Source organism: Haliotis asinina, chromosome 11 (assembly GCF_037392515.1).
Source record: "Haliotis asinina isolate JCU_RB_2024 chromosome 11, JCU_Hal_asi_v2, whole genome shotgun sequence".
In the NCBI taxonomy this organism is placed as follows: Eukaryota; Metazoa; Mollusca; class Gastropoda; order Lepetellida; family Haliotidae; genus Haliotis; species Haliotis asinina.
In genome coordinates, this window is record NC_090290.1 from 5092119 (window position 1) to 5347575 (window position 255457).

General features: G+C 38.1%; 6 protein-coding genes across 11 annotated transcripts; 3 read left to right on the forward strand and 3 right to left on the reverse strand.

Moving 5' to 3' along the window:
• Positions 1-4378: 4378 nt before the first annotated feature.
• On the reverse strand, positions 4379-83319 carry LOC137255836 (POU domain, class 6, transcription factor 1-like). 6 transcript variants are annotated; one of them, XM_067793404.1, is made up of 12 exons: positions 83267-83319; positions 56711-56874; positions 33222-33417; positions 32397-32579; positions 23551-23715; positions 20537-20673; positions 20016-20066; positions 19157-19418; positions 17611-17706; positions 14830-15007; positions 14034-14254; positions 4379-13422 (listed from the first exon to the last, which is right to left on the reverse strand). In XM_067793404.1, the coding sequence occupies exons 2-12, from the start codon at positions 56807-56809 to the stop codon at positions 13298-13300; spliced, it is 1713 nt and encodes a 570-aa protein (XP_067649505.1). In that variant the 5' UTR covers positions 56810-56874; positions 83267-83319; the 3' UTR covers positions 4379-13297. The 6 variants fall into 6 exon arrangements, with proteins under 6 accessions (XP_067649505.1, XP_067649502.1, XP_067649504.1 ...); XM_067793401.1 differs by having other exon boundaries at positions 20537-20676; XM_067793403.1 differs by lacking the exon at positions 83267-83319 and adding an exon at positions 57103-57151 and having other exon boundaries at positions 20537-20676.
• On the reverse strand, positions 67212-72281 carry LOC137256324 (E3 SUMO-protein ligase ZBED1-like). Its single transcript, XM_067794084.1, has one exon. The coding sequence runs from the start codon at positions 72138-72140 to the stop codon at positions 69204-69206; it is 2937 nt and encodes a 978-aa protein (XP_067650185.1). The 5' UTR covers positions 72141-72281; the 3' UTR covers positions 67212-69203.
• A 3469-nt stretch (positions 83320-86788) lies between the features above and the next one.
• On the forward strand, positions 86789-111232 carry LOC137255738 (vacuolar protein sorting-associated protein 41 homolog). Its single transcript, XM_067793238.1, has 26 exons — positions 86789-86829; positions 87944-88042; positions 89442-89534; positions 89723-89806; positions 90447-90521; positions 92009-92143; positions 92413-92535; positions 93498-93559; positions 94241-94322; positions 95985-96149; positions 96603-96735; positions 97155-97270; positions 98082-98138; positions 98709-98852; positions 99473-99565; positions 100219-100346; positions 101161-101208; positions 102665-102803; positions 103658-103708; positions 104844-105036; positions 105611-105751; positions 106638-106774; positions 107364-107463; positions 108215-108259; positions 109434-109510; positions 110194-111232. The coding sequence occupies exons 1-26, from the start codon at positions 86800-86802 to the stop codon at positions 110257-110259; spliced, it is 2616 nt and encodes an 871-aa protein (XP_067649339.1). The 5' UTR covers positions 86789-86799; the 3' UTR covers positions 110260-111232.
• A 2824-nt stretch (positions 111233-114056) lies between these two features.
• On the forward strand, positions 114057-121995 carry LOC137255992 (ASNSD1 upstream open reading frame protein-like). Its single transcript, XM_067793629.1, has 4 exons — positions 114057-114218; positions 119118-119171; positions 120110-120185; positions 121074-121995. The coding sequence occupies exons 1-4, from the start codon at positions 114171-114173 to the stop codon at positions 121142-121144; spliced, it is 249 nt and encodes an 82-aa protein (XP_067649730.1). The 5' UTR covers positions 114057-114170; the 3' UTR covers positions 121145-121995.
• Positions 121996-122560: 565 nt separating this feature from the next.
• Positions 122561-176843, reverse strand: LOC137255608 (ATP-citrate synthase-like). The gene is made up of 29 exons (XM_067793049.1): positions 176702-176843; positions 159236-159409; positions 157696-157821; positions 150776-150838; positions 149894-149992; positions 149279-149370; positions 148508-148587; positions 147972-148102; positions 147216-147334; positions 146616-146752; positions 146027-146088; positions 145129-145246; positions 144078-144223; positions 138368-138612; positions 136998-137050; positions 136459-136574; positions 136038-136142; positions 135668-135759; positions 135096-135200; positions 134430-134511; positions 133568-133678; positions 133079-133206; positions 132746-132839; positions 132138-132292; positions 130813-130963; positions 129967-130110; positions 128072-128185; positions 126777-126859; positions 122561-125675 (listed from the first exon to the last, which is right to left on the reverse strand). Exons 2-29 carry the CDS (start codon positions 159383-159385, stop codon positions 125498-125500), a joined length of 3279 nt encoding a protein of 1092 aa, XP_067649150.1. The 5' UTR covers positions 159386-159409; positions 176702-176843; the 3' UTR covers positions 122561-125497.
• Positions 176844-179813: 2970 nt separating this feature from the next.
• On the forward strand, positions 179814-188200 carry LOC137256238 (small ubiquitin-related modifier-like). The gene is made up of 5 exons (XM_067793962.1): positions 179814-179895; positions 179999-180094; positions 182352-182429; positions 185827-185898; positions 186284-188200. The coding sequence occupies exons 1-5, from the start codon at positions 179875-179877 to the stop codon at positions 186341-186343; spliced, it is 327 nt and encodes a 108-aa protein (XP_067650063.1). The 5' UTR covers positions 179814-179874; the 3' UTR covers positions 186344-188200.
• Positions 188201-255457: the final 67257 nt, after the last annotated feature.

Consider the following 255457-nt stretch of genomic DNA (forward strand, 5'->3'; position numbering starts at 1 on the left):
TTCAGTTAAGTTCTGATTATTTGTGGATTGGGATGCATGAGGAAAAAAGGCAGTTTGGGACAGCGATACAGAGCATGAGCGTTCATCCACTGTTATTGAGAGTCATTACGCCTGCACTGTTCTCATCTGGTGGTGGTGGTGGGTGGGTGTGAGTAGCCTAGTGTTTGCGTCGTCACCAGGAGACCCAAGTTTCGATTCACCACATGCGCACAATGTGATAAGCCCATTTCTAGTTTCCAATGATGTTGCTGGAATATTGCTGAAATCACCAGTGTTGAAGGGCAACAAGTTGTTCAGAACCTCATGTCCTCATGGCAGTCTCATGTCACGAAGGTAGTAGAGGACTTAAGTCCGTATCTGGTCTCCTCCATTTTGGTGTTGTTGAAATAGTGTTAAGAGCGACATTTAACCTAACTGTTGTCATCATAGGTTGATCACACACTTGCACGTCCGCTCACAAACAAGTCGACTCCTTATCATAGGTGAATTAAGAAAGTTTGATCACACACAAACACGTCCGCTCACAAACGAGTCACCTCCTTGTAGGTGAATTGAGAAAGTTGATCACACACTCACACCCCTGCTTACAAAGACAGTTCATATCACACACGCCCGCTCACAAATGAGTCGCCTCCTTCACCTCACTGTTCATCCCTTCACTCACTCTGGATTCTTCTCACTGGGGTAATGTGCAAAGCCTGTCCTTGGTGCACAACCTCCGTGTAAGTTTTTGAATATTACTGATGTAAACTTCTGTCTGTGACAGTCACAGGATCAGACTCCCGGCCTCAGTCACTGGAACGCAGGATCAGACTCCCGGCCTCAGCCACTGGATCGCAGGATCAGACTCCCGGCCTCAGCCACTGGATCGCAGGATCAGACTCCCGGCCTCAGCCACTGGATCACAGGATCAGACTCCCGGCCTCAGTCACTCCCCACTTGTCGGCAGAGGCAATAAGTCATCAAACTACATTGTAGTGTTTTCAAAAGACTATGTCAAACGAGATGGGTATAAAATGTCCAATAAATTCTTCAGTGGGAACTTCGATGTCATTTCAAAAGGCTAGTGGATAGCTAGCCTAAAGAGACAACCTAGCTGTCTTCTTGTTAGATGTTCTGTGGGAGAGTAGAAGAAGGTAGGTGGTTTGATTCCGACGAGTGGTATACAGAACACGTTAAAAGATGGTGCTTTTTGTCTCCATGGAGCTGACAATAAAGAGTAATCTGAAGGACTGATCGGTTGGGGTATACTGTGCCTGAATGGGAATACATATTAAACACGTATAATCCTACGTGTTGTTTCTAAACGTTTCTGTCTTTCCCTATATGACCCGGGACATGCCTTCCCTGGGCGTCTGGTTCTACATGCTAGGAAATAAGTTATTAATTCAATTACAACAAAAGTAAACTGGTTTCGGCCGTGTCTTTAGTTCTCAAGGCTATACTCCATTGTAGGTAGGGACACCAGGGAAGACTCTTTAGAATTGGCCTTCAGTAACCCATGCTTGTCTTAAAAGGCGGCTAACGGGAACAGATGGTCAGACTCGCTGACTTGGTTGACACATGTCATCGTATCTCACTTGCGTAGATCGGTGTTCATGCTGTTGATCACTGATTCATTACAGACCGCGGCCACAAAACGGAACATTGCTAAAGAACAAACAAACCAAATCTACGTACAGATGTGTTCCGAGCGTTGACGAAAGCCCAGATTGTACGTCCGCTTCACACAGAATCAGTATTTGGCGTTGTAACTCCAAAGTTACATAACAAAAACTAATGAAGGTGTTATTTATGGTCATTTATGCGAACTAGAATGTATTAATGGAGGAGGAAGGACTACAGTGACGTATACTGGCAACGGCTCCAGTTCTATTGGAACCCATGATAATATTTATATGCACGAACACGCTTTACTGGCGATCCTGACCCGTGAAGGTCTACCCGGGGTGGAATAAGCCTTCAGCAACCCATGATTGACATAAAGGGCGACTATGTTTATCGTAAGAGGCGACTAACGCGATCGGGTGGTCAGGCTTGGTGACTTGGTTGACACATGCCATCGGTTCCCAATTGTGCAGGTCGATGTTCATGTTGTTAATTACTGGATTGTCTGGTCCAGACTCAATTACTTACAGACCGCCGCTGTGTAGTTGAAATATTGCTGGGTTCGGCGTAAAACTAAACTCACTCACGATCCGATTCACAAGCGATAAGGTTGTAGTGGAGATATTTATACGTGTGTTGTACAACAACAATATTGCAGCTGCACAATCGCGGCATGTGAAACATTCATTCGTAACCACTCGCGTCTATCTTTAACCTCCAAGAAAACCATTCGGCGTGTCCCGGAATAACACGAGTTGGTCACGAATGGTAACCTGGGCCGGTGCACGAGGCTTCACAACAATATGATAGATCAATTTCTGTATTTCTAAAGGTCTGAATAAAACAAAGCTGAACGTTTCAAATCGCAATTGGGTTGGTTGGAGGGTTCAAATATTTCAGTAGCACAAGAACATTAACAGGTGACTCAGGAAGATACGTTTTGTTCATGATATGGTACACATACTTTGATACACTTAAACTAACATTTCGGCATAGATTATCCATCAGTTGGACATATTACACCACACTAGGGGTGAATAATAATAGGCTGGTAAATACCGTTTACGACAACTGACACTGAGTATGCATACTACTAATAAAAAAAGGTATTCGCATTGAGCGTCATTATCACAGAAATGACAAAGTCGCCATCGGGAGAATTATAATATTACTCCATCGCCCTCTGTCATCAGCATGTGTGGACTTACTCTACATCGGGGCAGCGTAAGCAAGTTTAAATACAGAGACTCTTTAATGTAGAGATAACTTCTAGTTTCACAATGACTGGAGAGGTTTGATGTCCAAGTTTGTACATGGTCAGCAGTTATTTGGATTTGGCTCCATTTCTATTGGAACCCATAATAACATTAATTTGGCTAAATTCGGAAATTAATATAGATATATTTGATAAATACCGCGAGTGTAACACATGGCTACATGTATTAAAAAAAGAAATATTTGAACTAAAAGGGGCAAATGTTCAAACATTGAGAGGGTTTTAATAAGAAAATCAGTGATTCTTAATAACAATCTCTGTAACAAACAACAAAGTGTGCGTCTGTGTGTGTGTGTGTGTGCGTGCCTGTGTCTGTCTGCCTGCCTGCCTGCCCGTCTGTCTGCCTGCCTGCCTGCCTGCCCGCCCGCCCGCCCGCCCGCCCGCCTGCCCGCCCGCCCGCCTGCCCGCCCGCCTGCCCGCCCGCCTGCTTGTCTGTCTGTCTGTCTGTCTGTGTCTGTTTGTTTATTGCAAGTATTACTTTGAGCCAGTATTTTACAATTTCTGATACACCCAACCCGCAAGAGACATATGCAGGTGGGGTTGTTGCAAGATGGGTGAAGCACTTCCAGACAGTCAAGGAATCATCAACTTCCATTTATACTTCATGGCAGCATCCTCTAAGTGTTCATTGCGCTGTATTTAATCGACCCTCTGACGACGATGCGAGGAGAAATGTATTCTGCTCTCACTCGAGAACAGAAACAAAACAGCCGACCTCTGACGTTAAATGCACGGTTAGTGGCACCTGCATCGACAAGTCAGCTTATGACGCGTCTGTGACGTGTATTTCTGGACGTCGAGAGCATCGGTCAGGGTGTATTTCTGGACGTCGAGAGCATCCGTCAGTCTGTATTTCTGGACGTCTAGCGCATCTGTCAGGGTGTATTTCTGGACGTCTAGTGCATCTGTCAGGGTGTATTTCTGGACGTCGAGAACATCTGTGACGTGTATTTCTGGACGTCGAGAGCATCGGTCAGGGTGTATTTCTGGACGTCGAGAGCATCCGTCAGTCTGTATTTCTGGACGTCAAGGACATCTATCAGGGTGTATTTCTGGACGTCTAGCGCATCTGTCAGGGTGTATTTCTGGACGTCGAGAACATCTGTGACGTGTATTTCTGGATGTCAAGAGCATCTGTCAGGGTGTATTCCTGGACATCGAGAACATGTCAGGGTGTATTTCTGAACGTCTAGAACATCTGTGAGGGTGTATTTCTGGATGTCAAGAGCATCTGTGAGGGTGTATTTCTGGATGTCTAGAACATCTGTGAGGGTGTATTTCTGGATGTCTAGAACATCTGTGAGGGTGTATTTCTGGATGTCTAGAACATCTGTGAGGGTGTGTATTTCTGGATGTTGAGAGCATCCGTAAGGGTATTTCTGGATGTTTAGAGCATCCGTGAAAGTGTATTTCTGGATGTCGAGAACATCTGGGAGGGTGTATTTCTGGACATATAGAACATCAATGACCATTTTTTTAACACAAAAACACAGGTTGTCAAGAAGCTATGAGGAGGATTTATTCGACAGGAAATGTAGAATATACAATCAGTGATACGAATAACAGCCTATGTCAAATGAATGGGTATTATAATATCTATATGATACATGACATGGCGGAAACAGTGTATTATGGGACACGAACTCAATATGCATTCTTTATAAACATGGCAATAACAAAAATATTAACTCAGAGCAGAAATTACAAAAACGTCATATAAATGACATATACTTTCTATTGGCAATCTCGAGGATCAATTAACATACCACACATCTGGTTTGTATAAACATAATACAATAAATTAAATAAATATTTGCTGCCACAAAGAAAATAAAGCATTCTAGTATTATACCATATTTGCAAGATTATATCACAGACCCAGGCATGGGTTTGTGTCTTGGGAACATACATAGCCAATCAGCTGTGGTCATGCTTGCAATATAACATAAAAATGGAATTCTATGGTGCTTGCAAAATTGAATGTCAAATTTGATTGTTACAATTCATGTATCAGTTTCATCTTTGGAACTACTCACACTTGACAAACGAAATTGCACCACAAAGTAGATTATGCGGAACATTCAAATAAAGCTTGAGGGCATTACACGTATTTCTATAATATAATGAGGTTCTTTCTCTACAACATGAGCTGGCAGCTGCTCTGAACTGTTGGGTGAACTTGGCAGTAACAAGTGGATTTAAGTAACAGAACAATGCACAACAGAAACAAGAGAAACAAAAGGGAAAAAGAAGCTGTCACCAAGAATTTTCAGCATGAGAAGCACCATTAGAACCACACAGACTTGATCAGCCAGGATATCGTGTCTATTGTTAACACCCTTGACACTGCCTGTCAAAAGTTTTGAAAGTCAAACAGTCAAACAACAACTCCAGTGTTGGGCACAGGGGTGGATCAGAATCTCAGAGAACAGGGATGAACATAAATCAAGAAGTCAAAAGGTTAGGCGGAAACGCTCTTCTCGGATATATATCTCAGGAGAGATTAGGGATTGAGATTTAGGTGTGGATGTCTTACATCTAAAAAGGAAGGGTGTCATTATGGAAAAGGGTTGAGAAATGTTAAATAGGACAGCTTGTGTTTTTTATCAAATTTCTTTTTTATATTTTTGAACATTATTTTGGGACTGTTATTCGGTGGGAAGGCTGGAGGACGGCAGGACTTGAAAAAACTGTTTCCTAATGAGAAAGTACATCACAAATCTTGGCTGCCAAACTGACTTTGAATACATGATAAACAGTTGTGTTTTGTAGAATAAAAAAAGCAAATAAATAAAAAGAACTGCTTCTAAAATGCCATTTTTTTGTCAGCTGAAAACTCATGGTGACATAACATAACAAAAGACAAGGAATAAATATTGCACTGGCCACGAACAAAAACAGCAAAACATATTTGACACAGAAACACATAATTTGTTACTGGATCAGGGAATAAATGCAACAAGACACAATAACTAGATGGAAGCAACAGGACCAAAGTCCTCCTGCGTCCGGGGAGTAGCTGGTCGCTTCCAATTAACACCCATGGATCTGGGAAAGAATAAAGAAGCTTAATCCATAAAATATCTTGGTCAAGGATTACTCTTTTTAAAACTTTAGTTGTCTAACAGATTTGATTCCTTGCCAACGCTCCAAATACTGATGCAGGCTTCATAAACTGCATTTACAGAAAAACAATCGTCTTGATGAGAATGATCAGCCATTGTCTTAACATTTAGGTAGCCCCTCTCTCAAATATATTTTCAAAAAAATAATGTAGAAAAAGAAAATATTGTTGGTTTAATCAGACCAAATAATCAAACTCTACAAGATAGGGATGAAACACTGGATAAAACATGCACACAATAGTGCTGTGGCTGGACCAAGGGTGATAATGGGAATTTATCAGAAACACTCCCTGAATACAGAGGATGGGTTTATTGTGTTTTCCCCGTCATGTACAGCACAATAACCACACAGAGATGAAACACTGATTGTTCAATATGTACACAGCATGGATCAACAAGTCAGCACTTTCCTGGTTTCTATGGACACAGTATGAAGATGAAAACATGAAAGCTATCCTTCATCACATGACAAATAAGACAAACATTCATGTGGGTTTTAAAGCAAAACAATGTTTCTCCATCGATACGTTTGTGCAGGGTTCCGGCAAATGATTTTGACACTCAAATAATACTTCTCAAAATTACATACACCTCTGAATTTGTCATAATTGAGATAATGAGTTTAATCCTGTACATTGTATATCCACTTAGTGCCCATAAAAGGATAATTAAGTATGAATCACATAGATTATGACGAATCTATAAGAATTATTATGATATAATACAAATCTGACAGGAATCTTCTGATGATATTGGTAATAAAGCCCAATAAGTCAACGTTTGGCCCAATATAAAGGGCATCAGTTTGAACACCTGTGTATCACCTGTATCCAAGACCTGCTTGAACATAAGAATATGATTAATGTAATCGATGAGCTGGGGAATATGTTCCAAATGGAACGTAAACATGATGACGAAATTATTTGTAACCTTTGCAGCATAACATATTCATACAACCACTACATGTTATATCATGTATAATAGCCATTTCTCTGAATCACGTTTAGATGTCAAAGGGCGATGTGTCCGTATATATTCAACAAATTATGGACTAAATTTATGGATAAATTTGGTTCTACAAAAGTAAAAATAACTAAAAAGTACAAAAATATACAATGGGGCAAGAGTCACTGAACACTGGACAACATGGACAATACTTCGTATCAGCACGATTCGAAATCTAAACCAATATGAGGTCAGATTTCACAAATATGCAATAACTCCATGAGAAAAAGTAGTTCCATTATGAGAAGATGAGAAAATGATTTATATCACTATTTAATACATAAATGTTGCCATGACAACGAACATAAACAAGGCATACATACAGCTAGCTATTTTTGTAAACACTGCCATGACAACAAGCATAACAAAGATATACAACTCAATACATTGACAACTGTTGCCATGAAAACAAACAAAAAGAAAGTATACACATTGTTATTTTCATAAATGTTGCTATGACAACAAATATAAAGAAAGCACATTAATGCACAAGCAAGGAGGTGCCACATCTTTACAAATATCAACATTTGTCAGCTCCAGGTTGTCACTGTTGTCATAGCAACACCTACACAATATTGTTCCCATACCAACAATTATTATATTACTGTCACAGCAACACTTATACCACACTGTTGTCATAGCAAGGCTTACATCATTTTGTTGTCATAGCAACACTTAGATCATTTAACACTAAGTGTAAGCATTTTCTTACAAATGCATCTGCATGAAAGCAGCCCTGTGTCGTGACCTCTCCACTTCAACATATACAAGCCTAAGGTACAAAATTTGTTCAACGCAATGAATGGACCCTGTAGTACAACTGATATGTGAAATGATGATCTGCATCTAGTTTAAGTACAAAAATAAAGGATAATATCAACGCAGGAGAATGAAAACATGACTAGCTTTGTTTTCAAAATTCTCCAGCGCACATCAGTCAACACAACCATATATTTATAACATTTATCGGAACAGAATCACTGTCGGGGAGATTGTTTATATGTTGAATCATTTCTGTAGATTCAGCAAATTTAGTCACATTCCATCTTTTAATTCAATTATAAAATAAACTTTTTCCATATATAGAATTCATAATTTATCGGTACTTACAAAATTTGCAAACATGTCTGAATAATGTTATAGTGTTAATGAAACGAAATCCATATCTTTCTGTAGTCAAAAACACCTCTTGGTAAGCTTTTGCTCTTTTCTCTGTTCTGCAGATCACACAAATGTAACAGTCACTCAACGTAAACTGGAGAATTTCAAAAACTTCATAAATGACTGAAAATGATGTATATATATATATTTATATATCACTTATTGTGAAAACATATTTTATACATTTTCTCATACAAACATGAATATATTAAAGAGACTCTTGAACTGTAAAAAAACAACACTGCTTCACTTAAAGCAGGGGAGAAATCCCTCCTCATATGACTTGCTTTGCTAGAGTTATTGAAACAAACAGACTCAGTTTGCAAACTGGACAAGATCGGACGTGAAATAATGAGATTGTCAAAAACTCTACCCTAGAGGAAACAGCCTTATGATAAAGACGAGTGGTTTTAATCATGTAACATCTGCATTTCTTTTAAAGATGGACCATGTTCACTGTCTATAGCGAGCAAGTGAGTGTTTTATGCAGCATGGAACAGTATTCTGGTGATATCACTGTGTGATGTGTTGGTGGTTTCGACTGTCAAGAATAGATTTTGGTTGTCTCGAGTCTTGAGTCTCGATGTACATAGAGACTGAAAATCTGAGACATAATTATGATATAATGACATACATTTACTCTTGGACTGACTTACTGTGTACTCTGGATCAGATGGGACCAACAAAAATGCCTGAACACTTACAGCTCGTCAGTTTACATTGAAAGGTGAGAGATGATTTTGAATCCATTGATCAATTTCACAATCAAACAGATTTTATGAGATTGTTCACTTACTAGTTACCTCGTTTTCGTAATTAACAGAACTAACTGACATAAATAGGACACAATTATATGACAACAAATATTGAAGACGTAAATACGAATATTGCCACCATAGTCTTAGCCAGATCTGTTTTAATTCTTTTGAGTTGCTAATCACTTGGTGAGAAGCAATGGGACTGTACAGAGAAGTAATTTGCATGAATGAGTCGAGTTTCATGTCGCTTTCAGCAATAGTCTTGCTATATCACAGCAGGAGACAGTAGAAACAAGTAATTCAGTGCCACTCTCTGGAACAGAGAGATTCCAAAGTTCTCCAGTTTCAATACAGCTGTTTAACCTAGTTTTTTACGCAAATAAATTCTAGTTTAATATAGGTCCAGATTACACAGTGTCCATGGATCATCATAAGGAGACTGTAGTACTCGCCAGAACTGCCAAATAGTCCTGCAGAAGTGCCCCAATAAGCAACCTGCAGTTTCAGCATTAACATCTTGTCTCTTCAAATAAAAATAATTGAGGTACGATCTTTCAAAACTGCTATGTATGAAACATTTCAACTGCAATAATGTACAGCACAGGCACATGCTGCTGTTGCCCACAAGTGACTATTGCACAGCAATATATTTCTCGCACATGTACAGATTCTAACAGCTTAACATCAACTTCCGACATATTTAACATGTATGGATACAGAGAGTTATTGTGAGCTTGTAGCTGACCTTGGTCCCAGAGTCATAATGACAAATCACTTAAAAGCATATCATTCAAATGAAAAATTAATAAATAATGGAGTTCAAAGATAACACAAAAAACAGTAATATTAAAATATATTCTGTCAGTACACTGACAAAATATGTCCCTATTTTTCATATTTTGACAAATTTGGGAAAAATATGGGCCATTTTAGATTTTCTTCAGGAACTTATTACTATATTTTGAAATGAAACATATTTAATTGTTTTTCGTATTAAAAAAACTATCACAACAGTTCTTGTATATTAATTTGCCTAAGAAACTGGTGCAAGAAACAGACTCTAATCAGCAATATGCTACCGTGTATATACATTTTGATTGCGATAGCGTCTAGGATGACAACTGACTAAACTCGCACTACGTTAAGTTAAATAAATAATGATTTTGTACACATATTTGGCAGCATTAAGATATAAATACACATACAAATAAACAAATATTCTGATTCATATTATATCATTCATTATATGTGTGTTTTGATATTAAGTAGTTGTGGTTTGCCGATCATCAGATTCACAATGTAAGCTATGGGTTGAAGGAGTCCCTTGTGTATCTGTCAAGCATCCGACAAAACTATCACATCCGACCTCAAGTATTTCCACAGGATTTCATTGTTGTTTAAAAGTGTGTTTCTACTGACTGTCGTTCACAGAATCAGTTTCATGTTGGTTAACCTTCAGTCTGCTCAGTTAACTTCAGCATAAGGCCAGACAAATTATATTTCTTGTTTTACGGATCTGCCTGTCTTACTTTTCCAAGAATAAAAAAAAATAACAATAATATTCCCCGCTCAAAAAATAAGATCTGAATGTTCTTAAAAAAATGTACTTACAAGAAAAATGTTTCTAGATTGTTTCTTTGCACCTAATTGTGTATTTAGAGGGAATATTACTTTGATTGGGGATTTTGTTTATATTTTTTTTTCTCTCCTGCCTTTAGATTATCTGACAAAAATCCATAAAACAAGAAATACAATTGGTCTAGTTTAAGGTGCCTTAAAGAGAGAGGATGATTTGAAACAGTTGGGGTGTCATTAAATATGGAACACGCACAACAAAGTGCCAGCTGTATAACTGTAGCCAATAATTACTGGAGACAAGACCAGACAATCCAGTGACTGATAAATGATGACACATTAACAGCTTGTGAACGAGTATAACCTTCTGGGTCACACTCACCACAGTCTTCACAACTATAGGACCTATCGTAACTAAATAGTTTATCATGAGATGTTATTATTGTTACTTGGTGAAAATAGCTAAATGTAAACTTTGTGTAGAAAACATGTGGAAATAATTAACGACCTTGGCTCTACATCATGACTAATTCTGACCTGATTCATACCTGAATGCTCCAAGACATGTACTACCGAAAATGGTTGTGGATCTGCCAATTTTGTCACAAAAATATAGTCATTTTCATGCTTAATGTTAAAAAATAAAATATCCATTCAGATATGAAATCAAACTGTCTCACATTTGTTAAAATATTCAATCTCCAAAATGTACGGTCTTGAAAATTAAATTTGATATAAGCCAATTGCCATATATAACTAGTTTAATGGAAGATAGTATTCCTTACAGAGTTAACAGCCTATTACCAGATTTACATAAACCACAAAGCAATTCAATTTTAAATAGAGTAGATTTTCAAATCCATCTGAAAACTTCTGATCACAGTTTAACTTATTACCATAATTATTATAAATTCCTGTTACCGGAATCACCATCCACAAACATGATCACGGTAATAATCTGAGCATAGGATTACTTACAGGACAGAACTGTCACACTATTCGTCTGAAAACTTGTTTTCACAATTTAGACAGAAATGTTAATTGCTATTTCAATACTTTAATAACCTAAAAAAAACTAACATTAAATTGCACCATTCCACAATATATCAAAGGACATTCAGTTTCATTTGAGGTAAAAAACATTTCCTAGAGAGATTCTGAAGTCACTGAAGGCGTGTTCATCTGGCATCTAAAACTGCTTGCAACACAACTGTATTACACTTTACGCAGGACTACAGAAGCATACACTCTGACTCAGTTATAAAATTAACAAATATTTGTTCATGTCATCAAAACATATTATCACAACTTTGTCAGGTCAATGTGATACCACAAGCATCACGTTCAGTTGTCGCAGAGATTCTACAAGCCTGGTTAAAAGCTTTCTTCTGAAACCAGCACACAGTTGACAAACTGTCAACCTCTAAAAAATATCAGACATGGTAAAATTACCAGTAATAAATAACAACCTTAGGCTTGACATTCAGAACAGCATGGTGTACTGCACAAGTCTGTGAATCTGCTATTCTTGAAAAATTCACCAAACAACATAACACATGTTGCAGTATAACTTTCTCAGAAGAATTTTCACATCATTGTGAATACACTCTTATATTTTATGAACATATTTTAAAAAAAATTTATTCAATGAAGAATTTATACAAATACTTCTTTAACATTCTGCACACAATTCCTGACAAGGAAATGCACTGTATGATTGTCCAAAACAGATGGTACCACCATGTTGTTCTGAATTCAAGGGAGACAAGTCATACCTATAGAGCACTACATACCTATAAACACAATATCACATAATAGCTTCAACTTACATAGCATGAACAAGCATCAGATCTCAGTGGATTTCTGTCATGTGACTTTTGTTTTGATCATGTGACTATGTGATCCAGTCATGTGATAGCTTGCCATGGGACAAAAAGCTTTAGTCACATGACCACCATTTCAGTCACACAGCTATTGCTTAAATCATTCAGTACTGATAATTCAGAAAATTTATAAAAAGAGCATAAAATGTTTGTGAGCTTTGCCGAACTACAGAAATTATGTTTGACTCTTCTTACATCTTTTCTTGTTTGAAGAATACCATTTTGAACACAAACAGTGAGACATAGAATTACCAGTACTGAACCCTATTAACTTGTTAACACATTGTTAACATGTTAACACCAGTCTCTGTAAGACCATATCTTCACAAAACATATTTCTCAACATCTGCCTATTTCATGCCTTTTCTCAACTCGAACAGAAACTTGCATATTCTCATCTGAATTGACTACAAAAGAAACTGCCCATATTTAGGTTTCATGGTGTTTGTAAGACGCTGCTACCAAGACAACTCAGCTCGGAACCTTCAAATCTCTGTAAAATGTTGAGTAGTAAGTTGCTTCAAAATTTCCATAATCTTTTATTATGTTCAATGATTAATGTTTGAGAAGGTCCCTTTTTGTTTTTAAACATCTGTACACTGACAATTTGACAAATAAAGTCATACATGTATTAACTAAATTAACATAGAATTGATGTGAAATATTTGTTTTCAGTAATGTTAAGTAATCAATCAATTATTCTGTGGAAGATATAGTCTTACAAGGTGAGTAATGACAGTAACAGACCCGTTTCGACCTTCTACTGAAAAGTCTGATCTGAATTCTGCTTCTTCAATCTATACTATGGATCATAGCCCTGAGAAAAAACAACCTATTTTGAAATAATAAATAATTAACAAATCTGGCCAAACATCAAACTACGCCGCATATACGTCCACGGATGAGTCACGGTGCTTCTTGTTTCAACTTCTTTATCGTATTTTTTAACGCTTGCCTTTTGTTACAGAACCACACTCTGATGACTTCTCGGTCGTAGTTTAATTTTTCTGCTAATTCTGTCATTTCAGCACCTGAAATTGGAGAACATAAAATTAACAACAACAAATAGAATGATGGTAGTATTGCGTAGCTTTTTCATCCTGAATCGTAACTGCCATTAACAAACTGATCTGTTATTCAAATTAAACAAGATAAAATTTGGATGTTGTTTATGGACTGGTCATTTATATGAGGAAGAAGTGGGGTATGAGGCATGAAAAATGGGGTGGGGCAGAGAGGGGTGTTGGAGATGGACAGGGAGACAAAGGTGCATCCTAAAAACATTCACAAAAAATAACAGAGGGAAACGAAAATAGAAAAATTTAACACAGCCACAGCACAGGTGAGTGAGTGAGTGAGTAAGCGAGCAAGTGATGTTTCATGATACTTTAGTAATATTCCAGCAATATCACAGCAGAGAACACCAGAAATGTGCTTTGCATATTGTACCAATGTGAGGAATCAAACCCAGGTCTACAACGCGACAACTGAACACTTTAACCACTAAGCTATCCAACTGCCTCACAAAGTGCACGGACAAAAGCCATAATTACATATGCTAGAGGGAATTCTAACAGAAGAAATGGGGAAAAGAGCAACTACAACAGTGTACCCCTCTGTCCACACATCCACATTTACTCACCAGAGGGATGGGTGTTCCTCTCAAAATACTGGTTTAATATTTCCAAAGCCTGGGGCGTAAACGATGTACGTCTCTTGCGCTTTTTTGAGGGTTCGCTGCCGATGAACTCGGTGAGATTCTGAACACCGTTCTTATACCGCTCTTCCGCTTCCAGCATCCATCTCTCTAACACAGGCTTGATTTTCTGGGCGCTCTTCGGTGTGATGTCCAGTTTTTCAAACCTAGGACAACAAAGAGGAAGTGGAAACACCCTTGTCAGGTACTGTACATTTTACAGTCATAAATCTGAAGTGGAATCGTGACTTTACAAACATTTTCACATGCACACCTACATCATCATTTCAGGGTCGTAACAAACACACTGAGCTAAATGTGTTAATTTCTGGCAGTCGAATTTGTATTTTGAGGAACATAACTTTCAGATTCACCTTATGAAGTAAGAATAAACTTTGAGAGTAATGACCAAGATATCTTGATTTTCCTAAAAGTACAAAAGTTGACATCCATAAGCATTTGCCTTTATGTGTGTCTCTTCTTAAGTCTCGTAACACAGTAAGGTTTTAAAATGTTAATAAAAATACAAATCAGTGCTATACAAATGACACAGATAAAAAATGTCCCCTATTTTCACAACATATTATTTAAAATGCTGAATAAATATGTTATGAGCAAAGAAGCAAGAATTATCAAATGTTCAACACCATCCACTGTGGCATCTTGGGGATTACCTCCCTTTACAACAAAGCTGTGACACAACAGAACCAGCCAACATGTCTCAAGGAGGGAGGGGTCTTACCGACAAATAGCTGACTGACTGTAAGCTGGCCCTTCGGTGGCACTGAGGGCTTGTCCCACCTGTGTCTGGGTCAGTCCTAACGACAATCGACGGATCTTGAACTGTCGTGCAAACTCCTTAATCTCATCCAAATTGATTCCATCTACAGTTGTGCTCTCGGTTGAGTTGCCCACTGTGTCTGGAAAGGATACTGCTGGCTATATTGACAGCGACAATATTCACCACCGAACTGGAAGTCACTAACTGCCGATAGTACAGAGAGAGTAGAAAATTGTTCGTAATGACAGAGGTTCACCTGCACAATGGCTGACAACAGACCTCAGACAGACGCTGGTAAGTGTAGCTTAGTGGTTAAAGCATTAACTCAACATGTGATGTAAATTTCTGGTGTCCCCTGCCATGATATTGGTGGAATATTGCTAAAAGCAGCATAAAACCATACTCACTCACTCACACACAGCGAGTCTCCCATACACAACATGTCTCCCATACACAAGAAGTCTCCCATACACAACAAGTCTCCCATACACAACAAGTACAGAAGTGAGCACAGCTGACATGTTCCCACTTTCTACTCTGGGACATGGAAATGGCAGATATTCATATACATAATGTGACAGTTAGTAAGTCTCGTCTTACGCCACTTTCAGCAATATCCTAACAATATCATGGTGGGGGACACCAGGAGTGGGCTTCACACATTGTACCCATGTGGGGAATCAAACCCAGATCTTTGGAGTGACGAGCAAATCCTTTCACCACTAGGCTACCCAACCATCTCCAATAATGTGACAAGGATCAGCAGCTCACTAGACTTTCTCCTTGACTTCACCAAACTTTACATACATGTCTGATGAATGTTTAGCCACCTACTAATTGCACTGGTCATTATGGAAATATATATTGTTTTACACTTTGTAACATTTCATGGAAACAAGAGAAAACTAAATTCTGATAACCTTTAAGAAAATATAAAGCACATCTGCTGGTCATGATTAACTTAAAAAGTTTGGTGAATCTAGCATGTGTAGTTTCAGCCATAAGCCTTGGACAAGATGGCCACTTTTTGCATTCATTCATGTCTCCATGGAAACAGCAAACACTGAACTTCTGATAAACTTTAAAATAGCACAAGACACATCCATGGATAATGATTAACTTGTGTGTAAAGTGTGGGGATCCTAGCATGTGAACTTTAAGAGATATGCTCAGGACAAAGTCTCAAGACAGAAAGATGGAAGTACTGAATGAACACTATATGAGTGTCTCATACACTCAGGGTGTCTCACACAATGGGTGTCTCATACACATGCATTGTCTCATACACACTAGGAGTCTCTTACACAGCAGGCATCTCGTACACACTGGGTCTCTCACAGAAAGTATTTCACACACACTGGGTCTCTCATACACACTGGGTGTCTCACAGCAAGTATCTCACACACACTGGGTCTCTCATACACACTGGGTGTCTCACAGCAAGTATCTCACACACACTGGGTCTCTCATACACACTGGGTGTCTCACAGCAAGTATCTCACACACACTGGGTCTCTCACACACTCTGGGTGTCTCACAGCAAGTATCTCACACACACTGGGTCTCTCATACACTCTGGGTGTCTCACAGCAAGTATCTCACACACACTGGGTCTCTCATACACTCTGGGTGTCTCACAGCAAGTATCTCACACACACTGGGTCTCTCATACACACTGGGTGTCTCATATGCAGCAAGTGTCTCATACATTCTGCGTGTCTATACACACTGGGTGTCTCATACACAGAAAGTATTTCATACACACTGGGTGCCTCACACACAGCAAGCGTCTGATACACATGGTGTCTTTCATACACCAAATATTTCATACACACTTGGTCTCTCACCTACAACACTAAACACACAAGCAGAGTTGTCTCTCCTGTGCCAATCACAACCCCAGTCCCCATTACATTGCTTGCTTGTACCAACAATTAAGGGTTTGCCCTTGATGGGAAACTGTACTTCAATTCAAAGTGAAAAAGAAAAAACAATGACAATGTTGCATGTGAGAAAAGGGTCTTGAGTTCACCTTTCAGCTGAATGCTTCCCAGCTTTCACTCACTGATAAAGGAGTAAGAATATACTCTGACACATTGTGTTCCTCTTGTTAAAAATGTTTCACCCAATATGCTTCTAAATGCCATTCAAAGAGTTCATCTTTCAGTTTAAAGAAATATTTTTAAAAATTTAATGTTTTTTGAATATTCCCCATCTATTTTCCCATTTATTTAAGGGCCACAGAAACCATCATTCTCTTCTCACAGAGGTTACCTGTCATATCTTCCTTATAACCAATCTTCTTATTTCACAATTCTCATAAAATCCACAAATGGCAATAAATCGCAATATGAATCATCTCATTTCTTTCTATCCAAACAGAATATGTGTTACATCAACTTAGATCCAGCTTGACCAACACAAGCAAATGTGGGGCCACAAATATGTCGGGGCCTTGTGTTGAGGTGACATATTTAATGGCTAGCTTGTCTGTTCACAATTACATCACTGGGTTCTGTCTAGAAGAAATAGTTGCACATCATGCTCGGGAAGAGGTCTTAGTTTTTCTGAAGCATATGGAAATCATCGAGGCCTTACAAATGATCTTTTGAAACACTCACACGATGAAAAGGCTATTTATAGGAAGATATGACAAGTAACCTGTGTGCGAAGAGAATGAGAAACTGCAAACCAAACAGTAAAACAGTCTTCCATCTATCACGGATCCTGGCCATGACTTACCTGGTATGAGCTCACTAATACTGGTGGGAAGTCCATTTGAGGTCAGAACGGTCTTAGGGGATGAGAGGGTCAAGGGCAGAGACACGGTGCTCTTCTCTTGAAAACAGGTGCAGAAAAAATAGCCAAACTCAATATTAACTGAGGCAGAACTACAGTAACGTACAATGAGCAGCCAACAGTCAGATACAGCAGGAGCTTTATGTCTACGCCTGTTGCAGTAATCCACTACATCGTATACACATACTGCAACACCAAGAAATCAATAGAAAACTACAAGCAGTACGTAGCACAAAATGTGTAGGAGCTTCAGCCTAGCGATTCTGTTCCATATCAATTTCATGGGTTGGTATTTTTAAAATTCTTTTTTAAAAAACACATTTCAAATGTTTCTAAATCTAATTTCTCGAAAATAAGACATACAATGCATACAAACTAGGTGGACTAATATTGCCAATATGAGTGAGTTGATTAAGTGGTATAATTTTCATGTAATTGTGCATTTTTGCAATTCTCAATGCAGACTGGTCAGCTGTAATGATATGCCATAAGAATCTTTCAAACAGTAAAGTATGTCATCATCTGTTGTAAATAAACTGACATGCTCAAACTCAAACATTATTTCATCTGAAGCCAACTACTATTTTGTTCCTATGTAGTGTGGACATTACAAGCATCTTCTTCATTTTGTGTCTCAAAATGACAATCTCAACAAGATAATACTTAAAATATATACCCCCAAATGACTGTCCTGTGCCTTGTGAATGAATGATGTTCCAGGCCAAAATTAATCATTTAAAATTCTTTCTTGCAGGTTATTCTCTGATTACACAAGTTACACACTTAATAAAACATTTATTTGTCATGTTGATGACATGTCTCTCTTTCCAATTAATATCTTGAAATTTACTGCAACTTATATATAAGCCTGTATTTTATTGGTAACTGACAAAACAAACATGAGAGAGAATACATGAACAAAACGAAACTCAACACGTGCTGGAACAGAAGTAAGTGCGACACTTAAATAGGCACCATCAGAGCTGTCACAAACAGTATGGAAAGCATGGGACGAGGTATCATAGCAACATTTTGGCCCACAGGAAAATTAGCTACCTTTAAAAATTGTCTGAAATGTTCATTTGACAGCTGTTTCTTAAATCCAAACTGATTTTCTGCATGTGCTAATGGTTTTGATAGAATGTCTAAAAACTTTACCAAAATTCACCCTTTTCATGTACTCCTATGTTCCATGGTACAAAGTGTTCATAGCACTAAGGTGACTGACTGCAACTCCCATAACTTAACATAGTCTTAAGGTAGTCTGAGCCTTAAGGTTGTTTTGTACAACGGCTTCCTGTACATGATCACTGCCTTAGGTCAAAACAAGGCCAAACCATATAAGCATTCTTCTCATTCAAAAAACATGTTACGTACATTTATAAAGACTTAAGCATTTCTGAAATATTGAACATTTAATATTTCCAGTGGTCCAAAAGTCCTTATTGAATCTCATCCTTCGTATCAAAGTTTTTCTTTGGCAACTTACTTGGTAGCAATTGACTAACGGAGGGGGGAAGTCCATTCGAGGTAGCTGCCGGGTTGGCGGTAAGTGCTGTGGGTCGCGTGGGGCTGTGCTGAGCCACAACGGTGTGTGACGTCGACCCACCCACTGCTTGTGTAAGCGTCTGTTGTAATGACGGGGAAGTAGAGATGCTGTGATTGGCTGAATGACCTGCAGCGCCAGCAGTAGATTGGTTGGAGGAAGCTGAAGAATTATTTACTTGAGCGACAGAGACCGGTGTCAGCACCTACATTGAGGAAAGTTCCAGGTTAGTAAAAGAAGCTATATCTACATCAGTCAAAGAATCTATATCTACTTGAGTCAAAGAATCCATACCTACATCAGTCTAAGAATCTATATCTACTTGAGTCAAAGAATCTATATCTACTTGAGTCAAAGAATCCATACCTACACCAGTCAAAGAATCTATATCGACTTGAGTCAAAGAATCTATAGCTACTTGAGTCAAAGAATCCATACCTACACCAGTCAAAGAATCTATATCGACTTGAGTCAAAGAATCTATATCTACTTGAGTCAAAGAATCCATAACTACATCAGTCAAGGAATCCATATCTCCTTGAGTCAAAGAATCTATATCTAAAGAAGTAAAAGAGTTAAAGAATCTTGGAAATGTTGTCATAAGTAATTTGAAACTGGAAATCTGTTTCTTAATATTACTTTTCTCAACTCAATGTCTAATTTGACATTTGATACTTGGATTTGTAAAATGGATACGATACACAGTACATAAAAATATTTACCACGGCATCTTGGCCATGTTTAGGTGTGTCTCTACATTTAATATCAATCATATTTGAATAGTTACAAACTGTATAATCACCTGATTATCGAACTTGAATTTTCCATCTAATGATAATCCTCGGATTGCATTCTGAAAAAAAAAATAGAATGAAGAAGTCTAGGAAATGAGCAAAGGTTTTCCTGAACCAGAGGTCTATTCAAATTCTGCCTGATTAAAGGAGACATCACTATACTAGGAAAGACAACTCTATCCAGGAAAAGACATCTCAGCATAAACGTTATAATTTTAACTGCCCCACCAACAGTAGTATCCCCTCAACAATACTGTTACCATGGCAACACCTAACTATCATTAGTATCCCCTCAAAAATGTTGTAAATACTGAAATGCCCTACCACCAATAATCCCAAAATAATGTTGTAACTATGGCAACACCCAATTACCACCTCAAAAATGTTGTAACTGCCGATCCCAGAACAATGTGGTAGCCATGGCAACACCCAACTACCTCCCCAAAACGTTTGTAACTATTGTAACACCCTACCACCACCAATATCCCCACAACCTGTAACCATGGTAACACCAACAAGCTCCACCTACCTGTGTGCCAAGTGCTAGTAGCTGACCCTGTGCTCCTGTGGACAAAAGTTGCGGCAACGCTGCTGCCAGCTGACTCGACACTGCGTGACTACTACTACTGCTGCTACCATGGTGACTAGCAGGACTGGACACACTGCCTGCTGAAACAACAATATCACCATTGACTGACGGCTTCCAGGCGACAAATCTCATGATATGACTACTGCCTTAGGAATATACTAACATAATTACATGAATGAAACATCACAGATGAGTAATTACTGGACCAGACAAACCGGTGGGCTTCATAATAAGACTTAGTTTGGTTCCACACCGCTGTTAGCAATATTACAGCAACATCACAGCAAGGAACGCCAGAAATGGGCTTCACACATTGTACCTAGTGTTTGCAATACTTTACTTTACCAGTGGCCATCTGGGCCTGCTGCTACCTGCCAGCCTTAAAATCTACAGGCGCTGATTGAAATCTGTGATTCCATTTTCTTCAAGTAAAACCAATTAAAATAAATTTAGAGTGTATTGTACAAAGTTTCACAAACTCAAGAAACAACTATGACCCACAGAAACTTAACATGAAGGATTGTGAATGATTCCCGAACATTAATAAAGAAAAAATAAAGGTGAAACATACTTGACTGATAATTTACTGAAGGTCATAAGGACCTGCACATATTTGAAACTGCTGGCCCCATACAACAACCAGTGCTGGGCCTCCGGGCTGGCAGTTATTTGGAATGTTGATTGTACCCACTCACTTACAAACATATGACCTTGTCTAACCTGGATATTCGCAATGGCCATGACATGCAGTTTTAAAAAATTGGGGCATGAAGTTATCACTTCACAAATGTGAACTGAATATTTATTCAACAAGATAAAGGCAATTTTTCAGAATTCCTTCCACGAGAAACATCAGTTTTGACTTGTATTGTTCATAGACAAAAAGCATGTAAGAAAACACTACGAACTCTTCCACCACATTGGAACAACATATGAAACCTTATCAAGTCATGCCTCACAGCATTTCAGTCATCATAAATTCCCTTCAGCTGAGCCAGCTGTGACAATATCAAGCTAAGAGAAAAATAACATTCTGTACCGGACAGCAATATACAATAAGCACAGACATTATTACATAATGTTTTTCCTCTATATGTTGATAAAAAATTTTCCCCTAAAATATACCCTAGTTTCTCTGTACTTCAATGTACCGGGATTACCTTTGTATACAAAGTTACCTCCCCTGCCATGTCATGCAAATACAATTTTACCTTGTAACCTCCCCTTGGGTATTACTTGACTATGCTGTACTTAGTTACCTCCCTTGGGAAGTTACAGGTCAATGTCATAATTATTGACCAGGTACTCCTGACTGTTACTAGACGGAGATACAGCTATTACTAGGATCTATACTTCAACTGAGATGTTACCAGATAAGCTTCTATCTCCACCAAGACATCTTTGTTACCCTTCCAAGCCCCTCCCTGCCACCTGTTCCAAAGCAGCCATTATCAAAATCTTGATAATCCCTTCCAGCCAGAGACATGGTGTGTGTGTTTTTTTGGGTTTTTTTGCTGTCCTTGTGCATAATATTGATTTACAAGTGATGTACTATTTTCCAGACGTATGTGCATTTGTATTATCTGACACGTCCAAGCCTGTTCACATTGCAGAACAGTGCCTAACTTTTTCCTTATTACTGAGATTTATTAGTGAGATTTTTTCACTTTATAGCAAGATCTAACCGATAAAGAGTGCGATTTTCCATTTTATAATGAGATCTAACCTCTTAATAATGTGATTTTTTTGGCTTTATAGCATGAATTTTTCACTTTATAGTGAAAATTAACCTCTTAGTGGTGTGATTTTCACACTTTATAGTGCAATATAACCTGTCAATACTGAGATTTTTCCACTTAATTTTGTGATACTACCACTCCATAGTGCAATTTTTTGCTTTGTATTGTGATCTAAATGTTTAATAGTGTAATTTTGCACTTTATAGTAAATATATTTACAGACCTCTGCCATATAGCTGGAAAATTGCTGAGTAAGGCAGTAAATAGCCAGAGTTTAGGTTCTTAAACAGCCAATTACAAAATGGGTTAAATGAAATAAAAAATTTAATTGACAAAACATGAATATAATCTATCTACAGAAGGGAAATTTAGCTTCATATCATAACGGCCTGTTCTGGATTATGCATATTGCTTAGAGTAGAGCTTTATATAGCCTGTATCATGGTTTCAAGCCATATCAGGTTAGGGATGACCACACAATCTCCAAACTAGAAACAAACCCGGTTACAAGGCCTCACAAATCAGTACATTAGCCACTGGGCTCTATAGGACACAGCGACAGAAATGTCATTTTTTCTAAGATTGCCAGTGGGCACCTGAAAGATGATTGACATGTGACCTTACAAAAGTAAGTGTGCCCATATCTTATGTCATTTCTACACACGGCTTAATAATCAGTAAAAAAAATTTGTAAAACTTGGAAACTTCAGTGAGTTTAGCTTTATGCCCCTTTCAGCAATATTCCAGCAACATCACGCTGGGGGACACCAGAATAGGGCTTTACCCACAAGCTACGTCATAATTCGAAATGTGATTACCTGTTATGCACAATGGTATTCAAAATAGACAAAGACTGCCACCAATAGGCAGTTTGATGGTGTCCAAAAATACATTTTGAATAATTCCAGTTTGTAAAATTTATCCTATTTTCTATTAAATGCCTCATTATTCTCATAATTTGTTGTTGTACCACCAGGGCATATGGACAAAAATTCATCTCTGCCATTTAAATATTTACAGCGCCAAAGCACACAAATCAAGCCCCAGATCAAACCCTCTAATGCCATCACATGCCTGTGGTACACCAAGTTGTCTCCCCTGTCACGTTACACACTGCAAGGTCAATCTTGAGTTGTTGTCATGGTTACAGTCAACATGATATAAACAATTTATTCACATCAAGTGGTGTTTTATGGCTTCTAGTCTTGTGTTTACCTGTGACCCCTGCCAGGCCAAGGTTGAGAGGTTGTGCCAGTGCCTGTAAACTGGCAAGATTTGTGGCAATAATCTGCCCATTGGACGTCGTCAAGAGTTGAATCTGTTGATTCCCTCCCGTTGCCAAGGAAACCGGGATGCTGATAAACTGCTGTGTGCCATTACCTGTATGAGGAAGAGAACATTGTGAGGGATACAATGACATCATTGTTTCCTTAGACATTAATAATCCATGTCAGTTACATAACTGTCACCAAAGATCAATAAACAATCGACCAAACAGTTCTTGTAATCACTGGTTTATACATTCAAGCTCATAACACAGAGTACAAGCAGGGATGGTACTTGAGACTTTTACATGTTTATCTCAAGCTGTTACAGAAAAACATATTCCTCAGTACTGGGGGCATGGGGGCACAGAGGTTATAGCATTTGCTCATCTCACTGAAGGACGACATTTGATTCCCTATGTCAAGCCAATTTTTGGTGCTCTCTGACAAGATATTGCTGGAAAACAGCATAAACCATACTTACGCACTCACTCACACACTCACTCACTCATGCATGCATGAACTCACTGACTCATTCACTAGTGTGCCTGATAATAATAATATATATGACACATCACTCAGTATTAAAGTCTCATTACTACAGCTACTTTGAGGATGGACTGATCAGCAAAGCTTGCAGTTTTACTTCAAGTGAATGCATAGCCAACTTTTGCTGACTCCCATTTTGATAAATGTACATTTTTAGTAGAAGCAATGAGCTGCAAAGCCAGCATGGTTGCAGGGGGCCAATTCAAACCCAGAATCTCAAAACATATTAATCTGTATCTGATCCAGTCAGTACAAGTGAGATTGTTTCCATGTAGTATCAGAATAGAGCCCTGCTTCACGAGGTTATCATAGCGCTACAACTGTCATACCTCCTCTATTGTAACTATATTGTAACGTAGACTTACAACATTCGTAAGGCTACGACAGTTTTTTGAAACAGGGCCCAGACCAAAAACATTTTGATTGTATGTTCTCAAACTATTCTCCAGCATCACATTATGGCTAGTGACAAAGCTACCATGATAATCATGTCCTCAGGCATGTGACCCTGTCTGACCACATCATCATGACCATCGCCGTATTGGTGTAGCCTAGTCTTCTGGCATGTGTCCCTGTCTGACCACATCATCATGACCATCGCCGTATTGGTGTAGCCTAGTCTTCTGGCATGTGTCCCTGTCTGACCACCCTATCATGACCATCGCCGTATTGGTGTAGCCTAGTCTTCTGGCATGTGTCCCTGTCTGACCACCCTATCATGACCATCGCCGTATTGGTGTAGCCTAGTCTTCTGGCATGTGTCCCTGTCTGACCACCCTATCATGACCATCGCCGTATTGGTGTAGCCTAGTCTTCTGGCATGTGTCCCTGTCTGACCACCCTATCATGACCATCGCAGTATTGGTGTAGCCTAGTCTTCTGGCATGTGACCCTGTCTGACCACATCATCATGACCATCGCAGTATTGGTGTAGCCTAGTCTTCTGGCATGTGACCCTGTCTGACCACCCTATCATGACCATCGCAGTATTGGTGTAGCCTAGTCTTCTGGCATGTGTCCCTGTCTGACCACCCTATCATGACCATCGCAGTATTGGTGTAGCCTAGTCTTCTGGCATGTGACCCTGTCTGACCACATCATCATGACCATCGCAGTATTGGTGTAGCCTAGTCTTCTGGCATGTGTCCCTGTCTGACCACCCTATCATGACCATCGCAGTATTGGTGTAGCCTAGTCTTCTGGCATGTGTCCCAGTCTGACCACCCTATCATGACCATCGTAGCATTGGTGTAGCCTAGTGGTTAAAGCATTTGCTCATCCCGCCGGAGACCTAGTTTCGATTACCTAAATGTGTACAATGTGCGAAGCCTATTTCTGGTGTTCCCCCCACCCCCACTCCCAATATTGATAGAAGATTACTAAAAGCAGCATAAAACCAAACTCACTCACTCACAGCAATATCATGGCAGGGACACCAGAAAAGGCCTTCACACACTGTACCACAGTGGGGATTTGACCTTGTGACCTGCGCAAATGACTCACATAAGGATCAATTCTATCCCGAAATCCCTAAAGAGAATTCAGATAGGATGTCTGGATGTCAGTAAGCAGTATACAACACAAATCTGTTTTTATCTCACAGGCAGGATATAATTAATTCATTCCATACTTTCTGTACAGCAACGGTCAATACACCTACAGATTCCCTCACTGGCATTCCTTGGCCGCTGCATTGACAGCATGAGTATTACACACAGAGACAAGTCATTCATTGATTTACCACTGATTTGTGCCGACCTATTGTTACAGAATATAATGAGCAGACGGGCCATGATAGAAACAGCTGTTAATGGCAGGTAATGGCTGGATGGTACATGGGGGCTGAGACTTTGGGACCTGGTACACATAGCTCTTTTAATATTGTCACATGATATATACCAAAATGTAAAGCTAACGAGTCACAGATGTGTATGTATTTTCTCTATCCTGCATTCCTTTTGATGTTTATGCATGTGAACAAAGATGAGCTTCAGACAGATCCACAGAATCAGACCCTGCTTTCTTGAAACAACCTTAGATCTGCATTTTCAGATTTGAAAAAATCATCAAAATGTATTTCTTGAAATAAAGAGAAATCAGTTACTAAACTCACACGTAGTAAACAATTTGAATTTGGTAGAAACTGGTGGGGGGGGGAAGGTTCTAAGAGAAGCTCAGTGGTTTCAAAGTGAGTGAGTGAGTTCCAGCTATATACACAACCAGTCACAGGAAAGTCCACAGTGGAGTTGGTCTGTCAGACCACAAGCTCCATCAACCAAATTTTGTGGGATACAATCAGCAAATAGTTGATACACTGATCGAAACAAGATGTATCACGCTATAAATCCTAAAATATCCATTTATAACAGGTTAAATTTCATTCACAAAGCGAAAACTCACTCCGCTACATTATTACCCCAGTCAGTGGATTGGTATGCACTTTATTTATATTCTCAGCTCCCTGGGAAGTTTACAACCAAGGTCTGCTTGTTACCCTAGAAATCATGAACACAAAGTGTTTCCCCATATAACACGTGTATCAATGTCATTTGATTTACATTCTCAGCTCCCTGGGACGTTTACAACCAAGGTCTCCTTGTTACCCTAGAAATCATGAACACAAAGTGTTTCCCCATATAACGCATGTCTCAATGTCTGGGAATGGGGCTTCATGGACAAGTGACAAAGTCTCCCCTACACATAACCAGTATCTAATCAATACCAGATCAGTGGGTCCAGCATATGTTATTAGACTGCCAGTAATAGGAGGAAATCACTAGTCTGCTCCAAGATCAAATGTCTTTCAATCACAACAGATTGCCACAGCTCCAATAATCTTTTCTGTATCGAACATTAGGTTTGGGTTTACAGCAGCAGATCATCAACCATGAGCAAGACAAATGAGACATCAATGCTCTGTACTGCGATCATGGTTTGTGATGATTTGAGTTTCTTGAACTGTCAATAAGTGTATACATATGCTACATTTGGTACAGTGAGTGAGTGAGTGAGTGAGCGAGCGAGCCAGCTGTCAGTTACCATCAATCTGCTGCATTACCAGGGCAGATTTGACATTTAACCCTAAAATCTGGCACAGCCGTTAGTTAACTTCTTTGATGAGTATAGTACAGACTTCACAGGTTTGACCAATTATAAATATTGCAAAATATATATTTCAATCAAATCAGACCAGTTACATAAGATTATTTTACAAAATAAAATCATTACTTTCTTTGCTAATGGTCTATATTTTATGCAAATTATGTCTACACTGTGAACAAAGCACACCATTTGAAACAAGAACTACACAAGACTAGCAGTTTAAGTGGGAATAAAACAGCTCAGTTAATCTTTCGTTTTTCCACACACTAGAGCTCAAAGTGAACTAGCACTGCAAGTACTCAGCTGTACGTTTAAGTTGCAATTTCCCAAGGGCAGCATTCTGGGAACCTAATACACCATGCAGTTGTTTTATGTAAGCTGATTATCTCCCTTGGGAAGGGACAAGTCTGCAGCAAATACTACCCCGCACTAAAGGATTTCATCCATCTGCATTTAGATGTTTAGTTTACAACGAATAATAAGCTTTGGTTTTGACAAAGCAGTAAACAATATTTTGATCATACATTGGTATTTCCAGATAATTTCAAAGAGCCTACTTTTGACATTTTGCACCTTAAAAAGTAAGTTACAGCAATCTTTTGTACGGACCAAGAATCAAAATAAAACTATTAGGCTTAAAATTAATCATAATGATATCCTGTGAGGATTAAATGTCATAACTAAAACAGCACAGTCTTTATATTCTTCTTTGATATTCTTTTGTGTATTGTTTAATGCTTCATTAAATTTGTTAATACATGAATAACCTTCACATTAAGGATATTATTAACACCTAATAAGCCCTCTCACACAAGGTACAGATCTCAGTGAATATTAAAGTTTAGTTTAGAGCTTGTAACACTGATATTTCACACTGAAATCTAACATAGCTGTTGATCCATCATAAATGCTGAAATATTGATCCAGCCTGTCTCCCCGTTCAGCCGAGTGTGTCCAACTCTGGTGATATCAATTCAGGTTTCAACAACAGCCAGAGAAACAATAGCAGCCCAAAAATCTATAAAGTTTCTTCCAGAGCAGCAAAGCAGAACAAAAACAATGACAAAAGAAAAAACATGCATGAACATACCTTTCCACTCACAAAAAGGCGGAAATGTTTTTTTTCTCTAGAGTTTAAACAAGTACTGTTTATGATTAAGCATTGATGTTACATCATTGTATCAATCTGTTTCCCTGGGATGGACACTGTACACAATACACCGACCCGGACACAAGAATTGATTTGTATGGTAACGTAAATAACGTACGTAACAGCATACCGTGTAACGATGATGCCAAAAAAGGAGCTGTTCTGATTTCTTTGGTTTCGGTACAAGAATTCTGAGTGCAACCTCTTTAAAAAGTCCCGGGAGGATGACGGATGAGGAAATTTGCAACTCCTCATTAATAATGATCGTATGTCAAAATCAACAAACTGTAATCAATAACAGTACCAGGTTACCATTTTACTACAATAACTCTCGGGTAACAATGAAATCATATTCATGGCTTTTTATTTCTAGCTTGAATATCACACAGAACAGGAGTCATTTATAGTGCGGTCAAAATAAGCTTCAACAATGTGTTTGAGGTTATCACAAGATTTGTAAGTGTGAGTGTGTGTTAGCTTGTGGATAACGTTTGCATGTGTTTGCACGAGTGAGTGAGTTTAGTTTTACATCGCTTCTAAAATTATTTTCCAGCACTATCATGATGGGAGAGACTAGAAACTGGTTTCACACACTGTATCCATGTGGGGAATCAAACTGGGGTCTTCTTGTGATGAGCAAACACTTTAACCACTAGGCTAGCCCATCGCTTCATATGTTTGTGTTTGATTGTACTAGTCTGATCAAACACTAGTTTTACAACACCAGCCCAACAGAGACATCATGCTTCAGTTCACGATGACATGACTCCAAACTGACTCCACCATCAATCGCTTGAGCACAAGGCAGGAAAACAACAAGTACCACCTTTTAAAATCTCCATGGTCAGATACTCTATCACTTGAACCAGTCAAGTGATCTTGTGACTCAAACGTGATCTTTTTACCCACAAACAGTACACAGGGCATGTTGACCATAATGTATGTGGCTACTGTTCAGCGTCAGTGGTTGTGTGTTGACGTAAGCAACATCGAACTCAGAGAGTCCTTGGATCACTGACCATGTTTTGCACCTTGACTCCCGAGAGTTTATATGGCTTCAGCCCTGCCCCTTAATGAAGCACATGCAATACATGTGCTCTCGCCTTAGGGAAGTGCGGCTGTTCAAGACTGCCTCTGCCCACACAGCAGAAAATGGGTACCCGGTGAGATAAGTCATGTGATTATAACCTTCTATTGCATCACAGGCAGATTGGGTTATCCAGGTAATAACAATCCGATTCTGATTACTGCATCCAGTGAGCAGCTAGTGAGATGGATACTAGGCGCTATATAAGTGAAAACCATTTTACAACTCTTTACAGATTAAAAAAAGGTAACACCCATTTGGCAACAGTTGCAAAGTTTAATTATAAATCTACCAAATGCTTGAATTTCCAGTTTTTGCCAACAGAAACTGAACAAATATTATCTTCACAGTAAATACTCAGATATTTTCAGTTGCAAAATCAGTGTTTGTACATTTTGGTCATTATGCCATGATCTAGTCACCTTGGTTTTTGTATGCAGTTTCTTTCATTGTACCTTTGTTAAAATATGGCTACAACTGAATCAAAGTGCATCAAAAATACAAACACTAACAAATAACATGTTCTTTTTTCCCTTGGATGTGGCAACCATACTCTACGATCAACTGTTGCATAAATGTTACAGCATTTGTTACAAAGGTAAAGAATAACACTGAAGCTGGTGTCAACAACTTGTGTAAAGTAAAAACAAGTTAACTAGCTGTGTGGAATGTAGTATTTAAGGGTTTCTACTAAGCATCAAGCCTGCATTTGACACTGAAGGGGAATTCTATTGACCTTGACCCTGCCCCATGATATTTTCAAGGAACGACCTTTGCACTTTTTCCCCCAACCTGTCACAAATTTCTTTTTTCAGAACTTTGGATGCAATTTTTGGGAAAAACAAATCTCATCCTTATGCTAACTTCTTGGCCATTTTCACCTGTGTGAGAATAACTTATTTTCATTTAACATAAACTGTTTTTAAAAATGCAGGATTATTCATCTTTTCCAATTTTGTTCCAGTCACTAAATCAAGCCAGGTTTGTTTGGGTTTGTTTATGGAAGGGTTTTAGTTATGCCGGGGCCGAATGAATAGAAGGCATTTTGTCAGACAAGTATAACTTACTATCAAGTACAGGTGCTCGTTAACTGGGAATTTTATTTCAAAACAAATATTGTACAAAGCGTTCATGTGTTCAAGTTTTTACGGTACATTCAAATGTGGAAAAGGTTACAGTGCTGATCCTGGACCTGAATACAGCCCGTATTTCCCTTGAGATAAAACCTACAGTGATGCTAACGAGACAAGCACATCCACTGAACTCAGTGCCTCCATACTAATGAGTGTATTAAGACAAATCCTACATAAAGCTTACTCATCAGACTTTATGACCTTTATTTCCACAAATTACTGATTACATCCGTTATTTTCCTCTATTCTCATACGCATGTTTAACAAAGCAATCTCAGTGTCAAGATAATGAGTTGTATGCTAAGCACCATCTCTGACCAACACTTCTCGAATGTGAACACCAAAGCATACATAATAAATGAGGCAAATGTTGTATTGTGAAGTAAGTCTTTGAAGAAATACTATACTGAGAAGCAAAGAATGGAGGCAAACATGACAAGATCAAAGACACAGTTGGGATCACAGAACGCCAGTCTGAATATTACCATTCCGAAATTATCAGTGAGTGTAGAAAAATCCGCAGCATTATCCATAAAGATAGGAAACTGATTTTGAGAGGAGAATTTGCAGATGAGAGTATTTTTGTGGATGAAAGGGAAGGTTGTGGCATTAATTCACATCAATGCACCTAATTATGCTGGCATTGTGATAGACACTGAACATGGTAGCGGTCGAGTAGGGATAAAAATAGCAATATGGCCATCAGTGTTTCTCCATAACAATATCCCATTTTGGCTGTGTGACATTTAATAACAAGTGATTCAGGAATGTGCTACAATTTTAAAACAGGAGAGAATATGAACTTGGCAAATGAAGTTACTGTATCAGGGTACAAATCATCTAATAAGTGAGTGAGTTCAGTTTTACACCACACTCCGCAATATGCCATGTAGCAGCAATCTGAAAACAATCGAGTCTGGACCAGACAATCCAATGATCAACATAAGCATGGATCTGCACAATTGGGAACCAACGACATGAGACATCCAAGTCAGCGAGCCAAGCATAATTGTCAGCACCAATCCATATACAAGGATATGATTCTACACTACACATGACAAACTATCCATGAAGCTAAATAATCATCAGGGCACCTGTTCCACAAAGCAACTCTCACACTGTCTGACTGTCTAAAGTCAATGCATGTGTGTTAAGGTAACAACTCGAAGTATTAACACCACCCAATTCTTTCATAATACTGGAATTAATCTTCCATAGCATGGCTGACCAACTGTAGCAATAGAGAATCAGGTGAACTTTAACTTCTTTTGAATTGTATAACGTTTAACCATGATCACTTTGTGGAATAGGGTGCAAGTCACAGTTCTACCTGGGTGTACGATCCCTTCTCTAAGCCAGTCACTACAGACATCGAAATGGACTATTTAGAAAAGCATTGCGTAATTAGAACAGAAACAGAGCAGCCCTTCACATAGAAATTTATAAAAGCTATAGTTTGTGTTGGGAATAAACATATTTCAAATCAGTCTGATTCCAGAAGGGGACCAAGGAACCCATTCCAATTCTTTGAAATGACAAAACACCAGTAATATTTATTCCTATTCTTTTTTGGACTGTTGATTTATTCAGAGCCTACATAAAGAACAGCAAAATGTTTTCTTGTGAAAATTGTGTGATTTTATAGCAAAATATCAAAAACCACCTGAGCCAAAATGTCAAATCATTTGACTGTGGCAGCAAATTAAGCAGAACTCTTTGCCCTTTGGACAACAGAAAAGCTTGAGGAACGTGCAGTGAAGTTGACAGAGTCTGACCTGTAGAGACTGGAATGAGAAGTTGCTGTACACCGAGGGAGCTGGCTGCTGCGGACGCTGCTGCTGCCTGCCCCTGAACGGCAGCTGCCTGCGCCGCCGCTTGACTTGCCAGGAAGAACTGTGGTGCTGCTACCTGGGGCTGTCCAAGAAGCTGGGTCTGACTCGATAATGAGTGGATTGCACCTACATAATAAAAATTCCAAATATCAAAAGGATCATTGGAAGATGAGCTCAGGCAAAAAGACAAAAATGTCACATTCCGAAACTTTAAATCTAATTTTTTCAAATTTTGGAGGTGCTACAAAAAGCAGAAACTGTACAAAAGACTTGCAGCTGTTTTTTGATATCTAAATCACAAAAATGAGATAATTTTTTTAATCCAGACAAGCTAAATTTTCATTGGCTGAATCATAACATATTGGAAGAATATTTTGATGGGGAAATTTGACTTGATCATCAATAATAATGAACAAGCATTTGACAAACAGTTTGATCAAATATGTAATGAATTACATGGAACAAAAGTAGTAATGGCCTTCTTAGTGACATCAAAATTGTAGACAAGAAGCTGTCCGCTGTGGCAGGTGCCATGTTCACGTCGCTCAGTGAGTATAATGTAAAACAACAATAATATTGTCGAGGTATTTCTTAATCCCAGCAACAATTATTCTGGGAACAATGTACCACATGATAAGCATCCCATAATGCAATAGCAAAGGATGTGAATGACCTTGACTTAAGATTTTTTAAAATATCCACCAGTGATTCAGTGTAACAAATTTAGGTGGCTTCCAAGATTCATTTGAGCTTGACCCTGCAACTTACCATTTGCTTCTGATTTGGCGTCTGTGACCGAGGATGTTGTGGATGTGTCAGCTATGGAGGGTACGGACATGAACAAGTGGTCGGAGAGACCCAGAGTGCCGCCAGATGCATTGGGCAGCGATACAGACGGCATCGTAAAGACTGACGATACAGGGGCCAGTGGGGACTGTGTGGTGGTGGCTGATAGCATAACATCCTGAAACACAAACACAGCATTCAGTAACACTGTATATACTGGCTGCTTGGATATAACTTACAGTAACACTATAGTCACTAGTTGCTTGGATATAACATACAGTAAGACTATGGACACGGGTTGCTTGGATATAACATACAGTGCCACAATAGACACTGGTTGCTTGGATATAACATACAGTAAGACTATAGACACTGGTTGCTTAGATATAACATACAGTAAGACTATAGACACTGGTTGCTTAGATATAACATACAGTAAGACTATAGGCACTGGTTGCTTGGATATAACATACAGTAACATTATATACACTGGTTGCTTGGATATAACATACAGTAACATTGTGGACACTGGTTGCTTAGATGGAACATACAGTAACCTTGAAGACACTGGTTGCTTGGATATAACATACAGTAACCTTGTAGACACTGGTTGCTTAGATATAACATACAGTGACACAATAAACACTGGCTGCTTGGATATAACATACAGTAACACTATAGACACTGGTTGCTTGGATATAACATACAGTAACATGGTGGACACTGGTTGCTTAGATAGAACATACAGTAACCTTGTAGACACTGGTTGCTTAGATATAACATACAGTGACACAATAAACACTGGCTGCTTGGATATAACATACAGTAACACTATAGACACTGGCTGCTTGGATATAACATACAGTAACATTGCGGACACTGATTACTTGGATATAACATACAGTAACCTTGTAGACACTGGTTGCAAGAATAGACCCTGGTTCCTAGGCAATAACATACAGTGACACTGTATATATCGGTTGATATAATGCAGCATAAAGTTAAATTGTATACACTGGTCACCAAAAATGTTACATTAAGCAACAAAACTGTGGACTCTTGTCACTAGGATATAACATACTGTTTCACTGTCACCATAATACATCACTGTTGACACTTGTTGCTAGTATTGCATAACACTGTCGCTGATCACAAGATGCACACTGAAAGAGCAACTCTGTTTTACACTGCAGTCAAAAACAGGACAGAAAACATAAACATAAACACAGAAGGTTAGAATTTGTCTTCTGGAAATTCATATTTGTTAAAAGAGGTGTCTAACAGGGTTGGTGGTCAGGCATGCAGACTTGCTTGACTCATATCATTATTTCCTAATTAAATAGATCGTAGCTCACTATATCAATCACCATAATGTCTTACACAGGGCTAGAAGTTCTGGGAGTTAGCAAACTGGAAAACATATCTCTCTATGGACGCAATCAGTGAAACCCACAAACAAGTCTAGTGTGTGTCTATTGAGACTGGGATGGTAGTACCCACGTGTTTGTACCTCAGGCAAATCAGTATCAATAATTAACAATTCCTCGCACAAGGATGAATATTTCATGTCCCAGCAATCATGTTAACACACTAACAAAAGATCACTTCCTGACATAATACCTTCTCTGTGAGTGCTAAACCACAGTGAGAGCTAGTCGATATGGAAACAACATGGCCGACAAGTCATGTCTGCTGCATATGACAGGCTGATCTACCACAAACACATCTTCAGTCATACATGGCTGCCAGAGCAGACTGCAGCACAATAGGCATGATAAGCTTGCCAATATTTCAGAGTTTGCTGCCACGAAATGACTGCAGCTGCATACAGGAAGATGGTATCTAGACTAGTGTTGGAAACTGATTGTGAGTTTGCTGAACATGTTCCATGATACGGTAGGAAGCAAGGCCTTGCTCAAATGCAGATGGATTCTACATATACAAAAAGTGAATGTTCAGTCAGAAAAACAATTATTCCAACAATGACATTGCTCTACCACCATCACAGAAATATTATCAAGTCATGATGAAGTTTACTTGCTTTTGAAAGACAATTATGAGAAGAGAGACAAATATATGGGAACTGACATATGCGATATTAAATTCATCAGTTTGGCGTAGGAAATCAATTGTGTCAAGCGCCATTATAAACTGACGCCTATACACTACAATCTATCAGTCATACAAGAAGGGCAGAGTAAATGCAGAGTTCATATTTCAATCAGGCTGGATCTTGATTCGTCAAATGGGATAGATACAGGCATGATGTACTGTGGATATATGATCCTGCTGACAATGTCAAGCTCTTCAAGTGTCTCTGTCTGCATATTCATCCAAGTTACTCTGTTAGACCACCAGTTCTTCCTAGCCAGGTGCGGTGTGGGGTAGCACAGCAGATAAAGCATCTGCTCAACACACCAAAGACCCGGATTTGATTCCCCACATAGGTATAACGTGTGAACTCCATTTCTGGTGTCCTCCATCATGATATAGCTGAGAGATTGTTAAAAGCAGTGTAAAACCATACACACTCACTATTAGCCACTTGTTACCACAAGCATAAGACTGTCTAGAACAATTCTACCCAAGAAATATCAACAGTTTCAGAATCTATGTATGTGAAGAGAGTGTAAATTGACACAAGTGGAGCCAATCCAAAACTTGTTCAAAGTTTCTGTACTTCATTGTTTTTATTCCATCTTTAAAAACTTCTAATCTCACTCTCTATCAAAAATAGTTCTTTAAAAAAAATTTATGATTTTTCTGTGTCCAAAATTGTAATATGTAGTATATGAGGTAATATTATCCGGCTATCGGTATCGATAAATTGTTAAAGAGTGATTTACCATCCACAGTTGTGCTAAAGACAACAAAATCAGCACCCAATCAATTTCGTTATTGATGAGCCTTTCCCTTCACTCCTTCCCCCTCTTCAATTCCAGTATCTCACGCAAGTGTTCAATCCTGCGAAATTGACACTGTCACATTTCTCAATAGCTCAAGAGTCGGGGACAAAACCAGCTCGTATTGATTGGGCAAACCATCTCTGACTGTCATTCAGTGAAATGAAAGATACATCATTTTACATGGTTGCCAAGCAACCCTTGACAAGGGAAGCCAGGGGAGTATTTCCACAAATTAATGGAAGTAGTTCTTACTTAAAACTGAAACATTAGTTGGCAAGCAGTACCTCACTGTGCCAAGAAACTCCATCCGTCATACGCAAGAAAATTATAACACAGAACTTCTTGTGTGTATCTCAGCTATGCATGATGGCAAGATATACATACACACTTACGTCAGTATTCAGAACATTTCATCCCAATTACATTTGACAAGAGTCCCTGATAAGTTGCTGAAACAGACACCCTATTATAAAAAGTCAATATTTAGATGGGCCAAATGAGCTGACTCTACAAGCCAGTATAACAAATGCAGTTGAGGTAGGGGGGATTATTTCTAAAACACATGTCAAAACTATGGCAACAAAAAACCCATTAGTATCACCCTGCTCATCATGGGGCCCATTAAGGAATATAAGTGTACATTAGGGCTGATATTTATGGTCTTCCTGATATAGCTTGAAAATAGGTGAGAGTGCTTTCAATTGGGGTCAATAATGTATGAAAAAAATGGAACAAAAGTGAATATTTGTCAGAGAAAGAGTGCCATAGACGCTGAAAGTGATAATCATACCTTTGACCATTTCACAAAGTTCTTGCTGCGTGGGAGAACGAGTGAGTGAGTGAGTGAGTGAGTGAGTGAGTGAGTGAGTGAGTGAGTGAGTGAGTGAGTGAGTGAGTGAGTGTTTAGTTTTATGCCACTCTTAGCAATATTCCAGCAATATCACAGGTCGGGACAGCAGAGATGGGTGATACATTGTACCCACGTGGGGGACAGAATCAGGACTTCAGAATGGTGAGTGAACCCTTAATCACTAGACTACCCTGCTGGGAAGTTGAAAACAAACATGTACAAACTCCACAGTAAAAAATGAATAGAAAAAGTGTGCATCAGAATTAAGATAGAAAGAAAAACACAACAAAATATGCAGAAAGGAAATACACATACAGACGTCCTGAAAAAGCATCACATGTTTGGGGAAGTCTCATATGATATCATCATACACAATCACTGGACACGCTGGCGCAAAGCTATTCAAAAGAATTCATTTCCTGTTTCATCTCTCTGTGTTTGTAGTCTCTCCTGAAGACATCCACTGTCAACATCAAACCCAGCCACATTGATGAGAAATGGATCCATTACAATATTAATCAAATCCCCCCAAAACAAAAGAACCTTCCTCTTTTCAAGTCCAAGTCTTGTCTGACATTCCTCAGCAGACGTCCAATCAAGAAATCACAAGGTACATCAAGGTCATGTGTTGCAGCAACAGGAGTCTGGTACCATCACAATGATTTCAAAGGTGGTCTGTCTTACGGTCACCGAATCTTGTTACTTTAACCTCAGACCTTATTGTAATAATACTGTATCCCAAAATGAAATAAGTCCAGATTTGTCACATGTTCATGTGGACGGCCCCATGGTTAAACCATTTGCTTGTCATGCCAAAAACATGGGTTTGTTTCCCAGATGTGTGCAATGTGTGAAACTATTTCTGGTCTCCTGTCATGATATGACAGGAATATTGCTAAAAGCAGTGTAAAACTAAACTCATTCACTCAACTCTAAAAGTATCAACCAAATAAACGCTTTTTCAGAGACTTAGTCTGCAAAAATGCAAGAGACACAAATAAAACTCTACTCTCTTGTCAACAAAGGGCAGATTCAGTTTTGCTTTGCTTTGAAGTAACAGAATGTGTCAAAACAGTAAAAACCAGGCGACAAAATGGACATGCTTGAGAATTTCTAAGGGAATCCCCACAGGTGAAGCTGTGAAACTGAAACACAGGATGACCCATCCTGAAATGTCTGCTTTAAAGCTTCACCCAAGTATTTCAATCAGGTCTCAAGTTTGGTTACCATGGTAACCACATTTTTGTTTTAATTTGTCCTCTGTTCATGAAGACAACTTCAACATTCAAAAAAACATGGAAAGTGATTAACAATAATGTTTCAAGCTTTCTCTGTTTGTATTCTTCCCCCAAAATTTAAACTGTTTAAAGCCATGCAAGCAGAGCCAATTGTTCCCCGTGATCCCACAGATATGTGATATGTGACATCCAATTGTTCCCCGTGATCCCACAGATATGTGATATGTGACATATGTGACATGTGATATCAGTATCCTAATGTGCCATTACCATACTTCATAAACTTAAACTTGATATTTAAAGTCAGGAATGTGTGCTTGCACACTAATTAAGATGAACATGACAAAAATATATATATTGTTTACAAAAACAAACATTTTCAACATGACATTCAGAAATCAATAACACTGAAGAAATTAATGTCATAGTCACTCCCGTCATGATCAATCTCCAGGAAACAACTGACCCTGCCCTAAGGGGCGAAAACAAAGAAAAATCTTGTTTTAATGATGGAGGTCAAAGGAAGGGCAGGGAAAATAAAAGCATCAGTCTTGCAATTAAGAACAGAATTCTAATAGACGGGTCACAATGATGACCAGCATGTCACAGGTTGGTTAACCCCCTTAATTTCCCCCCTTGATGATGATGAGAATAGCTCTCAGTGTGCATGGAGCTTGTCAGTGATGGAGTTAATAACAAAGCCTGGGCCAGACACTTGATGGGGTTCTCTGACAGCTTCAGAAAGGCCAAGCTCACTCTGGCAGTTTCTCTAAGGCTTATCTTTGTTGTCTTGTCAATACATTCCTTGAAAATAAACTAAATCTTTCTCTTAAGGCTTAACTGGCATGACTTGATAGTTTCTTGAAAAAGAAAACCCTAAATCTTTCTCTCAAAGGACGAAATGTGTGAATTGATACTTTCTGGAAAATAAACAGAATCTTTTTCTAAAGGTTGAACAGTATGATACGATACTCTTTAGAAAATATACCATATCTTTCTCTACAGGCTGAACAGACACGATTCAAATGAGTCAGTTTTATGTCAGTATAGGTGCTGCAATATTCCTGCAATATCAAGGCAGATGAACTAGGACTGGGTCTGGTTATTCCCATCAGGAGTCAACCTGCCTTCAGTTTGATGAGTGTGCCCCTCAACCACAGGGCCACCAGAACTGTACAGAATTTTAACAGCTCAAGCAAATTTTAACAGATTTATGTTCATTGTTAACTTCTGTGTAAACAGAACCATGCCCACGCCTTTCTTTTAGGGGCATTATGGGCCCTAAAATTGATAAGTGCATGGAATGAAACTCTGAATATACTTGCAGACTTGATACCACATGTCCCAAAATAATTTAATGGCCTCCTGACTGTTTCATGGTATTTCATGTCATCATCATCGTCAACATCGTCATCATCATCACCAGAAAACCAGAAAAGCCATGACTTCACCTTCATCACTGCCATACAATGTAAATGTATTGTGACATATCTTTTCCTATAGCCTCCATTCCAACCCCAACAACAACATGGCTTGACTTCCATCCACCAAACCTCTAGTACTACAATGCACTAAACAGACAGCCATTACACAGGGGTCATCAAGTGCGGCATGACTCCTCTTTGTCAGGTCAGTGCATCAAAGGGATCATGTCAAATGTATTAAGATAATCTTGTATCGATTACAATGCCACCCAACATGTCTCAAGTAGAAGTTACAGGATGCAATCAAAGGAGACAGAGGAGTCTCTCATTATGTGAAAAAAATAAATAAATACCCAGAATTTTCATGAATACAGGTTTGGCACTTCTGTTGAATTACAAAAACACCCCCATGTTTTCTGAAAAAATAAACCACAAATTATAACTCCCAGAATTACAAAAATGTAAAGGGTCATGCTGAACAGTTCTGGAAGCAAGCAAGGTAAATAACAATCTGATCAGTAAAGATTGTTCTATGAGGTAAAATGGTGTAATGATAAAACCTAATTACTATTTCAGGACGCTCATATTCTTGAAATCATATTTTCTACACAAACTCCAGCATGACGCCAAGGTACCCTTCCTCCTTGTCATATGTATGGTCAGTAACTCTCAAAGCGATGGACACTCATCCTGATGTAAAACACAGAAGGGTTTCAGGGGTTGACAAATATGTAAAAAATCAACCAAACAATAATTTCACTTGACAAGAATTACCAATTTGGTTTTCTTTCTTTCATGATAAGGTTTAGTGTAGATATTTACTTAGCTGACCAGAGAATTCCACTCAACACAGGAATTGGTCAACAGTATTTTTCAACCCCTGTGGTTTGATTCTGTCTGATCATGTCACTGCCATATTTGTGCCTTGATCAATGTAAATTGTTCACTGAGGTGAAACCAACAATAGGCACGGCAGACCAGCTTTCAGAACAAACCCAGAATCCATCCTGAAATGTTGACAGAGATGTGATGCTCCAGGGCCTAGATCTTCGAAGCTCTCTTAGCGCTCAGAAATTTATAAGTGCCATACATTAACATTAACCTATGACTATCTTAGCACTAAGAGATCTTCGAAAATCTAGGCCCAGAACCTTTACAACTTGTGTTCTTTGAAAAATGAGTGCAGCCTACCCGGTCTGTTAGTGTGAGATTTCAACATTTGATACAAACCCTTGGTGACATTTGACAGACAGATCAATACTGAAGAAGCGACAATGTCAGAAGGATACAATGCTCTACTGTTAATGATGGTTGGTGACTTGTGACAGGAATAAAACATTTATACAACATTAACAAATAACATCTGCATCTCCTGTACATGGATGCTTCGTGTGTTGATATAACATTTATACAATGAACACCCAGTAAAAAGTATCAGTTTTTACTGTGTAAGATCTGTGAGTTTGTCTGTTGTTGTAATATTTATACAATGAACACACAGTAATTAGTATCGGTGTTTACTCTGTAAGGTCAGTGATTCTGTGTGTTGTTATAACATTAATACAATGAACACCCAGTAAATAGTATCTGTATTTACTGTGTTTGGTCAGTGATTCTGGAAAACGTCATCACAATGTTGACAAATGTCAAAACTCCACTTTGAAACACTTTTCTCCGTTACTCTCCAGCTGTCAGCATCAAATGAATGTTCTAACTCCAATTACACTATGACACTGTTATTATGACAACTTGCTTCAAATCCCACTTGCAAATCTTATATTATCTTATCTCATCTATCATCACATCCTAATTGCATAAAACGATGCTCATGCTGTTGATCACTGGACTATCTGGTCCAGACTGCTGCTGTATAGCTGGAATGTTGCTGAGTGCTACATTAAACATCAACCAACCAACAGTTTGTGTATATCCATGAGGGATTTTTACTGACAGTTGCTGTAAATCTGGAGATGAAGATCAATCTCTGATCATTCGCATGAAACACATTATTTACTTCTTTGTCTGTCATTATAGTAGTTGGGGAGAGGAAGAATGAGGACTATTTTTATGGATATACAACTTCCTTATTCTGTATAGGCGATGTTTCAACATAGCCTCTAATGTCATTGTCAAGCAAGTAACATCACTTGGTTGACAACGACACTGGAATCACAGAATGAAGAAATTGTATATTCAAAATAGTCCCCATTCTTCACATTTTCTCCCTACTGCCAAGACCTCCATGCAAAGCTCATGAAGCAAGCACAGATTTCCAACACTCACTGGCATTCCTTTTCAAATTAAATAGGTTTGTTTGTTACTATCAAAATATATATTCAGAAACTAAGCGTTAATCTACCATGTTAACCAATAGCTGAGTGTCCCATGCTGAGGGAGACTGGTGACTTGCTGTGTGGTATGGCCAGGTTGATGTGGCCTTGTCTGTTTGAGGAGACTGGGGACTTGCTGTGTGGTATGGCCAGGTTGATGTGGCCTTGTCTGTTTGAGGAGACTGGGGACTTGCTGTGTGGTATGGCCAGGTTGATGTGGCCTTGTCTGTTTAAGGAGACTGGTGACTTGCTGTGTGGTATGGCCAGGTTGATGTGGCCTTGTCTGTTTGAGGAGACTGGGGACTTGCTGTGTGGTATGGCCAGGTTGATGTGGCCTTGTCTGTTTGAGGAGACTGGGGACTTGCTGTGTGGTATGGCCAGGTTGATGTGGCCTTGTCTGTTTGAGGAGACTGGGGACTTGCTGTGTGGTATGGCCAGGTTGATGTGGCCTTGTCTGTTTAAGGAGACTGGTGACTTGCTGTGTGGTATGGCCAGGTTGATGTGGCCTTGTCTGTTTAAGGAGACTGGTGACTTGCTGTGTGGTATGGCCAGGTTGATGAGGCCTTGTCCATGTGATCGGGGAACAAAGCCTCTGTTATGTGAGTGACAGGTGACAGGGGAGCTGGTGTTATTACACCTTTGTCTGCCTGAGCAGTGACTTGGGATTACCACCACATAAGACCTTTGTTGTCAGAAACACTACACCAAGCAGCAGGATACAGCTTCAGGCTGATTTCAACTATCAATATATCGATCTCCCATGCAGTTTAGAAAAGATTACCATTCCATGAAAATGGGATTATTGGAAAACTACACGTGTGCCATATGGTAAAGTTGTATGAAATGACATTGGTTGCTAAAGCTGTTGGTCACACTTGACCTGACAACTAGCCCTGTAGGTAGGCCCCACTTGACTAAACAAGTGACCACTTGACTAAACCAGTGAGTGAGTGAGTGAGTGAGTGAGTGAGTGAGTGAGTGAGTGAGTGAGTGAGTGAGTGAGTGAGTGAGTGAGTGAGTGAGTGAGTGAGTACGGTTTTATGCTGCTCTAAGCAATATTCCAGCAATATCACGACCGGGAACACCTGGGATGAGCTTCACACATTGTGCCCATGTGGAGAATCAAACTCAGGTCTTCAACGTGAGAAATTAATGCTTTGACCACTAGACTGCCCCACCACCAACATTGTGTTTTACAGGATGCGTGATCAAGAGTACTTAACAAGTCATATGACATCTAGCTGGAATATTGCTAAACATGCCGCAGGATGCAGCTTACTCACTCACTTGCTTATCAAACATACTCTCTAAATTAGAATTTATGGCAAGATTATAACCCCCTTCACAAAATTGTCCAATACATTCAAATAGATTAGTCATCCGTCCCATCAGGTTGAGGCAAGTCGCACTGAATGCTTTGTATTGATTCCGTAAAAGCCTAGAAATCATTTAACATTATTACATGTAAAACATTGCTTGACTGACAAACTGGCCTAGGGAATAACAATCAAAGGCAACATAGGAACAATAGCAACATAACACCACAAAAAGTATCATTGTTCGCTGTAACAGAATCATGCATTCTAACGAAGATGAGTGAAATGTCAGTGTTATGGGACAATGGCTGACTGACAATGTTACGAGCTTTGTACAGCATCAGTCGACACCAACATGGCATGTATGGTAACAGGTGGCCAGCTTATATCATTACAGGACGACATGAGGGGGCACAATAGGGAACCCCTGAGTAAATGCTGTGGTCTTTTTGCCCCCCCAAAAAACATAAGTTAAAACAAGAAAGGTCCTTATATTTATACAATGGAGGGTTGTTTGCATGTTCATTGTCTTCGTTGATAAGTTCAAGAATAAACGCACATTCTAACAAATAATTTGTTGGAATTTCCTGTTATGGAAAATGCACTACAAAGGCGTGTTAAGAACATGTTCACACTACCGTCAAAACATTGTTGATTCTTAATTTGCCTTTGGTTACATTCGATCCTACGTCGGCACACATGCGTTTTGCCACAATACGGATCACATAATAAATAAACAAAGCGCTAAAGGAAATAACTCAGCAAAATGATAATTAACCGCCTATCGCTACACTTCGCATTTACAGGCTTCCTGATTTGTGAACACCCATATCAGAATTGCTGAAGAAGAAACTATAAATGAGTGGAGTGTGTGAGTTTGTTTTTACACTGCTTTAAGCAACATTCCAGCAATAGCACAGCAGGGGACACCAGAATTGGGTTTCACATAATGTGCCCTCATGTGAAACCGAACCTAGATGTTTGAGGTGATGAGTGAATGCCTGAACCACTAAGCTATCCCACCAGCCCTTAAAGAGGAATCAAATGAAATAGGATAAACATACTCCGTAACCTGGTCGATGAATGTCATTGTATCCATATTGTGCAGTCCTGATGCTCTGATTTCAATCTCTAGATTGTCTAGATCAGACATAATTAGGAACAAACTGATGTCATGTAGCAAACAAATTGTTGAAAGTGACATTAAACAACAAACAAATATGTTGATAATAAACAGACTGATAGTGACCTAGGAAGTGTTAACATTATAACACTTTGATATCTTTTCAAAACAAAAAACAACTTCACTTCACATTACTTTTTACATACACTGATTTGACACATGGTGTGGTGATATAACACAAAAAACTTCATGACTCCATAGCATTTTATGCTCAGATATTAGCACCTTAAACCATACCGATAAAATCTAATGATTCTAATGGTTTAGAACCAGTAACATAAAATTATATTCAAATTCTGCAAAATGATTTCAACCCCTCAAAAAGAGTAGTGTCAGATTCAACTACACAGTACTTCAAGTCTATTCATCAGGTCAAGAGAGCCACAATCTCACCGACACACTTAACACAATTTTTTATTCAAACAGTTTCACGTCACATTAAGCTCCTATCGTGCAAAAACACATTTAATTTTCTCTACAGCTTTTCAGCACAAAATCCTTCAAAAGACCCGCTAATGACAATCAGACAATTCCTTTGTAGGAAACCAAATATCTTTCCTTGGCATAAAACAGATATCCATCTTATCGGTCCAGCCATAAGTAATTAAAGAAGATGAATGTGTTCTGATCAAAACTTCTGGCAGACATATTCAGACATCTAATTCTCGAGAGTTTTGTACGGAAGGCCTATTGATCCTGGAAAACCAGTCTGCCAAATAAAACAACTGGGTTACCTTCTTTTGAAATTACACATGACTGTATTTTGCTTAAAGATTAGGTCATAGCTATTAATATCAATGATATAAACATAGACTATGACGATGTATTACAATGGAGTGTTCTGCACCTGACATATAAACATGGTCTGCGACACTGTATCACAATGGAGGGCTCTGAATTTTATATAAAAACATGGTTTACGATACTGCATCACAACCGAGGGTTCAGAATCGGATATATAAACGTGGGTTGCGACACTGTATCACAACCGAGGGTTCAGAATCTTATATATAAACATGGGCCACGACACTGCATCACAACCCAGGGTTCAGAATCGGATATATAAACGTTGGCTACGACACTGTATCACAACCGAGGGTCCTGAATCTGAGATATAAACATGGACTACCAGGGCTCCAGATAATTTTTCAACATGAGGAGTATGTGCACCTTATTTTTTCAGTATAAAAGAACTGGGAAAAGTTAGAGTACTGAATGGAATTTAATGGCATGTAAGTAATCTCGTGTTTTGTTTCATATATGCACCATAACATTGCTACTCTTGTGTAAACAGGTCAATAAACAATAAAGCAAAATGTTTTCAGATAAATACGTCCATGAATGATTCTAAGACCATACACCATTGCTGTGGTGTATATCTGCTACATTTCCTGATTTAAAAAAAAAAACGTATCATGCATATTTTTTATCCGTACACACGCCAACACGGCCCTTATCTGGAGCCATGAACTAGTACACTGTAACAGGGAATTCTGAATCTGATATATACATGGAGTATGACACTGTATAACAACTGAGGGTTCAGATCCTGATATATAAACATGGACTACGACACTGTATCACAACTAAGGGTTCTGATCCTGATATATAAATATGGACTACAACACTGTATCACAACTAAGGGTTCTGATCCTGATATATAAACATGGACTACAACACTGTATCACAACTAAGGGTTCTGATCCTGATATATAAATATGGACTACAACACTGTATCACAACTGAGGGTTCTGATCCTGATATATAAACATGGACTACAACACTGTATCACAACTGAGGGTTCAGATCCTGATATATAAATATGGACTACAACACTGTATCACAACTAAGGGTTCAGATCCTGATATATAAATATGGACTACAACACTATCACAACTGAAGGTTCTGATCCTGATATATAAATATGGACTACAACACTGTATCACAACTGAGGGTTCAGATCCTGATATATAAATATGGACTACAACACTGTATCACAACTAAGGGTTCAGATCCTGATATATACACATGGACTACGACACTGTATCACAACTAAGGGTTCAGATCCTGATATATAAATATGGACTACAACACTGTATCACAACTAAGGGTTCTGATCCTGATATATAAATATGGACTACAACACTGTATCACAACTGAGGGTTCTGATCCTGATATATAAATATGGACTACAACACTGTATCACAACTAAGGGTTCTGATCCTGATATATAAATATGGACTACAACACTGTATCACAACTGAGGGTTCTGATCCTGATATATAAATATGGACTACAACACTGTATCACAACTGAGGGTTCAGATCCTGATATATAAATATGGACTTCAACACTGTATCACAACTAAGGGTTCTGATCCTGATATATAAATATGGACTTCAACACTGTATCACAACTAAGGGTTCTGATCCTGATATATAAATATGGACTTCAACACTGTATCACAACTGAGGGTTCTGATCCTGATATATAAATATGGACTTCAACACTGTATCACAACTGAGGGTTCTGATCCTGATATGTAAACATGGACTTCAACACTGTATCACAACTAAGAGCTCTGATCCTGATATATAAACATGGACTACAACACTGTATCACAACTGAGGGTTCTGATCCTGATATATAAACATGGACTACAACACTGTATCACAACTGAGGGTTCTGATCCTGATATATAAATATGGACTTCAACACTGTATCACAACTGAGGGTTCTGATCCTGATATATAAATATGGACTACAACACTGTATCACAACTGAGGGTTCTGATCCTGATATATAAATATGGACTTCAACACTGTATCACAACTAAGAGCTCTGATCCTGATATATAAACATGGACTTCAACACTGTATCACAACTAAGAGCTCTGATCCTGATATATAAATATGGACTACAACACTGTATCACAACTGAGGGTTCTGATCCTGATATATAAATATGGACTTCAACACTGTATCACAACTAAGGGTTCTGATCCTGATATATAAATATGGACTACAACACTGTATCACAACTGAGGGTTCTGATCCTGATATATAAACATGGACTTCAACACTGTATCACAACTGAGGGTTCTGATCCTGATATGTAAACATGGACTATGACACTGTATCACAACATCCTCGATATCTACAGGACATACGTTCCGATAAGTCTCCACTATACCCTGGACGCATCTACGGGTCGGCCCGATAATTTTATTACCTCCCTTTGCTGGCTTCACATTCTCACAATAGCCAATCAGCTAGGCCGTCGTTATAACCGAGCTTGCCAGTGTCAAGAAAGGTAGCAGTCGCGAAAGTTTGCTCTCAGTGCGACTCAGATTTTGGGGAAATCACACAGACATATTTTTAGGTCCGAAACTTTAAAAAAAATACATGTGTATGTGCAAAAACTCCTTCTACCTCTTTCAGAGAAGCTCTGCATGGTTTGCTTTGTCAACTTTAATCGGTTAGATAATTTGAAAAGCGAAAGCTAGTTGTGATTGGTTCGCTCAACCTCCCAGTGTAGACACCTGATTGAATAAAAAGCCAGCCAAGAGAGGTAATAAATTTATCGGGCTGAGCCGTGGACGCATCCAGGGTATAGTAGAGACTTGTCGGAACGTATACCCTTGAGATATCGAGGATGGTATCACAATGGAGCGTTCAGAATCTGATATATAAACACCATCTAAGTGAGTGGGGCCTTACTTCATATTTAGCTATGTTCCACCAATATCACAATAAAGGACCATGTGACCAGAAATAAACTTCACAATGAACTGAACCTGGGCCTTTAACCACTAGACTATTCAAACACCACACAAGTGTCAAGGTTCGGATTTCAGTGTACAATATCAACAAAAAAGCACATCATTTATCAAACATCTGTTGCTTTCCATCCTTTTTAATTGCCATCAAATCAAGTTACTACGCTGGATAATGACCGCCCAGAGAAACCCCAGAGAAAACGACATGGAAATGCAAGAAAGAAGGCATGGAAATACAATCCGCCAGTGTTGCACAATGCCAGCAGAATATGATACTGCCGCTAAACACCATCAATAGACTCAAAGAAACAATCATGACCTCATTTCAACCATGCCTTAGAGAAGCTAGTGATGTCAGCACAGTTTTTGCTGCCTGCGATCAATACCACAATGTTAGGAAGATTCAATTTGGGTTTCTAGAGTCCCTGGTTCTTCCTCAATCGATAACGGCTGACGTGTGTAGGAATTTCATGAACATGCACACGGGGACTGTTGCTGTTGGGCAACTTGTTGGTGGCGACGGCAGAGTTTCAGACAAGGAGTGATGAATGGTTCACCTGCATAATGGCCTATCAGTACTTGTATCGATATTGCACCCGGAGCTTACATGAACCATTATTGTATACAAAGGTTACATGTATCAATATTGTGCCCCACAGCTTACTTCTATCAGTAAAATTGTATCCCAAATGTACTGGTATCACTATTGTATCCCAAGTCTACTTGTATCAGTATTGTATCCCAAATGTACTTGTACCACGATTGTATCCCAAGTTGACTTGTATCAGTATTGCACTCCAAGTATACTATTATCAATACTGTATCCAAAGTATACACGTATCAACATTGTGTCCCTTTGTATACTTGTGTCAGTATTCTATCCAAAGTATGCTTGATTCCATACAGTACTACAAGTATACTTGTATCTATATCATATCCAAAGCATACATGTATCATCATTGTAACCCATTAGCACACTTCTATCAATATTGTACCTCAAGTATACTTGTTTCAATATTGTACATCAAGTATACTTGTATCAATATTGTACCTCAAGTATACTTGTTTCAATATTGTACCTCAAGTATACTTGTATCAATAATGTATCCCAAGTATACTTGTATCAATATTGTACCTCAAGTATACTTGTTTCAATATTGTACCTCAAGTATACTTGTATCAATATTGTACCTCAAGTATACTTGTTTCAATATTGTACATCAAGTATACTTGTATCAATATTGTACCTCAAGTATACTTGTTTCAATATTGTACCCCAAGTATACTTGTATCAGTATTGTAACGCAAGTATACTTGTAAAAATATTGAACCCAGGTGCTTCTTGAATGAATATTCTGCCATTAGCGTGTACTTTTGTTAATATTCTGCCTTCAGTTGACCTGTGCAATTATTCTATCAAAATCAAAAATGCTGTTTCTGAAGAAGGACAATGTACACATTGTGCCCCCAGTTAACCTACAAGAATATTATGCAAATTTATATTTACGTTTATTCCATCCAAAACTTCCTCGATTGAATATTTTGCCCCTATGGATACTAATGTGATTGAATATTGAGCCCCGTGTTTACCTGTATGAATATTCTGCTCCAAGAATACTGGCATCAATATTCTGTTTACCTGTAAAATCAATCCAATCTAAACTGACTTCTATGCATATTCTGCCTGCATGAAGGAATACTCTGCACCATGTTCGTTCACATGAATATTCCACCCTGAATTTCCATGTAGGAATACTCTGTCCCAAGTTCACTTGTCAGAATATTTTATCTCAAAATCATGTGAGTGAAGATTCTGCCCCAAGGTCATGTGAGTGAATACTTTGCCCCAAGGTCATGTGAGTGAATATGTTGCCCCAAGGTCATGTGAGTGAATATGTTGCCCCAAGGTCATGTGAGTGAATATGTTGCCCACGGTCATGTGAGAGAATATTTTGACCCAAGGTCATGTGAGTGAATATTTTGCCCCAAAGTCATGTGAGTGAATATGTTGCCCCATGGTCATGTGAGTGAATATTTTGCCCCAAGGTCTTGTGAGTGAATATTTTGCCCCATGGTCATGTGAGTGAATATTCTGCACCATCTTCATTTGCATGATTTTTCCACAGCAAACTCAAATGTCTGAACATTCTGCTCCATGTTCACATGTGAATTTTGAGCTCTAAGATCATGTTTGTGAACATTCTGCAGCTAAAAACTAACTGCAGTGATGTTTTCCTGCTGTACTTTGGTGTCAATGAATGATCTTTATCCTAGAGAAGCCAGAATATACTCTGGAGTCTGGGGGAAGCAGTCCTGAGACTGAAAGCATCAGTGATCAGTGATCCATTCTGCCAGAAAATAGTGACAGGCTACACAAGCCATGCTAGTCAGGGCAACAAAAAGCACCATTTTGGGGCAGTAACAAAAAGCACCATTTTTGGTCAGTAAGAAAAAGCATCATTTTTGGGGCAGTTACAAACATCATTACTTTGGAGGGTTGAAGCAATCTGGGACTGAATCACAGGCCAGTCCTCTATGCGTTGCTGGTTGCTTTGTACAAGAACAATAGGTTGCAATATGTTCCAAGAACCATGTTTACATGGTCCACATCCAGGAATACTCAGCCAAGGGGATAACGTGACATGCTACATATGATCTTAACTCCCACATAAATGTTGTCTTTTGATTGGTCGAGTGCTCTTCTATTATTTTCAACATACCCAAGTTATAAGTTCGTAATATTTCTATGTACCCCATAAGGAATGCTAAACTTGGTTCTAGTAATTCTTTATCTAAAATAACATTGAATCATGTATGATGTACAGAAATTACCAATGTCTTGTGAATGGAAATCGATGGAAGGGAGAAAACTCTAAATCTGTTTTTCTTGTCATCTGCAAAATCTAGCAGCTGCAAAAAGATTTGCACCCATACCTCAAACAAATCAAAATTATTATTCAGGTGTTCAGTAAGATAAATATGTTGTTCACTGGTCCCTCGGTGCCGTCAAATGGGTACATCACAATGAGGAAAGACAATTGAATCCATCAACCATAGTCTGCAACTCTAGCACTTACAGTAAGCCAATATTCTTGTGTTCAAATATTGTCAACTTGATGCTATATAAATCAAAGAGACCGAATTTTACACAACAGAAAGCCAAGATTGGTAAAACTAACCAAAGGACAATAAACTAGGGAATGTAGGATCTGAACCTTCAAGCAGCATATCCAGGCTAAACAAAGGGACACCACTCTCAGCACAGCAGATTGGACAGTTGGGTCTCCAAATCTCATAAATTCACCATCATTCTTACATTAAACTGATCTCTTTTTACAGGTTTTTCATGGATAAAAACGATTCCTTTTTCCCTCCAATAACTACCCATAAACAGTTTATCATCTATCTTTCTAATTCCAAACATGGAAGACTAAACAAAAATCTGTTGACCGTCACTTGTTTAATTAAAGAAATCAAATTACCATATTCGCAATTTCTTGTATAAATCAATCATGCACTGAGCAATAGTTTCTCAGGAGGTCTGACGATATGATGATTATGTAAATTTCAGAAATTTATAGTCACTGGAATTGATCCTTGTGACAGATGATTAAATTTCCATGGAAATCTGCTAAAAAAATCACAATAAATGTGCACAGGATTTTCCTGGGGCAAAGATACGATTGCTCACACTTGCATAATTCATCTTAGAACCAGGAAGTCTCAAGTAAAAAACTCATCTGTTGTTTTGGGTTTGTAACTGGTTTTGTCTTCGTCACACGAGAGGTGTGCTAGAAGGATGTTCTTTTCACATCATTCTTGTAAAGAAATTACAATTTTCAATGATTTTTTTTGGTATTTTTTTCCTTAAAGAACAGAATCAAATTTCAGTTCAAGGATGTGTCAAAATTAACTTACTGATGGTATTGCAGATATTTCTTTACTGTTTCATTTTATTTTTTAGGACAAACTTCTTGTTATAGCTAAAGGTTTAACCCTTAGTTAAGTGCAAAAAGTACACATGAGTTTCACAAAAAAAGTTTCACTACCATAGTGTATTGTGAAATAAATCTCACACTTTATTTTACTGCATGTCAAAAGTTTTACTTACAAATATTTATCATACTTTCAAACACTTGAGTGAGTGAGTGAGCGAGCGAGCGAGAGTTAATGAGTGAGTGAGTGAGTTTTATACTGTACTCAGCAATATTCTAAGTGAGATTGACCACCCAATCTCGATAGTCACCTCTAAAACAAGCATGGGTTGCTGAAGGCCAATAATCTAACCCGAACCTTTACGGGTAATAATACACTTAAATGGTTTTGCTTTCTAAATTGTTAATAGTTTGTCAAGAAGCATGTTTTAAGTAAAAAATCCCATGAAATGTTATTATTTTATGTCTTGTCACATGAATGAGGGAACTTTATGTAACAAAAACAAAGAGCTTCTATGGCTTGAAAAGTGTGTGAGTGAGTGAGCTTAGTTTTAATCTGTTTTTAGAAATATTCCAGCAATATGATGGCGTGGACTCCTGAAATGGGCTTCACACACTGTACCCACCTTGGGAATCAAACAATGGTATTGGGCATGACAAGCGAACACATCAGCCACTATGCTACCTGGCATGAAGAATGAATTACTGAGCCAGCGTGTTTGGTTTTATGTTGCTCTAGAGATTATTTCAGCCATGGTGTGTCAGCTTGAAAAGCAGAGAGAACCAAGCATGGTACTTGTGTTCAGTGTTGATAACTTCAGTGCCACCTGGTGGTGACAAACACAGCAATATCACCACAGCTATTTAGGTATTCAGTCCAATTATTCAGAAAGTCAAAAGGATGTAAATATGTATGAGGGTACTATTATTCTACAATCCCTCAACCAGGAGCAGGCTAACCCGTCCATCCTGAACCCCATCCCCTTCTCCACCACCAACCACCATCTCTTTTTTCAACCAAAATGACAAAACTAAAAAGAACCCACCCATCCAAACCCATCAACATCTCCCCCACTTCATATCCCCACCACACCAGTGACAGAGGCCAACAGAAATGGGTTTCACACATTGTACCCATGTTGGGAATCAAACCTGACAAGGTAACACTTCATCCACTCAGCCACCATGCCACACACAATGCTTGATGAGAGAAAGAATTGTTTTAAGCTGTTTTTATCAGTATTCAGCAAGATGATGACAGTGGACACCAGAAATGGGTTCCACACATTATAACCATGTGGTAAATCAAACCTGAGCTTTTAGTGTGATAAGCCGACGCTTTAACTACTAGGCCACCCCACCGCTCTTCCCATGTTGGATAACAGGATCGGGTGGCCAGGCTCGCTGACTTGATGACCCATATCATCAGTTCCCAATTGCGCAGATCCATACTCATGCTGTTGATCACTGGAATCTCTGGTCCAGACTCAATTATTTATAGACTGCCACCATATAGCTGGAATACTGCTGAGTGATGCATAAAACTAAACTCACTCACTCACTCACTCACTCCCATGTTGGGAATCAAAACCATGCCTTAATGGACAAGTTCATTCAAACATCTGACCTCACTGAATATGCCGTAAATGTGACACAATATTACCTAATATAATACTAAATAATGTTCAGTAATTATTCACAATTACTTTATTAGTAATTATTGAATTAGTAATAATTGAAGGGTGGAAATGAGTCATCCACATTCAACATAACACCTCCATATGAGACGTTGCGTAGTCAGGGATTCTATTTTATTTTTTTATACAACCCATAGTATTACAGTAAGCATTTTCGCCATTGAATAATGAAGGAAATATTTGTTGCTAATTTTAATTCAAATATAAAGATAATCACAAGAAACCTCAGACATCTTTAGTAGTTTGTTTGAAAACAATGAAACGGTGAAGACAGCTCAGACGTCAGTGAACAGACGACAGTTACTTATACCCAACTTTTGGTATATTGCCCTGGGATACATTCCATGACAAGAAGTAAAACAATTCAGCATTTTTCAAGGTCTCAGTTATTAAAAGGCACCAGTTTAATACTAGACTGATCTTCAACAAGAAATATTTCAGGTTTTAGGAGGTTTGCTCAGGAAACAATCAAATGCAGATATATGGACAGATGGATGGACAGATGGATGAATGGATGGATGGAATGGATGAATGAATGGATGGGTGGGTGGGTGGATGGATGTGGGTAGATGGATATCTTGATATCCTTTTTCCCCAAACTGTATTAATATTCAATTAAAAGACAAATAATATGGATGGCAACTTTTTCATTATTGTAACATGTCACATCTCTGAGCTATTCTTTGCTTACTCGTCTGGTGAATTCACCTAACACCAACTTCTGCCTCAAATGCCTCTAAGAACCTAAATTCAATTACAGATGTCAACATTTCATCTACTTATTAATGCTATCAAAGTAAATATTCATGATATTCTAACATTAATCAATGAGAAATCACAAAAAATGCTGCATTATAATTCATGCTGCTCTTTCAAATCATTCTGAGCAATTATACCGCAATATACCTTAACAATCAATATTGACGTACTTCAGTTTCAAATCATAAATATGATAGAAAAACACTGCTTTTGGAAGTATTTGAATTTCATTTAGTTATATTTGGTTGCATATTTTTCACTTTTTCTCCTATCCCTCTGCATTTCTTCCTTATTTGAAGCAGTATTTGTTTGAGAAAGTTTTGTTTATCATGTAATTTGACATACAGAATCCTGTCTAATTAGATAAGACTTGAAAACACATTAACAATCTGCATACATTTTATAACTTGGCCAGGTCAAATAAATCCGGAAAAAACGTATCGTAAAAAATGTTTTGACGGCTGACACATTTATCAAGTTAAGTATATTTTGAACAGCTTGGCTGGCCATAATCTTCACCAAAACTTGTATACATATTAGATTTTATTTATGGCTGAGAATATAGACCCAGTGACCTAGTATAAAACCATATTCAAACATGGGGATAACATTCAGAATTTATTACTGCTCGTGTCACATGACTGACCAAGCAATTTGTTTCAACACAAAGAAATACTGTATACAAACATGCCAGCATCAGCTATGGTTATCACGTTTCAACAGTGTATCATGCTACCTCACTCCAAACAAGCACCTGTTTCATCAAGAATTATCTCACATGTGTCTGTGTTATCAGGAAAGGTTCTAAAAAGCAATGTGTGTTCTAAATACCCTATCAACATATGAATAAATCTGTTCTGAAAAAGCTGTTTTCAATGGCTAGACTTTCTTCATTATCAACACAAAATACAAACTTTTCATTCCTTAATTGAGCGTAGGACAAAGGAAGAAAAATTTTAGTGATGAAGTCGACACTGTAATACATACCACTATCAATGATTCAAAAACAACTGACAACAAAAATGTATTATCTTTACAAATTATTATTAGTATATAAAATATATCATTATACTTAAACACGATAAATCTCATAATACCAATGTCCTTTTACCAAAAAAGGACAACCTTACAAAATAATTGTCCCTATTAACACTATTTAATGAAACACAAGTTAATTAAAACATAATTACATTGTATATGAATTATAAATATTTCTGATTTATAAACAATAAACACACGACTACAATTGTCACAAAATCGAAAATATTTGAACATTTCATCACCTAAACAACTATTAAACAAATCTCCACAATTCTAAAATGTCACGACAGCAGATAGCATCAATATCCATCTTCACTTCCTGATTTAAAATCAATAGCACACAATTTCAACATAAATCATCTAAACATATGATTGTGAGATGGTATACATCAACATCATCTAAATATGTTCATAGGAAGCTGGATAGTAAATTATGTAAAATCATAAATGAATTTAAAAATATTAAATAATGATGAAAACATGAGCAAAAATTCATTCATACATATAGCACATTTCCAACAAATATTCTCAATGACACCCTGAAATTTATGTAAATTCACCACCACACAAAATAGGCTAAATCCACTGGTCAAAATTGTAATGCAAAATATCAGATAAATGAATGAAATGCAAGATAAATAATGCAATATATACCAGGAACACATATCATGTCCATTGTTCTAGCATACCTGGTTGTACGGATGTCTGCAAACTCCCAACAATGTCTCCTGTTTATACACAACGCACTATCGCAAGCAGCTGATCATGTACATAAAACTAGTAAAAATCCCCTCTCCATTAAGAAGGAAAAGATATTGTAATATTATTAGTTGCGAGTTCTTCGTCAGTTGGGAGAAGGAAGTCGCAAGGATCATTCCATATCATTAGCATAGATTTGTTAATGAGAGATCATTACCTGCATAAAATGTATGCGTACCTGAGCAGCTACACATGTGTGGTCGTGCGATGAGCCACAGTAAGACTAGGGAGCGTCCCCACAATAGCTTGTCTTACCTGCTTAATAATGGCCGAATGGGCAAGCTTTGTCGGGTCAGGTTTAGTTTCTCCATTGAGGCTTTCGGTAACTGTCCCATCGTTGGAGTCAGTGTCCATGGCGTGTGTGCAGGGATGCCAAAATGATGGTCAGTAGATGAACAGCATTCAATCCAGTGGAGGACCTGCAAAACATAGCCGAGTTGATGACTCCCGATCAATCGTCTCGGAACCAGCGATGGCTTCCTGGCTTCATGGACCTCTCCTGCTTTTGGTCATCATGTCAAATTTGTTTTTATTTTGGGGCAAAATGTCGGAATTTCACACTTACCCATAGTGCTAATTAATAATTCGTTGGTACCACTGTGAATATTTCATTGAACAAAGCCTAGTTATTATAATATGATCATTACCTGTCATAATAATATCCAATGTATCACTATGTGTCTTGCTAGAGAGAGGCTCTGTCTAGGTTAAGTAGCAGGCAATAGGATTCCGCGATTCGCTACCAGCAGCAGTGCAGGGATGGATTTCCGTGTCAGGCGCAGTGTTAGAGGTCAAACTGGACTGGTGGAATTGCTGAGCTAATCCCTTTCTGGAATTTATTACCGCACAACCTGGACATCACAAAACCCCCATCAGTGAATTAACCGGTTTTGTTATAACATTGTTAAACTTGATCAAATCCCAGAGCATTTTATTTAAATAAACACAGATGACACATGTCCATTTTCACAAGTTTTACATTTAAATTCTTGACATGGATTAATAGATGTTATCTTCTGAGTATCCATCATGATTGTTATTAATAGTCTCTCCAATTATCTGCCTCATCAGAATTCAAAAGGTATTAAGACCAATATGGCTCACAACACTCTCTCCCCCACAATAAATGTGCTATTATTTTGACCAACCCATGCGATCATATGGAACCTGTCATTTTTTTCCTATCGTCCCAACATTCGATAATCGCACAATCTTTGGTCATCGGACAAAGACGTATGAGATGCCACTACTAACGATATGTATTGAGAATATAGCTGGGACTTGAAGCATAATTATTGAAAATGTCATGTTTGGCGTGCGCAGGCTTCGAATCTATGTTCCCCTGGAGACGGGCGGCTTAATTTAACCGAGGATATTGATGTGAGGTCTCCGCGAGTAATGCAATGTAATTTACGAAGCTCAATATTCCCCCATCCGTTGCTTCCATAATGAGGCTCCTCGAGGACGCTGCATTGATTCTGATAATGGAACCGCATGCAACTGAATTCTAATACAGCGATGTGACCTGGGGTGTCTTCCCCGTGCAACAAGCACACTTTACCTCCATATCTTTACACAATACAAGTTCCCACAAAAATAGCTGACACTTTTCAAACAAAATCAAATAAAATGTCAACTTAATTTTCAGAAATCAGCTTGTCATCTTTTCCTGTTTCACTTATTTCAAACATTAAGTTCATAAAATACACAAATTAATGCATGATTTATTGGAATAAAAACTTTTCTTCTTTAAGAGTTTTTCTGGTGCTATTCCCGAAATAAACATAAAACATTTAAATGTAGAAACTATTCAAGTTTACAATGCATGCAGTCCCATTATGCTGATGACAGAGGGACTCTCCAAATGCATGCATGACCAATATTCAGCTCAACAACTTTCTAAAGATTACCTCACTCAACTACCATTGAATGCAGAGACTTTGTTTAGTTGTACAACTAATCCTGATTAAAATGGATAATTTATCAATTCATTTCCTTATTTAGTATCCAGGAAATACATTATTCTAAACATGTAGTCCTAAAATCAATTCTACATTACTATAGTCAAAGTCCACCTCCAGTGAAAAACCTGTTCCACTCAGCCAATGGTGGACTATACAGAGGTTCATTTCCAATGCAAATATCTTCATAAATTTTTATGATCAGGAGACCAAATTAGATGTGGAAATTCCTATCAGCTACCGATTGTAGTGGAAGGCATACTAATCTATACCCAGTGAAATTGATGGAGTTTCTAAGCAAATAATGGGTCTGGTTGCTAAGCAACTTGGAAAAATCAATACGCCAATTCTGAGAGAGAAAACGCGGACTGGCTGTTTTGTCAAGAGCAGCCAAATATTCCACAGCTAAGATCATTGAGATATATCTATGTTCTGTTACATATAGCAGACTTTTCTATTAACATAATTGACAGATTTACATAATAGAGGAATTATTAGCATAATCTGAAAATACAATTGCCATAATTTACTCAAAGATCTACATCTCATTCATATTCCAATATGTTCAGAAATTATTTTAATTATTACTTTAAAATGCAGGAGATTATTTATTCACATCACTTATTTTAGCATAATGAGAAATCTGGATACATGTTTATTTTGAGCCTGTACTGCACGCACTATGGGCATAAACAGAGGTCAAACAGAATGTGGCATTTAAGACAGGGCTTAAAATCTTATGTTCTATGTAAAATGTTTGAATGTAAATAATACAACTGATCAAAACTGATCAAAATGTATAACAGAATATCATCACCATCATCATCACAAATCTGTAATGTGCTGGTGTCCATGCAATCAATGCTCAACATGCATGGCTTTAGAACATCATATATTCTTGTTTGTTGATTCGAGCTAGTGTCAAATGAAAGGGTTTTATTTCTGTCAGTGATAACGACAAAAAATGTTTACAAAATGCTTAAGAAATATTTGTGATTAGAACACACTGTTTGATTTCATTATACCATGAATGTTCCATAAACATGAACACATACTTTTATGAGATTCATCCAGACTGAGCTCTGATGTGTAACAGTATGATATTCACTGGTATTATGTATGACGGTATCAATATTAAAAAAACATAACATAAAAGTAATATACCATCACAATACTTTGACTATATTTCGTGACTGGGCTTGGATGAACATTGGAATTTGATTGCTATTTCAGTTATGTCATTTTGGAGGAGAATGAACCTTGCAGATCTGCTATATTTATCATTTTGGTGATATATCACTTTGGAGTGTTTCCTTCAGGTTCCCTAAAGGGTAGGTGACAAATTAATAAGTATTTTGTTAAGTTATTCAAGCATATGAAACTTCCATACTTATGTCAGTTATCGTATTAAAAGAAAGGCAGAGTGTAAAAAAAGGGGCAGGCAACTAAGCCCTGCTAAAAATACCAAGGGATAAAGATCCTGGCACATCTAAGGGAGGCAACTCAGCAGTCCGAACAAAGGAAGATTTGAGGTATTATTATATAAAACAAACCAAAAGTTTACACAAGGATGTAAAAAACTGTTTAAAAAAACCCAGATTTTTTCCTAAAAAATACAGTAATTTCAATTTTGCAAGATTTTGTGAAGACTTTTTATTTTTACAAATAGACATTTCTTTCTGTGGTGAACTAATCAATGAAAGACTTCAAGGAAATGTGAGCTCTTCATACCCAATCTTGAATCATCACAGAAAACTATTTGGAACAAAAATAATCTTTTCATCCTAATCCAAATTAAAAATAATGACTGCTTTCAAAATGCTGAGCAATTATTGACCAGTATTAAATATCAATGGCAGCATTTTGAATTTCATCTTGTAACTGATTAAGAGTTGCCATAAAAAATTGATATAATTTCCAATGCTGAAAATACAAATAAATAGCCATGTTTCCCGGAAGCCTGCTTTAAATGATAACTAATCTGATTGTCTGGAATTGTCCTCTCAGAAGAAAAATTGTCTGTTTATTTTTTTATGTCTTACGACAGAAGCATAATGATAATAATGATCGGGCTTCTCAAAAGACTTAATCTAATGGTTCCTCTTCATATGTACAAACCCATACTGTGATAGCAATGACACACTCAAAGTAACCACAAAACTTAGTTTATTATATGCATTTCAATATATAGCATGTGGAAGAGAAATCAGTTTGTTACAATTATCAGTTTGTTATACATTTGTTTGTTACATATGTAGTTAACTGTTTTGAGAATTATAAAAGAACAAAAGTCATTATTGTTTTATTTGTTTCTTGGTAAACATTGCACACTGCAATATTCCAAGCTATATGAAGACTGTCTGTGACTAATCAAGTCTAGTCCAGGCAATCCAGAGATCAACATCATGAGAATCAGTCTCAGCAACTGACATATACTGACATGTGAACCACCTCTTAAAAACATGGATTGTTGGCAACAAATTCAGCAAGCTGTGCTTGTAAGTTTAGCAAACGATTATTAGGCACGGGAAAATCAGTTGTACAACCCCATCCAAAGCTACCAAAGTATGGTATTTGTTCTTGCCTTGCCTGGCTGAGAATAAAACCAGGACTGGTTCTCTGGTTGTCAGAGGTGACTCCATGTTTGATTGTGGCTTGGAGGAGCCAGGATTGAGCCCACCTGTGACAGACTGTAGCAACAGTCATCAGAAGATGACATATCCCCCCAGCCCCCACGTATTTGAAAGGACAAATCATCTAAGTTAGTTGATGTTTTATCAGACTAAGTTTGAATCATTTCCATGGAAAACATGAAAAATATAAATGCAATATATCTGTAAACAGCAAAAGGCACCACTTCAAGATCTGTCTCATGTATCTGCTAAGAACTGTTGAAAGATATCAAACGGTTTTTGAGTTGTGCTCCGGAAATGAAGACAATCCCTCCGTTTTGAGACTAAGTTTTAATTGTTTCCATGGAAATCAGGAACGAGAAAATAATAAATCTGTAAATACCAAAAGGCACCACTTTGGGGCCTGCCACACATATATACCAAGTTTTTTTAGTTATGCTCTGGAAACGAAACACATCTCTCACTTTTGAGACTAAGTCCGAAACATTTCCCTGGAAACCGAGAAAACAAGAAATCAGAAAAACCTGTAAATAGCAAAAGGCACCACTTCAGGTTCTGATTGATTTATCTACCAAGTTTTGTAGAAAAATATTGAACAGTTTTTGAGTTATGCTCTGGAAGCGAAACCCATCCCTCCATTTTGAGACTGTGTCCGAAACATTTCCATGGAAACCAAGAAAAGAAGACATCACAAAAACCTGTACATAGCAAATGGCACCACTTCAGGTTTTGATTGATATATCTACCAAGTTTTGCAGAAAAATATTGAACTGTTTTTGAGTTATGCTCCGGAAACAAAACATACCTCTCACTTTTCAGACTATGTCCGAAACATTTCCTTGAAAACCGAGAAAATAATAAACCACAAAAACCTGTAAATAGCAAAAAGCACCTTTTTAGGTTCTGATTGATATATCTACCAAGTTTTGCAGAAAAATATTGAACGTATTTTAGTTCTGCTCTGGAAATGAAGCCCACCCCACCATTGGACTAACACCAAAATGTTCCATGGAAAAACCAAAAATATAAAAATGCTCAAACTCAGTAAATAGCGAAAGGCACAACTATAGTTTGAGATTATTATATCTATCAAGTTTGGTCCAAATGGTTTGTGAGTTGTGTTCCAGAAACAAAATGATTATGGACGGACGGATGGACAGACAGATGGATGGACGGACGGACAGACAGACGAGGCGGCGACTATATTCCCCCGCATTACAAGCCCAGAGGAAAACAATCCTGATGTTAACATTAAACTCTGCCTCTCTATCTCTGCCATCTAGGAGCTGGGATAAATGGTAGAGATGTTAGTATGGACTAAGAGTGGCATAACCACATATTAACAAATCTGAAAAAAAAAATCCTGCAATAAATTATTTAAATCATGAAAAAAAGGACACACTTCTCCATTAGGTGGAAAATCAAACTCTGACCGCATTCTTTATGACCAATAAACATACAAACCACTCTCCTAACGTCACCCTGTCAAGCTCTCAGCAACGGAAACATTCAACTTAAGGCCAGAGACAAATCAACGCGATTTCAAACAAACCACTAACAATAAACCCACCGATGATATTGCCGTCCAGTGACTTTATGGGTGTATGATATCGGTGCGGACATAATTTCCTTATTATCTAATCGTCTGCCTCTTCACAAACCATGATGGTAGTCCATGCCAGTCAGTTCAAGGATTGGTTTTGTTTGAGTGTTCAAGCGAAAAGAAGCGAAGTGTGTTTTATTGGCTGAATGTGAATGAGAAAGAAGTAATAGGCAAGATGTACACACGTCTGGTGCTGGAGTGTCCGACAAGGTTGTAGAGGTCATTGAGTTGATGACATGCTTCACAAACTGAAAATCATATAACTTGCAATATAACTGTTATAGCTTTGTAAGACTTGGTTAAGTATCAATAACATGATTTCATGGTCACTTGCCTTAAAATTAAGAAACTGGAGTCAAGTACAATCAAACAGCATTGGTATGGTAAACCTTAGAAGAGGCTAGAATTCCGGTGCTGGATGTGAAGGACTGGAGCTGAGAGATCATGATCAAAATGCAGTTTTTATTTGTTTGTTATTCCAAGTACTGCATGAGAAAATAATCAGACTGGACTGGACGATCCAGTGACCGACATCATGAAGTACTGACTTATTATTTTATTTCTCCTCCATCTGAAGATACACCTTATCTGTTTTAAGTAACACAGCCATAATTATATCTTAGAAAATATCCTCCCAATTTCCCTCTAAAACCTTGTGATTGGGCCTTGAAATACCAGTAATGAACAGTTTTGAAATGCCTCCGATGAACGGTCATAAATATTATTAATATACTAGAGTTCAATACATCATTAGCCTACTGTATCTACATTGGAAGAAGACATAAATGCAAGCCAGATCATATCTCCAAAAATAGCAATTACTGAGAGATTTGATGAGGCAGCCAAGTCTTGTGAATCACTTCCATGCACTTTAAAGCAACTAAGAACGTACAGTCTTCACATGTTACCTCCCCTGGGCTCATCAGGATCCTACACACCTTTCTTTTTGTCGTCCTTTTAACATTTCTTTAAAATGCTCAATGCAGGATATACAGGTGCTTTTTGAAAATCCCCAAACAAGCAATGTTTTTCTAACTTACGAGGGAAATATTTATTTTCTATTTTTTCAGGGGTGAGTGGATTGGTGGGTGGATGGATGGATCTCACAACTGGGTGGGTGGATCTCATGGGTAGATGGGTGAGTGGGTGTTTGGGATGAGTGGATTGGTGGGTGGGTGGGTGAATGAGTAAGTGAGTGTGTGAGTTTGGGAGGATGTGTGATTACAGGTATAATTGTTGTTGCAATTTTACATTTAGAATAATACTTAAATCTTCTCCAAATATATGGCATTAGTAATACCTTAATACATAAAGTGGATGGAGAGGTAGTTAAGTGCTCGTCACACCAAAGACTGGACTTTGATCTGTGAAGACCATTTCTAATGTAACCCGCTGTTATATTGCTGGAATATTGCTAAAAGCAGCGTTAAACCATACTCTCTCACTCATATGCAAAGTTTCTAACCTGTCATAGAAAACCATTGCAGAAATACAGAATGATATTTCAGACTTCATCATAGTGTGCAAAGTAAACCAGATTAGTTACAAAGTGTTTTGAAACTTTGTATGGAAATTAAGATCCTTGAATATTTTGCATTACCTCAGGCTGCGCCTCAGGAAATGCAGAATCTACAAGGGTCTCACAGTCCCTTACACCCTTTTAAAACACCTGAGTGTATTCTTACCAATGTGACAAATTCATCACCTTTATGATCTTTTTGCTTAGCTTATTCTTTAAAAACCAAAACCCAATCTTTGACATGATCTTTCCTGAATCGTCATACAGGGAGATAATTCCTGATGATTTAGTTAAACTGATCGATAAATGATAAAATTTGTTAGACAGCAAATGAAATAGACAAATGCTTAATTTTTTTTCTGTGTTTTCACTGACTCGAAACTAATAAGAAGTTCTGGCAACAATTTTATTATTCTGTTTATACTCATAATTGTATATGAATACTCTACAATTTGGCAGCCACATTCCATCTAAGGTCAAGGTCATTTGTAGGACCCGTATAGTAAGACACATGACAAATCTGACAGGGTGTATAAATCGTAAATTTGCCTACATGGTTTCATACGCTTCAGCTACTGAACAATCAAAATTTGATAAAATTATCTAAGGGCAATAATAATTGGTATCTCCTTAACAGTTAATCTATTGCAAATTAACCTGACAATATACATTTTAAAATAGACACATAAATACACCCCAGCTGATACAGTTTTTTACCCAGACACAAAGATTTAATGTCACTGTTTTGTCAAAATATCTTCACACCAAAGACATAACATATCACCTTTATTCATCCAGTTTTCAACTGGTGATTGAAAACCCTTTTATAGAAATCATGAATATTTCAAACCTCTTGATACAACAGACTAGTTAACCAAACAAACATTAATCAGTACCTCCCCTACTGCATCCATTGCTAATGAACCTGACAATAAACTCTCAACTAGACACATAAATTTCACCTGGCTGTTTTCTCAAAATATCTTCACACCACAGCAGAGATCATTAAACCAGAGTTCAATTCCACCATTAGTCATCAAATGGACACATTTTCCTTTAATGGAAATCAGGTCGAGTACCTTTAAAACCCCACATGGCAATTCTGTTAGCGATCAACAGTGTTCTGTGGCCGACCGGAGCAACCCTCATGGCTGGCTGCGGTGGCAGGAGGATATAGACATGGGTGATTCCTGCAGATCAATATTCATCTCTGTGGGGCAAGCAAATGACCCTGCATCATAGCAACAGCAAATGTTCGCAGACATAATGGTAGTGCAGTCTCCTGAGCATTCCCAATCTCAGTGTCTATTTACATGGGTAATTTTCTGCAGGTCACATGGTCGCTTCAGCGTGTGGATTCTCGCAGTCCGAGTCTTTTTTGGGGACACTGATATGAATGGTCGTCTGATAAAAACCATTATGTCTGATACGCTTCTGTATGCTTCAAGTGGTAAAAATGTAACAGAATTCTTTCATGTTTGTAATTCTTGTTTTTCTTCAAAATAGTAATATTAAAAAATCCATCCAAAACATGAAATGTAACTACCAGCACAAAACTGTATTTTCAGAAACAATAAAGAAAAACATAAACAATATTTCCTTATTAAAGTTTGGAATGTATAGTGTTCAGTATGTTCATCAATGTTCATAATGTCAATCACTTGGTTGTTGGTTCCTGGGCCCACAATTTACAACCTCTGAACCTATAACTAAATATTGCTGGATGTTGTATGGACAAACAGGACACAGGGACTTCTCAAGACCCCCTGGAGGTTGTTGGGTTACTTCTGTGTCCATGAGTACAATAAGGAAAAGTTGGGCACAATGTCTCATTATCATATCTAACGGCTAGCACTGTCAAAACTCAGTTGATCGGAGTTATAATTAGTCTTCAGTAGAAACCCATGCTTGTCATAAGAGGCATCTGACAGGATTGGTGGCCAGGCTTGCTGACTTGGTTGACACATCGTATCCCAATAGTGCAGATCAAAGCTCACGATATTGACCACTGGATTGTCTGGTCCGGTTTTGATTGCTTACAGATAGCTGGAACACTGGTGAATGCAAACCAAACCTGAGTTAGAATTAAAGCTCGCCTACAACATTGCTAAATGCGTCTTCCTAATATATTCATACACCATTTTAATAGTTTTGAAAAGCATGAATGCAGTTAAGTTGGAACCCAGTTTGATTTCAGTTGAAAAATTGTGGTTTAACAGCTTTTTATTCTGTTTAAGCAGTTTTGTCATAAAATCAATCTAATTTGTATAATGATAAAATAAGACTCACCCAAAATGGTTGATTGAAAGAACAAGATGCCTTTTTCATGTAGAATGGCAGTTTTTCTTTCATTTAGGAATTCTGAACATAAAACAATGCTGTAATAGCTCTTAATATCCACCCCTCTGAATCACAACAGATGCAGTGTGTTTTGTCAGGAAACCAAAATATATGGGCATGGTTTAGTGATAATATGCTGTGTGTGAACATAATCGATCGTAATCTGCATCATTATGTCCATGACTGCCTGAAGGGGGATTGTGTGTTTGTATAATAATGGACCATGTACCATTCACATGGATCCACAAAGGAAAACAGGAGTGAGAGATTGGTCTCTCACCATTTACAGCTTTTTCAATCTTATCACAGGAATATTAAGTGATACAGTCATGGGATATTTACTTCTGTTCGGAGACTCATGTTGCTGACAAACCAAATAAAATTATCAACTGCTGCAGAGGATTGGGATACATGATCACAGGATCTTGGTACTCCCAAGGGAGGCAACCAGGGTTGTCCAAACCATCATATCAAATTTAAAGGAATTTTATGACTGAAGTCTATTGTACTTGGCATTCTTTCAAGAACAGGATTTTTCAACATGGGCACACATGTAAGCAAACAGCACAGTTGTATCTGACGAAAATATCTTTGTTGTAGGTTTAAGTTCAACCAAAAGGAAAGTCAGTAACATGATGCTGGTGTTCTGGAATACCTAGTAGTTGATCAGGTTAAATGGTGTTCAGCAAGGTTGGATGGGTGTTCAGTAGGGTTGGATGGGTGTTCAGCAAGGTTGGATGGGTGTTCAGTAGGGTTGAATGGGGCCAAGCTGGTGTTTATTAAGGCCAAGTGGGTGTTCAGTAGGGTCTTCATTAAGGCCAAGACTATGTTCAGTAATGGGTGTTCAGTAGGGCCATGTGTGTATTCAGTAAGACCAGAAGGTAGTGGTAGGGAGGAGAAGGAATATGGAGATGCTATCTGCGTTCTTGAGTATATCATGGTGTTAGGAATTCTGAAGATTTGGTTGATTTTTTTGTAGGAAACATTAGTTTCAGGAAATATTTTGAGGGCATAATTTGCTATTTATTTTATTTTATTTTTTTATTTTTTATTTTTTTTCTTTCTTTTGTTTTTTATCAGGTCAGCAGCACATAATGGCAATAAAAAATGTAAAATACAGTTCATGTCAGCAGATCCATAAACCAAATAATACAAGAAAAGGCCTTAAGCTGAGAATTACATCAAAATGTATGATGATTCAAATCCTGAAGGCTGTATACATTCAATACAAGAGCAAAAGACAGTTCCACTGTACAAAAAGTCAATATTTATTCACTGAAACTTGTGTTTACAAGGTAATTCTAGTCAACAACAAGCACTCTTGACTTTTATAAGTGTCTTATGGCATTGTCTGACAAAAAAGACATCCGTCTGCTTCATATTCAAAAACTCAGGAATTCACTTTCAACATTGATAACTCCAATAGCAAGCTGGCTTTGGGTTTCAAAAGAAACCTATTAGAGACCAACAAAAATGCTTGTAGACAATAATTGCATGTTCTTCTAACAGCAATCGTGGATGGGAAAATGGCTCTATGATTGCTATTATCTGTTTCACAAATCTCAGATCTTTCACATGAGATGCAGGAGTGAGGATTAAATTGGCGCAATATGAATTAATAATAATTTAGGATTGATGCTTTATTTATTGTAAAACCTGCACTAGCAAATATTCCAGCTAAATGCAGCGGTCAACCCAACACCAGTGAATGAGTAAGTTTAGTTTTACGCCGTTTTGGGCAATATTCAGGCAAATGGGTTTCACACATTGCACCGATGAGGGGAATTGGTAACGGGTCTTTCGCATGACAACTGGACATTTTACTCATTAGGCTACACCACTGTCCAGCCGGACAGACTGTGATTTGTGTCTCTAAGGCACTGGCCAAAAGGCATCAAAGCAAAAGAATTCGTTTAACATTTCACACACTATTTCATAACAGAGGTGACCAAAAGTCATACACTGTAGCCAAGTGGGAATCAAACCAGACTGTCACACATCAGCAGACATCCCACATGCCTTGGGAACAGGCTTAGAGAGTACAAGCTTCGCACATAAGGGAGATTGAACCTGATCACTAGCAGGGAACTTTACCCACCATTTAATAATCTATCCAAAAACTGAACGCACATGGGTTTGAATCCAAGTTTCTTGGACTGTCTGCACCATACACATAATTTATTTCCTATGTGGTATAAGACAGTCTCAGATTAAACTGAAATAGAAGATCAAAATAATGAAAAATATATAATAATGACAGTTAGAATCAACTCACTTCCAGACTTAATTCAGTTTCAACTAATGATGATAATAATGTGTCATTCATCTGGCGCCAACCCCTTACACTGTGTGTATGCTCATAGTGCTACAAATATACTACAATATCAATTTAACCTCTATGGTGACACAAACACAGAAGATTATTCTCCAGGTAAGACCGTTGGAGGAGATAAGTCTTTAGCTGTGACTTACAAGCATGTTCCAGTTTGGAGTTTGTTCAACAAAACTGCAGCATCATGACTGAATTACCTTTGGCCAAATCATTTCAATTTAGTCCTCAGAACATGGAGGAGATGCTGGTGCATAGGGTGTATCAATACTTTTCCTAAGATGATACAATTATCAATACATGCAAAACTGTATCAATATTTAGTTTTGAAAGCTAAATGGACAGCTGATACTACTGGCAACTTCAAGCGTTGCTATGGTTACTACTGTGATGCAGAAACAACTGCATGTCCATAGTTTCAGAGTCTAATCTCGCCCTCCTAAGTCGAATGTCGGACTGTTTCAGTTCGCCATCCCCACTTATAGCCGGTATGCACATGTATCGTTTTGCAAGTGCGGACAGAAAGGGATACGTGCGGCACCTTCTTTGCCACCAGTGAATCGGGCTGTCATCAAATGATATGTCTGGTTCCGAGTGAAACAGCTTCAGTTCATTTTCAATCTGTTGACCTACACTCAGTGAACTCTTTACCCTCACAATATCTCCCAACCAATCAGAAATTGACACATCACCTCTTGGGACTTTGGCTGGTGGTTCTCCTACAGTAGAATCCCCATAGGATCCATCATCAACTTCTGTTTTCACAACAACGTTTGGGTCTGCAGTCTCTCTTGCTTCCTTGCATATTCTTCCCCAAATTTCTTCTCTTTCCGTTACAGAGAGGAAAGCCAGTTTTTTCATCCGCGGGTCCAGAGCAGACGCCACTTTCATCTGTTCCTGTATTGTGGTGCCGCCATAGTTATCCTCAAGAACACTTGCCATGATGGCCTTGACATTCTTCACTAATTCCACATCATCAGATGCATCATGCAGACTGCCCTTCAGCTTGATCACAATGGGTAGGATGACTGACAGAGTGTGACCCTTTTCTGGTGACAGGTAGGCCACAGCCGTGTTAAACACAACCAGAATCTCCACCAGCTTTTCAAGGTGTTCCAGAGATGTTTCTGACAGAAGAAGGTCCTGATAAAGGTGACATTCCCCAACCACAGCCTTCAGGACGGGTTCCTGTTCTAAATACAACTGCAACATGTCAATGCTTGAACACCACTGATCGTCAAATTCTCTGTATACATCTTTTTCGGGTACATTCAGTGACTTCTGCTTCTGCGTGATATCAACAGATGGTGCAACCTGTTTAATTTGTGAAAACAAGTTTTTCACTTTAGATAAAATCATGTGAACAGTAGGAAATGAGAATGCTTTGTTGACAGCGGAAGCCACTGTGTGGTTCAATCCACAGATGCTGTGCCAACTTGGACAGTTGGACACAGCTTCAAGAATCACGTGGTCACCATCAGTCACCACAACAGGATCCTTCAGATTCCAGTCGTCAGCAATCTTCAACAAACTACTTGACAAATCTTCTGGGGTAGTTTCCATACTGAATGGGAAAGTTTTAATCATATCAGTTCGAAATGCCCATGCATCATCAATAAAACTCACCATCACTGTCAGATTGCTATCGCCACAGTCTGATCGCCATATTTCAGTCGTAAGGCAGTGCTTAACCGCCTGAGACACTTCTTTCACTACTTTTGAACGTTTATTGCGATACATTGGGGCAAGGACAACCTCAACAAACTTTTCCAGATCTGGTAGGGAGTATTCAGGACACATCACCATGCACATTTCTTGAAAGCTAGGAGATTCAATATTGCTCAAAGGTTTCCAATCAGCAATGAAATGTCTGGCAATTGCTTGTGTGATGTCATCCTGCTTTGTACAGTTGGACGTTGGTTTGGAAAAAGTCGTGGAATTACTGTCACTCAAGTCCATTTGTACAACTGATGAAAAACATTCCTCAACATGCTTCCGCTTCAGATGCTGTGATAGATTGGATGTGTTTTGAAAATATTTCATCTTTAATCCACAGAGAGTACAGTACGCTGATGTTTTGTCTACATAATTACCCTGACTGTCAACTTCAAACTTAAAGTGCTCCCATACAGGGCTTGTAGCATTACCCCAGAATGCTTTGTAAAAAGATGGTGGTTCATAGATGACTTCTCCCTCACTCTGATTACGCGTGAAGGTTTCAGCGTAGATGGGCGTTTTCTTCACACAAACAGAACCGAGTTTCCTCTCCACGACTTTCTTCATATTACTCTTTTGATCAGACACAGCTGACAAATTGAAATACTTCACGTTTAAGAAGGGCTTCTTCTGGATCTGATGCCTCTTTTCTAAATGGTATGCCATATTGGTTGTGTTGTGGCAGTATCTTAACTGCGTGTTGCACAGCATGCAGTACATGATAGTCCTGTCAATGTAATTGCCATCCTTGTCAGCTTCAAACCTAAAGTGTTCCCACACATTACTTGTAGTATGTCCCCAGAACTTGCGAAAATATTTCTTTACAGAAGTGTTCTTGGCTTCGTCACTCCTTGTGTTTGAATCCGTCTTGGCACAGATTTCCCGCCGACATTTTTCAGCCAGTCGTTTCACAAGATCCTGTTTCTTCTCCAGCGTCATCAAACTCTCATCTTCTAGCATGGAGGGATTGACGTGTCTGACACCAGGATGCTGGTTGACGATGTGTGAGTGCAGGTTTGCTGTGTCCTCCTTAAACTCAAGCCTGCAGTCACACAGTGTGCAATACACCACGGCAACATCCAAATAATTCCCATCATCATCCACCTCAAACTTGAAATACTCCCACACATCATCAGCTCCTTCCTGCCAAAAACTTTTCAAAATCCTTATCCCATCTGCAGACTCCTCTTCTCCATCCATCCTTGCTCCTCCTGAATTTCCTGCATTTGTGGATGCAGCATTTTGACAATCAACAAAGTTGCTGATGATGACATTTTCACCTTCTTCTTGCTTAATAACTGCATTGTCTGCAGCATCATCAATATATACCATTGAACGTCTTGGTGTCTGATTTCTCACACCTGGGTGCTTCCTGTCAAGGTGGTTTGACATATTTGTTGTATTTCCACAGTACCTCATCTTCAAACCACACAGCATACAATACATGGACTTTTTATCCACATATTTAGTACCTGCTTCTGTGACCTCGAACTTGAAATAATCCCAAACGTGGCTAATAGACCGACCCCAAAAACTCTTCAAAAGCATTCCATTGTGTCGTTCACACCCAGGGGGTTCCTCCATCTTGCCCACTGTTAACTACAACCTGATACAGTAGTCAATGTTGATTGAACACTTCCATTCGCCTTCAAAATGGCGTCAACAAAGTGGTAGAGCAGCTAAATTTAGTCCTGCATTGATCCACATTGTTGCATGCTATCACCACTGAAGCTCAGTGCAGAAGCAGTCGATGCATCGAGAATGAGGTCAAGTTATTTTTAGAACTGCCTGAGCCACAAGCAGGCTGCTTGATCACAGTGTAGCCAGTATCTTGATGACGGAACTACTTTCAAAACTGCTGGATGTTATGAAGTTGTTGGACAGGTTTCATCTCTGATTCTCGTTACAAACAACATAAGAAACAATCCTCTTAAGTTGTAAACTGTTTCCGTAACTCACAAACTAATAGTTTCGTAATCAGTTTTATTCAATTCTTTCCAAACTATTTTTGTAAAATTAAATCGATTTCATATTTTACATATTTCTTTCTAATACACTCAGAATGTTAAAAAAATGAATTCTAAACAGCATAAACGTTATTGTTCAAAACCTCTTGCCACATCCATAATAAATAACCTGTATATGGATGGTATGGCTCATAAATAATACCATATATCATTGATAATTTTAATCAATAAACTGTAAAACATGTAGTGATGTGTAAGTGGGTCCTGAGCTGCATCAGCATGTTGTCAATGGTGATTGACACATCTATATCAGAAATGTCTGCTGCCATGCTAGACACATATATTTGAAATTTAACAAAATCACATTATTTTAAATAACCACTCTACAAAAGAACTTATTTATAATCATTGGTCTGCCAGTCTCCATGCAGAAAATGACAACCCTCTATGGCTTGTGCAACACTTGACTTTAGACATCTAGTTAACAGGACTTTCTTGTCATTATGTCAACAGGACATTGTTAATATTAAGTGAACAGACACAGCCTTGACATCAACTTATGACTGTTTCGACGTCAAGTTGACATGATGCAACCACATACATTCCAAATGTATGATCATCAACATAAAAAAGCACCAGGAAACTGATATGAAATGACCCTGTGAGTGAGTGAGTGAGTGAGTGAGTGAGTGAGTGAGTTGAGATCATGCAAGCAAGGGAGCAAGCATCACCGCTAGCAATGATTCTGCTGCACTACCAGCAGAATACCCAAAATCATCTCCACACACTGCACAGGTCTCAGGGAACAGAACCCAGGCCATAAACACTTAACCAATAAGCTATTCCTGAGATTTGATCAGGAAAGGGCCAACAGTCTGTCTTACAATAATCTCGCTGTTACTGGCAGGGCTACAGATAAGGGCCGTATCGGCGTATGAACGGATAAAAAATATGCACATTGGGAAAAAAGGCATAAAAAGTAGCAGATATGTACCACAGCAATGGTGTACAGTGGTTGAATCATGTACAGACATATTTATCTAAAAAAGTATTGCTTTATTGTTTATTGACCTGTTTACACAAGAGTAGCAATGTTGTGGTGCATATATGAAACAAAACACAAGATAACTTACATGCCATTAAATTCCATTCAGTACACTAACTTTTCCCAGTTCTTTCATATTGAAAATAAGGCGCACATACTCCTCATGTTGAAAAATTATCTGGAGCCCTGTGCTGGTGTTAATTATCTCCACCCACTGTATTCAATATTAACCCAAGGTCCCTCAATACTAATTCAGGTGACAAACAGGTAATCATATTATGTAAACAATCAGGTAATACAATGAATGTTTCCACAGTAACCAGGTCAGTCTACTTAATTACATAGAAACGGAATAGGGAATATACGTAACACAGGTATGCCAAATATGGCTTTAAGTCTGCCGTTTCTTGATATTAGTTCACATCTGATTGACATTTGCAGTGGAACTGTCATAAGATATATCAATACAGAGTTAGTTATTGTATGCTTTGTGTAAGTGCATACAAGCTGATATGTCATTTACAGCAAATTTCAAGTCTTGTAGAGAAAATGAACATTTGTTTGTTTTTCTAAAGCTACACTGAAAGAGCCATTCTAAAAAGAAACTAAGCCAGTTTACCTTGGAACCACTTAAGATTACTAGGAAGGATGTTAATGAGATCTTTTGTTTGTTCTTTAACACTATCTGGCAACAATACTACTAAATACCTGTGGTCTGTAAACAGTGGTGGTGGCACAGAAAAGACAAAATAGTGGTCGACATGATGAGCACCAAGCAGTAAGGATATGATGACATGCATCAACAAAGAGACAACCACCCAACAACTCTTCTTGTCACGTCTTAGGGCAAGCAAGGGTTACTGAGGACCAATATTCTAATCAGATTCTTCACAAGGAGTGCTCAAACCTCAGTACTAATGGCATGGGTGAATCTTGATGGCATGGTCCAAATAAGATCAATGTGCCTGCAGGGTACACACTGGAATGGTATTATCTAACTTGGAAGTAAAACATGAAACCAAACTAATTGATCATGTTTAAAGACAAACCTTGAATCATAATATCCAACTTGTAGTGAAATATCATTGATCACAGTTAAAGGTGAATCTTTTTGAGTTCTGGCCGACTTGAAATCCATAACCACCAGCTAATGGAAATGGCTATGGTTGACCATCTCATAATTCCACGTGAATACAGTGATCATTGAGGAAAATACAGTATTCACATCAAGCATAAACAACTAGTTCATATAATGTGCCTCACTGGACAAAAGTGCTCTTCATGTTGACACACTTCAATTCCAAACTGTATTGCCATCTGAGTGATATTCCCTACAGACCATGAGAAAAAGTAGTCATTTAAATCCTAATGTGGTACTGTGGACTTCTTCTGCCATGAAATTCCCCGTGGGGAAATGTTCACCAGACCTTTCATGAAATCCTGTGTGCAATAGGCAGTTACAAAGAGTATTATAGGATTGTATTGTTTTCAAGTGTTGAAGATGCTTACATTATGTTAAGATGTCCCTTTTGTAATTCTATCACTTCTACAATTTCTTTGCTGCGATAATATCAAATGGTGTCATTGATGTCTAAGTGAGTGAGTTTATTTTCATGCCACTCTCAGCAATATTCCAGCTATACGACAGCGGTCTGTAAACAATTCATTCTGGACTAGGCAACCATGTGATCAACAGCATGAGCATCGATCTGCGCAATTGGGAACCGGTAACGTGTCAACCAAGTCAGCGAGCCTGACCCTCCGATCCTGTTAGTCACCTCTTACGACGAGTATAGTCGCATGTTATGTCAAGCATGGGTTGCTGACAGCCTATTCTCCCCCGGGACCTATAAAGGGCCCATCAACGTCTAAAGAAATAACGTCTTCATGTTCAGAGCTTTTATGGCTTGTTTGAAATCGTAACATATTTTCTACTGAATATTTGAAAATGAAAACATATTTTGGATTAATGATGACTAATAAACATTGAATAATACATGCCCTCTCGTCATTGCAATTAAATCCTACGATTCTATTTCTTGTGATTAATTCACATTTGACTGAAAAAGTAGTTAAACCATTAAAAAATCCTGCATTTTAGATGGTAATCAGAGAACTGGGCAAGTTGTTGTATGTGCTAAGTGCATACAGATTGACAAGTTATTTAAAGCAAATTTTAAGCCTTTAAAACACACAACATTAAAGTGAAAGTCAAAATATGTCAGTTTTTCTAATGCTATAGTCCTAGTCAACATTTTATCAGGAGTCATGCCAGTCTTACTCAAGGCCAAGACAGTTTTACAAGGCACCAAGTCAGTTTTACTAAGCCAGTTCACAAGTAGCCAAGTGAGTGAGTGAAAGAGTGAGTGAGTGTAGTTTTACACTGCATTTAGCAATATTCCACCAATATCACTGCAGGGGACACCAGAAATAGGCTTCACACATCAGTTTTAGGTTGGAGATTAGATTTTAAAAGTGCCACAAGCAGAATTATGACCTCAGACAATATCATAATTTCTTTATAAATATAAATAAATTATAAATGATAATCAGTAAGCTGTTATTGAAACATCTACACTCAAACCAAGAGCACATGCTAACAGAGCCATTATATACATAGAATTACAGACCCTGACAATATTTATATCAGGGTTTTAACTCCAACGTGGCAGTTCCCTGGATTAAGGTCTGAAGACACCTCCTGGTAAGCTATCAAACAATCCGGTCAGTGTCAACCATTTAAAATTATTGGTATGAGTGCAGCATTCCAACAATCAAGTCTCATTTGTGCATCTTGAAAATGAATGTGGTAAGGTCTTTTCCAAATGCAAAAATATACAGCTGATGTTTCATATACATATGGTATATTCCTGGTTACTCCTGAGCTTCATGGCAACTATACCTAAAACAGTACTAAAGTCGGTATATTAGTGTTCTTTTCAACCTTTGCCACTTTACCAAGAAATTAAAGTTTTACACTCAGCAAATTCCAGCTATATGGCGGCAGTCTGTAAGTAATCAAGACTGGACTAGACAACCAAGTGATCAACAGCATGACCATTGATCTGCAAAATTGGGAATTGACGACATGTGTCAAGCAAGTCAGTGAGTCTGACCACCTGACCCCATTAGTCGCTTCTTGCGACAAGCATGGGTTACTGAAGGCCACTTTTCTAACCTGTACCATCACGAGTCTAAACTGAATCATTTTAGCAATTTATCATTGGAGTATCCCAACAAACCTTCATATACTGGACCCCATAAAGATCCTGGATAGAACTGACCTTCAGTAACCCATGCTTGTCGTATGGAGCCACTAATAGGATCGGGTGGTCAGCCTCACTAACTTGGTTGGCACATCTTTAGGTCCCATTTGCATAGATCGATGCTCATGTAGTATGCATTGCCACATAAGGATGGTGTTAAACAACATCGAAACGAGTTGACGGTCAATACACTGTATGTTAAAGTTTCAAAGAATCTTCGCCTATTTGAATGCGTACTGTATTTGACATGGTAGGGACCCTGGGTGCTAAAAAATTGATAAAAGAGGTGCTTAATTCAATCACTTATCATTCACAAGTGCAGCATTACACACAAAACCATCCACACATACTCAGCAGTCCAAGGTCAAGGTCATGCACCAGACATGCTGCATTTGATGAAACAGTCAGTCAGTGGTGGTGACCTCAGATCCAAACGTGGGGGCCTAAATCCAATAGGAATAAGAGACAAATTTAATGAGATATTTGAACCCTAAATTCTTTGGGATATTAGCAGGCATGGAATGTACCAGCATCTGTTGTCTGGAAGCAACTCAAACTCATGCTAAGAACAGAAAAACTATCTTCCTATCAGGGCAAAAAATGTTTGTTTCAATGATGATAAAATAAAAAATGTCACAATGCTACATCCTCTCAGGGTAATTATATCTTGAGATGTCGCATGGCTGTCTGTATTATCTAATCCATTTTCGATGGGATTCTTCTTTTTTTTTTATTCCAAAATGGCAGCAGTCTCTCTTCCTCAAGTAGATCTCTCACCCTCAAGTAGATCTCTCACTCAAATGAGAAGTTTCTTTCTCTTTTAGTTTAGACACACCTCCTATTGCCTGGCTTCTAGAACATTATTCATATTACATCTCTTGACTGTACGTGAGTTTAGATCACTTCCCAGCAATATTATTATAATATCACAAACACCTATACATTAACTGGTCTGGAGCAAACGCACCTGCTACAACCATTTTATCATCACCTTAGACCCAGATCCACACTCCAGACCCTGATCCCCACTCTAGACTGATCCACATTCTAGACCCCAATCAACACAGTAGTCTCTTTTCCAGTCTCAAGAACCCAATTCCACACTCTAGCCCCCGATCCACACTCTTGTCTCCAATTCATATTCTCAATTCTGATCCAAGCTCTAGTCTGATCCATGGTCCTAACCCCAATCCACATTCTAGACTCAGATCCACTCTTTAGATTCCGATCCATGCTGTAGCCTTGGATCCACACTCTAGACTGATCCACATTCTGGACATCTTCACTCATGTCTTTGATCACTCATGTCCCTGATCTTCACTCTTTTCCCTGATAAGTCATTTCAGTCCCTGATGCTCAGCCTAGTTTTGGATCTTCACTCTATATCCATGATACTCTTCCTTGTCCCTGATCCTTACTCTAGTCCCCAGTGTTCATCCTCATCCCTGATCCCCTCTAGTCCCCAAAGTTTGTCCTTGTCCTTGAAACTAACTCGAGCTCCCAAAGTTCATCCTCGTCCCTGATCCTTATTCTAGTCCCCAAAGTTCATCCTCATATCAACAAGCCCTAGAGTTATCTCGTGGCTACATAGAGCATCCAAGATTTCGAGCTAGTGAGTTTAGTTTTACACTGCAATATTCTAGCACAACGCTTCTGGGAACACCAAAAACAGGGAATCCAACCCAAGTGTGCGCCATGATGAGCAAATACTGTAAGCACTAGGCCTCCCTACCCATCACTTCCACCCCCACCTGCACCCCCACCCCCACCCTACCCATTCCTTCCACCTCTGCCCTCCACCTCCACCTCTATCCTACCCATCCCTTCCACCTCCAACTCCACCTCCAACCTTCAGCCTGCGCCTCTGCCTCCATCCCACAGTTTATGGGAAACTAGGAGTAGGAGATAGCTCAGTGGATACAGCATCTGCCCAAACTGGAAGGTCGAAACCTGATGCCCAGGCACCTTGTACCAAAAGTTGTGAAACCATGTTGCCTGTAAACCTGTATCATCCTACACAAACGTAATCAGACAAATACAGGATTCTAACAGATAATTATTGGATTCTGGCACACTAATGGGACATAACTCTTCGTTTAACAACTAAACCAAGGTTCTTCGATTCCTTCCACTATGTCAGTTGTACATTCAAAGATATGTGTTATGGCTGATATGTAACACTATACACTACAAATTCACTTATTCATTCATTTGCTCACTCGTTTGTTCATTTCCTCATTCATTTGTACATCTGTCCATTCGTTCATTCAGAAATTATTTCTTCATTCACCATCCAAGCCATCATTCCATTTATCCAAGTCACACTTAAACATAATCACAACAGGGGCCAGCTAGCAAGGTGTTAATTGTCTTGCTGTCTGATTATGCCTACATCAAAACTAGTTCCCTCTGAGTGATCACAGACACCTTCACAGCCCCACCCCAGGGGTCATCTGGCCTGCCCCTACATGTCTTTGTCCATCATGCTCCCTGTTTACACTGACAGGTGGCCAACAATTACATGTTGTGGTAATCTCTGGACACTGTGATTGACTGATCATAATCTCTCTTACAGACCTTGAAACAAATATTGAAGAAAGCCTATTCAAGTCTAGAATATCTGACAAGTCTGGAGAAAGTCTCTGGGCTCTTTTTCAGTACATTTCATTATTATTTTTATGGTTTTTTTCTGCAAAATATGTTAGACTAGATGTTAGTCTAGAATCTAGAATCTGGTAAAGCCCAACATAATCCAACTGTCTATATTTGCATTAAAAAATCTGTTTGGGCACTAATAGTTGAGCATGAAGGTTATTTGAGATAAAAACAACAGAAACTGATTCAAGTCACTCAGCTGACAACATTTGTTTTGGATATGCATGCACCATAATTTATCTAATAATATTACCTATCATACTTCAGACAAAGATCGTTGGATTTTGTTTCTAAATGGATGCTGTTTGTTGATACTGCATGGAGCAGTAGTTCAGATATTGTTGCCTGTCATCCCAAAGTGGCGAAGTCTGCCGTAATATGGAAACATAAGATGAACCTAAAAACAAAAACCTTTGACAGAAACCACCAATCAACTTCACATGTAACCAATAAACACAAAACACAATTACAAGCTCATGTATATCACACTACAGCTGAAACCAGTCGAGATTAAAATAGGTGTCTGTTTTCAAGGATTTTGGATCTATGCAACAGGTCGATTTGATGTGTATCCAGTCCACCGAGGGCACCTGTTTGGTTTGACGAGACTCAGATTTAAAGATCAGCAGATGTGTCATTGTTACGTTAAAATGGCCAGACAATGTAAAAAAATGTCTCCTTAAGACACTCTTTAATACAGAGTTAATGTGTGTGAAATTCACACTACATTGGAGAGCATGTTCAAGCTACACATCATGATAATCATCAATGACGTTACCACTGTGATTTACCAGGTAAACTAGTAGATCACAAGTATATTTGACAAGTCTTTCACAAGGTTTAATAATGTCGAACTCGCATATTTACATTAATTTATTACCTTCAAACTGGCAACCACTGGCATACATAACATGTGCTGGGGATTAGGTGCCTGACTCAGAGAGAGTGAGTTCAAATCCCAGATAGGACTCAATCCAACAAAAGTAATAGAATCTCAGTTTCACTGAGAAAATGTAATCCAAAACATAACCTGTTACATTTGACCAAGGGCTGTGAGATAGCCTAGTGGTTAAAGTGTTGGCTTGTCACGCCGAAGGCCCAGGTTTGATTCCCCACATGGGTACACTATGTGAAGCCCATTTCTGGTGTTCCAGCCAAGATATTGCTGGAATATTGCTGAATGCAGGGTACACCTAAACTCACTCATTCACTGTATTACCATGGTAACCATTCTTTCCAAATAAGCATAAGTAAAGTAAATTTAACTAATTAAACTGGAATCATACTGAACAGAATCACTGACTTCACTAAAAGTATGGATTTCGATCTTGAATATTTACTTGAATACTTGAAACCATGTACGTTTCACTGAATAACTGACCCTCCCCCTTTGGAAGACTCAAAACCTCATTGTAAATATAATTAGTTCATTAGTGATATTGTGCTGTAGGTAAAGGGCAACATTAACAATGTTCCTCTAATTCTGCTTATTCACCATATTTGTATTCTTTCAGATTCTTTCAGGTTACACTTAAAATTGTATTTTTGTTTTCTTTGCGAGGCTATTGCATACCTTACTTGCATTACAATACATGTTTGCATATTTAACATGTCAGAGATGCTGTAATTATAGAGACAAGCTGCCCAAGGCTTAATATGGTGATTCTGGACCAAACAAACTTACCAATAATATTATAATACAGGTGGTTTTGACTAAAATCGTTTGAAAATCCTGCTCAAAGACAAATTTGGACTGGTAGGCTGAAGTAGTTCATTCACACTGGGGTGAGTGAGTGAGCTGGGTTTTACTCTGCTTTTAACAATATTGCAGGAATATCACGGCAGGTGAACACCAGAAATGGGCTTTACGTGTTTTAACCACATGGGGAATCAAACCAAGGCCTTTGACGTGATGAGCGAACGCTTTAAGCATCAGGCTACACCACCTACTCGACTCACATTGGATTGTAATTTCACATTAGTGAAATTGTGATCTTAGCTGCTTGCCTGAAGCCCCAGTCTAGTAAAAATCTGATCTGTAAGTTCAGCAAACATCAATCCATTTGAAAAAATAGATATCTAACATAAATGATTTTAAACTCTATGATTGGTAAAGCAGACACAATGTTTTTTACTTCAACTTAAGATAATGATAATAATAATAATAATAATAAGTTAACATGCAAACAGTATTATATAGTTTGAATAATTTACAAAACTTGCCAGATGAATACGTTTAATTAAAAAGGAAATACATTTCATCAATAAGCAAGAATGAAAACAAACATGGGACAAAGCATTAAATCACTCTCACACAAACACATATTTTCCCACCATAAAAACTGTAATTCTTTATTGCTTATGTCAAGTTATGAGTAATCACTGTACTGCTCCTAGCAATCTTTTTCTGTCAGTTGCTGACACTGGTTACATGATGCTTATAGCAATATTCTAGAACATTCACAACAAGGGATTCTGTGAATGGTCTTAATAAAGGTTTGCAAGACAAGAAACCAGTATCCTAATTATGTCACCCTTCTGTTTTTCAAGAACAACAGCAAAACAACAATTTGACTTTTGGAGTCATTTTGGTCAATAAACCTTTCATGTTTGTTAGTTATTAACAAAAGTATTACTTTCTTATCATCGTATTGCATGCTTGTTGACAATGCAGATCTCACAGTTATGAGGCACATAAGCATTTTAAAGAGGTTTTTTTTCCAAACATTAATCATTTTATCTGTTCATAAGTGTTCTATACAATTTTCTTTTAAGTAACTGTATTGTTTCATTCAGGGGTAGTTATCTTTAAAGAATTTCCTTTCGGACAATAAATCACTTTGTTTGTCAACAAATTCTGCTTTACTTTGTTCTCTGAAGTCTTCTCTTGAAAAGTTTGATTGCAATTAAATATATTCATTCAACTGAAACAAACAAATTTAACACACTTGACAAAGATCTGCCTATTGAATAAGATGCAATAATACTTCTGCTAACTCAACTGTCAGTCATAACAATATATATTATTCAATCTGAATATAGTCTGTTTTAAGTTTTTATTTCAAAATTCTTCCTCTAAGCAAAAATAATTAAACAAAACTAAAACTATTAAAATTAGTCATAAAAATAAACAGGTACGTTTACGATTTAACAAATGTTGAAATTCAACTCAAAAGTCACTAAAATGTATATAAAATGTATTACTACACCTTGGTCTAATTGCAATTTGGATGCACTTTTCATAATAATTAACAATAAATTATGATAATACTAGTAAACAAACTCCTGTCAGATTGATAAAAGCACATGGCCGGCTTGCCGCAGTCAGAAATAAACAACTTGTCAATCAACTGTGATATATGCGTACGAAGCCGGTGTATATTGTCTGTAGAACACCCTGGTAAGTTCGAAAAGATGGATTCAAAGACAACATGCATCCTCTGGTCTCGGACAGGCCAAAACGATCGGGATGCGACGGTAGGAAGCATGTTGAAATACCGCACACAATAAATTATGATAATACTACACCATCTTATGTACATGCGCCAGATATTAAAATTTATACAACTCACCAAATATTCGAAATTCCTCAGCGAAATTTGCCAAATTTTCCGACAAACTGCGAAATAAAGATGTATCAGGAAAGGTAACGATGTCGTCTAAATAAATGCCATCCCTAGAAATACGCCGACTGACAATGCACCTAAGCACATGTGCATGTTAATAAATTATGTTAATGATAATTCGTCATAAATAAATATTAGATGTCCCACCTACCTCCAGAAGCTCTACGCTGAGAATTGGATTTGCCAAACAATGGCAAGTCGAATGCGACCGGGGAATTTCTATTTTTGGGCACAAGGTTGAACTAATAGAGGGTACCTGTTATATGCTATATTCTCCACGACTAATTATGCATGCAATCGTAGGCGTCTGTTGGACATATAGGGACGGCTTGTTCGTATTTTTATTCCTATAAGGAAATGCTTCTGTTTGAACTAGGTTATGTTCGATTTCATTAACATAATATGATGTTTATGGAAGTTGTTCAATGTTTATAAACAAGATTGTATATAACATGAAACGATTGTACGGTTTAAACAAAATTGAAACGTATTTGTAAGAACTCTTTTGACTTGGGTGCATACACAACCAACAACCTCAATGTGTCATGGGACAAATGGTATTGATTTCTTTAGTTATATGGTTAAGTAATTATGTGCACCTGTCCGACACATTCAATATTATAGGTTCTAGCCATTAATTATGATGTATTCTAGTATTCAATCATTACCTCATCAGTTAGCATAATTTATGCAAATGTACACATCCATGATAAAAGCTAATACTGATATATTTATGCTAAATCTAGATGAAACCGTTATGTGTCTAGACTGCTAATAAAGCAGCAGTCGTTCCTTTATATATATAACAAGTAAACTCCATATTAGCGAAATGTTTTTTATTTATATATATATTTTTTTTTAATTTTGCAGTTTATAATCAAGCGTTGACTAAAAAAGTGAGTGGATTTAGAGGTCCGATAGAAACGCGGATGAGGCAGTTTCAATGGGTGGGGTGAGGTGGAGGAGGAGGTGGGGGGTGAGTGGATCAGATGCGTAGGTTTATCAACGGAAATGAAGATTGGATGGCCACACGACCCTTTTCAGTAAACGTACATGCAGATGTGTAGCGATCTACACTAACGAAATAAATCTATTAAATTTTTTAATTTCACGATACATTTGTTTTGTCTAAAATTTAAATCAAATCGAGATGCTGTGTTGTTGTTGTTTTGCTTTTGTGTTTTTGCTGGACATGCTTTTATTTTATTTGTTTGTTGTTTAACGTCGCACCCAGCAAAATACCAGCTACATGACGGCGGTCTGTCAGCATTCAAGTCTGGACCAGATAATCCAGTGATCAAGAGCATGAGCATCGATCTGCGCATCTGGGATACGATGACACGTGTCAACCACCACCACCACCACTAACAACAACAACAACAAACCATACCAAATCACAACCGTACAGAACTTCTAAAACATAATATCTAAATACATTCGTTCTACCTTACACTTCTATTCCGCATTAAGTTTACGTTCACACGCGAGTTTGGAAGACTGTTCGCCTTTGCGTATGTTATTGTGGGGTTTTATGTTAAAACATTCGGTTCGTCAATGCTCTGTTTGTTTGTGAAATACTGAACTCTGAATAAACGTCAGTCAGTGAGGTAGAGGTGTTTGCCCGGCAATATCGTACCAGGTTTTTCAAACTCATTTGCTGCATGTGCTGGTACTAAGTACAAGGTTCATACTTGTCTTCATCATTTGTAATTACAGTGTATACATATGTACTTTTCCAATGCGATCTAAAAGTCGAAATGTTAAATGGAAAGGAAAAATTAGGTGAAATGGAATTGGTTGCATTCAGTATTCTTCCAGTGATGCATACTTGAATATGTATGTGTATTTGCGTGCGTATATGGCAAACCCTTTTCAAACCCTTTTCAAACCCTTTTCACATTAATTTTATTAAGAAATTAGGGACATCATTTCAATGATGTGTTCAAGATTAACTGACGACATCTTTTATTTATTTTTTATATTCAAATCAGAACTTCCGAGATCTTAAAATGTTACCGTCATAACGAAAAAACGTTTCGTGATATCTTTAAGTGTGTTTAACATATATAAAACATTTACCATATAGTGAACACATTCACATAAGAAATCAATGAGAGAGAGAGATAGATAGAGAGAGAGAGAGAGAGAGAGAGAGCTTAATGGACATATGCGTCTTTTTACTAGTCCCTGTCCTGTCCTCAGACGCAGCAAGCTGACTCCGAAATGACCAGTCCCTCTTATATCATGTCAATGATGTGGGCAGCGGGTAGCCTAGTGGTTAAGGTGTTCTCACGTTAGGCCGAAGACCCAGGTTCGATTCCCCACGTGGGTACAATATGTGAAGTCCACTTTTGATAACACCTGTGATATTGCTGGAACATTGCTGAAAACGACGTAGCACCATACTCATTCCTCAGTGCTGTTAACAGTGCGACAAATAATATAGATATGTAATACTGATCTTCCGTTACACAAATTTTCATTCGTAACCTGTCAAATGTTTCGTTTTATTCATTTTCTTCTGCAATTATACCCGTGAAGGTCCGGGTTAGAATTGATCTTCAGTAAACCATGCTTGTCGGAAGAGGCAAATCGGGGGATCAGGTTGACTTTGATGAAATATGTTATTGGTTCCCAATTGCGCGGATCGGTGCTCATGCTGTTGATCACTGGGTTGTCTGGTCCAGACTCGATTATTTACAGACCGCTACCATGCAGCTGGAATATTACCGAGTGTGGTGTAAACCTAAACTAACCCACTCTTCTGCAATTACCTTTGTATGAGTGAGGTTTAATACTTCCATGAACTTAAATGGCAGCGCGTCCACCTTGCATATTGTGGACGAAAGACCGCAGTGATGCAAATGTTAGACGTTTGTTGTATCTTTCATAGGACCCACAGGCATGGTGTGGAAGTAAATAGTCCAAAGGGGGATAATCTTTATGTGGTCAACGATCATGTGCTTTAAATCACATCAGAATATATTTTGCCATGTTTAGGTTTTATCTGCAGCGGTGTTTTTCATTCAAGAAGAAAATTATTCATTCATCATTTCAGAGTGGGATTTACTCAAAACCTTTGTGAATCTTACAAGCAAGGCACTTGATAACAGTTTTCAGGTTTGATCCCTGTCTTGAGAACCGTAAAATAAACGGTGTATAACTGTGTAAAATATCAGTGAAGATTAGGAGTACTTTCATCGTAGTAATAACTGCTCATTTGTTGTCATATGATTCAACAGAATACTGCTAATGGGACTAGTCGTTAGGAAAGTAGCACACTTCAATTTTCCAAATTTAGGGAGCATCGCTTGAATAGCATTTGAAAATTCAGTAGAGATGGAAACATAGGTTTAAGTCAGTTATATCTTACAAATACAACCATAAATTAATGTAAATAACATATTTTGCTATCATAAATGGCACCCACTCCACGGCTATTTGTAAAAAAAGATACTTTACAGCTGCAAGCTGTCATGGTATAATAACTTCTCACATTGCAGGATATAGTTCCCTAAATTTTGATATATACTTTGAATAATATAAACTTCCTACACAAATAGTTACTGGATCGTAGGTGATACTATGCACTCCCATGAATTCAATGGAAATAAAACTTTATTACACCCAGAAGACAAAACGTAAACAAAAATAATTTGTGTCATGTGATACATCTTATTCAAAATGGCGACTCCCTCAGAAGCAGAATTAGGGGTATGATTGTTTTCATGGCTTAATTTTTTTTCTAATTCGCCGACATTGACTTTTACAGTATTGACAGAACGTGTCTAAGATCAGCAACGGAGACGTGTGCTTTTGGAAATATTTGAAACTACTCGATTCTTTATAGCCGAACTTGAAACTTACTTAATTTGACAGAAACCGGAAATCAGAGGCCGCATGCACAAAGCTATCGTAGTTCTGCCGTAACTCCCATATATTAGGATCGTCATAGAGCTAGGATCATTAGATCGCTAAGGTCAGACGTTAGAAAAGAGAGCTTCCAAGTTGTCATGCGTGTCAGTCACGAACTAGTCTTTGCATATGGCTGAATTCTGTAAAGTGCATTCTTGTCCATATGCCCAGTACTCGCCTAGCACTACAAACTCAATTGAAAAATGAGACAGGAAAGAGTTGCTTCCGTTTCCCCATACTCTTTCTTCGATAGATTAATGGAGTTACTGCTAGGCAGCTCAACGCTATATACATATTGTTCTTAATTTAATTTGGGGGCATTTAGCTATTTTTGTGAGTTCTCTAGTAATTGTTGTGCCAGGCTTTGGTAGTAATTCTAGTATATATCAATTTATAATATTATTTATGATGGGGGAATGGTAGGAACTCTTACCATTAGGCATTTTAGAAACAGGGACACATGTTCGTAAAACTGATGGAACTTCATGCACAAACTGTACGAATACTTTACTTGCATTGGTCTTTTGCCAGTGTAGGTAAACATGACGGTTATGGAGACTTATGCATATTGATCAATGTATTGTTTGATCCAGACACAATTATTTTCAGAGCACCACCACATTGGAATTTTACTGATTGCTCAACAACAAACCACCAAACATGTCATAGAGTTTGCAGTTTACCTATGCTATCCTTGGCATTTTTTGTCTGCAGCTGCAAAGTGAACTGAAATTTCACACCATTCAGTTATCAGCATACAAATAAGATACCTTTGTTTACATTACCTGATTCCAGTGAGTTATAACTTTAACATTAGTACATTTTTATCATTTGATAAGTAACAATTGAGGAACCTCAATAGTTGTGTGCCCTTATGCTTATCATTTTGCAACAAACAAATGTGTGTTTACAGAAGGTTGAGAAGGTTGAAACGGTTGCTGATTATGATGAAGATGATGACGACGACGATGATGATGATGACGATGATGATGAAGATGATGATGAAGATTCGGTAATGCTAATTATCTGCGAACCACCAAAATATAAATCTAACGTGTCTTAGAAAATGGTCGAAGTGCCTGCAATGTTAGCTGTTTAAGGATCTGCTGTTTTGTCGATTCCAGTGAATTTTAGAGGTATTCCCCAAAATATGTGAATGTCATTAAGCAAGTTATGTTACATGTATATATAGAGTCATATTTTAACATATGAAATAAACATGATTGCAAAGCAATTATTCTACTGATTTTAAGAAATATAAAAATTCATCTGTGTAAACATCTTGCAGTCTGAAGAAATCTTTGTCCAAATGTGTTATGTTGGCATAAGAAAAACCTAAAACGATATCCTCAGCTGACACTTATCACACCTCAGGGACATGGAAATTAAAATGTTGCTCATGCTTTCAATCACTTGTTTGATGGGTCGAGCACTGGGTTACAGATGACAGGGGTAATGACAGCATTAGACATTAAGTTCATTTATTTATGCATTATTGATTTTTTTTCTGGTACCAGATTAGTATTATTTTACCTTCTCCTTCTCCTATTTTATTTTCTCCTTCTATTCAAATGATATGGAACATTTATACTGGCATCTCCTATTCTCGCGGTACTTATGAATATCAACTGAAAAAATAATATAAACAGTTCTTTTCATATGTATGCTTGTTTTTTTTAAATGAAGAGATCCCCCCTCTAACCTCTGCATCTATCAACTGCTTGATCCATCAAGTGAATTATCTCACTTGAGCTCGATGAAAAATATGGTCGTTCGTTGCTGACTTTTCGAGGCGTCTCCTATTCTCGCGGTACAACGAGAAAGTAACGTTATTACGTGTAATTAAGGGGAATCTTATCGTGAAGGATGGGGGAAAGTTACGATTTTTCCAAGTTGGTTAAAACTCACGAATATTCGTTACATTGCAAAATTTTGATAATTCACAGACTTGGGTCACTTCCTGGTTACTGGTTAATGATGTAAACAACCGCTAAGTATCACACATCGGCGGTCTCGGCAGAATGGGTGTTTACTGCGAGAATAGGAAACCCGTGAGAATAGGAGACGGCCCTATAAAATCGCTTGCAGTTCCCATTAAACGAATGTAAAAGATCATTCATGTATGAGTTGCCTCCCTTTTCCCACCAGATTAGTATTGCCCCAATCCTTGGACCAGTGACCACTCAAATTTCATTCACAACTAACTTAGGAATATCGAAAATATGGTCATGATGCACATTACCTTTATACCAGGCAAGCGAAGGCAGACTGTGAAGAAAACCTCTTATTGAGCAACCTAACATGGCCACACATCCACTTTCTTGCCATAACTCACCCACTCAATCATTTTCAGGTGCTTAAAACTGCTAGTATTGTGCATTGTTCCTGACCTAATGTTTCCCTTTGTACAGGTTGAACCCAAGCTGAAGTATGAGAGAATTGGCAACGATCTGACAGGGATATTCAATAAAGATGCAGCCAGTTGCATGGCTGTACATCCAAAGGTAGACAATACATGTTCACCAGGTAATAATGATCCAGTTCTCATCAGCACCAGATCTGCAGCCAAAGTTGTTCTCACTCCCAAATATTCAATAATATTCACCATTTTGGACAGTTCAATACACTTTGGTAACATTGTGTTTTTTTTAAAGTAGACATGTATTTCATGATGTAACTCCATCTTTTGCAGTTCTTGGCTCTAGGGACTCACTGGGGAGTGATTCACATCCTTGACCACAGCGGCAATGATATCAAGAGCAAGGAACTTAATGCAGTATGTCTCACTCTTAATGACACAGTCTTATGACTGTCAGTGACTTTGCAATGTTAGCTACTACTTATTAGCTAATTGATGTGACTGTTTGCCCTTTTAAAGCTTATTTCATAAAAAGTGCCTTTGTCGGCGGTTGAGAATTGTTTGTACATCCACAGATTTTGTGGTGTCATGGCTCACTTTGGTGATATGTGTCATTCTTATGTTTGCATATATCAGATACTGTATATCGCTACATATAAATAAAGCAACCCTTGTATGATCCATAGAAATCAACACTAATCTATATGCCCAGTCTATAATGTGACCCTGAACAGAGACCATATAATAGATATTATACTAGCTGGGCAATCAAAATGGAAGAGAAGCTCATTTACACTTTATTTGCAGAATATGTATAGTATGAACAAGGAATTCACATAGAAAGGACATTTTCGTACCAAAGTTCTTCTCAAACAGTTATTTTGAATTAAGATGTATATTTTGATATTCTTAGTCAGTGAAATTCAATTTTTAAGAAGATAGCACGCTACAAAATAGTGCCAGACTTCCCCCATAAGACTAGAATGGAGGACTGAGAAGTGAACATTGACCAATGTAGATAGATTTGTTATTTGTTGTTGTATATCCTCCTATCCAGCACACAACAACAATCAACCAGATCAGCATTGACGACAAGGGGGACTATGTTGCCAGCTGCTCGGACGATGGCAAGGTAAAAACAGAACATTGTCAGACATTGTGGAGATCAAACTGTCAGCAAGTGACCATTGGTGTCATAAAGAGTTATCTTTGTCAGACAGGAACGTTGTTGTCTGATAGAGCTGTCTTTGTCAGACAGGAATGTTGTCTGATGGATCTGTCATTGTCAGACAAGAACATTGTCTGATAGAGCTGTCTTTGTCAGACAGGAATGTTGTTGTCAGATAGATCTGTCATTGCCAGACAAGAACACTGTCTGACAGAGCTGTCTTTGTCAGACAAGAATGTTGTCTGATAGAGCTGTCATTGTCAGACAAGAACATTGTCTAATAGAGCTGTCTTTGTCAGACAGGAATGTTGTCTGACAGAGCTGTCCTTGTCAGACAAGAACATTGTCTGATAGAGCTGTCTTTGTCAGACAGGAATGTTGTTGTCGGATAGATCTGTCATTGCCAAACAAGAACATTGTCTGATAGAGCTGTCTTTGTCAGACAGGAATGTTGTTGTCAGATAGATCTGTCATTGCCAGACAAGAACACTGTCTGACAGAGCTGTCTTTGTCAGACAAGAATGTTGTCTGATAGAGCTGTCATTGTCAGACAAGAACATTGTCTAATAGAGCTGGTTTTTTTCAGACAGGAACATTGTCTAATAGAGCTGTCTTTGTCAGACAGGAATGTTGTCTGACAGAGCTGTCCTTGTCAGACAAGAACATTGTCTGATAGAGCTGTCTTTGTCAGACAGGAATGTTGTTGTCGGATAGATCTGTCATTGCCAAACAAGAACATTGTCTGATAGAGCTGTCTTTGTCAGACAGGAATGTTGTTGTCAGATAGATCTGTCATTGCCAGACAAGAACACTGTCTGACAGAGCTGTCTTTGTCAGACAAGAACATTGTCTGATAGAGCTGTTTTTTTTCAGACAGGAACATTGTCTAATAGAACTGTCTTTGTCAGACAAGAATGTTGTCTGACAGAGCTGTCCTTGTCAGACAAGAACATTGTCTGATAGAGCTGTCCTTGTCAGACAGGAATGTTGTTGTCGGATAGATCTGTCATTGCCAGACAAGAACACTGTTTGATAGAGCTGTCTTTGTCAGACAAGAACATTGTCAGATAGAGCTGTCTTTGTTAGCCAAGAACGTTGTTATGTAACTGTCATTGTCATACATGAACATTATTGTCTGATAGAGCTGTCATTTCAGAAATACAACCAATGTGAATATTGTCAGATCTATCAGATTAACAGCATTGTAGTCAGACTGAGCTGTAATTGTCATGTAGGTAACCATCTTGTCACATAGAGCTGTCATCATACAGGAACATTGTTGTCAGACAGATCTGCAATATTGTTAGACAGGGAACAATATTGTCGGCTGTCATTCAGAGAAGAGAAGAACTGTCTGAGAAGAAATATTATCACGTGAACACAAACCAAAGAGGTCATTATAGAAGGATCATGGATATGATTTGAGATGCCTGAACATTTTCTTTGAACAGGTGATGATATCTGGTCTATATGCTTCTGAAAACAACCAGTGTGTGACCTTTGATAGACCTGTCAAGGCCGTTGCTCTTGATCCGCACTTTAGTAAGCCAGGGCGAGGGAGACTGTTCGTCACCGGAGATGAGAAGGTGATCTTTGTTGTTTGGAGTGAAAAGAAAAGAACGAAAATTGATAGATAATTGAAATAAACGGTGATTATAAGTAATTAGAGAATTGTTTAAAATATATGTGCTACATTGTTGATCATTCATTTAAATTTTAAGTGAGTACCCCTGTAGGGTTATATAGATTTCTAAAGTTCAGTTGACAAGTGGAGTGAGTGAGTGAGTGAGTGAGTGAGTGAGTGAACTTTGAAGCTGCTTTCAGAGAGTGAAAAGGTAATTATTTTCACTCACAGCTGATTCTGAATGAACGAGGAGGATTGTTCAGTCGACACAAGATGACCCCTCTACACCAGGGTGAAGGTCCCATCAGGAACATCAAGTGGCGAGGAGACTTCATTGCATGGTCTAATGACAGGGTATGTGGAGGCCACAACAACCATGTATGTTGTTGTGATTGCAAGTTAGAATGTTTCTGCCCTGAACAACTTTTGCTGGCTGTAGGATTTGGGTTGCTGGGTGTGGTTACTTTGTTGCTGTGGAACAGATATACCCAGTGCGGCCCATATATAGATATGGCAAGTCTAGTTTACCTCAGTTAACTGAAGAAAATCTCTGGGCTCCTTTGCATTAGATTTTATGAATATGATTTGGGGAATGTTTTTGCTGCAAAATATGTTCTGTTTAAAAACATTTAAAAAGAACATCAATCCATACATGTAAGTTATCTGAGAAAGTGGATGTTGAAAGTAGACCTGTAATGCAGTTATATTCTTACCCAATGACCCATTTTATCTAGCATTTTTATATATATTGTTTGATTAGTACATTGTTTTACAAAATGGGTCCTCTTGTTCTTTGGATTCCCAGTGACCCATTTTATCAAGCATTTTTATATATATTGTTCAGTTAGTACATTGTTGTACAAAATGGGTCCTCTTGTTCTTTGGATTTGTCACAGAACTGTCACATTCAATGGCTATCATTTAGTACTCAGGGTTGGTGGGGTTAAAGTGTTTGCTCATCACACTGAAGGCTTGGTTTTGATTCCCACTTGGGTACAATGTGTGAAACCCATTGCTGGTGTTCCTTGCCATGATATTGCTGGAATATTGCTAAAAGTGGTGTAAAAACCCACCTCATACATTGCTCAATGATCTGTGGCACTGCTAGTCATTCTACAGAGATAATTCCCTTTGCTGCCAGGATCTTCAGATCATGTGTTCGAATCACAGATTGGTCTCAGATACGATCCCAGTGTGACAGTACCATAGTATAGCTCCTTCACAAAAGGGCTTTAACTGTCTAATGTGACATTTATTTTTATGTCAGTTACCCCAACAGGCTTAGATCAGTGTGTATCTGTGAATTTCTGTTTCAGAGTGTGAAGATTTTTGACATGACGTCCAGGAAAAGAATCACTCACATTGATAAAGGTCACAGGTAGAACAACAACACAGCAGCCCAATATTCAACATTCCTGAGTTAAATTCTTTAGGATAGAAATATTCAGAAATGTCCGTGTGTCTGTATGTCGGAATAGGTCCTAAGGTCTCTGCTGCTTGTATCTTGGTGAAAACCAGGTCAGAATAGGTCCTTTGCTCTCTGCTGCTTGTATTGTAGTGAGAAGAGGTTCTCGGTGTATTTTGTGTGGCTCCAGGGAGCGGGTTAGAAACATTTCCCGAGGTGTTGTACAAAACAATCTTAGCACTAAGATTGCTTATGTTAAAGTATGGGACCTTAGAGCTGAGGTTGTTTTAGACAACGACATCCAGTTCTGTATTTCCTGTTTTCTTTTTAAAGACCCATTTAGACTAAGTCCTCTATTTTGAAGAACTGGTTAAAATTGGTTTTCAGTCCTGTATCACTTGTCTGTCAATGAGAAACCTTCAAGAACAGCTCCCCTGCTTTGTTCCCACTGTATTCCTGTGAGGAGATACTGGGAATGTGCTCCCAACCCTTCCCATGGATCATTTTAATTCAGTTGTGTGCCAAACATGGGCCTCTAAACCTGTTGGGTAAATCCCTACCTATGTCAAACAGTATATTTTACTGTCATTGATGAGAAAAGTCACTTCAAAATAGGCAGCCATTTTTAACCAATCAACCTTGACCTTGTTTCAGTCACCGTCCGGAGCTGTATTGCTGCAGTCTGTTCTGGAAGGATGACCACACGCTGCTCCTCGGCTGGGGTGACCTGGTCAAGGTACGTTGTTTTCAGATAATCAGGATACTCTTTAAAAGTGAAAGCTCCAAGTTTTATCAGTATTCATTGGTGAGGATTGTAAACATTTGTATTTCAGAATGATGAAGCTTGATATACGAGAATCCTTTTGCTTTAATTTGGAACTGAAAACAAATTGAGGGTTTTTGTTTGCTAAGATTTTGTGTTCATCCTCTTAAGAGTTTTTGTCTTCAAAAGCACCCCCATGGTTCCAAGGCAGCGGAATGTTGCAGGTTCAATTCCTGGCCATGTCATAATAAAAGACGTGAAAATATGGTACGTGTTGTTCCCTGCCTGGCACTTGGCATTAATGGCTACAACAGGAACTGGTCGGCTTGGAGTCAGTATAATTTTTCTGATAAAGGCATTCATGCACAACTGCAGCATGGTATTTCAGTGATCAGCCACACGTACACATGCATGCACACCGTCAGATTTTCAAGTATGATGTTGAAGCCCATTTCACTTCACGTTGTTGTCATTAATATAATTAAAATTCCAATCTTCATCTTAACATGACAGTTGTTGCCCTATTTAGAAACACTTCAATGACTGCCAATTCAACGGTTAAATTGTGGAGAGAACACATATTTTTCCTTATCCTGACTCATGCTTAATTGCTTATTCTCCTCTTCCTGGCGAAGGTAGTGGAACACCTGAAATCCCTTGAAGTGCCCTTCTAAAAGAAGCAGACATAAAATCACACTGACCCCAGTATTACCTCCCTTTTTCCATATGGTCAGCTGACCGCCACGATACTTTACTCTCTCCCTATCGCCCGACACGAGAATGTGAGAATTCAGCGTGTCTGTGAGGGGCGGCTAGGTGGGCTTTTGCCATGAGTCGGGATAAGTATAAAATATCAGTTTTATTAAGAAAATTAATTAATCTTTTCCCTTATCCTGACTCATGCTTAATTGCTTACATTATCCGCCAGAAACAGATAAGTATAAAATATCAATTTTATTCAGAAAATTACATTATGTTCCTGAATTCTGAAAAAATTTGGGGACCATTCATGAACTGTTTCAAATGTTAGAAAGTGAAGATAGAAGATTTTTTTTGGTGTTTGGAACCAGGGCCTAGATTTATGAAGCTCTCTTAGTGCTACGACAGCTCCGAAAATCTAGGCCCAAAAACCTGTAACAATAATAAGATGATAAGTTATAATCACTAAGTGGACTTTTCAAAAGCGCCTTCTCTTTAGTCAGCCCACAACTCAGGGATTTGCTTCCCTAAACCTCAGAAACACAACCACTAAAGGAACCTATAAATCACCTGTTTTTGTCTGTGTTCCAGTCAATAATCATTCTCTGTTTTCTGTATATATGTTCCAGTTTTTTCATTATATTAGCGCCACTGAACATCTGTAGGATGGGCATTAGGCACTTTACAAATGTATTATTATCATCATTATTACTCATGTGTGCAAAGAGCGCAACATGGAGGGCGGAGAGTACGTGAGAGAAGCATAGGTGGAACAAAATGTGCTAGTTGAATAAAAGCGTCCTGACATGATGTTTGAATTGGGTTCATTATGGAAACGAGTTGTGTCGATACATTACAGAACAATCGAAATCTGAAGGTTGGTAAATAGTAACAGTAAGTATGTCTTAGTCTGAGCCGTGACATCTTCATTTACAGGTTTGTGTGGTTCGAGAACAGGAGAAGCGAGATGCGAGGGATTTGCCAAACAGATATGTGGAGATTGTTGCTATGTTTAAGACAGAGTTTTTTGTCTGTGGAATCGCGCCACTTGCCGACAGTGTGGTGGTGCTATCGTATGAGAAGGACGATCCACACCAGGAGGTGAGTTAATACTTTCACAATCTAACTGCTCTGTCATCGTATCTTAAAGCCTACATTGATGCTGAGCATGTTGTTGATCACTGGATTGTTTGGTCCAAACATGATTATTTACAGACCATATAGCTGGAATATTGCTGAGTGTGGTGTTAAAAACTGGTTTTCAGCAACCCTCACTTGCCACAACAGGCTGATGCATGTCATTTTATCCCAATTGTATAGATTGATGCTCATGAATTCAATTACTTGGTTGTCTGGTCCAGACTGGTTTATTTACCAGCAGCAGAAATTTTGCTGGGATATTGCATCAAGCTGCTAACAACATTCAGTTCCTTACAAGTACGCCCACCCAGCCACATACATCTCCCCTCCCCTTCTTCACTCACTCACTCACTCACTCACTCACTCACTCACTCACTCACTCACTCACTCACTCACTCACTCAATGTATTCTAGGGAGGCCGTATGGTGTCCAACCGACCCCACTTGCAAGTGCTGGATCCAGGGATGAACCGGTTTGATGAAGTCTCCAACGATGCTCTTTCAATCCGTGGCTTCCAGGAATACAGGTGCAATGACTACCATCTTGGTAAGCAGATACATCAGTCTGTTTGTAATCAGTCTTTGTGCCATCTTAATAATCTGTATGTGTGGCTCTTCACATCTTGCAAATCAGTCAAATTTTTTTAAGTCTCTTGCTAATTATCAAAGCATTATTCACATTCTAACCTTACATTATAAATCATAATCTAACGTAATGGCAGCATGTTCTCTAATATTCATTTCGTTGATTCGAGTGTCCAGATCCAAATTGTGTACTAAAATAAAATAGACAGCCTTCAACAGCATTATGAAATAACTTATAAAATCATTTCATTTGATTTTTAAAACATGTATCAAATATAACTGAATAAAGATACATTAGAAAGTCACTGTCCCTGTTCTGCTGTTCCTCCCGAGGGGAAGGAAAATTAGAATATTGGAATAATTCTGTGTTGTTTTGTGCAGAGAGTATAGTGGAGGAGAACTTGTTCTACATCGTCAGTCCTAAAGACATCGTTCTGGCGCGACTAAGGGACCAAGATGATCACATCACTTGGTTGTTGGAACATGAGCAGTTTGAGGTATGCTAGTTTGTACAGCTGTGGGTTTATTCGCACCCCATGTCTGGCTGCAGGATTCCTAGAGTAGAACAGATCTTGGTGTTCCATGCTTGCTCACAATCACTGGATTGCCTGGTCCAGTGACTGAATATTGCTTAATGCTGCATCAGCAATTCTGCATCTGTATATGGCAATGACAGGGCATGTTTCAAATGTTTGATGTATCCTCTGTGTTAGTTTATGCTCCGTGAGCCCGAAGGTACATCAACCCATAGGCCCTGAGGAACTAGTGAAAAACTTATTTATCTTACTGAACACCTCAATTTTAATTTTGAATTGTTTGAAGCATGTGTGTTAGATCATAAGAAGGATTACCGAAGTTAGGCAACAGTCCAAACACTACTAACGTGAAGTACCAAACAAATTCACTTAGTTCGGCATTTCCAATGGGCATCATTGAAAATGTTGAAAGCAGGGTACATTGATTGACTTGATATGATAATTCCTGATAACTACTACTAACTTCTGTAGTCTGTGGCATAAAATAACATTCATTCTTTGAATCTATGATTATGGACCTGTGAATGTCCCGGGGTGGAATAAGCCTTCAGCGCAACACATGCTTGCCATGAGAGGCGACTATGCTTGTCGTAAGAGGCGAGTAACAGGATCGGGTGGTCAGGCTCGCAGACTTGGTTGACACATGTCATCAGTTCCCAATTGTGCAGATTGATGGAAATGTCTGTAGTGATTTATTGAAACAGATATTATTCAGGTAAAATTTGTGAAAAGAAGAAATGTGAATATATTTACCTCAAATTTCTGCCTGCAGGCAGCAATGGCAGCAGCATCGGAACACAGTAAGGAACTCAAGAAACACACATACGAGGTGAGGACTAGAAGCTGACGACGGGGTCTCGTCTGCCTGATGGCAGTGTGGTAGCCTAGTGGTTAAAGCATTCGCTCATCATGATGAAGACCCATGGTCGATTCCCTGCATGGGTACAATGTATGAAGTTCATTTCTGGTGTTCCCCATCATGATATTTGATGAAACATTGTTAAAAGTGGCTTAAAACTAAACTTGCTCACTCTTACCATCTGATGCATGAATCTTGAACAGGATAAGATGAGAGACTTGATCTCGTAAGTGCATTGTACCCAAAGCGTACATGGTATCTCAGTGAGTTATAACCACAGAACCAGTTCCAGTATAACTGTTGAATCTTGGAAGGGACATGGGGGAAATATTGCATGAAGTTGAAGAACATTGGAGGCCGAGAGACGTTTGATGGATACCAATGCTCCTGAGATTTTCTTGAGTGTCTTGAAGGCACTGTGTTAGCCATGTAACCAGTAGACTGAGATGGTAACATGTCTGTACCCTCATAGGCTTCCCAGGGAATTGAGAATGAAAAAGGATCCATAAATATCACTGGAAATTATTAATGTCATTTTAGGGCATCGGTCGTGCGTATTTGAACTATCTGTTGGAGGAACGTTGCTATGACGATGCCGGCAGACTGTGCGTGAAGATCCTCGGAAAGAAGAAGGAATTGTGGGAAGATGAAGTCTACAAGTTCGCAAAAATAAATCAATTAAAGGTGAGTGTCTGTCTTTGTTGAGAAGATGCGGAGAATCTTTCTCGACTGTATTTTATTATTGTTTCTGTCAACTGTCATAAAAGTACAGGTAAGTTCTCCATGGCTGGAACATGATCAATGGCAGACTGCCAGTGTGAGACTCTAATGTGAGACGCTAACATGAGTCATTTTCTTGTCTATCTTGCTATGTCACCAGCATTAGGGAATAATGAAGTCAGATGTTACTGTCTGTGATGGCGCTTGAGGCAGTGTATCCTGTTGGCTGGTTAAGATACAGAATATGTTGGTCTGTAGCTCTGGCATTGAGGCTTGGATTTAGTCCAATAAAAAGGTACTGGTATCTCTTTTACACATATATTTCTACAAAATATAGAGTGATATTTAACTGGAAACCAGAATAATTTAATTGACTTAAGTTGTTTTCCCATTTTTAAGATAGTCTCGGACATCAAGGACACAGACTACTTGACATTGTATGGTGTAGGTTATACCTGGTAGGAACACCACCAATGTATGCAGTCGTAGCAGAATATCTGACATCTTTACCTGAAAGAAAATACATACGGCAGGTCGACATCACACAAATTTTTATTGTGTACATCTGCCATTGTATGCTGCAGGCTATAGCGACATACCTGCCCCGTGGAGATCCCAAGCTGAACCCAGCAATATACGAGATGGTACTGAATGAGTTCCTGCAGGTGGACACAGAGGTAAAAGAATGTCAGACCTAAAACAGCCATCTAACAATAAACAGACTTGGCCTTCCTGATTCCTTCATGTCCTGTTGCTGACCTCTGAAGTATCTGAACCTGTTTTTGTAGAATCATCATTGTGGTTTTTGTTAAAGTTTTTACAGACATTTGGATGAAATTTTGTTCACTAAACACTGCCTTTAATTTGAAGGGTTGGCGTTTTAATTGGATTTGATTTAATTGGAGAAGCATGTACAATGCTAATGACCCCTCTGAAATTTATGTACAAAGCAAGTGACCCTGCGAAGCATGTCAGGTTCAAAATCAATGCCCCCTCCCTCCCCATAATTTTTAAGCATAATTTTTAATATTTCTATGTACAAAATTGATGACCCCCACCCTAGTACATGTGTACAAAATTCAAGACCCCACTGCCTCACCAGAACAAAATGGGTGACCTCACTTGACATCATCATCACCCTCTTAGCCATAGATTATGAATGGTCCCACAGGTGGTGCTGTGTCTTTCTAAACTTGTTTACATTTTATCTGAAACCAATGAGGTTAACACTGACATGTTTTGTTCCATTTCTTCAAAGGGAGGGAACTCCTATAAATACTTTTTTTTATTTGGATTTGAACTAGATGATAAATTTTATCTGTTTTCACAGAGGTTCTACCAGCTGATCAAAGAGTGGCCTCAAGATTTATACAGTATAGAGACAATCATCAATGCTGTTTTGACTAAACTAGACCGAGACCGCAACAACTGGGATCTCCTACAGTGCCTCGGACAACTGTAAGTGCCCCGTCTCACTGCATTTGTTGCACAGAGTTGTGGGGCTTTGCATGTTAGATATTGAAGACAGTTGGTTTGAGAGAGCCAGTATGGTCATATGCCACTTCTAGCAATGTTTAATATCACACGAGGAAACAGGTTTCACACTTACCCATGCAGGGAACTGAACATGGTCTTCTGGCATGACAAGCAAGTACCTGAACCATTTGGCTATTCTAGTACACATGATAGCTTTCTTAGACGCATCAGGGACTGTGAGGTAGCCTAATGGTTAAACTTTCACTGATCATCCTGAAGATCCGGGTTCGATTCCCCACATTGGCACAATGTGCGAAGCCCATTTCTGGTGTTCCCTACCACGATATATCTGGAATATTGCTAAAAGTGGCATAAAACCATGCTTGCTCACTCACTCACTCACTCACTCACTCACCCACCCACCCACCCACCCACTCACTCACTCAAATGCCTCACTCATTCACTATGATTGATCTTTGTTTTTGCATTCTGGTTTATGTTATCATTTTAATAAATCTTTACAGTGCAGTGGATTGAAAAATATTATAAATACAGGGTTTTATTGTTAGTTGGTATAAAACATTGAGCTACTCTCTGATCTGTGTGCCATCATCATTCTAATTCATGTATATTGTGCATCTCATTCTCAGTGTCAAGATATTCATTAATGGCTGTCAGTGTAAGATTGGCTTTGTTATCGAACACAAAATGACAAAAAAAAACAACATTATTTGGTGCAATGCGTTGATGTGCAAGTTTAATTAGACTATCAGTTTAACCTTTTTGTCATTTTCAGATATGCATGCCAGAGGGCTTTTGACAAAGCTTTGGCTATTTATCTAAGGTAAGTACAATAATGCTACATACAGTGAAGATTAGTAGTGCTGTGGAACAAGGGGAATAACTCTTATTACAGTTTATAACAAGAGGGGTAACTCTTATTAGTGAGGCAAAAGGGGCAATTCTATTTTCTGAGGAACAGAGGATAACAATTTTTAACTCTCATTATGATGTGAAACGAGGGCAATAACTCCTATTACCGTGTGGGTCAAGAGGAATAACTCTTATTACAGTCTTGAACAATGGAAATAATTTTGATCACAGTTAGGAGATAATTCTGACCCCGTCAGTTCCAGATGAATTCCTGTGCTTCAAATGCTCAGAAACACTACTCAGTTGGCCAACACATTGTTTATCGACATTGTAAACACAAAAGTAGGCCAAAGGGTTTTACTGTCTGCACTCGTTTACATCGAATACAGCAGTGAAGTGTCGTCATCATCAGGACGTCACCTAGTCCCCATGGGAGCATCTGGAACTGCTAATTTGTGACTACATTCCGACTTTCCATCTCAGTGTCATGTGAATGACATCACCAGTGATGACAACGCAAACATACAATGGTGTGTGCAATATATGTACATGTCAATTTAGCAGCGAATAGTCCTGCAATTTCTGGGAATTGAATACCATTTTAATTTTTCAACTAGTCATGTTACAGAACACGGTGACTTTGTCCTTACAATGTAATACAGGACCCATACCTGAATCCATTGTCTGAGACTATGGGTGTAACTGGCAGTGAGAGACAACCTGATTATTTGATTACAGTTTTGTCCAGTTTTGGTGTATTTTGGTTTTGGGTATATTCTGCATCACAAACTCAGATAGTAGACAGAATAGGTCCTCAGTATAATATACATGTTGCAAGACCCAAGAGTTACAGACTTGTCCTGACAGTGTCTATCACTGATTAACTGCAGACTAGTTAACTAGTATAAGTATATATACTTCTGAATAATACTGCCCCTACTCACTGGTGAAAGCTCATAGTGCTAACACTTGTATTATTATTACCCTGGATAACCCAATCTGCCTGTGAGCCACTAGAAGCTTAATAGTCACATGACTTGTCCCACTGGGTATCCATCTTCTGCTTGGTGAACGGGGGCGAGTTTGAACAGACTCACATGCCTAAAGTGAGACCACAAGTATTGCATGTGCTTCGCTGTGGGGCAGGACTTTAGTCCTAGAAACTCTCAGGAGTCAAGTTGCCAAACATTGTTACCCATCCACAACCTCTCCGTTGCTTAATGTTAACAGACATGTCACGTGAGCTCCATGAACAAGACCACACACCTCATAGAGGTGCGTGACCTCAGCAACCCATGTTTGTCTAACAGGTGACGAACAAGATGGGGTGGACCACAACTTACAGGTTGAATATTGTTGATTGCAGCATTAAACAACAAACATTAACTGTTCACATCTCTAAGTGTGTTTGTGATGTTTCCGACAAGGTTGAAGCACAAGGACGTGTTCCAGCTGATCCACAAGCATGACCTGTTTGACTCCATCAGTGACAAGATTGTACAGCTCATGCAGTTCGACCAGGACCAAGCATGCAAGATGCTGCTGGATAATGTCGCCAAGGTTCCGGTGAGTTGACCTCAATCTGTCTCATCTCACAGCAGTAGTGAGACCCTGATTGATAAGCTACTGCTTTGGAAGATCCAGAGGATGGGGTGCGTTTGTTCTGAAATGATCATTGAAACATTCATGAAAGCAGGAGAAAGAGAACTGTATTTGTATAGATGCTGAAACTGTGTTAATCTACAGATGCCACATATGCTAGATGTTGTATGGACTGCATGGGGTAGTGAGTGAGTGAGTGACTTTAGTTTTACGCCACACTCGGCAATATTCTAGCTATATGGCGGCGGTCTGTAAATAATCGAGTCTGGACCAGACAATCCAATGGTTACAACATGAGCTTTGATCTGCACAATTGGGAACTGATGACATGTATCAACCAAGTCAGTGAGCCTGACCACCCGATCCCATTAGTTGCCTCTTACGACAAGCATAGTCACCTTTTATGGCAAGCATGGGTTGCTGAAGGCCTATTCTACCCTTGGACATTCATGGGTCTGCATGCAGTGGATCCAGACAGAGGTGGGGTGAGGGCATTCACCCCTGCTTCTTCATCCCCCCAAATTTTACCTGAGGGGCATTTCCTATTAACCTTGGGCTGTCATGATTTATGTGCATTCCCCTTTCTCCGTGTATTACAGACTACAGGGATTAATGTGTGATACAGTTGTTATTCCATACATAATTCCTTATTGTCACTGTTCCACAAAGTATTACAATACACTTATGCTTGAGTGACTCAGTACAGCTGGGGTTTTCAAAATATATAATCTCTTGACAAAGTTCCGTGTGGTCGATTGCTGTTGTATCATGACTGAATAAAAACTTGGGAGACATAATAAACATGTGTTTGTTTGCAGGTGTCAAAGGTTGTACAACAGCTGGACAAGACTCCACGGTACCTCTATGTGGTGAGTGATTGCTTTCAATACAATGGAGATGCTGCTTAGGTTTAAATGTGTTTTTCAACATATTTTTGTAAAATCACTGTATGGCAGCTTTAAGTTGTGCCGTTAGAATATATTTACCATGGCTGTTGTATAGTCAAACCTATGTTAAATCTTTGTTTTGGCAGGGTGGTGGGGTAGCCTAATGGTTAAAGCGTTCGCTCGTTACGCCGAAAACCCGGGTTCGATTCCCCATATGGGTACAATGTGTGAAGCCCATTTTCTTGTGTCCCCCGCCGTGATATCACTGGAATATTGCTAAAAGCGGCGTTAAACCAAACTCACTCACTCACTCACTCACTTTGTTTTGGCCCCAGAATCAGCAGATCCTGGTCTATTGAAGGGATGTAACTCTGGACATTGACATGATAACCTAGGATGATGTTTGAATTCAGTCAGGCTTTACAATGGGTAAACTAGATCAGAGCTTTTCAGAGGGGAACCAAAAGCTCCTTTGAGGAGTTGAACTGGATATCGGCGCTATACAAATGTATCGAAGAATGTTGGTTTTGTTCATGGTTTGTGGAAAGTTTTGGTACCCATTGCTCCAAATCCCCAATCGGGGATTGGGATGATGCTGATGATATTTATGGAGAAACGTGTACAGTGTGAAAGGACCCCCCCCCTCTCAAATTTAAGTAAGTCCTCTTCACCCCCCCAGTCCTTGTATATCATGTACAAAATCACAAAATGACACCCCCTTTCCAATAATTTTAATAATATTTTTAAAATACTTTTTAAGTACAAAATTGCTGACAGAACAAAGTGGATGATCCACAATCCCAATCCCCCTCCTCTCCCTCGAGCCATGGACTTTAAATGTTCCCATACCAGTGCATTTACCTTGAGCACCTTTACCCTTTATGTGGCATTTGGAAAATATTTGCTTTACTAAATTTAGAGGCTTTTTAGTTTGTTCATATGACCATTTGGGTTTCTAGTGTTTCTAAGAGTGTTTGTTCCACAATGGCCCAACCTTACACAAGCTGTCCATGAGTCACCATTATTGTTTTTTGAGTTGAAGGGTCAGAAAATGTGTTGTCAGCTTGACAATGTGACAATTCAAATTCTGAGTTTGATGTGTCTTGTCTTTCTTCAGTACCTTGATCAGCTGATTCAGAAGGACATGAACTCTGCACAAGAACATCATGGGAAGATGGTGAAGCTGTATGCTGAGTTTGACCGACCAAAGTTACTCCCCTTTCTGCGACGTAGTGAGTCGTACCCCCTACAGATGGCGCTGGAGGAATGTGAAGTGAGGAGCTTTGTCAGGGAACAGGTGTTTCTTCTAGGTAGGCTCCTGTTAAAACCAAGAGATCAAAATCTTTGCAGCTGGTATTTCAGGCTAGAATTTCTTTTGATGGTTACATTAACAATCTTTTCTTATCCTCATGCTAATCTTCCTTCCCTTTCGATGGCTACCAGTGAAAATCTGAGTTAGAATTGGTCTTCCACAAACTATGCTTGTAGAAGGCTTGTAATGAGATCAGGTTGTTAGACTCACTGACTAGGTTCGCTATTGTCATTGTACCCCAGTTCTGTAAATCAATGCTCATGCTGTTGATCACTAGGTTTTGTGGTCAAGACTTAAGTATTTACGACTCACACCATATAGCTGGAATATCAAACAAACATGAACAAGTGAATCTGACATTTTGTTGCATGAACAGCAAGTATATTCAACAGATTAGCATGAAGAATTGTTCAAATCCACCTGTTCCTGTTTGGAGGCTGTATTAGAGAAAGTGATCATTTAGATTCAAATGTAGTCCTCCAAAACACAAATGCACAGTTGTTCATTAAAGTGAACCCTCTACATGGTATGTGTCATATGAGAGTGATGTGAGTCAACCTGCGGTGTTTCAGGACGTATGGGTAATGTGCGGCAGGCGCTGACACTGATCATGACGGAGTTGCAGGATGTCAACCAGGCCATCGAGTTCTGTAAGGAGCAGGTGGACGAGGAGCTGTGGGAGGATCTAATCAACTACTCCATGGATAAACCTAGTCAGTATACAGATGTATGCCCCTAGTTACACATGGCTTGATTAATGAAGTCACAGTTGTCTGCCCTTAGTTACACATGGCTGGATTAGTAATGTCAAAGTCGTCTGCTCTTAGTTATACATGTCTTGACTAGTCACAGTTGCCTGTCCTTGGTTACACATGGCTTGACTAGTAACGTCACAGTTGCCTGCCCTTAGTTACACAAACCATTATTGACTAAGGGACCGTTCACAATGTCTAGCTAGTGGGTAATGATGATTTTTAGGAAGGAGCATGTACAGTTAGTAAAGTCAGAGTTGCCTGCAATTAGTTTCTCAAGCCATTAGTTAGTAAGAGATTGCTCACAATGTCTAGCTAGTGGGTAATGGTGACTTTAATGGAGAAACATGTACAATGTGATAGCCCCCACCCTCACCGCCATTTAAATTTCAGTACAAAGTAAAAGACCCCCTGCAGTTCATGTACAAAATCAGTGACCATGCCCACATACGCCACTTTTACCATATTTCATAAGCATAATTTTAATGTACAAAACTGCTGACACACATCCCCCTACGCCAAGTACATCTGTACAAACTAGATGACCCCCTACCTCCCAGAACAATATGGATGATCCCCTTAAAATCAGCATCATGTATATAGTGCAATTTGCACACATAAAAAAACACAAAAAACTTGTGCACAAAATTTGTTAAACGATGCAAACCAAATATTATCGATGATTGCATATTTTATGCAGATTTTACCTCTTGAGTTCGTTGCAACTGTAGTTTACTGTGTACTATTCCGGAATGTCTCTTTTCACATTACAGTAGCAACTTACAAAAATGTTTGTTTAGTTATGTGTGGTGTTTCTGAGAAAAGTATTGTGACTGTATCTTTTCAGAGTTTATAACAGCTTTGCTGCAGAACGTGGGGGCTGACATTGACCCCATCAAGGTTATCAGCCGTATAGAGAAGGGCATGGAGATCCCGTCACTCCGGGACTCACTGGTGAAGATCCTTCAGGACTACAACCTACAGGTAGTGCAGTCTTCACCTACCCATGAAGGTCTGGGGTAGAATTGGTCTTCAGCAACTCATGCTTGTAACTAACAGGATTGGGTGGTCAGCTTCGCTGACTTGGTTTACACATGTCATCATATCCCATTTACGGAGATCAATGCTCATGCTGTTGATCACTGGATTGCCTGGTTCTGACTTGATTATTTACAAACACCACTCAGCTGAAATGTTGCAGAGTGCAGTTTGTCAATCAGTCAACCAACCAACCAATCAATCAGTCATGTAGGCAGTTTAAAGGAAGGTGTTGTCTGTGAGTGAGCTGCTGAATTGCAAGTCATCATTGTAATGCCGGCCATGTTGCTGCTGTTTTTCTATGAGAGCATACCCTCTTTCAGCCAGAAAATGGCAGGATTTTAATAATCTTGTCTAGTCTACACAAATGATTCAGTTTGATTTCATGCGAGACTTATACAACAGCTTTTCATTTTAACTAATAACACATGCATTTATAAAGTGCATCAGTCATCGTGTGCTTTGTGGACTAGTGGTTTTACACAGGAACTTGTGGACCTGATTTAACATGATTTTTTCATGTACTTTTATTTAGATATCTCTCCGAGAGGGTTGCCGTAAGATACTGGTTGCTGACAGCTTTAACCTGATGGACAGACTGGTCCGCACAATGAAGAAAGGAGTATTTGTAGATGGTGAGTAAGGAACCAGACTATTTGATAATTTGATAATTTGATGCTGGAGTAATTACTTCAGTCCATGTGAATTAGTTACTGTCCCAAATATTTTCCAAATATATGTGAAAAATATTTGTTTGCTTTTATATTGGAAGGCGTGGTGGGTGAGCTGTCTAAGGTCAGGCTAGTAATACAGCAAGTTTGGAGGTGCCGGGATCAAGCCAATTGTGACTGGGTGTGAAAACCTTGGAGTCAACTTTGAGTGCAGACTCTTTCAGTATTGTCACAACCCATAGTGTACAGTACACAACCCTTTGCACTTAACCCACAAATCCATGGGTATAATTATGGCCAGATGGTGGACACATGAATCTGTGCAAACACCTAGTTGCAGGTACAGCACCATGCAGTAAACATGAACAAAGTAGTATGGCTATTTATGCCAGTTCGCCCGCTGTGAGTGGGTAACTCACAAGGATGGGAAAGCCACATTAACTTGGTGCACAAGAGTTGTATACTCCCCAGGGAGTTGAGATTGAAAAATATGAAGTGGCGTTGAGGTGGACATCCATGTGATTGAGTCAAAACAAAACCACCTTTGAGCAGTTGAACTGGATATCAGTGCTATACAAATATATTGAAGAAGGTTGGTATTTTTCATGGTTTGTAAAAGCTTTGGTACTCATTGCTTTAAACTATTGTGACTTTGAGTGTGACTTGATATGAGTGAATGGCAACAAGGAACTAAAGGATGCTTTTCACTTTACAGATGTACAAGTGTGTCCGATTTGCCACCAGCAGCTCATTGTGAATGGTGGGTACTTAGTGTGTTTCTGCACAATGTAGTGAAGGTCTTATTGGCAAACAAGGATAAGCTGGCCTGGCACAGAGAACTTGTTTACGAGAAGTAGGTGGTGCATGGCAATAAGCAAACCTATTTGGTTTGTGAAAGGGAGAGCAGATGTTGTCTAGTGCATGTACAGTGCATGATGATGAAATTGATTCCATGTGCAGCTGCTGCAACAGTTCATGTGCTATATCCATCACACTACACGTAATCACAAACAACCTTCGCTTCCAAAAGCGAGCACCAGTGGGCAGCAATTTTACATGCTAATACAGGTTAATTGTCAGGTCGATGCTGAACTTATCCTTGTTTGCCAGTAATATTGCCAGCTTCTGCTGCATTTTGTAAGAGACTACTCTTTATGTGTATTGAGACACTGTGTAACTGGGACATTGCTAACTATAGGTGGAGAAATTCAAAACGCATGCACGCATGCACGCACACACACTTAAAAAAACAACATTTTATGGCAACAAGGAGTGAGTGAGTTTAGTTTTATGCCGCTTTTCAGCAATATTCCAGCAATATCTCGGCGGGGAATACCAGAATTTGGGCTTCACACATTGTACCCATGTTGGGAATCAAACCCAGGTCTTTGGCATGACGAGAAAATGCTTTAACCACTAGGCTACCCCACCGCCCCTTATGGCAACAAATATATAAACACAGAAAGATGAGAGTGAAGACATTAATAAAGTCAGTGGTTTGATTAAACAGTAAAATGTCATCTATCATAATGAATGTGTGGCCCGGTGCATAAAGCTCAGGTCACAATCAGGTGAAGTTAAGCATCGACAGTGCTTGGATGGGTGACCGGCAGTTTAACTCCTGAGAGTTTTTAGGACTTCAGTCCTGCCCCACAACAAAGCACATGACACATGTGGTCTCACCCTAGGCAAGTGAGTTTGTTCAAAATTGCCTCTGTTCACCCAGCAGAAAATGGGTACCCGGTGGAATAAAGTCATGTACCTATAACCTTCTAGCACCTAACAGGCAGCTTGGGTTATCCGGGGTAATAATATGCCTGCTTTGACTGTTGGTGCTATGAGTATTCACCTCGTTTGGCGCAATATAAATGCACATATTATTATAATAGCTGTATGCTTAAATGTCTGATCTTCAAAATTCTTTCTGCCTGTAGATTTGCGGTATGCAAGTAACGTCAATGCATATTTCTGCCATCATGCATTCCATGAAGACTGTCTCCCTGCTAGGGCGGTAAGTAGCTCAGTAGGATGTGCTGTACGTTATAAGTCAAGAGGGTGGGCAGATGGTGATTAGTGTGTTTATCTTGAACACATAATACCTGAGATTAATGCTTACTTGAATACAAGAAGACTGGTGTTGCTCTCCTCTTGATGAACAAGTATGAACCTATGGTTCAACCTTAAGGCCCTTTGTAGAACTGAACTTCCAATTTGTCCTTTTGAATTTGTGTCGATCAGTTGTACCAATAACAGTCTTGTGTTAATTTGATTTTTTATGTTGTGTTAAAGTTCAGTGTTTAGTTTTTTTCTTCAACTAGTTCAAGGTACAAACCTGTTGTGTGTTACTAACTGCTCTTAGTTTTTTTATATTTATTCTGAAACATTACATGTGGTTGTGACAAAAACTAACATGGCATTTACTTTTAGTACATTCACTAAATATTTAAATTATGTTCTGAACATTCAGTCTGGATTATGGTTGCCAGTACCCCAGACACATACAGAAAATGAAAGTGAATAAAATTTTAATTTAAGTCAAAGCTCTCCTTGGTGGTATTCCTAAAGAGTTATGCAGTTATCTCCCCTGACTCTGATGTCACAGCATTGTTCTTTGAATACCCTCACAAGTTTTCTTTTTCACATAATTTTTTTCTTTCAGTGCATTCATTAAATATGTATTTTCTCTTTTTTCAGACAAATTGTAAGATATGCAGCAGTAACAAAAGAGGCCCTGGTTCCAGAGAACACTACATGAAGTGATCATACATCCCTCATAACTTATTTAAATGCTACAGACAAAGCAATTAGTCAGCTTTTTATTGTTTTTGACCTAAAATGTTACTTAAACATATTTCAAACTTGAAAACTTGAAAGACAAGAGATACTTTCTTTGCAAAACCAGGAGTATGTGTTTTCACTGTGATATGTTGTAGGTAAATAGCATATATTTCCCTGTTACATTCAGACAGACCATAATGGTGGTAACCATCCAGATTTCACATTCGTGTTTATCATTCTTTGATTTGTTTGAATAACAAATCAGTGTATAAGAATTGATATAATACCATCAAACATTATGAAACAAAAGTACATTTCATTAATGTATTTTTTGTTTGTTCATTTTTTGTCAAATGCCACACTCTACTGCCTTTGTAAATATTCTTAATAACCTTCCAAAACAAAATGAAAAAGTAACAAATGTTCTATTTGTTATTACACTTTCTCAGTAAAATTGAAAAGAAAAGCACTTTCACTATGTAATGTTCAGTATGTTTTATTGCCCTCCCCTTGTTCCAATATTTTAGATGACCCTGCCCAAATTCCACCGCTCCACTCCCTTACCCTTTTTCCTCACCCTCTACTGATAATTAATGACAGATCCCTTATGGTCTTAATTTCATCAGCACCATCCAAGGCTTATCACAGTCCCTCTTGTCTTTTCACAGAGGATAAATCAGGTCATATTGTACTTTGAAACATTTTGAGTCGTGGGTCATAAAAAAAGGTTTCTTTTTATCTTTAATCCTTTGAAAAAATACATGAGGGCCAGTGATGAAGATGGGATAAGTTCATTTGACCAGTATCGAGAGTTACCAAAAGGGTTTTCTTTGGATCATCTATATATTTTCCTATGGAGAACATGGGACATGACTGACTAACCTTCATGAGCATTATGTATCATTATGATGTTGATGAATATTATTTGTATGCATGAATAAATACATAATAATCAGCCTGCTGTTCTTGATTGTTTACTCATTGTGGGCAAATGCTTGAAAACAAACAAGAATGGAGACCAGATGTATTCATACTTCCTTACTTACTTACACAGTCACTGCGTATCATCACTACAAGTAGGGGTCTTTGGGTAACTCAATGGTTAACCGTTTGCTTCTCACTCTGAAGGTCCAGGTTTGATTCTCCATGTGGGTACAATTTGTGATGCCCGTTTCTGATGTTCCTCACCGTGACATCAGGGGAATATTGCTAAAGGCCGTGTAAAACCCAACACTCTCACTCCACTTTGTCATTGTATTGCTTCAATACTCCTAGTCACAACACTCCATCACCATACATGTACTTCATCACAACACTTTCTCACAACACTTCATCACTGTACTTCATTGGAACACTTCATCACAACTCTTCACCACTATACATCTCACAATACTTCATCACTATACTTCATTTCAATTCATGACTACACTTCAATACAACACCTCATCACTACACTTCATCTCCATACTTCATCACTATACTTCACTACACTTCAATACAAGACTTTAATGCAACACTTCATCACTACTTTATCACAATACTTCATCACTATACTTCATTTCAATTCATGACTACACTTCAATACAATGCCTCATCACTACACTTCATCTCCATACTTCATCACTATACTTCACTACACTTCAATACAAGACTTTAATGCAACACTTCATCACTACTTTATCACTATACTTCATTGCAATACTTCATCACTGCACTTCAATACAACACGTCATCACTACACTTCACCATATTTCATCACTTTACTGCATCAGTACACTTCAATACAACACTTCATCACTACCCTTCAACACAACACTTCATAACTATTCTGCATTGGAACACTTTATCACTACACTTCAATACAACACTTCATCAATAAACTTCATCCCAACACTTCATCACCATAATTCATTACTAAAATTCATCACAACACTTCATCACTATGCTTCATCACCATATTTCATCACTACACTTCAATTCATCACTAAACTTCATCGTAACACCTCAATGCAATGCTTCATCACAATACTTTATTACAACACTTCATCACTATACTTAATTGCAACACTTCATCCCTATACTTAATACACTTCATCAGACCACTTCATCAGTACACTTCACCATACTTAATCACAACACTTCATCACCATACTTCATCACAGCACTTCATCAGTACACTTCAATACAACAAAATTCATCACAACACTCCATCACCATACTTCATCACAACACTTCAATATGACACTTCATCATTACACTTTATCACTACACTTGAATACAATACTTCACTGAAACACTTCATCATTATATACTTCATCAATACACTTTAATGCAACACTTTATCACTAAACTTCACCACATCACTTCATCACTGTCCTTCATCACCACAGTTCAGTATAACACTTCAGTGCAACACTTCATCACTACACTGTAAGAGTAAATAGGACTGCATGTAGTTCCTCCACTGTAGACTGCTTCCATGGTGGACAGAGGATCTACATATAGACAGGAAATTCAGAAGTCTGATCCCCAACTGCGTCATGCCAGAACTCATTCAGGGTGCTACTTGTTGTTTCCCTGCCTGCTGCTTCTATGAATCTCGGACTGTCTCGACAGTGTGTGTGTGAGTCTCAGCAGCTTTGCTTTTTCAGTTCAATATCCACATGGTCCAGTACAGTAAAGCTGTTTACAGTAGTACAAAGTTACAAAATAGGGGAAATAGAACATCTTAGCACTCTCTTGGCTTTGTGGCATGACATCCTTGTCATTCAGACATTGCTGATAAACCTACTACAGAAATTTCTCATACAGCAATCACAAAAGGAGTGAAGAATAGGTGCAAAAATCTTATTTTCCAGGTTCACCTATAGAATTTAGTGAAGCATGTCTGCAAAAGAATAGCCATAAGTCTTCACTTTACTGAGAGACAATTTCCATTAGGTGTGAAGGAAGACTAGCTGAGAAAACTATATGAATAGATCACTAAACATCAGTTAGGACACCAGGTGTTGGAGGAAAAGGATAAGATGTCCTCTAAAATAGACGTGTTTTTTGCCTGGCACTGTAAACAAACCAGACAATCAAGTGATGAATGAACCGGAAACTTTATTCAGATGATTTGGAATTATGACAGCTGTGTAGAAAAACAGAGATGTGATGCTTGTAAGTAGAAAAATGAGCTTCGGGAATCAGTTATAATGTCTCGGAACACATGCAATTTCAGTGAAGATACAAAAGAATCATTAGAGAGGAACCATTTGTGTTTGAAGGGATCATGGATAGGATTTAGGTGTGAGATCTGCAAATATCTATTATTGTCTGTCACCTCAATTATTTTACTTCTATAATGAAAAGGTTTTTCAATAATTTACTCTGTATTACAGATAAAACATTCTATCTCAGTGACATTCTAATATAGACAGAAGGGTCCCAGTCAAATCACCCCAGCTACAAAAGCACCAGCAAATCCGCGGCAGTGAAATAATTATTTGCGGTGGAATTTTGTAGTAGGGCTGATTTGACTGGCATACGAAAGAGGCACAGTATATAGGCGCTCGACACTGGTACATATTTGGAAGTATGACCTAAATATACAAGATATGACACCACTATTTATCAGTGAGATTTCGAGGAATGTTGACAATACTGCAGACTGGAAAGATAAACTCTTTGTCCATTTTCAATTTTGTCCAGAGAGTGATACGTTTTTCTTTACAAATACAAAATACCAATATTATACCCTAATCCATGTTTTCTGCTTATTAACTTTATAGTAAACCAGGGGGAGTAACTCTAATTCTAATTGTTTTGTAAACACCCAGTGCCTCGCCAAACTAAAATGAAACACCTTTCTCCAGTTTACGATTGATTTTGATGTGTGAAATTTGGACATTATGTCTGATACAGGAACTGCTAGACTGAAACAGAAGCTTGATTCAAAGGTACGTTCACACGAATATTTGCTGACAATGTGTATTCACCAACAGTCATACAGTGCGTAGGGCAGTTCCGGATCACTAACGAAAAACCAACTGCATGCGCCTCCGCAAAAATATATCTAAAGCACCTAAGGGCAATTTCTGACAGAGCAGTGTTTCATGTTACTTACACCAAAATATGAAATTAATTCGGTCCTGATTGACTTTAGAAATATCGCAAAAGAAACGCTCCGCTGTTACGGCAGTTCCGGATCATTTCAGGGTATTCCGGATCGCGTGACATAACGAGGCAGTGTTCGGTTATTGGTGCTCGTTTGGGGCAACAGGGGTCTGTGCCAAACAGTAGCACGCGTTTAATTAAATAGATGCTTTAACAATATTCATAATGTTTGATAAACGAATAATTAACAAACATTGCAGTTGATAACAACATCCACTTGGTAGATAGTTTTAACACTTGCTGCTCATAACAACATACTCCAGAATCATGATTCCAGGTACCGGTGTGGGCTGAAAATATTTTCTTGGGGTTAATACATAAGTGGTTTATGGTACTGATCTCTTCAGTATTGATATATAATATTTTGTCGTGACTTTTATATGCGACTTTAACTACAACTATCGAGGCAAAATAACCCATTTTTTCAGAACCTTTAAAGCTTTATTCAGTCAAGATTTTTAACATCACATCAGCATTAACTGATTGTAAAGCTAACGAGTATAATCTATTAAAGGGGCACTGATGCGGAGCGAATAATGCTTCTCGCCAATGGTCTAATTACGAAAGCAGACCGCAAATTGGTCAGCGCCCACTCCTTCGACCGTGACGGACAAAGGAACTGGGCTCCTGTCCATATTAGCAAAATTTCTTCACTTAAACAGTCAGGAGGCCGGATGCCCATCACATGCCATTTGTTTAAAAATATCCATGGTATTCCTTGTCTGATCGTAACCATATATCCCAGCAGTGTAGTTCTTTTCGGATGCTTGGATGGTATACTTACTGATCCAATTTGATCCTATTTCTGTGTTTTTAACATCGATATTTAATCATGTTACATGAAAATATGATGTCTACAGGCACGTAGCAAGCCATTTGTTTCAGTACGGAAGATTGCAAAGCTTTATATTTAGGTAGTTTTGTGTGTTGGTTGAGCTGTGATAGCAAATAGCATACGTAAATTTTGGTAGCTATGGTAGCTACAATGGTTTATTATTTATGATAATAAAACACACAGTTGATTTATTTGAATTCGTAAACAAAAAAACGATGACCTTGGCTTTGGTAGAGAAATCTGAAAATTGTCTTACGTAAAAAACACCTTATTTCACTTATTTACCAAAGTACACAGCAAATGCCTGTGTGTATTCCTTATGTAACGAAATTCCGTCGGTATCCTCAAAACAGTTTCGGCCCATAAGTGTTTTCAGGCTGCATGCGACACAGAGATTACATCTTCCTTGCTGTAACTCGCGTTTGATGGTGTAAACCTACACGTGTTATTTGTCATCATTCTCTTGATGGTCAATTAATGAATTTATAACAGGCATAATTAGTAGCAACACCACTCGGTTACTCAACAAAGGTTCCCATTTGGCATTTCTCCTGTCTGGAGTAAATACTCAACATTATAAATTAAGGTCTGTAATGGCAAATGTATTGTATGTTATGTAATGTGTGCATGTAAGTGATGCAAGAGGTTTTATCAGCTGAGTTACAAAAACAAACATCGATCAAAGGATTAACCGATAACACACTGATTGATTAATTACTTTTATCTTCTAGCGGATTTGTCAAAAGGCAGTGTGTGTAGATGACTACACCCTGTCATAAAGTGTGAGTGCAAAAACAACATCCTCCCTTCAAAGAATTAATTACCCACCCTTGCGTTGATTGATTGATTGCTCAATATTGGTCAATTAAATTACTTAGAATAGTGGACATCATACAATTAGTTGCCAGGTGTGCTATCTTGGGAGACCAATGAGAGGTTTATCAGGTTTTCACCGATGTGAAAGACGTGAAACGATGTGTTACTTTTTCGCAAATGAGACAGTTGTAAGACACGCGACACAGAGCAGGATTATTTACCAGCTGCAGATGAATGGAATACGATTTCTTTTACGTGGATATTGATGGATACATTCCTGAACAAGGTAGTAGCCTGACACTGTTGCTATAAAATTAGTCTGTTTTACATTCATTATTTGCATTTTGTTTTAATTTATTTGTTGTAGCATTCAGCAGAATCTGTATGACAGAAAACACACACTAGATCGCGTATGTGTGTGAGATAGGATCCACATTGGCAATCTATACAATGTATAAATGTTGCTGTTATGTTAGAAATTTACTATGAGTATAAACAAATCGTGTGTTCTTTTATTAATTTTCAGAATCATACAAATATGACAGTAAACTAATTAGGGTTATGAGACAAAATATAGAGACGTACTTCGTTATTTTTCCGTCCTAATAGTTTTTTACCATTTCTACCACTGGCAGATGATTAACCTTCAAAGTGTTTCATTTGTTTTCATAATACATTTGTAATGAAGTACAAATGACTTCACCTCAGTTGATCTGTCTATAATTAAACTATCAATTGCGCTTACGGACTGCGCAGCAGAGGTCACGAACCAGTCACGAATTCTGGGATATCATCCGGGTACTCACGGGAAAAAAACAATAACAAAAGTTTACACCAGTCCACGGAAATTGCTCCGCATCAGTGCCCCTTTAATATCAGCCTATTTGAACTCTTTATGGGTGCACGTGTATCTTCCTGTGTTTAAAAATGAAACAAACTATAGCTCGAGTCTACTCCAACCTCATTGCTTCCGCCTCTGGCATAATTCATCACTAAAATTCATCAAGTTATTAAAAGAAAAGAATAATATGACTTGAAAACAAAACAATTTCAACCCCAAAGCACTGTCAAGTTGGTTATTTCCAATATTCATAATCTTTTACCTGACAGACAGTTCTGTACCGCAAATTACGTTTTGGCGAAATGAAGGCCAAAACGTTTTATGTATCTACTCTGTGCAAAGAACATCTAAGACAGACCCTTGAGTGAGTATATATTTTCAATAAAGGCAAACCGAAGTAAGATCGTGAAACTAATAACTTTATTTCAACAGTAATTAACATTTTTCGGCGGTTGGCAGTCCTGAGGTGATCCCTATTTTCTGGTGATCTGGAACTGACTTAAACACGTGGTTCCATAAATTGCTAATTTCTCGAAAAATATGGCAGATGAAGAGAAGATTTTTGTTGCCCTTAACAGGTGAAAAGTATATGCATGCAATGGAGAGTTAACGTGAAGCAACTTGATTCTAGTCTTATTTGAGACGGGCCATTCCGAATGAGTTACCTTTTCCTGACGTGCCAACGACAAATTACGCAATGATAGGTATCCTTGTTACAGGGCGCGCAAGTAAACTTTTGGTTCAGATCAAGTAAAACAAAATATATCACCTTAAAGAGCAATGTCTCGGCTTTAAAATGAGAGATTGAGTGAACAAAATCTATCGAGATTTTACAGTTTCTAGGGGTTAATGTACGTGGCAGTGATCCGGAATAACCGTGATCCGGAATACCCTTACCCACTGTACTCATGCAAGTCGTGGTCCGACAAGATTTTGTTTACATCAGTGTCAGTGGATATTACAACGTCCAGACATTTGACAAGCGTGAGGAAATATTTAGTTAATGATGTTTGTTGAATTGCAGATCTGTTTACTCTTTTTCGCAAGTGTTTGAAAGATAAGACTAATAATATGCAAAGTTGATCAAAGAATTTCAAGTGATAAATAAAAAGAGCACCATGGGACCGACCCTCTACTATTGTGGTGGTCAGTGTTGTTGCCATCGGGATTATGAACGGCAATTGACATTTGACATTTTATATATATTTTCAATTGACTGGTGTTTAATCTCCGTATCTGTCACAAACAATGTGGCACGTAATCAGAACTCATTCATTATCAATCACATCAATCCCAATTGTCTCGTTTGACCTGGAAATTGAAGCAACATCCTTGTCATAAATCTTGCAGTATCTAATGAAAATAGTGATGGTTTGTTAAACAACTTTTCTATTTTGTTCACAAAAATTATAACAAAAGTCTGCAGAGTTTATGTGTTTTTCCTGTTTACTTTAGAGTTAGTTTGAGTCATTTACGAATAGTTGTTTTTTAATTAAGTGCTATTCGTTTGGGAGATTTTGACTCAAATGGACTGGGTTATAATTTTTGGTGCACTTCCTTATATCCATGAATCCAAGGTTGTGAGAGTGTACATCAGTTAGCAGGTTATCTGTGTCTGGTAATGAGGGTTTTGTTAGAACATACACTCCTTGGGGTCTCTGTGTTATAACGTTTGGTGTACCTCCCTAACATCCATGGCCCATGAAGGTCTGGGGTAGAATAGGCCTTCAGCAACCCATGCTTGCCATAAAAGTCGACTATGCTTGTCGTAAGAAGCAACTAACGGGATTGGCTGGTCAGGTTCGCCGACTTGGTTGACACATTCGCAGATCCATGCTCATGATGATGTTCACTGGATTGTCTGGTCCAGACTCTATTATTTACAGGCTGCTGCCATATAGCTGCAATGTTGCAGAGTGTGGCTTAAAACTCAACTCGCTGACTTACTTATATCCATGAATCAAGGTTAGGAGAGTGTACGTCAGTTAGCAGGTTATCAGTGTCTAGTAATGAGGGTTTTGTTAGTTCAACTCCTAGAACATAACATGAACACATCATTGCTATGATTGCACAAAAATATTGCAGTGAGCAGAAAATGGTTCTCAATTATCATGTCAAAGTCTTTTAATTTTGTTCATTGTGGCCTGTTTATATTTTATTGAAGTTTTCATGTCCTTTAACTGTCTACAGATTACTGAGCAGAAGGTTCTTCAAGACGAGATGAAGTCAATCAGGAAAGGAGCAGTATGTATTTTGACTTCATATATGCATCATCTTTAAAGTGCAGTAATTAGCCTTTTTGACAAACTACTTTTTACACATTCACATAATGAATAGGGGTTGATTTCACATCTGTATGTGCTATTGATGTGCTGTCAGTGCAGGGGCTTTTCCTGACTGCAGAATGTTGTGAAAAATGGATGATAGATATAATCATGTAATAATCTGCAAGTGATTATAATGTTTAGGGTTGGTGATCAAACTGTTATCGTGATTATCAGACTTCATTTCCTGGAACTGTACTTTCTGTCCAAAGTGAAAAGTGATATGCATTGTTTGCAGTGATGAAGAAAACCTGTGTATTTGACACGCAAATTATCTCAAATATGCAGCGAATTTAGGAACTTCCGTCATTGTTGAATCAATGCTACTGGGCCATTTTTTTAGAAAATCTAAACTGCATAGTTAAGTGTTTGCCAGCTATCTGCTCAGTGCTGATACCTGATCTGCCATACATTGTTTTTCTTTTGTCATTATTCAACAATCACAGTTGATGTCTTGATGAAACTTCCAAACTGAAGGTGACTCCAAATAACATGTCCATGACTCCCTGTCAAGCACTGGATATACCTAGGACGTTTGAATGTATCAGGGTAAAACTGAAAAGGAGTGAAATGTGTCGCCATGACTGACAATGAACATGCTTGCAGTCAGCATATATCATATTTACAGTGTCAGTGTCTCCAGAGACCGATACAGTTTTTTGAGAAAGGGGAAGGGGTGGGGTGTGTGCATACTTCATTTTCACCAAAGTTTCAGTGGTTGTTTAACAAACTTCAGGACATAAGAAGGGGTTCGCACCCCTGCAACTCCCCTCTGGATCTGCCTATGGTTTAATTTACTCACAAACATGCAAATTACAAGGATACTTTCCTCAACAAGAAATATCATGTTTGTTTCAGCGTGTCTACAGACAGCAGCAGAACAGCAACATCTTGTTTCTGTCCTCAGTCGACACAGAAATGGCTCGGTCAAAAAGTAAGTTTCCATAAACAGAACAGAACAGAAAACAATGTGGTGAAATGCAATGAACTTTGACCTGTTCTATCAGTTCTATTAAATGATACAGTATTTGTCTATAAGTAGATCCCAGTACTTACCTGCTGGATACCTGTGAAGATCAAGGTTAGATCTGATCTTCAGCCAGCCATGCTTATTGTAAGAGGTGACTAGTGGGATTGGGTGTCAGACTCGCTGTTTTGGTTAAGAACTGTCATCATATCCCAACTGTGTAGATCAAAGCTTGTGATGTTGTTCACTGGATGGTCTGGTCCAGGTTCAATTATTTACAGTGAGTGAGTTTAGTTTTACACTGCACTCAGCAATTTTTCAGCTATATGGCAGCAGTCTGTAAATAATTGTACCCTGGGACATTCACGGGTCAGCATGCAGTGGATTCAGACAGGGGTGGGGGAGGGGGAGCTGAGAGCATGCAGCCCTGCTTCTTCACCCCCTCCCAAATTTTACCTAAGGGTCATTTCCCATTAACCTTGGGCTGTTGTAATTAATGTACATTCCCCTTTCTCCATGTATTACAGACTAGGGATTAATGTGTGATACAGTTGTCATTCCATACATAATTCCTTATTGTCACTGACCACCCGATCCGGTTAGTTGCCACTTACAACAAGCGTAGTCGCCTTTTATGGCAAGCATGGGTTGCTGAAGGCCTAGTCTACCCCAGGACCTACACGGGTCTCAATTATTTAAAAGTAAAAATACAATCCACTGCCATATACTGGAACTATGACATCTGGGTTGCCACCTTTAGTTGCGTGGGGAGTGACGCGGACTGGCGTATCTGACACACCAGCATATTGTGAATTGTTAAAGATGTCTGATTTACCAGGGTTGTCTGTTTTACAGAGACCATGGACAGTCTGGTTGAAGAGTACAAGGACATTGAGAAACAAAGTGGTCAAGCTGGGGGAAGGTGACCAAGTTGGAGGAAGATAGGCACGATAGAGGAATGAGTGAGAGAGTTTGGTTTTATGTCTTCAGAGTGATGAACTGAAGTTTAAGTGACTGGAGGAAGTGGTGATGTCAATTTCAGGACTCACATCTCTAGTACATCTTGCACTGTTTGAAGTAATGTGTGTATGACTAAGAGTCTTTCCCAGTCTTCAACATGTTTAATGCACTCTTTGCAATAATGTGAGTTCTGTTTGTATTTGTTGTGATGGATATACCATATGTGGCAAGAATGTCTACCATGTCACATATTGTCACTGCTGCTCAATCATTCTCTCTGTAAAACATATATCTTGTCATTGCTGGGGGATGCCAAGTGTGGCATTTACAGGATTTAGCAGAAAAAACAAATCGAAAAGCCGATCTTTGTTTTTGTGTCGGTCATCACACAAACTGAGAGGAGCGAGTTAGTTTCATGCCTCTTTAAGCCATGTTCCAGCAATATCATGGCGGGGGGCGTTGTATGAAATACGCTTCATACAACGTGTCGAACCCATGATGTTCCTCTCATGGGCAAAAAAATTGCACATCAGCTGTTTATCAAGTTAAACAGGTTATTGGTTTTTTTTGGGTATATGTAGAAAATACAGGTTTAATTTGGGAGAACAGTCACTATGGCCTGTCATGATAAAGGGAGGCAACTCTTAACTGCATGTTCATATTCCTTTGCATGGTGTGTGACCCGAGTGCACATATCTAATCATGTAGAGAATTGTATGTTTTTCATCTTGTAATCTGTCCTGTCCACATTTTGTATATGAACTACCAGAGGGTCAGTTATATTTTTTGAGTAAGAATAAAACCTTGATTGACATAATCAGCTTTTTACATCTTGATTCATTGATGATAAGGGTAAGTGATGGAATTGAATGGTTTGGCATACTAACACAGTAACAGGGGAGATGTATGTTTTTGAATTCTATTTTTCGTTAATTTGATGCTTGGACTGTCAATCACGGGATATCTGGTCCAAACTGCCGTCATAAAACTGAAATATCGCCAAGTTGTGTTAAATTAACTGATTACTACATCACAGTATTTCACCTGCTTATGTCCTGTTCAACACATGATCCTGTTTGTAACGTCTTATGCCAAGCATAGGTCACCAAAGACCAATTCTAACATCAGTAAATACTGGATTGTGATTGGTTAATCGAAGTTATTCCAAGGTATATAATCACATTACACATCACTGATTTTCCAACACAGTAATTTGTTTTAAATCTGATAAATGTGTTCGGTGTAGAGTTATTATAATTTCGTTACATATCACTGATTTTCCAACATAGAATGTTTTTCTCCTAATTCAATACTTGACCTTCACAGGTCAATCAGAAAATGACCATAATCACTATCTCACAAATAACAAAAAACACACCAAATATAGTTTCCCAGCTTTATTACTGCACCAAGCCTACATCTGACTTCTAGTCACAAGACATGTTACCATGGTAACAGCATGACGAATAGTTAATGACTTTGTGTATGTGGTCCCACAATATAACTGTCTAATAATACCAGTATCTACATTCAAGACATTGAAAACATCCTCCTTCAAAACCCAATTGCCATGGATACCACATTTCCAATGACTGTTAGAATGGGATGTGTTTCCATGGAAACGATATGTTCAATATTAACTTGTGATAATCCATGCAGTTGGGATACAGATAAATTATATGACAAATTCTGTTTGGTTAGTATCAAGTATTAGATACATCTAACTTAACCAACCGAGCTAATATCTACTACACCATATATTCCTCAAATCTAGCCAACTCAATGAGATTTCATGAGAGATTGCCAGGACAAACTGCAAAACCAGAGGTTATCTCCCATCTATGTCTTGAAATATATGGCAAACAGATGTAGCCATGTCTAAACAATAAGCACATTGTTCCCCAATTAGCATCACATTGGTAGATATACCTGTATATCCCCAGCCATGCTAACTAGCTACACGGTGTAACAATGTATCACAAATGTGCAGAAACTACACTATTTTATCAGGTGATAACCAGTAATAACAATGTTTAGTCATCACAGCATCTACTCTGAACATGTTGTCGGAGTGGAAATCTTCAACAATACTGTCATAAATTTTGCCAATCTGTAGACTTACAAGAACAAAATATCTATTGCCTCACAAACAACTAATTACAAAATGAAATGCTGTCACTCCCCCTCCCTATCCAGTTTAACAACTGCAAATATCTCCAGTTGGCTTACATGTATTATTCTCCCAATGATTAATACAATTTCATAGATACAAGTATATTTTCGATTCCATTTTACTGCAAGGCTATGAAATAGTGAAGACATTTCAGCCTACCCATTAAAATGAATAACTTTCCATAACTCATAAAATGAAAAGATGTGGCTAGACTTAATTTCAACTCCCTGATCTATCATGCCTATGTACAAAATATTAATATTCTCCATCACAAACTAGCAAACGTACCATCAGAAGCTAATGCTTCCAGTTCCAGCCGTATAACGAAACCCCCAAGACAAGAAAGAGATCACCCCAACTGATCATCTCTTCTCATGATTCACAAAAACAACATATCACTCAAGGAACATCCAATGACACCATTACTGTTGTATCTTTCAAGAATCAGTGTTCTGAGTTTTGAGCAGTGTAGTTGTCTCTGATCATGTTTGTCACTGAACATATTACCATGGTTACAGAACTTATATTGCAAGGTATAACAAAGGCAAAAACAAAGTAGTTCACAGTTTTTAAATAAATAGTAACAGACATCTGACAACTAATATGTAAGCATATTATTGTTCAGATCATGGGGGGTTATTGGGGTCAGACCATTTCCATGATGCTCAGGATGGTGGTTTAAAACACAGTTGTCACAATTTGCACAAAATATGCCAGCTCCAGAGATGAACATGACATCTTTAAGCAATAGTGACCCAAAGCACCTGGATTCTAACTAAATACTGCGCCCAACCCCCAAACTTTAAAAAGTGAGCATATATGTTCCCTCTCCTCAACAAGCACTTGACAACCAACCATTACCAACTATGGGTTATTTTGCTTCTGTTTGTTCTGTCACCATCAATGTCAACCTGTCCATAATGGCAGGCTATTGGTCTAAATGGAACAAAATGAGTGCGACATCTGGCCTAAAATGAACAAGACAAGACTCCTCCAATACAAATGCCTGACAACGGAGCTGTTCTATCGATTACAGTATCAGAACTCGGAATGCAGTAGATCAGATCCACGACAACACTATGCTTCCACATCAAAGGATTTCATAAGGTCTGTTATAAAATCTTAACTAGCGGCTAGTTAGACACAAAATGAAACAAAGAAACAAAGCTTGTTAGAACAAGAGCGAGCAAATCTCATGAAACTCCAAAATAATGGCATGTCTGTAACAATCCACTTTAGATAAGATTCTTGTGCTTGTTGCCACAAGAAGCCATCGCCAGCATTTGCCACAAATCTAATGAGATGGATACAATGATATCCCAGTAAGTTACTGGCATAAAGTTGTAAGAGTAATCACATATTTTCACCAATATCAACAATGTTTCAGCTTCACCAAACTGACAATTTCTACCTTGAATGCAAGAAAGTACAAACAAAACAGATCAAGGAAGCAAAAATAACAAAACATAAAATTCTGTAAATATACAATAGCACAAATAAATAGTAATCATGAAGCATTATTCAAACATCGCCCCTGACATCAATCTCAGCTAACAAATCATTTAACCACCTGACTAAAACCAACATGTGTTATCACATATAACTGTTATCAGATGTAGGTGTTATCTACCAGACACGTGTCATGATTTCATAGCTGATGAACAGAAAACATTGTTTATGTTGCAAAATTTGTATTTTTGCCCAAACATTTTAAGAATGAATGTTATTATTTTGTTACCAAAATCTGAAAGTAACCTGAGCTGCTGTGTTCATTTTAACAATATTCCTACTCACTTAGATGTTAAGGGGTACTTATCAAAGAGCATCATGCCACACAATGCTTGAGAGGGTAAATATGCTATGTATATGTATTAGCTTTGTTCATAATATTTGGTCATTTGACCCCCGATGGAATGAAATGTGGACGTAAATGAGACCTCTTTCACATGGACGTGAATAACGAGACCCCTTTCACATGGACGTGAATAATGAGACCCCTTTCACATGAACGTGAATAATGAGACCCCTTTCACATAAACAATCCACTCAGTGATTCCATACACACGATCATGTGATCCGTATCAACAGTCATACTACTTTCTCCACAACATGTTTCAATGCAATGATGTTCATGATGATCACAGCTTCATGCGGTTTCATTCAGACCCTCGGGCATGATGTAGGAGATGTCGTCCCAAGGATGGCGGTACAATCCTTGCTTCAGACGCTTCTGATCCAGGAAGTGGCCTATGAATCCCATGCTTCGTCCCAGAACAAACAGGGCATTGAGGGCACCGATTTCAATATACTCCTGGGATTCCTCTCTGTAAAATGGTCATATGATTTTATTCATCCTCAGCATTATGTAAATGCATGTTACAAGTTGACACAAATTCTATATCATGTTACTGCCAGCACGAATATGACCAAAGCAAATTACAGTCCAGTTTGAAGACAAGTGTGAGTGAGCATGGTTTTACGCCGCTTTTAGGAATATTCCAGCACCAGAAATGGGTTTCACACATTATACCCATGTGGGGCATAAAATTGAGGGCTTAAGCATGGAGTGCTACACTTATGCAACCCTGTCCATTTCTTATCACAAACTCACACAAACTTGAATCCAATCAAAATCCTCTTCTCAACTGTGGCCTCAATAAAATCACATGTGAAGTCTATTACTTACATAAATTGGATTCTTTCATATTACTGTGGTTAATTAATAACAGCATCAAAAATTAACTGTGAAAAGGACTTGCAGTACTCATACAATGACAAAAATTATAGTAAATTTTTAGTCAGAAAAGACATTTTCCTGAGGACTAATATGAGGGAATGAAGTCATCATGATACCGACCACTCTGGTTGGATTTGTTGTGGTTTCTGACCTACCCTTGAGCTGTGGTGCCAACACTATTTTTTGTAGAATGAATAAAACAAGCTTTGAGATACCATTGTTTTTTTCCAGGCACTGATCAGTCATTCTGATTGAGAAAGTCAACATGACGGCCGCAAGCTTGATTGAATAAGCAGTTACACATTAATAAGTGAGTTACTAGTTTGTGCACCTTAAAATTATGTGAAAAGCATAATAATCCTACCTACCAACCCTAAACTCACCGAATGTGTTATTAGCTTGTACACCTTAAAATTACGTGAAAAGCAAAATAATCCTACCTACCAACCCTAAACTCACTGAAGAACACAGACATGAAACACGCATACAAATCCTATTTAAGAGTTCCATTGATCATATCATCATATTAGAATAACGATACTATACACTTAACAAGGATGTGTATTACAAGATTCATCAATCATTGTCTCTGTGTTTACCTACTTATTCACAATTGACTTCAAACAGTGTTTCACATTCATGAACACATTCATATGTTCAGTGTTACCATGGTGATGGCTGTACTGACCTTGTGAAGCAGCCACATGTTCGCAGCAGGTCGACGAAGGAGACACCGATGAAGCCATCTACATTCAGAATGAGATTAGGTTTCTGGAAAATAGTACAAAAGTTGAAGTGTGGATGAAATGATTTCTGTGTTTTCAGCTCTATGAAGATCACCAAGAAAAAGGCTGAAGAACAGTGGAAAACGTTTATCTCTTCTACAACATGGAACAATGTACATCTCAGTACAAGGGACTAGGGTCTCCATTTCGAAATACATGTGATGAGTTTGTGAGTTTCACACAGCCATGACCTTATTTGTGTGATATGATTGGGTGACAGCTTGTTGGGTGAGTGGAGGCTTTAAGTTGCCTTTAACAATGTCCTTTCAGTAGCACAGCGGGGGACATCAGAAATGGGTATGATACATCAGGGGAATCCATGAGGGGAATCATGAGCAAAAGCTTTAACCAGGCTGTCCCTGATATGCGAGGACTACTGGTACCGAGTGTCACATACACCTTCAAACATACTGATGGATTGGAATTTGTGTAGCAGGGCGTGGAGTCATCCCACAGATGACATCCTTACCTTGTCAGCTTGCTGACGGGGTTAACCTCTTTGGTCATGTGGACAAGGCGTCCGACTTCGGATCAGAGGGTCCGTCGTTCGAATCCCAGCACAGGACTCGGAAATTTTGTGGCCACTACATTTGAATCCACCATGAGATGGTTTCTGACAGCCTAAAGGAGGCAACTCTGAACAGGAAATGGCTTAAGCCCTAAGGTATCAATGAGTGAATGAGTGAGTTTAGTTTTACACCGTACTCTGCAATATTCCAGCTATACGGCGGCGGTCTGTAGATATCGAGTCTGGACCAGACAATCACAGTGACCAACAACATGAGCTTCGACCTGTGCAACTGGGAACCAATGACGTGTGAACTAAGTCAGCGAACCTGACCACCCGATTCGATTAGTCGCCTCTTACTACAGGCATAGTCGCCTTTCATGGCAAGCATGGGTTGCTGGAGGCCTACTCTACCCCGGGACCTTCACGGTTCCTTTATGTCATAGGGAGTGTAAACAAAACTAAACAAAGAAATAAACAAAGTGATTTGGGATGACACCCCCTTAGCATGTCCGTAATATCTTATAGTATCAGTTATACCCCCAAAAATGTTCACAGTGCCGAAGAACCAAGGTCCATAAACTCCAGTTACCATTTGTGAGGGAGTATTGTGACTGATTTACAGACTCCATAAATATTTTTGACCTCATGTAAATGTACAAGGCAATCAATAACCAGTGCAGCTCCTACCTTGGACGTGGTTATCTTTTCCACCTCGAGGGCATAGTTCAAGAGCGGCGAGGCAGGGAAGTTTTTCTGGACATATTCCTTCAGGATAACCACCCTCATATCAGGGTTGTTCAGCTGCAACACAAACCAATTGTTCAGCTGCAACACAAACCAATTGTTCAGCTGCAACACAAACCAATTGTTCAGCTGCAACACAAACCAACCATTCAGCCACAACACAAAGCAACCTTTCAACCACAATACAAACCAACTGTTCAGCCACATTACAAATCAACCATTCAGCCACAATACAAACCAACTGTTCAGCCACATCACAAATCAACCGTTCAGTTACAACACAAATCAACCATTCAGGTACAATAACACATCGACTGTTCAGCTACATCACAAATCGACTGTTCACTTACAAGACAAATCAACCGTTCAGTTACAGCACAAATCAACCGTTCAGCTACAGCACAAATCAACCGTTCAGCTACAGCACAAATCAACCGTTCAGCTACAGCACAAATCAACCGTTCAGTTACAGCACAAATCAACCGTTCAGCTACAGCACAAATCAACCGTTCAGCTACAGCACAAATCAACCGTTCAGCTACAGCACAAATCAACCGTTCAGTTACAGCACAAATCAACCGTTCAGCTACAGCACAAATCAACCGTTCAGCTACAGCACAAATCAACCGTTCAGCTACAGCACAAATCAACCGTTCAGCTACAGCACAAATCAACCGTTCAGTTACAGCACAAATCAACCGTTCAGTTACAGCACAAATCAACCGTTCAGCTACAGCACAAATCAACCGTTCAGCTACAACACAAATCAACCATTCAGCTACAGCACAAATCAACTGTTCAGCTACAATAATACATCAACTGTTCAGCCACAGCATATTACAACTGATGTATCCATACATGGCTGTATCAATGTGTATCTGACATGGGTGATCAGTAAACACATGGAAGTGACAGTCTATCAAATCTAAGACCTTAATCGTAACATCTAACAGTCCCTCCTGGATCTGCGGACCAGACGTTTTTCTGCATGGAAAGGTAAATTCCACGATTTCCTCTGCAATCACAGAATTTACCTTTCCATGCAGAATATTGTCTGGTCCGCAGAAAACGCATTTTCATGCAGAATCCGTGCAGAATTCACCACTTTTCCCTCTGAATTTGAAAACTGACTGACAGCCAAAATGAAAAGTAGAGTCAATGTCAAAAGTAGGATCGGTTACACATAAAATGAACTGACATATTCACTGTGACAACATTTTCAAAATAATCATGATTAAAGACACTTTATTAGTAAAGCATGTTTTAGGCATCTTCCAATTGCTATTAGATGAATTTGACACTGCAATTACATTCTCAATTATTGTTTGCATGAAACCTGAAGTTGTTCGTCTGCATCAAAGTTATGAATGAGAGGAGAGAAATAATTTTCAGCGATCGTTTAATTCTCAAACACAGCTGAAGGTGTGCACACGGTGCTTTGTCATCAAATTGACTCAAGATGTGACGTGTGCTGTCGATGTAACTTTATATCAGTGTTTCAGAAATAAACTATGAAGGTCTGTGTAATGTTGTTTGCTGTTTTCTCTATATGTTTTAACTGCAGAATTTTTTGCTGAATATTGAAAAATAGGGTGCAGAATTTCCTTAAATTTGCTGCTGAGTTCTTAAATATTTGCCTTTGAATCCAGGAGGGACTGATCTAACGACATAACCTTGTATGTAGGTACACACTGTCAACTTTCAGCCTTTATCACAGTAACACATTATTTAGCCTCTAAAGTATGATTAGTCAGTCATCATGGAGTAAAACGAACTAAAGCAGCAGAATAGGGCTAAGAATTGTTAATATAGGCTGAGATCCATCAGCATGTACTGACCGACTTGACCCTGTGACCAATGCCCATGATGAGCTGCCCTTTCTTCCTCATGTCGTTGACGAAGTCCATGGGAATAAGGCCAGTATCGTACGCATCGCTGAATTGCCTTGCTGCAGCATCGAGGGCACCACCAAATCTGTCTCCCTGGAATACATTGTAATATTGGGCATTTTGGACTTGTGTTATTTGTCACAACTTGACAGAGTGAGTAAGTAAGGATGTGAGCAAGTCAGTCATTAAGTCAATGACAGGGTCAGAGTAAGAAGTTAAAAAAGTCAGTGAGTGAGTGAGTGCCATCAGCGATATTTCAGTGGTGTCATGGCTGCTTATCAACAATTCAATCTGTGTCTGTCCTCTCTTTTCCCAGCCAATTTAATGCCTGAGAACATATTCTGGCTGTAAATTCATAAGGAGATAAGTTCTAACCCTGTTTGTAGAATAAAATGTCATCAGTTAAGCAGAAGTCTTGCAAGTCTTGTTTAAATACCATGCAGCTGGATGAGTGAGGGAATGCTGATTAAGGTTGCCTTCAGCAATGTTCCAGCTATGTCTACTCAGGTGTTTAAAATGGGTACCTGAGAAGCGAATGTATGGACGTATGTGGTCGCGCTTAGCACTTAGTAGCAGGGTAATAATTTAACAACAAAGAACAGCATTGCACAGAATTTAAATCATAAAAATTAGCATAATTATTAACCTGGAATCTTCTCAGACCCAATAATTATTCAAAAAGAAGCACTGAGTGTTCATACAATGGTGAGCAGGCCAGATGTGCGAGAGGAGATAAGAGTGTACGTAGAATGGTGAGCCGGTCAGATGTGAGAGGGGAGATGAGAGTGTACGTACAATGGTGAGCAGGCCAGATGTGAGAGATGAGATGAGATCTTTCCCTGCTCGGGCACAAACAATGGTGTTGTGAGCCCCAGACACTGCAGGGCCATGGTCGGCGGTCACCATCAGACACATCTCAATAAACTTGGTGGCATACTTAGGCAATCTGGAAATAATGACAAAATTTATTTAGAGCAACCATCATGGAAACAACTGCACATATTCCTATTTCAGTGTTTGGCTGCCAGTAGTTTTGACTTTCAGTGTGAAAGGCATCTACCTATATTGTTCAAGGTGAGTTGATAATACTAAAACCCTAAAATCCCTACAATGGCCAGACACTGTAGACCCACAGGTAAAACTGACACATACTGGTCAACCCTCTCACCTTCACACCCACACACACATATAATGGTTTATCCCCACACGGGTCTGTCCCAACTCCCTTAACATTGGTCTACTCCAACACAACCACAAAAACATGGTCTACCGCACAAGAAAAATGGTCTACCCTGACAACCCCTCAAGAACAATGGTCCAGCCTGACACCCCCTCAAGAACAATGGTCCAGCCTGACACCCCCTCAAGAACAATGGTCCAGCCTGACACCCCCTCAAGAACAATGGTCCAGCCTGACACCCCTTCAAGAACAATGGTCCAGCCTGACACCCCCACAAATACAGTGATCTGGCCTGACACCCCCACTAGTACAATGGTCTTGCCTGACACCCCCACTAGTACAATGGTCTTGCCTGACACCCCTACGAGAACAACGGTCCAGCTTGACACTCCCACAAGTACAATGATCTACTCAAACACCCCCAGAAGTACAATGGACTACTCTGACACCCCACTAGACTGGTACCCTGCCTATGCTACGCTCAGCAAGCTGGCTACACAAAGGACAGGTCAGGGGCGCTGAGTTCACTCGCTCCATTGGACGAGGCGGTAGTCTAAATATAGCACCGGATGGTATATCCCAGTGAGAAGGAACATTAATATCACCATATCGCAGTAATAAAGCAGATATATTCTTATCCTTACCACATGAAGAACCAACACGTCGTTTTTCCGCAAGCGCAACACAATTCTGAATATTTTTACGTGGAGCAATGGACTGGACCGACGTCATAAAACTACCGAGAGGAATCTCCACCGAAAATGGCGGGCCTGACCTGTCCTTGTAGTGCAGCGATAGCGCAGTGCGGAATAGGGCAGGGGAACCAGTCTAACACCCCACAAGTACAATCTGATCTGTCACCCCTACAAGTACAATGGTCAAGCCTGTCTAACCTGAAAATGGTCTACCCTGCCCTCTCACAGTATGACAATGCACCTACCTCCTCTGGAACCAGAGCAGACTGAGCACTCCTCCGATGCCCATGTCCTCTTTGAAGATGTCTGTGATAGGGATGCCTGCATACAACAACTCATGGCCTCTCTCGTCACAGATACTGGTCATGAAGGAGGCTGGCTTCCGGATCAGGCCAAGTTCCTGGACGACAAATGACCTTTTGCTTACAAATCAGTCAGTGTCATACACTGATATTACTGTCCTTTCTTACTTGTCCACAAGACATACTCAGTATTTTCTTCAGTTTTGTTTACATCCCAAGAAAAATTCACTAAACAGCCATTACATCGATCTGCGATCACATAGAGTACAGTGTCATGTTTCCATAATGTTTCAAGTGGGGAGGGGAAGATATGACTGGGAAACGTTTCCCCATTAGTCTGTGAAACATTAAGAAATATTAGACACCTAAATTTTACCTGTCAGCCCAAAACTTCCCATTCAAAAAGACGGGGCTGACAGAGATGCACTGACTATAGTGAAACTGGCAGATCTCCCTCTACCTCCCCGAGATTAAAGACACATCCACTCTTACGGAGACTGTTATGACAGATACCCATCCACCCCTGGCGGGACAGAGAAGATGGCACTCACCCTAGCCCAGTTGTAGTCCATTGGTACTGTGGGTGGGGCCTCCTCTGGTTGGGGTATAATGGCGCCCTCCTCCACCAGTTTCTCATACACCTCTCTACAAAACAACAGCTTAATGTATTGAAGGTATAATTTGAATAACATAATTTTGCTTTTGGGGGGAATAAATAAAATTTCTCTCTTCACTTTCATATTTTTATGGTCAGTAGATTGATGAATAAAAAAAAAAAAAAAAAAAAAAATTGCCATATTTTTTCCACTTTAATTCTCATTATAGGAATAACTGAAATATGCAACATTATCACAGTTTTAATGAATATCAACTCCTTTCTTCACCTAATGACAGTTCCAAGCTCATCAAAACTGCGAGGGACACTGGCGCCAGCCTCTTTCAGAGCAATGTTCTTGGCCTCTGCTGTCTCGGAGTCTGCATTTGCACATGCCCCCGCATGGCCAAACTGAACCTGCAAAACACCATCAGAGGAGTGAGTGAGTGAGTTAGAATTTATCGTCACAAGAACCATATCGTGACAAGAACAATTTAATTTAATTCATATCAGTTTTAAAATAAATAAATTGATAATGTAAAAACCTGTCATCGAAGGACAGTAAATATACTAGGCTATCACAGATATGAACACACCATCAGGGGAACTCATACAGTCAACATTTCAGGTGATATGGGTTTATGTTCATGCTGCTTTGAAGAGTATTCAGTCACAGAAACAGGTGCTTAGAAACAGTTGTGATCCAGTCAGATCTATAAAGCTATCTAAATATTTGGAAATGATAACAACTTCCTACGTGGTACTTCACTGCGCTTACCTCAGAGGTGAACATCTTAGCACATGTTCCGATACACCAGGCGATGACGGGCTTATTGATTCGGTTTTCCTTGAGGGCATTGACCAGTCGGTACTCCTCAACACCCCCAACCTGCAACATCACTGACCTCATTAACACTTACACCAAACAATGGAACAAGTTCAAACTTAATGCACTCCTGAGTGACTACAGTGTTGCATCTCTTTCAGCAATATCCCAGCAGATGCACCAGAAATGGGCTTTACACACTGTACCCAAGTGGAAATCTGAACTCAGGATTTCGTCTCATATGACTGAATGCTTCAATCACTTGGCAACCCTTCTTCAGTCAACTGATTTAGCATGTAGGGTGCAGTTATAAAGATCAACCTTAGCACTAAGGCAACCTTGAGTCTATGGTATGGGAGTGGTCACCTTAGCATTAAGATCGCTTTGTACAATGGTCCCCAGTCCTTGTTTCATCTCCTTACTGCAGTGAGTCAGGCAGGTTTCTGACAAGTACATTGTTTCAATATCCTGGGTCTACATTTTTTAAGCTCTCTTAGCACTAAGACAGTTGTGAGTCAATGTTAATGTATGGCACTTACAACCATCTTAGTGCTGAGAGAGCTTAAAAAATCCAGGCCCTGACATTCAACAGGCCAACACTCCTCTACAACACAAAGATGGTCACTAAATTAACGAGTCACCAAGTTAATGTTGTCGACACACTAATTTTTTTTAGAATGTTCACAAACAATCATTCATTCCCCATGATAAACTATAGATATGATGCAAGGTCAAACTTGTCACATCCATATTTGAACCGACATCAAAGTCACATCCATGGTTATGGCTTAAGGAAGATGGATGAAGCACTTGCCTCTCCCAGCAGCACCAACATCTTAACTTCTGGGTTGTCTTGGTAACGGAGGATGTGGTCCATAAATGTGGTTCCTGGGTATCTGGAACATGATGTACCAATAACAGTGAGAATGACATTTCTAACGTGGACGTACACATGCCTCAAATAAAAGGAGCTGGGCTGTTTGAGATACTGACTGCTCGTAACTGTGGCCAACTTAGGTGGCTTCATTGTGGCGACTATTTAACCCACGGTAGGTGCCATGTGACATCTAAGTACGTCATTAATCCATGACAGTTCCGTCAACATTCAGAAAGAGCAAGTGAGTGTGTCTATCCCAACACATCCAGGAAGTTAGTAATAGAACTCTCAACTGATACATGCATATACAGTTACTGTAACCTCAATACACACATCATGCTCGTATTCATTGACAATGTCCAGTGCTGAAAATGTGTCCTAGTCCGCTCAACTGTATCCATTACAAGCGTGTATTTCCTAAGTGAATATTATTGTATTGTAAGTATTGTCCTCCAAGTTCCTGACTGCAGTATAGTGTCCAGGTTAACAGCGTATGTTATGTCCACAGCAAGCCGTACCTATATCCTCTCACTGGCTACTCTGCAGTAGCTTCCAAGGTGTGACAGCGTATACTATGTACATCTGTTACACAGTGAGCCCTACCTATCTCCTCCAATGGCAACTCCCTCGTACACGCCATTGGTGTTCAGAGCGATGATGTTGTTCAGTTCATTAGACATTCCTCCAGATCGTGACACGTAAGCAACACTGGAAACAAGAAATCATTAAGGGTTTCAAAGATTTCTCAAGATGTTTGGCTGATAACTGAAATTAAAATTTATAGCAGAGATGTTTTTTATTGATAAAATGTGACTTCTCAAAGTGATTCGTAGAGCTTACGATATGTTATATCAAAACTCCTATCTACAAAAGAGTATGTGAGTGAATTTAGTTTTATGCTGCACTTGGCAATATTCCAACTATATGGCGAGGGTCTGTAAGTGTGTCTGGACATGATAATCCAGTGATTAACAACATGAGCATCATTTCACGCAATTGGGAACCGATGACATGTGTCAACCAAGGACAAAAAAAAGTGCAAAAATAGCAAGAACAATCCTTTATAGCAAGCTAGACCATAGGCAGTCTAAACTTGCCAGAACAATCTAGACTTGAAATAGGAGACAGAAAAATAGTGTGAGCAAATCATCTGGATAAGGGGAAATAACTCCTACCTGCCAGGCCTGTACAGCTTGGAGGAGAGAATGTTGTCCAACATGCCACCGGTGTTGCCAATCTTGAAGCAGCCAGGCTTTACACCGCCCACCTGTAAATACACTCAATACTTGTACAACCTTGGACTTAACATGCTTAAGTGTTCGGGTGTATTCTGTCATTTTCTCAAGTCGGTGTGGAATTTGTTAGGGGATGTTTGCTAACCTTTTGAAGTGTTGGCTGTGGTCTGATAACCTGCTAAAACACTGTGACTTGTTCAGTCACATTCTCAAATATCAGGACTTGTTTTTGTTATGTTCAGTATTCAGCATTCATGTCACCTTTCTTCCTTCAGCATGTCAAACAGTCTCAGACAAAATGTCCACTCACTGTGGCTGGCCCAATAATGGTTACTTTCTTTTCATCAGCCATCTTCACCAGCTGGCGTGTGAGATTCTCAGGGATACCTTCGGCGATAATGGCAATTGTTCTGATCTGAAAACAGGGTGACAACATTCGTAATCAACATAATAGAAAACTGTTATGAATCTTTTTTCTTTAAAATCAAAATAACAGATCTATGAATATTGTTAAGTATGTAACAGTAAATGGTCTGCCCCACTTTTGTGTATGTGCAAGCATATTACTGGATACAAATTAGGGGAAAAACAGCCATTCGTGAGAACACGCCCCCCATATCCATGAACAAGCAAACATTTAGATCCTGCTGGGTAATATCCATATTTAGTGACGGATAAGCCTTGCTTCATGCTGATATGATCATGAGAAAATACAAATACATGACACGTACCTGAGGAAAGTTCATCGTCTCAACTGTGCTTTCATAGGCTGATCTGAGAGAAGCAAAGTTGATCAGAACGTCTGCCTCGGGATGTTTCTTCATACAGTCAGCCATGTTCTTGTAGGCTTGAAACAGAAACATTGAAGTCTTGCACACACAAAATTACGACACGTCTGAGGTCCAACTATATCATGGCTAATTAAATATTCATCAAGTCAACAGTTAGGTCAATTAGTGGCAAGAGTGAGTGCGTGAGTGAGTGAGTCTGGTTTTATGCTGCTTTCAGGAATATTCCAACAGTATCACAGCAAAGACACATGAAATGGGCTGCACACATTGTACCCATGTGGGGAATCAGACCTTGGTGTGATAAGCTAATACTGCCATCAGTCAGGGGACCAAACTGAACATTTGTTTTTATTTTGTCACTCCTTATATAGTAGTTAAATCCACTCGTCAACAGCTATTTTTTACTTCTGGAAATGGACAAACAGTTCATAAAAGAAACACTGGATATATCTAACATTTAACTGAAGACAATGTCTTACCAGGGATGAGTACCTCTTTGTGGCCCCAGTAGAATTTCTGCTTGTGGTCACCTCTGAAGAAAAACAGGAAGCAAGGCTTTCAGCAAAGGGGGTTTAACAAGAAATACATAATTGCAGACACTACACTGCTGATTTACAATGGTAAATCTGGGTCCACCCCTGCACTCAAAACATAAATAACACAAAACATGAGACAATGACACCAATTGTAGCAATATTCCAGCAATATCATAGCTGGGGAATCCAGAAATGGGCTTCACACTCATCACCCATGTGGGGAATCAAATCTGGGTCTTCGGCATGATGAGTGAACATGTTAAACTCTAGGCTATCCCACCATTTGGGGCACAGGTTTAAGGTACTGCTGCTTTACATAGTAACAAAGACCTGGATCCACCTCTGCCCACTGGCCACAATAAGACAAAATGATACAGATCCTGGCCACCTGAACTTCATCCTGATACACTGTAGACATCTCTTGAGGAAAGCATACTTAACAGGCAAATTTTTAAATCTATTTTTAGTGGTATTTATAGAAGTTGGAGAGTCAGATAAGGACAAACTTTATAGAACAGCTTCTTTATGTGATGCTACGTTTCGATACATTCTTGTATCATTGTCAAGCACGTATATGCTTGACAGAAACCTGCTCAACAAATACCTGCTTGACAATCATAAAAGAATCTGTATCAAAGTGTTGCATCACTGGAATAGAGAAGTTCTTCATCCAGGACGTTTGTCCTTTTCTATTCTAAACTTGAATTATACCAACAGGGACTGATTTAGCTATGTGCAGTTCTTGTTCAATGAATTTCTGATTTGTTTCTGCACAAATATGTAACAACAGAACAAAAATAACATTCTACTACTTTGTCAGTTGGCAATTAGGTGTCTGACTCAAGTGGGTTAGAATCCCTGATGTGACAAAAGGACCAGGGTGCTGTTGTACAAGAGATCTTAGCACTAAGGTGATCAACTCCCATACGTTACCAAATACAGTAGTATTAGCGCCAAGGTGACAGTAGCTCCCATATTTTAGCAAAAACCGATGGTAATCTTAGCGCTTAGGTAATAGTAACTCCTATACCTTGGCGAAGACTTACGGTAACCTTAGTGCTTTGGTAACGATAATTACCAGCAAAGATATTGCATCTTAGCAAAGACTTGCAGTCGTATTAGCACTAAGGTGACCTTATATCCCATACCTTAGCAAACATGGTAGTCTAGCCCTAAGGTTGCTCCATACAACAAAAGCCTGAAACTATACTTTGCTGAGAAAGTGTTATCCAAAAACGTATCATATGTTACACATGACCGCTTTTTAATTTACATTGAGCATTTATAATAAAAGCAGACATGACAATACATACGTGAATGGATAGATCATAGCAACGACAGAGGGCTCCTTGCGGGAACACACATAGTCGTAGTCCATCATGCTTTGCACAGCCCTCATCTGCATGCCCCAGATGATGGCCTTGGTGCCTTTAGTGAACAACATCACATCTTTGTTACCCTCTGTCTGATTGGCCAGAGTATCAAGCTGAGCACTGGCTGTTGAGGATGTTGATTGGTTGAGTTCATTGGAGGACCCCCTGCGGCTTGTAGTTGGGGACTGGAATTGAGACATATTTTTATACTATTTTGTCCAGCTCACTAAACTCACCGAGCAGGAATTTCTAAATATTTGTCAAGTGACTTATTTTTGTATGTTTGTTCAGTGATCACTCAGAACCATCTTAGTTGTCATGGCAGCCTGGAAACATACAAGTCTGGACCAGACAATCTAGTGATTGATATTGTGAAAGGGGTGTCAGACAGACACACACAGACAGACAGACACAGACACAGACACAGACACAGACACAGACACACACACACACCTCATTGACTAGTTACCTCTTCTGACCTTCATGTTTTCCTGACAGGGCTAGTTACAAGTGACTAGATCATGAGTGAGTGAATGAATTTGGTTTTTACACCGCACCAGAAATGGGCTTCACACATTGTACCATGTGGAGAATTGAACCCTGTCTCCAGCGAGACAAGCAAACGTTTTAATCACTAGGCTACCCCACCACACCGACTTGATTCTGAACATACCGCTGTGACCAACTTGAAGAATGTCTCCAATGAGTTTTAATTAACAGACAGCATCAAATGATTAGAGCAACCAAACTGATACCACTCTATCTTCCTGTACCGTTATCTTATTATCTTATATTGTTTTCTTACTATCCTGTTGTGCTGTCATCGTATCATAATATCTTACCATAAATATCTTGAAGACAAGAGACATACTTTACTTTGAAATTATAAATGATCATAAACCTCTGTGGCAGAAGAACTTCTCTCATTTAACAGGAATAAATGATCTGTACAGCATTAGAGCTAAACAATGTAGAATTTAGTCCTGAAACAAATCTAACGGTGCGAATAATGTAAGTGATGAAATCTATCAAACTATTATTGATGCAGTCAACTTGACCACTGATCATGCCTGTAAATATTTCATGGTCAAACTATTTTCCGCAAGGAATCTACGCTGGACAAAACTAGTTAGGTAACTATGTCAATTTTGAAATTATGAATAAAGATCTATTTATTCATGGACACACTGATGAAATATCAAGCATAAAAATACCAATATTACTAACTTACTTTGTCCAGTATATTTTAATTGAACACTGTACATTTAAGAATTAAAAATGAACCTGAAACAAGACCACTGAAGAAAAGAAACCCAATTATAATGTATCACAAAGTTTTTAAGAAAGCATTGACCCAATAGGTTATAAAAAGCAGTTCCCATGTGAAGATGCTGGAGAGAGGTTCTCCTGTTGATATACTGTCTAGGGGAAAGATACAATGTACATTTATTATTTTATTCATTTTAGACATTTATTTCCTTTTATTTCATCATGGTAAAAGTAAATTAAACTCTGAATCATTTAACTCTTGACTATATACGAGTTAAATATATGAGAGAGTGTTCTATGCCCCTTTCTGCAGTATTCCAGCAATATCATGGTGGGAGACACCAGAAACAGGCTTCAAACATCACATCCATGTGAGGAACAGAATCCAGGGTGCCACTGTACAAAACAACTTCAGCACTAAGGTCATCATAAGTCACACACCTCCACAGATTTGCAGTGAGGTGAAATAGGGTTTAACGTCATACTTCAATTTCACTCATATGACAACGTGCATGTGTGTTCACATGTGACTGCTTGTACTAGCCTAGTGTTAGGCTGGTTTTATAGTGCTAGCTCACAGAGATACCATCGCGCAGTTAAGTACGAATACCCCACACAGACACTGTATACTGATTCCAAACCGACCAGTCCTTTGTACCGATGAATGCTCAGTACCAGGCAGGGTTCACAAAGAGCCGTATCTTTGCATTGTTTGGTATGATGAAGCTAGGGATCAAACCCACAACCTTCTGCTCTCTCTAACCACTACACCACAGACTTATGATCAAATTCACGTTATGTTGTTTTGTACAACAGCACCCAGGTCCTTAGTTTACGCAATTGCTTTAATTGATAGCATGCAGATCATAAACATTTACTACTTGGATGAAACAAATGAGCATGGGCAAGTGCTGACAAAAGTTGAGAATCAAACAAGATCACATGTTCCTGGCACACATAAGGGAGACAACTCTGAATCAACTGTCAGGTATTACAATGACATGACCACTGTTTCAAACAAGATTCAGAATAAGCTGAAAGAGGTTTACAAATACGCAAAGCATGACACAAAATATGCTACTCGACAAAACATGATGCACAATATGCAACTCAAAACAAGATAAACAATTGTTTCATATGACCAATTAACTATAGTCACATGAGAGAATTGTTATTCGTTATTTTTTTTTTTGAGTAGAATATTTCCTGTTTAACATTGGCCCATGTTAAAGAGCCTGGAGAGGACAGCAGGGGCCATAAAGCTGGAGATGTAGTTCTGGGACATTTACAACTATTGCACACTCTTGAACAAGAGTCTGAACAGACTGGATGGCTTCAAGATGTAACAGGTGAGCAGGAAGTTTATTGAGAAGCATAGCTCTTGTATATTATTCAATGTTTGATAGGGACAGTCTCTAAGTGTGATTGGTCTGTCTGAAGATGTTGCCATACTTACACATGTAGTATTCACATTCATATCCAGATAAATCACACATAACTACACTTTTCAATAAGTTCTGACAAAATACTAAACACCTTGGAAACTGACATAGGCACCAAGACCCACTCTGATTTGATGTCAGAACACTAATGGAATACAGTATTTTTTTTTTAAAACATTCATAATTTTGAAAATTCTTAAAACATCAGCTATTTCTACCTGTGGGCAGCTATTTAAAACAGTAAATTCAGGCTCAGCATTGGTCAAGACCATGAAAACTGTGCAGTAAGTGAATATGTGAAAATAAGCCAAGTACTCCAAGACTGTTTCATTACTGTATTATTTTAAAAACAGTTATACGCAGACAGAAGCAGATACAGCTTTTTTCAGAAAGTGGGGATGCACACTTCATTTTCACTCGTTTTCATTTCATGATCATTCAATAAACTTTCTCGAAAAGATGTGCACCCCCTCTCTGTATCTGCCAATGGCAATGTGATTAATATTGCTGTGATCAGCATTTCAGGTCCAAGGTGAGCAAGTGAGAAGAATCTGAAGAAATGCAGACTTTCAAAGTTTATCGCCAGTTCATTAAATATTAGTCTTTGTACCAGAAAGCAAGAGTGAATGAGTATAGTTTTATGCCCCTTTTATCAATATTCCACCTGTATCAGGGTTCTTGGTGGGATGAGCAAACGCTCTTAACCATGAGGCTACCACCGCCCCAAAACATAAGAAAAGTACGTGCTAAACTTTTCATCAATACAACAGTCCCAATCACAATACAAAGCCCAAGTACAACCCACATATTAATGATATAACCTATTACACATCCAGTGTTAAACCATCAAAACTCCCAACAGGTTCTGTAGCTCACCTTGCAAGTTAAAATTTTATTTCTTTACACAGAGCCTCACTTTACTACACTGACAGTAATATATACTCATGGAAACATGTAATGGAACATATGAGAATACATAAGTTCCTTTATTTCCAGAATTTCACCCACAGTGCAAAACATACCTTGTGAAGAAACCTGGAAAAGAACAGAGGAACACTTGTGCTTTCATGTGTTCCCTTACTTGTTTCCATAAGTATATCTTGACTGCTATCAAGACAAACATAAATCATAAAATAACTTGAAAGAAATTCTTTTTTTACATCAGTTTTAAGAGCATTGTCTCTACAAGAAGTCATCCTAAAACCGAGCTGAGAATAAAGACCATTTTCTACATAGTAAGGACTACAAAAAATATGCTATAGTTCTGATAACAGCAATCTCAAAATTTGGCTGGGTAGCAAGGGCTTTTGTATTCATTTATACACAATTTATAGCATGTAAAGTATACTGTTTTCCTGATGAATTATGAACAAAAAGATCAGACATAAATGAAAGTCAGCAGATTTAAACTTAAACCATAGAGAAAATCACAAAACATAATATTTGTACCCAATATACCAGTTCTCAGAAGAAGTAAAATACACGAGACCATCTGATATCTTTCACATGCCCTCATATTATTCGTTTATCATGACATGAAACCATTAGCCATTCACTTAATTGTTTGGTCATATACTGATATCGTTATCAACTCATTCAGGAAGGACAAAGCATAAAAATATTACGTCACAAAGATCTCTGACCCAGGTGACCTAAGACAGCTACAACATTTGAATGCATACAAGCAGGCAAGGGACTAAAGGCTAAAGTTGAGGCGGACAACATTAAAAAATATATTGAATCTACCTTTGCAAGCTGAAACAAAACAAAGTCAAGTTTACTATAATGAAGAATATAATTAGATCTGATTGAACAAAACAATATTACTGTGTGTGGTTTACATTATAAAACAACTTAAATTTCAAATACTAATGGAGTGAGTGAGTGAGCATGTTTAGTTTTAAGCCACACTCAGTGAGTGAGTGTGTGAGTTTAGTTTTACGTCGCACTTAGCAATATTCCAGCTATATGGCGACGGTCTGTAAATAATCGAGTCTGGACCAGACAATCCAGTGATGAACAGCATGAGCAGCGATCGGCACAATTGGGAACCAATGACACATGTCAACCAAGTCAGCAAGCCTGACCACCTGATCCTGCTACTCGCCTCTTAAGACAAGCATACTTGCATTTTGTGGCAAGCAGGTGAAATACTAATGGAATAATTATAAACACCATTTATGACATATTTCCACATGAAACAGCCACCCAAAGGTATGTGTTTGTTTACAACTGATATTATTATAATGAAATACAGCCACATTGATTATCTTAAGTAAGATTTGTCTTTGTTATGGTTCAAGTTGCAGTTACTTGACCATCACTTTGAAGCATGTTCTCTTCCTCTTGCCAACACCCAAACCACCTATTCCTCCATCCAAACCCTTCTTTGTCTTTTCCTCTGTCCAAACCCATATTTGTGTTTTCTTCCCTCCAAAACCTTGTTTGTGTTTTCCTCTGTCCAAACCCTGTTTGTGTTTTCCTCCATCTAACCCTTGTGTGTCCAAACCCTTCTTTGTTTTCTTCCCTCCAAACCCTTGTTTGTGTGTCCAAACCCTTCTTTGCATTTTCTTCCCTCCAAACACTTGTTTGTGTTTTCCTCTGTCCAAACCCTGCTTGTGTTTTCCTCCCTCCAAACCCTTGTTTGTGTTTTCCTCTCTCCAAACCCTTGTTTGCGTCATACAATCTGGTATTCATACCAAGCTGGAATGGATTTCTAGAGGTGCATTTTTACTTTTATCCAGGTTCCACCAGATTTCCAAATGTACTGGCATAAATGTAAATGAACAAAAGTGTGGTGCTCATAGATTTTCCAGGTGTATTTCAATATGCCTGTGATGTCTTATTTACATATAGATATCTTTAAATCTCAAATGCAAAATGATTATTTACAATGACGTTTCACAAAATATCATTCAATGCAATATCAAAATACTCACAGCTCCCCCTGGTAGCAGGAAGTTGGCGGTTGTCTGCAGACGCTTGGGCATGGGCGGGATGTCCCGCTTGCCGAGAGCCATACTTACAATGGCCGTCATGTGCGTCTCTGGACCAAACACTTGGATTGGTACTCCAAGGTTGTCACCTGACAAACAAATCTTGCATGAAACCTTCAAGTTTGGAACAAAGAGCTAACTATTCATCATGTTGCAAGTGTCATGCATTAGTAAAAAAGCCTTCTTAAATGACTTGTCAGTATACCATTGCTGACACTTGTAAGCGGTGATCAACACCAATTAAAAACAATTTAGACTGTAGCAGTGAGTGAGTGAGTTTAGTTTTACGTCGCACTTAGCAATATTCCAGCTATATGGCGACGGTCTGTAAATAATCGAGTCTGGACCAGATAATCCAGTGATCAACAACATGAGCATCAATCTACGCAATTGGGAACCAATGACGTGTCAACCAAGTCAGCGAGTCTGACCACCCGATCCCGTTAGTCGCCTCTTATGACACAGCATAGTCACCTTTTATGGCAAGCATCGGTTGCTGAAGGCCTGTTCTACCCCAGGACCTTCACGGGTCTTAGGCTGTAGCAGATTATGTTAGTAAAACATCCAGGGATGTAGGGCTGTTAGAAGCCTTTCATTGGAATCCATGTTTGGACAGAGCAGTTTAAAAAGAGGCTCATTTTGGGAGAGGTCATCGTATTGGACACAAAGATTTATGTACTGTCAAACAATAAGTTGAGCAATGACGTAACATTTTAGCAGTACTAGTATGCATGAGAGCCATCCATTGTGATCAAAGGGGCCCCAAGTTGTACCGACTTGTTACACAGACCATACAAGAGTTATGAGCATGGTAGGTGAAGTTTCATCGTCAAACACTGCACATGCACTAGACTACATCTGTGCTCTAATTCACAAACCAAATGGGTTTGCTCATTGCTGTGCACCACCTACTTCTTGTAAACACATTGTCTGCACTGGTCCAATTTATCCTTGTTTGCCAGTAATAACTTGTTGATAGAGTGAGTTCACTCACCTAGTTCTCTCATAATGCGAAGTCCTTCTTGATAGTTGGGTCCAGCTCGTCGCACATAGATCTTCACATCAAACTCTATCAATTTCTGCTGAAACTCTAGCAGAGCTCGCACGATACCCTGAAAATAGTAGAGTATCTAATAATACACAATGAAACACTTTAATTGTGGACAAGGCTGAGTCAACAAACACTACACACTGAGGCCTTGGTAATATGGACAATGGTTATACAGCGAGAACCTCTTTTAAATGGACACCCCACATAGTGGATGATTGCGGGTGGCATCTGCTACCATTAGTTCATGCCCATTAACCCCTCCATAACATCACAACAGTTGACATAACACATGCTACCTTATCGCCATCTTTATTTTCCTACCTATTAACGACAGATGCAATCTCATAGCCTCATTCAGGCTCTCGAGTGTTCTTATTAATATCAACAGTCTTCATTAGCTGGTTTATCTGTCCTTACTGGACAAACTTTATGGATAACAAATTTTTCATTTTGTGAGTGTGCCTTTCCAATACAGATTCTTGCATTGCTGTTTTTCCTGCTTGCAGTTGTTATCCACAAAGTTTGTTCATTACTCCCAAAGTTAGTTTATCTGCCTTTAATAAATATTCTGTCAACATCATACTACAGGTAATGTTTCATATTTCTATGACAACCAAACTATTTCTTATTTCAACTGAGGGACTAGCAGATAAGCTGCAAGCAGAAAAAATAAACTAAAAATACTTTGCCCATCAGATTAAAACAAGAAGACAATTCAGTTACCGCTGAAATTCTGTGTCATTTCCGATCCAATTACTATATCAACTACTAAATATGAAAGTAAAACTCCCACATATTGTTCATTCAATGGACAAGATGAATTCACGAGGAGGCAGCTTACCTTGAACGTCATAGCAACATTAGTGAAGTTGGCAATGCCTCCTCCAATAATGAGTATCTTCCCTGAAAGTAATCAACAGCCCTGTGAGTGAGTGAGTGAGTTTAGTTTCATGATGTACTCGGCAATATTCCAGCTATATGGCAGCAGTCTGTAAATAATCGAGACTGGACCAGACAATCCAGTGATCTAAAGCATGAGCATTGATCTGCACAATTGGGAACCAATGACATGTATGTCAACTAAGTCAGCGAGCCTGACCACCCGATCATGTTAGTCTAGTCGCCTTTTATGGCAAGCATGTGTTTCTGAAGGCCTCTCCACGCCGGACCTTCACGGGTCTCAACAGTCATGCGACTAAGCACATTCAGCAACTTGTGCTTGTTCCAACAATGTTAAACAGGGTGGGTCTGGGAGTATTAAACCTGTCTAATGAACTAGGATGTAAATATTTGTGAGAAGAAGCATGCAAAGATCTTTGTCCCAATGGTTTCTGGGTATGTTGATGACTGACTATGCTCACTTGGTGCAGTCAGTTGAGATGAAAGTCTCCAAATGAAAGGTGTTATAGATGTAACTGAATGAGCCTTACCTTCTGGATGTTTCTCCTGTGTCATGAGACCAAGGATTGTCTTTGCATATTCGTATGTCTGCTGCTCACTGGGAGCACCAGAGTACTCGCCATAGTTCGCCAACTCCGAAGCTCCGCCAAGGTCACAGATGGTGTCACTGAAGGTCAAGGTCATCTATTATGCGAATTTTATCTCCAGATTGAAGGTGAAGGTCATTATCTTTCTAGTGTAATTAACAATTCAATGAAGGTCACTATCTCAGGGATTTCTTACGTCTGTATGTACACACATGCATTCAGCTGATGTGTGTATGGAATAGACATTGGTTTGTTTAATTCTTGTTTCATGATGAATTAATTAATTCCAGCAATGTGGCAGTGGTCAGTGAATAATCATGTCTCATCTAACCCATTAGTGATGATCGGCAGGAGCATCGATCTACACAACTGGGATATGACGTGTATCAACTAAGTCGCCAATCCAGTTTGTTGCCTCATGATGAGTAGTGTTATTGAAGGTCAGTTCTAACCCAGATCTTCCCCGGGATTGGAATAGAGGGATGTTATGTACAACAGATATATGCATGCATGCATACAAGGAATGATGGAAGGTGCACATACGCATATATGACAGAGGCTCCACCCCCGGCAACCATCGTCCAGATACGGCCCTTCTTGTTGAGGACGGTCAGTTTCAGAGATGCGCCACTCTTTGAATCCAGATCCGCTATGTAGGCTTCCTGTTGACAGACCAAAACACCATGCAATGAGTTTAAGTTCACATCACTTTCAGCAATAATCCAGCAAAGAACCAGAAACAGGCTTCACATACTGTACCAAGTGGGGAATCAAAACCAGATCTTCACTACCTCTTCATCATGCAACAAGCAGTTTAGTCACTTCAGCAAATCATAAATAGTTTTCCTGTTCATGTCAGTGATATAGATACACCATGCAGTCATACTGGACGAGTGTATCTATTAATGAATGAAATTATATAATAATTTGCTATATTTGAATAAAAAGCTATATTTGAGAAATTGAGTGCGTTTAGTTTTATTAGTTTTATGCCGCACACAGTAATATTCCAGGTAAAAGGTGGCGGTCAGTAAATAATCAAGTCTGGACCAGACAATCCAGTGATCAACAGCATGAGCATTGATCTGTGCAACTGGGAACTGATGATATAGGTCAATCAAGTTAGCAAGGCTGACCATCCGATTCCTTTAGTCGCCTCTTACAAGCAGTCTCCTTTTAATGCAAGCATGGGTTGCTGAGGGCCTATTCTACCCCGGACCTTCACGGGTCTGAGTATTTGCAGGATTGAGTTATTATCTAAGGTGGGAATAGAACCCTAGTTCCTGAGGGAAATGTTACCTCTGGAAGAGCATCACGGCCAAACGGAGGAGGGAACTCTAACTCTCCCCACTTGGATTTACACAGGAACTCAGCACACTGATCGATCTTGGCTGCCAGGTCAAGGATATAGATCTTGCCTCCAGTCATCACTAAAAGACAACACAGAGCAAGGTAACACAAGACTATTGGTTTTATAGATACAAGTAAGATTGCCATGGAAATGGTTTTAAAGTTACTGTCTTGCAATATCATGGGAAAATTCATACAAACGTAAGTACTTGGAAAACTGATGAGGTTAATTAATTAATAATTAGTGACCATCCAAATGGGAAAACTTTTTGGAGAAATAATTAAGAACAAGAAATAATCTGTTCTTTTGGTTTCGATAAAAAAACCAAACCCCACAAAACTATATCTACATGAAGCAACAAAAGAAAACCATCTTTCTTAACTTATTTTTCAGAATTTGGTATCCCCCACTAGGGGCATATACACATATTTCCTTTGAATGGTGATATAATAGGATACATTACAGGGCTGCCCCTGCTACCTACCGAGAGGGTTGATCTCCATGTAAGTGAAGTGCAGGTCCTTGTAAACCTTGTATAGAGCCATGATGAACTTGGTCAGGGCACTGGAACGACAACGCCACATTACCACGCTACATCAACTGTTGTTTGTTGAATAACACCACAATGAGCTATATTCCAGCTATACAATGGCAGTCTGTAAATTATCATGTGTGCACCAGATAATCCAGTGACCCAACATCATGAGCATAGATCTAAATGTCATTGTATCCCATTTGTGTAGTTATGTGTTCATGCTGTTTGTTGATCACCACATTGTCTGGTCCAGACTCCATTATTTACAGACCACCACCATATAGCAGGAAAACTGCTATGTGTGGCCTTATACAAGAAACAAACCAAAACTGCTGACTTTGTCTTAAAACATGCATAAAATGCCCGGACCTTTTCCAGTATTCCATGAGTGAGTTTAGTGTTACGCCGCACTCGGCCATATTCCAGCTATATGGCGTCAGTCTGTAAATAATCGAGTCTGGACCAGACAATCCAGTGACCAACAACATGAGGAACTGGGAACCAATAGCATGTATCAACCACATCAGCAAGCCTGACCACCTGATCCCGTTAGTCGCCTCTTACAACAAGCATACTTGCCTATTATGTTCTATTCCACCCCCGGGACCTTCACAGGTCTTTTCCATAATTCAATGTGAGCACTAAGAACACTGACCAAGATGGGTTGCTTCAGATTCTTCTGATACTTATCACTTAATTCTGACCAATCGGAGTACCTACCCCTGTGCACCAGCTGGGACCTTGGACAGCAGTTGTGTCGTGACACTGTCTGCAGAAGGGTCACTCCCCACCGGTACATCCAGCTTGACAGCCTGGGACACAAACAAAGAGTGAATGTTGTTTTATGTAGTAGTATTTATATTATCTTTGAACATGCAGTGGTTACTGGCCTCAGCAAGTATTTCTGTCTTTGGTGGATAATATGCCTCTAAATGTTAAGTTGTCGCAGCAGAAACTGGATGGACAGTGAGTGTGTGAAGGAGCTTAGTTTTACACCACATTTAACAATATTCCAGCAATATCACAGCGGTAGGACCTCAGAAATGAGCTTCTCACATTGTAACCATGAGAAGAATCAAATCTAGGCCTTCAGCATGACAAACTGACACCTTAACCTCTAGGCTATAACCCTTTGATGAGCTAAGTATTGTTGGTAAAGTACTTTAGGCAGTGTGTATCAGGATTATTTATGGATAAACTGATTGTAGATGAGTTACACCAACCAGATGACTACAGGAGGACATTCAGGAAGCAGGGTTACTATTGTGCAATGTCAAGGTCGGTTTGGTGAGGAAAGGTCATATGATCATGGTCCACAAAGTGTGGAGATCGTACCTTTGCATCAACGTCACCGATGTCGATTCCTCCCTCGTGGTGGAAGAGAATGGAGTCAGCGTATCGGTGGGAGAAAATACAAACATAGAATTCTTCATTCTGAAACAGAAACAAAACTAAATCACAATCATATATGTCTCTAAAAAAAACTAACAATTGGATCATATGCTGCCCTTTACTTACAAACAGTAACATCTGTCACGTTATTGAATTAACATAAAAAGTTTTCATAAAACATAAAAGTCGTTGTTGGGAAATCAATATCCAGTTTCTTCAAACAGAGCACTGCTAAGTACATGTTCTTCACGTGGGTGATATGTAGTTCAATTATATCCCAATAATGTACTCCATGCTAACTCATCAATACTGCTTAAGGAGTGTGTACACCGAGGACACAGATGACTGGGTGTTGAGTGGAAAGTAAAGAGTGTTGTTTGCAGGAACAGAAACGTATGGCGATCTGTCGTTCTCAAGTATCTAAACTGAACAAAATAAGTTTGGGACACTGGTATTTGATGACTGTAAGTCAATGAATTAATACATCATTATTCATAATTTCAAAAATTTTCAAAATTTACAAATATCCCTAACTATTTTTGTCCAGTATAGATGAGTTCCACGACAGATGGAGTTGCCACTGAAGTACAAATTGATATGCTCAAGCTCATATTCAGCAACAAATCTGAAGCAAGCAAGATAATTCCAAATTTCAAGAAAAATGTAGGTACCTTAGAATTTATGTATTCTTATTCAATTTTGGTCAATGTCACATCTTTTATAAATGCTTGGTCATTTTATTGATAGCATCCATGTGTTTATCCACATATGTAACTATTAAGAAAACTCTAAATATGACCTTGGCAAAATTTGGAAAGTACTTACCTGTTGATGAGCTACAAAAGGTTCAATGACAAAATGTTTCAGCTTTCCTGTGGAAGCTCCAATCTGTGAAAGGAAATGTTAATTGACATTATTTTAATGAAATCAGAAAACAGTGATATATAAAGCAGCCAACATTGCAAAAGCAGTGGCTAAATCAGGGTTAATGAGGTACAAAAAATGCTTTCAGTACAAACAGGCATGCATAATGGATGCTGACAAAAATTCTATTGGTTATCATAATAATATTCACTGACCAAGTTCTTGAAAAAATGTTATGAACGAAACAAATAATAATACTAAACAATATGTCATTTCCATGGCACACCTATTCAGACAAGTATGCTCTGTGCACTGCTCAGACAAGGCGATTGTTAGTATAAAACCTTTTGAAAGAGAAGTCTATAGATGATGTTTGAAGGAAGGCTAAGTTTCAACCACTTAGAGGGAGGCAGGCAGCGCATTTCATAAGGTTGAGGCAACATAAGCAAAGGTTCTTTTACCAAATGTGACCGTCTTATACTTTAGTACTGTAAAAAGATGCTTGTGCTCAGATCGAAGACATATACTATATAAGAGATTACAGTATACAACATTGTTTGACCATTCTACACGACCCTCAATATCCATCACTTTGTGGTCTCACCTTACGCAAGTGAGTTTGCTTGAAACTGACTCTGTACACCCAGCAGAAAATGGGTACCCAGTGGGATAAGACATGTGACTATAACCTTCTAGCGCCTAAGTGGGTCGCTTGGGTTATCTGCTTTGACCGCTAGCACTATGAGTATTCACCTCATCAATGAAGTTTAGCACAATATAAATGCACATATCATTATTATTACACCACAAATACACTGATGTCTAACAGAACAACGTGGTGGACAACTTGTGGCAGGGAATGGGACTAATGATAATAAGCATCAGGACATTTGTCAAGGCGCGATTTTCCACATATCATAGGCATGGTCCATGGGCAGATCCAGAGGGAGAGTGCAGGGGTGCGCACATTTCTTTTGTCCTGAAGGTTTATTAAACAACCAGTGCAACTCTCATGAAAATGAACTGTGCACCGTCCCGTTCTCTAAAAGCTGCATTTGCCCGTGATGCTCTAAGACCATACAACAGGCTGAGTAAATCTAAATATCTGTCAAAGAGATAGGTCTTGAGATGACCTTTCAAAATGTCAGGAAAGGCAGAGCATTTTTAGATCATAATGAAGTGAGTTCCAAAGTACAGTTGACAGTTGAAAAGTTTGGGCACCAAATGATTTAAACTTGTAGAAAGGAACACAAAGGAGGAACTGATCAACAGATCTTAGCTTTCATATACTCTCTGCATCTCAAAGGTGTATTATGAGATAAGAAACCATCACAAGTCTTAGTATACTTGATACATAAAGCATGTCTCCATATACATGGTGTACAATGTATGTTCTCTGACGAAAACCTACAAAATCAATAACCATTGAATGAATCCAATCATTACAGCTTCAAGTCAGCATCGTCATCTTCTATGGCAGTATAATGATCTACCCACGACAGAATGATGGAAGAAAGTTCTGATCAATACGTTCTGAATGGTAAACGGTAATAATCAGTGCCAATTACGGAAGGCTTGGTGAATTCTTGATCAATAATACAATAAGCATGACACGAAACATTCCTGGAGAGAAGCAGACTGTTTAAGGGACATTGTCACACAAGGAACAATCGTTATTAATGACAAGCTATGAGATAATTAACAACAACCACCACTTTGCTCAGAATACATTCTTTCTAGCTGCACTGGGATAAAAGTTATTTATTAGGTTTTGAGTTTAACTCTAGAACTATTCTCTATTTCTCAGACATTTGGGCTAAGTGTTCAAGAGTTTTCCAAACAAAAGAATTAATTAAAACTGGATCTTTTTTTTCACTTATGTTGTTTAACACCACACTCAGCACTATTCTAATACGGATTCAAATAAACGTGTACCAGAAAATATGGTGATTCACATCTTGAGAATTTATATCAGCATCAACTAAGCCATCAATATTTGGTTGTTGTTTTACGCCACACTCAGCAATATTCCAGGTATATGGTGGCAGTCTGCAAAGAATCCAGTCTGGAGCACCCAAGCCAATGATCAACAGCATGAGCATTGATCTACACATTTGAGGTATAATGACATATGTCAGCAAAGTCAGTCTGACCTGAACAGACTCTGTTGGTCTTCACTTACGACATGCATCAGTTACCAATTCTAACCCTGTTCTTCATGGGTAGTAGTAAGCAAATAATTGAGTCTGGACAATCCAGTGATTGACATCATGACAATCAAAACATTAACGGGATATGCATAAACTTGATCCTGCATGTTGCCTCTTCCAAGGTAAAATAATAAGCCAGACCTCATATTGGGCTACTTTAAAGTTTGAAAAATTATGGTGTTATAACTTCTGATGTGTAATGTTTTTTAATTGAATTTAACATAATTTATTGTTTCTCTTATCAACAAATAATCTGATTAATTGACATTGACATTTATAGAATTAACAATACTGGCACATTGCAAGTCTTACATACTGGCTGAATAAATGTGTAAAACAATGAGGGTGTTTGGCGAAAGCAACCAACCGGTATATATAGATTATATCAACCTGCTGCTGAGCCAGCGTGCCATGACGTCACAGAAACAATAACAGTATTTAACATGATGGAAGAAAACAGCTGGATCACGTCAAGAAATCAATGGCCGGTCGCCATTACGTGGATTCTGACAGCGTCAGATACTCCCATGCATGGAATATCTCATGATTTATGCTGGATGTAAAGATTTATTAACGGCTGCAGGAGTTAAACATACAGCACTTCTGTTGTAATGGGCAAGGTCACAATTTGGAGAGGTACGAGATTAGTTTTATTTTTGGCGAGGCAAAATAAAGTACGAAATTAACATAATCAACATTGGTCTTGAGGGTTTTGAGACATTAATCTAGAGACCCAATAAATAGCAGTTAGCCTGATCCATTTTCCTGACTGTTAATTTCAATCCTAAATAATATCTATACAATTAACATCAACATAAACTTAGCTCAGTTTCTTCAAACTTTCATTTTGGTCAAAGTACACATTTCATGGTAAAGAAAACAAATTACTTGTATTACTATTATTTCCATCCATGACCTTTCTGTGACCGCATCCAAATTTCTCATTTTACAAAACTATTCCACTTTTTGGAGACTCTAAACTAAAATCTACAATTTTCCAATGACAAATTCTGCAAAAAGAAATTCTGTGTAATCAGTGTGACATAATATAATATTAAAAAAATCAGTATTGATTACTTGTGGGTGGTACACACATGATGGAGGCAACAGCTGCAAGGAAACATCAAGAGATATTACACCAACTATTATGAGGCAGAGCTATCAAACAGTGTATTACAGTGTACAAAATAGTTTCCACAGTTTCAGTCTGCCTAGCTATGACTGAAACTTACTAGCCCACAAAATAATTCACTAGCCCGAAATATGAACATATAAACCAAGCAAAAGTTTACAAAAATGTAAATTACCAACAAAAACAAAAAAAAACAAAACATATTGATGAAATAATTTGTTCATGCACAAATAATTTCAGTCAGAAAGAGAGATTATTTACAAAATGACCCCATGAAAATTCACTAGCCAGTCAATGTGGAGATTTACTGAATTTTTACCAGTCATGAACTAGCAGACCAGTAACTATTTCACACACTGGTGTTGTTCATTGTGCAACAACGTTCCAAGGGCAGGTAACCGGTGTTGTTCATTGTGCAACAACGTTCCAAGGGCAGGTAACCGGTGTTGTTCATTGTGCAACAATGTTCCAAGTGCAGGTAACATTGCATAGTTATTGAGTGGATAGTGGTGTCATATATTTAGACGTGCTATATTCACACAGTCCTACTACAGTTACTACAGAACACTATGAACCTATGGCTTTCCTGACCCAGGGAGAATCTTCTGTAGCTCCATTCCTTTATTTCACATGACATTTCAAGCTGCAAGAGGCTCAACAATTGTGAGAGCATCATTCTTACACTGGATAGTCAGCCCAAGCCTGTCATTGGAAACTTCATTATTAATACAGTGAGGTGAATATTAGCATCACTGCTCCTAAAATTTTATTAATGTGTAATTATTTATTCCATCCTGCTTGCAGCTTTCATACAGCTTAAAAAAATAGGGTTGGCCAAAGAATTCAACGGTTGGTCGGATAATTAGAACCATAACAGGTTTTTTGGGGGCCATATGGTGAACATTATTTTATTTGTCTCCCTAAGCATGATATTAAATATGCAACTGTTGACTTGAATATATGTGAAATTAAGTATTACAAAGACAGGCTCCTAGTCATAATCTCAATAAAAATCAGAAATGTTTAGAAAGTCCCTTAATTCAAAAGCTAAATCAGCAAGGGTCCAACACCCAAACTCACCTTGCCTTAATATTTTCAGATATCAGTACTTAAAAACAAGCCCCTGTCACTCTTCAGCAACCCACACTTAGTGTTGGCAGTGACTAACAAGATGAATGGTCAGGTTCTAGAATACAGCTGATGTATGACATGCTTGTGATTTTAGTCAGTGGGTTGAAGGAGTTACAGACCTTCATCTTATCGCTGGAACATGGCTCAGTTCAGCATTTACAACAAATCTAGACATGCATATTATAAGTGTTTTTCTATCTTTCCTTAAGATATACAAACCAGTATACTTTGTCCTTTCCAACATTCCTCTAGGGTGTTCTGACATTTAACTCATGTGGTTGCATCATAAAATTAATGTTACGCTTTGTGGCCAAACTTTGTGATATTGCTTCCAGACTCGTAGGCATGGAAACAGAATTCCAACAACCCAAAATTAAACAAAGAATATTCATCTTCAAGTTATTTCCCTGCCTTCTAGCAGCCATTTATTTTAGAAAATACAACTCAAACTTCAGCTCCATTACTGCCTTTGCCCATCACATTCAGACTGTCATCGCGTGCAACATGTCAACAAGTTTCAGGTCAACGTTATCCAGGTTTCTGAAGTTGATAGGTTAGCGGAGTAAAACTATTTATCGTCACAGATCAATATTTGCCTGTCCAGCCTCTAGCAAGTCAAGGCAAACAAAATGATGCCATTTAGCCTCAGTTCAAGCTACACGCAGGCATTTAGAGAGGGATACACCAGGAACTGACATCTGCTGGGATTGAGGGGGACAATCAGCAACTGATGTCTGCTGCATGTTAGGGGGTTACTCTTCAACTAACGTCTAAATTGTGTTTTAGGGTGTTACTCTTTAATAAATGTCTGCTGTGTTTTAGGTGGTTCCTCTTCAACTGATGTCTGCTGTGTGTTAGGGTTACTCTTTAATAAATGTCTGCTGTGTTATAGGTGGTTCCTCTTCAACAAGCATCTACTGTGTTTTAGAGGGGTAGTCTTTAATCAACATCTGTGTTTTTGTGGGTTACTCTGCCACTGTAGAACCGACCCTTTGCTTGTTTTAGGGGGGTAATTTAGAAATAATCCCTGCTGTGTTTTAGGGTTTTGATGTAGAACTGCTATGTTTTATGGGGTAACTGTAGAAATGATGTCTGCCATGTTTCAACATGTTACTTTAGACTGATGTCTCTCATATATTGTATTTCATTAGACAGACACATGGCCAAATGTTCTCGTGAATATGTGTTTCAACCGGAAAAAAAAGAAAAATCAATCCAAGAACCTTTTCACCTCACATGGACTGTATTCTTGTTGACTGTGTCCACACTTTAGTGAATAGCACTGCAGTAGTTGGTAAAACACTTTTTCAAAGAAGTTATGTGGCAACTGTCTAAATAGTCTGGACCAGACTTCCAATGATCAACAGCATGAGAATCATTCTGAACAATTGGGGTACCGTAACATGTGTTAACCAAGTGAGCGAGTCTGTACCCCCATCTCATCAGTTGCCCCTTACAACAAGCATGGTTTGCTGAAGACCAGTTCTAACTCTGATCTTCACAGGTGTAATCAAATCGGTTTTCTCCTGTGTAGTATACACTCACTATGGTAAGCCTATGACATAAAGGAACCGTGAAGCTTCCTTGCCATAAAAGGCGACTATTCTTGTCGTAAGAGGTGACTAATGGGAGGTGAGGCTTGCTGACTCAGTTGACACATGTCATCAGTTTCATGCTGTTCATCATTGGATTGTCTGGACCAGACTGAATTATTTGCAGACCATCGCTATATGGTCACTCACTCTGACATAGAGAAAACAACGGTATCTTTCCAGTTTCATACGTGAGAAGAGACAGGTGAATGGATGGAGGTGTACAGACAGATTACAGTGGTGACTATTTTATCTGTACAGTATTGATCATTCTACTTGATCCAGGGTAATAAACTGCTCAGTAATTGGATGTCTTCATATTTTCAGAGGCAGCAGGTAAGATTAGCGTGAATGAGTGAATTTGGTTTTAAGCTACTTTTGCAACATACCAGCAATATAATGGCAGGGGACACCAGATACAGACTTCACACATTTTATACTGATGGGTAATTGAACCTGGGTCTTCAGTGTGATGAGTGGCCACTAGATTAGAAAACTGCTTTGAAACAGTCATACTTTTGTTACAGTCGGGTAGGCTTGTATTTCATACATTGGAATACAGAACTGAGGTAAAATCAAATACCTGGATATATCAAATACAAAATTTCTCAAGGAATGTGGTATCCAAGTTCTATATGATACAAATCAGTATACATTATATATCAGTGTGATATACACTGATATACAAAGAAGGGTACTAAAATTAGAATCACAATTGATATCCACAAAAGTCTGCTCTAACAACAACATATCGATATACACAGCTGTGTGCTATACTGAGTATATCACACAGAAATGGAGAATGTTGCCATTTACCTTGAAGTCCTTGCCCAGTTTGCCATTCAGCCACTCTCTACAACCAGCAAGGTCAGCACCTGCTTTGATCAGGCCAAGCTTCCCACGTCTCTTGATCAGCTGGTCAGGCTTCACAACCAGCTTGGTCTGGAGGGGAATGTATTTTCATAATTGCATAGGAGAACATGATTAGCAAGATTACTGCATGTAGTGATATGCATGATGTGTATGTAGAGGGTGCTGAATGGGTCCAGACCTACACCTAATTTATATGGCAGTTTAACTGGAAACACCATTCCCTTAATGTCAAGCACCAGGCAGGGTATTAACAAGTAGCTTCTTTCACATCTTTTGGAAGGAAGCTTTCTCTCCAGCATGACACCTGACCACATAGGCTTTTACAACGTTACAAATATTTCCCCAATAAAAAATAAAAATCTGACAGTAAATCATCTTTGACACACACAGAGTTTACAAAAGAAATTCAGATCCTCAGCAGTCTACAAATGATATTCTTAATGCTGACATATAAAGTACTCTATGCTTACAAATTGATTGTTTAAATAAATGTACATGCTATCTGTATCCCTACAGGGTTTGATGTTAAATACATCTAGACAAGAAAATCTACCCAAGAAATAGAATTGTTCGCTGGAAAGGCCTAAGTGTCTGAAACACAAAGGAAACTTAAGAACATTTCACTCATTGCAGAGAAATATGGCGGTAAGAGTGTGGTTAGAACATCTGCCCGGACAGGGACATTTTTGATCCCCAGCTGCGTCATATCAAAAGATGTTAAAACATGGTACTGTAGTCCCTGCTTGCTGCTTCGCATTAATGAGTACGACCAGGACTGGTCAGTATAATGTGTCTGACTGGGGTCTGAATGCAGCATGTTATCTCAGTGAGCTATCACTATAAAACCAGCTCAAGTCTCGGCTAGTACAAGCAGCCACACAAACACACACATGTACGTCATCATATGGGCCAAATATAGCTCACACAAAGATATATACTATAAGTCCAGATATAGATACAGTTATACAGAACACAGAATGACCACTAATTTTTGTTTGAAATACCTATAGTTCAATATACACATTTGAACTGCTATATACAACAAGTAGTTGGAAGGAAGAAAAATACATTTGATTATAAGCTTGTTTGTTGCAAACATTTTACTCGTCCCATTATGATTCAAACCGTATCCCCTCATGAATTCAATTCATTATTAATTACTATTACAATTAGATATAAACAAATATTCTCAACTGATTCACTTACTTTGAATTAGTGTATTGTTTACAAAACTGATATGGAATAAATCCAAGCCATGCAATACCACAACTCATGCTATTTTGCCACCTTAAAACACCGACATTGTTCGTTATGGATTGTTTTTTAGACTTCATAAAATATAATATAGGACTCAACGTATATTTGTGATGTATAGATATTCATATTCAATACCATATATTCATATAACATTTGAGTCATATGTTGCAGCCATATTGTTTTCTGTAATTGACTAAATATGAAAACATTGAAAATAACTGCCCACCTCTGTCAGCAGCCAAGGATTGTCTTGTGCGAGTTTGTCCCAGTTTACTCCTTCCGTCACCTCAGCTACTCTGTTCTTCATAGCCTCATCGTTCAAGAATTTGTTCAAGAGTTCCTTCCCCTTGGCTTCATATATGGCCTTGGCAGACATATTGGATTATTTTCGTATTTTATTCTGAAATAAAGAAACGAAATGTCAAAAGGGTTTGACAAATTTCTTAAACATTCATGCAAGTAAATGTTTTTTCTTCCTTACTATGACCCTGCAGAATTGATGTCATGTTTCGTCAAAACATGACTCACAGACGAGGCAGTGTTATTTATATAAAACTATAAAATGCACAACACTAATTATATTTAGTCCTGAAATAAGATTTTCAAATTTGAAAAAAATCTATTGAATTTACCACCAAAGACAAAAATCAAAATTGAGCTCTAAACCATTATAGACTAAGTTGGACTCCTTAATATATACTCCAGAGTCTGGGACAGAAGTGCACATAACCGAAGAAATATCCACATAACCTTTTCTTTAGTATAATTACTACTCCATATTGTATTTGTTTGTACACCAAACCACAGCTGTCAGCTGTTAAAATTGCTATTGTGTTTTACATTTTGAACCAACATTATTATTCCCACCATGGGACACACTACAATTTAGTTCATTCACTCCATAGTGAAAAATATCAAATAAATGTTGTTTTGTTTGTTTGATGTTTAATGCTGCTCTCAGCAAAATTCCAGCTACACAGCAGTAAAAATGTTAGTGTGGACCAGACAGAAAGAACAAGTATATACAGATGACAATGTTGTCAAACTTGTGTTGTTCAGAAACACAATCTCAGTCAACAAAATTGTCACTTGACTGCTCTGATAAAGACATGGCGCTCAAATGACACAAAAGTTTGACCACATGTTTGACATGTGAAAATGAGACTTTGACAACTTTTAAAATTTCAACAACTCATGTTGTCATACTTCAGTTTGCCATGTAATGGTTCAAGGGAATTAATGGGAACAAAATTATATTCATGCTGATCATGCTTATTCACCTGATAAGTATCTATTAGATCTATCTGTAATAATTTCATTCATCATCATCAGTTCCTCAGAAAGGTATCCCCGTTACAGACAACATGCTCAGGAAAACATGAGGAAACTAAAGATCATTTAGAAATATGAGTGAGTTTTATTCCAGCTATATGGCGTCAGTCTGTAAATAATCGAATCTGGACCAGACAATCCAGTGATCAACAGCATCAGCATCGATCTGTGCAATTGGGAACCAATGACATGTATCAACAAAGTGACAACCCGACAAGCGAGAAGCATAGTCACTTTAGAAATATGACACTGAAAGGCATTAGTATGTGTTTGATAAAGATGTGCAATATCGTTGTTTGTTACTTGTGTTACCCAAGGGTGTCCAGGTGTTGCACCCATCTCCCTAGACAATCTATCGTGCCACTCTTGTTTCCGGTCTTGTTCTTGTTTAGCATTACATAACTACTTCAATGCTCCAAGCCTGATGTCCAGATATAGTATAAGTTACATATTATATCAAGGTGATGCACAGATCTCATCATAGCACTGGGTCTCTAAAAAGCAGCAGTCCCCAAATAAGCGCCAGACATAAAGTGGTTCAACAGTAATTACACCCAATACAGCAATAAGTGTTGGGCCTCTAATAGTCTGGAAGTCCCTTGAAAAAAATACGCGCCTGGGCACTTATCCGACAAAATATGGTATACATACTCATGGAAATGAATAAGAGAATACCTGAATGAACAAGTGTTCCTTTATGTATTTCCAGAATTTTGCCCCCAGTGCAATAGAAAGCTTGCAAAGAATCCTGGAAAAGAATAAAGGAACACTTATATTTTAAGGTATTCCCATATTTATTTCCATCAGTATATAAAAATAAAGCGCAACAAATATTTCCCAACATTCAAATTTGAAGAAGTCAATATACCATAAAAATTATCAATATTATGAAACTGGTATACATATGGGCTATATGTTTAAAAACAAAGCTGTAAAGTTTCATTTTAGAATAATTAATTGTTTCAGAGTTTTGTTACATATGTAACAGATGGATGCACAGCACGCATTCTGATGTCCTCTCCCCACCGTGTGGCAAAAGGTCATCATTGTTACAGCAGTATCACTCAGGTTTAATGACTATTTGAAAAGCATTGCAGTTATAACACAGCTGGTCAGATTAATGTGCAATCAAATCCAGCGAGTTGGGCTCAGCGTAGCTTTGCCCCAAGGCTGTACTGAAGTCTAAACCCAGGGGTTGATAATACCATTTCCTGATGTATAGGTTGAGGGGACTTATCTGGTCACTAAAGTAAATATCCACATAAAACTCTACCATGGTACAATAGTGCGTAGCTACTTAAATGTTTTGATATATGTATTATGATGCTGAAATAAAAAAGCAACCACTACCAAACTGATAATTGTGGTCAAGTGACGTTAATATCTGGTGAAGTGGATTTTGAAAAAAAAAAAGAACCCCTGTCACAGCCAAATGTTATGTAGCTCCATCCTTAAAGAGGCAAGTCTAGATAAACAGACAGTACATCTAAGGACCCCAGAATGTTAGAAGAGTATTTACATAATTTTTAGAAATTATCATTTAAACTTTAAATTATTACCTTGGGGACTTTGGCAAGTATAGGGTCTGGGTAGCTTTGATCAGTATTCATATAAATGGAGGTTGTATCACAGCATCTCAACTTCATGTTAAAAATACCCCGTGAAGATAACGTTGGAATTGATCTTCAGTAACCCATGCTTGTCATACAAAGCGACTTTTGGGATGAGGTGACCAGACCCGCCAACTTGGCTGACAAAGATATTGTTGCTGTTCCTCTTGAACATGGTCAACTGTTAATACAGTATCAATATTTAGAGTTTGCGAAGTTTTGTTTTACACCACACTTTGCAATATTCCTGCTATATGGTGGTGGTCTGTAAATAATTGAGACAAGCCAGTGATCAACAGTATGAGCACTCATCTATGCCTTTGGCATATGATGTTGTGCCAACCACGTCAATTTAGCCTGACTGCCACATCCCATTAGTCGCCTCTTACAACAAGCAAGGGTTTCTGACAACCAAATCTAACCCGGATCTTTGCAGGTATTGAGCAAGATGATGGACACCATTCCTGACAATGACAGTGAGGCCTCCGTCATGGGCTCGTTATATTATAAATATGTCAGTGGAGCAATCAGCTTGACGTTGCAAAAGCTTTGATCTGTTTAATCTTTAATGGAAAATATGCTCCAAAATTTCATCTGTACATGATCTGATTGATCATTTTATTCTTTGACCCCAAAACATGTCCATGACTCCATCTCATGACACCATGATGTCATGGAGACTCCTAAATCTTCATGACACCATGGTGTCATGGAGACTCCTAAATCTTCATGACACCACGATGTCATGGAGACACCTAAATCTTCATGACACCACGATGTCATGGGAACACCTAAATCTTCATGACACCATGGTGTCATGGAGACACCTAAATCTTCATGACACCATGATGTCATGGAGACTCCTAAATCTTCATGACACCATGGTGTCATGGAGACTCCTAAATCTTCATGACACCACAATGTTATGGAGACTCCTATATCTTCATGACACCACGATGTCATGGAGACACCTAAATCTTCATGTCTAGGGCAAGCACTAGATATCATGTACATGTGTCACCTCTAAAGACAATGGGATAATCATTTTAGGGTTTGGAGGAGAAGAAAAGTCATCACTAACACAGCTTCACAAAATTTGGGTGTTGCCTCAACAGATACTTATTACAATAGTAAGCTTTAGACGTTACACACCAAATCACCAGGACCATGTCTATACCACTAAATGAATATTTTTTCCAGGTGATCAGGTATATATGAATCATCTCTGCTGGAGCGATCCAGAGACACATTCCTATTCACATCCTACAAAGAGTAACTCGGTATTCAGAGTCGATTATTTCCTCAATACCCTCAGAAGTCAAGAACAACTAAACAGGTTTCCAGAGCTCTAGACAGATGCATATATGTATGTCAAAAATATATAAATATACTTATTAAAGTTAAAGGCTGGTGCTGAACTAAAGGCTGACCAGTACTGTTTACATGACTCATGGAATGGTACCAGTTTGGAAGAGTCAGTGGACTTGTTCTTATATCAAATCCTGTTTATCAGCAGAGCCAATGACCTTCAATTTCAAACAATGTTTGTGAAATTCATGTAAACATCAATGCTGTAATGACAGCAAATAAAAGAAATATACAAAATTTTACAAATTAGGCAAACATACGAAAAAAAAAAATGTCTGACCTTTGATTTCTGATCAAGATGACATAACTTAACTGGAAACAAATTCTCCCACACTCATATTTTTCTCCCCACAAGCCACAGGTATCCAATGATGAGGTTCAATTACTTTCAATTGCCAGCATGAAGTTCAGAACACAATTAACTCTAACTAGTGCACATACAGAACATCAGGTCTGCTCCTGAACAGACAAGCACCTGTTACCAAAATAAACAATTAGCACATCCCATGACCACCTTTTGCTATCTTCAACATTAAGCTGCTTTTAATTAAATGTGCAAACTCAACCCTTCACATCTCCAGTCTCACACCTTATAAAATATTTAAACCCACAAATCACTACAGATGCTAAAGTCGAGAAAAACCCAAGCATCTTGTTATTCAATTTCCTGCCTAACTGTTTTTCATTAGGTTCTTAGAGCGCCAAACTGTAAATCTCCGGGAATCTCTCTCAGCCACTGCCAAGCCTCAAGAATTACTATCCAAGAATAAGACGTCTAGCAAAATCAATATACACGTTCCCCCTTCCTTTAAGGGGACTGTACAAGGATACTTGATCAATAACTAGTTCTCTGACAAACAGTATCGACTGATAGAGGGGGTGTTTTATGACATTAACATTGGATTATTCCTAAAAGGCGAATGATTGCCTCATTCACAACTAATGTTCCACAACTAGCTTCCACTCTTCAAGTGCTGGGTGATGCTCACTGCCGATTCAGCAGATTATGTCTGGAGATACAGGATTCTGTAGCAGATGTCAAGGGACAAGCAAAACTTGAAAAATAGTCTTGTATGTATTAAACTAAATACACCATACAAGTTTTCATCAAACATCATATGTCAGCATTTACTTTTCAAAAATAAGAATTGGTAAGAACAATTATTATAGTAATCATAAAATTTCCAAGTCCCGTACAGGGATTCCAACCTCAGACATTCAGATACAAAGATGGACACCTTGTCCACCTCACATAATAGGCGGATACACAAAATCCAGTTGACAATATTACACAAGTATATCATGCTTATGTCTGTTACAGCTGTTGCATCATTTAAGTCATTGATGGTAATGACATACACAAAACTATGAAAGCATTTGTGTCCAATCATCAAAAGCAAACAAGACATCCGACAAAACAGATTTCAGGCACTCACAACTGACATCAAATCATGATTTGATTATGAATATATGTGTGGGGCATGACATCATCATGGATCTACGTTTGACCTCTATTCTAGGTACTCACGACCTTGCACAGAATCATCTTATTCAGATATTCAGCCATACAGGTCAAAGATAAACATGATTTTGACTGACAAAATACTCAAGAACCATTGAAAAAACTTTAGCAGTTATGAGGACAACTGACAAACTGTCAAAATCATGATAGATACATTCCAAAAGAATACCACTCAATTTACATACATGTGGAACACTGTCAAGTCTGATATCTATGTATGAAGCACATAGCAAAGCTCAACAGAAAGCCCACATCAGCCAAATATGGAGGACCATTACATATCCCCCAATCAGTCCCTGTGAGCATTCAATATGGCTGTGAAGCCCCAACATCAATATCATGTGTTTCATATTGCTCCCTTACTCTGTCAACTCAATCCCAAGGATCGTCACCTACCTCTAAGTCTTTACTGCGGAACGCCGTGAATTAAATCCATAGATTGTGGGTGATGAAATCAGCCAATGAAAAGCATTGAATTCGACATCCACAACGTGTAAGCACCAATATACATGTCTAATTGGAGATACCATTTTATTCCCAGGGGAAATTCCAAGTTTGGCCCCTTCTAATGAAGAGATCTGCCCAACAAAATTTAGTGGACATCAAGAAATTGATTTGTTCCGCAGTGGATCCAATATAAACATACCCTTGCGGCAGGCAGACGTTCTGATGGATGAGAAGCACATGATTTGCTTCTGTTTGAGAAGTTTGGAAGAACTCAAGACGTTGGACAAAAAGCAGGATATTCAGTACAGTAGAAAGTCTAGACATATTTGTATCATTTTATGTCAAACAATCTACAGTAAACCGTGGTTACAGCCAAACACTGGAAAGACAACTTTAACAATGGGCCATTTTCAAGATTAACCATTTTCTGAATTTAGAACAGGACACTTCCCTTGTATCCAACCCCCTGAAGAGCTGACTCAAAGGGACACTAATTTTTTAATGTTCTATGAGGGTTTATACAGTGGTCACAACTGAAAACTAGGGATGCCACGATACATCAATCTTTTTTCTAAGGTGATACAATTTTGATACATTCAAAACTGTATCAATATTTAGTTTGGAAAGTTAGCGGTTTAAACATGTTTCTGTATCGTTCACATTTTGCACTTTTTTTGATGTTATGCAAGTTTTGATTATTTTTCATGCACCAAGATGGGAAATTTGCACTTTTTAATCTCTGAGTATAAAAAATGTTTATCTTTTCAATACATGAAATAGTAATGTTCAAAATGTAACTAAATTTATGCAATAATGCAGCACTTAATGTATCACTTTAATTGTATTATCAAAACAAAAACAAGTTCAGAAACAGTGTCACATAAGGAATCAAACCTGGACAAGACCCAGAACAAATGAACACAATGACCACAAGGTTGACCAACCATCCCGTCAATAAGATAAAGGAAAAAAGGAAAGTCAGCAATTTGTCTCTATGAACAAACAATGCATGACTTACAAGATCTCCTTGTGTCACCCACATGTGGAGTCGTTTGTATTAATCATCAATATCCTGGTACAACAATATTGAACATGGAGCTGAAATATCTAACCAAGGAAATTCAATAATAGCTTCATTCAATATTTACACACAGAGTTCACCCCAATGATATAGGAGCTGTCATTTTTCTTGTAATGTTCATATTTGTTGTCCTTGTCATACTGCTGACAACAATTCATTTAACCCTTCCAGAGCAGTTGTAAACCAGTTTATTCTCTGAATCAACTATTACAGTAAACTTGCATCAATAAGTCTATATATTTTCATGTCCAAAATACCTAAGTGGCAAGGGCCATGGACAATCCTCACGATACTCAAAGCTCGAGATACATTTATGAGCCAAATATTATTTGCTTACATTTTAACATTCACTTGATTTGTATGCTAGGGTTCAGTACATACTCCTAAAGACTTCAAAAGCCATTGTAGAAAGCAATATTAGCACTAAGGTGACCGTAATTCCAATACTTTTCACAAACTTAAGACAGTGTAAGTGCCTGGTATTTTGCAAGACAGTACTCAACACCACCAAATGCATCTTTCCTCCCTTTGTTAATATCTATTACTGTATTTTTTAAAGAAGCACATGCTCAACATGTATAAACATTTCTGACAAAAAATGCAGCATTTTTTGAGGTCTCAGAACTTCATGGATGCTAAGCTACAATCAATGGATCCTTGCATGGCAGAAGGACACAACTCTTGCTCCCAAAATTTCGGGATCAATCCGACCTGTGACTGGGTGAACAAACCTTGCAGTCAATTTGTCTGCAGACTTCTTCAGTGCTGTCACAACCCCTAGTGTGCAGTACACAACCCTGTGCACTTAAAAAACCCATGAATCTGTTGGAATATATGAATATGTTGGTATGTATGAATATTTGCAAACACCTAGTTGCAGGTACAGCAACATGCAGTAAACTTGGACAAGGTGCTGTGACTGTCCCAATACACAAAGTTGTGAATAGGTACCTTGTTAAGATGATAAAGGCACATTAACTTGGTGCACCTAGTGGCTGCATGAGTTGTATGATCCCCTGGTAGTTGAGATTGAAAATATGATGTGCCATTGAGTGGGATGGACTAGAGCACTATATAATATGTATAATAATAGAAAAAGGACAACCCTTGCTCAGCAAATTCAAACCCATCAGAAAGAAAACCAAACAGTGATATACTAGTACATGTATGCTATGTTATGGGACTGCCAATAATATCAACAATGGGAAAGTAACACGCAAGGTCTCAAGTCGGGACAAGACAACATAACTGTTGATCCATAGCTGGGCACAATGACACAAGGCAACTCAATGGCACAGATATAATCAGCCATCTTAATATGAGCTTTCCTTCTTATTTACCAATATTCCAGCCTTTTGACATTGTCTAATCAGGAGAGACCAGACAATCAACAATGGGAATCAACCTACTCATCTGAGATGCGATGACATTCGCACACAAACTTGTCTCTTATAACTTGCATTGGTTGACAATTTGAACCCAGATCTTCGCAGGACTAAGCCGTTAGTGAGTTTAGTTTAGTGCATCTTTTAGCAATATTTTGCCAATAATGCATAAGGGGACACCAGAAATTGGATTCATACATTGTACTTAAGTGAGGAAGAGAACCCACATTTTTTGTGTGTCCAATTAATGCATTGGACATGAGGCTACCCTGCCCTTAGTCTGTCGTACAGACCCTGAAGTATACATATCCGTGAAAGCCCATGCAAGTCTAGAAAATGTGGAAAGTCTCAGGGCTCCATTTCATTATATTATTTTTTTTTTCACTATGAACTTTTTTTTTTTGTAAAATATGTTCATTTCAGAGACTAGTTATTAGTCTACCCTGCCCTCAGCACTATGGTACGTTTAGAACCTATTTTCATGCCGTGCTTGGATGCGTTTAACAGATATCTATGCATTAGCACAGTCGAAACAAGAGTCCTCAATGTCAAACCATGTGAAACAAGATAAGTCTTTGCACAATTAACAGTATCATGCCCATGTGAGCAAGTGCTAGGTACGAGACCAGGAAGTGATGTGTCTAGACGGTAAGCGAGACATAACCTCTAATATGTACCCTTATCTCATGGACATGCACTAAACCAGGATCACAGCTAGTAGAATATAAATCACATTCCTCAGGTCAGGCCAGACATGTATAACAATTATAATGATGCTAATATTTGTGCCTAGAATTCAACTGGATGCTGTTCTCTGGGGCTACATTATTACCCTGATGGAATTGTCCTTTCAAAGCTGCTACTACTGTACATATCTATACATCCTCTTCTTGGGTACTCATTTTAAACAGCTGGGTGGACTGAGCGCATTGTGAATGAAGTGCCTTGGCCAGGAACAGAAAACATCATGAGACCCAGGTCACCAAGTTTTGGTGTCTTCAGCCGGATTCAAACCTGGACTTTACACCGCTGTGTATATCTCCTAACACTTAAAACTTATTCATGAAAAAAATAGTATCATGAAAGGTGTGTTTTCTTTCAAAGCAGAAATAAGGGAAACATTTAACACTAGTGGTGTTCTGATTCACTGAAATAATCAAAGATCAGTTGCAGTGACCAAACAATTGATCACATTTTCTCATAATCAAATACAAATAATTTTGCAACTACTGTTTTAGTGTTTGAAACACTTGATGATGGAACATATCTTTAAAACTGTTAGGGCCTTAAAATATGTTTAATTCTTAGAAAGCTCACTTCCCTAACTGAGAAGTCATGACTGAATATTTCTTGATGACTCCAGGAAGCCTATGTTCTTGAAGTGTTAGTCATCACCTTGAAGTATCAAGATGCATCATTCTACATTGTAGGTGAAATTTGCATATGCAATTTGTGCAGTTTCTAACTGAAACAGTAAACCAGCATATACCTGGCTGCTATAACAATCTGAAAAGACAAATGTGCAAAATGATCGTACCCTATTTTCTACAACGATTGATAGTTGGTTAGGAACCAATCATCAATTGTGAGATTACGACCAATTCCCAGCTCTAGTTAATAAATACTCATTGACACTGCCACCAATGTAACCCATACAGGATTAAAAAATATAGCTTTGACAAAATATTTAAGGGTATTAAAGTTTCACAAAAACTGTTGTCCCACGAATATGTAAGCGGGTCTATTCACTCCCACTGACCTATATTATGTTCACCAGCTGGTGAATTCTTAAACCATCTGACTGAGACAATTCAAGCCCTGCCTAAGACATTTGTTGATTTTTCTCTTATTTTTCCCCATCAGTCTTTGTTATGAAGTGATAGAATCGGCTGTAACCATGACAACTGCTATCAAAACACTGACAACCAAATCACTAAATGTACCAGCTGAAATGTTACTTGTTTTTCCTTCATTAATGGCAAATGGATTTTCAATTGAAATGTCCAGTCTCTTTCTTACCTCCAACATCATGTTCTGACATTTCAGTCTAATATTTTGTAAGTCAACTAAACAAATATGAACAGATTGTCTATATTCATGTAATCATTATGACTGTTATCACTCATCAACGGAACTTCCTTCTGCTTCTGTGGAGCTTTATCTTGAGCAGTTGACCCTTAATGATTCTATTTTGTTTTCTCAAGGTGTGCACAGTGATGGTAGGTTCATCATTTCAACATAGTTCAGTCTCCGGGCTCCAGTACAACCTCAGTGATGTCACTATATCACAACTCACCCTAGTTTCATCGTCCCTAAACTACTTGTAGTTTCATTGTCCCTAAACTGTCTGTAGTTTCATCATCCATATACTGATTGTAGTTTCACCATAAATTTGTAAACTACCTGTAGTTTCATAATCCCTCAAATTCCCCAGTAGTTTCACCATCCCCATTTTGCCTGGTTTCACCATCCCCACTTTGCCTGGTTTCACCATCCCCACATTGCCTGGTTTCACCATCCCCACATTGCCTGGTTTCACCATCCACACATTGCCTGGTTTCACCATCCACACATTGCCTGGTTTCACCACCCCTATACTGGCCAAATTTTCAGCATCCCCATATTGCGTGGTTTCACCATTAACATATTACATGTGTCACCATCATCATACTGCTTGGTTTCACCACGCTTATACTGGCCAAAGATGAGTGAAATAGGAAATGCTTATATAGTAGGGGCATGATGTCAAGTGAGATCACAAAGAGGTAGAGGACATTGATATCCTGCAGTGACTATTAACAGCAGGGATTGGCATCAGGGTTGCCGGACCCTACACATCCTGGAGTGTAAGCATGTCATGGTCTGGTGGAATCATCACACCCACACAAATAAAGTAAAATGACTGACTTGGTTTGGTTTTACACTGCTTTTAGCAATATTCGAGCAGCATCATGGGGGAGGGGAGGGGACACCAGAAAAAGGCATCACACATTGTACTCATGTGGAAATTTGAACATGGGTCATCGAGATGACAAGCCATTGCTTTAACCATTAGGCTACCCCACCATCACAAAGGTGAAATCAAGTTTAGTGAGTCATTCAACAAAAACAAAAATTGCTAAAACTGTAACACAACAAAAATGTTTACACTTTCCATACCACATCACTTGTGAAAAAGGCAAATGGTAAGTGTGATCCATGCAAATGGCCATTACGGAGTTAAAAACTCAATGACAGGGTCCCCTAATCCATCTTGCCTGACTATTATTACCAGGGACTGATTCTACTTGGAAACACAAACACTAGACTGCAAAACATCCTGATGGGTTTGCTATATCAAACTCAGCAGAGAAAGAGATAGCTGGTATATTTCTGATTACTCTCTATGGAATTTCAGTTTGTATGATATTTAAGGAAATTTTAACGCTGCTGGACAGAAATACTTGCCCAAACACCTCCTGATCATGGATATTTTAAAACGTCCTTGCAAACATGTATTGCAATTGATATTTGTGACACATGCAGACCAGCACATGGGTGCTTCACTTCGGTTTTTTACTTGAATGAGGGCAGACACACTTTGGTGACCGTCACTTTATAACTGAATGAAGTTTAACTTTTGAATGTTTTGTGCAGAGTTTGTAGACATATCATTGAAAACATTAAAGGGTACACATTTGGTGTTTCTTGAGTGTATTGTTGGATTTGGACATGGTTTTGTTGAGTTTACCATTTTGAAAACACCATTGAATAGTGTCATTTTTTCACCCACACTTATAGTGTCATATTTAGAGACACATCTAATGTCATAATTTGCATATATAAATACCTTTTTACATATTGGGGACAATATACTTTTGGGAATAAAACTGGAATAAAAATTAAGGAAAGTGCTCTGCTGCCCTTTGTCTGCTCATTTACTAGCTTCCACTGCGTTATAGCTGCACTCAGCAAAATTCCAGCTACAAAACAGCAGTCTGTAAATTATAATGTCTGGATATATTAATTGTGTGAGTGAACGTTGTGTGATGATCAACTGTGATTTGAGGCCACTTTGAATGATATTGCTTTGATATCAGATAAGGCAGGACAAAATGTAAAAATGATTCAAGACAGATGTATAACACATCCATCAACTCAGCCGATGTTTAGAACTAAATTTGGATTTATTTTCCTCAATTTCATAACTTCAGTTAGAAACAGAATGTTGTATTCTCAAGACAAAACATCAGTATGTCACTCACTCTCGCTCGGGAAGAACCAACATTTAGGTACTCGTGCCATAAACATAGCATGACATGGACACTCATTTAATATCATCAGTATGTGTCTGAGTGGGACATCCATATCAAACTGTGGAGAACACCTAATTTTTAAGCTAAAAATGGAGTTTGACAATTTGGAAGAGTTTCAAACTCAAGATGCATTTTGAAAATCAAAAAGCCAGAACAACTTAAGTAACCTATGTTCCCAACTCAAACTGTGTATAAAGTCTCAGTTATGTATTGATTTCATTTTATTCTGGAAAAAAACCATTTTCAGCATTTTTTTTAATATAAGGAAAAACTCAGACTTAAGTCTGTTACAAGAAATTGGGTCTTGGTGTCTTAGTATTTGTCTAGTCAATGCTGGCACAAACACAAAAGTGCATGCATGTTGCCAAACAACGAAGCCTTTTGAAAAGGCAACATAAGAGGCACCTGAGTAAATTAAGAAATTTAATGAGCTGAACGTGAAATGATTTGGGGGTGATGCTGATTTCAAGAATATCACGATGAACACATCCCTGTCTGGTAGAGAGCTGCTTCTATTAGAGATCAATTGTCACAAATCCTTATTTTCACCTTATTTTCTTAGCTATTAGAATATCAAGAGGTTAACAGTTCCAAGCCATCAAACATCTTAGTCAACTTCTTGCATGTCAACAGCATCATTTTGATTAACATGAACATTGAAGTGCCAGGGATTCCCTTCCTGAAATAGCAATACTCATGAAAAATGGAACGGTTTTCCAATTCTGCAAATAAAAATTATGTATTGAACTGTTTTAAGTGTGTGTAATATTGATTTGAATTGAAAATTTATCCATTTAACATTTTTGATTAGTGAAAACACAGTATGTGTTTAAAACAGATTTATTCGAAAATCCTTTTAAGCCATAAAGTGGTAGAATTATTTCGGAGGACTCACATGGCTCTTCCTTTGCTACAACCATGTTCATTGGTCATTTGGAATTGCCAAAATGCAAAGAGGCTTAGTATCATTGGCCTAAAGCTATTTTGAATAATCTTAGTGTATATACAGTGGAAGTTGTCTACACCAGCACTGATTGGGACTGAAGAAATAATCCGGTTTAAACAATGTGCCGGGCTGTAGAGCTGATGATAATGTACAAGCCACGAACAGGACTGAGATTTTATGCCAATGTTGACAATTTGCTGGACTGGACAGATGCCGATTTTGACAGATTCCACTGTATGTATAGAAATTTCACCTGACAGAAAATTCAGCCTGATAAGGTTGTAGGCCTTTGCAACTCCAACCAATACGTGCATTCAACTCTCAAGGCTACATTCTGTTTCATACAGGCATAGAAATCGCCACCTGTTCCCATAAATGTACTGAATGAAATATACCAAGCAGTCCCACAATACATCTGTGGATCATGGGTATCGCATCTGCAGACAACTGCTGGCAGCTGACAAAAATTTATCTTACTAACTACATCTTTGTTTCAATTCACATTTTTTTTGACATGTTAAATGTTAGAGAAGTTTGCATTCAAACACTATCAGAGAGTTGGGTTTTATAACTACCCACTAGCTATGCAACAAGTGATCAAGATGATTCTACCAGATGGATGGAGCAGCCATATGGGGCCAGGTAAATGATCACTTTCAGCTTGACAGATGGCACACGTCAATAGAACTCCGCAATGATCTTCCTGGACAAGTACTGTACATGGGTTATATGCAATGTTATACATATGTTGCATGTGGGTTGTACCAGTGTTGTACGTATGTACTGGTGTACAAGCGTTTGTTTTTCTCCCAAGCATTTTTAGCAAGGTTCAGGGACCTGCCTTTAAATATGGCACCCTGCCCTTCCTTAAATACAACAAGTGATATATATCAACACTTGGTTGTTTTCAGTTTATATTTCATGTTGCAATTAAGTGAATTAACTGTGCTCTTTGAGTCATTAAGAATCATATGCATGGATAATGAAACATAATACTTAGAAATCTGTCCTTGGATGTCCTTTCTTGAATAAAGGTGCCCCTTTTGAAATCATCGGCCTGCCCTTTTTGGATCCTTGGAATCACAGGGTGTTGTATATGTGGGAATGCTGAACATCAGCCATGAAAGTTTACTCTCTAAACCTAAGTCAAATGTTAAACAAAATGTACCTGTACTTAGTATAATATTGCTGTCCTACACAAACACACTGCAATAATCCTGTGTCCCAATGTGTGTCTTAGAAATCAGAGTAGACATTCAGAAACTGTGACCTGGATTTGGTGTGTGTGTGTTAGTGTGTTCATGGAAGTGAGTGAGGTGTGTGTATGGGTGCATGAATGGATGCAAGTGCAATGACAATGTGTAACATGCGTGTGTGTAAGTGTGTGTGTGTATGTATGTGTGTGTGTATGTGTATGTGTGCGTGTACGTGTGCGTGTGCGTGTGCGTGTGCGTGTGTGTATGTGCGTGCGTGTGCATGTTGAATGACAAGGACTTGAGGAAGGTGGTTTAAACATGAGATAACAAGAGGTCATAGGTGATCTGGAGATAAACTAGGGTGAGCTTGGTCAAAGTTGATGTTCGACAAGGTGAGCTTGGTGAAAGTTGATGTTCGACAAGGTGAGTCAAATGTGAGTTTAGTTTAGTTTCACATCGCTTTCAGCAATATTCCAGCAATATCATGGCAAATGGGCTTCACACATTGTATCCAGAGTGGAACTGAACCCAGGTCTTCAGCATGACGAGTGAATACTTAAACCCCAAGGCTACTCAACCGCCCCGTTGGAGCGAGGAAGTACAGAAGTGATGAAAATCAGGAATGACATGCGGTTGAAGTCAACGTCAAGGTCTCTTGCTTCTTCTAGCTGTAAAGGCACTCTATCACACCGCTCTTCCCTTAAAATAAGTCATGCATTTCTCTCAATAATGAGAGTGTTTGCATGGAAACTACCATATTAGTTATCAATTTTAGTTTTATGTATTTATAATACAAGATCAAATTAAAAAGTTCAAATGAAGTAATGCATTGTTGCACTAAACTGACTCATGCTCTCCATCGGCTAAACATTATTTCAGGCGAATAATGTAGTGTGGTGTGCTCCTTAGGCCAAACAAAAAAATGTTGTGGTTCTGAATACACCTCTTTAAAATTTAGGGTAGGAAGGTAATTTTTTGTGTGTTTTTTTAACAATTTATTAGAAGCAAACCACAAACTAATAACACATTTATCAATGTTTAATTGTTCATCTTATCAAACTTGTGGTGCCATATGTCAACTTTCTCTGTCAAAATGACTGATGTCTGTGTGTCACTGTCAGGAAAAAATTGGTATCTAAAAGCTCATTTTATCCTTAATGCTTAGAAAAAGGAGAGAGTTCCTTCTGTTTCCCCCATATTCTTTCTTCTGCAGATTAACAGAGGTAACACTAAGTAGTCCAGGCCTATATATTGTACTTAAATTTTGTGCTTTTAGTTGCTTCTGCAAGTCCTCCAGTAATTGTTGTGCCAGGTTTCGTAAACAATTGAATTTGAAACCAGTTCGTCCAACACTGTCAACACTGCGTGAAACCTTTTTCAATGTACAGAGCCATTGTTGACATTCCATTATGTTAAATGTTCTCTGTTTGGAAACTGTTTGCCTCAAGTTTCAATTATTGATTGCAGGCAAGTCATAAGGGATAATAAATCTTTTATTACATCAACAGGAAGCTAAACTGAGTGCATATGCTTCAGTATATATTACATAAGCTAAATCTTGTGGAAAATGTGTGACATTGTGCCTTTAAGACAAAATTCCTGCAAAGAACAGAAATTTTCCCCAGCAACCCATGCTTGTCATAAGAGGCAACTAAAAGGCTCACAGCCATAGATGACGCATGCCATTATATAACTGCAAAGATTGATGCTCATACTGTTGATCACTAGATTATGTGGACAGTTTCATTCAACAACAAACAAAACAATCTTCCAACAAACATGGATAGGAGAGGGCCAATTTTCATGATTCTAATCCGGATATTCTCGAGTCAGTTCTTGAAAATAATGCAAATGTTCAAGGTTTTATCGCTAAATGTTAATTTATCCTATTGACTGACACTTTAATATTAGCACTGCTCAAAAAAGAAAAACAACAAATTTCTGCGTACAATACAACTGGAAGATGTTTCATGTCTTAGGAGAATAAGCTAGCGTCAGTATCTCTGAATATATACAAAATTTTTATTGTAACAAAATGGTATAAACTGAAAAGGAGTCCCAGTGAGTTGGAAGATTCCTGAACAGAGGGAATTCTAGACTTTCTTCATTTAGTGCTTTAGCACTGCTGGGAGGAAAAACATCATGGTTCAGAGACAGTGAGACAGACAATGTTACAAACAAATAATGCCAGTTTGAAACAGCAAATTAATTTGCAACACCAGATACCAAATGTTGAATTAACACCTGAAGCAAAATGTTTTATTAACAGAACTGAACACGTTAAAACGACCTATAGAATATGTGCTGGGCGAAATTGCTGGAATTGAACATGCATATAGCGTGTTCAGGCGTTTGTACAACTTGATAGCCCAACGTCAACAGAGAGCCGGCTGTCGGCGAGTTGAAATTGTCACATCGACCGGTAACTCCAGCCGTGCTATTTATCCACAGCCGAAATATTATCACATTTTCATTACGCCAGGAGCATGGTTAGGTTTTCAGTACCTTACCTGAAGCTGAACGTCGCGCTGAGTGACAGACGAACGCGAGGTGCAGTCGATTTATAAGGCCACACTCACGCCACTTCGTGATCTACACAACACTGCCGTGCGTGTCGCATCAGCCGATGTTAGCATGACCCCTGACCCAGCTAAAAATAGAAGCACGGCCGCTTCCGAAACGGCAGATCATGCCAGATGTACATTTATGGTGATATTTCACATACGAATAATCTGTCCACTGTTTCGTGATCAATAAGTTACATAACTGACGAGACAGAAAAGATATTTACCTGGTAGAAATCCTGAACTAGCTGTCGTAACCAAAGATACAATTTTCCCGAAGGCTGTTTTCATTTCCTATACATCCCTAATAGGTATTTGGTCGGACGCGACCTACGCCTCAGTAATATATGTTATAGTTTACATATCCTTGTAGACTAACATCTATGAACATATTCTACAGACTAATAATGTTTACGGAAAGGATAATAACATTAAATGAAAGGAGCCCAGAGACTTTAGTGAAACTGTGAAAGAATCGACTTGCCATATATTCTAGTCTTGCATGAGCTTTTTTAAGTTTTAAGATAAATACGTTTCAGAGTCTGTACGACAGACTACTAACCCACTTGCGCAGATCGGTGCTCAGGCTGTTGATCACTGGGTTGTCAGCTCCATGCTCGAATATTTTCAGACCCTGGTCGCTGGGGTATTGCTACGTGCGGTGTAAAACTAAATTCACTCATTACAGTTTATATGACCAAACATGACCTATGGGAAAGGAACACTAGTGTTTCACAAAAGGAAAGATGATTTGGTATGCATGTATTTATAACAGAGTAAAATCATAACAAGGCAGAAATCTTATACCTTATCCTCAGTTGTATATTTTCTTCATATTAGTTTCTCTTCTTCCAGATGTACGTTTAATATAACCCGGTCTTGTGTTAGATCGCAGCTCATGCTGTTCACCATTGGATTATCTTGACCAGACTCTATTATTTACAGACCATGAATATTGCAGCTTAAAACTAAACCCACTCACTCATTCACTCATTGAAGAGACAAAGAGAATAGTTCTCGAAAATGCCGAAAATGAGAATCTGCTGATAGACCTCGTCCACATTGAATTTTCACACATTTGTCCAGATTTGTACATATATAATCACTGTATGAAATGAGCCAAAAACCAAACCAGACATCAAAATGGATTTATCCATACCAGACAGTCCAAAGGAAAAAATTCAATTTTTCACTAGTTATAAAGAATAATTTAGTTTTAACGCAGTAACTGACAAGTGTAAGTGTAACGCTCAATTTGAAAAATAGATTTTAAGATATGGCGAGTTTACTCTGATGTATGGAACATGTTAAGTACAAATATTTTACCAGACCATCAAACTGGCAACCTGTAAATATAGATCGTCCGTCAGAAATCTAGTCCGTCTCCCTATGGCTGTCGAACGGGCCATATTTCATACATATTGGTAGCTTCGGTCTAAATGTGAAGAAAGTGGGAAAAGGATAATTTCTGTTTTTACATAATTTCAATGTTTTGCCATTATATACCACCGACCTGATAAAAAACAAAGTGAAAGGAATAGTAAAAAGAAAAAAATTGCAAATTGTACCTTTTAAATAATCCCTGAGACAGTGGACCAGAGAAAAAGGTAATACCACAAGCTGCTCAGCTGGCATGCTGCACATGACATATATCATATACTTATGTGTGCAAATCTCCATATTCGATTTTTCTCTTTTTTTCCACTGCCTACCGACCTAATATAGTTTTTGAAATCCGTAAACCGAGTAATTTTTAAAAGGCCTTAGGATGTTGTAAAAGTTTCAAATATGTTACATATTTGTGTAAGATGTTTGAGTTTTTTGCGTTCAAGTGTGAGACAAAAATACTCTTAGTAGTTGAACTACCTTTTGTGGCCTTCTCAGCATGTGGGCCTGTTTTTATAGATCGTCAGTCACTGCTAAAAATGTATTCATCGTGTGTCCGTGGGTGAGTGAGTATGAGTTCACGCCGTTTTCATCAATATTCCAGCAGCATCACGGCGGTCACACCAGAAATGGGATTCAAACTGCACCCATGTGAAGAATCAAACTAGTGTTTTCGGCGTGACGAGCGGGTGTTTTACGTGTCTCCATGAATTCTGCATATGAAAAGTGCAAATTTAGACTTGGATCGCTGTATCATATAGGGAATATGTAGTTTGTACATTTAAAGCCGCATGCACTCAGCAATACACCAGGCGACGGGCTGTAATTATAAGATTGTGATTACACAATGTCCTTTAGAAAGTGGTCAGATGCAACATATGCCATATTTGGGATTTCACTTTCACAAAGTAGTAATTATAAGAGGCAACCCTTTTTTTCAGAATTACGGTTTTAATTATACATCTTGACTCATCATGGTCTGGTGACCTTGACCAGTAAGGCGCGGGGAAAAGCCCCAGACAATAATTACAAGAACCATGACCGTTAAAAAGGGCAGGATGAGTATATACAACTTTGTGGCTGTACTATGTTCTAGTTTCTCCTCAAGAGAATGCTCATGTCGGTTCTTTAAATTCTTTGAACTACAAATTTACCCCGCAAACACGTTGTGCTTATACTGTGTGAAACTGACAGGTTGTCAACGCTTTCATATGGCGCGTGGGAAATTAGCTCGGAAATAATGTCACGTGATTAAGACGAACAACACTTTGATGAAGACGAAGGATAGGTTGAGGAAGATGAAGGCAGTGTTGAGTTCAGCCTTCTTTAGGTGGTGCCACAAGACTTGTCAAACAAGTATACCTGAACAGGGTGAGTGGAGTTCGAGCTCAACACCAGAGCCTTATTAGCAAGAGCTTGAACAATATCATCACATAAAATTAGTTTTGGAATGATGTCATTACAAAATAGTTTCTTGAAGAGTTACCATCAAGATATTTATGAAACTGGTGTATTTATTGTGTAGTAAATGAATGATACATTCGATCCTTGAAATGATAATTCTCAGAATATGAAAATTGGTTTCAATCAGCGACAGTGATGATCCAGGAGGCGGTCGTCATTGTCAAGTAAGTATTACAACTAGTCATGGGGAAGTACAATCTGGTTGACCCGGAAGTTGAAACTGCAGGTGCCCCAAACAGTACGAGCGTGCGAGTAACGAAACTCAGAGGATGTCAGACCAAGATCAGGGTGTATGGATTTTTCGATAGTTACAAACTGTTGCTCGGATATTTCTTTAGTCAGGACAAGTCTTACCTTTTCCCGATTATTTATTGTCTTGTTGTATTTTGTCAGGACCATAATCAAGAGACATCGGGACCAGGAGATGGAGGCACCGCTAGTGCCAGCGACTCGTCAAGTGAATACATCAAGCTGAAAGTTGTCGGCCAGGTAGGGAAACTGATGCTAACTGTCACAATATTGTACCTGTATAACCCAAGGTCGATGATATTATTAGATTATATTCTCCAAAATTCGATTATTAGCTACCGTAATTTTGGATTTGTTAGCTTTGCGAAATTGTGTTCGTTTGTTTATGCCCCTATGAAATTCTATCCGGGATAAAGAGTTTCGGGATATTTTGTCCGCCTACTCATGTTGACAAATTAACAGAAATATCTATCTCAGGGTAAGTTCTCATTCATCAATATGAAAAATAACAGTAAATATGTTACTTTTTGATTAAAAAAAACCCAAGAAAGACTTCTATGGGTGGTTGTACATCTGTTACAAATTTTATACTTTTATTGGAAACTATTGAATTGTCATCCATAGTGTCTTGAATATTTGCCCACATTTGGTAGAACAGTAGAAGAATATTTAGTGAAATCATGAATTGTCTTAAAATTGTTGTTTTTCAAACTATTGATCTGGTTTTGGCATAGACTTAAATTTAACCTTGTGAATTTTGACAGATAGGTTTGTCCATTCTGCAGATGAAACCTATATGCTGATTAGTTCACCGATTTCAAAACCAATGTGGAGGTCATTCTGCCTCCCAGTTTTTCTGTTACCAGCGTAATTATCAGAAAATGCTGGAAGATATCATACAAAACATATCATTCATAATATACCCATATCATATGAAGGTATGTTAAAATTTCATTGGAATTTAGTTTCCTAGAAAATGGTGACTTACTGTTGTTTGGAATAATTTCTGTTGGTAATCTGTGGCATTGTTGCTAATGCTTGCCTGAAGTGGTTGGGTAGCCTTGTGATTTATGTGTTCACTTGTCAGGGTGAAAATCCGGGTTCAGTTCCCCACACTGAACAAAGCATGTAGCTATACTGACACATAGACTCATGGTAACTCACATTAGCTCCGTATATGTTACTACACATATTACAATAGACAGTATAAGCCCATGGTATTATGGACCTCTCAACTAAATTGTACAGATATTTAAATTTGATATTGTTAAATATTGTGATATTGACATCAAAACCAAACAACCAGTCAACCTGTCACTGAACAAACAGGTGCAAGATTTTCCAAGCAGATTGTTTTAAATGGTGTTTTTCAGGGATATGAAATCCCACCACCCGAGGCCCAGGACAAGTCAGCTTTCATTTCGGGCAATCAATAAATGGCATCTTACTCTGTGGGAAACTAGAAATTTTTTATCATGGTTTCATTACATATCTGCTCAAAATATAGCTGTTAAATTTTGCAATGATAATGAAGTATGGATATTTTTCTTTGCTGTTTACCACTTTTTGAAACATAGACCAGTAAACAGTAATATCAAATACGATGTTGATTTATTCTTTCATAATTACATCATCATGATTATGTCATAAAAATCAGGGAAGGTGGAAAGTTAGTCAGGACAGGTTACTTTCTTAAAGTCGCTTACCCTGTGGCAAGTAGCTTTTAGAAAATATTTTGAACCTCTTTTTACGTAGCACCATTTCTTTGAAGCGTCACGATAAAGTACTTCTGTGACTACCTATTGACTCCCATTATATTCATAATACCTCCTGGCCTGTAATTGCACACCTGAACTCTTTTTTCATATCCTGTGGTACCTTTGAGAAAATGAAAAATATTTATGATAAACTTTTGAAACTTTTTTACCATCGTTTCACACTGTCATTGTTCCGTAGCAGTGGGGTAACTTTGTGGTGCTCGCTTGTCATGCTGAAGCCATTTCTGGTGTCCCCAGCTGTGGTATTTCTAGTGTCCCCAGCTGTGATATTTCTGGAATATTGCTAGCAGTGGTGTAAAACTAAATTCACTCACTCATTGTTACAGTGTAATAGTTTAAATGCACTTACTTCTCTTTGGGGAGTGTGTTACCTAGCAACCAATGTTGATCATATGACCAAACAGACTGGATGGCCAGGTTTGTTGATAAGCATTGTGCCCACATGGCCAGGGATGGCAATTTGCCCCTCATCCGCAAATTTCCATCGATTTTGAATCAAATTGATCAGTTCAGGTTATCATTGATTTTCTTCTTTCCATCCCTATGTTCAGACCATCACTCACTGGATTATCTGGTCTATATTTTATTATTCACATGCCACCAACAAATAGCTGTGACATTGCTGAGTGTAGCTTTTAACAGCTACCAACTTTGTTATTGACAAGATTGTTAAAACAGTGAAGTAGTTGTCATGTTGGAGGTTCCATGTGTGTTTGCAGGACAGCACGGAAATACACTTCCGGGTGAAGATGAGCACTCCCATGCTGAAGCTGAAGAAGTCATACAGTGAAAGGATGGTGAGTAGTTGTCAGTGAGTAGTACCCATGTACCAATATTGTGTCTGAATCAGTAGCCATTGGAACCACCGTCCGGCAGAGGTGCAGTGATGGGGTGATTGTCCGTCTGCATTTGCAGTGATCGCATGCTTGTTTTGGTGGCGAATGTAAGATCGGTGTTTAAAATCTAGTCAACATTTGTGAAACACGAACAATATCCTTTAAATATTAACATTTCACAAATGCACGGGTTCTGATGGTGATATATAGACAGTTTCAAGGTTAAACATGAAAAAAGCAATCGTCGATTATCGGCAGAACATATTTTTTCAAGTAGACAAGTACTGATTTTATTTCAAATATACTACCATTTTTCCTATGAATGACAAACAGAGTTAATATGTATCTCCAGTAGTACCCTCTGTGAAAAGAGGAAGTCTTTCAGATCAAAACTGGAGAAGTTTTTGTACAAAATGTAAGCCTGATATTCAGTGAAGTGATCACGGGAGTACAGTGAACACATAATTCAGTGATCAGAAATTTGGAATATGCAGTGATCAGAAATTTCTGTACACTTTTTCTTAAAATTTATCGAAAATATGAAATAAGTAGGGTTTTCGATGTAGCAAAGGATATTTTCAGTCAGTTTCAGACTTAGCAACATAATTGAGAGGGTTAGGCGTGGATATTGCCCTTCTATGGATGACTTTTCTCAGGTGTCAGTCACTGTGTGAAGAAACATGGAGATTTGAAAATAGAGACAATGACCATAACACTTAATAAAAACAAAGGCAATGATTCATATTTACCAAGCGCACACGCAATGTATATCAAGCCAACTTGAGGGTACTAAACAGACATTACCCATCTGCAAAAATACAAAATCTCTACTCATAGTACCTTAAGCTTTGTAGAACCTTGGTTGCCCTATGCATACCGCGAACCAGAGACACATGGATGTATCGCTAAAGTGTGAAAATTGATCAGTGATGTCATGTGACGGAAATATGCGCCACACTCCGACTTTCCATTAACATACTCAAAACTGCTCACAGAGATTTGTTGTCCAACTGATCAGTGGTCACCACACAGACAAACATGTAGACAGGGAAGGTTTCCACAATATGGAGTACATACAATCAATCCTTGTATCATGTGAGATGTGGAAAGAGAACAATTCGTACTTTTTGTACTGTTTACACATTCTCTGAATAATTTTCATAAGATGTATTCAGGGATATTTGTAGTTCCAAATATATTAATAGAATTACACGTCATTAGTATCATCAAAACCGGTATTGTGAATTTAGTTGTACGCCGCCCTTAGCAATATTCCAGCAATTTCCCGTCAGGGTACACCTTGTACCTATATGGGTGTTCGGCGTGAAGAGCGAACACTTTAACTTCTAGGATATCCAATCGCCACAGTAATGGTGTTGAAGGAAAGTCAAATTCACCCCTAAGTCTGCTAGCGTCATTAATGACAGGTCAAGCTATTAGTAACAATAATTATTAAAAGTTGTAAAATCCTTGTTTTTGTTTCAAACAAATACAGCTGGGTTTTTTGCAAACCTTCTTAACCTAGCATTCACACAATACAAGTTGTTCACTGGCCAGGAGGTGAACATGGGTTGATGTATCCTCAATGTTTGTTTATGTTCCCTATGTTTATTTTGAAGCAAGGGTACAAAACTTTTTGTAGCCATTGCTTGAATTTGCCAAGAAAACCAAATTTAGAGTTATCTCCATTCCATTGCATTCGCAAAATATTGGTAATTTTTGTATATCATACGTGATTCATTGTAACTGGAGAAAAAGAGTTACTACAGCGAAGAACCAAATGAGTTCGACATTCCCAGCGGCAGGGTACATAGAAAATGTTAGGCACTTAAAAGCGGGGTACATTGAAAATAACAGAAAAGCGCTCAGCCAATCACAAAGTGACTTCTAGGCGTGAAGTGTGATAATAAACATTATGATGACACTCTTAGTTCTATCATTTCTAATATACGTTTCTAGGCTGGTGTTAGGCTATACATCGTTTGACTCTTTATTAATGATGACTATAGTCTGTTTGGCTCAAAGGAGGACAATGAACTGCATTGTAACTCGGAAACTGTTAAACATAACATACTCAGTGAAATGCTGATCATAGTCAAACCATCATACCAACTCTGTGAGGCTTTTGTTTAACAATCTATCATTTTAAAATATTCACACAATACACTGTTTATTACAAGGGAAGAGTGCAGAGAAAGGGAGAGCCACGTGTTCACGCGCACAAGTTCTGAGAAAGGAATTTTTTCAGTAACTTGTGTTGTGCCGTTATTTTTTCATCAACATGTGCTGTGCCGTCTCAATCCTTTCTCGCACAATAGCTGGGACTTTAATTTCTGGCTAATTATGCCAATAAAGTGTCATCTTTACTTCTACATGGTCTATGTGCACGTTTTAAAATACCGTATGATACTGATCACTGCAAGAAAAAATACAATCACTGCAAGCATGCACAGTGGGTGTATAGTCGTTGAACCCCGATCACTTCATGATCAAATTTAGATAGATAAAATGAATTTTATGCATTCAACAGGGCAAAGATGTCACATATGTGTGGAAAAGTTTATCATTAACAATATCAGCTCATTGAAATGCTGTAAAATCAAACAATAAGGAAATAAACTTAGAATTTGTCTACAAAGATATGTTCTGTCGATAATCGACGATTGCTTCTTTCATGTTTAACCTACCAACTTGAAACTTTGTATTTATAACTACCACATCCTGTGCATTCTTGAAATGCTAATATTTCAACCATACTGTTCGTGTTTCACAAATGTTGACTAGATTTTTAACACCAATCTTACAATCGCCACCAAAACAAGCATGCAAACATTGCAAACGCAGGCGGACAGTCACCCCATCACAGCACTCTGCAGGACATTGGTTCCAGGGGTTGATTTTGAAACTGATCACATCCGTTGTATAGTTGTTAGAGCGTCTGCCCAGAGAGCGGAAGGTCATGGGTTTGACCTCGACAACAAGGACTGGTCAGCTTGGAGTAAGTATGGTGTGTCTGAGTGGGATAGTCATGCTTAACTGATGCATGTTATCTCAGTGAGCTAGCATTATAAAACCAACTTTTTCTTGGAAAAATATGACGAGTGGATTAGAAAAACAAGAAGGACATTGGAAAACATTCTTGATGTTACCGGTAGTTTGTATTATTCCCTGTCTCAAGGAAAGTAGTATGTATTAATAAGACCTTGTTCATGTATATATTAATGGTTTTTATGACATTTTAGGAATCACTTTATTGTATTTTTGCTGTATTGTATGTAATTCTGTCTGAAGGAAAGTAGTATGTATACCAGTCGTCATGGTGACCTAACTATCAACACATTGGTACATTCTGCTCCAGGGTTTACAGTTAACGTCACTGAGGTTTTTGTTTGACGGTCGCAGAATCAATGACAATGAGACACCGAAACAGGTAAGGTTAACCCTGGACCCAAAGCGACTAATGTTTTGAGTTAAAGTAAAACTGAATGAAATTATAAAGCCAAATGGCCACACTCACCATTAACAATGTCTGACTCCATTGTCAAATCCAGCAAGTACCGTGGTTCCCAATTGTGCAGATTGATGCTCATGCCATTGATCACTGGATTGTCTGATCCATGCTTGATTATTTAAAGACTGCCACCATATGGCAGGAATTTGGCATCAATCAATCAATCAATCAGTCAATCAATCAATGCAAAATTGATGATGATTTTGTTGCCTTCAGCAAATTTACTTTTTGGGTGGTATTTTTTATTCCAGGTGAAAAAAACCCAGATCTTGTTTAGTGACTTAATCATTAATTTCGTTTTCAGTTGGAGATGGAGAATGATGATTCTATTGAAGTTTACCAGGAACAGACTGGAGGCCACTGATATCAAATCTGACACATCCCACCAACACTTGGTGTCAACAGACTGAAATGTTGAGTATCCAGTTTGGACACATTCAGAGCTCAGCTAGTTCATGAAGCTAGAGCTGAAGCATGTCTTCAAGTCTGGTACGGATTTGTAAATTGAAACTTAATAGTACCAGGAATCGTCAGATCATTTTTGTTTGGTTTGAAACCTTTTTGTGTTCAGTCATGTTCTTCATTTTCATGTGGCTCATTTCTTGGAGTCTTTTATCTTAGAGCAAAATGTTGCCATAGTTACATTGCTTGGAATGGAGCCAGCCAATCACCTTGTAGGCTTGATGACGACTAATCATTTATGTTCCTTTATTTGTTTAATAATGCTCAAGATAAGTTAAGAATAACCAAAATTGAAAGGCTGTGGATAACACTTGTATGTAGTCATATTAATTAAATCAGTTCTTTTTCTATTTTGAGTAGTAGATATAGTATTGTTTTGGAGGCTTGATGTACTGACACGTCTCAAACAGTGTATTTAGTGACAAATAAGTTCTATTGCCCTGCATGTATCATTAAGGAATTGATATTTTATGTTGAGTATTTTTAATTAAAGCTTAGGGGATTAGTTGATTTCAGGCACAGATCTGTTTCCAACCTAAGTCACTTGCCAGGTATTGTGAGAAAACTTTATGTTAAAAAATATTTTGTTCTAGTCTTTTTCCTCTAAAATGGTATACAGTTGACACATGTGACAAAGAATCATTCAGACTTCTTCCTTGGTGAAAGGGAAAATAATGTCGTTCAGGGACTGTGAGACACACAAGGATTATCTTGACAAACCTGTCATTTAAAAAATTAGTACATTAATTTCTGTGTATTCCTTAATTGTGTACTGCCTGGCTGTGACCTTAGACAATGCAATGTATTGTACTATTTTAGGATAATATCTGCATTTACTGTAATTCTTTATTTATCATTTCACTTTATAAATAACCAGCCCATTCCTTATGGGTAATTGTCACGAGGACAAAATATTTATTACGATATTTCACACATGCCATACTTCATGCATACAGGCCCTCACAACTTAGTTTTGGGCACAAGATTCAGGCACTGTTAAGTATCCGGTAGATAGTTGCAGTGCTGGTTCCCTTTGATTCAGTACATGCATGTTGAACGTGTTTGCTTGTTTTGATAGTTTTCAAATTACACAAATAAACCTTTGCTTTGTATGTATGGCTGGCCGAGTTTAGCTGTAGAGTCCAAAGATGGGAGAATTTCTTTTGAGATGTTTTGATGTGTTAGTGTACATGCAAGTTGAAGTTCATGTTTTTATGAAACTTACATGTATTGTAAATGGCTTGGTTACCTCATTGATCATTTGACAAGATCTCATTACAATCATGTCTTAGTGCTCACTTTGGCTACACAAAGATCTGGGACACTTCATTAAAGGTACAAAACGTAACTATTCTGGGGTATTATTATTGTAAGTGATGTTTTAGTGCCATCCTTTGAGGTATTCTATGATAATCTCTGTTAACTCGACAGGCCTGTACATCTTAATGGCATATGTGAGCACCATGATCATGTTTGAATGAGATTTTTATCATGTTTCCATGGTTACTGTCACCTTATGTTTTGATGAAAGTTTATTGCTGTCAGTCTTGTGGACAAGCGAGGTGGAGTGGGTGGTTTGTTAGTTAAGTCTGTTGATCCAGGGCTCAGTTCAGTGTGTTAAGTTATATCAAACATTTATCAGTAAAGCCTGATATTGAAATAAGTATGTGTGCATGTGAAAAAATGTCAAATTTGTGCCTGATTCACATTGACTTATCATCACTTCATCAATGTTTCAACTCACATAAAATTTAAAAAATTTATTTAACATGTTGCTGCAGTTATCCATTTATATGTGTAGTTTGTCATGATTTCTTAGACTTGATGTCATCAAGCTATGGCCTATTCTAGATTTGCTGTTTCAAGCAGCGTATCATTTATTTATGTTTCACTGGTAGCAGACTAGCCTGTATTTCTCTATCAGTAGATTTTACGACCAGGGTGCTCTGTGGTTTTATTTGGTGGAACTTCATGTTTATGTCAATATGCCCCCGGTGCAAGTTAAGTCAAGTCCCATAAAAGGTCTCCGAGTTTACATGTTGGATGTTTTTGTATGTTGTCATCTTCCATAATTGTTATTGAGTCAAATTTTGTGATAACTGATATGTTAGGGTATGTCCCCAGTTACTCTGTTGTTGTTAGAGACGATTTAGTGAGATGGTGGGGTAGCCTAGTGGTTAAAGTGTTGCTTTGTCATGCCAAAGATCCAGGTTCGAATCCCCACATGGTTACAGTATGTGAAGCCCATTTCTGGTGTCCCCATCATGATATTACTGGAATATTGCTAAAAGTGGCATAAACCTAAACTCACTCACTCTGTCAGAGACAAATCATTGGATTGGGCGGTCAGAGTCTATGATGTCATTGATAGCGTGCCATTGTGTCATCATCATGGTACCCCATAGCGTTCAGTAACTAACTAAGATACTGAAACCGAGGGAGATGCCCTGAGTCCACACTCACCAATATTCCAGATGTATGGAAATTAAAAACTGAGTTCTGGATCAGACAGTCCAATGATGAACAGCATGAGCATCAATCTATACAATTAGGACATGATATGGGTTGCTGAAGATCATTTTTTAGCATAGGTGGTTATGCTGGTTATGAGATGTGACATGATGATCTTCGTGGTCAGATCTGTTGACCAGATTGACTGGTGTCACCCCAACATCAGGATCTTTGTTCACATTATAAATCACTGGATTGTCTTGTCCGGACTTGACTAGTTACACGCTGCCATCTGGAATATTGCTGAGAATGGGATTAAGATAACACATACATACCATAACACCTGTATGTATTTACAGCTATTGAAGACACTCACAATCCCTTAAAATATATCCTTTGTTACATCAAGACTAGTGTGTTTTTTAACTTCTGTTATGATTTCAATGACATGCATTTAGGAGCTATAATTTTTTGTAAAGTTTTTGCTTCTTATGCCAATGACATCATGAATGATATTTAAAAATATATATGTTATATATATAAGTTATTTATTCTATAAACTGTGTACTTCTTTAAATTAAACACCATCAGTGGGTTCTGGGTTTTATCAAAGAAGTGATCATCAAGAGCTTTCATCATATGGACTTTGTCATGTCAAGCTTGCACACTGTATATACGTTTAACCCTCACTCACAAATATCCCGGTGGAGTCCTATATTAGTGATAATTACTAATAGAAAAATTCTTTGAATCATATGAACACATTTGTGCAGAGTTACATCACTTGTGAGAAACTTACTGTTATTTGAATCCAAGGTTTGCTAGAAAATGTTTCTTGGTTTGTAACCCCATATCTGTGTTCATTAAATTGTTAACTGTCTGAGACTTGTTTCACTTTGGTATTTCCGAGACATACTGTCACTCAGTTATACAGCTGAAAACTGTCTAAGGTGCTGTTAAACCCAACTTACTGTGTAACAAATTTTAATGCACATTTAAATTCTTTGGCTTCATGAGCAGTATCAATTTTTTAGTGGGCTTGAACTGTACAGTGTATGGTTGGCTGCCTTGAATGTTTGGATTCCATGTTTTCCATCACCAACTTTTGGTTTCACCAAAGTGGTAAATCTCTTAGACTTGCTACAGCTTGTAATCGAAATTTAATACCATTAAAATTCTCATTAAAATACAAGTCACTCACTCATTGATGTTACGTGTGATACAAACATTAACAAACTTCTTCATATATATATACCATTTTATCCATTTCTTCCCTATTGTTGTTGTCCCCTGTTGTTAAATGTTGATTTGTCTCAGAATATTCTTTGTTAGTTTATACTTGTGGTGAATTAGAGGTGGATACAGCTTTCTGAGAGTTTCAATGGCCACTGAATGTGCTTTCAGGACGTAAGTGAGTTATTTGAAATTTAGACAGACTTTTACATAAGTTAGATATGCTGGTCTTGTTTGTTTACTTACATACATGTTTCTTTATATACGCTCTGTCTAGCTTCAAAATTAACCTTGGTTACTCCAAAAGTGCTTTTATGTAATTTTTGCCATGTGATATACTTTAATTTGCAACTTTTGTGAAGTTTTTATTAAGGGAGTTATGATATGCCTCCAGTTTTAGACAGTTATGATAAGATACTGTGATTTGAGACTTGAGTCATATTATGTTGTTCATTCTGTTGAGTGAGTGAGTGAGTTTGGTTTTACACCGCTTTTAGCAATATTCCAGCGATGTCACGGCAGGGGACACCAGAAAATGGGCCTTATCATTTGTTGAGGGGGTGGCAGGGTAACTGAGTGGTTAAAGTGCTGACTCATCACGACGAAGCCCAGGGTTGGATTGTCCACATGGGTACAATGTGTTAACCTCATTTCGGGTGTCCCCAGCCGTGATGTTCCAGGAATATTGATAAAAGTGGCGTAAAACCATGCTCACCCACTCATTCTGTTGAGAGTAGCAAAATATAACCAGTTTATGGCGGTTATTTTTTTTATTATATACTGGACAAATGTATCTAGGGATATTTGTAAAATTTTGATGCTTATCATTATCATTTTTGTTGTCAGAATTTGACATATATTTTGAGTTATGTAGTAGCTAGTAGATCAGGTTATCAGTACATCTCTAATATTACATGTTAAAAATTCATACATAATTCAAATATGAACTTTTATGTCATTCAGTTATCGTTTTAATACAGTGGTGAATTATGTCACTGATTTTTTATTGCATTCTAGAAGTTGGTGAGTCAAAAATGAAACTTACAACTTTCTGGATGACAACTTCTGGTTTATTGTAAAGAGCGATGTGTCCATGTTGATCCTTACACCATTATCAAGCTGAAACCTTCAGATAAAGTTTTAGGAAACTGCAGGGAGACATCACTGTATGCAACAAACAAGTTATCATCCGTAAAGTTGTACTTTTCAGAATTGTGACACACATTTTATTAGTTCTGCTTTTGATGAGGCAGTAGTGTAGTTCAGTGGATACTGTGTTGGTTTGTCTGGCAGCTCTCTCGGGTTTTGATTTCCAGTATGCTGATCTGTGATATGGCAGCATCTATGATACTGAAGGTTTCTAAATACAACACATCCTCGCAAGTCTTTTATCATTATATGTGTAATTAAAACTGTAATTTAATTTAATTTTATCAATGAATAACTGAAAGGTACTTTTTAGTCCCGTCCTAACTGTTAAAAAAATTCAGTTTGATTGGTCACATGAATGAAGTGAACTTTCATGTTTTTATTACAGAGACCATACACTGCTATAGATATGTGGTCTATGCCTGTTGTTAGGGCAGTCGAAGTAAACTTAGTCTCAGCACTTTTCGTTACACTCCACTACTGAGTCTAACAAAACATAGTAGGAGGTCGCGTCAGGTAACCTTTGAGATTGACCAATCAGAACAGTTTACCAAATCACGAAAGTGGACATTCGCACATACCTTTTGAACCTTTCTGAGGAAAGGTTCATACCCAAATGATTCAGAATGTTATTTGTATTTTTCCATATGTTGCTGTGTAATGCACATTGAGCATGCTATATTACTGTCAACATTGAGTAGACAGTCGCTGAAAACAGCGTTTTTGTCAATATTCAAGGATGTTAGATTGCGGAAGTATTAGGTAATGGTAACCTTGTCATCAGAGAGCCTTAGGCACATATACTCCAGGTGAAATACCTGTGTTTAATGCGGAAATTCGTTTATTGGGGGATCAGTATCAGTGCCAGTCGTCATAGATCGCTCAAAGGGTACCTCACACAACCTCCCAGGTTTTGTTAGACTCAGTAGTGGAGTGTAAGGAAAAATACTGAAACTAAATTTACTTAGACGGATTGTTATGGTATATTGACAACTTTGCTGTGTATGCTAACAGATCTTGTAGAGTTATCTCCCTTGATCAGTTGAATTGTGGTGGACAGGAAAGGTAAACATGGCAGTTGTTTAATATATGGTTGGTGAGAGAAAAGTTAGACATCTCATGTTATTTTAGTTCAAAATCAGTCCCCAGGACAATATTACTTTGAGTGTTCTACAATCTATGCTGGTCATAGATAGCCACTATTTGATTTTATGGTGACAGTTACTTGATTGGTTGGTTGATGTCATGCCATTGTGACAATGTCCCCATTTTGTCTCATCATTTTTTCCATGTTTACAAATCATTGAATGTGTGGGATATTGGTGTTAAACAACAAACAAGCAATCTGTTCATCTTGTACAATGCTGAAGTCGAGATTTTTTTTTGGGTGGGGTGGGTCAGGTTTTCTTAGTCAATGTAAGTATATGGATGAAAAAGAACTGTGAAAATCTCTAGAAAGAGTAATTAGGGTGGGGGTGAAGAATTATTAACTTCCAGCATTGAAATGATTTGATGTTTCTCATGGCTAGAATGTTTTCTGAAATATTTATAACTCTGCCAGGAGTACCACAGGTTGAATACATAAACATTTTATTCAACTTTGTCATTTAAGACTTTTATCACATATGTGTAAATATAGAATTCTGTGTATGAACATTGTCTTGTGATTATTGTATATAATGCTAAGATCTAACTCTCAAACACAAACATGTGTGCTGTGTTCCGGTTGTCCAACATGATGTGTTGCCATGGTTACATGAACATGCTGTCTGTGTTGAGGTGGTCCAACAGGATATGTTGCTATTGCTACACAAACAAGCTTGCTGTGTTGCGGTGGTCCGACATGTGTTGCCATGACAACATTAATACACTTACATGTGTTGCCATGGCTACATGAACATGCCTTGTGTGTTCCCGTGGTCCTACATATGTTGCCATGGTTACACAAATACACATGCTGTGTTTCTGTGGTTATACATTATGTGTTACCATGGTTACATCTGATAGTGAAGTTGTCACTATATCATGTACCTGTAAGTATATAATTGTTACCCTGTGTGTACAGTGTGTTTCATTGTGTCTCATCAGAATTGAAATGTTTTCAATAAACAGTGAACATTTTTAGCTGAATTGTTGTTTTTTAGCACTCTGTTATATGTGCAGTCCTACAAGAAACACCCAAACCCCCAGCACGCCCTTGAAAATTCCTGGATTCCTCATTTTGATTGATTTAAGGTCATATGCTTGTCACATCTCCATACCAAGAGTTGAATATGGGTGTTCTCATAAGTAATTTTTGGATCTTTGTCTCCAGATAGCATTTCCTGTGGGCTAGTACAAGCAGCCCACATACTCACGCATGCATGTCAACATATGAGCGAATTATTCAAAAGCAGGACGTTAAAACCCATTTCACATCACATCTTACATGTACAAGTATAAAAACTGTATTTTGTATATGCTATGTAACCAAACCGTTCACCATCACACACTCTGTGTCGTCATAATGTCTGGACTTACGTCATTTGCTTGTGACGCCACTCACCATACGAAGAGTTCGATATGGATGATGGCACACACCATATGTTTTCTACCTCCGAAAAAGAAATCTCACGTTTTGCTCGTAATCCGTGTAAATGTATATCAACTGAAGTCCGTCACCCGCACGTTCTTTTAAGTCCAAAAACACTGTTGTTCTGGTACATATTTTGGAGGCCAAATTACGCGAATTGAAGTAGTAACATAGAATGTACGTTTAACACCACACTCGGCAATATAACAGCTACATGACGGCCGTTTGTAAATAATCGAGTCTAGGACAGACAACCCCTGTTTTTGAACAGTGATATGAACAGAAAGGGGTCATAACTTCTGGAGGGCAGTAACGCCTTATTATCAGGTTAAAACTAAATAATGGGCTACAGAAAAGCAACAAAATATTGGAAATTTCTTAATATGAATGATCTGTGCGTTAGATATGCCAACACTGATTTTGTGGAAAACGAGTTCCTTAAATACATATTGTCGCGATGAGATAATGTCGCACCACGCTGTCTGTTCACGTTCCTTGAAATCAACCGATGTGTTTGACATCAGGATCTCGTGTATCACTTGCCTAGTCTGCTCGTGCCACCAGTGAGCTAGTATGTCTCACAGTCACTGAATCACATAACGTTGCCTACGGCCAAGATTTCTCTGCAGTGCTAAAGCCTTAAATGAAGCAAGTCTAGATATATTCAGGTTCTTACTCTCTGGTCTCTCAAGGACTTGTTTTCAATTACAATGGGTTTGTTTGTTACCAACAAAATTATCTATATTCAGAGACTAAACATTAGTCTACCGGTGAGTTTGCGGATACGTTCAAAGGGCAATTGCCGTCCCAAGACATGCAACGCTGACCCCATTTCTCCCACACTTTGTAAGGAGGGACCACTGCCTGCAAGAGATGACCATGAATGTCCGAGATGCACTCGATGGGTTCACATCATGGCTCTTTGAAAGCCAAGGGAGAGTCTCAATAGCATTGTTCCGCAAGAACTCCCCTCTAGCAAAGGGATAATGTTAGTAAGAGTTTGGCTATATTTGAGCAATATCACGGCGGGGAACACCAGAAATGGACATCACACATTGTACCATGTGTAGAATAGAACCCGAGCGAATGCTTCAACCACTAGGTCCGCCCACCGCCTGTGAATAATATGGCCTAGCGTTGACGTTCACGAATGGACGGTATCCAATGCGTGGTTGCCAATATGAGGTGCAACGATTTAATTAAAATTGTCCGTGGAGTAGCGTTTGCCTTAAGATTTCCCCTTACAGTCACCAGTGCAAATATCACCTTGAGTCGTGGCAGGCACAATCCCAAACCATAACTGTATTACTTCAACCAAAGCGTGCATGGATTACGTAACGGGCTAGATTGCTATCTTCCGCTGGAGCGTTCTTCCGGGGTTGTGTTGGTCCTTAACATCTCCTGTCTGATGCATTCGTAACTGCTCGTGTCATTCCGGCATTCTTCTTGTAGGTCACGGAAATCGACGAGTACTCGGTGTTTCCGGATACGTCTGCAATCGTAACTACTCGCCTCTTTCCGTAACCTTCTTTCTGCAAGTTAAACAAACTTCATCTTCTTGTTTTCTTGGAGTAGCCATGCTTGAAAACGGAGTTATCTTTCTATGGAAATAGTCCGTCAATCTAGACTAGTTTCATCTCCGCGCCCGTTTGCGCTTAGACAAGACCCAGTCGGTAACATGGCCACGAGATGGGTACGAGACGCCATCCGGCTTTCCGGAATGACCCGAGTAGTTACGAATGGATACGTCTGCTGATGATAGAGCGGCAGTAACGTTGGGACGTCTGGATGGACGACGTTCCTTCAAGAGCCGCAGCTCGTACACCCTGTATGTTGGTACTGGTTGGCAGTAACAAATAAATCCATTGAACTGAAAAGGGGCCTTAGGGAGAAATCCAGACTTGCTTCATTTAGCCCCGCTTTAGCGCTACAGGAAGGTGATAATGCCGTTTATAAAGTGGGAGACCGTCTATTCTTTGGCCTGGGTCATGGGCCCGGATTCGCTGTCACTGACCACCCAGACAGAAAAGGTTTGTTGGGCCAGTGTGGTAAGTTGGGTGGCCAACGTTTGACAACGTTAGCCCAGCTCTATTTTAATGACTTATTTTCCCAGATCTTATGTCTACATACATGTATTTCACAACGTTGGCCCAACGTTGTGAATTAAACAGTGAGCACACGACAGTTTTAGCCATGTTTTCGTATCAAAGATTTTGGTGCAAGTTGAAATAATTACACAGAAAACGACATAAAAGAAGCTATTTACATCCATGTATTGGTAGAGATAGTCGCCCTTCAGTAGCAGATGTCGAGTCTCGGTGTCAGCTGTGCATCGCTGGTGATGCTGAAGTCGTTCCAGAGAATGAAATGTACATTTTATGTTCCTTCGTTTTCTCCACGAAACCATTTTTTTTCCAGGGACAGAGCGACATTTTTATGAAGGCTTTGAAGTCGGCATGGATAACGTACGGCACGAGCATGTGATTTTTGCGGGTGACAAATTTTAAAATGTCGTTTTCGTTGGGCATGTCCATTCGGATGGCTTTGCACCTCGGAAATTTTCCTGGTGTGAGGCCAGCGGAGTGACTGGGATACGTTTCTGGCCCACGATCATCGCCACCCTCATGGTGCTCGATATTGTGCAGCGGCGGCCTTGGGATTCGTGGGAATAACTCTTAAATCTATTTCACGAAGATTGCAAAAGAAAGGCATATACTATATGACTGACTTCTTGTGCATGCTATATATATTGCTTGTTATCATGTTATGGCGTTCACCTGATGGCGGGGCAAGAAGTGGCTCAGAAACGTCGTGTTGTCAATATTAAAGTAGGTGTACATCTATGCGATTCGTTGTCAGATTATATATACTAAGTAAACATTTGAGTGGCACACTAATAAAATACTCTCTCTCTCTCTCTCTCTCAATTTCCAGTGTGGATTAGCATGCGACATGATTAATGGTGTGATGAACAAAGGCATGGCTTCATGTGCATCATAGTCCCTTATGCCTTGATGTACAAAGCCAAATTATAATTAGCGCACAAAGACCTCGCCTGTCGAGTTAATAATTAAGGTTGCTCGGCACAAATAAACTGAAAATAAGACTGATATATGGACACTGATATATCGCATATCATTGTTATTTTCTTCGCCATGTCCTTCTTAGGTAGCAGTGCCTCCCGGGTGCTGGTGTAGGCTCCTTTTGTTACGACCCTGATATCCGTATGCTAATGAAGTAACATAAACCCACGCTAATGAAGTAATATAAACCCATATGTAGGCTGTAATGTCGTCGACATTACTCGCCCCATGTTGTCAACGTCTCGTACTGGACACATCCAGCCGGTCATAGGCATGGTCAGGTTGAGCAAGAAGAAGACGCCTTTAAAACAAGATCATCCTTTATGACCAACTATTGTCAAATCTTAAAACGTGAAGACGTATATGGATGTGCAAAGTGACTGGCACAGAGATGTCCTGTTGTTGTGTATGATCAAGAAGAGATCCATTTAGGCGGAGACAGTCCAATCAAAAGAGAAGACGATGTCAAACACAACAAACTTTGGTGATGGAAGTTTGAAAGACACGGTGGTGTTAGGCTGGGTGTACCTCGTGGTGGGAATCCTTGTGATGTCGGCTAACAGCGTCGTTGTAGTTGTCGTCGCGAAGACTCGTGAACTCCATATGCCGGCGTTGTGGGTGATAACCTTCATGGCCGTGTGTGACTTCTTCATGGGGTGTGTCATATCAGTGTTTTACATGCCGTCTGCGTTTTCCCGCCGTTTTTTCTACTCCGATAGCATGAAGACAGTGTCCTTCTGCATGCTCTTGTTTTTGTTGGGACAGACGCAGTTCAACATCGCTCTGGCTAGTTTAGATCGGTACATTGCAACTGTATGGCCACTGAAGTACGTGAATATTGTCACGACCAGAAGATTCATTGCAGTTATTGTCTTCACAATAATCTTGGGTGTGTGTCGAATTGGACTCATAGCTTCGACCGGTTTGCGAATGGAATATTATCCATATCTGGCCGTGTCTCTTCCAGCCTTCACCAACAGTACATCTGCAATAGTTATCCGAATGGCCAGCGTACTGGTGCTTCCACTGATCACATTTGGAGTAATTGTATATTGTCACTTGAATATCGTCTGCAAAGTGTTTTTTCGTCCAGTTCTGCCATACAGTTCAAATGTTATACAGCCCAGATTTAAGACTTCTCTGATCGCACTTCTGCCTGCTTGTGTCTTCTGCGTATCATATGTTCCAGTGTCTGTGTATGTCATTCTGAGGATCATTGGTGTGAACACGGGTGATATCAGCGGTTTGCTGATATGTAGTATTGTTGCTTTATGGTCAAATAGCTTTTGGAATGTATTAATTTACACTGCCACCTACCGACCTTTTCGAAGAGCTCTGGCACGTAACTTCTGCCACTCCCACTACCGACTCCAATGCCAAATGGAAGTACTGAACACCTTCAAGCGCAATCCAAAGACATGAGTAACTGTACTTAATTCTTGGCATACCGAAAAGCAGTTAAAACTGCGCTGAAAACGCATAAAGTTAGATATCTGCGCTCTTAGTACCATATCAGTCAACAAGGTGGACACAATTTAGGGTGAAAACGACAATTTCGCACTCCGAAAACACTCAAGCAGAAAGCCGTATTCCTCACTGAACAATACATGTCAGTTTGGCAGATTCGAGAATCGAACGTCATGGTACCACTAGATGTCGATGAAGTAGTCGCAGCACTGGGCCTTCTGACTCAAGGTCCACCTTCCCTTAAAACATTATGAACTTCGGGTTTTCCCCACAACTCTTCTTGAACTGCACATGTAGTTGCAGTTGGTGTGACAGTTCGATTCTGCAAATGAGGCACCCGGACGTACCTACCATGTAGGACTGGGGCGGTTAACCTGGATACCAGGGACGGGTGGGTAATGGGTTGGACTCCGGTACCCGTCTCAATACCGGGACACTTTATTATCCTGTGACTAATAGCTGCGCATGTGACGTAATGTCATATTCTTTCATGACTAAAAGGTTGCACCATCTTTGAAGATTTAGACATAATTTACAGTCACTTCTTCTGATTACGATATATTATGATATTGAAAATCTCGAAACTTTAGCCACCGAGTCAAGGAATATATTTCTTGCAAATTTGATATTTCTTGAAAATTTCAGGGTGTCAGAGTTATAGTGGGTGGGTGGGTACCTGGGTTGAACATTTTGGCTACGGTGATGTGCAACGGCAGCCTCCAGACTGCCAAAGTTCAATGTTTCGATTTACAGCAGTGTGAACAATATTTTCTCCGTGTCATTTTCATGGAAGGTGACGCTATCGAACCTAAACGTGCATAACATTTTCGGAGATGCGTTTATGCGCAGTGAATTCGTTCCACGAACACGAACCAGTACCATAATGTCGAAATATTGACAGTGAAACACTGATTGGAAAGATATTTCATTTTCCATTAATCAACAGCATCTATGAGTTCAGTTATATATTCGAAGAGTATATATCGTGTTCCATTTTATCAGGAAAGCAATATCTTATGCATTCCTCCTCTAAATGACCTTCAAAGATTTGATACATTTGATCGCTTTCTAAATGATATTGCGTAATCACAGATAAGTATGTGGCTGATATCATTTGATTCAAGCACAGGATAAAGCTGCACGTGCTTTCCATTATCCAAACAATGAAATAGTGGTATTCTGAATAGTTACAGTACATTCTGCGAAAACATGTGCTCGACATGACAAGTAGTTCGAAGCGGGACTAAAAATCTTCAAATGTAACAGGGAGGTAACTCGTACAGCCATATTGATTTACTAACCGGAACTGCTCCCAACGTGTACTTGTCAACTCATTTCAAACAGTGACGGCTGTTCACAGCTGATACGGTAAGCTGTCAAGCTGATATTGCAATTATTTTACAACACCAACTGTCTTAACACAATGTTTATTTTAATGAGCGTTTTCATGATTTTAACTATAATAATTATTTCAGGAATTCCATTATTTTCTGTAATTTTGGTAGAAAAGTGTTACGAGTTGAATGGAAATAGTTCCGTTGTAATCTCTGCTTGTCCATAGAAGCTGTCTGGAGTGAAAAATGGACGATAGGATTGCGTCTTGATATCATTTAAAGACACATCATAGTCACAGCCAGTTCTCGGGGATCCTTCACCTTGCTGTCAATCACGAATTGGTTTTTATGGTCAGTTTTCATCAATGTTTGGGCAACATTCACACACAAAGATAGATGTGATAGACAAGATTGTCATAGACAAGGTTTTCATTTCCGAAATCAAGGGCTTGAAGTTGTGAAAGGGTATCTACCCCTATCTCAAGGAATCTGGCATACCATTGGCATAGCATTCAGCCTACGTATACCATGTGAAATATCATTTAACTAACCATAGAACAAATCATTCAGCTTACCACATGACATACCATCCAGCTTACAATAAGACATACCATTCAGCAACCATTTGGCATACCCTTCAGCCTATCACATGACATACCATTCAGCTTACTCAATGACATACCATTTAGCCAGCACATGACATACCACTCAGCCTACCATATGACATACCATTCAGCTTACTACATGACATACCATTCAGCTTACGATATGACATACCATTCAGCCTACCATATGACATACCATTCAACCTACTGCATGATATACCATCCAGTTTACAATATGACATACCATTCAGCTTACCATATGACATACCATTCAGCTTACCATATGACATACCATTCAGCTTACCATATGACATACCATTCAACCTACTGCATGATATACCATCCAGTTTACAATATGACATACCATTCAGCTTACTATATGACATACCATTCAGCTTACCACATGACATACCATTCAGCTTACCATATGACATACCATTCAGCCTACCATATGACATAGCATTCAGCTTACCATTTGACATACAATTCAACCTACCGCATGATATACCATCCAGTTCACAATATGACACACCATTCAGCCTACCATATGACATACCATTTGGCCTACCCTATGACATACCATTCAGCCTATCACGTGACATACCATTCAGCTTACAATAGGATGTACCATTCAGCTCACCGTATGATGTACCATTTAGCTTACCATATGACATACAGTTCAACCTACCGCATGATATACCATCCAGTTCACAATATGACACACCATTCAGCCTACCATATGACATACCATTTGGCCTACCCTATGACATACCATTCAGCCTATCACGTGACATACCATTCAGCTTACAATAGGTTGTACCATTCAGTTCACCGTATGATGTACCATTTAGCTTACCATATGACATACCATTCAGCCTACCACATGACATACCATTCAGCCTACCATATGACATACCATTCAGCTTACCATATGACGAACCATTTAGCTTACCATTTAACATACCATTGAGCGAACACATGGCATAGCTCTTCTTGACGTACTGTTTGACATACCATTCCACTAACCATTTAGCATACCATTCAACTTACTACATAACATACCTTTCAGTGAACCACGTGGCATACCATTCAGCATACTATTCAACTTACCCAGTGTGGCATATCATTCAGCTATCCAAACTGCATGCCATTTTACTCACCATGTGGCAATACCATTTAGCCTACCATTCAATCATAAAAGGCGACAGTGCTTGTTGTAAAAGGTGACTAACCGGATTGGGTGATCAGGCTCTTACTTGGTTGACACATGTCATTGGTTCCCAACTGCGCACATTGATGCTGATGTTGTTGAGCACTGGATGGATTGTCTGGTCCAGGCTCGATTATTTACAGACAGCCGCCACACAGCTGGAAAATTGCTGAGTGTGGCGTAAAACTAAACCCACTCACTCACCATGTGGCATACCATTTTGCCTACCATTCAACCATTTTACTCACCATGTGGCACCCCATTTACCCCACCATTCAACCATTTTACTCACCATGTGACATACCATTTAGCCTACTATTCAACCATTTTACACTTACCCTGTGGCATACCATTTAGCCTACTTTTCAACCATTTTACTCACCATGTGGCGTACCATTTAGCCTACTATTCAACCATTTTACTCACCATTTGGCGTACCATTTAGCCTACTATTCAACCATTTTACTCACCATGTGGCGTACCATTTAGCCTACTATTCAACCATTTTACTCACCATGTGGCATACCATTTAGCCTACCATTCAACCATTTCACTTACCCTGTGGCAACACCATTTAGTCTACCATTCAACCATTTTACTCACCATGTGGCAACACCATTTAGCCTACTATTCAAGCATTTTCCTTATCCTGTGGCATACCATTTAGCCTACTATTCAAGCTTTTTACTCACCATGTGGCATTCCATTTAGCCCACCATTCAACCATTTTACTCACCATGTGGCAATACCATTTAGCCTACCATTCAACCATTTTACTCACCATGAGGCAATACCATTTTGCCTACCATTCAACCATTTTACTGGTAAACACATATAAGATGATCCACGACCTGACAAATGACCCCAATTTGCATACTTGGGAACGCCCCACAGAACGATCCACTTGAAACAAGAGGGAGACAGGTTGTCTGATAAATATCGAGAAGTTCATTTTCCCTGTGTGTTTCACGCATGAATTGTTATAGCACACTCGATTTGGGAACAGGTACAATCCCAACGAATTGAATCAACACAATATACTGAGCAAATATGTTTAGGACCACCGATCCATTTCACGAAGCAAATGACATTTTCCTGGGTATTTTTAAACAAAATTGTTGAATATCTAAAATGCTTGTCAATGCCCCAATTATCTATTTGTCTCCGTCTTAACTAAAGGTTAGCGTGGAATATCAGTATCTTATCCCTGAAATTGCAGTCTTATCATTCGAAGGAATATGCGGTGTTGATTTCATGTCACGGTTAGCATGTATTGCACTTGCATAATCGTCAAGCTACCTGTATCACCCAAGTGTACTCGCCTAATTCGTTGTACCGTCTCTCTTGTCACAAATGCGTTTAGTGCGCAGGATCATCTAATATGTGTCTAGCAATACTTAACCTGTGGCAACACCATTTAGCCTACCATTCAACCATTTTACTTACCCTGTGGCATACCATTTAGCCTACTTTTCAACCATTTTACTCACCATGTGGCGTACCATTTAGCCTACTATTGAACCATTTTACTCACCATATGGCAACACCATTTAGCCTACTTTTCAACCATTTTACTTATCCTGTGGCATACCATTTAGCCTACCATTCAACCATTTTACTCACCATGTGGCAACACCATTTAGCCTACTATTCAACCATTTTACTCACCATGTGGCAATACCATTTATCCTACTTTTCAACCATTTTACTCACCATGTGGAAATACCATTTAGCCTACTTTTCAACCATTTTACTCACCATGTGGCAATACCATTTAGCCTACTTTTCAACCATTTTACTCACCATGTGGCAATACCATTTAGCCTACCATTCAACCATTTTACTCACCATGTGGAAATAGCATTTAGCCTACCATCCAACCATTTTACTCACCATGTGGCATACCATTTAGCCTACTATTCAACCATTTTAATCACCATGTGGCAATACCATTTAGCCTACCATTCAACCATTTTACTCACCACGTGGCAATACCATTTAGCCTACTTTGCAACCATTTTACTCACCATGTGGCAATACCATTTAGCCTACCATTCAACCATTTTACTCACCATGTGGCAATACCATTTAGCCTACCATTCAACCATTTTACTCACCATCTGGCAATACCATTTAGCCTACTTTTCAACCATTTTACTCACCATCTGGCAATACCATTTAGCCTACCATTCAACCATTTTACTCACATGTGGCAATACCATTTAGCCTACCATTCAACCATTTTACTCACCATGTGGAAATAGCATTTAGCCTACCATCCAACCATTTTACTCACCATGTGGCATGCCATTTAGCCTACTATGCAACCATTTTAATCACCATGTGGCAATACCATTTAGCCTACCATTCAACCATTTTACTCACCACGTGGCAATACCATTTAGCCTACTTTGCAACCATTTTACTCACCATGTGGCAATACCATTTAGCCTACCATTCAACCATTTTACTCACCATCTGGCAATACCATTTAGCCTACTTTTCAACCATTTTACTCACCATGTGGCAATACCATTTAGCCTACCATTCAACCATTTTACTCACCATGTGGCAATACCATTTAGCCTACCATTCAACCATTTTACTCACCATGTGGCAATACCATTTAGCCTACCATTCAACCATTTTACTCACCATCTGGCAATACCATTTAGCCTACTTTTCAACCATTTTACTCACCATCTGGCAATACCATTTAGCTTACCATTCAGCTTAACGTAGCACATGCAATTTAGTTAGTCACATGGTATACTACATTCTCTTCCCACAGTGGCTTCTCTTGTCATATCTTCCTACGTAACCCCTGTTCTAATACGGCCCTTTCAAGGTGCGAGTGTTCAAGACTCGCGATTGGAGGCATTCAGATTTAGTTGTGCAGTCAGAGACGGTGTTTTAAAAGTGATCATTCGCAAGATCTTGGTCATTTGTGAATGCATCAGGAAAACTTGCCACACCAGTTTTTGTTTCTACAAACATATCTTGGCGATTGATCCCTGCACTCTCTATTGCCAGTTTCTGATTTTCAGTTAAACATGAAATACCGAATCTTTGGAGCTAAGTCATTTTAACGCGTGTTCTGATTGGATAGTAACAAGGAGGTAATTCCTGTTGTGACTTTTTACCGCAAGGGGATTTCTCGATGAACGGGAAATATGGCCGTACTAGAACAGAGGTTACATAGGAAGATATGACAGGAGTAACCTCTGTGGGAAGAGAATGGGTATACTATTTAGTATACCATATAGCTATAAAAGTATGTACCATACCATTTGGCATTAAATTTGTAAAGAACCCTATTGTCACAGTGAACAGCTCACATAAGTACATTACAATATGATTTTCAAGTACATTCCATGTTTATTGATTTTCATTCCATGTACCATACATTAGTGTGTTACCCTAGATAAGCCGAAGTTTGAGGACCAAAGATCGCAGTCTGTAGAAGGGGGCTTATCAAAAGGGGTCGGTAAGCAGAGAAGGGTTGGCACCATCTCATATGACCAATATCTGCTTTTTATTACAGGTCTTTTAAACTGATTGTAGGGGGATTATATTTGTTTATCATGATAGGTTACAAATATGATTCTACATAGCACAACAAAACACAAAGAAAATGGAGGCGCCCGTGGTCAACAGCAGACATCCATCATACACATGAGCAAGTGTGTCGTGTTGGTATATAACACCTGTACACAGTTGTGCAGAAGTTTCATATAAGTCTTATGACACACTTGCACGAGTGTAGTAATTTCTTTATTATCCATTTTGTTCATGTGCAGTAGAACATGGTAGGCGATTGTATGAGTGTAGTAATTTCTTTATTATCCATTTTATTCATGTGCAGTAGGACATGGTAGGCGATTGTACGAGTGTAGTAATTTCTTTATTATCCATTTTATTCATGTGCAGTAGAACATGGTAGACAATTGTACGAGTGTAGTAATTTTTTTATTATCCATTTTATTCATGTGCAGTAGGACATGGTAGGCGATTGTACGAGTGTAGTAATTTCTTTATTATCCATTTTATTCATGTGCAGTAGAACATGGTAGACAATTGTACGAGTGTAGTAATTTCTTTATTATCCATTTTATTCATGTGCAGTAGAACATGGTAGACAATTGTACGAGTGTAGTAATTTCTTTATTATCCATTTTATTCATGTGCAGTAGAACATGGTAGACAATTGTACGAGTGTAGTAATTTCTTTATTATCCATTTTATTCATGTGCAGTAGAACATGGTAGGCGATTGTACGAGTGTAGTAATTTCTTTATTATCCATTTTATTCATGTGCAGTAGGACATGGTAGGCGATTGTACGAGTGTAGTAATTTCTTTATTATCCATTTTATTCATGTGCAGTAGGACATGGTAGGCAATTGTACGAGTGTTGTAATTTCTTTATTATCCATTTTATTCGTGTGCAGTAGAACATGGCAGGCAATTGTACGAGTGTAATAATTTCTTTATTATCCATTTTGTTCATGTGCAGTAGAACATGGTAGGCAATTGTACGAGTGTAGTAATTTCTTTATTATCCATTTTATTCGTGTGCAGTAGAACATGGTAGGCAATTGTACGAGTGTAATAATTTCTTTATTATCCATTTTGTTCATGTGCAGTAGAACATGGTAGGCAATTGTACGAGTGTAATAATTTCTTTATTATCCATTTTGTTCATGTGCAGTAGAACATGGTAGGCAATTGTACGAGTGTAGTAATTTCTTTATTATCCATTTTGTTCATGTGCAGTAGAACATGGTAGGCGATTGTATGAGTGTAGTAATTTCTTTATTATCCATTTTATTCATGTGCAGTAGGACATGGTAGGCGATTGTACGAGTGTAGTAATTTCTTTATTATCCATTTTATTCATGTGCAGTAGAACATGGTAGACAATTGTACGAGTGTAGTAATTTCTTTATTATCCATTTTATTCATGTGCAGTAGAACATGGTAGACAATTGTACGAGTGTAGTAATTTCTTTATTATCCATTTTATTCATGTGCAGTAGAACATGGTAGACAATTGTACGAGTGTAGTAATTTCTTTATTATCCATTTTATTCATGTGCAGTAGAACATGGTAGGCGATTGTACGAGTGTAGTAATTTCTTTATTATCCATTTTATTCATGTGCAGTAGGACATGGTAGGCGATTGTACGAGTGTAGTAATTTCTTTATTATCCATTTTATTCATGTGCAGTAGAACATGGTAGACAATTGTACGAGTGTAGTAATTTCTTTATTATCCATTTTATTCATGTGCAGTAGAACATGGTAGACAATTGTACGAGTGTAGTAATTTCTTTATTATCCATTTTATCCATGTGCAGTAGAACATGGTAGGCGATTGTACGAGTGTAGTAATTTCTTTATTATCCATTTTATTCATGTGCAGTAGGACATGGTAGGCGATTGTACGAGTGTAGTAATTTCTTTATTATCCATTTTATTCATGTGCAGTAGAACATGGCAGGCAATTGTACGAGTGTAGTAATTTCTTTATTATCCATTTTATTCATGTGCAGTAGAACATGGTAGGCAATTGTACGAGTGTAGTAATTTCTTTATTATCTATTTTATTCGTGTACAGTAGAACATGGTAGGCGATTGTACGAGTGTAGTAATTTCTTTATTATCCATTTTATTCATGTGCAGTAGAACATGGCAGGCAATTGTACGAGTGTAGTAATTTCTTTATTATCCATTTTATTCATGTGCAGTAGAACATGGTAGGCAATTGTACGAGTGTAGTAATTTCTTTATTATCCATTTTATTCGTGTACAGTAGAACATGGTAGGTAATTGTACGAGTGTAGTAATTTCTTTATTATCCATTTTATTCGTGTGCAGTAGAACATGGTAGGCAATTGTACGAGTGTAGTAATTTCTTTATTATCCATTTTATTCGTGTGCAGTAGAACATGGTAGGTAATTGTACAAGTGTAATAATTTCTTTATTATCCATTTTGTTCATGTGCAGTAGAACATGGTAGGCGATTGTACGAGTGTAGTAATTTCTTTATTATCCATTTTATTCATGTGCAGTAGAACATGGTAGGCAATTGTACGAGTGTTGTAATTTCTTTATTATCCATTTTATTCGTGTGCAGTAGAACATGGCAGGCAATTGTACGAGTGTAATAATTTCTTTATTATCCATTTTGTTCATGTGCAGTAGAACATGGTAGGCAATTGTACGAGTGTAGTAATTTCTTTATTATCCATTTTATTCGTGTGCAGTAGAACATGGTAGGCAATTGTACGAGTGTAATAATTTCTTTATTATCCATTTTGTTCATGTGCAGTAGAACATGGTAGGCAATTGTACGAGTGTAATAATTTCTTTATTATCCATTTTGTTCATGTGCAGTAGAACATGGTAGGCAATTGTACGAGTGTAGTAATTTCTTTATTATCCATTTTGTTCATGTGCAGTAGAACATGGTAGGCAATTGTACGAGTGTAATAATTTCTTTATTATCCATTTTATTCATGTGCAGTAGAACATGGTAGACAATTGTACGAGTGTAGTAATTTCTTTATTATCCATTTTATTCATGTGCAGTAGGACATGGTAGGCAATTGTACGAGTGTAGTAATTTCTTTATTATCCATTTTATTCGTGTGCAGTAGAACATGGTAGGCAATTGTACGAGTGTAATAATTTCTTTATTATCCATTTTGTTCATGTGCAGTAGAACATGGTAGGCAATTGTACGAGTGTAGTAATTTCTTTATTATCCATTTTATTCGTGTGCAGTAGAACATGGTAGGCAATTGTACGAGTGTAATAATTTCTTTATTATCCATTTTGTTCATGTGCAGTAGAACATGGTAGGTATTTGTACGAGTGTAGTAATTTCTTTATTATGCATTTTTTTCACGTGCAGTAGAACATGATAGGTAATTGTACGAGTGTAGTAATTTCTTTATTATCCATTTTATTCACGTGCAGTAGAACATGGTAGGCAATTGTACGAGTGTAATAATTTCTTTATTATCCATTTTGTTCATGTGCAGTAGAACATGGTAGGCAATTGTACGAGTGTAGTAATTTCTTTATTATCCATTTTATTCATGTGCAGTAGAACATGGTAGGTAATTGTACGAGTGTAATAATTTCTTTATTATCCATTTTGTTCATGTGCAGTAGAACATGGTAGGCAATTGTACGAGTGTAGTAATTTCTTTATTTTCCATTTTATTCGTGTGCAGTAGAACATGGTAGGCAATTGTACGAGTGTAATAATTTCTTTATTATCCATTTTGTTCATGTGCAGTAGAACATGGTAGGCAATTGTACGAGTGTAGTAATTTCTTTATTATCCATTTTATTCACGTGCAGTAGAACATGGTAGGTAATTGTACAAGTGTAGTAATTTCTTTATTATCCATTTTATTCACGTGCAGTAGAACATGGTAGGCAATTGTACGAGTGTAATAATTTCTTTATTATCCATTTTGTTCATGTGCAGTAGAACATGGTAGGCAATTGTACGAGTGTAGTAATTTCTTTATTATCCATTTTATTCATGTGCAGTAGGACATGGTAGGCAATTGTACGAGTGTAGTAATTTCTTTATTATCCATTTTATTCATGTGCAGTAGGACATGGTAGGCAATTGTACGAGTGTAGTAATTCATTTTATTCATGTGCAGTAGGACATGGCAGGCAATTGTACGAGTGTAATAATTTCTTTATTATCCATTTTATTCATGTGCAGTAGAACATGGTAGACAATTGTACGAGTGTAGTAATTTCTTTATTATCCATTTTGTTCATGTGCAGTAGAACATGGTAGACAATTGTACGAGTGTAGTAATTTCTTTATTATCCATTTTGTTCATGTGCAGTAGAACATGGTAGACAATTGTACGAGTGTAATAATTTCTTTATTATCCATTTTGTTCATGTGCAGTAGAACATGGTAGGCAATTGTACGAGTGTAATAATTTCTTTATTATCCATTTTGTTCATGTGCAGTAGAACATGGTAGGCAATTGTACGAGTGTAGTAATTTCTTTATTATCTATTTTATTCATGTGCAGTAGAACATGGTAGACAATTGTACGAGTGTAATAATTTCTTTATTATCCATTTTATTCATGTGCAGTAGGACATGGTAGGCGATTGTACGAGTGTAGTAATTTCTTTATTATCCATTTTATTCATGTGCAGTAGGACATGGCAGGCAATTGTACGAGTGTAATAATTTCTTTATTATCCATTTTATTCATGTGCAGTAGGACATGGCAGGCAATTGTACGAGTGTAATAATTTCTTTATTATCCATTTTATTCATGTGCAGTAGAACATGGCAGGCAATTGTACGAGTGTAATAATTTCTTTATTATCCATTTTATTCATGTGCAGTAGGACATGGTAGGCGATTGTACGAGTGTAATAATTTCTTTATTATCCATTTTATTCATGTGCAGTAGGACATGGTAGGCGATTGTACGAGTGTAATAATTTCTTTATTATCCATTTTATTCATGTGCAGTAGAACATGGCAGGCAATTGTACGAGTGTAATAATTTCTTTATTATCCATTTTATTCATGTGCAGTAGGACATGGTAGGCGATTGTACGAGTGTAATAATTTCTTTATTATCCATTTTATTCATGTGCAGTAGGACATGGTAGGCGATTGTACGAGTGTAATAATTTCTTTATTATCCATTTTATTCATGTGCAGTAGGACATGGTAGGCGATTGTACGAGTGTAATAATTTCTTTATTATCCATTTTATTCATGTGCAGTAGAACATGGCAGGCAATTGTACGAGTGTAATAATTTCTTTATTATCCATTTTATTCATGTGCAGTAGGACATGGTAGGCGATTGTACGAGTGTAATAATTTCTTTATTATCCATTTTATTCATGTGCAGTAGGACATGGTAGGCGATTGTACGAGTGTAATAATTTCTTTATTATCCATTTTATTCATGTGCAGTAGAACATGGCAGGCGATTGTACGAGTGTAATAATTTCTTTATTATCCATTTTATTCATGTGCAGTAGAACATGGCAGGCAATTGTACGAGTGTAGTAATTTCTTTATTATCCATTTTATTCATGTGCAGTAGAACATGGCAGGCAATTGTACGAGTGTAGTAATTTCTTTATTATCCATTTTATTCACGTGCAGTAGAACATGGTAGGTAATTGTACGAGTGTAGTAATTTCTTTATTATCCATTTTATTCACGTGCAGTAGAACATGGTAGGCAATTGTACGAGTGTAATAATTTCTTTATTATCCATTTTGTTCATGTGCAGTAGAACATGGTAGGCAATTGTACGAGTGTAGTAATTTCTTTATTATCCATTTTATTCATGTGCAGTAGGACATGGTAGGCAATTGTACGAGTGTAGTAATTTCTTTATTATCCATTTTTTTCATGTGCAGTAGGACATGGTAGGCGATTGTACGAGTGTAGTAATTTCTTTATTATCCATTTTATTCATGTGCAGTAGAACATGGTAGGTATTTGTACGAGTGTAATAATTTCTTTATTATCCATTTTGTTCATGTGCAGTAGAACATGGTAGGCAATTGTACGAGTGTAGTAATTTCTTTATTTTCCATTTTATTCGTGTGCAGTAGAACATGGTAGGCAATTGTACGAGTGTAATAATTTCTTTATTATCCATTTTGTTCATGTGCAGTAGAACATGGTAGGCAATTGTACGAGTGTAGTAATTTCTTTATTATCCATTTTATTCACGTGCAGTAGAACATGGTAGGTAATTGTACGAGTGTAGTAATTTCTTTATTATCCATTTTATTCACGTGCAGTAGAACATGGTAGGCAATTGTACGAGTGTAATAATTTCTTTATTATCCATTTTGTTCATGTGCAGTAGAACATGGTAGGCAATTGTACGAGTGTAGTAATTTCTTTATTATCCATTTTATTCATGTGCAGTAGGACATGGTAGGCAATTGTACGAGTGTAGTAATTTCTTTATTATCCATTTTATTCATGTGCAGTAGGACATGGTAGGCAATTGTACGAGTGTAGTAATTCATTTTATTCATGTGCAGTAGGACATGGCAGGCAATTGTACGAGTGTAATAATTTCTTTATTATCCATTTTATTCATGTGCAGTAGAACATGGTAGACAATTGTACGAGTGTAGTAATTTCTTTATTATCCATTTTGTTCATGTGCAGTAGAACATGGTAGACAATTGTACGAGTGTAGTAATTTCTTTATTATCCATTTTGTTCATGTGCAGTAGAACATGGTAGACAATTGTACGAGTGTAATAATTTCTTTATTATCCATTTTGTTCATGTGCAGTAGAACATGGTAGGCAATTGTACGAGTGTAATAATTTCTTTATTATCCATTTTGTTCATGTGCAGTAGAACATGGTAGGCAATTGTACGAGTGTAGTAATTTCTTTATTATCTATTTTATTCATGTGCAGTAGAACATGGTAGACAATTGTACGAGTGTAATAATTTCTTTATTATCCATTTTATTCATGTGCAGTAGGACATGGTAGGCGATTGTACGAGTGTAGTAATTTCTTTATTATCCATTTTATTCATGTGCAGTAGGACATGGCAGGCAATTGTACGAGTGTAATAATTTCTTTATTATCCATTTTATTCATGTGCAGTAGGACATGGCAGGCAATTGTACGAGTGTAATAATTTCTTTATTATCCATTTTATTCATGTGCAGTAGAACATGGCAGGCAATTGTACGAGTGTAATAATTTCTTTATTATCCATTTTATTCATGTGCAGTAGGACATGGTAGGCGATTGTACGAGTGTAATAATTTCTTTATTATCCATTTTATTCATGTGCAGTAGGACATGGTAGGCGATTGTACGAGTGTAATAATTTCTTTATTATCCATTTTATTCATGTGCAGTAGAACATGGCAGGCAATTGTACGAGTGTAATAATTTCTTTATTATCCATTTTATTCATGTGCAGTAGGACATGGTAGGCGATTGTACGAGTGTAATAATTTCTTTATTATCCATTTTATTCATGTGCAGTAGGACATGGTAGGCGATTGTACGAGTGTAATAATTTCTTTATTATCCATTTTATTCATGTGCAGTAGGACATGGTAGGCGATTGTACGAGTGTAATAATTTCTTTATTATCCATTTTATTCATGTGCAGTAGAACATGGCAGGCAATTGTACGAGTGTAATAATTTCTTTATTATCCATTTTATTCATGTGCAGTAGGACATGGTAGGCGATTGTACGAGTGTAATAATTTCTTTATTATCCATTTTATTCATGTGCAGTAGGACATGGTAGGCGATTGTACGAGTGTAATAATTTCTTTATTATCCATTTTATTCATGTGCAGTAGAACATGGCAGGCGATTGTACGAGTGTAATAATTTCTTTATTATCCATTTTATTCATGTGCAGTAGAACATGGCAGGCAATTGTACGAGTGTAGTAATTTCTTTATTATCCATTTTATTCATGTGCAGTAGAACATGGCAGGCAATTGTACGAGTGTAGTAATTTCTTTATTATCCATTTTATTCACGTGCAGTAGAACATGGTAGGTAATTGTACGAGTGTAGTAATTTCTTTATTATCCATTTTATTCACGTGCAGTAGAACATGGTAGGCAATTGTACGAGTGTAATAATTTCTTTATTATCCATTTTGTTCATGTGCAGTAGAACATGGTAGGCAATTGTACGAGTGTAGTAATTTCTTTATTATCCATTTTATTCATGTGCAGTAGGACATGGTAGGCAATTGTACGAGTGTAGTAATTTCTTTATTATCCATTTTTTTCATGTGCAGTAGGACATGGTAGGCAATTGTACGAGTGTAGTAATTCATTTTATTCATGTGCAGTAGGACATGGCAGGCAATTGTACGAGTGTAATAATTTCTTTATTATCCATTTTATTCATGTGCAGTAGAACATGGTAGACAATTGTACGAGTGTAGTAATTTCTTTATTATCCATTTTGTTTATGTGCAGTAGAACATGGTAGACAATTGTACGAGTGTAGTAATTTCTTTATTATCCATTTTGTTCATGTGCAGTAGAACATGGTAGACAATTGTACGAGTGTAATAATTTCTTTATTATCCATTTTGTTCATGTGCAGTAGAACATGGTAGGCAATTGTACGAGTGTAATAATTTCTTTATTATCCATTTTGTTCATGTGCAGTAGAACATGGTAGGCAATTGTACGAGTGTAGTAATTTCTTTATTATCTATTTTATTCATGTTCAGTAGAACATGGTAGACAATTGTACGAGTGTAATAATTTCTTTATTATCCATTTTATTCATGTGCAGTAGGACATGGTAGGCGATTGTACGAGTGTAGTAATTTCTTTATTATCCATTTTATTCATGTGCAGTAGGACATGGCAGGCAATTGTACGAGTGTAATAATTTCTTTATTATCCATTTTATTCATGTGCAGTAGGACATGGCAGGCAATTGTACGAGTGTAATAATTTCTTTATTATCCATTTTATTCATGTGCAGTAGAACATGGCAGGCAATTGTACGAGTGTAATAATTTCTTTATTATCCATTTTATTCATGTGCAGTAGGACATGGTAGGCGATTGTACGAGTGTAATAATTTCTTTATTATCCATTTTATTCATGTGCAGTAGGACATGGTAGGCGATTGTACGAGTGTAATAATTTCTTTATTATCCATTTTATTCATGTGCAGTAGAACATGGCAGGCAATTGTACGAGTGTAATAATTTCTTTATTATCCATTTTATTCATGTGCAGTAGGACATGGTAGGCGATTGTACGAGTGTAATAATTTCTTTATTATCCATTTTATTCATGTGCAGTAGGACATGGTAGGCGATTGTACAAGTGTAATAATTTCTTTATTATCCATTTTATTCATGTGCAGTAGGACATGGCAGGCAATTGTACGAGTGTAGTAATTTCTTTATTATCCATTTTATTCATGTGCAGTAGAACATGGTAGGCAATTGTACGAGTGTAGTAATTTCTTTATTATCCATTTTATTCGTGTACAGTAGAACATGGTAGGTAATTGTACGAGTGTAGTAATTTCTTTATTATCCATTTTATTCGTGTGCAGTAGAACATGGTAGGCAATTGTACGAGTGTAGTAATTTCTTTATTATCCATTTTATTCGTGTGCAGTAGAACATGGTAGGTAATTGTACAAGTGTAATAATTTCTTTATTATCCATTTTGTTCATGTGCAGTAGAACATGGTAGGCGATTGTACGAGTGTAGTAATTTCTTTATTATCCATTTTATTCATGTGCAGTAGGACATGGTAGGCAATTGTACGAGTGTTGTAATTTCTTTATTATCCATTTTATTCGTGTGCAGTAGAACATGGCAGGCAATTGTACGAGTGTAATAATTTCTTTCTTATCCATTTTGTTCATGTGCAGTAGAACATGGTAGGCAATTGTACGAGTGTAGTAATTTCTTTATTATCCATTTTATTCGTGTGCAGTAGAACATGGTAGGCAATTGTACGAGTGTAATAATTTCTTTATTATCCATTTTGTTCATGTGCAGTAGAACATGGTAGGCAATTGTACGAGTGTAATAATTTCTTTATTATCCATTTTGTTCATGTGCAGTAGAACATGGTAGGCAATTGTACGAGTGTAGTAATTTCTTTATTATCCATTTTGTTCATGTGCAGTAGAACATGGTAGGCAATTGTACGAGTGTAATAATTTCTTTATTATCCATTTTATTCATGTGCAGTAGAACATGGTAGACAATTGTACGAGTGTAGTAATTTCTTTATTATCCATTTTATTCATGTGCAGTAGGACATGGTAGGCAATTGTACGAGTGTAGTAATTTCTTTATTATCCATTTTATTCGTGTGCAGTAGAACATGGTAGGCAATTGTACGAGTGTAATAATTTCTTTATTATCCATTTTGTTCATGTGGAGTAGAACATGGTAGGCAATTGTACGAGTGTAGTAATTTCTTTATTATCCATTTTATTCGTGTGCAGTAGAACATGGTTGGCAATTGTACGAGTGTAATAATTTCTTTATTATCCATTTTGTTCATGTGCAGTAGAACATGGTAGGTATTTGTACGAGTGTAGTAATTTCTTTATTATGCATTTTTTTCACGTGCAGTAGAACATGATAGGTAATTGTACGAGTGTAGTAATTTCTTTATTATCCATTTTATTCACGTGCAGTAGAACATGGTAGGCAATTGTACGAGTGTAATAATTTCTTTATTATCCATTTTGTTCATGTGCAGTAGAACATGGTAGGCAATTGTACGAGTGTAGTAATTTCTTTATTATCCATTTTATTCATGTGCAGTAGAACATGGTAGGTAATTGTACGAGTGTAATAATTTCTTTATTATCCATTTTGTTCATGTGCAGTAGAACATGGTAGGCAATTGTACGAGTGTAGTAATTTCTTTATTTTCCATTTTATTCGTGTGCAGTAGAACATGGTAGGCAATTGTACGAGTGTAATAATTTCTTTATTATCCATTTTGTTCATGTGCAGTAGAACATGGTAGGCAATTGTACGAGTGTAGTAATTTCTTTATTATCCATTTTATTCACGTGCAGTAGAACATGGTAGGTAATTGTACGAGTGTAGTAATTTCTTTATTATCCATTTTATTCACGTGCAGTAGAACATGGTAGGCAATTGTACGAGTGTAATAATTTCTTTATTATCCATTTTGTTCATGTGCAGTAGAACATGGTAGGCAATTGTACGAGTGTAGTAATTTCTTTATTATCCATTTTATTCATGTGCAGTAGGACATGGTAGGCAATTGTACGAGTGTAGTAATTTCTTTATTATCCATTTTATTCATGTGCAGTAGGACATGGTAGGCAATTGTACGAGTGTAGTAATTCATTTTATTCATGTGCAGTAGGACATGGCAGGCAATTGTACGAGTGTAATAATTTCTTTATTATCCATTTTATTCATGTGCAGTAGAACATGGTAGACAATTGTACGAGTGTAGTAATTTCTTTATTATCCATTTTGTTCATGTGCAGTAGAACATGGTAGACAATTGTACGAGTGTAGTAATTTCTTTATTATCCATTTTGTTCATGTGCAGTAGAACATGGTAGACAATTGTACGAGTGTAATAATTTCTTTATTATCCATTTTGTTCATGTGCAGTAGAACATGGTAGGCAATTGTACGAGTGTAATAATTTCTTTATTATCCATTTTGTTCATGTGCAGTAGAACATGGTAGGCAATTGTACGAGTGTAGTAATTTCTTTATTATCTATTTTATTCATGTGCAGTAGAACATGGTAGACAATTGTACGAGTGTAATAATTTCTTTATTATCCATTTTATTCATGTGCAGTAGGACATGGTAGGCGATTGTACGAGTGTAGTAATTTCTTTATTATCCATTTTATTCATGTGCAGTAGGACATGGCAGGCAATTGTACGAGTGTAATAATTTCTTTATTATCCATTTTATTCATGTGCAGTAGGACATGGCAGGCAATTGTACGAGTGTAATGATTTCTTTATTATCCATTTTATTCATGTGCAGTAGAACATGGCAGGCAATTGTACGAGTGTAATAATTTCTTTATTATCCATTTTATTCATGTGCAGTAGGACATGGTAGGCGATTGTACGAGTGTAATAATTTCTTTATTATCCATTTTATTCATGTGCAGTAGGACATGGTAGGCGATTGTACGAGTGTAATAATTTCTTTATTATCCATTTTATTCATGTGCAGTAGAACATGGCAGGCAATTGTACGAGTGTAATAATTTCTTTATTATCCATTTTATTCATGTGCAGTAGGACATGGTAGGCGATTGTACGAGTGTAATAATTTCTTTATTATCCATTTTATTCATGTGCAGTAGGACATGGTAGGCGATTGTACGAGTGTAATAATTTCTTTATTATCCATTTTATTCATGTGCAGTAGGACATGGTAGGCGATTGTACGAGTGTAATAATTTCTTTATTATCCATTTTATTCATGTGCAGTAGAACATGGCAGGCAATTGTACGAGTGTAATAATTTCTTTATTATCCATTTTATTCATGTGCAGTAGGACATGGTAGGCGATTGTACGAGTGTAATAATTTCTTTATTATCCATTTTATTCATGTGCAGTAGGACATGGCAGGCAATTGTACGAGTGTAATAATTTCTTTATTATCCATTTTATTCATGTGCAGTAGAACATGGCAGGCAATTGTACGAGTGTAATAATTTCTTTATTATCCATTTTATTCATGTGCAGTAGGACATGGTAGGCGATTGTACGAGTGTAATAATTTCTTTATTATCCATTTTATTCATGTGCAGTAGGACATGGTAGGCAATTGTACGAGTGTAGTAATTTCTTTATTATCCATTTTATTCACGTGCAGTAGAACATGGTAGGTAATTGTACGAGTGTAGTAATTTCTTTATTATCCATTTTATTCACGTGCAGTAGAACATGGTAGGCAATTGTACGAGTGTAATAATTTCTTTATTATCCATTTTGTTCATGTGCAGTAGAACATGGTAGGCAATTGTACGAGTGTAGTAATTTCTTTATTATCCATTTTATTCATGTGCAGTAGGACATGGTAGGCAATTGTACGAGTGTAGTAATTTCTTTATTATCCATTTTATTCATGTGCAGTAGGACATGGTAGGCAATTGTACGAGTGTAGTAATTCATTTTATTCATGTGCAGTAGGACATGGCAGGCAATTGTACGAGTGTAATAATTTCTTTATTATCCATTTTATTCATGTGCAGTAGAACATGGTAGACAATTGTACGAGTGTAGTAATTTCTTTATTATCCATTTTGTTCATGTGCAGTAGAACATGGTAGACAATTGTACGAGTGTAGTAATTTCTTTATTATCCATTTTGTTCATGTGCAGTAGAACATGGTAGACAATTGTACGAGTGTAATAATTTCTTTATTATCCATTTTATTCATGTGCAGTAGAACATGGTAGGCAATTGTACGAGTGTAATAATTTCTTTATTATCCATTTTGTTCATGTGCAGTAGAACATGGTAGGCAATTGTACGAGTGTAGTAATTTCTTTATTATCTATTTTATTCATGTGCAGTAGAACATGGTAGACAATTGTACGAGTGTAATAATTTCTTTATTATCCATTTTATTCATGTGCAGTAGGACATGGTAGGCGATTGTACGAGTGTAGTAATTTCTTTATTATCCATTTTATTCATGTGCAGTAGGACATGGCAGGCAATTGTACGAGTGTAATAATTTCTTTATTATCCATTTTATTCATGTGCAGTAGGACATGGCAGGCAATTGTACGAGTGTAATAATTTCTTTATTATCCATTTTATTCATGTGCAGTAGAACATGGCAGGCAATTGTACGAGTGTAATAATTTCTTTATTATCCATTTTATTCATGTGCAGTAGGACATGGTAGGCGATTGTACGAGTGTAATAATTTCTTTATTATCCATTTTATTCATGTGCAGTAGGACATGGTAGGCGATTGTACGAGTGTAATAATTTCTTTATTATCCATTTTATTCATGTGCAGTAGAACATGGCAGGCAATTGTACGAGTGTAATAATTTCTTTATTATCCATTTTATTCATGTGCAGTAGGACATGGTAGGCGATTGTACGAGTGTAATAATTTCTTTATTATCCATTTTATTCATGTGCAGTAGGACATGGTAGGCGATTGTACGAGTGTAATAATTTCTTTATTATCCATTTTATTCATGTGCAGTAGGACATGGTAGGCGATTGTACGAGTGTAATAATTTCTTTATTATCCATTTTATTCATGTGCAGTAGAACATGGCAGGCAATTGTACGAGTGTAATAATTTCTTTATTATCCATTTTATTCATGTGCAGTAGGACATGGTAGGCGATTGTACGAGTGTAATAATTTCTTTATTATCCATTTTATTCATGTGCAGTAGGACATGGTAGGCGATTGTACGAGTGTAATAATTTCTTTATTATCCATTTTATTCATGTGCAGTAGAACATGGCAGGCGATTGTACGAGTGTAATAATTTCTTTATTATCCATTTTATTCATGTGCAGTAGAACATGGCAGGCAATTGTACGAGTGTAGTAATTTCTTTATTATCCATTTTATTCATGTGCAGTAGAACATGGCAGGCAATTGTACGAGTGTAGTAATTTCTTTATTATCCATTTTATTCACGTGCAGTAGAACATGGTAGGTAATTGTACGAGTGTAGTAATTTCTTTATTATCCATTTTATTCACGTGCAGTAGAACATGGTAGGCAATTGTACGAGTGTAATAATTTCTTTATTATCCATTTTGTTCATGTGCAGTAGAACATGGTAGGCAATTGTACGAGTGTAGTAATTTCTTTATTATCCATTTTATTCATGTGCAGTAGGACATGGTAGGCAATTGTACGAGTGTAGTAATTTCTTTATTATCCATTTTTTTCATGTGCAGTAGGACATGGTAGGCAATTGTACGAGTGTAGTAATTCATTTTATTCATGTGCAGTAGGACATGGCAGGCAATTGTACGAGTGTAATAATTTCTTTATTATCCATTTTATTCATGTGCAGTAGAACATGGTAGACAATTGTACGAGTGTAGTAATTTCTTTATTATCCATTTTGTTCATGTGCAGTAGAACATGGTAGACAATTGTACGAGTGTAGTAATTTCTTTATTATCCATTTTGTTCATGTGCAGTAGAACATGGTAGACAATTGTACGAGTGTAATAATTTCTTTATTATCCATTTTGTTCATGTGCAGTAGAACATGGTAGGCAATTGTACGAGTGTAATAATTTCTTTATTATCCATTTTGTTCATGTGCAGTAGAACATGGTAGGCAATTGTACGAGTGTAGTAATTTCTTTATTATCTATTTTATTCATGTGCAGTAGAACATGGTAGACAATTGTACGAGTGTAATAATTTCTTTATTATCCATTTTATTCATGTGCAGTAGGACATGGTAGGCGATTGTACGAGTGTAGTAATTTCTTTATTATCCATTTTATTCATGTGCAGTAGGACATGGCAGGCAATTGTACGAGTGTAATAATTTCTTTATTATCCATTTTATTCATGTGCAGTAGGACATGGCAGGCAATTGTACGAGTGTAATAATTTCTTTATTATCCATTTTATTCATGTGCAGTAGAACATGGCAGGCAATTGTACGAGTGTAATAATTTCTTTATTATCCATTTTATTCATGTGCAGTAGGACATGGTAGGCGATTGTACGAGTGTAATAATTTCTTTATTATCCATTTTATTCATGTGCAGTAGGACATGGTAGGCGATTGTACGAGTGTAATAATTTCTTTATTATCCATTTTATTCATGTGCAGTAGAACATGGCAGGCAATTGTACGAGTGTAATAATTTCTTTATTATCCATTTTATTCATGTGCAGTAGGACATGGTAGGCGATTGTACGAGTGTAATAATTTCTTTATTATCCATTTTATTCATGTGCAGTAGGACATGGTAGGCGATTGTACGAGTGTAATAATTTCTTTATTATCCATTTTATTCATGTGCAGTAGGACATGGTAGGCGATTGTACGAGTGTAATAATTTCTTTATTATCCATTTTATTCATGTGCAGTAGAACATGGCAGGCAATTGTACGAGTGTAATAATTTCTTTATTATCCATTTTATTCATGTGCAGTAGGACATGGTAGGCGATTGTACGAGTGTAATAATTTCTTTATTATCCATTTTATTCATGTGCAGTAGGACATGGTAGGCGATTGTACGAGTGTAATAATTTCTTTATTATCCATTTTATTCATGTGCAGTAGAACATGGCAGGCGATTGTACGAGTGTAATAATTTCTTTATTATCCATTTTATTCATGTGCAGTAGAACATGGCAGGCAATTGTACGAGTGTAGTAATTTCTTTATTATCCATTTTATTCATGTGCAGTAGAACATGGCAGGCAATTGTACGAGTGTAGTAATTTCTTTATTATCCATTTTATTCATGTGCAGTAGAACATGGTAGGCAATTGTACGAGTGTAATAATTTCTTTATTATCCATTTTTTTCATGTGCAGTAGAACATGGTAGACAATTGTACGAGTGTAGTAATTTCTTTATTATCCATTTTATTCATGTGCAGTAGAACATGGCAGGCAATTGTACGAGTGTAATAATTTCTTTATTATCCATTTTATTCATGTGCAGTAGAACATGGTAGGCAATTGTACGAGTGTAATAATTTCTTTATTATCTATTTTATTCGTGTGCAGTAGGACATGGTAGGCAATTGTACGAGTGTAATAATTTCTTTATTATCCATTTTATTTGTGTGCAGTAGAACAGGGCAGGCAATTGTACGAGTGTAGTAATTTCTTTATTATCCATTTTATTTGTGTGCAGTAGAACAGGGCAGGCAATTGTACGAGTGTAATAATTTCTTTATTATCCATTTTATTTGTGTGCAGTAGAACAGGGCAGGCAATTGTACGAGTGTAATAATTTCTTTATTATCCATTTTATTTGTGTGCAGTAGAACATGGTAGAGAATTGTACGAGTGTAATAATTTCTTTATTATCCATTTTGTTCATGTGCAGTAGAACATGGTAGACAATTGTACGAGTGTAATAATTTCTTTATTATCCATTTTGTTCATGTGCAGTAGGACATGGCAGACAATTGTACGAGTGTAGTAATTTCTTTAGTGTCCATTTTATTCGTGTGCAGTAGAACATGGTAGGCAAGAGTGACAGCCATCTTCACTGACGCCACATTCAATGGTTTAATGAAGTCACAAAAGACGAAATGCAGAAACAACGGCTGCTAGGCCAAAGTGATCTGTGCACATGTGCACATATGTCATATATGACACTGCTTATGTTTCACCATATTTGTGAGGGAAATTAATACCAGATGCTCCAGCATGTAGTAGGTTTGCTTTTCGGTAATTTTAATTTTCATTTGATATATGTTCCAATCATAGGCCTGTTCGTACTCCTGCTGTCCATCTCACAGCCCATTTAAATTGCATGACAGATTCCCATTATAGCAAAACCTTGTATTCTCATATACATGTTGCATTGTTGACCTTTTACTGCATGCATTCATGTAGCTTTTAGCTCGCTGTTGTTTTGTGAGCAGTATCGTTGATATTACTTACGATTTAAGAGGGGTGATGGATTAGCCTAGTGGAAATAAGTGTTTATTCGTCATGGTGAAGACTCAGGTTTAATTCCCTACATGGGTACAATGTGTGAAGCTCATTTCTGATATCCCCTGATGTGATATTTCTGGACTTTTGTTAAAAGCAGCGTCAAACCATACTGACCACTCAATCAACTCAATTTTTCGTATACTTCTTTACAAAGTTTGACTACTGTAGAAAAAACATTGACACTGTAGAGTGGGACTTGAACGAAAACAAAGCTGCCCTAGGAAGTGCACTCAGTCCCCAAGAAACAAATATTTACTGGTGAGGGCTTGCCTTAAGATTTACCAATTGGGAGCTGCTTTGCAGGCAGATAATGAAAGCTAAACAAACATCACTCCTTCCTTCCATGTTAGATTAAAATGTTTGACTTGTAGGTGTCCTGCTATAAGCTTTTGTTCTTGGCCACACAGGACTACATTGACAATTGACGATCGCTTCACATATTAAGATTCACACAGGGAGGCTGATAAAGTATTTAGATTAGGTTGGTTTTATTTCCAAATTTGTTGTTTTTTTGTTTTATTTTAATTGTTTTACTAAATAAATTCATAAAAATGATTTGAAGTTCTTGAACAGTCCGTTTTTTGTGCTGAATCTGTTAGCAGGGAATGATATTCAAGAATGATAGAACTCTGGACATCTGGTAATGTCAACATGTTTCAAATGTAAAAAATGTCAAAGAAACTGAAAATGGGAATTCTATTTCATTTGACATATAACCAATTGATATTTCATCATGTTTGTACTCAGCGCTCCTGTCAAACCGTGGGGTATACATAGCCTTATGGTTAGAGTGTTTGCTTGACATATCAAGGACCTGGGTTTGATTTATATCAGACAATTATCCTTGATAAATCCAAATGTGACAACAATATTTAGAAAAAACAAGAGTAAGACTTAACATGTTACAGCATGCACGAAGTATGACAATGCATGGCTGTAGTATTTTCCTAACAAATACTGAACATTGTCGGAAAGTACAAAGCAGTAATTCATTATAATCTTAAAAACACTGTGACATGATGTCTTTTATCTACAAAACTGTCTTTATCACAATGTTAGCAATGTGTCTTGACATTGCTTATAAATATACCCTTTGAACTTGGAGTCAGGAGGTATTTTTCTTGTAACCGGTGCTAAAGATTAGAAAGAGTTTTCTAAACATTCTGCCATCAGCTTGTATGCTTTATAGCAGGCGTGGTCTTACAGGGCAGACTCTTGGCCTACAGTGATTCAACAGAAACAAACTGATTAAAATCAGTTGTAAGGAAACCCTCATCTGGCACTGTCCCCTTTTTGTGATGGGATGAAACAGAATGGGCCAAGAATTCAAGAAGGCTATGCTTTTTGTGGGTAGTTTACAGATTTGTTGACCCTAAGTTCAGGAATTCAACTGAAGTAATATCTAATACCATTCATGTCTTGCCTGGCATCAGCCAGCATATCACAGATATGCAACTCAGAACCAAAAATGCTTTGTAAAGGGGCATATTTTTTGTTACAATTTCTTGCACAGCCAACATGTGAAATTAAAAATGTGGTTAACAAGAGAAACATCAATGCTAGTATGTTAATTTTTTGTTAGATTTTTTTATCGTTACAGAGTGGGTGAGTTATACTTTTATGTCACATCAATATTATGTCTGGCATATAGTGACAAGACCAAGTGTGTACATACACAAATTTTAATTACTTTTACAGAATGATTCTAGATTTCAGAATTTAATTCTTGCTGTCCATATTCATTGTGGAACAGTTTATTATTTTTATATGTTTTAAACAAAAAACTATACCCCTTGGACCACTTGTAGATACCCTGATCATTGTGTTTGTGGCAGTTTTGTTATTCAAAGCAGCAAGTCTGTAACTGCATGTATGTCTCAGAATGTATTCAAGCACTGAACATGAATTATGTATTTCAATCTGGTGTTTAATACATCTACTTCAGCTCTGTATTTATCATCTCTGTTGCATGTATACATCTAATGGTATGCTTATAGAAAATACTCAAAGACTTGAAAAGACCATCCGGACCCTTGGCGCCACTACAAATGACTCCAGGGACTGATATCCTCTGATCATGGCTATCTCGTCAGATTCAATCAATATATTACCCTTAATTTGGCATCTTGGGAGGGAGTTGTCTTATCATTTCCAGTGTTTATTGCAACCAAGGGGGAATATATTACAGACAGTTTGGACTAGCCTCATGCCATAAGAATACCTAACATTGAATTGGGTCAGAGATCCACTGATGGATTCTCAGCAGGAAATTGGATATATTTCACAGTTTATTGTTTAAACTTCAAATTGGATGGTCATGTGCAAGTAACTAATTCAATGTAATTAGTTTGGTATACATATATATACTGTTGGAAGAATTGAGTGGAATTTAATGTATTGTTGGAAACTTTAACACTCTCAAAATGCCACTGTTGAACCCATTTAGCACTGGCTGTGTATCATGCTTTTGGTAACGGACAGTAGAGTTTGAATCAAATCAGACGAAAATATCAACTCTGAAATGAATATGATTTAAGGAAAAAAGTTAAATTATGTTAAAGTCTTAAATAATATTCCCATAAATAATAAATAGATGGTACTCAGAGATGTTTTTCATTTTTAGAAGCCGTGATGCTGTGATATAGCTGGAATGTTGCTTTGTATGGTGTAATACAAAGCTCACTCAGAAACCATAGTAAGCTAGATTTGCCACACATTCTAGATGTGGGCTGCCTTGGGTACATAAGTTTCAGGGTCTGTATGACAGGCTTTCATGCAGTTGGCATATCAGTAAATTACGTGGTATATTCGTAAATGTTCAGCTTTTCAATTATCCAAACTTTCCGTAGTTTTTGCTCTTGAAAGGAACTCCTGTAGAAGCCTTTCCTACATTGTGGATGACAGATGCTCTGATAATGTCTGTAAGAGTCAACTAATGGGATTTGGTGGTCAGGCTCACTGACTTGGTTGACATGTCATTGGTTCCTAGTTGTGCAGATTGATGCTCATGGTGTTGATCATTGGATTATCTGGTCCAGACTTGATTATTTACAGACCGCCGCCACATAGCTGAAATATTGCTGTGTGCAGCATCAAACTAAACTCACTCACTCACTTCAGTAGACCCATATTACCTCCAGTACAGTAACCATGGTAACTACATCTATATCAAACCAAGAGATAATGAACAGACAGATATGATGAGGGTTTCCAGGAGAGATGTCACGATACATAAGTTTGATGAATTGATACAAATCACAATACCCATCTCATGATTTGATATGTATCACGATACCTATTTTTGCTGCATTATTGTGTAAATTTAGTTACGTTTTGAACATTAATATTTCATATATTGAAAAGCTTAGTCACTCACTCACTCACTCTAGTAATGTCAGTAAATGGTGGTGATTACTGATTGCTGTATTGTTATGCTGCTGACCTGTTAAGATGATGATGTCATAGGTTGTTGTTTATGTCACCATTCCTTGATGTGTCATGGTAGACTGTGCCTGACCCATGTTTGACCACAGGGCCTCCTCACGTCAATGAGATAAATCCATTTATTATATAAGTAAATTTGATAAAAACATGATAAATGAATATATGAATATGTGTAATTGCTTATATTTTGATTCACCAAATAATCCTTTGAGTCTTGAAAAGGCTGTTATGAAGTGAAATGTTAGGAAATGAGACTTTCTTTTGGTTATTCTCATTTTCGTAGAATGATGTTCACTGAGGTCAAGATGAATCAAAGATATTTTTCTGTTTTCATGCTTACATTCCTGCATTCTTGCTGCCTAAGGCATATTTGTACAATATTCCTTTTCCCAATACATGTTTGAAAAATTGCAATGAGACATCACATCGCATTTGTAAAAGTACCACCAGAAATCAATAAAGACGTGGGTTGGATGGGTGCAGGAGTATTATTGTCTCAGTGTTTAAGGAGGACCCTGGTGTTCAATACCCCACAAAACCAGACCTGCAAGATAAACTGGCCATTATGGAAATGTGATCATGTAGTTATTTAACACAATTTGCAGCTTGTAACATGATTACAAGAATATGTGTATGGCGGTGAAGAGATGTAATATGATTATGTGATTAGTAGACTTCTTGTGAGAAAAAATGAACAGACTTTTAGCTGAACTGGTTGTTTACAAGTAGAGGAGAGTTTAACTGATCAAGATGTCTGTAGGTTAGCTTGTTGGTTAATGTGCTAATTTATAAGAAGATGTTCTGTGTTCAGTTCCTTCAAGTACTGAGCATTGAAGAAGCCTATTGGCCAAAGTGTTCACTCATCTCGCTGAAGACCTGGGTTCGATTCCCTATACATGGGTACAATATGATATTGGTAGAATATTGCTACAAACGGCATAGAACTACATTCACTCACTCACTTTTTCAAATACAGTTAGTTCCAGTTTGTGAGACAACATTGCTGTAGTGTTGATATGATTATTTCAAGACTTCACAAAACCAAACTTTTCATGAAGGGCATAGGGGTGGCCTGATGGTTAAAGCTTATCATGCTGAAGACCTGGGTTCAGTTCTCCACTATGTGTTATGGTTATTACAGGTGTTCGATGCCATTATCTTGCTGGAAAGCAGCTAAGGGCAGGGTGACACTTTACTGTTTCTCACCTACCTGATCATGAAGCATCTTTGACTATTACTGAAAGATTTGTTTGAAAGAGACCTGTGAAGGCCCGGTGACAAAATGGAAATGTGTCTGCATGGAAGTTGTTACGAGAGTGTTTTTTCTGTAAATTATATTATTAATTAAGTAATAATTATTATTGGGTGTCAAAGTTTATTGTTTTGAATAATAGTTATTATGGGTTCACATTTCGTATCATGGATGTTCAGTGGCATTAGTATTATAGCGGCAGGCTTTGAAGGTAGTTCTCTAGAGTTACCCCCCTTTGCAAAAAGTAAACACGAGACTACTATTGTTCTAGAGCATTCAGCGTTAGTGGCGATGGTCACATGTGCTCGAACTTTCAGGAATTGACTGAATGTATATATAAAGGCTAGTTGCCGTGTTGTTAACACGGAAATACACACAGATAACTGGAGTACATAACTTTGCATCTCCATCAACGCTTGATCTACTGCTTCTGTCCGCTTGCTGTGTTTACATTTTGCATAACTGTTTTTCACTCTCACTTCAACACTTTGGTGAGTTGACATTCTAATTGTGACCCATTAATGTAGATTTGACTCATTTGCATTGTACATGAAACCTCTTTTGTGAATTCTTGTATCTTGATTTTGTTTTGCTGAATACATTATTGAAAATATCAGACTTCTCAATGTTGTATTTTGCTGGTTCTGAAGGAACTTCTTGCAAACTGTAGCAAAGTGCATCTTTGTTCACAATATCAATCATTTGATCATCTGCAGCAGGCTGACTTGTTTACAGGCTGTCATTATACAGCTTCTTGTTCAACAATCTTTGTTCATGATATCAGCCGCCTGCTTATGCTCTGTCGCAAGTTGATAATGAATTGGTGCTCGTGATAACACCTGTATTATTGCTTGGTGCAGTGTTAAACAACCCATGATACCCTTGTTTTGGAAAGAAAGAAGCCATTTTTTTCAAGTCCTAAGTAGTTTAACAGATTACCATTTAAAACCCTGCAAAACAAATGTTTTATCCTGCCTAAACTGGTGTCTCCTGTTTTCCTGTTTATTGACAGTGTTTACATGTACAAAAAATCAAGAATTAGGAAACGTTCACCTGTCAGGCATGTCCGATCAGTCCACAGACAACACACTTTTGAGCATTTCCTTGTATTGAGAAACATTTCCAGTGAACTTTCCGATGATTTCACCATTTAATCACTCACACAAATATATTGTTAGCTCTTAGCATACATGTGATGCAAGTGAATACAATGATTTGTTAGCGTGTGGTGTGTGTTCCTATTATTGACAGTGAAGGGTTAATCTTCATTAACATTCAGATTCTTCAACATAAAGGATGTTCACTCTTAGAAGAGGTTCGTTCAGCAGAGAATAGATATATTTTATCATTACCTATGAGGGGGAAAATATTGGGGCTCATAATTTTCATGTGATGCCCAAGGACTAAATATCATTTTGTCTAGTGACATCATGTTATGAACAATGCTGTGACACCACGTCTTCTATGGCATTCTACATTCAGGGAAGGCGGGTAGATAACCTGTGTTTGAAAGTAAATTTGGGTACATTTTCCTCAGTTTGATGACTTTGGCAGTTAAAGTAGAACATTATATTTGTGCCCACATCATACTATGTTTGTACACTTGTGCTTAAATATTGGTATATCCCTCGCTCTTGCTTGTACACATACTATGACATGTGCACTTGTATAATATCCTCTATTATGTCGTACTTCAGTTGGTAATAGTTAAGCTTTATCCTGTTGTCCTGGGCGATAAACCAGTGGGTGATATTATGAGCATTCACACTTACTCAGCCACAATGCCCAACCACTGACTGATGTTTGGATGGCACTGTAGAAGCAATTAGTTGTTGGGAAAACATTACTCCAATGTTTTTTCGCAGTTAACTGCCACCCCCAGTATTTCTTGTTCAAAATGTGGGACTGAATGAATCTATGGAGTTCATGCAGCAAGATGTACAGTCATCAGTTATATTATGGGATGGAAGGGTGGCCTAGTAGTCAATGTGTTTGCTCATTACACCAAAGACCCAGGTTTGATTCCATACATGTGTGAATGTGTGAAATGCTGTGTCCCAAGCTGATATCGCTGGACTGTTGCTAAGGGAATGGAAAATCCCAACTCACTCAATTTTCAATTGGCTGCCTGACAGAAGTTACAAATCTAGGTGTAGTTTTTCAACTTGAAGTGCTTGTTGGTGTCAGTTTTTGGTCTTTGATGAAATGTTGATGAAAGGCAGCAACATCTCTGTTAAATACTTGCAAACATTTAATTTGTCTCTTTTTTGACATTTACCTTTTAGACACCCATGAAGTTGCAGTTTAGAACTTGTCAGCAACCCATTGCATGAGATGGTTAAGAGAATGTGGCGTTCAGACTCGCTGACTTGTTTCAGTTTTTATATATTTATTTTGTGTCAGAAAACAGGAGTGTATTAGTGCTCTCATCAAAGGTGTACCACGTGAAAATACATGACATAGACACCTGTATGTAACATATGACCTATTGCACGAGGTGGTTCATGCACAGCATCATAGGAGAGTGTTGATCGGTGCTCACGGTGTCAGTCACTGGAATGTCTGCATTCAGATCCTAGCAAACTGTTGTAATATAGTTTGAATATGGTTGAAAGCTGCATTGAACAAGATACAAACGAAACAAAATCAATTTAGATTCAGAAATTAATATCCTAGAAAGGTTTTGCATCTTAAACAGATCAATGAACAACCTTAAACAGGTCAGTTAAATGTCAGTACAAATTAACACGATGTTCACTGCTGATGTTACAACACAGGATACTATCATGGTTATGTATATAGTTTATGTCTGTTGGTATAGAGTTTAGTCTCTGAGCTAAATACTCTCCCAGGCTGCAAGTGGCGGAAATTACAATCTGAACTGCCATCGATTTTGGTTTTCTCAAGTGAGGTCTTGAAGCACGCTGGCAGAAACATCAATGCTACAGTTTCATTCCGATACAAAAACATTCCCTTCATGTTACATAGGAACATATCCATCCTAAGTGTTCCTTACTTCCACTTTCAGCCCTGTTGAGAAAGAAATGGAAATCATTAGCTGCAGAGTAGGCACACAGTCGGCTAGCAGACGTGTGTTTGTCTTACACACACGCCCTATCTGTGGGTCATTTCGCATGTTGATGCAAGCACCCCCTGGTGTCATCCCACTTCAGATACTTGCCATTCTTGTGCTTGCCAATACAGAGGTGTTGTTTAAAGACCAACTGTTGATTGGAGGAAAGGTGACAGACTTGGTATTTGTGTAGGGATTTTGTGTGTTATGTCATCAGCTGTAGGCGATCAAGTATCAGATCAGATCATAGGTTATACTCTCACCTACCAGTTGCTAACAAATCTCATGATATCACCCTCCTGTTGTGAACATACAATATCTCATGATATCAACCTCCTGTTTTGAACAGATGGCAGCTTACGCTACTTGTGAACAGTTCACATCTCATGACATCTGTCACCTACCAATCACCTGTTGTTATTGTTACTGGAGTAGTTTTCATGATTTCAACTGCCAGGTTGAAGATTACTGTTTGTGCTACAAGCCACCAGTTCATAGCAGATCATTGCCTAATAATACCTTTATTCCAACATTTTTTTTTTATTTCTTCATGTTTCAAGGGGAGGTAATTGCTAGTGGTTGCATCAGGAGACTACTATGAAGGGAAGGTGTGAAGCACGTTCACCCTTTTGTCATATTTTCAGTTAGTTCACCTTCTGCCCTTCCACACTTCCTCTCGTCATCGTGTGACATTTCAACAATTGACCTTTGACATCCCACCTCATCTTTCAGTCTGATGTTAACATTTGCCATAGCAAAGACAGATCTATAGTCTCGGGGAGAAACACAACAGACACATGTTTGAGAGGGCTATTGAAACCAGATTTCAGCTCATGTGAAAAATTTCATTTCTGAATTAAAGTACAGTTTTGAGAAAGCACTATACTTTGTTCAAAGGGTTGATAACCTCTTCAAAACTTGTTATGCAGATGCAATAATGATGAGGATAATGCTGTGTAAAGGACGACTGGGAAATTGGCAGTATCTAATCATTCAAATGCAAGTGAATTCATTTGCTTAATCTACCCTTAGAAATCTGGATTAGAATTGATCTTCAGTAACTCATGCCAGTTGTAAGAGGCAGCAAATGGGATTGGTTGGCCAGGCTTTCTGCCTTGGTTGTCTCATGTTATCGGTTCCCGATGGCATAGGTCAATGCCCATACTGTTGATCACTGGATTGTCTGGTCCAGACTTGATTATTTACAGACCGCTGCCATATAGCTGGAATGTTGCTCAGGGCAGCATAAAAGTACACTTACTCACTCATCTGCTTAGTGCGGTTTCATATCACATATTTACCATGCGACGATTGTTGTGCAACAAATGGGCATGTGTGATACCCCGATTGAAGAAGATTGCTAAATTGGATTCAAACTTCACTGAACACATTGATCCCATTTGTGTAGATTGATGTCATGCTGTTGATGGTTGTCTGGTCCAGACTCAATTATTTACATACAGACAACATATAGCTGAAATATTGCTGAGTGCTACATTGATCACACACAAACAAACAAACTGAAAACATTGTCATATCACTGTATGATTGGGCTCAGGTAGACAGGTAATCTGAAGCTCAACAATTCTCCATGAATTTAGACACGTTTGAATGTGATTATGTTTCTTAGTGTGTTTGGCCGATGCAAGTGACTCTTTCTCTCTCAAACTGACAAGGGGTGCTTGGGTATCCCTGCAATGCTAAAGTCACAAATGAAGCCAGTCTAGATAACCATTAGCTCTGAATCTCTGGTCTCCCTGGGGCTCCTTTTCAATTCAAATGGGTTTGTTTTGTGACTATCAAAATTATTTATTCAGAGAAGGCATTAGTCTAGGATACAATGAGTGAAGCCCATTTTTGGTGTTTCCCATGTGGTATTAGTGGCATAAAATGATACTCAGTCAGTCAAACTGACACACATTTATTTGGGTAAACAACTGTGGATATCAATGTAAAAGCGTTACTTTCACCTGGAACACTGGTTTGATCAAAGAATATGACCCAGAATATGGCATTTAAAGGGTGAAGCTGCAGACATTTGTCAACCATATGCCACATATGCAATACCCTCTCAATGTCTATCATTACAAAACAGGTGCCCTTTCTTGATCTGTTGACTTGCACACAGCAACCTGACTGTTAGACTGGGTCAGGAGCCTGGTGCATGTATTTGTTTGGGTAATTTGATTTCAGCATTTCCTGTCTTTCAAATTGATAGGTTCTGTCTACAGAGCAAGATTGCATTTTTCCTTTCCTATCGAATGTCTGCCATTTGTTCAGTGTTTGTGGACACTGCTTTTTTGGTAATTTTCCTCAAATTTTTCAGTGTTCATTCAAGTTTAAGGAAGAGACAGGTTCTCCTGATCAAACTGTCGTCTGCTCACTTTTCTAGTTACAGTATCGCTTATCTTCAGGATCGTGAATGGAATGAATCAGCCTACCTTTGTGGGACGCTCTATTTATGTGTGTATGAAATGAGGCCTGTTCGACCACCCAGATGGCCTAGATTTCTGATAGACAACAAGCCAGCCAAGCAGTGCAAACTTTAGCTGTTCCATGCATCCAAGTGAATTCTTGGTGTCAAGTCTGATTAAATCCATTTTAGGTTGGTAACATTTTGAAGTTGCCAGCCCTGATGCCTGGCTCATAGTTTGGCTTGCTTCAATTACACCATTTTCAGGGATTGGGAAAGAGAACTTTGACAATGGGCCATTTTCAGGATAAACAGGCTTTTTCTGAATTTAGAATGGACCTTTTTTTATTCTAATGTACAAAATGGCACACGGCCCCTGCCTTTTCCAATCCCTGCATTTTTAGCAATATTTACTTTTTCCAGGCCTACTGATGCCAAACTGGCAAGCAAATTAATATGGAGAAAAGTCAACATCCCAGGTGACAGAGCAATCATCAAGATGCTGCTAGTATTTAGTGTGTATCTCTTCCAAGTATATCTGAGCAAGTCTCATGACATATGTCTTGTTACCTTAGAAGATCTGGGTCAGAACTGGTCTTCAACAACTCATGCATGTTATAAGAAGCGACTTAAGGGATTGGATGGTCAGGCTCACTGACTATGTTGACACATGTCATCATATCCCAAGTCCCTAGATCGATGCTCATGATACTGATCACTGGATTGTCTAGTTCAGACATGACTGTTTGCAGACGGACAACACATAGCTGGAATATTGCTGAGTGCAGTCGTACATAACAAGCAAACAAACAATCAAACAGAAAAACTTTCATTTTTCAAGTCCTTATTTCTTTGTACACATTGCAGATTTCTTAAATTCATAATTATGTTCTTATTTCTGTTTCCATGGTGATGTGGTGGGGTAGTGTTGTGGTTAAAGTGTTCACTCATCACTCCAACTAGATTTTGGAAAATATTCCACACTGTTTATAGGTACTCTTTACTCATGAACTGATGTATGTATGTAAAACAAATTTGTAATGTTGACAAGATTTTTATCATGCTTTCAATAAATCATGAAACCCAGTGAAAACTGGTGAATTCTTAAAGCTTTACACCAAAATGCAGCTGTTGAGATGCACGATATTTGCACATGCTTTTCAACAATTTGATGCATAATACTTATGCATATCATCTGCATAAATTTTGTAGTTGGTTCCCCCAAGTTAGTAGAGTAATTCATCTTCCATGCAACCATATACATTCATTATTATATATATAGTGAATGCTTTAAGTGAGTTTTATTGATAGTTCAGCTATTTCCAATCAACTGAGGGCAAGTGGTATGGCATACTGTGAATGCTCTGTTCTTGCAACCCTTGCAATAACGTCCATTATCGTACCCTAATTTTAGTTTAACCACAGGGTAGTCTGTACAACGATTGAAAACATCTAATCCAACAGTAAAACAGGTTCCGATCATGAAAATGGCACAATGCAGAATTCTAGGGTATGTTTCTGTATTTTGACTTTGGCTAGAGTACAATTCTGCAACAACCCTAAATTGAAATACTCTCAGCAATATCAGTATAAACACTGTGGTCTATGACAGGTCTAAGAAAGCCTGCCAGAGCTTCTATTTCAAGATCCTCACAGAACTATTCCCATGTCGGAGCCATGGGTAAATTGATTACTCCAAGCCATTACCACATCCAATTACATAATGAGGCATCAGTCTCCTTTTATTCCCAGCTGCGTGTACAAATCTTCTGTCTTAGAAATTCGAAATTTACCGTCTTGATTCATGTAGGAACTGTAGGAAAGGACATCTTGTCTTGTGCAATATGTACATAGTCCTGCTTGAATTATAACATCATATTCACTATGTTTACACTTTCTGTTTATTTCATACACTTCCAGTCTGTAGAAGAACTTAAGCCTCAGAAACTGGCTCAGAATTCTAGCCATCTAGTTTAATTTATTATTGATGTTTGTCTCTCTGCAGGGGTGTTTGGTTAGTGGTTCAAGTGAAGACCCTATTGGATTCTGTACATGGATGCAGTGTGTGGGGAAAAAGATCAAAACCAACTCCTGTGTTTTGTGTGGAAATGTGAGCATGTGACAGAAGGAAATTGGGGAGGGCTGATAGGCAGATTCAAAACCAGATATTGGCACTACATATTGGAGGTTTTCAATAATGTGATACTTTATGATCATATTCAGTGACAGCAAGGCAAAGTTATATCAATCTTCAAAACAAGTAAAATAATTCAAAGTCAAGGGGTATTCCTTAGTAAATCTCTGAGCTGTGGGCAATTCTGTTGAAAATCCACAGGATTTCTTGGAGAATGCCATATCAAGTGTCTGGGAAGGCTTACTCAGTCAAAGGAGACCCTGGCGAAATAACAGAGTGATGTCACTTGGAATATTGCTGATATAGGGCATAAAACTATACTCAATCTGTAGTGTTTTGAGGCGCTAGGGAAGACTAGTGGTAAAAGTGTTTGCCCATCCTGCTGAAGACCCAGGTTCAATTCCCCATATGAGTGCAGTGTGTGGAACCCTTGTGTGAATGGCAGTACATAGTAATGGGATCATCATCCATGTATATGTCTGTGTCAGTAATGTTCCATATCAGAAAGTTGTATCATATACTTGTACAAAACAAATTACATTATCAATATACATTTATTACACATAAACATGTTCTGTTTATAATGTCTAATGTATTCTTTGAATGTCCATTAAGCATCCTTTGAAGTGTTTTGAATAATACAGATCAGATTTATCATGTTTATTGGTTTGTTGAAACTGAATCTTTGGAGAAACAACCCTAACGTTATCATGGTATACAGCATTTGCTGCTGTCTTGTTGCCATGGTGTCCAAGACATTAGACTGCACATTCTGCCTGATAATGTAGACATGGATAATCTGATAACCAGGCCATTTGTGGAAATCTTGTACTCCATTACCGAGTCTGATGATGGAATGGCTGAAGGCTGAAGTATGTCGAGGCACTTTAGTGCTGAAACTGGGTGGGATGGGCCTCGTGTATCGGAAGATCAATATATGTCAATATAATTGCATTGTATTGATTATCAAGATTGTGTTATCAAGATTGTGTAATTGTACAAACAAAATGAAGATATTTTTCAACTAAATATCATTCATGATCTTATGAGTTGAAAGGACAGTGTTTATTTATTTATTTTTTTCAGGTTTCTTCACAAGTTTTGTATCACATAGCTTGTTAAACAAACTTGGAAAATATATAAGGTAAATCTTGTACTTTTAAGTGATCCCAGATTTTTTTACTTCAGTATACATTGGTTACCGGCCTTAGTAATCATTTAGTCTAACCATACTAAACAACCAGTTTCAATATCTACCAAATACTGGTAGTTAGTAATTACAATTATCATAATTTCAATTCATTTTCATGCTTTTATACAAATGTCCTGTAGATATAGACTCATTATGGGAGCCAGTGTTTTGATAATCATCAAGACTCGAAGTATGTTGTAGTTTACATTTTTAAGAGGCAGCTTAATGACTTGGTTTGACACATGCCATCATATCCAAGTTGCGCAGGTTGATGCTCATGTTGTTGATCACAGGATTGTTTGGTCCAGACTTAATTATCTACAGACCACTGCTATGTAGCTGGAATATTGCTCAGTGTGATGTTATACATCAAACCAAAGGTGTATTTACCACTACTGAGAACAGATGCATGAAAACATCTGAGCTTGATGTGGAGACGCAGGTAGATGGATGGGTATGGTAGATGGTGAGATAGATAGTGAGAGAGATGGGTGAGATGTATAGATGAGGTAGATGGTAAGATAGATGGTGAGAGAGATGGATGAGATGAATAGATGAGGTAGATGGTAGATGGTGAGAGAAATATGTGAGATGGATGGATGAGGTGGATGGTAGATGGTGAGAGAAATAGGTGAGAGAGATATATGAGGTAGATGGTAGATGGTGAGAGAAATAGGTGAAATGGATGGATGAGGTAGATGGTGAAAGAAATACGTGAGATGGATGGATGAGGTAGATGGTAGATGGTGAGAGAAATAGGTGAGAGAGATGGATGAGGTAGATGGTGAGATAGATGGGGAATGGATGGGTTAGATGGTAGGATGAGGTAGATGGTGAGAGATGGGTGAGATTGATGGATGAGGTAGATGGTAGATTCTGAGATAGAGGTGAAATGGATGGGTGAGATGGATGGGTGCTGTCTGGTATGGCAAGGATGATGTCCACAACCCAAATGTGACCTCTTTTTTGACTGTCATCTATGTACATGCCAAAATGGTACCCGGGGTAGTCTTCAAAAGCAAAAGCCCGTAACATAAAACACAACTCCAACAGTGCAAATAAATGATAAAAAATAAGCACGGAATTGTCGAATGGTCGCTGTGTGCACATAATGTTTGAAAAGTAAACTCATGATTTCACTCACAATTTTTATGAGTTACATATTATCTGACGACACGAATTTTGCTTCCATTACCTTCTTCACGCACTGTGAGAATGTCAGGGTCAGGGTTAACTATTTAACTATATGTTTGTCTATATTAGACACGATCTATTTCATGGCCATGTTGGGTCTGTAGCGTGTTTAAAGTTGGAACAACTATGACCAGAATTCAGGAAAAGTCATGTTTGGTACACTCAGCACATGTGGAAGTGGGAGCCAAGATGGCCACCAAGCATGCCACAAACTTGTTGCCTTCTCAGAACGACCGTGGTTGATCACACACTGGATATAAGGTTGTATGTGGTTAGGGGTAAAGAAAAGCACAGGTAAATATTTTAACACCACAGTGTTTAAGAAGGGTTACCTTTCATCAGTGGTCTGTATGGACAATGGACAGAAAAATGGTTCTTGACTGTTTGACAGGAAAAAAAAATGTTTTGAGACATTATTTTGGTCAAGAAAATATATCTTTGTACATTTGGATAATGGGGAAGGTTTTTAAGTCTTGAGTTAGTCTGGAAAAAGATAGTTTGCATTAAGGTTATAGGGAGTTGACCAGTCTCAGAATAATCAGAGTAACTCTGTTTCAGTGTTGTATGTTGCATAAACATTGCTATAGCCTTCTGTGTTATGTGTGTCTGTGCAGAGGTAACGAAGTGAAAATAAAACACCTTCAGTTATGGTTGAGCCCCATGTATAGTCTGGGTCACAGTGAGTGTGTGAGTTGGAAATATTTCAGGAATATCAAGGCTTCACACATTGTTCCTATGTGGCTAATTAAACCAGAATCTTCTATGTGACAAATGAACGATTTAACCCCTCGGCTACCTCATTGGGTTAGAATAGGCTTGGCATAAGACATGACCAAATAGCTGGTTGGTTAGTTTATTGTTTAATGCTGAACTTAGCAATATTCCAGCTCCATGGTGGTGGTGCGTAAATAATCGAATTTGGACCAGACAATCCAGTGACCAACAGCATGATCTTTAATCTTCGCAGATAGTTACAATGATGTGTGTCATCCAAGTCAGCGACCCTGACCACCCGATCCCATTAGCTGCTACTTGTGACAAGCATCGGTTACTGAGGACCTGAATTCTAACTGGGCAGATCTTTGCTGGTTGGACTAAATGAGTTGAACTAATCTCTGAAATGAATATATTTTACAGAAAAAGAGCTAGTAACAAAATATATATATTGAAAAGGAGCCCTTAGACTTTCCTAAAGTTGTGGAAATCTAGACTTGCCATATTTTCTAGACTTGTGTGGGCTTTCTGGGATATATTTGCTTCAGAGTTTATATCAGAGACTATAGTTGGATCAAATAAATGTGTGATTGTTTTATAGTTAGGTATCATTTTAAAATTGCTGATCTTCGCAATGATTTGTGGATTGTCTGATGCAGATTTCAACGAGTTGACCCACAAACACATACTGGTAACAGTCTGGTACCTGGTCCAGAATTGTGCAAATTGACTATCACATTTATTGAACAGGCAAGATGAGTATAATGATGACACATAGACTCCGCCCTCCTTCCCCTAAATCCCCCATCACTATCTGAATTTAGTCAGAAATTCCAGAGCCTCAAAAAAATGGTTGTTCTGGTAGTGCATTGTTTTTATCCTGTTATTTTGCTTTGGATTACTTCAGACTGCTGTACCATTAGGTGGTTGTGTGTGACAGGAATGTGGATTAGAAATAATAACGCAGTTTTAAAGTGTAGTTATATACAAAACAGACTAACCTTTTATTCTGCCCATTGGCAGCAGAGGAAGATGGGAATTACACTTGGGAAAAACTGGTACTTGATTTATGTAGCCCCTGTAGGGATTGCAGCTACATTTTGTCACTAGCTACCTATGATGGTTGTGAGACTTGACTTAAATGATCAGGTGCTTGGGAGCCTCCTTTCACTTCACTTCACTTCACTTCACTTCACTTCACTTCACTTCACTTCACTTCACTTCACTTCACTTGTCTCACCTACCTCATCTCATCTCACTTCTCTTGTCTCTCCTACAACCCTTGCCTCACCTACATCATCTTACTAAGTTACTTCACATGTCTAACTTCACATGACCTCACCTGACATCACCTCACCTCACCTCACTTCCCATGCCAACCTTGTCTTTTCCTGCATTACACCCTCTCACCTTTATCACCTCACTTCACCTTCCTGAGCTGAGCTGAGCTGAGCTGAGCTGAGCTGAGCTGAGCTGAGCTGAGCTTACCTTACCTTACCTTACCTTACCTTACCTTACCTTACCTTACCTTACCTTACCTCTGGTATTGAAATAGAATTTTCAACTTCAAAGTATGGTTGTGCCATGTACCACAAAATGTGTTAAGAATGGTCATTCCAATTTGCAAACCAAAGCTATACAGTTCTGTTTATGCAATATACAAGTTGACAAGCTACCTCTTAACTCTGGTTTTACTAACTAGGTCAGGTGAGAAGAAGACAGATGCAAAGCTAATCCATCTTGATCCCAGAGACCTGTGATGAAGTGAGAATGTCAGAAGTAGGTTACTTAGATGTAGATGCAGACTCCATGATGTGTGGTTTTACCTGGTGCTTATCATATGGGATGTGAGGAAACATATGATGAATGGTTTGGAGGAGGTCTTGGATTGACTAACTTCTTGGAGTTGCATTTATAGAAGTTGGAGAGTCATACAAGTACACACTATAAACATGAACAATGGGTTTATTCAGGTAATGGGATGTTTTGATGTCAGACTATGTATCTATACATATATAGTATTCCCAGAAATTATTGAGAATCATGTTGCGTCATGTAACTCATAACGTTTATTAACTTCTGGCGTTTTACTTACATAAACATGTTAAAACATCATCCTTTTACAGTCTCAGTCTTGTTTTAGTACTTTGTTAGACCTCCTCGCTCAGCAATGCATGCCTGAATACGCCTAGGCACACTACCCACCAAAGTTTGTAGGTAATCGTGTGACAGGGTATCCCAATATTGGACCACCTCGGCCTTCATATCTTCAATATTTCTCAGTCTCTTTTGGTTTATTCTGTCCTTCATGACTCCCCACACATTCTCAATTGGGTTCAGGTCTGGGCTGTAACTGGGCCAGTCTAAAACTTGAACATTTTCGCCCGACAACCACTGTTTTGTGTAGCGCGCAGTGTGTTTTGGGTCATTATCATGCTGGAAAATCCAATCATCTTCATACAATGTTTGTGCTGTCGGAAGCAGGTGACCATTTAGAATGTCAACGTATCTTTCTTTTGTCAAGTTTCCCGTGAAAACACACAATGGCGTCACTCCGCGAGCCGATATGCCACCCCACATGTGAAACTTTGGGCTATGTTTTGGTCGCTGGTAGATAGGTTTGACAGTATCTTTGGTCCAAATTTTCACACAGTTAGGGAAAAGCCAAACAGAACTTTCATCCGAAAAGAAAACATTATCCCAATCTTGATTTTCATGAGCCCGACACCAGTTTAAACGTTTTTCCTTTTGTGCATCTTTCATCAATGGCGAGGGAATTCCATGTTTTTTCACCCAATTAAGTCTCTGTAATTCCTGCCTAACTGTTTCATTGCATACTTTTCAATTTGCCCCTACTCACAATCTGCCCAAGTCTTCGGCAATCCACAACACTGAATTTCCTAGGCCGACCTGCCCCTGCTTTGTGCTCTATCCCAGTTCATGTTTGAATATTCTTCAAAGTTCTGTATACTGTAGACAGAGGAATACCATGTCTAAAAGCTAACACTTTAGCATCAGCCTCACCCCTTTCAAAATCATCTAGAATGAGCTTTCTTTTCTCTCTTGCTGTAAATTCTGCCATGTCAACACAGGAAGCCGTCTGCTCAGACAAGGGAGATAACTCTTGACGCAATGAGCTGCCTTCTAAGCCTTCAAGAGTTGTCTCCCTTATTTAGTATGCTTAGTGCATAGTGAAAGCCCTTTTTCCAATCTTAGCATCATTAGAAAAAAACAAAGATTTTCTCAATAATTTCTGGGAACACTGTACCTGCTTGACAATGATACAAGAATCTGTATCAAAACCTGTATCATCCTTATCTGGGATATACTGTCGATCAGGGCCTTCGAGCCTAATGCATAGTCTCTGAATTTATAAATTTTGCAAGAAACAAAGAATTCCTTCTAACCTGAAAAGGACCCGTGAAGGTACCGGGGTAGTATAGGCCTTCAGCAACTCATGCTTGCCATAAAAGGCGACTATGCTTGTCGTAAGAGGCGACTAACAGGATGGGGTGGTCAGGCTTGCTGACTTGGTTGACACATGTCATCGGTTCCCAATTGTGCAGATTGATGCTCATGCTGTTGATCACTGGATTGTCTGGTCTAGACTTGATTATTTACAGACAGCTGCCATATAACTGGCTTAATGCAGTGTAAAACTAAAGTCGCTCACTCTAACCTCAAAAGAGCCTCAGTGAGTTGGGAGATTCAGAACCTGATAATATCTAGACTTGCTTCATTTAATGGTCAAATATTAGTGAAAGGGGCAGATGGAAAGGAAAATAGTGTTGTTCAGGTACTGTGAGACAGACTCAGGGCATACTTGCACAAAAGAACTATACTTTGACATGAACAAAATCGCTTTGCGCTAGTTTTGGCCACAGGCCATCATGCCTCTTGCTCTAGATGAAGCATTACCATTGACTAGTTCAGGGTGCCTTTTGTTGTTTGTTTCGTTAACACACCACCATAATGGCTCTGATGGCTTCTGTACTAAGTGGCCAAAGTGTTTCAGAAATAGGTCAAGTATAAACAAGTTGTTGAAGTTACAGTGCAATTTGACATCTCCGTCAGTTACCTTTTTATTATTCTTCTCTGATAAATATGAATGTCCAGATCCCATAGTTACAATGAGAAAATCATCACCAAATATAACAATATATATATATAATTATACAAAAAAGTGTGTTATGAACGTTTGTTTTTAGGCCAGAATGTAGAAAGGGAATAAGCCAAGATTTATGTAGGTCAGTAAGGTGACTCTCAGTAAGCTGATATGACCTGCTATTTTAAACACAAGCTGATTGATGGGTGATTGTTCCTTGTAATCACCTGTTATTACAAGCCTCCAGCTTATCTTACAAAATATTGACTTAGCACTGTGGATTAACCCTTGTCATTCTCACCCTGGATCACCTAGCTAATGCTGACCCAAGTAGTGAGGGAAGTGTAGTGTGTATTGCCGTTGAATTGTCTCATTGTCAATATTGATACGAGTGATTAAGTGTTAGTTATGGGATAATGGCATTCAGGAAGAGTGATGGGCTTGATAATGATGATGATGAATACATCTTGATATTGATATTGATGTGTGATTGGTCAGTAATGATTTGTATTCCCTACAAGTTGGAATTATTGATTCTAGGAGTTATTTCCTGTCCGCCTTTCGTGTTTTCTGGTTCACAGATTTTGTTTCTTTTACCAGGGCTGCTGATTCGATTAAACTTAAAATTGGAAAGTGGATGTTTGATGTTGAAATTAATATTGGAATTATTTCGTTAGTCAGGTCACTAATTTTGTTCTTGGAATGTAGGCTTAGCAGTTTTGTACAACAGTATTCAAAATTATGTGGGAGGGATAATTGATTTTTACATGTTATGTAGTGGGGAGAGGGTTGGGATGGGGCACTTACTTTGAACGTGAATTCCTCGATCTGTGCAGCTGGGATACGATGACATGTCTACCAAGTTAGCGAGCCAAACCACCCAAACCTGTTAGATGCCTTTTACAAAAAGCATGCTTTACTTAAGATCAAACTTAACCCAGATCTTAACTGGTTTTGTTGGTTCCATGAAGACAACAAACCTGATTGTATTTGACTTTTGACAGTGTGAATGACATTGTGTTTAAGATGCATAATATGTGAAGAGACACTGGGTGAGAGCTGCACCAGATGCACACAGTGTTTGTAATGTACGTAGGCGTTATAAATGGCTCCACGAGTCTGTCATGCTGTCATAGCTCGAACGATTTTGTTGGGAAAAATGGTGTTAGACAAGTTCAGTTTCATAAATCTGACTTCTGAAATGAATTTCAGAATATGGAGACGGTTTTGTCAGACTGGTAGATTATTTGATTATTACAATATGCATGTGTTGTTGGGTTTTCAATGTTTCTGTGTATTATTTTTTCTGGGTTTTTTTTAAAGGTCACATGCAACCAAAAGATTAAAAATAATTAAAACACAGACATCACTTATTCATGATATATAAAATGCATTGCTGATTAAGAAAAATACAAATAAACAGAATTATAAGCGTATAATCACAAACCAGAAGTGCAATATTTTGTACTTGTTTTTACCTCCCTTGAAACAAAGCAGCTGCAATACCACACCCAGTCAGAGTCGGTGGGTGTGCACTCAAGTGTAAGAGGCCTCTATTGGACACTGGTTCATTTGCCAATACGCTTAGCTGGCTCTTTGTTTATGGTGTATAAGCTGTTGAAACCACTTTTTCGCCCAATACTGGGGGAAAATTAGTGAATCGTTTGAACTCTTTTGAGCTTTTTTCATCACATGTTTTTCAGCTTTATAGGTTGAATTGGCATTTTTGATGATTTGTTTTGGTAAGTGTATATCAAAAAGTATCAGAATCTGCGAAGTCTTTCTTTTTTAGTAATTGATATTTTATTGCTGAATCCCTGTTACAGGTAGAATTTCCTAGTTCCTTAACCTCTTGGAGAACAACATTTTATTTTGTGTACACTTCTCAGTAAATATTTGTTTTTCTGTCATATATACATATATTTCTATCATATATATATTATTGAAATATTTAATTCTTGTGAGTGTGCTGCTCACTGAAAAAACATGTTCAGTGAATGACATATTTTTGTGGTCTTCAGTCTTTTCAAGGGGTCTGAGACCCCCTCCATGGACATGCCAGTGCTTGCAATGAATCGACTACAAGGTGGTACTATTCACAAACATTTAATCACTCACTCACTCACTCACTCACTCACTCACTCACTTTTGATTTCTGCATTTCCTTATGGCCTTGTTTGCTTGGAATTACTTACATAGTAACTAACACATAGGGCTGACACATTCAGATCAGGACCACAACTTTTTATGGTTCTGTGGTCTTTGGGGCCTGCAACTGTTCAGCTGAGGGCAAACACTGCACTCGTCCCTTCCAGTCTCGGTTACATGTCCCACACATGTGGGCCACTTTCTCCTCATCCCTCCCTACCCTCTCTCTCATTCACCTTTCTGCAGACAGAATGTATCTCTAATTCAAACATGTATACTTTATTTTGAACATCAACTTAAGGTCAAGCTCTCTGTGAATAGATTTGTGTTTGGTAACTCACTCAAGATAGACAGCACATGACCTTGCATCACGTGCAATATTGCGAAAACCATTTTAATTAAAATGCCAAAACATTTCAGTAAACAATCCCAGTTAATAGAAACATTTGTAAACCACTAATAATCTTTTCAATATTAGGTAAGAAGATACTGGTGTAACATCTGACTGTTTTCGATCTCAAGGCTCATGCACCCATTGGGTGTAATTGTTGTCTTATGTGTAAGCAAACAGATGTAAACAAACTGTGTACAAAACAATGGCGGGAGAGTTGACCTAGATGAGTCTCTGTTTAACATGGCACCTGGCAGGATGTGAATGGTGTAACACGATATCGCAGCTACACGCTGATTGATTACACACCTGGGAGGGGGCCAGGTACATGCCCCATGCTCATACGGTGCATGCTGAAGCAATTACTTACATTATTTCTGATCTTATCAACAAGCCAGTCTGTCAGGGTTGTGATGTCTCACTGGGCAGATACTGGAACTGACCACTGAAGATGGGGGCAGTTATTGGACTGACCACTAAAAAGGGGGGCAGTTATTGGACTGATCACTAAAGATGGGGGCAGTTATTGGACTGATCACTAAAGATGAAGGCAGTTAATGAACTGATCACTAAAGATGAGGGCAGTTAATGAACTGATCACTAAAGATGATGGCAGTTAATGAACTGATCACTGAAGATGAGGGCAGTTATTGAACTGATCACTGAAGATGATGGCAGTTATTGAACTGATCACTGAAGATGAGGGCAGTTATTGGACTGACCAAGGAAGATGGGGGGCAGTTTTCCTGGCTTCACCTTTCTTGATACAAATAACCTGTGAATGGGATGCTTCAGTGTCTATAATCTGTTTAAATCTGATTATAATGTTCTGCCTTCTTTATGCACTTGGTTGGCACTCCAGAAACATGTTTCTTTTTTCTTATTTTTGCCAGTCTTTTGTTGATATCCTGTGCTAGTGTTCCCCCTATGGTTCAGAAAGGGCAGGGTAAATTCATGGAAAAGGGCACTTCATAACCTCAAAAGGCATGTTGGTGAAGATTATTGAAAAAACAACAAAATGTATAAGAAGTCAAATTGTCTTATAATTTCAATTCTTAAGTTCGTTTTTACTCTTCTCAGTTTGTATTTTAAGATTAGAATTTGAAAAAAAAGCATTTCAAATCTGGAAAATACACACTAGTCATAGTAAAGGACTGCAGTTGAGGCGAAAAAGGACAGGGCGCAAAAGTCAAAGGGCAGGGTGAAAAAGTCAACGGGCAGGGCGTTGCACCCTCCTAAATCTCTCTAGGGGGAACACTATGTGCCATAATTCTGGGTATGACTCACAGCTTCCACATATCATGGTATCTATGAAATACTGGTACAGCACATTGCTCTGTCTTCTCTTATTGTCAAGTGTTGTTTTCCTCCCCAGTAATTAGTGTCCCTCCCATACCAAGACTGTTCTCCTTTACCACTACATCGTAATATGTACTCTCTCGTCATGTGACCCCTGAAGGTCCGGGGTAGAATAGGCCTTCACCAACCCATGATTGCCATGAAAAGAGACTATACTTTTTGTAAGAGGCGACTAACAGGATCGGGTGGTCAGACTTGTTAACACATGTCATCGGTTCCCTATTCCGCTGGCCGATGCTCATGTAGTTGACCACTGGATTGTCTGGTCCAGACTTGATAAGTTACAGACCGCCGCAATATAGCTAATATTGCTGAGTATGGCATAAAACTGAACTCATGCACTCACTCATGATGGATTTGTGAAAGGGGCGTGTCACTCTTGGCCAACCCAGGGAACCTGTGAAGACCCAGATCAGAACTGGTCTGGTTATCTGAAATGTCAAGCAGTTTAGAACTTATTACGAAGTCAGCAGAAAGTGAAATGGTAAAATTGTTCTATCTGTAATCAGTCACACCATTTTCAAACCGAAGAAAACCTGGCTTAGAACTGGTCTTCAGTAACCAATGCTTGTCATAAGAGACGAATAACAGGATCGGTTGGCAAGACTCACTGACTTGCTTGACACATGTCATCGTATCCCAGCTTAGATAGATCAGTGCTCATGATGTTGATCACAGGATTGTCTAGTATAGACTTGATTTACAGGCCGCTGCCATATAGATTATAACACTCAACATCAAAAGTGCAATATTTTGTACTTGGATTTACCTCCCTCGAAAAAAGCAGCCGCGATACCAAACCCAATCAGAGCTGGTGGGTCTGCACTCAAGTGGGACAAAGTCTATTCATTGGTCACTGGTTCATTTGTCGATATCCTTAGCTGGCTCTTTTGGTTTATAAGCCTGATAGGTGTTAATTTCAAATTGTATGTTGTCAGTGACTGAAGTTGTACATTGCATACTGTCATAAACAGACAGGCAGTCAGACATATAGGTGTCAATAAACCAAAGTTTGTGTTTTCTTTGTGACAGAGTCTGCTTATCACAATCAACATGGTACTTTTTTTATGTAACCAGTAGATAATTTACTTGTTGTGTACACAACCAAGATTAGATTAGTGCTCACGACCTTGGAATACTCCGGGCAGGCATACTGTTTCAAGCTCGTCGAAACCTCATTCACTATGCATGCATGCGTTATGCATGCAGCATTACTGTTGAAACCACTTTTTCCCCCTGTGCTGGGGAAAATTGATGAATCGTTTCAACTCTGTTTCTGCACACGTTTTTTTCCATTGTGTTTGTTGCTTTTTACTTTATAGGTTGAATTGGCATTTTTGATGATTTGTTGCAGTAAGTGCATAACTCACTGAGTGTGCACAGATGTATGAATACAAGCACTTGATAAATGTCCATAATTATAAATGGGATCATTCAGTTAGACTTGCTGACTTGGCTGTTGCATGTCATCATGACTTCATTGTATTGATCACTACTTTGCTGTCGATTATGTATTCCCAGTCCTGACAAAGAACATTGACACTCAATCATCCACACTCGCACACAAATTGGACTTTTCTGATTTTATATTTTTTCAAGTTTAATTTTAGGAACAGGGATATTTTAAACGAAGGCAAAAACAGCATCCTTTCAACATGCTCAATATAATGAAATATTGTGCTTTTCTGATTGGACTTTTTGTCCAAATTTAATTTATTTTTAGGGTTTGCAAAATCTGTAGGTATCATTTGAAGAAAATGTAATGTTTTAGCCAGTGTACTTGACAGACCAATGCCATGGTGCTCTGAGACTTGGATAGAGGATGTCATGAAAGAAATTGTGGCTAATTAAATTGTTCATGGATAATCAGCCACTGATGCATGTTGAAACTGATGGAACACTGTCATCTTTGTCACTGAGTTGATGACCTGGCTTGAAGCAATGTCACAAGAGGAATTATTCAGATACAACCATAGATATTCTTGGTTCCAGAGCTTTTCTGAAATTGTTTTAATATTGCCGTAGGTTTAGCCAGACATGATTCTCAGAATAGTCTGAAATAAATGCTTCACTTCTTTCAGAATATTTTTTGCCAGTATATCTTCCACCAATGATATTAATGATTGTTTCACTGTGAATGCGGTTCTCACTTCAACATGGCGATGCAGACCAGGATGATGAGATCAGGGAATGGTCTGAGCACTAAACTGCACCACTGTCTTTTATCTCTATACCCATCATCACTAATGATACTGACCGTGAAGATCTGCAACAGAATTGGTCATCAGTAACACATGCTTGCTGTATTAGAGGTGACCAATGGGATTTGGTGGTCATACTTACTGACTTGGTTGACACATGTCATCGTATCCCGTGTGAGTGATACTCATGCTGCTGATCACTGGATTTTCTGGTCCAGCTTCAGTTATTTACGTACTGCTGGCATGTAGCTGGAATATTGCTAGGAGTGGCATTAAATAAACAAACAGTGATTATTTGGTTGACACATATCGTATTCCAACTACATAGATCAATTTTCATGTTGTTGGTCACTGGATTGTTTAGTCCAGATTTGATTATTTACAGACCGTCACCATATAGCTGAAATATTGCAGAGTGTGGAGTTAAACGAAAATCAAACACCATTTATACTAACGACTGTAATTACTCATCACAGCTCTCCTAATTAACCCATATGAACATAAACAAGCCACTTTGTGTCCATATGTTAAGATCTTCAAACAGCATTTCCATTCTGATAACCACATTTGTTTGTATCTTTTAATTAACAAAGTCTCTCTTAGTGTCTGTCTTGGCCATCTACTTTCTCCTGGCTTAATGGCTTGAAATAGCCTTTAATCACTTTGATCAGTTGTGACTTGCCGAACCATATGGAACACTTCAAACAAACACAAATTAAACCAAATAAATCTGTTTGGAAGATAAACCCTTTTCAGTAATACAAGATGAGTGGGGCTGTGTCAAAAGTATTTTAGTGACATTTTGAAAAATTGAGTTGGTGAAAACCTTATCAAACTTTTGTATGTGTGTTTGTTGTCTGAAGCAGCTTGAAGATAGTTGGGACATGGATCTTAGCTTATACTGATGTAACTCCAAATGATATGTTGTCAGGAAAATATTATGGTTCTTGGAGCATCCTCATGTGTTTCTGTGGAGCTCATGTTACATACTTAAAATCCAACACAACATAGGACAAAATGCCCCCCAGACCAATCCCCCATCACCACACCCACATACCCACCTGCCACCCCCAATCCCCATGAATGAATACACAACAGTTTTTATGGATAACAACATCTTTATACTTTACATCACGATTCTTCAGAGCTAAGAAGTTGTTATCCATAAAAATGTGATGTACCCCAGTTATATGCACATGGAATAAGTTAGGCACTTACTGACTAAGTTTATATTTCCATACGAAATGGTGATTTTATTGCAAATTATCCTTTTATAAGATTTACGACAAAACATTTACTTTTGTTTCCAACATCCCCAAATTGAAATAGGAAAATGTAAGCTGACATTTTTATTTCACAAGAATTCAGAATTTGAAATATATTATGAAATTTTGTGTTGTTATTAATCATGAATTATGTTTGTAGCAGTAAATTCTCTGTTGGCTTTCATCTACGAAGAAGATGTTGACTAACAAATCCACTAAATCTGATACATTTTACTCATTTCCCAGAAGGAGCAATCATGCCCAAATCCAGCCCTGAATCCAAGCAGAAACGAATGAATGCACGTTTGTTTTGAGACAGTCCCTAATGATTGGGGACTTCCCCAGTGAAGGCAAGTTGCCTGGGGCTATTTTTGTCCCTGGTGTAAGCCAGCTCTTGACTGACCACTGTAAACACAGACCAGGGGATCAGCTGGAAGGCAAACACTGTGGGAGAATGTTGTGGCTGAGGGGTCAGTGATTCTTGTAATCTTTTCACTTCCTGAACCTCACTTTGTTGCACAACAGAACACCATCTGCTTCACTGGGTATTGGGTGAAAAGGTCCATCTTGGCTTTCCATATGGGAATGCCAAGAAACAAAGTCTATGCCCTTCAACAGGTTAGGAAAGCCAAATCAGACAAAAAGTTAGAGAGTCTCAACTCAGACCCAAATTGGACAATTTCTTTGTTACTTTTGAGGTGGTCTGAGTCAGAGGGGTTCCTAATCTCACCCTAGATGTTCCAACAGATGGATTTTCATACTGGTCTTGTGAATGGTGTGTGCAGGCAGGGAACTGTATTATCCTACAGACTTTGGGGATATTGATTCAGATGATGCCAATGTAGATGTTCTGACTATCATTTTGTGATTTCTTCAACTGTCAGGCTCTAGAAATCATTGGACAGATTTACAGTCGATCTGGACACCCACCACAGAAGGATTGGCCGATCAACTTGGTAGTCAATCTGGATGTTCATCTGAGAAGAATTATTCTAGGATGAGCTGACCGGACCGAGCTGCAAGTTTCTAGCTTGAAAGACAGAGATTCCTTCATGGGTAATGGGACAGGGGATGGATGGCTGCTGAATCTCTGTTCAGGTAACAGTCTTTATATTTACTTTTCCCTATAATTGTTCATTTACTGAAATCCTTTGAAGATGCGTTAGGTTATATCTGTCCATCACTTGAGTCTGGCAAGTCTGTGATTAAAACCCAATGATTGTTTGTTGAAGATTTAGTATGACACTTGGTCATACAGATCCTGAAACAAATTTATCCAAGAAAGTCCATGCAAGTTTAGAATGTTAGACAAATCTAGATTTCCACCATTCCAGAAAATGAAGAAAGTTGCTAGGCTCATTTACATTATGTTTGTATCAAAATGATGGAGGAATTGTTTTATATCTGTAAAATATGTTTATTTCAGAGACTTGATATTAGTTTACAGGATTCAGTAACATTGTTTGTAAATGATAAAGTAAGGCAAATATATTTATGTGCAAACCTTTCTTAAGCCAGGCAAACGATTTTTAACCAAGGCAAACAATATTCATTTAAGCCAAGCGACCACCATACAAGGAAACACTTTTTAACCAAAGCATTCAACTACTAAGCAAGGCTGGTAATATTTAAGCAAGACCTTGGGCTTTTAAGCAATACTTGCAAGCAGTCCAGAAAACTGATTAAACCATGTTGTACTTAATCAATGATCCCTTATGAACTGGAACTAATCTTTTAGCATCAAAGGCGTGAGTGAGTTTACTTTTTTGCTACACTTACCAATATTCCAGCTATGTGGCAGCTGTCTGTAAATAATTGAATCTGGACCAGACAATCCAGTGAACCACATGGTGAGCATCAATCTACACCCCTGGGATATGATACATGTATCAACCCAGTCAGCAAGTCGGACCACCCAATCCCCTTAGTCGCCTCTTACAACAAGCGTGAGTTACTGAAGATCAGCCAGTATTTAATCTCTCAGTATGTATAATCTTGATTGGAACAGATAACTCATTTAAACTGCCCAACTTGCTGAAGAAACATGAAGAAATCTGTGGTTAGAGTTGTTTTAGTAGAAAGGGAAAATAATATGCTTCAGTTGCCTTGTGGCTGGCAACATAAATTTATGCCTAGACAGACATGAAATGTATCAAGTCCAACCAAGAATTAGTCAACAGGTATCAAGATTATTTTTGTAGCATGTTGCCCTTGGGATACCCTTTGAAATGACAAACTGCCCGTGTCAGAAACACATGTATTGCATGGCCCAGTCACAGTCCATGACTGAAGTTGAGTACCTTAACATGTGTGAAACATATAGAAGGCTCATATAGAAGATGGTGGGGCGGTGGAGTCACGTTGTATAAGCTGTCAAAGTGTTCACTCATAACACTGAAGATCCAGGTTTGATTCCTCACGTGGATAAAATGTGTGAAGCCCATGTCTAGTGTCCCCCGGCATCGTATTGCAGGAGTGGTGCTAAAATTGGCATAAAACTAAACTCATGTCACAGTTTACCCTCCTTGAACACTAAATACCTGCATCACCTCAGGCACTATTCTGGCTGCCACCTGGTTAGGATGAAATAGTGTTCAAAGCTCTGGTAAACCCAACTTTTATTTTTACAATATGATTGAAGTATTGTGTCTCTGACAATGATTTCTAGCCATTATCAGTTTATTTGTCAAGTTGATTTTATGCTGCATTTATCAATTTTGTTCAACAACGAGACAGCAGAAAAGTGCTTGATGCATTCCAGTTTGGGGAATCGAACCCAGGTGTTCATTTTGATGAACGAAGGCTTTAGCCACTTTGCTACTCCAGCGCCCACCGTCAGCAATAACACATACCAGTTGCTGTTTGTTTTCTTGCCCAAGGAAAGCCCTGATGGATTACAGTTTTCAATTGAGGTTTAGTGTAGGGGATAGACGTAGTGCAGTTCACTGCCGCCGAGTTAGAGAAACAAATCAATATTTCATAAAGGACTGAGTAAGGACATTGACTCCTGGAAATAAGTCATGCCTGTTTGGCCAAATATTGAGTTGTCATGATTCTACCACAAGTCAAAACAAATTGCTTCATCCATGTGATTTGTTGGTATCCCAGAATTTGCTGAAGATTGGGATTGTATTAAAGTGATAGTTTGGTTACATTCGGATTTGGATCCAGGAAATGAATAAATCAGTGTTTTGGCAAACAGTCTTTTAGTAGCATGTGTTCATTTTAGAAGAAGGGACGTGATCGCTCTGTTGTCTAATGCACTGCATCATGCTATGAGGAGTTGCTTCCCTTAGGGAAACCAGGAACCTGTGACAGTTGGTTTGAATCCCAGTTCACCCCAATTAAATCTTATGTTAGCAGAAAATGGTACTCTTAGTTTTCACCACAGAGGTATCGTAAGACAACTGCCTCAGGGTTCTCCTCCCACATTTAACAGACCCCTATAATACAGCTGGAATACTGTTCAAATAGGTGTTAAACATGTCATGTAGATCCTAAAACATATATTATGCAAGTCTAGAATATGTGGCAAGTCTACATTAACACAGTTTCTGAAAATGAATTCTGGATTCTTTTCATTAATTTTCAGAATATAATTCAGGAACTATATATTTTTTGTTAAAATATTTTCATTTCAGAGATTAGATGTTACTAGTGTTACACCTAATACACTCTTATCCTCATATGAAGAGTGCTTATGATGTTGATCACTGGACTGTCTGGTACATGTTCTTCATATGGTCTTAAATAGATAAACACCTTCAAAAAGGATTGAATTGAGTAATCTGATGTCATACTTGATGTTCTTCTCAATAAAGGTGTCAAGAATATTAACTTCACAGATTAATATTACTCAGCTTCACACGAAGAATGTTTATACATCAGCATGAAATTGAATCCGTGAAGATCTGGGATAGAATAGATCTTCAGTAACCCATGCTTGCCACACAAGGCGACTAACGGGTCGGGTGGTTAGACTCGCTGAGTAGATTGACACATGTCATTTGTTCCTAATTGTGCAAAACGATGCTCATACTGTTGATCACTGGATTGTTTGGATGAGGACTTGATTATTTACTGACACCATATACCTGGAATATTGCTGAGTGCGGTATAAAGCTAAACTCAATCACTTACTCAGTATGACATCGGTGACATGGTTTCAGCTCAGCAGCACAACACACGCCCCACCCATTCAATAGTCAGTCAAATGGAAACACTAGTAAAAATATATACCATTAAAAAACAGTAGGGGATATTGCATTTTGTCAGTGTCAGTATCACCAGCCAATGCCAGCACTTATACCAAAAGGTAATTTATATCCATGAAACATTTCCAAACAAATGGAATAAATTGTCACATTTTCTCTTAATTTCTTGTGTCCTCCTTGGCTTCATCATTTGCATTGTATGTTTCTTTTAAATCAAACATCCCCTTTTAAATCAAATATCCCCATTTAAATCAAGCATCCCCTTTTAAATCAAATATCCCCTTTTAAATCAAACATCCCCTTTTAAATCACATATCCCCTTTAAAATCAAATATCCCCTTTTAAATCAAACATCTCCTTTTAAATCAAACATCCCATATCCCCTTTTAAATCAAATATCCCCTTTTAAATCAAACATCCCCTTTTAAATCAAATATCCCCTTTTAAATCAAACATCCCCTTTTAAATCAAATATCCCCTTTTAAATCAAACATCCCCTTTTAAATCAAACATCCCCTTTAAATCAAATATCCCCTTTTAAATCAAATATCCCTTTTAAATCAAATATCCCCTTTTAAATCAAATATCCCCTTTTAAATCAAACATCTCCTTTTAAATCAGATATCCCCTTTTAAATAAAACATCCCCTTTTAAATCAAATATCCCCTTTTAAATCAAATATCCCCTTTTAAATCAAACATCCCCCTTTAAATCAAATATCCCCTTTTAAATCAAATCAAATATCCCCTTTTAAATCAAATATCCCCTTTTAAATCAAACATCCCCTTTTAAATCAAGTATCCCCTTTAAATCAAATATCCCCTTTTAAATCAAATATCCCCTTTTAAATCAAACATCCCCTTTTAAATCAAATATCCCCTCTTAAATCAAACATCCCCTTTTAAATCAAATATCCCCTTTTAAATCAAATATCCCCGTTTAAATCAAATATCCCCTTTTAAATCAAATATCCCCTTTTAAATCAAATCAAATATCCCCTTTTAAATCAAATATCCCCTTTTAAATAAAACATCCCCTTTTAAATCAAATATCCCCTTTAAATCAAATATCCCCTTTTAAATCAAATATCCCTTTTAAATCAAATATCCCCTTTTAAATAAAATATATCCCCTTTTAAATAAAATATCCCTTTTTATATCAAATATCCCCTTTTAAATCAAATATCCCCTTTTAAATCAAATATCCCTTTTAAATCAAATATCCCCTTTTAAATCAAATATCTCCCCTTTTAAATCAAATATCCCTTTTTATATCAAATATCCCCTTTTAAATCAAATATCCCCTTTTAGATCATGTACATGAAAACATGCAAGAATATATTATTTTGGTCAGCCAATCTCTTGTGATATGTTTTCATGTTCTGAAATGCGGTAATTAAAAGCACATATTTTGCTCGGCCTAATGTCTTTCCGTTGTCCGCCATCAACTGTTGTTGAACTGCTGCGTAAAGTAAGTGTACGTAGTTTGAATAGCCTTATAATGATGTAGCAGGCAAGGAGCAGTAAGACATATTGATCCTTTACAGCTTTATCCTTTTATTT

What these genes read in the sequence shown, in the direction of transcription:
- LOC137255836 (XM_067793401.1), bottom strand. Translation starts at nt 56,809, where the DNA reads ATGGACACTGACTCCAACGATGGGACAGTTACCGAAAGCCTCAATGGA. An exon ending in ATTCGGCCATTATTAAGCAG is followed by an intron (nt 33,418 to 56,710) that starts GTAAGACAAGCT and finishes TTTGTGTTTCAG; the next exon opens with GATGTTATGCTATCAGCCAC. An exon ending in CGTTAGTCAATTGCTACCAA is followed by an intron (nt 17,707 to 19,156) that starts GTAAGTTGCCAA and finishes CCTGTTTTCAAG; the next exon opens with AGAAGAGCACCGTGTCTCTG.
- LOC137256324 (XM_067794084.1), bottom strand. Translation starts at nt 72,140, where the DNA reads ATGGAGGAACCCCCTGGGTGTGAACGACACAATGGAATGCTTTTGAAG.
- LOC137255738 (XM_067793238.1), top strand. Translation starts at nt 86,800, where the DNA reads ATGGCGACTCCCTCAGAAGCAGAATTAGGG. An exon ending in CTACAGTGCCTCGGACAACT is followed by an intron (nt 100,347 to 101,160) that starts GTAAGTGCCCCG and finishes TGTCATTTTCAG; the next exon opens with ATATGCATGCCAGAGGGCTT. An exon ending in CCAGCAGCTCATTGTGAATG is followed by an intron (nt 108,260 to 109,433) that starts GTGGGTACTTAG and finishes TTCTGCCTGTAG; the next exon opens with ATTTGCGGTATGCAAGTAAC.
- LOC137255992 (XM_067793629.1), top strand. Translation starts at nt 114,171, where the DNA reads ATGTCTGATACAGGAACTGCTAGACTGAAACAGAAGCTTGATTCAAAG. An exon ending in AACAGAAGCTTGATTCAAAG is followed by an intron (nt 114,219 to 119,117) that starts GTACGTTCACAC and finishes AACTGTCTACAG; the next exon opens with ATTACTGAGCAGAAGGTTCT. An exon ending in AGAAATGGCTCGGTCAAAAA is followed by an intron (nt 120,186 to 121,073) that starts GTAAGTTTCCAT and finishes TCTGTTTTACAG; the next exon opens with AGACCATGGACAGTCTGGTT.
- LOC137255608 (XM_067793049.1), bottom strand. Translation starts at nt 159,385, where the DNA reads ATGTCTGCCAAGGCCATATATGAAGCCAAGGGGAAGGAACTCTTGAAC. An exon ending in AACTGGGCAAGGACTTCAAG is followed by an intron (nt 150,839 to 157,695) that starts GTAAATGGCAAC and finishes TTCCTTTCACAG; the next exon opens with ATTGGAGCTTCCACAGGAAA. An exon ending in ACATGTGGCTGCTTCACAAG is followed by an intron (nt 125,676 to 126,776) that starts GTCAGTACAGCC and finishes ACCATTTTACAG; the next exon opens with AGAGGAATCCCAGGAGTATA.
- LOC137256238 (XM_067793962.1), top strand. Translation starts at nt 179,875, where the DNA reads ATGTCAGACCAAGATCAGGGT. An exon ending in TGTCAGACCAAGATCAGGGT is followed by an intron (nt 179,896 to 179,998) that starts GTATGGATTTTT and finishes GTATTTTGTCAG; the next exon opens with GACCATAATCAAGAGACATC. An exon ending in AGTCATACAGTGAAAGGATG is followed by an intron (nt 182,430 to 185,826) that starts GTGAGTAGTTGT and finishes ATTCTGCTCCAG; the next exon opens with GGTTTACAGTTAACGTCACT.